At 47.1% G+C, this 260,372-nt stretch overlaps 10 protein-coding genes across 16 annotated transcripts; 5 read left to right on the plus strand and 5 right to left on the minus strand.

Moving 5' to 3' along the window:
• The first annotated feature begins 276 nt into the window (after positions 1 to 276).
• Positions 277 to 3,241, plus strand: LOC136020854 (disintegrin and metalloproteinase domain-containing protein 9-like). Its single transcript, XM_065692454.1, has 2 exons — positions 277 to 432; positions 516 to 3,241. Exon 2 carries the CDS (start codon positions 533 to 535, stop codon positions 2,789 to 2,791), a length of 2,259 nt encoding a protein of 752 aa, XP_065548526.1. The 5' UTR covers positions 277 to 432; positions 516 to 532; the 3' UTR covers positions 2,792 to 3,241.
• A 1,337-nt stretch (positions 3,242 to 4,578) lies between these two features.
• LOC136021082 (disintegrin and metalloproteinase domain-containing protein 21-like) lies at positions 4,579 to 7,292 on the plus strand (the record flags this gene model as incomplete). Its single annotated transcript, XM_065692889.1, has 1 exon — positions 4,579 to 7,292. A coding segment is annotated over exon 1 (2,643 nt), but the record flags the coding sequence as incomplete, so codon positions are not given.
• Positions 7,293 to 7,844: 552 nt separating this feature from the next.
• TMEM116 (transmembrane protein 116) lies at positions 7,845 to 20,727 on the minus strand. Of its 5 annotated transcripts, none has more exons than XM_065692456.1 (11): positions 20,648 to 20,727; positions 20,007 to 20,053; positions 19,809 to 19,872; positions 16,350 to 16,481; positions 12,396 to 12,500; positions 10,825 to 10,874; positions 10,340 to 10,423; positions 10,121 to 10,259; positions 9,528 to 9,672; positions 9,340 to 9,413; positions 7,845 to 8,750 (listed from the first exon to the last, which is right to left on the minus strand). In XM_065692456.1, the coding sequence occupies exons 2-11, from the start codon at positions 20,018 to 20,020 to the stop codon at positions 8,550 to 8,552; spliced, it is 1,008 nt and encodes a 335-aa protein (XP_065548528.1). In that variant the 5' UTR covers positions 20,021 to 20,053; positions 20,648 to 20,727; the 3' UTR covers positions 7,845 to 8,549. The 5 variants fall into 5 exon arrangements, with proteins under 5 accessions (XP_065548528.1, XP_065548532.1, XP_065548529.1 ...); XM_065692460.1 differs by lacking the exon at positions 20,648 to 20,727 and adding an exon at positions 20,165 to 20,288; XM_065692457.1 differs by lacking the exons at positions 19,809 to 19,872; positions 20,007 to 20,053; positions 20,648 to 20,727 and adding an exon at positions 19,918 to 20,000.
• Positions 20,728 to 20,767: 40 nt separating this feature from the next.
• On the minus strand, positions 20,768 to 25,851 carry ERP29 (endoplasmic reticulum protein 29). The gene is made up of 3 exons (XM_065692461.1): positions 25,671 to 25,851; positions 23,718 to 23,856; positions 20,768 to 22,605 (listed from the first exon to the last, which is right to left on the minus strand). Exons 1-3 carry the CDS (start codon positions 25,788 to 25,790, stop codon positions 22,103 to 22,105), a joined length of 762 nt encoding a protein of 253 aa, XP_065548533.1. The 5' UTR covers positions 25,791 to 25,851; the 3' UTR covers positions 20,768 to 22,102.
• Positions 25,852 to 26,448: 597 nt separating this feature from the next.
• On the minus strand, positions 26,449 to 56,895 carry NAA25 (N-alpha-acetyltransferase 25, NatB auxiliary subunit). Of its 2 annotated transcripts, none has more exons than XM_065692512.1 (24): positions 56,812 to 56,895; positions 53,622 to 53,707; positions 53,057 to 53,195; positions 51,521 to 51,639; positions 49,004 to 49,078; positions 48,065 to 48,172; positions 47,549 to 47,627; positions 46,915 to 47,026; positions 46,026 to 46,115; positions 45,517 to 45,686; positions 44,638 to 44,750; positions 42,181 to 42,388; positions 41,514 to 41,600; positions 40,264 to 40,444; positions 39,570 to 39,669; positions 35,120 to 35,271; positions 34,717 to 34,842; positions 34,167 to 34,410; positions 33,820 to 33,943; positions 33,400 to 33,462; positions 32,805 to 32,902; positions 32,521 to 32,631; positions 31,973 to 32,119; positions 26,449 to 29,683 (listed from the first exon to the last, which is right to left on the minus strand). In XM_065692512.1, exons 1-24 carry the CDS (start codon positions 56,867 to 56,869, stop codon positions 29,561 to 29,563), a joined length of 2,913 nt encoding a protein of 970 aa, XP_065548584.1. In that variant the 5' UTR covers positions 56,870 to 56,895; the 3' UTR covers positions 26,449 to 29,560. The 2 variants fall into 2 exon arrangements, with proteins under 2 accessions (XP_065548584.1, XP_065548583.1); XM_065692511.1 differs by having other exon boundaries at positions 33,400 to 33,465.
• Positions 56,896 to 56,944: 49 nt separating this feature from the next.
• On the plus strand, positions 56,945 to 66,454 carry TRAFD1 (TRAF-type zinc finger domain containing 1). Its single transcript, XM_065692515.1, has 11 exons — positions 56,945 to 57,229; positions 59,079 to 59,214; positions 59,288 to 59,341; positions 60,407 to 60,680; positions 62,094 to 62,360; positions 62,899 to 62,969; positions 63,087 to 63,302; positions 64,510 to 64,636; positions 64,761 to 65,067; positions 65,602 to 65,674; positions 65,831 to 66,454. Exons 1-11 carry the CDS (start codon positions 57,180 to 57,182, stop codon positions 65,900 to 65,902), a joined length of 1,647 nt encoding a protein of 548 aa, XP_065548587.1. The 5' UTR covers positions 56,945 to 57,179; the 3' UTR covers positions 65,903 to 66,454.
• Positions 66,455 to 67,086: 632 nt separating this feature from the next.
• On the minus strand, positions 67,087 to 139,983 carry HECTD4 (HECT domain E3 ubiquitin protein ligase 4). Of its 2 annotated transcripts, none has more exons than XM_065692514.1 (76): positions 139,596 to 139,983; positions 127,962 to 128,479; positions 125,287 to 125,376; positions 124,810 to 124,940; positions 122,696 to 122,804; positions 121,912 to 122,050; positions 120,804 to 120,974; positions 119,636 to 119,828; positions 118,159 to 118,320; positions 117,950 to 118,063; positions 116,690 to 116,830; positions 116,093 to 116,325; positions 115,685 to 115,830; positions 113,576 to 113,646; positions 112,885 to 112,990; positions 112,145 to 112,265; positions 111,131 to 111,253; positions 109,831 to 109,955; positions 108,879 to 109,032; positions 108,491 to 108,591; positions 107,205 to 107,403; positions 105,613 to 105,732; positions 104,361 to 104,465; positions 103,436 to 103,599; positions 102,871 to 103,104; positions 102,442 to 102,634; positions 102,168 to 102,272; positions 101,994 to 102,082; positions 101,547 to 101,722; positions 100,964 to 101,099; positions 100,695 to 100,836; positions 100,419 to 100,585; positions 99,713 to 99,859; positions 99,175 to 99,359; positions 98,502 to 98,655; positions 98,061 to 98,341; positions 97,556 to 97,745; positions 96,381 to 96,462; positions 95,551 to 95,753; positions 95,241 to 95,376; positions 94,437 to 94,619; positions 93,999 to 94,169; positions 93,443 to 93,612; positions 92,844 to 92,959; positions 91,872 to 91,975; positions 91,432 to 91,593; positions 91,150 to 91,298; positions 90,803 to 90,882; positions 90,514 to 90,677; positions 89,721 to 89,958; positions 89,159 to 89,295; positions 88,860 to 88,986; positions 88,351 to 88,488; positions 88,081 to 88,217; positions 87,751 to 87,911; positions 87,019 to 87,200; positions 85,727 to 85,932; positions 85,283 to 85,413; positions 84,866 to 85,071; positions 83,868 to 84,047; positions 82,290 to 83,593; positions 80,389 to 80,596; positions 79,357 to 79,580; positions 79,122 to 79,273; positions 78,803 to 78,909; positions 77,798 to 77,921; positions 76,890 to 77,080; positions 76,141 to 76,287; positions 75,340 to 75,459; positions 75,046 to 75,201; positions 73,085 to 73,188; positions 72,035 to 72,256; positions 71,447 to 71,613; positions 70,802 to 70,997; positions 70,458 to 70,680; positions 67,087 to 69,757 (listed from the first exon to the last, which is right to left on the minus strand). In XM_065692514.1, the coding sequence occupies exons 1-76, from the start codon at positions 139,764 to 139,766 to the stop codon at positions 69,621 to 69,623; spliced, it is 13,251 nt and encodes a 4,416-aa protein (XP_065548586.1). In that variant the 5' UTR covers positions 139,767 to 139,983; the 3' UTR covers positions 67,087 to 69,620. The 2 variants fall into 2 exon arrangements, with proteins under 2 accessions (XP_065548586.1, XP_065548585.1); XM_065692513.1 differs by having other exon boundaries at positions 111,125 to 111,253.
• A 12,514-nt stretch (positions 139,984 to 152,497) lies between these two features.
• Positions 152,498 to 156,632, minus strand: RPL6 (ribosomal protein L6). The gene is made up of 7 exons (XM_065692073.1): positions 156,545 to 156,632; positions 155,708 to 155,959; positions 155,519 to 155,617; positions 154,575 to 154,718; positions 153,748 to 153,796; positions 153,170 to 153,354; positions 152,498 to 152,693 (listed from the first exon to the last, which is right to left on the minus strand). Exons 2-7 carry the CDS (start codon positions 155,957 to 155,959, stop codon positions 152,541 to 152,543), a joined length of 882 nt encoding a protein of 293 aa, XP_065548145.1. The 5' UTR covers positions 156,545 to 156,632; the 3' UTR covers positions 152,498 to 152,540.
• A 340-nt stretch (positions 156,633 to 156,972) lies between these two features.
• Positions 156,973 to 184,066, plus strand: PTPN11 (protein tyrosine phosphatase non-receptor type 11). The gene is made up of 16 exons (XM_065692074.1): positions 156,973 to 157,180; positions 161,869 to 161,991; positions 163,045 to 163,239; positions 164,007 to 164,199; positions 165,416 to 165,532; positions 166,036 to 166,149; positions 170,664 to 170,760; positions 171,329 to 171,408; positions 171,528 to 171,686; positions 173,616 to 173,747; positions 174,628 to 174,782; positions 175,325 to 175,392; positions 175,480 to 175,631; positions 179,160 to 179,272; positions 179,490 to 179,591; positions 180,569 to 184,066. Exons 1-15 carry the CDS (start codon positions 157,167 to 157,169, stop codon positions 179,557 to 179,559), a joined length of 1,782 nt encoding a protein of 593 aa, XP_065548146.1. The 5' UTR covers positions 156,973 to 157,166; the 3' UTR covers positions 179,560 to 179,591; positions 180,569 to 184,066.
• Positions 184,067 to 214,717: 30,651 nt separating this feature from the next.
• Positions 214,718 to 243,773, plus strand: RPH3A (rabphilin 3A). Its single transcript, XM_065692352.1, has 21 exons — positions 214,718 to 214,765; positions 220,958 to 221,148; positions 221,683 to 221,697; positions 222,474 to 222,617; positions 230,623 to 230,752; positions 231,007 to 231,093; positions 231,566 to 231,731; positions 232,143 to 232,184; positions 234,454 to 234,606; positions 235,928 to 236,020; positions 236,170 to 236,229; positions 236,302 to 236,559; positions 237,197 to 237,276; positions 237,471 to 237,545; positions 238,695 to 238,804; positions 239,279 to 239,405; positions 239,901 to 239,957; positions 240,122 to 240,273; positions 241,460 to 241,541; positions 242,234 to 242,330; positions 242,685 to 243,773. Exons 2-21 carry the CDS (start codon positions 221,072 to 221,074, stop codon positions 242,813 to 242,815), a joined length of 2,136 nt encoding a protein of 711 aa, XP_065548424.1. The 5' UTR covers positions 214,718 to 214,765; positions 220,958 to 221,071; the 3' UTR covers positions 242,816 to 243,773.
• The last annotated feature ends 16,599 nt before the right edge of the window (positions 243,774 to 260,372 follow it).

Below are 260,372 nucleotides of genomic sequence, written 5' to 3' on the forward strand. Positions count from 1 at the left end.
TGTAGCAGCACACGCTCATCTAGCTCTCAGCAAATGGGGTCAACACAAGTAGGGTGCAGCAGGCTCTTAGTGATGAGGGAGGGCATATTTAATGTCCTGTTGTTCCTGCCGGTACCAGGGCACAGGTCCCACCCTCCCCATGGAATGTTTGTGTTTGAAGTGGGGCTGGGGAAACGGTTGCCCCCCTGGCCCTTCCATTCTGGCCCCAAGGGCAGCTCTCCCTGGCTTCCCACCCTGTGCTAGGTCTTTCCCTGTGCTGCTTTGCTCTGTTGCAGTTGGATGGTGTTGGATGGCAGGCTGGTTGCCTCCTGGTGTGTCCTACCTCCCTGGTGGACAGGTAGCTGAGGAAGAGCTAAGAAAAGACACGTTGGATGAAGGGCTTGAACCTGGCTGCAGGCTGAGTGGGGAGAAGAGGACAGACCCTGAGGGAAGGTGGTGAGAAGGGATCTTGATTGCTGAGTTTAAAGAAGCTTTTTTGATGTCGCATCATCCATATTTTCTACCCTTTCCTCCAGCCAAGGAGAGAGTGACCATGGCTCCAAGCTGGACACAGCCGAGTTGCACCCCAATGGGCAGAGGGGTTCTCCTCCTCGGCCTGGGCCTCTCCTTCCTGCTGCAGGGGCTCCTGCTGCCCTGCGCAGACTGCAACCCCCAGACCACTTGGGACTATGCAGTCTATGAGATAGTCATTCCAAGGAAACTTGCTCCCAGTGCAGGGAAAAGCAGCAAGGAAGAAGTGTCCTATGGCATCAACATTCAAGGGGTAACTTACACGCTTCGCCTCAGGCAGAAAGACTTGATAATAAAAGACTTCCCTGTATTTGCTCGTGACTCCCATGGGAAAATGAAAGCCAAGCATCCCCATGTGCCAGTGCACTGCTATTATGATGGCTATGTGGAAGGCATCCTGAACTCCAGGGTGACTCTGACTGTCTGCTCTGGGCTCAGAGGACTGCTGCAGTTCGGAAACTCAAGCTACAGCATTGAGCCCTTGCCAGGTGCCACCAAGGGTCAGCATCTTCTGTTGCGGAGGGACGCGGCGGTTCCTGGAACCATGTATGTATATGATATGCCCATTGAACGTCAATGGTTTCCACGGCCTAGTAAGGAGGCAGAAGGGCAGTTCCAGCTCCGGGGACACACACGGTATGTGGAGCTCTTTGTCGTGGTGGACAAGGAAGGTTTTGATGCCTTTGGCAGAAGTATAACTAATGTGACATTGGAAGTTATTGAAATACTCAATCTGGTGGATGGGATGTTTAAATCTTTCCACCTTCGTGTTATGGTAACTGCACTAGAGATTTGGGTGGAGAAGAACCCTATCAGTATTACCAAAAGCATAAACAGGGTCCTTTACGACTTTAATCATTGGCGGAAGCAAAGCCTGAAGTACGCCGCGCATGACGTGGGGTGTCTGTTTGCCTCGATGGACTTTGGTCATGGTACAGGTGGATTGCACGTGAGTGGCAAATCCAACCTGGGCAGTGCTTGTGATAAAAAACGGGCCTCTGCTGTTGTGTCATTTGCCAGACAGCCTTACGTGGAGACTGCTGTCAGCGTCGCTCGGGCGTTAGGGTATGCCCTTGGCATGGCGTATGACCACAGCTACTGCATGTGTGGAAACAGCTCTAGATGCATCATGAGCGTGAATGGCACTGTAAACTATCAATTCAGCAACTGCAGCAAAAGGGACTATTTTGATTTTATGTCATCAGGGCGAGGATTCTGCCTTAATAACGTCCCAGAATCAGTACTGACATCTGCGCTGAGGCGCTGCAAGAATCGTGTCCTGAGGCCTGGGGATATGTGTAAATCAGACCCTTGTTGTGACATTGCCTGTCAGAGAAAGGGAGCCCTTTGCACTTCTGGACGCTGCTGTAGGAATTGCAAACCTCTTCCAGAAGGAGAAGTGTGCAGGGAAAGTGCTGGACCATGTGATTTGCCTGAGTACTGCAACGGGACATCTGAGCATTGCCCAGCAGATGTGGCCAAGCAAGACGGGACTGTGTGTGCTGAGGATGGGTACTGCTACTCAGGTAAATGCCAGTCTCCCACGTTACAGTGTATGAGTATCTTTGGTAAGGGAGCAAAGCCTGCTCCGCTGTCCTGCTTCCAAGAGGTGAACATGAAAGGGGATCGGTTTGGCAATTGCTTCGGAGATGGGGCAGATGTCAGCTTTCAGAAATGTAAGCTAGAGAATGTCCTGTGTGGGAGGATGCAGTGTGTGAACGTGAGACGTCTGCCTCGGCTGGAAGACCACACAACCGTCATCCAGACCCCGGTGGGTGATACCTGGTGCTGGGGCACAGACTACCACTTGGGTGTGGACATTCTGGACCCTGGGCTTGTTAAGGATGGCATGCAGTGTGGGGAGAAGAAGATCTGCATTAACCGGACGTGTGTGCCTGAGGGGAGGTACTTGACATCCCGCTGTTCTGCCAAGAAGACCTGCAGAGGAAAAGGCGTCTGCAACACTAATGGGAACTGCCACTGTGACAATGGCTGGGCACCTCCCTACTGCCAGTACGTTGGATTTGGAGGAAGCATTGACAGTGGGCCTGCACCCGTCACTAAACACGGGCTTTGGAGGTTGCTCTTTGGGATTACTGGGATAACTATTGCTGTTCTGGTGCTCGCAGCAATTGCCATTGTGCAAGTGAGAAAGTTTGAAGTAACCCAAGCGTTACACACACATGTTGGATCCTTTTGGGTTAAAAAGTGGGCTTCTAAGGGCAATGTAAGTGACCAGGTGGAGGAAGATGGCTCAAAACCAGCTGAGAGTACTGTGTAGGACTTTACATGGCAGCAATGGAAAGCTGGACTCAGGCACCAGATTCAGACTCCAGCTGCAGTGGACTCATTTAAAATCGATTTAGATGCAAGTGCAGTTATAGGGGACCTGGCTTTTATTCTGTACAATATCAAAATGAAATTGTTTTGCTTGACCTCACTCTGTAAGAGAAGTCATTGACAAAAATGACAGGGGAGCTCAGATTAAAAGTCTGCCTGCTGGTTTACACTGATAAGACACAGGCTGAGCAAGGTAAACCTGGGGATGGCTGAAGCAGAGCCTTTTGCAAGCCAAGAGTGACAGTTGTCTCCCAGCCCAGAGCATGGGGTCTGCAGCAGCAAGCTTCCTTCTCTGCTAAACATGCAATCCTCAAAGACATCCACTCTTCCCTCTGAGCAAGAAACTTCTGGGTTACAGACCCTCTGCTATGGCTCAGGGGAAGGGGTTCAAACCGTCCACACCACTGTATAGGACCTTAACTTCACACCCTATAGTCACCTCCTCCTGAGCTGGAATCCCAGGCAGAGTGCCCACCTTTAAGCCCATCCTGGGCACATCTGAGCTCTTCTTCTGTGGCACTGCAGCCCAGGAGCACATATGAGCTGCTGAAAACATCAGGAGACAGGAGAAGGGAAGAAAGGGCTCTGAGGCTTGGTTATAAGAGAAGGGGGGGAATATGTCTGAAAGGAAATAAGGGAAGAAGAGGGGGGGAATCATTACTACTCACATCAGTTGCCTCTATGGGAAGTACAAAGCTGGTAGCATCATTTAGGCAGAAGCTTGCAGGAAGGCTTGGAGCAGGTAAAGAAGCTGTCAGCAGCATCCCCTCCGTGCCAGGCTGAGCTGACAAAAAAGCCAGGCTGCTGTGGAGGTGTCCATGGAGGCTGGGAGCAGTGGGAGCAGGAGCAGCACTGGAACGGAACAGGTATAAAAAGCCCAATTAAGACATCATTGCTGTACCTCGTAGCTGAACGCTGGGGAGCAGGAGCGCTTCGTGCTGGAAGAGGTGTTTTCCACCTGGTTCATGCTAAATTCAGCCCTGCAGACGTTGCTGCCTGCTGGTGCTCACCGGCAGCTGGTACTGGGCCTGTGTTTGTATGAAATGAGGGGGTGGGGTGGTGTATAAAGAGCTGTGCCTGATGTCGGATGGGCGCGTGGGGGTAACCACCAACTGGTGCCCTGCGGGTGGTGTTTATAGCAGGCTTCCCCAAAGAAAATACTAGAACAGTGTATGGTTTATAGATAACTCAATCTGGGGACATTGGGGGGACACGCTCAGAATATTTGGGTGCTGGGGATGGACTCTTTATCAGAGATAGGGGATGGGTTTTAACTTAAAACCGGAGACTGAGCTGAGCTCTTAGGCAGAAGCTCTTCCCTGTGAGGGTGCTGAGGCGCTGGCACAGGGTGCCCAGAGAAGCTGTGGCTGCCCCATCCCTGGCAGTGCTCAAGGCCAGGTTGGACACAGGGGCTTGGAGCAAGCTGCTCCAGTGGAAGGGGTCCCTGCCCGTGGCAGGGGTTGGAGCTGGAGGAGCTTTAAGGCCCTTTCCAACCCAAACCATGCTGTGGTTCTGTGAGTTTTACTGCTGGGGTGTCACTGACAAACAGAACTACCTGGAGGCACTGCTTTACAGCCTGCTGAAGGAGGCGAGGCGGTGACGGGGGGCCATTACCTCTTGTGAAGTTAATTTGCTTCGTTATTGGGGTTAACTCTCAAATTCGTGACCCACAGACAAGCTTCAGCTTTAGGGATTTCCACTTGTGGAGGAGGCGGGGCGGGGGGGGTGAGGACGCGTGGCTCCCAAACCCCATTGGGTGACAGGGGAGCAGCTATAAAGACAACCCCAGCTCCCTGGCCATGACGGGCACCCCAGGTGAGGGGAGCACAGCAGGGACGGGTGCTCTTCATCCCTGTTACCTCACAGGTGCCCCCATGGCCGCCATGCTGCAGACCCTGGCCATGTCATGGCAGCTGGCAGAGGTGGCAGCGCTGACAGAGCCTTCTCAAAGGGCCTTGAGGCGAATGGCTGCACCTCAGGGTAGCAGGGTGCCACGTACCTTCATCTGTGCCAGCCCGGAGGGGCCAGCCCTGGCCTGGCCGCTGCCTGAGCCCCTCAGGGCAGGCAGGGTCCAGAAGTCCGTGCGAGGGCTGGCTGGGCGCTCCCTGAGGTGTCTCGCCGCCATTTTGAAGGCGCTGGCGATGAGGTGGCTCCGGGCACATCATGGCGGCCGGGGGGAAGCCCTTCTCCTCAGGCTGGGGGTCTGGGCAGTGTTGGTGGCAACTCTCCTCCCCGGGGCGAGCGGCCATCATCCACCACCGGGCTATGCTGTCTATGAGATAGTCCGTCCGAGGAAGCTGGCTCCTAAGGCGGAGGCAGCCGCAGGGGCAGATGTGTCCTACGTGCTGAGGGTGGAGGGCAGGAACCGCATCGTCCGCCTCACCCGAAAGAGAGGGTTTCTGGTGAAAAACCTGCCCGTGGTCACGTACGGCCCGGGGGGGAGCAGGCTGGTGGAGCAGCCCCACATCCCCGAGGAGTGCTTCTACCGGGGGTACGTGGAGGACAGCCCCGGCTCCGCCGCCACGCTCAGCGTCTGCTGGGGGCTGAGGGGGCAGCTGGAGGTGGGGAACCGGAGCTACGCCATTGAGCCTGTGCCGGGGTCCCTCAGCTTCCAGCACCTTCTCTATCGGCGAGAGGCGACCCAGAGCAAGCCCTTGATGTGCGGGGTGACGAACGAGGTGATGCGAACGCAGCTGCGGGAGACGGGACCTCGAGGAGCCTTGAGGAAGCATGTTTTGTGTCGGGGGCTGAAGCACACCACCTACGTCGAGGTGTTTGTCGTGGTGGATTACTCCCTGTTTTCCTTCCAGGGGAGCAATGAAACCTCCGTGATGCTCCTGGTTACGGACACCATCAATTTAGCTGAAACCTACTTCTATAGCCTGAGGATCCGTATCTGCCTGATCGGGATGGAGATCTGGACACACAGCAACTTCCTCAGGCACAGCCAGGATATAGAAGACGTCCTCAGGAGTTTTAACTACTGGGCGAACAGGGATCTCTCTCAGCGGATGGCGTACGACGTTGCCCATCTATTCACTTACATGGACTTCGGGCTCATCGTTGGGCTGGCGTACGTAGGAACCGTCTGCTTCCCGGGGTACCGCTCGAGCGTTATCTCGCACATACGGAGAGATTTCACAGCCTTCTCGCTTATTTTCGCTCACGAGCTGGGTCACAACCTGGGCATGGAGCACGACAAGGAGAACTGCGCCTGCGGAGCAGCCCCCAAGTGCTACATGACGGGCGACTCGCTCAGCGGTGCCAAGGGCTTCAGCAACTGCAGCATGCAGTACTACTTAGACCTGATGAACAGAGGCCACGGCCACTGCTTGTGCAACATCCCCGAGCCCCACAGACTCCTCCACTTTAAACACTGCGGCAACAAGGTGATGGATGAGGGAGAGCAGTGTGACTGCGGGGGACTGAAGGACTGCCAAGGCAACCCGTGCTGCCTCCCCAGCTGCAGGCTGAAGCCAGGGGCTGTCTGCTCCATTGGGCAGTGCTGTCACAAATGCAGATTCCACGCTGCAGGACACAAGTGCAGGGTGGAGGTGGATGAGTGTGACTTGCCTGAATATTGCAATGGGACTTCGGCCTGGTGCCCGGAGGATTTGTACGTGCACGATGGGACACCCTGCAGCAACAATGGCTACTGCTACCATGGCAAATGTGCCACCCATGATAACCTGTGCAGAAAAGTCTTTGGGAAGCAAGCTCGTGGTGCTCCGAAGAGTTGCTTCCAAAAGCAGAACATGAGAGGAGATCGATTTGGCAACTGTGGTGGTGATGGCTCCAAAACTGCTTTTGTGGGCTGTAAACCCCAAAATGTTCTGTGTGGAAGGCTGCAGTGTGTCAATGTGAAGCAGATACCCATTCTGCAGAGGTCTAAAGCCATCATCCAGACACCAGGGCCAAATGACTGGTGCTGGGGCACAGCCTACCATGCCAGCATTGATATACCTGATGTCGGAGGAGGGACTGATGGCACCAGATGTGGGCCAAAAAAGATCTGTATTAACAGGACATGCATAGATGCCACGGTCAAGATGAAGTGCGATGGGAAGGTTAAGTGTGGGGGGAAAGGGGTGTGCAACAACCTTGAACACTGCCATTGTGAAGCTGGCTGGGCTCCTCCGGACTGTCAGTTCCATGGCCTGGGAGGGAGCATGGACAGTGGACCTCCACCAGCTCTCATGATGACCATGGGGGAGGTTGTCCGAACTAAAGTGTTTAAGATAGTAATGGGGATCACAGTTCCCCTTACCGTCATTGGGATTGCTGTTGGCATTGCTGTAACCAAATACAGAAAGGCAAAAGCTGCAACTGTGGAAGGAAGTGAGACTTCTGCAGATGAGGAGCAGGGTATAGAAGAAGGAGGAGAAGGAAAAGAAGGAGGAGAAGGAAAAGAATGTGAAGGGGGAGAAGGGGGAGAAGGAGAAGGGGGAAAAGGAGATGAAGGAGCAGAAGAAGAGGGAAAAGGAGAAAAAGGAGGAGAAGAAGGAGGAGGAGGAGAAGGAGGAGGAGGAGAAGAAGGAGGAGAAGAAGAAGAAGAAGAAGAAGAAGAAGAAGGAGAAGAAGAAGGAGAAGAAGGAGAAGAAGAAGAAGGAGGAGGAGGAGAAGAAGAAGGAGGAGGAGGAGAAGGAGAAGAAGAAGAAGGAGAAGAAGAAGGAGAAGGAAGAGGAAGAGAATATGAAGAAGGAAGAGGAGGAGAAGAAAGTATGTTTAAAAACCCATGAAAGCAGTGGGAAACCCACCAGCTGAGGTCTGGAAAGGACTACAGGCCCTGTGTGTGTGCCCCTGCAGCTGGACTGCTAGTCCCAGGAGATTTTCCACAAAGTGATTTACACAACGTACCTGTGTAAACTGTACAAAAGTTAATTACACCAAACTTCATTATTTCCTCTTCTTGTATTGCCTACTATGTAAATAAATCAGGGTTGGGCCCCAAAAGTGAAGCTGTTAGAAAATAAAGAGTGTAAAAGTTAAGAGAATTGTTTTCAATGCAGCTAAAGATCTGTTTTATTTGCCATAGAGTGGTGGAACCTTAGTAAATAATTCACTTGAGCAGTTAGAAGAGTATAGATAGATTCATGCAAAGTCCTTCTCACCTGGTTCATAAGAGATGCTCCACCATAGGCTTATTTTGCTGAGTACTGGAGCTGAGCAGGAGTTGCATGAGAACGGAAGGGAAATGTGCAAAAAGTCAAGGCATGGAAGTGAGCACTGGTTTTTTTATGCTACCTTGCAATTCTTCATTCCTTGCAGTTGGCTTTCAGCACGGTACATGTTCTTATATAGTGGATTAAAAGTCAGAGATTGAAAATACTCACTTTTGCTTTACTGTTAATTTGTAATGGCAAAGACTTAGAGAAGTGCAACCTCACTCCCTCAGCGGAGCTGTACCAGATCTCTGAGCTGTTACATACAATTTGCTGCATTTCTAGAGATATTTCCATGAGGAGAAAGTCTGTACTAAAGATTTACCACGTTTAAGGAATCCAGTTACAGTCCATACAAACCTGTGAAATAAATAACTCTCTTCACTGAAGGGTCTGTCTCTGACAGATCTGCCCAGGCTCCTCCAGCACTACAGCTAACTTTGCTGCTGGCACAACAGTTTGCAGCAGACAGCCCGATGCCAGGTCTGGCCGATGTTACTAAACCACGATGAGGCTTTCCTAGGATGTAGGGATCCATCAGAGCAGGGTGGATGTGGAGCTCTCTGTGTCCGGTGGGCTGATGGGGAACGTGCTGGAGTAGGACTTCTTCTGGGAGCGCAGGAGAGGAGTCTGAGTGTCAACGTCCCGGCAGGCATTGCGTTTGAGGGAGAGGAAGATGTGCTGTGTCCAGCCATACACGATGCAGTTCAGAAGGCCTTGGGAAGCTGCTGTTAGAGCCTGGGAGAGAGCACAGGGGAGAGCTGCATTCTTTTGTCAGCCAGCACTGCACAGCACAACACAGCTCCCTACCAGGCTGTCAAAACCAGCACGTTATGCCAAGCCTCTCACTTCCAGCATGCTTTTATCTATGCAGATCCCCATGTGATAGAGGAATCTCATGGTTATTTTAATACTCTTTGCTAAATGCTGCCTCAGGCATAGCAAGGAGCTGGACAAGTGTTGTGGAGGAACTGCATTTGGACACTTCAAAAGTCTCCATATGAAAGACACTTATGGAAGTCTCCTTTTTATGAAAAGAGTGTAAAAAAAGCCTGATTTCTAGGGATCCTTTCTAGTTCTATTTTCTGTAATTGCCATGGTGCTGTGATTTTGGTTACTGAGACCTTTTCAAGCCTCGGAAAAACATAAAACATCTAATAAAGGTCTTTTTCAACCAAAAGCATAAACCAGACTTAGGCTCATACAGCAGTGATCTTTGCAGCTGGAAGCATGCTTTGTCCAGCAGAGACTAGAAGCAGGCAGACACTAATATCCCTGTGCAAGCAGAGAAGGCAAAACATAGGCGGTTGCAGAGGAACACATTTACCTGTAGAATGAGAAGAGCCATGTAGATTTTGCTGTTTGTTGAAACAGTCAGCTTCATTATTCCAAGAAGGACAGCTGTAAAAAAGGATGGAGAAGAGCCTATTGCTTTAATCCCACCTCTTCCAAGTTCCACTGCCAGGCTCCATGTCCCGGGGGAATATCATGAGAGTAACTCAGCTCTCTGCTTACCTGGGGTCCAGCAGCAGAAGAAGGCAACAGGGTAAAAAACCACTCGTTGTTCCATCATCTTAATCATGGCCCACTGCTGATCCCCCAGGAACCCTGTGGAGTTCACAAACCTTTTGTACAAGCCTCGGGCTTGACTGAGTATAACCTAAAAAGGAACAAGCACACATCGTTGTTTGTATGTGGTGCAATGCTCTAATCTGCCTTGTTAATTTAGGACAGAGTATCCCATTTCAGACAATCAAACCTTTTCATGCAACAGTGTGCTGCCTGAGGGAGAGCAGTTGCATTGTACATGACATTCCTTGTCTGAACTGGTTTGGGCTCCTGTTGACCCATGCTCTGCCATGCTCTGAGCCTTCTCTACCTGCTAAATCCTTTTAGAGATGGGCTGACAGAACACAGGACTCCAGATGGATTTATATGGTGGCATAATGATATTTTCCCTCCCTTACCACACCTTCCAAAAGGGAAGCAGCACCACACAATCCTTCCCCTGACATTGCCTGGCCTCTGGTACCACCCAAGCAAAGATGTAAAGATGAAAACTGACCATCTGGATGCCATGGCTAGTGTGCAAGGACTGTGTTTCTTACCAGAATAGCGATGAAGCTGATCAGAAAGGAAATGAGGAAGACCCCAATGCCATAGAAATGCATCGCACGGCAAACAGAGCCACTCAGGGTTTGCGGCTCGGTGGTGGGCACGGCTATTTCCGTGTGCATCAGGAGACATCTGTGGGAGAAAAGGAACAGCCTGAGCTCCTGCCGTGTCTCATAAGCAGCAGGGCTGTTTCAGAGATGTGTGAAGCTTACCCGTGCTTCTGGCTGAAGTTCTGGTAGCAATTACTGCTGTTGCCCAGGCAAAACACAGGTACCATGAGAAGGAAAGGAATCAGGCTAAGAAGTGAAAGGACAATGGCACAGTTAGTAGTTATTAGCACTACGCTGTTCCCATCCCCAAGCAAACACTAGTTGCTGCTTCTCCTGTCACTAGAGAGGACTTACTTAAATACTGTTTTTATTAACATTCATGCAGGCAATACATTGGTAAAGGGAGCACCTCCTTAAAAACATACATACAGTTAATATATATACATATAGTTAATACAGTTAGAGAAAGGCCAAACCCTCCTTCTACATCCAAACCCTCCTTCTCTGAGTTTGTTAGGTGACTCTGCTGTTACTGATGAGCTTTACAGGTTTTACTAAAGCTTGCTTCAAAATAAGCAGGAAGCAGAGATCAGGGCACTGCAGTTTACCAGAACCACATCATTCTGCCCCAGAGACTCACATCTTACCTAGATGAGATCGTTGCTATTCGGCCGATGCAACTCGCATAATCTACAACCTACAAAATCCAAAGAGCTTTATTAAATGAGCGTTTCTGCACAGCCTCTGGTTCCCAAGGACCCAGCTCCCACTTTAGCAGCCAAGGGCTCTTTGAATACTGATTCATCCCCTGACCAAGTACAAATGTTTGTTTCCACTTTGCACTGAATCAACACCACTGAGTTCAGTCTGTGCTGATTTGCAACAAGAACAACTGACGCTTCCACCCGCTCACTACCTTGTTCTCCTTCAAAACTGGAGGATTTGAGAAGGGAACTTGGAACTGGACAAGGAGCAGACACCTGAAGAGCTCTCTGGTGTAACTTACTCATTTTTTTCTACTGCTTATTCACTTAACCTAACCCTGTTCCTCACTAACTCCATGTTCTAGTGGAAAAATAAAGGCGATTTGGAGTGTCCTGGTATGTACTCACCAGGAAATGTACTTTGGCAGCTGGGATCCACACAATAGCTATGATAAAACAATGTGGGCACAGCTGTAATGGTGGGGAATTGTGTTGTGCTTTGAATGGGAGTCCAGCAAGAAGGAAACCAGTCCTGCAAGTGGACCCAAACCCTATGGACAAGAGCCCTTGAAATACAGACTTATCTGCTCAGCCTGCTACTCCTGAACCAAGCAGAATATCTGGGATACAGTTTGCTGTGCACAGCAAACGCCTAGGGAAGAAAAAGGCTATATAGATAAATGTGGATAATGGGTTGAATGGGAAGAGCCGCACAAGGAATCTCTTATCTTGCAGCAACACATGAGGAGCAACACACAGGTTACAGCGATGGTGGTGCCGCACTGTTTAGCCAGGTGGGAGGAATGAAACAACCCCAAGGAGAGATGTTGGTCATGAGGTATGTGAAGTGTTTGTTTAGCTTGCAATGCAGAGAGTGTTTTTCTGACTACGACGTCCTTGTCCCTCGTTTCCCAGCGATTACCAGTTCCCCAAAGGGCTTTTGTAAAGGCCAGCGATGATGAAGTGAGGTCTGGCTGCTCTTCACAGGGCCAACTGCTCCTTTTATCACTGGCTCACTTCCACCACACCTCCTACCCCAAACTCTTACAATATCTTACTGACGCTCTCAAACACTGTATGATACCCGGGGAGGACAGAAATTGTCAGCTCTCAGTTCCAGGCAGCCCCTGCTTTCCTCTCCTCTCTGCCATGCCCAACTGGCAGAAGGCAGTGACAGCACCAAGCCAGTTACTCAGCTGCTGCAAACTGCTGTTCTTCTACCTGCAGAACTTCTCCAACAGCCAGTCCTGAGCTTTCTCTCCTCTGAGATGTATACTGCCATTGCCTTTGCTTTAGTCTTGCAAGCCTAACCTTCCACTGAGATGCTACAGCAGACTCAGCAGTAACTCTTCTGACCTCAGTGGGCAAGATACATCAATTGATACAGCCATGGGGCAGAAGGGCCTTCAAAGTCCTTATGGTGAGATTTACTGCTACATATTGCACCTCCTAAACCCCACCACAACCCCACAGTTAGATCTTGGTACCTGACAGTTGCTGACAGTCCTACTCACCTGGGGGGGTATCCTGAAAAGGTTCTGATTGTATTTCATCTTTAGGTCCGTGTACAGATGCCAGGTGTAGTTGACAGTGTATAGAAAAGAGGCCACGTAGAATATCTGTGAAATACAGACAATATTTCAGTCCTATAATAGTAGTTCCTGTAGCATCACTGATGAACCCAAAGCCCACAGGCCAGAGGCAGGGTACTAAACACCATGGTGAACTCCCAAAGGTGAGGTTCCCTGTGCTCATGTCTATTGAGTTGCAGTGGGACACTAAGAGAGGTTCCCACCTCAGACTGCACAAGGGTAGTTTGACTTTGGCCTCAGACAGGGAACAGGAGAACTAATGACAACAGGACTGTCTTAAAAATACAGATATGGGTGACTTGGCTCATTTTTGGCCCAAATCCTGGCAGTGAAGGGTTCAAAGGCACTTGGACCCTCCCTATGCTACATCCATTAGGAAACACAACACAAATGCAGCACTTAGATTTGCTCCTGGCATCATGAGCTCACTACACAGTGAATTCACGGAAACAGAAAACAATGAGATATTTAAAGAGGAAAGCGGGGACAGAGAATATCTGCACTAAGCCTCAGTTAACACTTCGAGAGCCCTTTACTCTCCATGGGAAAAGGGAGGAAAGGAAAGCTACAGAACTCGTTCCCACAGAGAGTTTCCCAGCCCTTGATTCCAGCTTGAGACGAGACCAAATATGTGAAATTCCCCATAAAAACTCCCAAATCTTTCTTGCGTTTCTTTCTGCATCCAAGGTTGCACCAGGCAGGCGAGTATAAACGGCGCTGCCAAATCAGACTATATATATGTGGGTGCTGTGCTTGCTACAGGAAACACATGCTTCCATGGCAAAGGCAAAGAGGAAGGGCTGGACAAGTGAATTTTCAAGTGGCTTTGCTACCTCTTGCCAAAGAGGCAAGGAGCACGGGTTTGCCACCCTGATAGCATCTAAGTCTGGGAAAGCAGTCACTAAATAAACTTGGTCTCCTTCAGGTTGTGAATACTCTTGGCTCACTCAAGAGGTCGAGTCCAATGAGCTGCTACATTGCAGCAGGAACATTACACTGACTTTCCAGCTCATTAAATGAGGTTTAATGAGGGTTTGTTTTGCCTTTTTTCATTTACTTCCAGGGAAGGTCATCAAAACAGTGCACAAAGAGCATTCTCTTGCACTTCAGAATGCCTTAGAGAGGCTCACAGAATGTCAGCACTGCCTTCTTTTTGGAATAGGGAACCAAAAGCCACTTGTGAAGATACCAGCAGAAAGCAAAGGGAGCTCTGCTCTCCTGGGATCCAGCTTTGGTTCTGTGGACAGTCCTGAAGTGCTCACCATGAGGAGATAACATAAGGGCTGGAAAACATGAGAGTCCCTCATTATAACCCTTCTGTGGCTCCCCATTGTGCTCGTCAGCATGAGCAGGGCCTGCCAGGATGTTATTAGGCCACTGGAACTGAACTGGAAGAATGTGGGGGAATTGTGCAATTATAACCACAATCTCTATTCTGGACCTTATTACTGTCATGCAAAGGCAAGGCAGGGAGGAGAACAAGCTCAATGGGCAGTGGAAAGGAGCAGTATTATTTACATCAAACAAGAGGCTGGGGCTGGAAAAGGGAGAGTCCAAGAAACAAAGCAATATCCTTTATGACACGGTATGAACAGTAGGGGAGTTCCATCTGCTGCAACACCAGCCCTTGGTGATAAAGTGATGGTAAACAGACTATAAAGCAAAATACTGTCTTGCTCCTAAGGCAATCCCTTGAGACAACCACATCCCATGAACTGTGGTGAGCCTCTCCAAAAGCTGTCATCTGCAAACACCACTGCTGAGCAGTCCTCAGCTTGCTCTCACCCTTGTTAGTGCATTTTACATCTTCCAGGTGCTTGGGTACAAAGAAGCTGCTCGTGTTTATGACACATGCAGGGCTGAAACCTTCACATGGGGCCAGGAGACATTTAACTCATTTTATTCAGTTACAGATCACTCCTACCCCACAGAAGCTGCTGGTTAAACCTGTTAACCAGCTCCTGCTTATACACAAGGTGTTCCCACCTTGCAAGGGCACGGCTGGGGTGTTAAGTGAGGAGGTGTCCTGCTCTGTGTCACGTGCGGGCACGGTTGCTATGGCAAGTGCTCCGTTTGTTTTAATTTCTCCCGGAGCAAACAGCAGCCACAGCTCTCACCAGACACAAGCCAGCCCTGCCACCCCAGGCGGGGGGGGTCTGCTGGTGGCACGCAGGAGAGAAGCCCGGTGACGCTGTGGCTGAGGTTGGGATGTGGCAAACACCCTGCACACCCCACCACAGCACCCTGACTGTCCCCCGTGTGGCTAAGGCAAAGAGAAACGCTGTAAGGAGTTGTCCAAGGCCAGCTCTGCCCTTCCCAGCAGTGGAAGTAAAGCTCCCAGCTTGCCCCCAAACCTTGCTGGTGTCCCTGAGAAGCATGGCCACATGCAAGGGCAGGAAAGAGACAAAAATGGATGGGAGCATAGCATAGCATAGCATAGCATCTCAGTGTCTCCACTGAGAACAGATGCTGTATTATCCATATCCAACCTACTGCTCCTCTAGCAGTGCAACCTGTCTTCTCCAGGCCCTAAAAAGATCACAGCAGTATTAAGAACTGTCCCCCAGGCAAAGCTGCAAGGGAAACAGCTCAAACATCCTCAGTCCCACATACTCCTTCTACCTTCTGGCTCTGAAAAGCCTCTCCAAAGCTCTTCCTGTGATCATTTTCCCCTGTTCCATCATCTAAAAGCCATCTTTGATACTGTTCTGCACCATTCCCAAGTGGCAGCTTTACTCACTGCCCCCACCGTTTCCTCTCCCAATGTGAACATATTGCAGTGCTTCCACAGCAGAGCTACGGAGACCAGAGATAAGCCAGGAGTGGGACAGCTGCTCTCACCATCACCAGTAATCCGCTTTTACCCACCAAACCAGCGGCTGAAACAACCCTGGGCTGCAGGTCCCCATCCCTAGACACACATCAGTGTGACCACTTCCATACCAGCTACCTCCCTGCCCTCTCTGAGGTATGTGGAGAACCTCTGCAGCTTCATAAACTGCCACTGAGTGAGGATCTTTCAGTTCCCATTTGTGGGTACCCACCATGCTCCCACGGAGCTGCCCTAGCCCACACAACACATATCAAGGCTTCAACAGCCACATTTTTGTGGGTCCTTAAAAAACCCCTGTTAAACCCGGAGATCACCACTTTTGAACCACCGCCCTGGCCCAAGCTTGGCTGTATCCTGCAGAGTGTTTTGGGAGCAGTCATTTGCAAAGCCTAATGCTGAAACGGGAACTCGGTGGGACAAAAGTGAACTGTCAGGGAAACAGTATTGCACTCATTCCACTCCAATTAGTCTCCAGCACATGGAATCAGCTGGAATTCAGCTGAATTGCTGGGGCATGGGGCTGAGCTCATGCTGATGGAGCAGTCCCTAAGCACCCTTGGGATTGTTTGAGAGAGGATAGAGCCAGGCCAGCAAGAGCAGGGATGTATATATGAGTAATGTGGTAAGCCTGAGCTCAAGCCAACCACAGAGTGTGTCTGTTCCTGCCCAGGATGGAGGAAGCATGAAGAGGAATAGAAAAGCTGCAGTGTGAGAGGCAAAGATCATTGTCGGCACGGGCCCAAGAGGAAACAGATTTAGACCTATCTACTCACTTTAACCAAGCAACCCAAACACAGCAACCACAAAATCCCATGCTCTCTTTGCCTTTCTCATTGCCTCTCCCAAACCAGATGTACCTAAACCCAAGCATCGTTATCTCTGTTTTACACACAAGGTGAAAAGATCTGGTAGGTTCACACGGAGAGTCTCTGCCAAAGCGTGTCTAGAAAGAGCCCCCACGGCCATGCTCTGATCACCAGCGAGGCTGGTTACAGCAATGGGTGCACACCGAATGCACGAACAGTGGTGCCAAAGCTACTCACTTGTCCTGTGGCTTGCAGGTTGTAGCAGACGAGGTCCTGCTTGGAGGTTGGTGTGCTGTACAGAAGCGCTCCAGCAAGCCAGCACATGCCCAGGAAGAGGTCGGAGAGGCTCAGGTAGAAGAGTGGACGAACCTAGGAAAAGGGATATTGAGCAGCAGGTCTGAGTGATGGCCACAACACTGCCATTACCTCCTACAGCAGCAGTTTCACCCCATCATCTAAGCACACATTTGTCCCCGAGGGCAGCTCCCTTTGCATACAAACCCCACGCTGATTCCTGCTCTCAGGAGCTGTTTCAATGCAGATACCCCATTCTAATCACCCTTTCTGCCACTAACAGAGCCCCAGCATCCAGGAGCAGCATCAGCTCTTACAGAAAATATCTCAAAGGTCCAGAATGTTACAGAATGGGAGAGGCTGGCAGGGAGAAATGACGCTCTTTGTTATATCAACTGTGAGAGAAATCAAACTCTTGGTAACCACAAACCCGCCTTCAGGTCTGCAATAACTCAAACCAGATGTTTGCCCCCGTGTTTCATATCATTTCAGTTGGTGACTAAGGCTGAATCTATTTTACATGCCAGATTAATTTTCACTGTGAGAGCCACCACTCACTCTGCTTCACGCTGCACCTTGCTGGAACAGAGTCGCGTCCCCTCTAACGGTAGTTTCCAGCCCATTTCCAGTTTGCACGCACTGGCCAAAAGGATTGTAAATGCTGCAGGAAAACATCTGTACAAAATTCTGGCCAATATTTTGCTGTTAGTGGGAGTGCAGCCACTCTGGCAAAGCCGTTCATTATCTACAGTCTTAATTGTAGCCTTTGGTACTGCATTTTCAGCATCCTGGGGAGAAAATCGTGGGGTTTTCCCATCCCCACCCCCCAGGAAATTATAATGCTAACCACAGCATGGAAACATTTCAGGAGGCCTTGAGTTTTAAATTGAGCTTTTAGTAATATTTGCCTCAAAACTGTCCTTTAAGTAAATGTTTACCACTTTGTGTTCCTCATGTCTTGCTCCTGTGAGCAACGAGAAAGAGCTGAGTGAGACTGCTAAGAGGTAAACTGGATCTGATTGACCCAGATGTGGCCTTGTGGCATAGTTTGATGGAGATCTGCCTGGTGTGTTCTTCTCCTCCACCTTCCTCAGGATTTGTCTCCTTCAACATCCTTGTCTTTCCAGTTCCATATTTACCATCCAACCAGCAAACACGGTAGATCAATTTGCTGCTGCTAACTAAATATCTGGAGCTAGACTGTACATCATTACACTCACAAATGTCTTTTTCAACCAGGTTTTTCCTTGCTGGTGCAGAACTGAAGCCCTGACAGGCAGTCGTAGACGTGCCAGGCTGTGACAGCATCCAGTTTGTGAGCACAGCAGGTGAAAACCAAGCAGCTCTGAGAGAGAAGCAAAGCGGCACCTTCTGCAATCAAACAGGTGACCCTTTCCCTAAGCAACAAGTGTCTTTAGAGCGAGGAGACACTGGTTGAGGAGCTATTTTGGCACGGACTAAATAAAGTAGGTGACAGCATTCAGTGGAAGGCAGATTGGATCTTACTTGCAAAGAAAAAACCCAAATGGTATTTATAAAATAGAAGAAGGGAATGTAAAGACGTGATGATTCAGAGGAGCTGCCAGGCTGGAGCATACATGTTGATTTAGCTCTGCCTGGCCACGGCCCAGGGACATCTGCTGGCAAAGAACCTGTTGACAGGAGGGGGAAATTCTTTGTTCCTTGCCATCATCTCTTCTGAATGACTAAGCTCAGGCTGTAGAGTTTTATTGACCCTGTAGAAACACAAGAACCAGCTTCAAGAATGCAATATTTGATTTCCTAGGCTGGGGGCTGGAGGGGAAGTGTTTATAACATCGCTCTCCTCCCAGCCTCCAGAGCTGTTTATTTTTAAGCAGTTTACTCTGGAGCCTCATGATGACTCAGGGAAGAAGCTGTTTGTTGCAAGCTTTGATATGGATCTCTTCCAGCCCCTTTGTTTACAGATCTCCAGTTAAGACCAGAGCCATGAGGACAAGGCGATGGGGAAGTTACTGATGGTTTTGCTGCTTTTGAAACACCAGCCCTGAACCTCCCCAGGGCAGCAGAGCAAGAGCCTGGGAGCCTGATGCAGAGGAGTCACTCCAGCTGCTATCTATCGCTCCTACATGGATTTGCAGAAATGAGCTGAGCAGAAACATCTGGACTCCCTCAAGCAGGACGGGTCCATCTGTGACGTGGAGCCTTGTGTGGTTTACAAGTGTTTGGAGTGCGGCTCCTAAGCCATGGTCACAGTATATGACTAACAGCAAAAGGGTTCCTGAGTAACGCAGACTTTCAACTGTGCAAGTAAATGGGAAGAGGCTGTGGAATCACATCAGGACCCCTGCCAGATCCAGGTGTCAATATACCAGGGTGGAAGACCCTGGGAGAGAACTATGCCTGGAACTCTCCAAGTGCAGGAGATGGGGTAGAGTGACCTCTGATATATACCTTGTGCAGCATAAGCTCAGTTTTCCAGCCCAGCACCAAGGTGAAGTCCCAGCCTTCGCTCCTCCCCAGGAATGCACGGAGATCTGCACAGCTCCCTCTGGATGTGCTCAGCAGAGCATTTCCAGGAGGCTGCTCCTGGGAGCAAGGCTGCCCTGCATGTTGTAGGGGTACAAATTTGCCCTGCAAACCTGGACTCATATTCTCCTTCCCACCCTGCTTCATCCAGCGATGTGCCAGTCATTAGCCTGACTGCATGCCCTGCTTCTCTGGGGATAACTCACGGCATTCCCTGGAAGTCCTGTTCTCTGCAGAGCAAATCCATGATGTACCAAGAACATTGAAGATGAGGGAAGTAATACAGCTTTGTTACAACTTAGCTGCCAGCTCTACTGTCCTACTGCCCTTAGCAGTAACCTGTTATCAGTAACCTGATGCAAATCCTGGACAGCAGCATCCAGCACCACAAACTGTTTTAGCCTGGCCTCTTTGTGCCTGAACTTTGCAGCGTCTTTGAGCTGCATCAGTTTTAGTAGCACACCTGCCTGCAAAAGCCCTCCGAGATTCCCAAAGACTACCACCTGTAAAGGCCTTTCCTACAGGGACATCTCCAGTTTGTGGCTTTGTGCACAGCTCCACAGCCCTTCTGCCCCACAGAGGAGCACACACGAGCAAATCCCTGTACCCAGGCACAACTGGAGGACTTTCCTGGAGCAGCAGGAAGCTCGGGGCTAAGAAACCTGCTTCTCCTTGGTGGCTGCAGCTCAAGGTTAGTCCCTCTGCCTCCTATCACAAAGGGGCAAACTCTTGGCAAGCCCTTTGCCTCCCAGATGAGGTTTAACCACAAGCCTGAGACCTGCAGCTGCTCCGAGCAGAGCTCCTGACCTACAAAGGTCTTTACTACACACACAACCCATCCGCAAGGTACCAACCCCTCGACTCAAGAGAGGGACAAGGAGGTGCAGACCTTACCTCAGGAGACCTCACTGCGTTCTGAAAGACGGCATAGGCAATAATTGAGCTGGAACCTATAACGCTGAGAAAGCAAAGCACAGGTTGGTACAGGAGCACATCTGCCTACCTGGGATGAGAGATTCCTCTTTATTGCCTGTCACTGCAGCGGGAACCTTATCCCGGCACCCCAGGGGTATGGGTTGAGGAGCACTGTACCTGAGCATGGCCATGGTGAACTGTATCCATTGCAGAGCCGAGAAGACCTGAGGATAAACGGGGGAGCTCAGCACCACATGGCCCCCCAGGACACCGGGCCGGGGCACGGGGCACAGCCGCTGCCCCCGGGGGTGCCGGTGCCGGCGGGGCTCGCTCACCTCCTGCCAGTCCCCGTCCAGCCGCGCCGCCTCCGCCGGGAGGGCCATGGGGACCCGCCGCCGCCGCCGCAGCGCTCCCGGGGCTGCGGGCACCGCCCGCGCTCCGCCCCGGGGCCACCCCGCGCCCGGCCCGCCCCGCGCCCGGCCCCTGACGGCCGAGAGAGGGACCCCCCGCCGCCGCCCAGGCCCGACGGGGGGGCTGTGTCCCGGTCCCCCCTCCGGGCGCTGACCCCAGCCGACCCTGCTTAGCTTCCCGGGCAGGAACCTGGCGGCGGCTGCTCACCCGGCGGCACCCGTCTGTGGCGAGGCTGAAGGAGCGCGCGGGCGGCCCGTGAGGGGGCGCGCGGCGGTGGCCGCCATGACGGCTGCTCCCTCAGGAGCCGGGGCTCGGGGCCCCGCCGGGTCCTTCCTCCTCCATTCGTACCGGGGAGAGGCCGCTGGGTCCGAAGGACGCCCTCCAACCGCCTCGTGTAAACGCCTTACCTCTAGGGCACCCCATTCGCCTCTAGGTGAAAGTCACCATCTGACTGATCTGCCTTCACCTTCCCCTCCAACCACACAAGCAGCAGCAGCTCCTCCCGAAAGCACCTTAAGAAGCAGCTATTAACAGGAACAACCTTTTTATTACAGCATTATTAATACATTTTACCTGGCAGCAGTATCTGCTCCTTGTACCCACCCCAGGATTCAAAAGGCAGCAAAGCTCCCACCGGCATCAGTTTTGCTCAGCCTAAAGCAACATCTTCAGGTAAAACACACAGATGGGGCTCTTTTCAACTCCCTACAGCCCTGATGAGGCGCACAGCATCGCCGAGTTCCACACAGCATGAACAGCACACGCAGCATCGAGTTCCGACCTTGGACCTCATGCCTGGGCCAGGCATCCCCATCAGAGTAACACAGACGGGATCCTAAGGACACAAATGCTTCCTGTAACAAGACCTCATGTTCCGAGTCCTCCAAACTGCCAAATGCTGATGAAGCTTTAGTTTCAGTGTCAATTGCTTGTGAAGAGGCTGGAGAATCGTGTTCACTATGGCTTGAGACGTTCCGATGTCTGTACTGGTCTCACCCCCTTATTCTGAAGCTGGGAAATGAAGCTTGGACGGGAAGGCCAGGCAAAATATTCAGGCATTGCATGTGCTCTTCAAGCATAAGGAGACTCACCCACATGTACCTCTGAAACAACATGATTCTGCATGAACTGGCGAGACTGAATGTAATAGCACCTCAAGGAGCCTCTGCCCTTGCTCAGAGCAAACACCACGCGCTCTGTCAGGGTACCACAATGTTTGCTCAAATGGTTGCTTCGGCCAGCAGGTGAGGAGCAGGTTTTGATACGTGGAGGACCCGTCTTCACTGCCAGCACTTGGCTGAGACCCAACCCTAACAGACAGGAGCCACTGCAGGAGAAGGCAGGAAAGGGAAGCTCCAGGTCTCTTGGTCAACAACAGGTAAGGAGCACAACACTCAGAGAAGGAGCCCTACAGGGAAGACAGAAGGTGGGTGGAGGAGTAGGCTAATGAGCATAAACCCCACGGACACTAAGGACAGGGGAAGGTGGAGATGCGAGGGGCACCCAATCTGTACCTTTAACAACATGTAAGATGGAATGAGACCAAATTTTGTCATTAATTTGCCAGGGAACAGCTGTAAAAACCACCAGGAATGTGCTTCAGGCCAATCTAGTGCTTTTTTTTTGTTGTCTGCTTTAACACTGTTATTGAGTAGTATTACACAATACTGGTGTCTTGCTTTAAGGTGATTTTCCCAACATTTAGAATACTGTGGTTTTAAGGAACATCTTCCTCTTGATCTTCTAAACTGAGAATACCAGAAGGAAATCTGCTGCTCTCTTGAAGTCAGCGGGAAGTTTGCTTGCATAAGGAGAACTGGTTAGGACATCATTTCACAGCTTGTACAAAGTTCTCCAGCGTATTAGAGCTCATCTTTTTCATTATTCTTCTTCAGGAAAGAAGCGAGGATATTCAGGCTTTTCTGCAGCTCCTCCTTTTTCCCATCACTCATTTTGTTCTTCTCGATCAGTTTGGTGATTCGGACCACTTCATTAGCAGCAAACTCTTCTCCCTGCTCCAGTATCTTGCTCATGATTTTCAAGTATTGCTCAGCTGACTTCTTCTCGCTTTCTTTTGCCTTTTCTAAGCTCTCCTGCCCTTTTTTGAGGAGGGATTGGCGCTCTGACTTCTCAGTGGTGCTCACAAACTTGCTGGCCAGCATGTCGTACTCCTTCAGGCAGCCTGGCATCCCCAGGTAGATGCCGTTACTCTTCAGCCAGCGCTGAATAGCCCCGGCCTTGATTTGGCCGCTGTAAGGTAAGGGATTGTCAAAGTCACCATCCTGGAACAAGTGAAAAATAGGGAACTTCTCCTTATCCAGCTTGTACTTTTCTCCCAGCTCAGTGTTCAGTTTATCACCATAATCTGTCACGGGAAAACGAAACACAGAAAAGCAGAGTGTGTTAATCAAAAGGAAAAGTTCAATCAGGATTCTGTTCTACACAGGTAAATATCTGTTTCCAGTTTCAACATGTCCTAATGACCTTTTTGCTAAGAAATGCCACATACTGAAACAAAATCACTTCTGCAAGGCAAACCATCAATAAGTGTTCCAAATACAAGATTCTAATGGTGCTTTACTGTGACTTTGATAGCATAAGACACTGGCAGGACCTCCTTGTACAAACCCCATCCTTCTTATAGGCATTAATAGCCATTTTTTAACTTGTGTTGCTCTATCCATTCATATTATTTGATTTTACAGTTAAATGGACATTTTTGCTGATCTGTGTGCAGAGAGCATACACTTACTTACACATTTTAGTTCTGACAGCATGCCAAGTTACAAGATGTTTACTCATCTTACATAAATTACATTTATTTTTGAGGATGGAAAACATAACTGAAGAGATTTCAACTATGTTACTTAGCTAAATACATGTGTGTTGAGAAATGTCAGTGGGTGTGGGTGAAACCTCCAGTCTGACAGTTCCTATGAGCTTAAATTCTTCATTCTCCCTACAAAGCAAGAGTGAGAAAGGTGATAGTGATCCACTCCTCACTCCTTTTCTCTTAAAGCCAACTGCAAGAACTGAAGTTACACTAGCCACAGTGCACTAAGGACCTTCTGTGCTTCACCAGCAATAGAGGGATGAATTAACCAGATTACATATGCTTTGCTTGACCAGGCTTGTGGCTAAAGCATGATTCTTGCAAAGTCTCTTCCCTGGAAATAGACAGAAAGGTTTCTCTCAGCAAAGGCAGAAAAACACAAAGGCAGGAAGTGCTAGGCATGAGGAGGAGGGCATCCAGCTTAGCGGCGTGGGCTGACTTGCTCCATTAAGCAGCCGGAAGGAGATCAGCAGCACACCCACACTGGTGGCAGAAGGCAGAGCTCAGCCACCAGCCAGATCAGGGACCAGGCCTCTCTTGTTTCACACTGTCAGAATTACCTCGGAGCCTGTTTCTACCAGAAATCACAGTGTTCTTTCCCCCACACCAGCCCACACTGTGCTCATCAGCCCAGAGATCCTCACCTGATATTCCCACTTCAGCCACCAGAAGATCCCCACTGGAGCCTGAGCTCTCTGCCAGCTTTTTAAACTCATCCTGTTTCTCGCCATAAGGATATTGAGTGTCGAACTTCACAAGGACAAACTTATGCTTTGGAATTACCTAAAGAAAAGCAAAGCATAAAACATTAGCATTTTGGGTTTGAGCAATCCACAAGACATCTAAAGCTGCTGTCACCTGCCCTCCTGTGCAATGAGGAGCTGCAGAGGGAGAATGGAAATTTGCTAATTATGGCTTTTCAAAACTGACTCACTGCAGTGTGGAGGAAAGACTGAGCTTCGGCTCTGTGTGCTCCTACACCAGATGACATAGATGGTGCGTGGTAGGTTTGGGGGATCTGATAAGGCCTTTAATTACACATGATTTGCTTACTGTAAAGCTGATTAGCATCTTGGAGGGAAGTCAGCTGAACAGCTTCCAGGGGGACGTTAAGGGGAGAGAGGCTGAACCCAAAGGCATTCTGAGGTGTCCCAGCATGACAGCTGCAGCTCCTGGGGAGCACAGGGAGGGAGTGGAGGTGCTGCAGGTGCTGCTCTGGTTCCATCAACAGAGAATTAGTCTTTTAATTGATTCCTCTTCCCTCATCGTGTTGCTTTTGAATTTTGCTCTGCCCAGACGATGTCCTTTCAGATGAGCTCAGAAATGGAATCTGTTGCCTGCTTTGGGATATTTTTTGTCCTGCCTTGCAAAATCTTTTGTCTAATGAACAGGGTCCAATTGCAACACTGTCCCCACCTACAAAGTGTACTACCAGCACTGCTCAGGCATGGGCAGAGCAGCTGATTGCAAGAGTGAACAGGATCCTTTGGTCCTGGGCCTGCTGCTCACTGTATTTGCCATCCTGGTAAGGGGTGAATGTGGCAGGTATCACACTTTGGTATTTCTGATAGTCTTTGCAGGTCCCTCTTGCAGTGTTCTGCCAATCACTTCAAATTGTTGCAGAAGAGCTGGAAGCTCCTAAAGGTTCATGAATTGTATCACAGAATGGTTTGGGTTGGAAGGGACCTTAAAGCTCATCTTCCTTCACAGGGATGAACTTCTTCCTAATGTCTAATCTCAATCTCCTCTCTGTCAGATTAAAGCCATTCCCCCTTGTCATTCTCAGCCTGTCTCCAGAGCAGAGCCCTCCAGCTTCTAGACTCACTCACATGTGACAAGAAACACTTGCCCATGCCCGAGCAGCCAGGCTGGCCGCATGTGGCCCCTTCATCTCTCCCGGTGCAGCACATGCTGTAACGCCACCACGCCAGGATTTCTGGTCTCAGGTGTCTGCCTCATGCTGGGCCTGCGACACCATAGATCAAAATCCCGCCGCGCTCCGGCAAGATCCCTTCATTTCAAAGTGATTCGGTGCACAAAACCCTGCGAGACTCCAGTGTGGCAGCAGCCTGTTGCTTTGTTTCATTAACAGAAGTAGAACCGGCCCAGGCGATGAGTGCTCACGGCCCGGGCACGGTCCTGCCCCGGCTCCCCGGCTCGAGCACAGCAGGACCGGCGGGCGGCGGCTGTCAGCCCGCAGCCCAGGGCGCTGGGGCCCGCACCGGCGCTGGGCCGCGGAGCCGCAGCGGCCGCCGGCCGGGCCGGTTCCGCTCGCCCCGGGCCGCAGCGCTGCCCAGCTCCACTTGGACCGCACTGATTGGTTGTCCGCCGCTGCTACCGCTCCCCTATTGGCTGTGGCGCGGCGCGCCCGCCGCCCCGGCCATTCCGCGGGCCCCGCGCCGGTAGCGGCAGCGACGGGGGGGGCGCGGCCCGCTCCTCACCCCGGCCCGCAGCCGGCCGCCGGGGCTGCCCGCCTGCTGCTTTGAGCCAGGGGTGCACATGGCCTCTGCGCCGCGGAGCCGGCCTCCTACCCGTCCTCCCCCTCCTATCCCGAGCGCTCCGGCGGACCCTGCAGCGCCCGCCGGGCGGGCCCGTACCTTGTAGAAGGTGATGGCGTCGAGGGGCACGGAGCCCTTGGTGTGCAGCGCGCTGCCGCCGGGCAGCGCCAGGCCGAGCAGGCAGAGGAGCAGAGAGCCGGCGGCGGCCGCCGCAGCCATGGCGGAGCGCGGAGGGAGCGGGGCTGCTGGGGACACGTGACCGCTCTAAGCCCGGCGCCGCCGGGGGCTTGCCCCGCCCCGCGGCCGACCGGGGCAACCGGGTACGTGGGTATCGGGCGGCTTCCAGCTGCAAAACAGGAGCCGATGGAGGCAGGAGCGGGGGCAGGAGGGAGGAGCTGGCTCTGCAGGAGCCTGCAGCGCTTGCGGCCATACAGGGAGAGGAGAGAGGAGCGCAGGTGTCTGTATTGATTCGCAGCAGCAGAGCAGCAGCTGCATGGCATGGCCACAGCCCTCTCAAGCCCATTTTCTTGTTCTGGTAGAGACTTCTCTTGCACCGCCCCCCTTACCTTTCTTACAACTCAAAGCTAGGCTGAAGTGCAGGCAAGCACTGTACAAAACCCGAGGAGCACATCAACATGATCACCTGTCAAAGGACACACCGAAGCTCCAGCCTCTGCAAACGTCATTCTGAAGGCAGGCCGCAGGTGAAAAGCAACGGGCATATTTCCCCTTTCTCTCCTCCCTCGCTGTAGGCAACTTGATTTTTTGCTTGCCGAGCCCAGGATTATCTAGCTTCAGCACAAAGCTACACAACACAGGCGAGCAAGTCAGTGACTTCCAGAACATGCAGACAGGAAAATGAAAGAGGCAGCAATACTGATTTGTAACGAAACCGACTTTTATATAAATTATAAACCCATCCAGTTTAAAGCAGATCAGTTGCAGTTGTGTCACTTAAGTCCGTAGAAGGCTGAGGCAAACGTATCTTCTACACTCATAAATTAACAATGAATAATCCAGAAAGAGAAAGGTCAGGTAAGGCTGCAGATACAACAACAACAACAAAAAGAAACCCTCTAAGGTTACTAGCAGTTAAAGTCACGATTATCAATGATTGCAAAATATAAATGCAATTTTTGAACAGTTAAAAAGTACAAAAATGATGGGCAACACAAACAGGCATTGTAGGGTTTGTCCTGTGTGTAGACAAAAGCAGAGCAGGAGACTTCTGACCTTTATCTACATCACACACCGATTTTAAGCAGTTGAGGAAATCAGTAAAAGGATCGTGGCTCACATGATCCCAGTAGTATAAAAGCAGTATTTTTCAGTCTGTAAACAGTAGTCGTGGTAGCTTCTTCTAGGTATGGTTTCAATTTATCACCTCCCCCCAAAAAGAATAAAACCAGAAACACAAAAACAAGTCCCAAGAGTGGAAAAGGGGGAGCAGCAGCAATGGGTTACAGCTTCAGTTTCTTATCCTGTCCCTGTGGGACATATTCTGGAGGGGAAATGTTCTGTAAGAAATATATAATATATTTAACTGTACACAATACATAGGGGGAGAGAAAGCCTCCCTCAACCAAGCCCCAGTCAGTCAGTATGGAGTCATTATTGTACACCATTTCCTCCTATGGAGAAACTACAGCTTGTAAAGAGATGGCATCCAGGTTTATAAAACACCACGTAATCAGAAACCTGTATTTGTTTGACAAGCTGATCGTTTGCCAGTATCTGGAACAGGGAACAGGGCAGCAGCCAACACTGTGACAGCGAGTACTGCCCCTGAGCTGGCACAGGGCTGGCTGATCTGTGCCACAGGAAGCAAGAGCCAGCCATGGATCCATCTCCACTCAGCCTCTGCTTCCGATGACACACATACCCCCCTTCCAGCAGTTTCGATTCTGCTTTTAAGGGAGCTGATGCAGAAACCCTTTTTAAAAAGCAAGTTCTGCTTTCAGGCACATGGCAGGGTTTTAAAAGCCTGGTTATATTAACCTTATACTTGACTTATTTTCACCACTGCTTATTGATACAACTGGCTGAGTTCAACCTGTTGTAGCAGCAGTGGAAAGAAACTCTTGCATGACCCAGGCCTCTGGATGAGGGTGCTGCATCCACTTTGCATTCAATGCTGGTATTTGAAGCACTGCCATGGGAGAGGGAGGGAAGGGGACACCATCAGCCTCCTGGAAGGGGAAGGGGCAGAGGATGGATTTCTGGCTCAGTGCTTCTCTCTGAACTGCATCAGCTCAGGAACGGGACTGTTTTCACTTACCCTACACATTTGAAAGCATCAACTTCAGTCATCAATCTTGCTTTAATTTAAGAAGCATACTCTTCTTTCTTTCAAAAAAGGTATTTCTATACAACATGTAAGATCTCACTTGGTTCTTTTTCTCTTTTTCTTTTTTCCTTCTCCCCAAGGAAAAGTATTACTATAAAACAGACTTAACACATTTTGGTATTCCTCCAGCCCAGAGCACTTACCAGACATTGCAGTTAAACCATCAGGACATCCATTACAATTCTGACAGCCTGCAGACATTCTTCTTTCCCTTTCAGGATGGGGAAAAGCATAACTAAACCCAGCAAGAGCAGCTCTGTCAAACTAGTATTTTTTTTCTTTTTTTTTTTTTTTTTTTTTATACAGGGGATTTATTTAAAAAAATACTCTCCTCAACATTCTAACATCACTAATAAAACAGAGAGATGACAAAGGCAGGATTGTCAGCTCTTAAAACTTTAAATATATACCTCAGATACTAGCTGCTTTAAAACAGAAATGAGGAATCTGGAAAGTCTGACCTGCCCCTCTATTGCAGGTTCACATAACCTCCTTTTTGCCTACAATTTAGGCTGCATTGCTCCTTTAAAGTGAAGAAAACCCCTGGCAGAAATGCAGATGCAGTGGGAGCAGATGATGCGACTGCACTTTCTAACAGAACACCTAATGAGCAAGTACTCAAATCATCAAAAATCAACTGCAAAAAGCAAGCAAACAGTTACAGAAAGTATTCTCAGCCTCATACCACAGCGGAAGCAAAAGTTACCTCTGCCAACTTAAACCCAATTCAGTTGCTATTAAAATATTGACGTCTTAAAGTTTCAGTAATCTAAATACACTTTGTAAAAGTCATGATGATTGCCTTGACATTGAACTGACATGGAACCAGGCCACAGTGTCAGACTTCACTGCAGCCATTATATACAAGGTCTCTGGTTTTGTCTTGGTTGCTGAAACACCAATTCACATCTCTCTCTCAAGCTTAGTGGCCAGGTTTGCTCCTCAGCAGGTTTGCAGTTACTCCAACATGGAAACAACCCATGTACACACCACCACTGCCACATCTCCCCTCCAGCAGCTCTCTCCTCAGAGGAACCTGCCTGCCACCAGGCCCGGCTCACTCCCACCCTTGCTGGCTGGCTGTACGCTGAGAGTGTTCCTCCAGCACAGCCTCACCTCCCCTGTGGGACCACCACACTGAATTTATTCAGTAGGACCCACTGGCTTGAGGACACAATAGCTCCAAAACAGGCTCATTTCACTGGAGGCGGCCGAATGTATCTACAACTTCTGCATTTCTAAGGCAAAGACCATACAAAAATTATAAACACTGTATGGTGATGAAAATACAACTCCTTTGAGATATATGCTTTACACTGGATTTCTATTGCTGCTTCTAAAGACCATCTCCAGTTGTTTCTAGAGATTGGAAGGGAAGAAAGTGAATTTTCTCCTGTTGCAATATGCTTATGAACATGTATAAAAAGTGGTCAAACCCTGATAAGGGTCCCTGCTTCTCATTTATGTACAATAATTTAAATCAGCTCAATACATCTGTAATACCTAAAAAAAATTGGTTTATGATTTGAAGTCCTTCATGCACTATGAGGAAGTTCTGGATTAAAGTGATGGTATATTGGATGTTGCTTCTGTCTGGGACTCTGGTGTCACTCCCCTGTGGAGTCTGTCAAGGATGCAGTTCTCAAATCTTTAGTTTTTTAATGGTATCGAGTCTCTTTTTCAGCAGCTCTCCAATTTCCTGAACTGAGTGATGGTAACTGCTCTGCACCTTCCCTTGCACAGTCTTTGTAAACTTTTTTTCTTCCTGCAAAATGCAAAAGAGAAATCATTCACCCCACAGCAACTGCTTAAATCCTCCCTTTACCTTTCCCCCACCATCTCAAGCGCTAGTAAGAAATTCATGAGGCCCACAGTGTAAGTTTACAAAGGGAATGTCGTCAGCACAGAATAAGCAGCACCAGCTCAACAGTAAAAACTCCTGCAGATACTGGTGTTGCCCAGACAGGGTTGATAACACATTAACATTTCTTCCTAACTGCTGAAAACATCCTTATGCAAAACAGTTGTGGTTGACACATACAGAGAGAGCAAACCCTGACGCTAAAGCATGTAACAGCCGTACATGCTGCTCCATCAAGGGGTGACCTGATACCAGGATGCCTTCTGCAGACACAGATAACGCCTGGGAGGCACCACCCAAGTAAACCAATCGCATGTCAGAAAACCTAACACCAGTGGCAGGGTTTAACTGGCCCATCACCAGCATCACCACAATTTAATCCTAATACCTGAACACGAGGACTTCTTTAAAAGCATCTTTTAGCTCTAAACACACAGAGCTGCAAACCCAGCTTCAAATCTGTGCAGAGCCACAGACATTGTGTTCATCAGGATTTACTGTCACAATGTCAAACACCAGGACAAGTGTTCTGAGCAAACACAGGAGAAGCTGCAGACTCCCCCGAGACGCTTCTGCTCAAATCCACGTGCTAAGTCATTTCTTCCATATCTGCCTCGTGCAGTAGCGTGATGCCAGTCAAAGGGAAGAAGAGGAATTTGCTGAGTCAGTGAGGAACCAGGGAAATTAGAGATACATGATTAAAGTGTGTTATCTTTAAAGTGAACCTTTAGATTCACTTTGATGATATTAAGATTCACTTTGATTCTTTGATGATATTAAGAAAACACACCACAGAGTTTTTATTCGTATTTGCATTAAATACAGTAAGGAATTTCTTTGCTTTCTATCAGTTTTTGCGGTTTCTTTTATATATGTGTGTGTGTATAAATATATATATCTGAGATACTTCTACATCAGCCTCATACAGCAACAAGGGACATTTTAAATCCTGTGCTATGAAATAAACAGGCCAATTCAAGTGAAAAAGATACCAGCTGGCTAACGCAGGTTCTGTGAGCAGATGTGCAGCTCTGAAACAGATGGGTGCAGCATTTAAATCCTTCCCAAATCAAAGCCTCCAGATCTCCCTTCCAGACAAACCCAAACACCAGTGCCCTGCAGGCTGAATTTCCCAGTTGAGATAAATATACCGGAGCCCTGTTTTTTTGTTCTCCCACCCCACAAACCAACACTGGCAAGGACACAATTCCCCTCTCAAACATTTCACCTGGAATCTGCAATCCTGCTTTGAGAAGGAAAAATGACTCACTCCTCTGTGTATCAGATGATGCCTATTCCACCACTGTGCTACGTTGCACCTTACATCTCCACCCGCCCTTCCAGAGCGCCATCAATGAAACCCCAATTCTATAATTTCCATCACTTTGAGGCTTTTTAGCTGGACTCTGTCACTATTTCACACAATTTCAAAGATATTTTTAGTATCTCAACCACTGTTTTAAGCAAATACATTCCTAGTAAACATCAAACTGTTAGAAAGTATCATTAAGAGTTAAACTTTCCGATAGGCAAGTTATCTGACTGCCATGGTTTAAAAACTCCCAGGCTTCCTCATTAAGCCCATGCTTCACATGTCTAAATGCAGCATGAGGTTTGTCATATGTAGCACCTATCACTCCTGCCTTTGGTTTTCCCTATATAGCTAAGGGCAGGGGAGGAGCTGCCACTTGTTTTTCCATAAAGATCAAGAAATTGTTTCCAGGGAAGTGACTAATCAGCAGTAGGTGAATCTCAAATGCTTCCTGCAATATGTTATTTGCATCCATTCTGCTAAAACACAGATAACAGAACAACTCATATCCCAGACAACAAAATAAAGTTTTAAGTTTTTCTTCACTAATATAGTGCACAAAATGAAAGGATTTTAGAATCCCTGTGTTTAGATCTTGTTTTCGGAGATCATTCTGTGCAGTGAGCTGGAGCTGATCAGATGGGGCAAAGTCACTGTGTCACCATGAAAACAAACCCTAACTCAGCTTTCCAGCAGTCTGGTCCCTAACCTCTGGTTAAGAGCAATTCATTCAATCCTAACAGGTTTTTTATTAATTTTCCTCTCTTTTCTTCCTTCCAGTAAATAATTTTTGTGAAAAGCAGCTTTCAACAAAGCCATCCCATAAGTGTGTACATACAGGTCATTATCAGTCACACATAAACAACACCACAAGCTCTTACCTGTAAAAGCAGAGTGTCCTTGAGGGACAGCTCTTCAAGTTTTAGTGCAGTCAGAATGATTTCAAGCCCTTTGATGTGATCTATTACATTGGAAGTTAACGTCTGTAGCTCAGTAACGTAATCCAGGAAATGTGTGAATACAGGTGGCTATAAAAACAAATACGTATCTTTAGTTTATAAAGACATATTAATGCCCATTCAAATGATGATCCTATATGACAACTCTATCATTCTATTCCTTCCCCCCAGTGCTAAACTATAACCCACCCACCCAGACAAGTTTACTATACTGCATTCAAGGCAGGAAGGCCTCTGATGCTCTAAACTCTGCTTCCTATTAAAAAGCATCTCTGACATCAGAGATGTGGTACATCACCATTTAAAAGAGAAAAGGAGTTACAGAAATGAGTAATTTCTCTCAGCAGCCTCCACAAGGCAAAGTTTATGGAAACCACTTTATTAACATGTTATCTATCATGATTTTTCTTTCAGTATAGCTATGCCATTGGATTGGGGAGGGGGAGAACAGAAAGGAAGATGGTCTCTACCATGGCTAAACTGCTTTCTTTTTTTTTCTTCTTCTTTTTCTGCAGGTTGGATTTAAAAGGTCGGAGGACACTGTCACAGTAACTCGATACCCACAGGGTGATGGAGATTGTCTGGAATAAAGGTACAAATGTTACACACTGCATTTACAACCTTGTTTTAATGCTCCTACTGGTAGGACGTGCAACAAAACCCTCTGCTTTCATGAGTGACTGAGTTCAAAGAAGTTTCACTGTGTTTTAGTCCCAACATTTCTCCCCTGAAGTATTCCAAAGAAAAAAAATACCTCAACAAAGAAGACCAGGTTTTCTAAGAGGCTTGGATGAGTTTTCAAGGTGCCATCTCTGACTTCAATCAAATCACCTTTACATTTATTGAACAAGTCTGAAAAGGAAAAAAGAAAAGCAATATTAAGAACACACAGATCAACTTGAGTGCATTTTCTGCACAAAAAGTATCTCAGTGTAGTGTGCAAAGCTGTCAGAGGACTGACCACTAAGCAGTTAATGATAAATTTGGCCAAAGCCTCTCAGGAAGGTCCAGCTCTCGAGTTTTCTTTGAATTATATTTCATTACAAACAGTATCTCCACACCATTTATTAGCACGCCTGGACCAAGTACCAGGGGGACATCAACTGTTAAGCCTAGGCTGCAGGGTAAGCGAAATGATAGGACATAACATTCTGTGGCATGCAACAGCTTGGTGACCAGTCAAGCCAAGGGGATTCTCAGCCTTGTTCTCAAGTATCATTTAAAGGGGTCTGCAGCTGCATCAACACACACACTCCATCACATAACTGCAGCACACTCAGCAGCACATCCTCAGAGCACCATGAAGCACTACCTTAGCTACCAGTGGTTATTCTCAAGTTACCATTTACCTGTCAGTCGTTCTACTAAAGACTTGAAACTATTCCCTATCCTCTCCTGGATTTCTGCTGAATCTTCTGGGAAAAGAAAAAGAAAAAGTTATAAACTACAAGTGTGTATTTTCTGCTTCCAGAAAACCAAGAGGCATTTAAATATAGTTTAGTGTTAGCAGTCAAAAGCAAATGCAACTGCTTTCAAAGAGGATCCAGTTTTACACCAACATGTATGTACTATACAAAAATGAAGACTTGCACGAACATTAAATTAAGGCACCATCTCCAAGGCAACTTAGTGTCAGTCAAAAAATTAACAGTCTGGGTCCACATCATCCAGTGCCTGGCACTGTTCAAACTAAACAGACACGTCTCGCTCTCTCCCTCCCACCCCACATCATGACAATCTGGTTCAGCCCCTGCCCCTCAAACACTTACCTAAGCCATTGGTATCTAGTTCATAAATATCACTAACAAGATAAAACAAGCTAGTCTGGCACTGACAGCTGCCATTGCTGAAGAAGCCAGCCATTCGGGTAGGAGGAGGGCCAAGGACAGGATACTAGGCAAGAAGCAAAGAAAAAGATAAAGGTGTTGCAGCTTTTCCTTATCCAGAACACAGTGTTTTGTCTCTGGCACATCTCTCAGTCAGATTCATACACTACAAACTCAAGGTCACTTAAGTGCATTCTGCAGCCTGCTGGATGTTACAAGATGCATTCAGTTTCTCTGTTTGCATTCACGTTCACTTAATATTTGGGGATAGCTTTTTCCTTAACGGGTACCTGAATTTTTTGTTCTAGAAACTTCTTCCCTGAATCCACTGCCGCTTCCAGCTGCTGGAGCAGGGATCGGATTGTATCAATCTTGGATGAGACGCCGTTCTCTGCAGTCTTTTCAGAGTTCTTTGGTTGAATAGTGTGACTAAGAGTTGGGAGTCCGCTTACTAGCCTTAAAGTTAAAGATCGGATTCGCAACCACATGGTTTCTTCCTCCAGTGAGAGTTTCTTATGTTCTTCAGAAATGTTCCTAGAGAAAGGCACCAAATGTTTTCAGGCAAATGCTTCAACTGTGCAAAGCAGCTAGCTTCACTCAGGCACAAAAGCCTTCCCAAAGTTATTTAACATTGTATGAAGAGGAAAGAGCGGGCAGAAATTCAGAGAACTGTATTAATATGTCAAAAGGCAGCACTGCTGGAAATGATGAGTGATGCTTGGTAAGTGTGCAGGTAGCCAGCCCAGGGAACATTCCAATACAGCAGCTCCCCTCAAAGGATTTTCTTTGCCACATGTAACGAAGAGGTGTGACTCTAGAGCTGGGGGTGTTTCTACTCACCTGTCTTTTGGATCCCAGTTAAACAAGACTGTCAGGTCTCTGTTGTCACGCAGATCTTTCCAAGGAATGTCATCCTCCTCTGGGCTCAGACTCATGGACTTTATACTTTCTTCTAAACTGGTTGATCTGCACATAAGAACAAGTGACATGAGATCAAACATTTGATCACTGGAAACAGAAAACAGCTAACCAACAGAGCACATTCTCTACACTGTTCAACTCTTCTGATGTCAGAAGTGTTACCAAAGGACACCAAAGGGGAGAACAAAGCAGATGCAGAAAGAGGCAGCACACAGGTTTCTGCCCTTTGAGCTGCAAGTGCAACTCACCACGTCCCACTTGGCCAATGATCTGCTTAGGCACAAATCTCCCAGTTTTTCCAGGTTCAAGGTGCTGCACTTACATGTTTGCTTCAAGTAAGAGGTCCAAGAGCATTCGCTCTGTGCGAACTTGTGCGAAGTGAAGGGAAGAGTTCAGCCTGTTTCGAAACGCAATGAACTCCGGGATCTTCTCAAACGCACCGTACTTGTAGGCTTGAATGATGTATTCTGAGGTCTGGAAGAGAACACACGTTGTCCCTGTATTAGTGACTTGCATACATCCAGAACAACCAGAGTTCAACGAGGCCACTGCCAAGAAACTGCATTTCTGTGGTTGTCATTACCGCAGAGGTACAGAATCTGGCACTTCTGCTTGTCCAAGTCACCCCAGCAGTTTTGCTACTTTGAGAACACCCAAATGCTCTACCAGGCAGGTGGTTTAACAACCAAACCAGCACTAAGGTACATCACATTGCTGTCACCACTGAGACTGATAAATGCTTAGAGGGGAGTGATGATTTTGAAGGCTTTTTTCTCTCTCTCTCTGCATTATTCAAATGATTAATCATTCTTTCATTGTGAGAAGTACTTCCAGGCAAAATAAACACACCCCAGATTTTCTAGCACTGACCTGGATGTGCATCGCATGTTACCACAACATAGATTAAAAAGAATTACTCACACATTTGGTTTTTTGTTTCTCTTTTTTATTAAGATTTTTCAGTACAGCATCACAAGGTAACATCACGCAGCGTGTACGCATTACAATACAACCTAAACACCAAAGGAAACTGTCAGGGTCCATGGGACAGTTTGCTTCCCCTCTGATGAACTGCAGCAACACAAGGCACACAGCTAATATTTCACATCAGCCCAGTGATGTGAAGCGGACAAGCACTAGGTTTTAATGGAACTTTCTCCCTGTAGAGACAGAGTGAACTGTTCATGCTCCCAGTCAGGACAGACAGCTGCATTTCTTACATCAGAATTACTCCACAACTGAGAAATTCTGGCAAGTCAAGTATTTCCTTCTGAACAAGACTATGAAATGCACTGAGAAGCACCAAAAAAGGCCTCTGCTTAACTCAACTTTATACGGTATTAATAGACCCAGCCTATCTAGAAGGCTCTGAGACACCAGAAGCTAGCACTCATAGATGAAAGCCACCTTTTTTCCTTCCCTCCAAAATCAGGAATTGCCTTTAGGTCTGCTCTATCTTTACTTCCCCTAAGAAATTTGGTCATTTGCATTGTATGGAAAAAATATGCCAAATAGTCAGCAACGTACCCTGTGATAAACAGCCTTGCAGAGTTCATTGTCAGGCTGAGGGCTGCGCTATGGGTGCTAAGTCAACTGCATCCACGTGGTTTTTAAATCCCCATGGGACACGTTGGTGCTCTGTGTGCCTGCAGTATCTGGAGAAATTAAAGACGGACGGACACAAGAAAATTAGAGAGATTACTTGTGATTCTGCATAGTTAAAGGAGGACTATCTCAAGAAAGAGAAAGTTGCCTTTTTAGTTTTGCTTAAATACAGCAATACTGCCTTCTCTCTCCTCCCTGTCCTTGGCATCCTCTCCCAGAGCAGAAATACTATGTCAGGACTGCACAGCATCCTAGATGGCTGTTACTCATGGGACCCACTCTTAAACAGGATTCACTTCAGGCTGTGAAGTTCAGCAAGTCAGAAGGAAACCTGATTTCTCCAAAGCAAACAATCTGAATCAGGAGCTATATTTTTATGCCAGAGCACTTGGTTTATACCCCACACTTCCTGTTGTAGGCAGAGTCCCACGCACAGTGTGCTGCAGGACACGTTCTCTGTGCTGCAGCAGACATTTCAGCTACCTCCAGCATCAGCCTCAAGAGGAGCAGGCAGTATCTCAAATGATGTCAAAAGTTAACTTCTGAAGGACAGTCTTCCTTTAACATTGCAGTTAGATGCTGTTATGGGACCCAAATAGGAAGCTGGTATCAGGACCCTGAGTACAAAGGGGCAACCCCAGTAGAACCACAGCAGCACAGAAACTGGTAGCAGATTCTGACCTGGTGATATGTGGGACATGTTTTACGGTAAAGAACCCCTTTTTTCATCTCCACACCTGTCATATCACCATCCTTGGTGAACAGTACCTTGAACTAAGCCCTCCACTTCCTGCAATTTGCACCTTACAGTGAGCTTAAAGGACACTTGCTATTTGCCAATTAGTACAGATTTTGATGCATTTCCCAATTAAAATGATCTTAAAGTGATACTGGAAGCATCCGGAACACAAGAGATTTGGCTACCCGGGTCTTCTCGTTGCAATACACTGTCTCCAAGATGAAACATGATGCGAATCTATTCCAGTCACACCCTTATCTTGCAGCATGAAGCACATAATGCCGATTGCACCACTTTGCAGTTTCAACCTTTAAAGCTGTAGTAGTGAGGCAGGTCAAACCCCTCAGGATTTCTAGAACACAAATTGAGTAGCAATTTCCTGGCAACAGCACTTGGAACGTGACTGTCTTCATCTGTGTGCAGATGTCGAGCTACTGGAAACAACCAGCTCTTCTCTGGTACAAGCACCATCATTATTCATGCCAAAGAGAATACCGTTCTTCCAAGGTAACCACACCTGACATTACTTCAGCTTTCTTTCCAGGGAAAGATGATTTCTTGATCCTTTACAGCGCAGTGTTCCCAAGCAGACAAATCACATCCAGTAGTTTTTCGGTTCCACTTCTTCCATGTGGCACCCAGCAGTCATGAATTTCACTCTGGCAGTTGGTTCCAGATATGCTTTTCATTAATATCCACCAAATGACTTTTAAAAAAGGGGGGGTAAAAAGAAAACCCAACAAATATAAAGCCACTACTACCACAACAGACATGTAGGAGAAAGCTGCCTGGATCCAGGGCTTCACCACAGCACAAAACATTGCATCCAGGAATCCAAAGACTCTCAGCAAGTAGAATTGGCACTTAAACAATGAGCAAATGAGGGATGCAGACAAGAACGAGTTCCCATTGTACAATCCACGTGCTCTTCCTGCTCACTATAGTAAAATTTGTCAGACACAGGTAACAGCATCTGCCTTCCAGGCACAGACAAATGGCAGCTGGTATCTTGTACACAGGAATCATGTGGGCTGCCAACACAGCAAGGGTACTTTTCCTGAGGGATTACTGTGTCATCATCTTTGACATCTCTACTGCTCAGTACAGACAAGTCCTGTGTTTCTATTTATTGCTGGGATAGTGGGACAGCAAGCTGTATGACTGCAAAGCCTTAAGAGCAACTTTGCCTGTGGCTGACGGGCAGAGTTACAACTGGATTGCACCTTTGGGTCTTACAAAGTAAAGAACAAGTAATTTTCTTCACCTACCTCTCAATAGCGTTCAAACTGTAAAATATAAACATAGAGGATCTAGACCCACTTCTTAGTATGGAACCGCCTTGTAAGTTTTAGGGAGATTGTCTGACATGCATATATTTCCCTGCCACAATTCTGGACTATTTCTCTTCCTATCTGCTCAATTAATTTCCACCAAGCCTCAAAAATGCGTTGTTCTCCTACCTAGCCCATTTTTCATGGATTCCATAGGAATTCTGAAACAGAATCGATATCTTCCCTATGAATGGATCAGGATGTACAGAGATATACCTCCCAAATAAGATTACTGACAAGTAGTTACTAATCAGCAAGCTGAAGCATGCGAGATGCCAGGGCTCAGTGTGCATTTTAGGAAGCACCCCATCTTTTTGGAGGAATTCAGCTACTCTTCATTATCTCTTCCATTCCAGTGCTAAGACTCTCATTCAAGACAACTTTCTTTTCATTCACATCACTTTTAGGGGTGAACTGAATAAAACAGGTAGTTCCCACTAGCTCAAGGCCAGGTTTTGCAATTCAATCCTATCACTTCAAAATAATGCAGTTAGTCACGGGCTCTGCTCTGCCTTCAGGGAAGCTCAGACTTCCAGACTGTTTTCCCCCTCTGAAATCCTCCCACCTTGTTCCTCCTGCTTTCCCTGCCTTTTAAAAGTGATGTGCATTCCCCACTATCCCTGTGTGCCCAAGACAGCCATTACTAGAACATGCACCTTCAGTGACTGGAACATAAAGGATTCATACATATGCCACAACCATCTTCACCCACTATCCCTGGCTGCTGTATGCCTTTTCAAAGTGCTGTAACACCAGGACTTATTTGCCACATGACATTTCACTTCAACTACTGCTTTAAATCACAATCCATTCATTTAAAAGCCATCAGATCTGGTTGGGTTTTTTTTTTTTGAGGAGCATTAAAACTGGCTTTTATAAATAGAAAGCTAAAGCAAAGCCCCATGTAACAGTAAGTTACAAATCCTTGTAACAAGAAACACAAGTTGACCCAACCTTTACTACAAAGTTGCACACATATTATTCCTCTTTGTTATCTTGTTATCAACCACTACATTTCTGTAAGCCCTTACATTAGGCTTCTGTAAGGCATCTTGACACACTGCTCTGCTAAAGGACACAGGTTTCTTTCAACTTACATCTTTCTGGTTGGAGTGGAAAAACCTGAGTGCAAAATTGCAGGATTGGGATGCAGCAGCGTAGTGGCCCAGTGCCTCTGCATAGCGCGTCAGAAGGTAGCTGCAACACAACAGAGCACAAGTCAAACACCAGCGCACACAGCCCTGGGGAAACCCGAACTTCAAACACAGCTCTGCAGAGCCCAGTTTTAATGCACAGTCTGGAGATTTAACAGAGATATTAACGCTCATGTTAAAATTCAGGCTTTTAAAACCAGTATGTGGGGGTTCAGAGTTCCTCCACCCACCTTAAATGTGCAAGAGCTTGACTTAGATACCCACAACACACTAAGCAAGGCAAGGCCATTCCATGTGTCTGTTTTCACTAGCACTCCCAAGCTCTGCTGAGCAGTAACACAAGCCAGAACACCAAGCTATGACTGGCATTGAGACATACATTTCACAAACTTCTTTCATATTCCCCCTAGTTAATACTCTGAAAGCCCAAAACAGATCAGAACCACACAGGAAAGATCCTCCACAAGAAGGGGAGCATATACAGTATATGCGTCTCTCAAAATTCCAACGCACTTTTACAGGACACTGTATGGAAATCTATGATGTGCTAACTTTGGGGAGCAAAAGAAACTGCAGATCTTGGGAGTGATCACTGGAGGGTCACCATCACCAATTATTCTCAGTATATACTACCCACCCGATGGTGTCGTGCTGTATGTGCTTCGCATCAAGGCTGGAATAGAGCTCTGCAACGGGTTCAAATGCACCAAGCCTGCAGTAGATTTGAATGAGCAGCAATTTAAACTGAGCATTAGACGGACTGTGAGATAACCCTTCTTCTAAAAGGGTCAGGCACTGCCACACAGCTGTCTCTTCACCTGGTGACAAAGACGGAACAGGAATGATGAGAGAAGCACTGAACAGAGAACAATTCACTTTGGCATTGAAGCTTCTTTATGTTACACTCCTCTCATAATGCACTTAAACATGCAGATGGCATTCATCAGCCACACTGCTGCCCTTGAACACAACACACAGTACAGATGCTCCCCGAGGGAAAGGTGGAGGAATAACTTCACAGGGAATATCTAGCTCATATCTCTGCAGAGTACAGCCCTCACACACAAGCTCACTACATTAAGGGACCTTCCCTGATGAATCCTGGACTGTTCAGGATTTCTAGCCTACACATACAGAGCACTCCCAAGCATCATGCAAGAGAGAAGCACAGAGCCAGGAACTCAACACTCCACTGGTAGCCTGCCAGGAACCTGACCATGGATTTACTCAGGTTAAAGACTAAATCGTCCTCAGGAAAGACAGAAGCATAAATGAAAACTACACTGAAGGATGGGAATACAAACAGTGCCCATGGATAGCCACCACTGGAGGCTGACTCTGTGGGACTGGGAGACTAACAGGCAGAGCAGATGTGGAGTACAGGAATACTCAACACAGGGCAACACGTCTCAGCAGGAGGTCTAGAAGCAAGGTATCCAAAAGACAAAGCATGTCAGGGAGGGAAAGAAATGCTCTCAAAACACCTCCAGATCCAGAAAGGAGCTGTCAGCATAAGTTGTGCAAAGGCAGAGAAAACATTCCCTGGCAGGGGGGTTGGAACTAGACGATCTTGAGGTCCTTTCCAACCCTAACTATTCTATGATTCTATGATTCTGAAGACAGCCAGCACTGAGCTACAGGAGTCAAAGCTCTGCCAGGGCTTAAATGAATTAATCTGAATAATTAAATCCCTTTAGAGGCCAGTGAGATTCAAACCGAACACCAACCTGATAGAGGGACTCCTGAAATACCTCGTATTGAGGAAAAACCCCACAAAGCTTGAGGCCTAAACAAGCCCTGCCAGGTAGACATTGGCCACAGGGACACAGCCTCCCTGTCACAGCCATCCAGGGTGCGACTAAGCAAGTCACACTTTTGGGAACGTACCTTCCAGCCACAGGTCAAGCAGCAGGTGAACTGCAAGCAGGCAGTAATAGTCTGAGAACTGCAATTCAGTTTTCAAACATGACTTCCCTAAAAAGAAAGAAGAAAGTTACCCTTGAATTACTGACAGTGCTGTCAGGTGCTTCTCACACTGTCAGTGTTACCAAATGACACAGCTACATCTGGCAGATAACCACAGTTTAACATATAAAATCCAGAGCTGTCTTAAAAACTTAAGACAACTGTATACACGTAATGCATTTGCTCATGACAGGAGTGGACTTTGGGCCACTTTACATGCTGACATCTGCTGGAAGAAGAAAAGACACTCCTACAACTGCAAGATTTACAAATTAATATCCTTGGGGGTGTATATGCCCTGTGTACACCCATGGTTAAGCCTGGCTTTGCTTAAAGGCACAGGCGGCTTTGCATAGATACAAATGTGCCATCTGAACAACCCAGCAATGTCTCATTTTTAAGATACATGACTAGAAAGTAAAGCAATTAAAGGAAAAAGATAATTCAGGCTGTCCCAAGGGTAGAATCATATAGGGGAAAGCAAAGCATTATCAAGCAGCACAACCAGTGCCACCAGCATTTGTGCTGCTCCATCCCCATCAGAAAGCTCTGCAGTGAACTGCAACATCAGTTTCAAGCTTTTCCTCACCAAACTCCAGTCCATGGCGGTATCTCAACATCAACTCCTGCACCACAGCCAGCTTCTGCTTCTTCTCCATGGCGTGATAGATACCGAGCAACCTGGAGAGCTGCACCACACACAAGTGCTGCTGCAGGGCCTTGATGTCGCTGGGCAGTGCAAGTTCACCCTCTGCTGTTGCTGATAGAGGGACTACTGCCAGCAACTGGCTGATGAACTGGAAGAGAAACACTGCTGGTGAGTCTGCAGGGCAGCTGGGCATCACTTCCTCCCTTAAATCAAGGCGGAACTGTCAGCATCAACCCTGCCATCACACTGAATTCATGGTTAAAGTGCTGGCTTCAATGCTTTTTATTTATATATAATCTGAAAGGTGCTGAGCACACAGTTCTGGTTGCATTCAGTAGCTTTTAGGGCATTTCATCAAACAGATGGAGGGGAAAAAATAAATCCCAGGCAACTTTCCAATCCACTGACACACGAGGGAGTTCAAGCACCTGTTAACACTCTCAGTAATAACATATGCAATTAAAATAATGAGTTACTGAACGGCTTCCCAGCACACTTCCAGGGAATGGTGGGTTTCTATGAGCTGCTACATTTTCTCTCAGCTCTGAAGTCATGTGCTGGCCCCAGTGAGGTCAGCTTTGATTCATGACTTCTGGTTTGAATTCACTTGTAGGAAAAGCAGCCTCTCCTTGTTTACAATGTTAATGGGAGGCAGCACAGTTCTCACAACACACAGCCAGGGCTGGACACTGCCCTAAAATCCAACAGTGTTTACAGACTTCAAACTGAGTTAAAGCCAATGAATTCAGCTTTACTGAAACACAAGAATGGCATCGAATGGATGCCTGAAGAAAAAAGCATGACAAAAATAGCTAGCTAGTAGGAACACCAGGCACCATGCAACAAATTCCAGTTTTCCCCATAGACTTTAATGTAGATTGTGCTGACAAATCTTTTCAGTTTGAGATTCTGCCAAGCTGAGCAAGGTCAAACAAATCACTGGGCCACATGCTCCAATTTATGCCTCTAGGAAATCAAGACTGATAGTCCAGAAATAATCACTGCAACATCTGGTGTGCCTAGTGGCCTTGCAAGATCCCCATATTCTTGGTATGACACAAGATGACATAGTCACTAAATCAGCAGCAGGTTTAAGGCCAATCAGAACATTTTAGAGCATTTATTCAAAGTCATGGTTTTATGAGCACCTTGACAAAACTGTAGCCTCAATTTTTAAGGACAATTTCCCTCCTTCCTCCAGGTTTAGGATTTATATCTTGGAAAATTACGATTAAATCTATTCAGTACTTCAGGGCTACCTTGCAATGGCATCACCATTTCCAGAACTGCAAATTAATTCTCCTTCTCACCATATCTCTTGCCAGTGGGGTAAAACCACACCTTTTAACATAAAACATCATCAGCAACCCATACATACAGGGACTGTCATTCTCACTAGCAGTGAGACTGTGGGAAGAGCCTGCATTAGCAGTCAAAAAGTATTCTAATAAACTAAGATAAACACCACTACTATCTACATTCCTTTTCCATTTTATCAGCCGCCTCTGGCTGAGCCAGGATTCTGTGTCCAGTCCTCCCCAACTCTGATAACTTCACATAATGGCTCAGAAAAACAATGGGGTGAGTGGCAGGATTCCCAATGGCTGAAGTCACTCAAAGAGCTGCTCATGACTCTGCACAAAAAGGCTTTAACTGAAAGAGAGCTGGTTGCAGAGAGAGGTTCTGGAAAAGCTGCCACAGGTCTCTGGGTCACCCCTTGATCGGTATCAACGTGTCCACTCTTTAGCACTGCAGCAGAACCAAAACATCTCTGCGAGACCCTGTCTGCACTGATGAGGGAGCAGATTTTTCCTGTTAAACATGTAACTTTAATGGGAAAAACAAGTGATGGATGGGATGGGAAAGAGGAGGATGTCTCTGTAAAACAAGTTACAGCATACAGCAAAGAGAACCCAGAGGGATGACCAGGATGGGCTTTCTTTAGTGTTACATTACTCCTGTTTGTAAGCCGTGATCTATAAACAAAAGTGATAAGAGATTATTCATTTAAAATGAGTTTATCAGACAGCTCATCAACTGAACTGCAATTCCTAGAGAGCTTTTCACTACGAGATATGAGAATTCAACCAAGACCACCCCAAAGCACCCTGACACCTTCAAATGGTAATAAAAAGGCCAAATGAATGACATTAGGTCTGAGAACCCGCAGGATCAGACTCGGCTTTTAGTCTCCAGTAAAACTCCTCTGAATACAATTGCTCAGTGTATTCAGATGTTCATTGTATTTTCTACATTGCAAAGAGTTCTCTGAATCTCAAAAAAGAAGGTAAAAAAATTGATGTTTCAGGTCTTTGAATATGAACCACAGGTACTTAAAGGGATCACAGTGCAAGCAAGCACTGCAGTTCCTGCCACCACTTCTTTAGCTTTCCTTACCTTTGTGTATTGGCTGGATGGGAGGAGATCCACAAATACTTTGAGATCAGTAAAACAGCAGGGTTTGTCCCCAAATTTTTTGAAGTATTGGAACATTAGTTCTTCTGGATCACCTAGGAAAAAGCCAGTTCATCTTTTTAATATGCTGTGTTAATAGTTGAATTTGTAACATCACTGAACATGAGAAAACTCTGTTAATGCCTTCCCCCCCCCCACCTTTGAGAGTACCTAGTGATTAGATAAGAGAGCTGCACTACTGCAGATTTTGAGAGGCTCGATGTCTTTGGTAACCAAGGACACATGAAAAAAAACCCCAAGAGCTTCATTCAAGCTACTCTGGCAGATAAGAGCTCAGCATAATGGGCCTCTGCTTATCTAACAGCAACTTATTGCTGGATGGAAATACAAAAGGAAATAGTAAGTAGCACAGATGTGGCTCTAATCACATCCTCTCCTTCACCAAGTCCCTAAATGTGATTTTTAAATGCAGCATTTTCAAGAAGTAAAACCTGGTGCTACTGCCAAAAAAGTTGAACTGAAAAACTACCTTGAGACCACAGCGTGACAGCAGGGCTTTCTACAAAAGCACTGCACCAGGAATGAGCTTTTCATTGTCGTATCAGTGACTGTGTGCTCTTAGATCCCACAGGTCCTTTACAAAGCTCCCATGCTTGCTTGTACAAGCCCTGGAGTAGTTGGGAACTACCTGCCCTTCTTCAAAGCTCATCATCTAATGCCTTCAAAACTCTACATACAAACAACAGCACATACATTTCCGTAACAGAAGCTGTATTTAACTCAGTGATTTAGCAAAGAGCTTGTTCCGAGTTTGTGTTCTCTCCAAAAGATTAATTCACCACCCACTTAAGTGGCTCTTACCTAGTTTATACTCATCATTACAACCTCTGTATCGCAAACGTCTGATGAGCTCCAGTTTAGCTAAATATGGTCCCCGAAGAGGCCGAGAGCTCTTAGATTCTTCTGTTATCCTCTCTTCTATAAATTTCACAGCTTGCTCTATAGAATAGTGTACCTCTCCTTCCAAAGAGCTGTGCAGGCAAAGAGACAAAAGGTTCTTTGATTTTTCCCACTGATAACACGTGTTCAGCACATTCCTCTTAAGGCAATCTGGCATGATGGATTCTTTAACTTATCACCATGAAAAGTACGCACTGGAAGAGTTCTATAGAGTACAAACCACTATTTAAACAGTGCTTTCCAATAAACTATTGCCAGTATCCAACACAGAGTAGGAAGGACACATCATTAATATCTGATGTCAAGAAGTCATCCAAAAGACACAGACAGTGTGGTGCTGAATATATGAATGGAAACAATTCACTGTAGCACAAAGGGAAACCAAATCAACAGTAAAGCTGTCAACTTACTGCTCTTCTTCTGGTGGAGGTGTCCAGGATTCATCAATGAGTTGAAACACTGAATCAAAGTAAGTTATATAAAACTGCCAATCATCTGAGCTGAAACAAACATCAGGCACAGGACAAAGTTTAGGGAATTGCCAAAACAGTAACTCACTGCTAAAACTGCATTCCTTGCAAAAGCTGGATTTAAGGAATAGCCATATGCATAATAAGGAAAAACGACTGTAGTAAGAATCATTTCTCCTCAAAAAGGTCTTGTATCTTATGAGCCACCATCGTCCTGAATTCTTGAAGCATATTAAAGGAAACAATTTCAACACAGAACTGAGGCAAGCTACAAACTCTCCTCTTAACATTCATATTCCAATCAGAGCACATTAATATCCCCAAAATGCTAAGGCAAAAATTTCTCTTCTGTGTTTAATTCACAACTAAATACAAAAAGCAAACAACAAATCTCTCTTGACAGTTCCAAGAGACAGATTCATTCATATCAGTATGCTCCCTCCTGATGCATCTGCTCAAAGCATTTCCCAGGATGAAGTCTGGCCAAGTGAGAGAAATGAGGCTCCAGAAAATTAAATGTAAATGCAGTTCTCTTCCTTTCCCACCATGAAAGACAGAGCTGCACCAGCAGCACAACTTTAGAAACAAGGAGGTAAACACACTTTGACTGCATTAACATGTTGCTAAAGTCAGCCTTCAAAAAGCAGCAACTGACCCTCCCTGGCACCACATCCTTTAACATTCCATCCTTCTGCAAACATTTGGAAATGCTTTGAGATCCTCCATGTTCTCCTGGCTTAACCACCATTTACAAACCCACTGAGCAAGGCAATTCACAGCCAGGCAGGAATTTTTCTCTCACTTCTTTGGAATAGAAATATAATCTCACTTTTTCAGCAGCAGCCTTCTCGACAGCGCGTTGCACTCTGGCCACCTACACAGCTTCTTGTACATTGCCATACACTTGTTCTCACGGCTTTGGAGCTCACTTGTCAGCTTCTCTACATTAAAAACAGAAGGGCAAGTTTTATTTAATCAATGCATTTCCTTCCCTACTTTCTGTAGAAAGCTTCTTATTATAGCCCAGGATGCAAATCAGTAAGTGTAAAAGAAGAGATGCCCTCAAAGGACAGAAAGGACAAATCTCCTATGGAAGCTTTTATATCCCAATTCCTTAAAAATGCAAGTGCATTTTAATCACCAGAAAACCTTCAAAAAAGTAAGATATTAGCAACCTCTCTGGAAGATGGCAGCTACAAACGAATATGATATCAATTTACTACTGCTAAGCACACTGCTGCTAAGTTCATCAGCAAATAACACATAGAATACCATGATCAAGTGGGTAAAACCAGCTTGCACAAGAGCACCTCCACAGTTTGCATCAATGTTTGAAACTGATGCCAAGAGTCAGGCTTCTTACAGCTTTCTTACTTTTTTTGGGCAGTGGACAAGCCTGAAGCAAAGGAGAACTTGCTGTGCCCTCCACACAACTCTGATGATTAATGGACAGAATAAGTTACCTCCCAGTTTTCCTCTCACAACATCTAAGGCTTCCTTATACTTCTCCAAACGTTCCAGGATCATGTAGTACAGCTCGACCTTAAAAGAAAGATTAGAGTGCAATGAAATTTGCTAGTAAAACAAGACCCAGGTGTGCCAAGAAATAAAGGGGTTTGTGTTCCTGTCATTAGGAGAGGAGATAGCCAGGCATGCAAAGCTATCTTTAGCATCCCAGAGGGTGGAACATTCAGGAATGTAGGTCTTTTTTCCATTCTCGGTCCTGAAGTTTCTCCTGGGGCCTCCCAGGGAGCAAAATCAAATACTTCATCAGTCAAATCAAGAGCCAAAATATTTCCTTGGACACATGATTCCAAATCCCTCTCAACCCTCTGCTCCTTCTGTCCCACTACATTCACATTGACTTCCAGAACACTACTGATTGTTATCTTGGAAAACTGTTACAATAATCAACTTCTTTTAACAGTGCATTCCCTCAGTAATGTCCAAATCAAGCTGAAAGTATCTGCAAGCCTTACTTCAGCCTCAGCTTCAATCTTATCCTCCTTCACCATCTTCTCCACCATTCTCTCAGCTAGTGGCAAAAACATTGTCTTTGAGAGGTTTTCATCCTGGGCTGAAATAGACTGAAGAAGAGAAGAGTTATTGGACCAGCTCAGCAGCTTCATGGGTTGTCTTTCCCATTGCTTTTTCCACATTAAAAGAGGAAAAATCCTACCCAGGTGCTCCAGTTCCCCTCTCCCAACCCCACACACTCAGCTGCCATCTGCCCTGTGCAGGGAGCACTGCTCTGTTAGAAGGCAGCGCTAAAACTGACACACAGAAAACCTTACTCTTGATTTCATTGTCCACACTTATGCATCCAGGCACACAATACCCACAGCAGGTAACATACAGCAAGCACACAGCATTGTTTTCCATTCCACAGTGGTTTAGAGAAGATATTTCATGCCCCCATGCTTATTTTGTATTTGGCTAACACTTTTGGGCTGCCTGAACAGTGCCCAGATCTGCTGTCAGCAGCAGCAGCACAGCCAATCTGCTGCCTATTCCTGCAGACCCTCTGCAGTCTTAAAGAGATGCTAAGCTCAGAGCTCTCATTTCTTTCCTCCTAGAGCCTTTGTAACCTAGTTGGAGAGGAACAGTTCTGACTCAGGAGCTGCAGATATCTGAGGTTCTATTCATGAGCTAACTAAAAAGACAGTCCAGAGAGGAAAATTCAAGTTACATAAATGTGCTAAGGCAGACCAGTTATGTTGCTTCATTAAAACACTACAGCATTCATTTTGGACCACATCAATAGTGCTTTTTGACAGGGGCTTAGTCCTTCTCCCAGCATTATACAGATAACACTCAACCATACATTTTGCTTAAAATAATCCCCAATATTTCCACTGAGAACATTTCTATATTTGCACCTGCAGCAAAAGTCAACTCATTTGCAATTCTGTACACACCTGCATAATCAGGCTCATCACAGACCAAAAATAGTAAGGATTTTTGGGTACAATCTTATAAAGTGCCATTCCAGCCTGAAAAATATAAGGCAAAGTTTCATCATTCCTGAAACATCTCTTTTCACAAGCTCCCATGACAAACACAAGTTAAGCAGCAATGATGGCAGGAGACAACACAGAACTAGCAACTATATGGGAGGACTTTTATCAGCCTGTAAGCCCTTCCATCCTAACACACTTTGCTAAAGAAGAAAACAGGGTGAAAACGTTTTGAAGTACTCTGTGTAGGTCTGACAAGGAACAGCAATGAGCATGTGCATGTATGACTGCCTAAACAGATGCCAGCTTTAATTAGAAGTGGTATCTACATGAGGAAGCAGAAAACTTACTCTTTAGGAAGGGGCTATTTCCAGTGCAGATTTGCACTAGAATGTTCACTCAGTGCTGAAAGGCGCAGCAAACCACACGCCTCCCTCATGTAACCAACAGACCCTCAACACTCATGTCATACATACACATACTTAGACACCTGAAACATGAGGTCACCTGTACATGCAAAGCTGTGGTTAAAAGCAAAGGCTGAGCTGAAAGCTTGGTTGCATCAAAGCACAGCCAAAGAACTGAAGATTTTCTAGCCTAATACAGTTATTCACACATTTTTCTCACAAATTTCAGTGCCTGTATATAATGAGGAACAACACTTTTACCTATGTAAAATCTGTATTAAGTTTGAGAAACTACATATAATACAGTGCACTAACACAAATGGACTTGTATGCCTATCTCCTGACTACAGGCTGCATTTTCCAGTCCTTTCATTTGAAATACCCCAGGACACTGAGGTTTATCTTCACTCTCCAATCAGTCAGCATCCACACACTCTTTGCATCTTTAAGTCCTGCAGTCGAGTGCACAGGCCAGTCTGGAACGCCCTACTCTGCCAATGTCTGGATAACTTAACTAGATACATGTTTATATGACATTTTAAACATACAGAAGGTCATATAAATGTTAAATATTGTTATTTATCTGTGTAAGATAGCATTTTTTCTACTCGTGGCTGTAGACAGGAGCACAATTAACATAGTCACACCTCTGAAATTTGTATTGTGTTACGAGGCTTGTCATTCCATGTACATTAATAACTTAGCTTTCACCTACAGCTTGAACTCAAACAGCATGCAAGCTGGGCTACAATGGAGGATAACGCTTCTGCTCAATATATCCCTTTAGTTCTTTGCACAAAAAAAATCACGTCACCTTAACACAGTGGGAACAACAGGGAGTTTAGGACTTATTTACTCAGCTCTCTGTGCGTTTTTATGCAGAAGAGTGAACACACATGGCTTGAAAGCAATCTTCCATTTATAGGCATTCTCCAGGCACCTAATTTGAAAGGCATGAAAATAAAACTAACCAGCATGACACTGTTCTGCCAGCTGAGATGTACTTCAAGGAAGTGCTTTTTAATTTGCCTTCACTGAATTACAACCAATACAAGCCTAGTTAGGTATTAGACTACAGAGGTAAGAGCATGAGCAACATTCCTCTTCCCAAACGTAAAACTAAGGAGTAAGTCATGTCTGAAACATGGATCAGAAGATCTGGCCACATCTTTTTCTATCTGCTCCAGAATTCCTTTATAATACACTGCTCATATGTAACCACTGGACTGTTGTCCTGGGTTTACCAGGAGCCGTTTTGCTCCTTCTTAGTAACTGGTGCAAGCTCTGTGTTTTGACTTCCAGCCTGGGCAGAGAGCTGATAACACCGATTGTTTGTAATTGTTGTTAAGTGATGTTTATTCTGGCCAAGGACTTCGTGAGTCTCATGCTCTGCCGGGGATGAGGGGAGGCCAGGAGGAAGCAGAGACAGGACACCTGACCCAAACTAGCCAAAGAGGTATTCCATACCACAGCACGTCATGCCCAGGGAGGTAACTGGGAGTTACCCAGAATGGCACGGTCTCTCTTCGGGGGGGTCAAACTCATTCAGCGGTGGCATCGTATTCTCTTATTATTTTCTCTTATCAGTATTATCATCAGTGGTAGCAGCAGTGATTTGTGTTATACCTTAGTTACTGGACTGTTCTTATCACAACCCGTGGGAGTTATTCTCTTGATTCTCCTCCCCATCTCTCTGGGAGCGGGGAGGGTCGGGGGGGGGAGGTGAGTGGACAACCTGTGTGGATTGGTTTAAACCACGACAACTGTTCAAGACAGACCGATAAAAACCTCCCCAAAATAACCACCATATTCTGTCAGACTACACACACAAAAGGCACAACTTTTGTCCTAACCCACACCAGAAAAAGAAATCATTTGTTTTCAGATAACCCACCCCTCAAATAACGGTCTTTTAAGCCTTTCTGTAAAAAATAAGAGAGTCTAACCTTTGCATTAACCCAGCTGAGCTTTCTGGAAGATGACTTGTGATTAACAGTAACATATACAGAAGAGACCTTAAAATGACCAGAACACACCTTAAAATGACCAGAACACAAACTGTTGATCATACCTGTTGCATCTTCTTGTATTCACCAACCCTGGCGTAGGCCATGAAGAGGTGGGAGTGATACTCTTCACTGTTGGGAACCTTCTTTACAGCCGCCTCATAAAGTTTAGTTACCAGTTCCGCTAAACCAAACCCAGATGATTGAGTTAAGACAAATATGGGAGTAATTTTAAAGCACAGCTACCTAAAGATAACATCAGTGATACTCTGAACTCTAATTTAATTACACTTATCAACCACAGAAATGGCTCTCCCTCCCAAGACCCCAAATGCTACACACATCAGGCAAAGGAGGAAAGGGCTCACAAAACCCAAACAAACCAACCTCAAACCAGTTAACAGCAACAACTGAACTGCTCAGAAGCACTGAAGTCTTTTTCTTAAGGAAGTGAATCTATTTTGGAGCATTAAACTGAATTAAGATGCTGCTCCTGGCAGAATGACTGCTCCACATGAATTCTGTGCCAAAACACAGAACATTTTCAGAACCTAATATCAAATCAGTTACTCTTATCACAGGTTTACTTATGTTAGTCATATCCTGTTATTTCCCAATTGCCTATTTTAGCACTCTTAACAAGTAAAATACTTTTTAATAGTATGTTTTAATAATAGCTCTGTCATGACTAAGTTCTTATGGTATTGTAATACACAAAACTTTGACATTTTCATCGTTCCAGAGTTGTTTTTCTTATACAATCATATCTCAGTGTAGTATTCAAAAACTAATGTCTTTCACACATTTTACATACCCTCAACACACACATAAACCATCTAATCACAATTTTCTTGCAGGACTGAAAGTGGAAGTGCCTGACACCCACTACTTCCTTTCTGAGTTATAAACCTAAAAGTTAGAAATCTGAGCTTAATGCTCATGCAAATTTAGAATCACCAAAAGGCTTTTGACATCTTTATATTGAAATCACACGTACAGAGGAAACATTTCATATTATTCAAGAAATGATGCTTCAACTCCACATATACCTACACACATAGAAAGAAGCTAGGAAAGCATAAGCAACTGCAGACTGATACCCCATAGCCATTTCTAAAGAAGTTGTTTCACCCCATTGCCATTGCTCTAGCAATTCAACTACAAAGGTTACTACCACCACCAAGAACCACAAGGAGCTGCCAGAAACAAGAACTGTTTAGAGCTGTAGATAAGCCGCACATAAGGTTCTAAAAAAGCCTGTGTGATCTGTGATCTCTACCACATATACAGACAACAAATTCCAGTAGCTTCCGTCAAAAAGTGAACTCACAGGCTGATGGTGATGGACTGTTATTACCATGTCATTCATTCAGGAACTATGTACACAATAGTGTTAATGAGAAGACTAAACAAGGTTCTTTGCTGTATGATCACTGGAGCCTTAGAGGCATTTATAACAGGCATCCTTTAAATCCCCCGAGTATCCTAATAACACAAATCCCAGAGACTTTGCACACGTTTGCCATGAAACTGTGGGTGACATACTTTTAGAAGCATATAAATAATTCTGATTTTTAAGAGAGGGAAAGGAGAAAGCTTACGTCTGTGCATCTCCCGGTAAAGGATGGTGAGTGCCTGCAAGGAATTATCATCTGTGGGCTCAAGTGCTGCTACTTCTTGTGCCAGAGCGTACGCTTCATCCTGCTTGCCAGTCCTCTGCAAGCCAATTGCCTTCAGAACCTATTGACACAACGCAGAGGCAGCTGTTAGGAGCACAGTTAGCAGTCACCAGTGAAAACTCTCTCATTCCTGGTGGGGAAAAGCTTTGCCCAACCACCTCATTACTTCTACAGACCTTCAGGTTTTATTAGGCTTCTAATCCATATGGCATAGAGGAAAACTTTCAAATGCGAGCTGTATCAATAGTGTGGCTTTCCATTTCTTTAACAGACATGCAGGCTGCTCTAAGGCATCAGCCACCACTCAGCTCTCCCAGCCTGCAGACTGAAAACTGACCAGACCTACCTACATGATATGGTGTGGACTAGAACAGCCCCAGATGTTCCTAAGGGTTCAGGAAACACACTGGTCTCTGGAAGATCCTGGACACCATCACGCCTCAGAGCTATGCTCACCAAAGGAGGTCTGCACCACAGTCACACTTACCTTTGCACAGTGAAGATCCTTGTGTTTTTTCAGCAGCTTATCAGCTTGCTGGATTGCCATTTTATTATTGCCATTGTCCAGATAATCTGCAGAAGAACAACATCAACAGCATTACACCAGAACACAAGACCATTCTGGAAAGCTACCTCCAATTTTACTGTGGAGTATGTGATGTAGGCCAGTAGTGCAAACCCCATTTCCCTTGTACAATTACTACTAAGCCTAACATTCAGGAAACATGTCACTTTGTAGATGAAGTATTCATCTGCTGTACCAGTTTTAGTCATTCAAACAAACAAGCTTTTGTAATTACTCCACACAGATCATTACAGCAACAAAAGAGACATAATAGAACGGGTTCTGCAGCAACAGCTCTTTGCTAGCAATGATGCTGAGCCTCTTGGCTTCAGCCAAAGCTAGAATTCATTTGGTGTGCCTTTGGGAGACTTTCAATGACTTTTAACAGGCAGCAGGTTGGAAACTAAGCACTCACCATCTATCAAAGCATTAAGTGAGTAAACCTACTTGTCCACAAGATCCATACCTCAGGCAGAGCCAATCTGTCCCCTAAGAGAGCATCACTATCTTTCACCAGAATGGTTTTTATTTCCTGGGGGAGATCCTGCTGTCGAGTAAAGCTTCAGCTGCAGAAACCCCAAACCCCGGCCTCAAGGCTACTTTCTCCTTTATTCAGCTCAGTGTTCACCACTGAGCACATCATCACGTCACTGTACAATTACAAGCAGTTTTAGATTAGAACATGCCCCCTGTATGCCTCCCCTTCCTCCAAACCTAACCAAAACCTAGCAGAAAAAGCTTAGCTGCACCTGAGGTGCCAACAGGGAAGGGTCTGCTCGCATCGTCCTGGCCTCCCCCCACCAAACTGAACAGAGCCAACACCAGTTAATTGAAATTACATTGACATCTTTTTCTCATCAAGTCTGTAGTTCTCGTTATGAAAAAAACTTTTACCGAGGTGACCTTAGTAATTCCTGGGATATGGCACAAAGTGTGCATCTATACTGATGAGATTTATATCCAGCAGCTTCAACATTTGCTTCCACGGCCGAGTAAGCACTGCAGATTTAATGTAGAGCTAATTGGGCTCCTGAGACCATGCAGACAAAACCTCAAACAAGGCAGCCTGCCCACACCAACCAAAACACAATGCTGCAGCATGAAATACAGTTTGATGGTGTAAGACATTGTCTGTCCATGGGTTAGATGGCTGTTTGAACTGAGAAAGCCTGTGCATCACCTTCAACATCAAAACTTAAGCAGGGATTTCTCAGTGAAGAGGTTCCAAACCCATGGAACACAACGTTCTGGCCATGTCTACATACACCAGCAGAGACTTTGTGATTTAAGGATCTGTGTGGCACAGCTCACACACAAATTATGCTCACACATTCTGCACTGCCTGTCTTGGATTGTTTAACAATTGTACTGATAACATCTCCATTTCAGCTCTCTTAAGGTAAATCAAATAAACCACAAACTTCTCTAAACTGCAGCAGAATAAAGAGAGACTGTATTTTGCTAACAACAAGTAAGTTTGTTGGAAGCCAAAGTACTGGCAACTTCCAAAGGAATCTGAGTGAAAGGGAAAGCAACTTCAGCCTACATCAGTGGCAAGTCTGGAGGTGGAGATGTTCAGTGGCTGGAAAGGCAACATGTGAATGAACCTCCAGGTGAAGGGAGAACAAGATGGAAATGTAGCTGTCGAGGAAACCTGAGCAACCAGGCACATGGTGCAAACCCACAACACTGGTTTAAGTCAAGGATCAGACCCTCAGCCTCACGCTGCACATGTCCAGGTTGTGACTTTTGCGAAGTCCTGTATTTCCCTCTTGAGGACACACGCTTTATTTTGGGTTCTGCAGCACCAAAGCCTGGATTCCAACCTTACACTGCAGATAATCCTTTCTAGAACTAGCAGAAAGCTCTTTTAAAGCTGTCTCTGAAAGGAATACAGTGAAATACATCTCAGCATCACCTGCTTTAATGTCAGTTCAGCTTTTTCTTTTAAGAATGCTTAAAGATGTCGCACAGGTTATAACACAAAGAGTCACAGGTTACTAAAACCGGCATGTACACAAAACTAAGAAAAACTCAAAACTGTTACATAAAGACAAACCACGCTGCTGCACTCATGATTACAGGATGAATTTTAAGACAGCTGCATGGTTTCTCTTTTAACCAAACACAACTATCCCCCTCCACCTCACTGGAGCCATCCCAGATGCAAGTCTATAACCACACCATTCTCACAGCAGAGGACATTCCTGAAGCATCCCAAATGAGGGCAGCTCTTCACCTTTGGAGGAAGAGTTATTTTCTTCTAATGTTGAAAGAAGTTAAGATCATCTTCCTAAATCTCTGTCCGATCCTCAATTTTAGAGAATAAACGACACTGTAGCCTGGGGAAGTATTTTTCTTCTCTCTTTCCCTATATTTGCATACACAGAGCCAAGCTTGCCTCCAGTCTCTTAAGCAACCCCAATTACATGTAATACCCTTGGAAATATTGGGGAAAGCTTAATACAGGAGGTTTCTTAACAAGCCCGTCTTTTAACTACTTTGCTCTTGTCTCCCAATTAACTTCCCTAACACCGTAATGAACCTGTGCCACAGCACTGCAAAATACAACTTGAAGGTACCCACGCCTGCCCTTGCTCCTTTTATGAACTAATCCTTTTCCAACGTCTCTGCAGCAAGAAACAAAAGCCCAGCAGAGCTGCACGGACTGAAAGAGACGCAGACACCCCCGTCCCCATGGGTCCTGCCCCTCCGCGCATCACCCCGGACCGGGGGGCCCGGACGGGGATCCCCTGAAGGAAGCGCCGCTGCCCGCAGGAAGCCGCGCGGCGGGGACGCACCCCGGGTCCCGCCAAACTCCCGCTTCCAGCCCGGGTGGGAGCCGGGACCGACCCGCACCCCCACGGGCTCCCCGGGGCCGCGGCGGGAAGGGCGCGCTCCCCGGCCCCCCCCGAGCGCAGCGCGGGGCTCCCCCGCCGCCGGGGACAGACGGGGAGAGGCGGGCGGCGGGGCCCGGCGGAGCAGCCAGCGAGCGCTCCCCGGGCCGGGCCCCTCCGCGCCGTGCCCAGGGGCCGCCGGGAGGGTCGGGGCAGCACCGCGATGCCGCGGCGGCAAGGCCGGGAGCGGGGCCGGGGGCCCGCGGGGTCCGTACCGTAGATGGGCCGCAGGCGCCGGTCGTTGGGGTCCTGCACATGGCCCCGCGCCGCCATGATGAGAGCGCAGAACCGCAGTGCGCAGCCGCCGGCCGGGCCGGCCCGGGGCGGGGGTGAAGGGGCCGGTAGGAAGCACGGGGCGGGGCCGGGCCCGGTGCCGGGAGCGCTGCGGGGAGGGAGCGGAGTGCTCCGGCTGTGCGGGTGCGGGTGCGGGTCCCGGTCCCACCCCGCCGTGCCCAGGGCGGGGGAGCCCCAGCCCGCGCCTCGCCTGAGGGGAGGGAGCCGCGGCCCGGGCTCCGGGAGCGCCCTGCCCGCGGTGAGGGGCTGAGGGAAGGGGGGGCCGTGCGCCGCGGCCCCCGGGCACAAAATGGCCATCGCGGCGGTTACCGAGGTGGAAACGCGGCTCTGTGGGAACTGGTAAGAAATGAAACCGAGCGCTGGGGGCGGCATCGGAGGTGCCGTCCCTCCAAACGCTGTGAAACGCTGGAACGGGCAGGCTAGTTGCGAACGTGTGGGGTTTGGGCTTCACCTTGCCCTGGAATTTTGCCAGCCTTTATTGAAGTTTCTGGGTTAACAGGCGGCTGAGCGGAAACCGAAGGATCCCAGCCAAAGCGTTCGGATAGAAACAAAGATGTGAATTTAATGAACGTGAACCCCACGAGCCCAAGTTTTCCTTTAGCAGCTGCACGGCTCAGAAGCTGATGTAAAAATAGAGTCAGTAGGAGCGTACTGCTGTGGCCTTGTTTCTCTTTGGTAACAGTTCCCTTCGCAGCAGCCCCGAGGTCAGTAATGCATTCACTGGTAACGGTGGAGCCTCGGGAGTGCATCTGCAATAGAAGCAGCGACAGAAATTCACTTATTTTTTCCTCAGAGATACCAGAATCCAAACAAGTTTCTTGCAGCATCAGGGGACTTGGTTTGCAAGCAGCGACTTTGTGGGGTTGAGCCGCTGCTGTTGGACTTTGTTGCTTTGCCAGGGCATTGGCTGCTTGGGATCTGACAAGGGAGAAAACTGAACGTTTGTTCATTACAGAAGGCTTGTAATGACCTTCCTTTGTGATATGGAAGGCACTGAGGAGTAGGTTGTAAAGTTAATGATGGTGTTTTGTAGGCTGATTTCTTTGGGGGGAGAGGAGGGAGGATAGAGCCATCTGGAAATGATGCTCACTGCTTGAGGCAGGAATAAGAACAAAGCTCCCAGTGCCTCAGTTCTTTTTGGACCCTTTGTGTTTGTAAGGCGTGCATCCTCCTCAAGATAGGAAAATACGTGTCTTAGAAATGAGTTGGGAAACTTTGGCCATGGAGTAAATTCAGTTACTGCTCCTTCACTGAGCAGATCTGGCCTGACAGGATCTGATATTTATATTCTCCAAGCAGAGCTCTGTTCAACCTCTCACAGCCAAGTTATTTTAGGGAGAAACTTTCTATCTTCTCAGATTAGTTCATTCACTTAAACCTGGCAATGGCTTGTTTATGATCCGAAAATTGCCTTTCACATAAGGAAGTGAATGCGCTTTGATTTTATCTTAATGCGGTGTGAAAGTTGTGACTTTTTCATGCTAATATCCCACTGTGAAGGAACACTGAGGCCTGGCTGGGCTTGCCTTTCTTTTTAGTTGCTCACGTCTCTAAACCATGAATTCATAGAAAGCTTTCTTAGGATTTTATTATTCTTATGAAAAACTCTGCTCTTGTGAGACCTCACCTGGAGCATTGTGTGCTGTTCTGGTGTCCTCAGCATACAAAGGACATGGAACTGCTGGAACAAGTCCAGAGGAGGCCACGAGGATGATCAGGGACTGGAGCACCTCCTGTATGAAGACAGGCTGAGGAAGTTGGGGCTGTTCAGCCTGGAGAAGAGAAGGCTGCGTGGAGACCTCAGAGCAGCCTTCCAGTACCTGAAGGGGGCCTATAGGGACGCTGGGGAGGGACTCTTCATCAGGGACTGTAGTGACAGGACAAGGGGTAACGGGTTAAAACTGAAACAGGGGAAGTTTAGATTGGATCTAAGGAGGAAATTCTTTCCTGTTAGGGTGGTGAGGCACTGGAATGGGTTGCACAGGGAGGCTGTGAGTGCTTCATCCCTGGCAGTGCTCAAGGCCAGGTTGGATGAAGCGTTGGGTGGGATGGTTTAGTGTGAGGTGTCCCTGCCCATGGCAGGGGGGTTGGAACTGGATGATCTTGAGGTCCTTTCCAACCCGAACTATTCTATGATTATTATTATCAGTGTGTTTTCTGCAAAGTGACCTCTGTGACTTTCTCATAGCAAAAAGGACATCCCTGCTGTTAATTTCATCATCCATGAAATCCACTGTAGCAGAAATATTGAAGTATGCTGCTACTGCAGTGAATCTATCCCGAAGTCTGAAATGAAGAACCACATTGAGTCTGAGCACGTGCAGGTGGGAAACAAATATCTCCTCTAACATTGCTGACTTCTGTGGCAATTAATCTAACAAGGTCTGTTTATTGTAGGTTACCTGCAAGTGTAGGATGAAGATAGAAAACAGTCTCCTGAAGGATCATGAGGTTGGTGGACTTTATATTATTAGACACTGGGAGGGGGTACTCTATGGTGTTTCCAAGCTCTGATTCTAGAGCCAAGACCATTATATTGACCTGTGCTTTCTAAAGTCAAACCCTATGACAGGAGGTGATTAGAAACTGCCTTAAAGTGGTGGAACCTGATCAAGTCTTCCTTTTAAAGGGGTACCTGTGATAATTGGTGATTTTGTCCTTATCAGTGATTGAGATGAAAAATGCTCATTCAGAAGTACAGAACATTATCAACTTGACTTTTTCTATTCCTTTAACATCACACAGTTCTGACTCTGCTGCACTCATTATGGGAACTTTAATAACTCATCATGTCCAAACAGGCTTTTAAAATAGCCTGTAAAATGAACTAGACTAGGACACAGTGGGATTTCTGAGGTTCTGAATCCTGCTGGCTGCTGTCACAGGCAATCCTGTGAGGAGAAAAGGATTTTCTTTAAGATAAGTCCAGTTTAAACCCTTCAAGCAGTTTATCCTGCACGTTTGTGTGTAGTGCTTTTAGTTTTGTTTGTAAAGCAAATGGTGATGCATTATTGCAGCATCTGCAATTATGACATGTATTTAATCCATGTTTAACCCCTTTTGAAGGGCAACTTAGCACTTGTCACTCAGAAGGGTAAAGAACATAGGCCAGCAATTCTTGTTGAGTAGCAAATGAGCTGTAAATCTCTTCCTTATCAGAACAGGCACTGACATGTTTTTAGCAGTGCTCAATGAAATGTGATTAATACTGGATTTCAAGTCTGTATCTGTAACAAGTTCAAAAGCACAATGTGAATCTGCTGTCTAAGCAATACAGGTTAAAAAACCCCCATCTGAGTACTGGGAGTGCTTCAGTTGGCACCTTTATGACTACACAGGTTACACAACACATTTTTCTTCCATTTCTCACGTCCTCTCTTTTTCCAGGCTATTCTTCAGCGTAGCTTTGGGGCTGGCTAAAGAAACAATGGAGCACTCAGCTCCTAAGCAAACTGAGAAGCTCCCTTCACCTCTGCCTTCTGTAGGTGAAAAATAATCCCTCTGTTCTATCCCCAGGCGTCCGCGTGCCCTCTGCGTCCTGCCCTCTGCCAGTACTGTGACCTACAGCTTACGTTCAAGGAGCTGCTGGACCATGAAGTTTACTGTGGGGCCAGGACTGAGCTGTGTGGAGGGTGCGGTCGTAACATCATGGTGAAAGATCTCCAAGAGCATCCTCGAGTCTGTGGGCAAGAGGTGAAGCAAGTGAGAGGGAGCAGAGCAGTGGCTCGCTTTGAGGATGAGGATGTAGTTTTGCGTCCCCTTCGAGATGTCAGAAGGCAACTCGGATCAGGTAACTACACTGGGCCTGTGTGGAGAATGCCCCAGAAAAGCACATTTATGGCAGCTGTGTAGGAGAGAAAACCCTTGGGGACATTAGCAGAAGTCATTTCAGCAGTAAAAAGAAAGCAAAAGGGAGGTAAGGTGGAGAGAAGAGCAATAACTGGCTTCTAATGTGACATTTGCCACGCGATCCACGTGTAAGGTCTTGTGATTGCTTTCTGTGAGAATATGGAATCATGGAAGCTCCAGAGGCACTGTGGGGTTGTTCTGCCAGGGAATAGATCTACAAAGGTGTAAGCCAGCTGGATGGAGGACTCTGAGGTACCTGGCGTGAAAGCCCAGTTCACTGCCTGTTCTTTTATCTCTAAGTATCTAGCTTAAAAACGAAATCGGAGTTGTTTGCTCACTGCAAATTCTGTCCATTTTCGTTCAGCAGCTGCACTGCTCTTTCCTTCAGTTACGGGTAGATAAGAGCTGGACATGGGTTCCCATGTGTAGCACAGCACATTTCAGCAGGAACATCCTGTTTGGCCATCACTGAGACGATTATCAATGCCTCTGCCCTTTCCTAAGCCTCTAATCTCTTACCTCCACATGCATCACACTTCAGACCCAGCTTTTCCAGGAGCTGAATTCATGTCCTGCTGTGGGCCACGTGGAGGGTTTCACACTGCAGAATCCTAACTTACAGTCTTTGCTCAGCTTGTAGAAATAACTTCTGAGCTTAGCTAATAAAGCTGAATAATCTGGAGAGCTGTAGCCTGCAGGCCACTTACAGTAACTGCTAAAGAGTGTTCACAGGGGGTGTTTTTATGCATGTGGGAGCTATATTTAAAATTCTCACATAATCAGTACAAATGAAATACCAGAGAGACTTGAAATGGGCCAGCATGGGTGAGGAGCACTGAGCGTGTCTTTAGGCATCATCGGCTGAACCTTGGGCCTGGTTTTCTTTTCAGTGGGGCTTTCCTACCAGAAACCATGTAATGGTTTTCTTCTGGACGTGTTTAATCCCCACTGTTGTCAAGGGTAATGTCAGCAAAAGGAATTTGTTTTCTCCTTGAGATACTGAAAAAAGTGTTTCAGCCTCGTAAAAGGGATGAGACTACAGGCTGTGGGTTGGACCTTGTACACAATGTAGGTCCCAGAAGGTTCCTCAGTGACTTTGTAAAGCTCCCAAGAAGCTTAAATTCAAGCTTTTGGAGTAAGAGGAATGACTTCCTTTTGTTTCTCCTTTTGGCTTATTACAAACAAAAGCAGGCTGAGTGTTCACCACCTTCCTCCTGAATTTGATACAGGCTTTGAGTGCTGAACTCCGAGTGTGCACACGTGAAACCCTCCTGGTTGAGCTGTTCTGGTGTCCAGAAGGGTACAGCTTGTTGCTGGCTTAATGTTCTCTCAAATTTATACTTGTCTTTTGAAGAGAATGAACTGGAGCAGCTGGGGAGAAGTGAAAGCGCTCATTCTGCACTTGACAAGGAGTGGAACCCTGACTTAGACTACGTGTTGGCTCTCAGCCTCCAGAATGAGGATCATCAGCACAAGAACACTGCAGCTGAAATTCCCAGTGACTTCTGGGAAAACTGCTACACCAAAGAGTCTGTGTCATCTGCCTATGGTAATGATAGAGATGAGTTGGATGCCTTCTGTGACTCTTTCGTGCCTTCTAGCATGTCAAACCACAATAAAAGTAAGTATAAATGCTGTTGTTTCCTTAAAGTTTGAGGGGAGGGAGAAGGAAAGAGAGGATTCCTGCACTGGGAATGTCAGAGACTTAAAATGCAGAATTAGCCTCTTTGAGAGTCCCTCTAAAGCAAGGCAGCAGGGGAGGAAGAAATCAAAGCTGTAGTGAATCCCTGACCTTGGTATGTGGGGGAACTTCATAACAACTGAGTAGGTGATAAACATGAAGAGAGACCTGAGGGAGGCCTGAAGCGCCAGCTTGTGCTGAAAGGAGAAATGGTACTAAAGGGTTTATTAAAGGCAGTAATAGGCTTTTTTACAAGACTGTTTGATAGATCTTTGGCCCCAGAACATTGTTCTCACTCTGAGTGATGTGAATTTGCTCATGTGGAATTCAGCAAGTGGGACCAGAGTGTTTCCATAATGTTTGCTCCAGTTGCTGCCCTGGTGCGGAGCAGGGGTCTGCTGCTTGGGGATTTTGAGGGTAAGTCAGTCCAGCTGCATCAGACTCCTCCATGGTTGAGGGTCTAACTGTTACTTTGCAGATGAGATCATCATGTTGCCGTGTGAGTTTTGTGAGGAGCTCTACCCTGCTGAGGACCTGATTCTTCACCAGGTTTGGTACTTTCTTGGATCTAGGGGTTGGCAGCAATTTGGTCTTTGCAGAGCATGGCTTTTCAAGTCAGCCTGTGCTCAGCAGGAGAGCTAATCTTCCCATGTTCCTTGCGTACAGACAGGTTGCAACCCAGCAAGTGCCTTTGCCTCGTTCAGTAAAAGAAGTTCTTCTCCGAATCCATGGGAATACGATGGTCTGCGTGCTGGTGCGTCCAAAGGCTTTGGGTCTCTCTCCTCATCCCAGCCCCAAGATGTCCAGGCAGAGGAAGACATTATCATTCCCTGTGAATTTTGTGGCATCCAACTGGAAGAGGAGACACTCTTCCATCATCAGGTACTAAACTAACCAGAGCTTCATCTGGTGTGTCACATCCAGTTGTTCAAGGACTATGGCAAGTCCTTGTTGTGGCATGTAACCTGTGTCAGACCTTCCTAAACAGAGCCTCTTGGGTTCCGGCTAAAATGTTGGGCTATGCTGAGGCTCTCCCTGAAAAATAACCATTGTTCTGAAAGCTCAAAACTAAACAAACGCCCCTGAAATTGCACAATGTAAATGTTTGAACATAGAAGTGATGCTGAAACCAGGATGTATGAATCAGCTCAGGTGGGAGAGGAGCACAAGTGCGTAACCTGTGTCGGTGAGGGAAGGAAGCAGAGAGTACAGACTGCAAATCTAGGAGGGTAGATGTGATGAGAGAGGGTGGGTAAGGTGTGAGCATACTCCAGGCTCGGCCGGAGGGTGGGTTGAGAAAGTGTTGGGTGGTGCAGAGTATTCCAGTTCCTCATTGTCTGGTACTTCCCATGTGGAAAGAACACCAGGTCCTGGCACTGCTGAAGCCGTTACTGCTGCCCCAGAACAGTGGGCAGGTACCAGAGAGACTGTTTGGTGTTTCAAGGCTGCTGTAGACCTGAAGAGCAGATCCAGGGTGTGCAGGGAAGAGTCAGTCCTCTGGGATTTGCTCCTGTTCCAGCCAAGTGATGGAAACACAGCTCTCACATTCTTACAGTCCTAACTAACAACTGGTGAAGCTGTCTGGTTTGCTTGCTCTAGGCCTTTCCTCTCCTAGGGAATAGTAAAATCACTACTAACATGAATGAGATCTGATGAAGCTTATTTAAAACCCACTCCCTAGTACAGTTGGCTCTTGGAAGGCTCTTTTTTCCCCTCACCTCTCTCACCACTTTGGACATGCAAAAGCTGCTTTCTCTACCAGCTTCTGGTGCTTGTTAACTCTTAGTGACTGGAGCCGAGTTGCAGACCACATAAAGGACACCCCGTGTTTAAAGTTTTACGTTCCATGCAATGATTCCTGGTACCTGACGAAGGTTCCAGATGGGTTTTCCTGTCTAGGTCCCGTTTTTGCTCTGTCCCTTGAGTCTCTTCTCATTTTGTTGTTCCTCAGTGTATTTCAGTTGTGACTTTACAACGAGTGCAGCCAGCAGGGGAAGCTGTGTGGGCAGCATGACTCAGAAAGCACTTTTAACTTGCTTTTTGTCCTTGGAGCTATCGTTTAAACACTCAAATGTGTGTTCTGCTCCAGCACCACTGTGACCTGCGCCCAGCCAGCCCTGCCACCAGCTTTCCATCTTGGCAGCCACCATCTCCACAGGCCAGCAGAGAGAGAAGAGGATCAGCAGAGCTGGCTCGGAGACAGGCCCGGCACCAAGGTGAGGGCAGAACAGAGGCTTAGACGTGCTCTCCCTTATGTCTGCAGGAGCACCGCGTGTCCCAGGCTCAATGTCTCTCGCTGCGTTTGCTGTTCCTATTCAGTGCTGTGTTTTGCCCTCCCAGGAGATGGTTCTGCTTGGAGCACGGGTGGCTTTGGGCAGCAGGAGCTGAGATGTCCTGCACGAGGGACCCCATCCCAGAGTAGCGCGGCACACGCCAAGAATGCACCCCCGGCCTCTTCCATGAGAGCTGGAGATGCTTCTGCCTCGAGAGGGAAGGCCAGGAAGGCATCGGGCAATGAGGGGAGGCCGAGGACCAGAGACCCAGGCGAGCCTGCGGGTGGGATAGCGCCACGTGTGAGACCTGCTCAGAACTGCCACTCAGAAGGCTTCACATCCAGCATCTCCAGGACTTCACCAGCCCAGCCAAGGTACCACCTTTCCTGTTTTGGGCCTGCCCTAAGGGGTCAGTGGTGCTGGAGGAGCAAGCTTCGCTCTATTGGAAGTAGGGGCACAGCCTTAGGTCTGGTGCGTTCTGAGCTGCAGCTGACAGTGACGAACCCACTCCCATCCTCAGCCTCACTTCCCCACGGTGCAGATCTGGATTCCTTCCTGTTTATTTGCCTGGGACTGAAAGGGTTTCACTCAGTTTTATTGGGCTGAGGCTTGCCTGAGTTTCAAACAGCAAGCTCAGGCTTTTATATCAAAACAGAATGGAGAAATTGGTCACTGGGAGAATACATAGGGTAATGCTTCATCATCTCGCTGTTGCCATGCTCTCACCTTTGCTTCCCTCGTTGCTCTTTGCATAGGATCTGGTTCTGTCGCTGCAGAGTCTGGGTGCAGAAGCATGAAGGGCTCCCAGAGCTCCCTGCTGGGGGGCCCTGTGTCTGCCTGCAGGGAGGGCCCTGAAGCTGGGGTTGGGCTTTCCTGCCTCTGAATGTGTCCCTGTTCATCCTCCACAGGGCCAGCAATGGAGGAGGAAGGAGCTCTGGGGCACAGGAACATCCAGGCAGCCTCAGGTGCAGGAACACCACGGTAAGGCTGGGGCTGGGAGGGCAGGGCCTGGCTCTTACCCTCGTGGTGGCTGCACCAGGACCATTTAGCCCTTTCATCGAGGGTTTCATCAGCTGCTTCTGCCCACGTGCTCTTTGACAACCGCATTTTTACTTTGTTTTCTCCCCTTTCCTCAAGGCCAAAGCCCGGAGTCCAGCACGTGGACAGGCGGAGGAGCAGAGACCCGCCACCAGCGGGAAGCGCATTTAGCTCTACGCGCTGTTACTACACCCTCTACTACTTACTCCTCCGAGCGCAAGTAAACTCCTCTATTGCCGTGTCATTGAAGGCTATGAGTTTAAATTTTTATAGGCAGTGTTTTATATATATATAGCTGTATTTTTGACAGTGTATTATAGGCTTTTACTGCTGTGCTCTGCACTGGACCCCAGCCCAAGACAGCAACGTGGGCAGCACCTGCATTATGTTTTGTGCCACCCAGTGAAGGAGTTTTTGCTGTCCAAGGCTGGGAGCTCAGCCGGGTGCGTTAAAGGGCCAGCTCTAGCTCAATGCACTGCCGGGCCAGGGGTGGAACCCCAGGGGTTGGCTCACTGCATCCCCTGCACCAGCCCCTGATGCTCCGTATTGTGTCTGCCTGAGGTGCCTGGCCCTGGGTGCTCCCAGGGGGCACAGTGAGGGGGTTCTGGGTGTCACAGGCCCAGCCCTAAGCCCATGGGGTCTTTGCAAACGCTTTCCACTGCTCTGTTAGAGTCCAGGCTTTTAACATTCCTTGTAATAAACTTTATCCGATGCTCTCCCCAACCCCTGTGCAGCAGTGATCTGTTCTGAAGCGATGTGTGACCAGACGCGGTGGCCATTCACATTGCACTGTTCTTACCTGCGTTAGGTCCTTGCTAGGATTCGCGTCCCTTGTGCTGGGGGAACAGGTAATGGAAAAGCTGGAGGGCGTAAGTAATGACCTTGGGCATCAGCCTAATTAATCACGTAGCACAGATGGCATGAACGGGGCTAAAGAGCCCATCACTCTTCAGGGCAGGGCTGGAAGCCTTGGCAGTGCCACGGAGGCCACAGCACAAAGAGTGACAACGGTTGGAGGGAATCCTGCTTCTAATCTAAAGTCATTTTGTGGATGCTTCCACACCCTTCAGGGTTTATTTGTACAAGAGAAGCAGGGTAAAGGTATTTAAACACAGTGGCAGGTCTGGGGAAAGCCAGTGTGGCTCAGCAAAGGGCTTCTGGGGCAGGTAAAGAGACATACCAGCACAACAGTGCAAGGCATTTCCATTTCTGCTTCAAGTAAATACAGGTTACAGCATCCTGACCCCAGAAAGTGGGACCTCAAAGCAGGCATCCTGCAGCCCGAGCAGTGGAGGGTTTCTTTAACCATCTTTAATGATCTCCAGCCCCAAAGAAGGACACAGGACAGCCGGAGGGAGGGCAGGAATCACCTTTATGCAGTGTACACTCCATGGCCAAGAGCACTGAACAGGTTAACGCCGTGTGCAGGACCGAGGTGGACACGCGTCCAGCCGGAACCGCGACCCCGCTCCAGCCGTTTGCCATTATTTAAGTATAACTTTACATTCTGAATGAATATATATTAAAAAATAATAATAATCATCACAAACCAATCTTCGCTTTGACAAACAAGCCTATTACAGACAATGTCAAGTTCATTTAAAGCACGAGGAAGTAATGATGATTAGAAAAGCTTTAATTAAAAGGCCATTTGAGCGACAGTCGAACCGCTGCAGCACTTCCTTCCTCGGAGCATAGAACCCTGGAGCCACCCTGCCCCAGCACAGTGCGGGCGCCCTGCTCCTGGAGGAACTGGAGTCCGTGAAGGGTGGGCCTGGCGCCGCTGGGCCTGGCTCCGCAGCTTCATTTACACCACGAGGTGTAAACGGCATCGACCAAGAGTTCGGTATTTGTCATCATAAATAATTACTGTAATAAATACGGATCAAGTAACGGGACCGACGCTCCTCGAGGGCAGGAGCGGGCTCACAGGAAGGAGAGGGGCAGCAGCAGTTCCTTGTTCACGGCAGCAGCCACGGTGGGAAGCACCGGCACACCGAGGTGCGTGCCCGCCAGCCCCCCCTGAGCAGTCCAGCCTTGCGATGGGACATTTACACCCGACACAAACCAACCCTCAGAGGGAAACCCAGCCGGCATTCCACCCACATCCCGGCGGCACCGGCCTGGGAACGCGCACCCCAGCGGCACCAAGCCGCTCCGAGCCGTTCCTTCGGCCTAGCTTTGCCCCTGGGCTTTGTAAACTCCACGTTTGCGCTTACTCCCAGTGATTTCTCAGCTACATTTATGCTTCTACCAGGAAATGGACAAGAATCAAGAGTAAATATTCCTCCTCTGCGCGCCTGTTCCTTGGCAGGGGCAGGACGCAGTGGAGGGTGACAACAGCGTTCCTAAGCACGGGATTTGGAGACTCGGCACGCCACCAACTACCTCTACAACTGGTGCACACACGTTCCATTCGCTCACAACAAGAAAACACGCACCCGCGCAGGCTTTGCTCCCTTACTCACGCTTTATCTTCCACGTACCACACACGCATCGTTCCCAATATTCACAGTAATATACAATAAATACAGCTTTTCCACTCCTATTACCACCGATGAGCCCCGTCAATGTACGGTGTCTTTAAAGAGATGGGTAACACCAACCTGGAGGTGCAGTGACACCCGCACCAACGCTGACCTTAATGTGGTTGATGCGTGCCGAGCACGGAAGAAGGGACGGGCCGACCCTGAGCTTCACTCTCATGGTGCTGAGCCGAGCAGCAACGTCCATCATCGCTCCTGGCTCCTGCTTGTGCTGGGTTCCAGGTGCTGACCACAGCGACGCCATCCTTGTGCAGGGCAACACGATACAACAGGGGTACGCAGTGCCTTAGAACCGCCCCTGAACGTATCTCACCCCGTACAGGAGTTAACTGAAGGGGGCTGTTCTCTCTCCATGGGCTGCTGTTATAACAACTAGAAGCTTTATCTCCGAAGGAATGAGGTGGTGCCTTCCCCCGCCGCATCCTCCTGGTGCCACGGTGCCAGGAGGATTTGGTCTTAGATCATTTGTGAGTGCAAACTGAGCTCCGGGTGCCTCGCCACGCGCTGGTCCTTCCTTCGGGATGAGGATGAAGTCAGAGAGCTGGAGCTGGGACCGTGCCTCTCGCACCGTACACAGAGGAGCCTTTTTGTTCTGCTCATGTTTTAATGACAATAAATTACTCTGTTACGAAGCCAAGCAGAAGCCAAGAACATCGAGGGCAAGAACCCGACTCAATCACAGCCCTTCCACTGTTCTCTGTTACATCTCCTCCTCATCCCAGTGTCCAGCTGAAACCCCCATGGAGCCGGCAGCGACGCCTGCGCTTGCTGCTTGGTTAAATACAAGGACAAGGCAACGGCAGAAGCGACCCAGCCTGAGCACAGAAGCTTCTGCCCAGACGTTGCGCGCGGCCTCTGCCCGCAGCAGGAGCGGCACCAGCTCCGCTCCCGAGGCGATTCCCTCCCAGCGCCCCGGTTTTCCCAAGTTTTGAACTCAAAACACGCTCCGGGGGGGAGCGATCCAGGAGCCTTCACCTCCGAGCGCTCCCGGTCTCGGCCCCCCCCCCCCGCTTGCGTGGTGTTGGCAATGGGGCGATCGCCTTCGAAGTTACAGGATTAGAAAGGTGCATGGGGAGAGGCTTCTCGGAATTAAATCAGACACAAACTGGTCTTTACTGAGCTATCCTACAAATATTCCACAAACAAGGCAGCGAAATAACCAAGTCCACCACAAAGTCTACAAATACAAAATGTCCTCCAGGAATCAACGGGAACAGAAAGGTCAGGAAATAAATTAACCTCCAGCTCATCCCTCAGCGTTACAGGAGGCGTCCGTACGGGAATGGAGGGGTTTCCATCGGTGGCGGTGCCTTGGAACCATCCCACAGGCCCCTGCGGGTCCCTCAGCCGCTGAGGGGATCCTCCCGGTAGTGGATGGCGTAGCGGAGCTTCTCCAGCATGATGTCCAGCGAGGAATACTGCGGGAGCTTGATCATGAACATGCACGTCTCGACGCGGATGTACCGCGAGTCTGGAGAGCCTGCGGGGAGGGGGCCAGAAGGGGTTGGAGGCACCAGCACCGCCCATCGCTGCCTGAGCCCCCACTGAAGCAGCAACGTCAAACCCCAGCCTCGCACATGGCTCCTGAACCTTCTGAGCTGCTCCACAGCCCTCGAGCCAATGGCCTTCCCAATCATTTTAACAGCATCCCAGACTAACGCTGTATCGAATCTCTCAGTGTCCTTAGAAGGCAATGTTTTACATTAAGATTAAATTAATATTTAAATAAATTTAAATTAAATTGTATTTTTTATATGGTTTAAACCCAAGTTCTCTCCTTACTTGCAGCCATAACAACCTGTCACTCTTTTCACAGAATCGCAGCCTGGTTTGGGTTGAAGGGACCTCAAAGCTCCCCCAGCTCCAACCCCTGCCACGGGCAGGGACCCCTTCCATTGGAGCAGCTTGCTCCGAGCCCCTGTGTCCAACCTGGCCTTGAGCACTGCCAGGGATGGGGCAGCCACAGCTTCTCTGGGCACCCTGTGCCAGCGCCTCAGCACCCTCACAGGGAAGAGCTTCTGCCTAAGAGCTCAGCTCAGTCTCTGCTCTGGCAGGTTCAAGCCGTTCCCCGTGGCCTGTCCCTATGTGTCAGTCATGGCACACGAAACACCAGGTTAGATGGAGAACAGGGGAGCTGTGAGCAGGACGGATTCTCTCCCTGGCAGCCCCTGGTCACTCACCTGCAGCTCCATCAGGGGGGGCGATTTTCATGGGGTATGGGGGGACGTGGGCAGTGTCGGGGCCCCCGTCCTTGCACGGGCACGTGAAGGGGATTCGCTCCTGGTTACAGGCGAACTTGATGAACTTGCAGAGCTCCTCCTGCGTGAACATCTCCAGCGCGCTCCAGAAGAACTCGATGTGCTGGTCGGTCTCCATCAAGCCCACCTGGTACATGGTGTGTGCCTGGGGGGAAAGAGCAGGACGTTCCCTCCTTCTCCCTTCGGAAACCTTCCCCACTTACGCTTCAAAGGCTTGGAAGGGGAGGGCAGACACCTCTGGCCACAGAAGCTGCAGCTCTTCTCACCTTGAGGAACTCCAGGTTGATGTAGGGAAGCCCACAGGTCCTCAGCTCCATCTCCAGAGGGGTCAGTGTGGTCAGGAGCTGCAGGGGGATGATGGAGCCCAGGCCAGCGCGCACCGCGGTCATGCACTCAGGTGTCTGCAGCTCCCGCATCCGCAGGCTCCGGATCGCTGTCGCGTACACGTCCTTGTTCTCCCACCTGCAAGGGCAGGGATTCAGGCTGGGAAAGGAGAGCGCCTCGGAGCCCTCCTGCCCTGACTGCACTGTTACAGACAGAGGCCTTATGGGGGGTCTCTGCTTGTGAATAACCAGGCGTGAGCGTTCAGGTTAAGTGCATCCTGATGCTTCCCAATTTAATTCCTCTTTCCTCCTCTCCTCTCACACTCACCCATTTCTCACAGCCCTCGTACCTGTGGGTGCTCGCTGGCACCTGCACAAAGCGGAGCAGCACTCCCTCTACAGAGCAAAAGGCAGTAAACGGCACCAGTGCTTCCACGTTCCTGCCAATTGTAAAGCCTTCCCAGACCCTTCCAGCCTTCAGCTCATCACAAAAGCACCTCTGGAGAGCCTGGTGCTTGGAAAGCGATTCCGAGAGATGCTTCTTTCCCATGTAAAAGTCCTGCCAAGGAGGACACTGCTGTTTCTTACCCCACTGGAATGTGCCGGCCTCGTGGACACAGCTCCACCTCCTCCCCCGTCATGGTCAGGTAGGTGAACTTGCAGCAGGGTTTGTTAGGACAGTCGGGGCTCTCCGTTGCCAGGTGCTGGGAAGCAATTTCTGCACACAGAGCTTCCAGTTCTGTCTCGTCATTTATCTGTCATGAAACACAGGACTAGGATCTGCCACCCGGCACATGCACTGGCTGGGCTCACGGCTCACTACAGTGTACAAAGTGCACTCGCTCCATCGTCTGGGGGCACCGTGGGCAGTGAAGGCCAGTGATGGCTTTGGCAGCTCTTTACTGGTTTAACACTGGCAAGCTCCAGTAAACACTTGAGAAGCCTGAACTCCGCCGTGCCTGGCACTGGGGGAGACTGAGCAGCTTTTCCAAGCCATCGGGATGTAAAATCCTGCATCCAAGAGGAGTCAAAACCCTTCAGGACCCTGCTCACATGAAAACCAGCTGCTGGCTGTGAAGCCAGGGGCTTCTGCACTGGGCAGGCAGGACCATCAGCGCCTACTGGAGCGATGCGCTTGTGTGGAAGGAAGGAGGGGAGAGGAAGAAGGTGACTTACGTTCTCAAACTTCTTGACGTAGTTGTAGGTGAGGATGTCAGCTTCCTGGAGATCAACGTCTGCATCCAGTGGCTCTCCCACCAGGGTCTTCCAGAAGGAGGGCAGGAGGTCAAGCGGCAGAGGAACGTCCGCTCGGATTGCAATACCCAAGAGCTGCCCGAAGAAGTGGAAGAGCTGCTCCTCCGCATAGGTGATGGGGCTGGGGGTCAGGATGTACTTGCCCTGAGGGAACAGAGCAGGTTACCAGGCTTGTGAAACCCTGATCTGAACGTGAGGAACACTGCCCACAAAAAGACCTTGTCCTTTTGGGCCACAAATGGATTTGCTCAGTGTGGCGTGGAGCCTGGCTCACTTTATACAGTGAGATTGTATCACGTCATCACTTACTGGTCAAAAGCAATACCACAGAGCTGGTGTCCTCGAGAGCCCCACTGTCACAAGCTGTTAAGGAGCAATCACAGGACTTCTCTGTACTTGCATTATCAGTTTGGTATCCAAGTATTTCAGCTGTGGAATGTTCCCTAGGTACAGCCCGGACTTGCAAAGCCAGGTTTGCAATGTAGCAGGTCTTAAGCTGAGGGGAATGATTTGTTTCCTGCTCTGAGTGTTCCTAGGAAGGAACTATACCTCAGCTACTGTAAAGTGTTTGGGCCATAAGCTTTATCTTCTTTCTGTAATACATCTACTGCACTAAATATGCATTGAATAGCTCAGATGGAGCATCTTATTCTACTAGCAATGCAACTGACTTCCCTGGTGACACTGCCAGAGTAACACCAGCAGAATATGACTTCACTAGTTTGGGACAGACAATCTCTAACTCCGACAACTGAACCAGATTCACTCTTAAGTGAGCTTCACCCAGGAGCCTTAATTCTGCTCCACTTTGCAGCTTTGACTCCATGGCTGCTTCTTCCAGGACCTGCAGGAGCAGGTGAAATGGACTTGAAGCTTCTCTCTATCGCTGACTGAATGTGATCTGCTCCAGTTCAAACGCGTGCATTCAGAGAGCGAAAAGTAAGTTCATTCCTTGCACTGAGATTATCACACCTTGTTCTTATTGACGGCAGAGCTGGGGCACAAGAGGAGCAGGGAGAGTGAGGAGCTCTGCAGCTCTTTACAGACTTGCCAGAGGAAGTGACGGAAGGATCCACCTGCAAGAGAGAGGGGTAAAGTCATGAAATGCCCTCAGCCTCATTCACTGCCTTTCAACCCCGAATGTGCCATTCCTGAAATCAGGTTTCAAGCCTTAGGTCACACACTTCACCTCCGGATGCACAGACACGTGGCTTCATCGAGGCTGGGGTAGGTGCCAGCCACACCAGCTCGCTACTCGTGTGCAAATCCACATGTAAATGGTCTAAATACATGTAATGAATACCCACTGAACTGCTTCCTGCTGCACTCCTAAGTGCTGCTTTGTCTCCCAGCACCCTGTGCAAGATCAGCACCAACATTTGTTACACCAGTTGGGCCGCAAATGCAATTTGTTACTTGATTAGAAGATGAATGGTGCTGTCTTCATCACAACGGAGCCTTTCCAAGCTAACAGCACTGCGGCAATGCCTCAGAACTCATTGCAGATGCTGAGCTGTAGATGTAACATTTATCTCCATATATATACTGTCAATAAGCACTACAGACCTTAAAGGAACAGAATTCCCCTTGGGAGAAGGCATCAAAGAGCCCCTTGTTCAGCTAATGGGTGCTCACGGAGGAGTTTTCTTTTACACAACTGACAGATGACAGTAAACGGGCGACACAAAACTCATTTTGGGCTTTTCTTCTCTAACCCTGTGTGCCCCCATGAATCTCCCTGAAGTACCTCTTCCCATCAGCACACAGAGGCTGCATTAACTGGGCGAGCAGCAGTCCATTTTCTGTGACACAGCTGATACCCGCTTTGATACCCTATCAATTATTCACCAGATCTGCAAAGCAATGTTTTCTCAGCTCCTGTTTGAGCCAAGTCTCTTCCTGGAGCAGATCAACCCATGCAAGGGAGCCTGCATCCCAAAAAGAGTTGGTATCTAAAGGGAGCTGGACAGCATCCACATCGAGATTATCTTATAAAATGAAATGAAAACAGTGTCTTTATTTTTACATATCTTTATTCACCAAGATACAATAATCTTGTGGAATAAAGCACGATTCTTGCTCAGCGCTTTCTGTGGCAGAGCCGTGCTCCTGTGCCACCAGAAGCCTGTCCATGGAGGGTCAGTGAAACCAGGGCAGTTTAGGGTCTGTTCCTTTATGAGGCTCATTCTTCCAACAAGTCACGTGAAAGTTATTTATAAGATTACAAGAAATGCCATACATCTCCTGAGAAAGAGGAAGAGGCGCAAGTAAAGGGCAGTTTCGAAAGCAACAACCCCCTGATCACACTCAATTCCCATTTCCGTCTCTTCAGCTTGGCTGGGACAAGCAGAAGTTCAGACTTCTGAAGGCACGTTGAAAGCAATTCTCAAAGCTACCTCACTTGGGCACGTGTAGTTGTTAATGCTTTTCTGTTCCCTGATGACTACACTACACAATGCACCTTACACTAGTACCTAATGGCACCTTAACCTAGTGGCTACACAACCTCACATCACTTTAACCATAAAAACCTCAGTGATGTTACCCAGCCCACTGCTAACAAGAAAGTGCTTAAAAAAACCCCAATCACCTTTGTTCTCAGCACCGTGTGGGTTTACCATGGCCAAGCATCAAAAGCACCTGAAGAGACATTCTCACTAAATGCTTCTAACAACTTATTATTGCTTTATTGACTTGCTGCAGTTAGAGCTGCAGCCACACTTCCTGCTGTATTAGCAAAGATGGAAATTAACCACCTGGCTTGCCGAATTCTTGGAAGCTTCGCTTTTTCCATCTGCAGGACTACAAACACCACAACGGTAACGCTGCTCCCGAGTTAACATGAGCCACAGGGTGGTGAAGACTTGGGTTCCACCTGGGGTCAGTTCTGCTGGCTGGACCCGATGTCACCAATCCCTTGGATCTCAACTTACTTGTTCCATGGACCTCCTCCCCTGTGAAGCGGATGTTGAAAGCATAGGTAGGGTCTCCGCCACTGGCCAGTTTGACGCAGAGCTGGGAGGACGGCACACAGGCGAGCTGCCGCGCAGCCTGGCAGAAGTAGGAGTTCTCTGAGGAACGGATCTCCCCTGGTTACAAACGAAAGATACAATCACAATCCTCATACTCAGGGGAGTCTGCATTAATAACCAAGCTTGGTTGAAACAGACCCAAACTGGTTGCAATGGGTTCAAATGGATTCTGAACAAGAGCAACGTTTCCCATACCTCCAACGATTTCCAAGGGATCCAGGGTGATTTCTGGAGCTGCATGATCAGCAGTTCTTTGCACAGTGGCATTCAGCACTCTGTTCATTACAGTTACTTTCGTGTCATAGAAGATTAAACCTAAAGAAATGAACACATTTCAGTGCAGTTCATTTATCCTTGTACAATCTTGTTTTCTGAAACCCTCTAACGGACAACGGCAGAACAATAACTCCACGTTCATCAGGTGGGTGAGATGTGGCTAATCCGCATCTTTTTTACATGAAGTATGTGTTCCTGATGTTTACTGGAAGAAGTGCAATGGGTTTGAGCACTGCTGCACGCAATGCTAAGGGTATATAAATAGATCCCAGAAACCCCACCAGAAAGCAGAGTGAATTTCTGTAAATCAGAAGCACTCTGCCAAATAGCTCTCAGGAATCCGAGATGCTTTGACAGTAATGGTAGAGGCAACAGAACAGGACAAAAACCAGGGCTGTCACTGCACCATAAACAGAGGCTCTACAAAGACAACTCTCGGAATATTCTTCACTTCCCCTTGCTGGGTTTATAAGCTGTTTTTCTAGCTGGGCCAATATAAAAGCCATTTACACACATTGATACCTCTGGTGACTTCTATATCTACTTCTCCAGATGAAAACGAGCTTGGGAAAGGTAATGACCTAAATCTTGGGTTTGTTGTTAATGGAGGCTTGTAAAAATGACTTTAAATGCTGATGCTTGATAAGGATTTTCGTGATCTAATTTGACAACTCCAATGACAAGGAGGATGCCAATAGATCACTCTCCCCAGGACCTGACCTTTGGCCTCCTGCAGCAGTGCAGCGATGCTGTTTGCGTACATCTCCGTCTGCCGAAGCTCCACCAGCGGCAGGAAGAACGTCTCCAAGGTTGTGTTGAGGGACTGGAGCAGCGCAAACCGCAGGCGCAGGCTTTCGACAGGAACATCTGAAGAGGGAAACATCCAGTCAGAAAGCATTCCCTACCTACTGCACAGCCCACCTTCCCAGCAGATTCGCTCCAGGAGCCGTGCAAGCCTCCTGCTGATGCCTGCACATCAGCAAGAGGACCGAAGATGCAAGAACAGCCATGATCCATGATGTTCCTTCCTGGATCTTGAGTCTCTGGGTGTCTTTTAGCATCACTGGATTTGCATTACCTGGAGATTGTTTTAAAGGAACTTAGTGCTTAGAACAAGATTTAGGTGAATAAAGCCTGCCTAGGTCCAGACTTGAAACACAGCCTTTCTTCCCTCTCCAAGCTGAACTCACCAGGTAACTTCCTCCTCCACCCTGACCTAGGATGTGTGCTTGGAGAGCAGAGAACAGCACAGCATGTTTCTAACAATGCTGCTAAAGGCACCACAGTGCCCAACCCAAGCACACCCAAGGAGAGAGAAGACCCAGACTCAGCGCTCCCCTCGGCCCACAGAGTCCAATCTGCAGCCTCCAAAGGAACATTTCAGCTGCCTTAGTGACAGCCACGTTGTTCAGGAGCACTACCCAGCTCTCCCAGTGAGGAAAGCCCCTATGCAAACCATCCACACATACTCAACAGACAGGAAATTCTAGGATCTGCTGCATCAGCTGGATCCAAATAAACTTCATGGGGATGGAGTCGTGCTGGTGTAATGGCAAGGTGACGACAAAGCCTGTTAATGTACTGGACAAGGGCTACATCCATTTCCAGGGTCCATTTGCGGGATGCTTTCTGAGCATGTCTTGCATCAATGCAGGCACACCTGAAACATAAAAGGTGTAAGACCTGTTGAAACCTAACTGCAGTACTGCTTACTAAGAGCATGTTGAGCACAACACGAGGCTTGTTCTGCTTCTCTCCCCGTTTCTTAAGCAGAGCTGTTTCCTTACAGAAATTCCAGCTTGAGAATAAGAACTGATTTATCATCTGCTTTGCCTCATTGTTATTAATTAATAAGACAAAAGGAACTGCCTATTAAGCTCACTCACTGCATTATCTTCTTTATGTTCTGAAGCACATAAAGGAGAAGGGGATGTGGCAATTAGCTTGTGGCTTGACACAGGGAGATAAGGGGGATTCATTTAAGGGACTTTCTTCCTGTACAATATTAACAAGGAAATAACTGTGCCCTCTTCTACATTACTACTGACCCAGCAGCAGCACTGCCAGTTTAAACAACCACCCAGCGCACGGAATAGAAAGCTGTTGTGGAAGAACACCAGAGACAGATGGATCTACAATGCTCACCAGGCCAATGTATTGTCCATTTCGAAGCTATGAAGGACAGCTAACAAAGTCATATGCCACGCTATGTTGTGTACAAGAAAGTCAGAACCTGCATTTGGACAGCAGTGACTTTTTAAGCATGTTTTAAGGAAACCACCACACACTGGTTAAAGCTCCTCGGAGTAGGAACATTTGGGATCGAGTCAGCACAATGAATCAGTACCACCTTTACAAAAAGACTTGCAAACCCCACCTTTCAAAATGCAGATCATATCCACAGGACAGAATAGCTCTCCACACACTGCGGATGTCCTGTTTCGATCGGTCAACCACAAATCTATGAAATCCATCCAGGGTCAAATACTTCTCCTCAGGAACTGACAGCAAAGATACAACCATCAAAGAGTTAATGACTTCCTACAGAGTTTATACACCACATAGGAAAATGGTTGGTGTATGAGGTGTCACCTGCCAGGCTCTACCCATCCCACTATGGCTGCTCTCTCCCGTAGTTCTAAGCATGTTATTCAGGTCCAATCTGGCCTTTGGTAAATGCTGCTCATTCTTTCCTTTCAAGGACACCAATTCCCCAGCTGCCCTCTAGAATAGCTCCACCAATGCACCTAACCAGGTATCAAGAATCTATACTTGGCTGAATGCTGAAATTCCTCTCTTCTGAACTAACCTGGCATTGCCTACAGTGGAGAGCAGAGTCCAAGCTTGTGTCTATTCACTCTTCTACCTGACTAGAGAAACAAGCATCAAGTGAGAACCTGGAACTTATCCCTGTCACGGCATGGCTGTGCCATTTCCTCCATGGACAGAGTAGTTATGAGGCACCTGAAGCTTCTCTTTTATCCAATTTTCCTCTTGTAACTTTATAATTTTTCTATCTAAGTTGAGAAACATGATTTAAACCCACCTAGTTCAAGCCCATGATATCCTAATCCCCCACTGTACAAAACAAGCCTTGAAACTACTCCTCTTGGGAAGTCAGCTCTCCACCCAATGCATTTGCATGGCCTATGCACACTGTTGCATGAATGGCATGAGCATGGTTTGCCTTCACTTACATTGCATCCAGATACACAGATCAAAGCAGCATTTTAAATCACTAAAGTAATTGGGTTAGCCTCACTAAAACCAAGGACAAACCAAATCTATCATGACATCATATAAGCATGCCAGCACCAAAAAAAAATAAATGTATTTCTTTACTACAATGTAATACCACAGAAGAACTCCATAGAGCTGCTACCTTCTTGTTTCTTTGTGGGAGACTTCTCAGGGTCCTTCTCTTCAGGTTTGCTCTTCTCAGGAGATTTGGGCTTTACAGTAGGTTTCTTCTCACTTAAGGCTGTTCGGCTGAGGGACAAATACAATGTTAGGATGCAAGCTTCCTTTGATCTGTTCAAGAAACCAAAATGTTCCTTGAATGTTTTCTATAATCTCAAAGTTACATTTCCCTCTTCGAATCCATACACTGGAATACAGAGGAGGGTGGGGGGAATAAAAAACCTGGATTCCTAAAGGGAAATCAAACGTGTTGCAACTGCCAAAAGGCTGAAGGCACCAACCTGACACTGTTGAGCATAGACTTCTCCTTTGTAGGTGGTTTAGTAACCGGGCGCTTGGTGCTCACAACCTTCACTGGGTGCTGCTCTTTGCCTGCCTTGTTGTACTTGCTCTTGTCAAATTTCGGCTTGGGCACACCATATTTCCTTAAAATCTTCCAAGACAGAAAGTCAATAATTACCCAATGCTTTCAAATAGCACAAGAGAGATGCTGCGAAAGTGTTTTCCGAGCACTACCTGAGTAAGCTGGTCCTCCAGCACCTTCTTTGGAGGGCGGACATTTGTGAAGAACAAGTGAAGAAGGTTTCCAGGAGTCTGAGAATTTATCTGCTCTTTACTAAGATAGATATCAGCGACCTTAATGGGTTTGGCTGGAGTTAGGCTCAGCATTTGCTCAGAATGGACACAGCTCTTAAAGATTTCTGTGAGGACTTCTCGAGCTCCTGGCACCAGTTTCTCACCTAAGTATTAAAAGCAAAGGCAATATGGTACAAAATGCCACAGACAACAGCTTAGAACCTGAAATGTGAACAAACATTTTGCATTGAGCTGAATGCCACTGGCTCTGAGAACATCATTTAGAAGTAGTCCTGCAGACCGGACCCTTTCTGCAAGTCTGCTACCCCATTTATGAAAGAGAACTGCATGCTTTCTCCTGCTTTGGCCACATACTGTAATTATTATTTGAGTACTTTAGTGGTAATGAAAAAAGGAGCTTATTTATGATGCCAGTATAAAAATGATGCTGTGGAGGTAACACCCTGACTAGCAATTGAACAAGCAGTCAATAGAATTCCCTCTAACTATTAATCCTCCTCTGTTCTCTGATTCAGGATTCTGGCCCACTCCAGGTGTAATGGGGCTGGTATAGCTTTCACGTTGTTAAGAGAACATAAAATACTAACTGGTTCTGTTGCAACAGTTTCTACTCTAAAATTACGCTGGGTCTAAAAAATGCTACTGAACAACCCAGTCAGTAGATTTTTGGGGGTTGCTGGGGAAATTTCTGTGGGTTTTTTAGGGTTTTTAGTTCTGTTTGATTAGCTGTGAGCACAACTGAGCAATGTTCAGATTGCAGATAGCTGCTTGCCAGCTGATGAGAGGGAGGAAACGTGCTGTGAAATTAAACTTACTCCTTGGCTCCCCCTCAATGTCACCTATCAGTGACTGACTCACACTGGATTTACAGTAGGAAGGAGAATCTGAGCCCTGTATTTCCCCCCCTCAACATGCATAAATGAGATATATGCCAATATAAAAACCACCTACCTTTTATTGACTTATCATTGAAATAATCTTCTAGTGCTGGGCTCCCTTGTGTGTCAAATAAGCTCTGATTTACAGTAGAAACGGTTAAAATCTCTTCAGTTGACATTTCCATCAGTTCATCTTCACCATCCAGACTTGACAAACCAATGAGGTCACTGCTATTAAACAGACTGGCTCGGATCTTCTCTATTTTAGCTCTTGACCTTATCTGTACAAATAATGAAATGAGTTACCAGGAATTCCGACAAAGTGAAGTAACTTCTATCTATATCTATTTGGGTCTTATACATCCTCCCCTTCCCAAGTAAATAATCACTATTACATCTCTTCCAGCATTCTTCTATAGCAATAATTCAATACCAGAACTCAGGTTCAGCCTAGAAAACATCATTTTAAGAACACCTGGCAACTGAAATCACCACACTATGAGTTAATGAGGCACAGCTCTGAACCAGTTATTCCATCTCTCTGTCTGGAGACATCCCTTAGAAAGAGCAGATAAGAAGCTGAAAGTTTCAGGTAGGTAACCTGTCATTATCTGCAATTCTGCTGTCCTGGCTTTGATTCTCCACTTAGAAAAGTGTATTTAAATAAGCACAGGCCTTGAAGTCTCAGCGGCACAAATTGGGAACAGGAACAATAACATCCTTTGATTCCAAGAATAACCACCATGCATCATTATCAGAGCAGCTACAGACTTGGAGTAGGTTTCAATGTGAATAAGCTGACAGCTGTCTGTACACACTTCATGGTTTACTTCAAGTCTGGTGTCTTCACGTCAATTAATAGCTCAAGAATAGCAGCTGAAGGTTTCCTATCTGAATAAGCTCCTTTTCTTCTAAAAGGGAAAAAGATACAATCCCAGACTATGCAGAAACATCTCTCCACATTCACAAGCTATCAAAAATGGCCGTGCTTTTGTGAGCTCCAGATAAAGCTGCAGCATGCAGTCTGTCTAACAATGGAGAGGAAGGGTTCTTATGCGTAGCTGTAAATCTGGAGTGATCTGGTATCAATGACAGGCACTCCCAATGCTTTGAAAAATTAATTTGGAACCAGCCATCAACATAATCATGTCTCCTAAAGTAACTTCATAGACGAATCTGTAGCTGGTTTAATATGTGAGAATGTAGTCATTAAACATTAAATAATTGCCTTGCTGGTCAAACTAAAGGGCCACTTATCTCTAAATTAATCTCCAGTAATGTCCAGTAGCAAATCTTTGAAGCAAGTTTTATATGAAAGAGGAAATGAATAGATCTTTTCCTTTATATATTCTCTCAGCCTCCAGAAATCAGTTTAAAGGTTTCCTGAATTGAAGGCTGCAGTGACTGCTGTGCTTAATAGCTTCCAATTTGCACATCCTCCATGAACTAAATCCCCTAGGAATTAATTTATACTCTTGGCTTCCGCAACAGCTTGTGACAACAAGCTCTACAGCTTGGGACATGCAGGAGCACTTCCTTCTGCTTTTAAATTGCCACTTGGTAACTCCACTACTGGGTCCCCTCTGTCCTTTGAGAGGCACTGAATGCTCCTAAGGTGACTGGTACAGAGAAATTCAATGCAGAATGAAGTTCTGTGTCCCTCAGGCATCCTGACCAAGATGGGAATTCCCAGTCCCCTTAGTCTCACATGCACATACATGTATTCTGTACCCATGACCTCTGCTGAGCTGTACCTCAGCGGTGCTAACAGAGCCTTTCGCTCTCCATCACTGAAGCTGTGGCCTCAGTCAAGCAGAAGGAAACACGCAACAGTCAGCTCACAGCGTTGCAACACAAACCACAAAACTACAGCGTTCCTCAAAACCAGAGGTTAAAAAACCAGTTACTAGAATCAGTTCTTACTCTTTCAGAAAAAACTAACCCAAGACAGCCCCTCCTGATAGAAGCCATTACCTCCACTACAGCAAAACCTTTGATTGGCCGTGACAGCAGTGGCTGGTTGTCCAGAGATGTGACTGTGTACATGGATCCCACATCAGACACTGACGCTGTTTCTACATTGTCCAGTGGCTCCCCGAGGCTGCCGAGGCTGCCAAGGCTGCCAGTACTGCAGTGGGAAAGATCCAAACTCTCCTGGCTGGAAACAACGTGTGGCTCTAGCAATCCTGGTGGGATGGCCAGTTCCAATCCAGCTTGAAACTGGTCAACTGAGATATCACTAACAGTCCGAGATATGCCCTGTGAGCTGCAGAGGGAAGCCTGGCTGGTGGATGCAGAAGCACTGACACTCATGGCAGGGGTGACACTGCTGGAGCTGCTGATATCCAGACTGTCTGCGCTACTGGAAACAGTTGGTTTTTCCAGTTCAGTTCTGCATTCTCCTCCTTCTGCTTTGTCCTTAATTTTTTTGGGATCCTCCTCCTGCAGAGGGATGTAGATCTCATCTTTGAAGACTCCACCATGTGCATTACATGCCTTTCTGATGGCACTTCTGACAGTGCTCTCCTCCAAGTGAGTTGGTATCCCAGAAATGACGAGCAAGCGGCTGTGAGCTGTGGGACCTACCAGTGCTTGACATGCATCTGCTACAGCATCATTTGTCACTCCCAGTCCTTGTGGATCCTTCTTAGTTAGGTGTCTGAGAATTATAAGCAGAGTCAGTGCTCGATGAAACCACAACATATCCTCAGGCTTGCTTCCTCCTATACTGAGGATTGCAGCATCTGTGTCAGCTGCTCTGGATGAAGACCGTTTGCCTGAAGACGATGTCTTCTCCCGCTTCATTTTGACCTTCTTCCTCTTTGACAGCAAGCTTGGACTCTGTGGTGTCTGTCCTGGAGAGGATGAAGAGGAGGATGAAGAGTCACTAAGATTTGGGGCACTTGTTGAAGACATCACATTAGCTGTTACGCTCATATTGATAGGTAAGGTTACTTCTGCTACAGCAAGGCAGACTTCCATCAGAGCATGGAAGTAGGTTGAAAATCTTCCTTGGTCAGCCACTCCAACACCAGAACCACTGCATGCATTTCCAGAGACCCAGTTTTGTGTTTCTTCATCATACAGCTTGTGAAGTTCTGACTGCAGGGCCATAAGCATAGCTAGGCAGGGGTTCAGCTGGAGAGCAATAGAAGATGACAGTCCTGCTGGATTCTTCTTCTGCTCCAGACTGTGAATTTTACGAAGCAGCTCAGCCAAGAGATGAAATATTAACTCCTTCACACACGCTGCCATGTCAGTTGTCCAGAGAAAGTTCCCTGTGTGTGGAAGATAAGACATGGGAGTCAGCAGTATTTCACTGTTCGTAGCTTTATAATATGAGTTGCAACAGTAACATTAAGTAAAGCACAAAGAAATGTGATTTCAGTGGCTGCATGGCAGAAAGGCTATTCCAACAAGTGCCTATCAACGGGGAATATCTGGAGTTTGAAGACAATTGCAATATTTGCTGCAATTTTTCATTTTTCCAAACCTTCCATGTGAACCAGCACATTACTGGTGCTTATTACTGAGAAAATACTGCAATCTCACCTAAAAATTCCACTACTTGCAAGAGAACTGAAGCAGGAATAGTATCCAGCTCGTCTTCTGATCTTCCATCCCCATCTTCCAATTTCCAAGTTAACAGCTGCTCTGTGAATGCCATTGCCAGGGGGAATTCAAGTGGAAGAGAATGCAAGACCAGCACAGCTCCAGGAGGAGGTGATACTCCTAAGCAAAGAAGTCAAAGACAATACTTATCATGACTCCAGGCATTTGTAAAGTAAAAGTAGTAACATAGCTTTTAGGATTTTTTAAGGCTAAATTTACGCTAAGTGAGAATTTTCTCTATTAAGTATCTTATAATAGACAAATAGGAATGTTTCTCTATAATGATACACTTGTAATTAAGTATAATAATTATAAAGGTAGTTTATTTTGTTTACACGACACACAAAATAGAACTGCTTTTAGCCTGTACGTATCTAAATACATATAAGACTTTCACAAGCCCATTTTTTGTAGTATGATGCGTGTGATCAGTACTGAGAAAAGCAGAGATGCCGCAGCTCAGCAGAACTTAAGAACCTCTGATGGAAAGTTCTAAGAGCTTATTGCCCTCAGTCACCTTCACTACTCTACATAAATCATGCTCTCTCCCCCTTATGCTGGAAGAGTTAAAAGGGTATTAATGATTGCTCCTGCTCAAGAAGCTGGCATGACCTATGTGCTACTACACTGCACATATATTACTCTGCATATTAAAGGACTCTACAATTACTCTCAAAAAGCAGATCCTGACAGATTTAACAGAACTACCAAAATCAGTCAGATGGAATGCAAAGTCTATAAAACCATGCTCTGCTGGTCAAGAATGATTGCATATTTCTGTTAGGACATGTTTCTTAATACCTTGTACAAAAACACTGTCATAACCAGTGGTGGGACTGGTGACAATATAGGAAGGTCCTACAGATATAACGATGATGCTTGTTCCACTTCTGAAAATACAGTTAAAAAGGGGTTTTAATTTAATCTTATTATTTTACCTAGCTTGATGTGGACCTTGTCCGTAGGGGTGATCACTGAGGGGTACTGGTTGGTTGTTGGGGGAGGTGTTAGGCCTGTGTTGGTTGGAGAGGCATCTCGAGGATAGCACACTGCCTCTATTAGGTTCAACTGACCATTCCTTTTGACTTTATGGCCGAGCCCATAAACAAGCACTCGAGCCCAAGGTGCTTTATACAGGGATGAACTAAGAAAAGAGCAAGAAGAGCTTGGTTAGACTGTAACTACCTACTAACAATCTCAACCCAGTCACAGAAGATGAAACACTCTGAGGTATTTATCCCACCACCAAGAAAATGAGCCCCTGAGAAGACAAAACCAACTACATAACTCAGGGTTCACAGAAGCTCAGTGGCAAATCTTTCATCTTTGCTATTCTTGGCCCCGCAGTTACTCACTCTTTGCGGAATCCAGACTGACTTTCCTTACAGGACACAATTACAAACGCAGCCCCAGGAAAGTTAACATCCATATTGACCTTGGATTCTGAAATTGGGAATTCTTCAGCAGGAAACTGTTCTGGTGCTGCCTGTAACATAACATTTCGTAATGAAAGCTCCCAAGCAGCAACAGCAGCAAACCACCTTCCTGTTCTGTTTTCAAATAGAATACAGCATTATAAATAATGACATAGTGTGAGGCCACTTCATTTTAATATGATCCAGAGTATTGCTATTACTTGTGTTTTCAGTGTGCCCACTGTGATCAGAATAGGAATACAATCCATCCAGAGAAACAGTTCAGCATGAGGGATGTATTATGGAAGTTAGAATCACACATAAAACAAAGGCTGCTTAGGAAGAAAAACAACACTGCTCATAAAACATTACTAAGTATTTTACCTGCAGAAAGGAGCAGATCTGTTTAGTGAGGTCTAACAGACTCTCCTCTCCTTGATGCAGTGTTCGAGTAATGGCAACAGTGAGCCACTCTCTGATGGCTTGTGAATTGCCCTGGTAAAAGAGGTCTGTGGCAGCACAGTTCTGAGAGTGGACACAGTGTTGCAGGGACTGGGCCAAAAGAATAGAACTTGAACTGATTGTTCCATCTGTAATAACAAGCAAGACGTGACAAATTTGGAGATGTACGAAGGCAGGTGTATTGGAATTTACTGTGAAGTACAATGAGGACAAGGAATCAGAAAAACCCTCTTCCCCACTCATTCTAGATGAGGTGAAAGCAGCTTTATCTGCTCTCAAGCTTTCCCCACATATGAACAAGATAGCTTTTGGGTGACCCCAAGTGGGTTGCAAGCCCCAACATCTCATGGCTGCCACCCTGGAGCTGATGGGGGAAGACACAGAAAAGCAAAGTGTTGTACACAGGAGTGGGCAGTTCACCAAAATGCCAGTTTGGAAACTGTGGATAGTGGCAGGATTTGAATTGGACAGATTGTAAAGAGGAAAAACTAAATAAAATCCACACAAAGTAGTGCTGTAGTCTGCAAGAGGATCTTTTACAATGTGGCATCAGTTAGAGGTGGCCAAGTTTCAAAGCAGCTGGAAGAAGGAACAGGACTCTTTCCAATGGGAAATAATTACTTTCAACTACTAATAGCCTGTATTTAGCACTTCCTCCTTATGATCCAGCCACACAGATTTCATTGCATGCAGAACAGCTTCGTCATGATAACGGTCTTTGTTAACACTCATGAATTAGCCAAAGATTCTTTTCCATGATTCATCACATGCATTCCCTAACCAGATCTGTGATTCCAGTGGGAAAAGGACAAACCACTTTGTGAAATGAAAGGAGCTGAATTTTGAAAGCTGAGACACCCCACTGGTATTTTGTTTTACTGCCCTGGATTGGAACTATAAAACACTCTCAATTCCTTATCAGCATCCCATATGAATACTCCCCCCACTCCCCAATAAACAGAAGACTATCAATGACAGAGGAACAGAAGGACACTGCATGGAATCTTAGTGAAGACCCTGAACTCTCTTGAACACTTGTAATTAGATCCTTAGCAAGAATTTCAGTTTAGTACTTTATCATTAAGGTTAGGAGCCCACTGAGATATTTTCCAGACACCATCAGTATTTAATCAATCAGTAAGTGATCATTAGACTCTTCTGTCCCCAGAAAACTACTGTACCAAAAGAGAGCTGGGACAAAAGTCAGTGTTTACCAGGAAGAGGTGGTGCAAGCAGTTGATTGGATAGCAGCTGCAGGTGCTCCAGAGTGATATCACGGATAGCAGGAATATGGAACAGCCGAGTAAACATATGTGGAGATTTGGGAGCAAAGATATTGAGGAGAGCCATGCGGCAATACAGCTTAGCCAGGGAAGCTTCACTGCGCAAAAGCTCTCTGCAAAACACAAACATCAGAACATAAAATTGCTTCCTCACAATTAAAATAAGCCCTAACCAGCAGCCAAACATATATACACTTCATCACTTAAGGTTTAAGTAGACCCAGATCTTTCTTATTCGCTCCAGATAGCACTCAAAATTAAAGCACCTGAATTAGAAGCCAACTCTCAGTCAGTCAAGAGTTCTTCAGCTTCTAGATAGCAACTGACTGATGGTACAAGAAACCCAAGCTTCAAGGAAGGTACCTGTTGTACCAGCATGTATTAAAACACTTGCACATGGCTAAGTAAAATCCTTCCAAGAAGACAACTGTAATATATTTCCTTTATTACAAAAGGATCCCCAAAACCTCAAACCCTACTACTCAATAATACATTAAGATTTAATGCCTCTTTGTCAGCTTTAATCCAAAAACTCCAGTAAGATTCAGAAGTTTCCAACTGCTTAAAACAAGGCTGTAGTAGGTAACTGTGCTATAGGAAATGATATAGATCAAGTCAGATAATACAAATGCCTTCTAACTCCATTTCTTTTCCTTTTTTTACCTGTGAATTTGGATATTGGTATTATCCAGGGTAACCAATCCATTTGTTGCAGTCCTCCTATAACCAGCTGGTGGCCTTTCCAACATGTCAATAGGATACCAGTATCTCACCAGAACTCCTTCACTTCTGAGATAAGTCTCTACTTGGACCAATTCATTTACCTGGAACACCAAAACCAGCACTGTCAATAAACACAGTCATGGTAATATTTTTTTCCTTCAGAAGGAGCACCACATCAGCATTCTAAGCAGTTCAGTCCACTTAACCACGTTCGCTCACAAATGTGTGAGGCTGGTACATTAGAAGCCCTCCCAGTGTATCTTCACTCACCGAATCAACATCCAGGACAACACCATGAAGACCAAATGTCTTCAGCATCCCTCGAATAGCAAACTTGGGTAAAGCTGTTCCAACCGCACTGCTGGTAACGTTGTTACTGTCAGGAGAGCGAGTCACCACTGTGAGACCTGGTCAGAAAGGGACAACATGATTTTTAGGGTGCAGCTTTTTCCTCAGATGGACAATTCATGCAGTAGATCCCAAGTACCAGAGCCCCTCAGCTGCTACTTTCCCCTCAAAATCCTTTTTTGCTGAGCTTACCTTTTCGTACTTTATCAATTGTAAATTTGTTTGCTTCATCTTTGATATCCTCGATAGTAGGAAGGTAGAGGTCTCTTGGGATGCCACCATTTTCCTCATAGAGGAATTCTACAGTTTGTCGTGCTATATCAACCATTCCTGGTAGACAGAAGGGAATGTCTGTTATTTCCCCAGCCATCTGAAGTAAGTTCTTATTCTCATTAACTCATAAGCTGTCAGGCTGACAGACAGGGGGTGGAGCTTTCCTGAGACACTTGTATGCTGCTCACAGGGGCTCAGAATTCCTATTGTACCCTTATTGTGGCCTTCCCACAAAGAGATTGTCTTGTTGGACCTGTGTTCATTTACAAATCCAAATTCTAAGCACCTGATGAAAACACCAAGTACTTTTTTCTTCAATTTAGATTTTGCAGCCCTTAACACAGTAAAACAAAAAACCCCACGGATGTTATCTCCACCCTTACTAGCATCGTATTAGACAACATGCATTGAAATAAACATGGCCATACCTAACTGCAAAGCTCCTTTAATCTGATCCAACCCAGACTTCCTCTCAGCCTCATTGCGGAATCTTCTTCTAATTGTAGGAAAAACTTTAGTTTCCCAGGCTTTAACCAACAGGGCATAGTGATCCTCCTGCAAAGACAGAAGTTACTTAGAACACCAAGAAGAAAGAGAAGTTAATACCCACTATATTTTCCCTATGGAAGCAGGGAGAACCTTTGTGCAGCAAAACTTAAAAATCTGAGTTACAAAACCTGTATTTAGACTACAAATTACAGCAGCCAGAGCTTGCCATGTTCCTCACCCGGGGAATGTCATCATCGTCATCATCATCACTTTCATCATCTGCAATAGGAGGGGGATGAGGATCGGGGCCTGATGTGATGAAGTTCTCGTAACTTAGCTCCATTTTATAGTGGCAAGATGTGTCACTGTCATATTCTGCAAAACACACAGAGAAATAGTGAGATCCTAAGGCACTAGCCATATATGGCACAACAGCAATCCAGTTTTTAAGATATATTGTGTTCCATGGTCTCCAATCAGTCTATGGAAGTCTAAGGCATTTTGACACAGAATAACCAATTGGCTGATTCTATCAACATCTTATTGTATTCAGAGCCCTGATAAGGTAATTTCTCATTACATTGCATTAATTGAGAATAATTTGTGCACCTCTACAAAAGAAAGACCAAAGAAAAATCTTTTTAATTGCCTTGTCTAAAACGCAGTCAGCATGCAATGCCTATCGTACTTCTTAATGTAAATTGGCAGTACATAAGGACTGCAGCAAAGATATGCTTAAACACATTGACTGTAATTTCCCCTGAAAGAGGTAAAAAAGAAGAAGTTAATCATCACTTTACGTTGTTGAGCTGTAGCAACGGCCGCGATTCTACACGGAGGTCCATGGGTCCCAGGATCCGAAGCGATGCTGGTGCCAGCATCATTATCACTATCAGAAGCCATAGCAAAAGGCAATGCTTCAAAATTGGCACTGATTTCTTCAGCGAGGTCAATGCAGAGATCAGCAGCGTTCCTGTGAGCCTGCCCTTCAGCATAGGCAAACTGGCGAGATCCGAAGTTCGCACGGACCTTCGTGTTCTGGAAGACAAACATAAAAGCATTGAGATGAGCTGTGGATTGTTTTGATCCTTCTCTTTGCTCTTTTAAAAACCTCGGCCAAAAGGAGAAACTGATCACATCTCCATACGATACAGCTTTCCCAGCAGCACTAGCTATAAAACTGGCTGCAGCAGGGAAAGCAGTAAGCTTCTAAACACAAACTTCAAACTTGCCTTTCTTCTAGCTTCAAGATACAGCACAATTAGCTGGTATTCTTTGAAGCAAGGTCATTGCTGGGAAGGAATACTAATAGAAAGGCTACTAGCACAGAATAATGCTATCTTGTCAAGCCATTAGTGGTTTGATGAGATGGCATTTCTGCTCATTAGTGTCCTAACAGGAAGGTTAAAAATAATGGCAAAACATCTAGAAGCACCTAGGAAGGGTAAAGAAACACCTCAACCTAACTCAGTAAGCGTAAAAACTATCACTCTACTTTTTTATAGATATACGAGCAAGCACAATACTTTCTATATAATTTTAATATATCTGAAAAAATATGTATGAAGCAATGTATTTTTGTTAAAAACTCACCTTTTTCTGAATGTGGACAACTGGCCACATTCCACCAGAGACATCTTCTAGATAGGGCCCAAGTCGCTGCCCACAGTATGTAAAATAAACTCTGCCTTTAGCTGGCTGCCCTGGAGGGGGTGGAGTCCCTTCTGTTCTTTCCCACCCAATTCCTGCTACATCCCCTGCAGAAAAATAGAATCATCCAAAGAAGAACATGGATTTAATCTTTTTTCTCATCCACTGTTTCCTTACATTTAGAAGATTTGCTTATCTGGTAAACCAGAAAGTTAGCTGCACTCTTACATACCAGGAGAAAGAGTCACATCCAGTCTAACACTCTTCCACTGTAGCAGGCTGGAGCCATTGTAATGCACTGCTCGCCCATTGCTGAAAAGTAATGCAAGGAGAAATTAAGAAGAGCACTGAAACACATCAGGATTACAGCTCACTATCTACTGCAGTCCAGGTAGCTGTGATACTGGTAACAGGCAACGTAACTCTCTCCTTATTTTGATAAGGAGAGATTCTAATCCACCATTTTAACAATGAAAATGTACATGTTGCCTACTACAACATGGTCACAATCCTCTTCCATAAGGAGCTCACAAATGTACTGAGCAAGACAATGATTTCTGATGTACATCTCCAACGTACTTGTGAAACAGACAGGTGCCCACTGGGTTTGTCCAAGCACCATCGCGTTTTTCAGCTTCTGTAGCAAATCCAAATGAAACTATTGGTCCAGTGTCATCATCTGTATCTCCATAGGAAACTATTTCAATTTCCCAGTAGAATGATGGTGCCTAGAAACAAAAATGATAATTATTTTAAAAACAATTACTTACAAATCTTCAGTAAAAGAGGAAGTTTTCCTTCTCTTTTCGTGTACTATTGAACATTAAACTACACAAACTGTTGTACAGGCCGAGTTCTCACCTGTACTGGAACTGGTGAAGTGGCATAGATGAATGTGCCCCGAGGAAGTCCCCCACCTGCACTAGGATCAGCCAAGAAGGTCACAGCAGTGAGATGTGATGAAAACATGCATGCTCGCACAGGGGGAAATACTCTTGATGGGCTCCAAGTGATTTCTTTGGGCTACAAAGAGGAACAGAGAATTTTATTGTACCAATTACAGTTGAAGTCTTCTACTGAAATTCAGTAACTCATTCTTTTACGAAGTGCACATTTAATACATCACATACAACTACCACAACTGCAACCACAATAAATTCCCATTACAGAAATTCACATTAAATGGAATGTTTAAACACAAATCCAGACAGTTTGGCTCCAAGACCACAGGCAGACCCTCTGCACCCTGTGTCTGGCTTCATTTCCAAGGGCTGAATGCTCAGCACTGTTTCTGCGCTCACCTGCCTTCTGTCTGCTTGGAGCGGAGGAGGGGGAGGCCGAGCACAGTCACGATACAACATTCGTAGCCTTTCACACTGCATTTCTACAACAAGGAGCCTCTCCCCTGTAATAACAAACCAAACAAAGCAAATCTAGTTACTGGAGTCCAACAAGGCAATCTTAATACCAGTAAACAAATACATCTACATTTTAAGAGATCTGATCAAATAGTCTCACCTAATCAACAAAATTCAGGACAAAATCTAATGCATACAAGCGATTGTTTTCCTCATGTTTAATACATATTTGGCTAGCAAAGGCATTCCTATGTTAATTAAGATATAAAATTCATTTTAGTGAGCAGGTTCATGACCCAGCAAAAGCAGGAAGACAAAAGAATTTATGCCTGCTGTCAAAAAAATCAGTACCCTCCCCTCTTACACTGGAGATCATGTTCCCACCCTGACATCCTTCACTTCAGCCACTTTTCCTCCAATGAAAGGCTCTGACATGTTCCTAAAACTTGCCCTTGAACTAAGACTTCTGCCGGGCCCATTGCTTATCCTTAAACAGGAAAGGAAATCAAGAGCTCAATGATCAGGAATATAAGAAAGCATTGTAAATACTAGCAAAAAGGTTACAAAAAGAAAACAGAAGTGATAATGTCAGAGAATATAGAGTAAGTTACACTGCAAGCAAGAAAAGTGGAGAGGGTCTAGAAGTGTAGCAGTAGAGAACTACTCTCAGGACTTGCAACTTCTGTGATACACAGGATAATCATGTTCTGCTCTAACCTTTGTGCCTGATGTTTAAAATTATATAGTGTGATGATTAGCTACTTGTATGTTAGCAGCTCTGCAGCTATGACAAGACATGCTGTACTGTGCTAGCTATCAAGCTCTAAGTAGCTGAAGGACAAAATTAAGTGATTTTAAAAGCTGTTATGACTCTGAGTAAAACAATGAAGCTTCAAGAACATGTTGGATACCTACCAGGGCTGCACTCCTGTGCTACCAAATTAAGAACTTCTACAGCAGCTGGACACTGTTGAATGAATTCTTCACAGAATGAGCTGTCTTCTAACAGCTGAGCCATCACCAGGCATGCTCTTAATGGAAAAATTATAGGTTTAAAGCATTACAAAAGTGTACACAGAATTCACCTTTCTGCTGCTTCACAACGGTTGCTTACATGAAGCATTTGCTCCATGTATTATCAGTATTACAGGGGGACTTTATTTTTGGTGCTCATTTTCACAACATTTAGACAATAAACGTACTTTAGGAAGCGAACAAGAATTGTTGCCTTGTCTCCTGCTATCATATGTCAATGCCCACAGAGGAAGAAAATATGAACCCATGCAATTTCCACCCCTGGCAGTGTTCAGGGCCAGGTTGGATGGGGTTTGGAGCAACCTGCTCTAGCAGAATGTGTCCCTGTCCATGGCAGGGGTTGGAACTGGATGAGCTTTAAGGTCCCTTCCAACACAAACCAGTCTGGGATTCTATGATTCTAAGTTTTCTTGAACATTTGTGTATAGTATCAAAACAGACTCAGAAAACCAAAACCTGGTTCTTGCACAAAAACTCACCTGGTTCTTATTTCAGCAAGAAGCCGGACCACTGCCATTACTGGAGTTGAGCCATCTCCTGTTGCAGGAAGTGAGGTGTGAATAGATAGACTTCCCTCCTGAGGGAGCAACATGGACTGGACTGCCTGTACTACCTTCTCAGTAATGGACAGTTTATGAAGAGGCAATGCCTGATGGTGGGGGGGCACGGTAAAAAGTTAAATTCAAGTAGTTAGTTTCTAGGAAATGAGGGTGTTTTATTACCTGGAGTTAATTCTCATTTTGTACTATCACAAAACCAGCACCAAACACCAGTCAAAAAAAAAAAAAGAAAGTAAGAAAAAACAAACAAGCCCCCCAAAAACCAACAGAGTATGTAATGAAACATCTTTAAGCACCAAGAAGATGAATATCCATGTTACTTGAATGAGAACTTACATATAGATATTGTTAAGAGGCAATCTTTACAAGTAATCTTTAAGCAAAGGTGAAGCAAGCTTTTTATATGCTGTAGATTAATTGTGACAAAAAAATAATTGATATTATACTTAATAGTGGATTCTTAAAACTACCGTACCTCAGATCTTGGAACAGAGAGCCTAGATAATGGAATAGTTAATGTGTCTGATGCTTGTGAGGTCTTTCTACTGTCTATACTGGTGGGTGGAAATTTGACCGTTGCTATACCTTCTTGTTCATTAATAGATGCCACAACTCCAATGCTTCCTGCTATTCCTTTACCTAAAACCTACAACCAAAGAAGGTCTGTGTAAGATTTAAGGCTTTCCAAACAAGAAATACCGAGTGTATAAGCCCACACTCCAACTCAACACAGAGCTGGATGTTTTAGTAAACAGGAACAACACACAGTAGCAGTCTCCACAAGTGTTATTTCAACTGCTTCACAACCAGAGACAACCTGCACACTGCTTCCCAAGCATGCCAGTGCAGGTAAGACACCATCAGAAGCACCAACTCTTATATCAGATATAAAACATGAATGGCACTGAATTACCTGAACTTCAGAACCTATTTTAATGGTCTCCTTAAAGCCACCCAGAGCGCAAAGGGCAGCGACTGCCTGCCGAGCGATTCTTTGAAGTTTAGCAAGTTTCCTTCCACTGCTACTCCCATTCTCCAAAATACTCTCTGCATATTTCCCAAGTTGTGGAATGTACATCAGAGCCCGAGACAGAACCTGAAGACAGAAGCAAAAAATAGCAGAGAATGACTTCAAAGCACAATTCAAACAAAAAACAATGCCCCAAGCCTCCAGCCCACACACAGCCTCAGAATTACTTTTGTTCTTGAAGAGAATTATATAACTTAGAATATTCCATGTTCTCTGAAGTGCAAACATCACAGATCTATATACATCACCTTAGCAAAACTCTTTGCCCAAGGATCTAGCCTAAGCAACAGATTAGTTGCTACAGGTTTCAGAGGAACATAAAAGCAGAGTAGAGCCCTTTCTAGCCAACACTTTAGACCCCCAAAGGTCATGGCAGAGAGGACTGATTAACAGAGGTAGATTAACCACCCATTGAAGGCAAGATAGCTCCCTAAACAAACAGCATTATTAATTGCTGAAAAGACTGACAGGTGAATTAGAGAATGCCAACATATTCTCTGAAGCTGGATAGTTTTTGATTACTTATTCTGCACCACCTCCCAGAAAGGGCTGCTTTGGTGCAATTATACATCCCAGTTTCAACTAAACTGGCAAGGAGTAGCTTAGGAAGTTGCTAATAAATAAGTCCTCTTAACTACTCAGTGCATGCTTGGTGTATTATTTGATAGTTAAAACCTGTTTGCTTACTTTTTCTGCAGTTGTTGTCCATATCTGAGCTGCATTTGATTCTGGTGCCATCAACAAGCTATGTAGCAAAGCAATCACTTCTGCTGCCATGCTGTTTGCAACATGACCACTAATGAATGGCCTCACAGGATCCGTCCTATGCAGGATAAGAAAGTAATTTGCCCATTAATTTCAAAACAAGAGAAGGAAAAGAAGCTTCAATTGTCAAGAATTTAGAGCATAAAAAAGGGAAGATTATTTTCTGGAGCACTACAAACACTGGCATATAGAAAAGCAGAATCTAGATTAATATAGAATCAAAGTGACCTACCTGGCAAGCTCAGAATTCCTCTCTCTGCAAATAGATGTTTGTGCAGTCTTCTTTTTGTCCCCAGTGGACAACCCACTGGTAGTTTCTGGATTGACAGTTTCTATGGGTGGCCCAACACTAACTATTAGGCCAGACTGTGCCCACTTAGTTGCCTTTCGAAGAGCTGCAGCAGCTTCTTCTGTAATCACTTCACAACAGCCGCTCTGCAAACAAAATTGCCGTATAAGACAAATACTAATGTTAGCTCTATTTCGCCATACTGTGTGATGCATTTAACTCTCTTCCCTGTGCATATGTAAAAATACTGAGAACACATCAAAACATCCTCCTGTGTATTAGTCACAGTCATAAGACAAATGCTTTCTGTTGCTTTTTCTCATCTAAAAAAGAGATCAGAGATCAATATAGATTCATTGCCTTTAACATTCCATTTTTAGGATAACAGTATAGTTTCTCTTCTCTGATCAAAAAAGCCACATACGAGTATCTCTGGTGCAAATACTCAGGAACTTATCTGAAAATTTACCTGAAAATTTAATTTAAATATTATCAGTGTGCATTAAACATTTCAGGACAGAGAATATTAAAGGGCTTAAAGATGACCTACAATGGTTGGAGGAAGCATTAGCCAAAATCCTTTTCCATCATTTAGCCCTGTTATTTACATCAATAACTCCATAATGCTAACATTACATTTAAAATTATCTTTCTGAAAATTCTGTAAATTAAATAACATTAAACAAAGTGGATATAACCTCAACAAAAAACAAAACTGATTTGCCATCAATTTTTACGATGTTGAATAATTCTTTAGCTATTCCTTTCCTTACTTTTGTCATGTCTCGATCCATTTTCACCACTTTCTCCATATTGGCTCCAGTTCCCAGTCGGAATGGACGACCTTCTGAGCTACTATTGGAGTGAAAACAAAACACATCAGCTTTGTTTTCACTGGTGTTAAAAACAGCTGAACTATACAGTTCCATTTCATACATTATGTGTGGTTTTTAATTATTTGAAAGCAACCCTTGCAATTGAATTGCTCAAGACTAATAGAAATACTTTTACTTAAACCCAACTGCACTATAATTTACAAAAGGAATTTAACACTAATGAATGTAGTGATTTGCATAGCAATTTCACCCTTCCCCCTTAAAAAGAAGCATCATGCAACTGTTTTTTACCGAACACAAATGCCTGAGTTAACCTTTCTCCCACCAACACCCAACAGCTGTACCTTTTAGTACCATTTTTAGGGCCTGGGTTCCAAACCAACTTGGAGTGGGGGAAGATGAAACAACAGTACAAACTACAAGAGGTGATGATGCTGGCTGTTTGACATTCAGAGATCTCAAAAGCCAGGTGTGCACAAAGAATACTAAAGAAGCTGTAATAGGAAATTATTATCCAGTGTATGCATTATTAAAAGCAATGCTTTTAAAGCCATTCTGCTTTGACAACTCTATTTGTTGGTCCTACATAGGCTACGACACAATAACAAGATACATTCAATTTTTCTGATGGAGTATTATTGAAGTAGTTCATTTTTCATGTCATTGTTTTCAGACAGATCAAGATATTTTTATGTTCCTTTGGTTGTGGCTTACATGGCTTGTAAGCAAACCAAAACTTCACACTTCATATCCTCCTCCTCCTTTTAGACGTGTGTCTACCCTGGTCTTGATTCAACTTTGCTGCTCTCATCACTGCTAAACAGTCTTATACAAAACAGACAAGTCCAGGAAGCACTGGGATTTAGTCTTTCTGCTTCACCACAAATTCAGTGTAGTGGTGTGCATTTTATCCAGGTAACAGCATGATAAGCATCAGCCCCACAAGCCATTTTTGCATTATGTTAGTATTTTGCCAGTATACACAGCCCACTGGGACATTTTGCTTATGTCTACGATGCATTTCTCTATACCTGCAGCACTAAAAAAAAAAGAGAAGAGAAATGGAAATGGTAAAATTGGTTGCTAACTCCAAGCCAGTGAGTTAAGAGTACCTTAGTAATGGCTGAAGGACTTCATGGGATGACTGGTCTTCCCTTTTATGAATAAAAATAGAAAGTTTACCATCCACTGCCTCACTTTCTTCTCCAGGATCTTTATCACCTTTTATGGAATTTTTAGGGCTGGCTTTTGCCAAAGTAGTATCTGGCTCAGAGGCAGTTGGAGAAAGAACTGTCTGGCACCCTTCAGGAGAAAGGAAAAAAAAAGAAAAACAAAAGGAATTAAAACACACAACCATGAGTTCTATCAACAAACCTTCCTGCCCTTGAAAGTAATGCTAACACACCCGAGATGAATCTAATACATCACTGTGACACTCAGTCTGAGAACAGCCAAATTAAGAGCCAGGTGGAAAGTCACAGAAATGTCCTATCTTAACACTGACACATCATATACCTTTTCCTACTTGAGCTTTATGTCAGTACAAAAACTCCTTGCAGAAACATGACTTGCTTGGCAATTTATCAGATTAGCATGACACCAGGAAGATGCTGGTACCTGGTACAACATAATCCGCCAGCTTAGCCAACAGCAGAGAGGCAATCTTGGAGGCTGGGTCACTGGGATCATCCTGTTCACTGTTCAGAGAGGGTACTGAGTAACTCCAGGGAGGCAACTCCACATTTCCACAGTCCTCAACACTCATGAGAGGCAGTGCAGCACGACACAACTGGAGGATTATAAGGACCAACTTTGGAGAAGGACGCTGATCCAAGAGAAGCGACAGAAGCTTGGACACACAGGCTGGCTGGCTCAGGATTGCTTTACCTATGTGGCTCCTGAAAGGGATAAAACACCAAGACTAAGTATCAGTTTAGAATGATTTTGAAAGTTATCTTACCTTCACTACTGTGAAATATATAGATATACATACCCCCTAAAGAACCCCCACCTGCTTTCATACACAATAAAAATACTCCAGAGGCAAAGGCCTAGTACCTTGACAGGTCATTAAGAAGACTGAGAACATCTTGTAGTGCATCATTTCCTGCAGCTTGGTTACCACAACACTCTGTGGCTCGGGCGAGGTGGTTGGTAAGAAGGCTGGAGACCTGGCGAGCCAGACCAGAGTGAACAGCTTCTGTCGAGCCACCTTTAACAGCAGCGCAAGAATACACAATTGGAATTAACAAAATGAATGGACACGTCTACAAATTCCTTACCCATAAACTGAAATTAGTAAGTTTTTGGTCTGCTATCGCAAAAAAATTATATATAAAATGTCTTTAATTAAAAGTAAAACCTGATACAACATCTATGTTCCATCAGCCAATAGCTACACGTCTACAAGTTTGTGTTATAGGTGAATCCTATCACAGAAGAAGCCTGTCAGGGATCACACTCAGGGTCTCTGGTTATGTCTAGACAGAACCAAGTGACAGACTTGTGTCTGCAACATGAACACTCCCACGAGGAGGGAAAAAACCCTAGAATTAAAAAAGCATCAAGAAAATTCGACCTATTTTTGTATCCACTTGTGTGTTCTGAAGAACCCACACAGTACTGAAGTCATGGTGAGCAAATGGCCTATTTTAAATACACTTACACCACATCTCAGGCACTTAAACAATCCTAAAGCACACAACAGAAACCTATTTGGCAGCGTTCCTACCTTCTTCTTTCTCCCATTCAACACACCGATTGGCCAGCACCTGGAAGGCAGCCCAAGCCATGGTGGCCACCTTCTGTTTCTTGGTCTGTTTTTCATTTGAACTGGATTCTGTCTGACTGCTTAAACTGCAGAGCCTGTCCATAAGTTGTACCAGGCCGCTACGTACCAAGCATTTCTCTTCGCTCCTGTATGAAAAGAGAAATTTGGATTTTACTTAAATAACTTTTCAGTCACCAAACAACAGACACAATGAAAATACAGAACGTGCTGTTGACTCAGCAATTAATCACTTCACTTGGCAGAAAGATGGTTCTGCCTCTCCCTTGTCCTCCCCAGACAAAATCCTGCACTCTAAGCAAATTTAACAGGATGTTCTCAAGATAATATTTATTACTCCCCATCCCTGGAAGTGTTCAAGGCCAGACTGGACAGGGCTTCATGAAGAAAGGAAGTATGTATATACTAGGTAATATTTCTCCCTAAGGCAAAACCTATTAAGGATGCCTGCCTTCCCTTTCTGCAGGAAACACTTTCATACCTTGTGTAAGGTATAGTGCATAAGAGGCCAATGCTATTTGCACAAGCAATGGGGTAGCGAGCACACAGCGAGACCACAGAAGTCATTGTCTCTCCAAAAGCTTCCTGGACTTGTTCCACCATCCCACCACATGTGAGCTCTTCAATTCTGTTGGTAGTTAGATATTTGAAATGGTAGGTTTTCTAGGTTAAATAAAATGAACAAACTTCCAAATATAGCTTTAAAGAAATAATCAGCACATATTCAAAATTACCCAAAGAACAGTCGGAAGTAAAATTCAAATCACTTAATGCTCTAATACGAAACATATGTTAACAAGATAGTAGGACAGTTTTATTTCAAACATGACTGAAATTTGACTACAAACAAAACACAAAGTATTTATCAGATTTAGTATTTGTATCAGCTCAGTCTACCACTAATACCTAATTAATATGAACATAGAATTAAGACAGTAAGATACCTTTAGACATATCTATGGACACATCATTCAAGTATGAAAGGAAAGTTCATCTACTACCAAATAAAAGCATTTTTTAGAAGTTACTGCCTTTTAACCCGACAAGCACCAAAATGGTTGTTGCAGGTTTAGCTCTACAAACTGGAGCCCTCACGGCTAGTCACTCCTCATGGTTTTTCTTTGTGCAAAGTAATTTGCTATCTTCTACAGAGACTGAAACAATTCTTTTTAGAGAAACAAACTAACCTTGGTCCTCCCTGCAGCACCATGGTCACTGGGCCTACAAGATGTGTCACACCTCCAACCCGTACAGCTGCTGTCAGCAGCTCTCTCATGTGCACCAGGGCTTGCTTCCTTGTGTTCCCACGCCGCCACCTCGTCTGAGCAGCAAGCAGAAAACTGCTGCTGGACACCTACAAGATTGTGTTTGGTTTTGTGAATGAGACACAATAAAACACCTCCCTTCCTTGTGAAAGTTTGAATTTGGAAATATAAGGATTTAGCACGTTCAAGAAGACATACTGCTTGGTCAGGATTTGTTCCAATGAAAGCGAAGAGCTGCCCCAGTAGGACACTGTACGTGGGTTTATCTCTGCTGTCCTCAATGGTCAGTGACTGGAGAAGAGTAAAAGAACTACTTCTGTGGCTGGTAACGTGGCGGCGCCTATGAGAACACAGGAGAGTTATGAGGGGCAGCAATAAGCCAGGCTTTGTTTGCAAAGACTATGATGACTTTAACAACATAGGCCACATTAGTGTAAAGCAGATTAGTGGAATAAACCCTTGCATACCTTTGACTTGATCTAGCAAACTCAATATCTTCGTTACCGATCATTTCTAAGTCAGATGGTGCTGACATACTGCGAAGGAAGACGGGCTGGCGGACGGCGTGAGAGATCACTTTTGTTTCAGACGCTGATTTACAGGCTGCAATATTACACGATACGATAGAATGTCACTCCTGGTGTAGGAGTACAAACCGGTTTTAAAATCAGTGTGGACATTTCAGTGAAAGCTGTAACATACAGCAGGGAAAACACAGCTTTAGCAAGAATTTGCAACACAGTACTGAGAACTTTCCTGTTTTCAGGTACTGTATCAAGTTAGATTTGATGTGACCAGGTTATGCGTTTTTCTCCCAATAATTCAGGAGACTAAAGTTATCATTAACCATACCTTAATTTACCATCATTATGGCAATCAGAAAACAGACTCAACCTCATTTACTGTAAAGGAATTAATTTAATTTTATAAAGTAAGAAAGAGAAAAAACATTAATTTAAGTGAAAGAGGGAAATAAGAGAAAAGGAAGAACTTATCCCTTTAGAAAAAAAAGTAAAAAAGAAAGTAACATGTTGGTTGTGAGATCTATACCTGGAGTCTCTGCAGGGGTACCAGATATACTTCTTGTGATCCCAGACTGTGCTGCAATAGTGACATGCAATAACAGCTCTGCTCTGTTCATCAAGCTCTTCACTAGTGTTTTGGTTTTCGCTAGGGGATGAGAGGTCTTCTGTATCAGTGAATTCACCTCCTGAAAAAACTTCTCCCTAAGATTAGGAAAGAAAAATAAAAGCAGCAAACTCAATTATGTTCTAATGCCTTCTGTAATCAAGTGCTACCGTGAGAAAGGTTATTTTAAAGAAGACATACACCATCAATCTGCTCTATGCCAGCAAAGTAGAAAGCAGAAAAAATGAAATAAATGATTTGTTAGTAAGTATCTGTAGGTACTAATATTAATATATTTAACACAAATACTCTACAGCTGCTCTTTTAAGTAGCTTTCCTAAATGGTCCACTCCACAGCCAGCTACCAACCTTAATGCCAGGACCACATTCTCCAGATCGCTTCCATCAAAAGAAACTTCTTTCATTGAACACAGAAGTTCTAGTTCTTTCATCTTGCTCTAAACAAAATGAAGGAAAAAGATGAACATGTGTTGAGTGAGCAGCGTGAAGCAGGAACGCACACACAGCAGCCACAATGCTTACCTCATTGAAGTGATAATCATAAAAGAATGGGACATTGTTCTCCAGCTTCCCATGCATGGCGTCATCTACCTCGTTCTGCCATTTCTGCTCCAGCTCAGCCACACTCTAATAAAGGGATAAAAATAACACTTATTACAGTTGGTCATCTTAAGGAGTAGAAGAAATCTTAAAAGGAGAAATCTGAGTACATTTTGTATTTCTGTGTTTCTAAAACGCTGTTAATACACCTTTATTCTCAAAAAAGCCTTCTTGGTTTATGTATTTTTATTTTTACCTGCAATTGTCTCTCCATGGCATTTAGCTTCTTAAAGGTCTCTCCCATAATTTTACAAAGTAAATCATATTCTTCAGCATGTTCCTCCTGATACTGGAAATTTATCAGGGACTGGAGTGCATCAACCAAATTCAAATGTTTTATCACACATGAAACTACCATCTCCTCCATTACTTCTGGCTGAATCACATCCCTAGGGTTATAGGTAAAGCCAAACTGATTAAGCAAGAATAATGGACAAACTTTGACAATTCATATTTACAATTCACTAGATGCTGATTTACAAACAAGTATTTACAGAATATTAAACTCATACCGTCGTACACACCAGGCATGCCACATCCTCATTTTGCTTCTTTAGCTCACTTACTTTGACACCGAACATTAAAACAATAAAAGTCAAGTTAGAGCAAAACAATGACTACTTACTTTATACTAGGTCTAAACTGAGGCCGAGCACGTCCAGAAATTTCCCTGAGTTTGATCATGATTCCTGGAGGCAGCCTAATTCTAGGCAGATCAAAATAGTGTCCAACGGGAGGCACTAGAACATCAGAAGGGTACGTAAATTCTCTATCTTCATCTATAGTGAGAGGCAATGGAGAAGGACTTGGTGTAAGGGCTGGAGATATGACACCATTGGCTTCCACCTGCCACTGGCACCTGGAAGAAGAAATAAGAACAGATGAAAAGGACTTTTTTTCCCTCTTAACTCTTCACCCCCATTCAGAAAGACACGTTACAAGGACAGATTACATATTAACATATTAAATCTGGCTTGTACCAAGCATAGCCGAATCCTCCTCTATTTGCTCTAAAGAAAACCTCTCTTCTAGAGAATATTCCCTTTGTTTTAGGCAACACAGAACTGCTGAACTGCAGGAAAAATTATCACATCACCTTAAAACACAAGACTTGAGCACAGCTACAGAAATACCCTTCCCTCAGAAAATAACCCACACTGAAACTCAGATCAAAGTTACTATCTTTTTACCTTTGTAACAGTTTAGATCTTAAGAGCTCTTGACAGGTTTCTTCATCTTTGGTAATTTCTGGTCCATTGTACAGTATTCGCAGCATAGAGCAAGCTAACACAGAAAGGCCAAGTGCCAGGTCAACTAGGAAAGGCAACCCTCCTGACACATCCTCTGAAGACTCCTGTAGTAGGAACAGTGATAAGTTGCACTCAATCAACCATGAAGTCCTTCCCCAATACATTTCAAGATAGGTGATTTTATATTTATATGTACGTAAGATTATATGTACATCTATATATAGCTATCTTTGATATATCAATCATACATCTGTTACACAGAGGTATAATGAAAAAATGCTTAACAATTAAAAGCAACATGTAAGAACAATCCATTATTTTCCTGAACCAAGAAAAAAGAAAAGGTAAAGTCATTCTCGGTTCAGTCATTCTTTGGCCTGCAGGTCTGTCATCTCACAGGCCTAGTCCTAGCTTCCTGGTAGAAGGATTTGTTTCATTTCATTTGATCCCAGCATCCCTCCTCTCTCTTCTTTATAGGCTGGAATCATTATTCTCTTTAAATCCCCGATTTCCAGGTTCTTAAAAGATACCCACCCCTCCAAAGAAATTCTGCTCTACAAGCAGCAAAAGATATTACAGTGACTTCATCCAAGTCCAGTGTCAATGACAAGAGACAGATAAGACATATTTAGTAATTACTATCTTCATAAAACCCTAAGCCATGCCACAGGCTAAAAGTTAGATCCTTTACATTGTAAAAAAGATGATTTGTCTTGCTGCCAAAATAAGTAAGTAATAAGAAACAAGTAAGCTTTGAACATTAACTTCCAACTTCGAAGTACATTTCTATTTGATCTGGAGTGTGTTACAGACAGAAGACAAACCAGGCTGAGCCTTTCCCACGGAATCTGTCATGTTTGAGTACCTGTGCTCGAACAGTGCAAGCAAAGCCCCACATGGCTTTGTCTGGAGTGTTATGCTCACGACCACTCCGCATTTCAAAGGAGAAGGTGACTGTATCTCCTTCCACCTTCAAATTTTGATGGGGAGGAAGGAAAAAAAAAAGAAGAGACATTTAAGAACCGACGCAAACAAACAGGTTTTTCATTAGAATGGCTTATTTTATGCATTAATGCTTTTAATGACACTTAGATAGGTATTATTTTATCTCTGATTAAATACTCTGATTTAAAGTTCTTCCCTTTTTGTATGGATATCTTTTAGTGGACAATTTGATTTTAATTTTGCTGCTGGCTAGCTACAGTAAAACAATAATAACCACTGCACTTGTAGAATTTATCAGCCTGTATTACTTGGCTTTGATTTTCATCAGAACACTGATTGTTTGTCTGCAAGAACCTATGCAATAACCAACAGTTCTGAGGGCAGACAGACAAGCTCTTCAAGGAGAACAACATCAACACATTAATAGAAAAGTTTGCTAAAAGGTCAGTATAAAAGTCTATGTCTGAAAAATAATTGAAATTCCATTAATTGTGAACAACTCAGTGCTTGTTGGAAATTGCTTTCCACTTTATTACTTTTTGATTTCTTTTTGAAATGATTTTTCATTATATATTTAAGCCCAGTTTTAGTGTGGGACAATGCAGCAGCACAAACATGTAAGGAAGTAAATGATGCTGCATACAGAGGGAACACACAGAAAAACTATTGAAATACTGAAGTTTCAAGATGTTTAAGGGATTTTTCTGTATTGCTTAACTGCCAAAAGCATCCAATGTCATTTTAAAAAACAGTATAAATGTTACATTTATTACTTGTTATATTTGTGGGTTACTGTTCAAAAGATGCAGTTATACCCACAGACCTTAAGAATACATGCACAGCCTGAGACTGTGCAAGAATTTCTCTTAGGAAGATCAATGAATGAGAACAGTAGTGCCATTAGAGACTCCAGGACTGAAACATACCAATAACGAATTCCACTAAGACATAACAAAACAAGATAAGCTCAAAGAGAAGCATGACACATAACACAGAGCTGAGTTTAAAGTTATTCCCCAAGGACATAACAGCCCACTTAAGAAGTGATCTCAGGATGGGTAACCATACACTTAAAAGCTTGGACTTCCTTATTATAAGGGCTAAAAAGGACTCAACAGGGTTTCCAAAGGGGAATTTTCTATGTGAAATATTGGTGGATTATAATACTGTACCTTTACTAAGTCTTTCGGCCAACCAGTTCCTAAGACACTACGGCTGCCATATCCCAGTGTATTGCCTCCATACTCAGCAACCTTCCTACTGTTTGTGTTAGGACCAGCATAGATCACCAACTTCAAAACATAAAATACACTGTTAGACTGTAAGAGAAAAACAAGAAAATCTAATAATAATAATAATACTTAGCACTTCCACCGCGCTTTAGATTCTCAAAGCGCTTTATCAACATTAACAAATCCTCACAACAGCCCTGTGAGGAGAGTAGGCAAGTATTATTATCCCCATTTTACAGATGGGGAAACTGAGGCAGAGAGGAAATTAAGTGACTTGCCCCCGAGGTCACACAGCAAGTCAGCAGTGGAATGGGAGCAGAAACTGAGAGATATCCCAACATCCATTCCTCATGCTGAGCTAAATAGAACATACTGTCTCTCTACTAATAAACAGATTGATCCTGCTCCCATCAAAGTTCATATTTTGCTAGATTAATGGTTGGACTCCATGACCTTAAAGGTCTTTTCCAACCTAAACAGTTCTATGATTCAGTGGGAACATGGTAAGGCCCAAAGTTTTCTAGAGGAGTTTAATATTAACGTCACCCATTACTGGTTAAAGACATTTATAAATAACTAATGGAAGTGAGTATCACAGGACTTATTCTATGTTAGAGAATATATGGCAAGAATTAGTAAGCAGCACAAGTAGCTCTCCAATTATACAAAGTAAATGCTAGTAGTTGTGTTCTTGGAATTGAAAATACTCATTCATATTAATCCATGTAACAAAGGCATATATCATCAGGGAAAAAAAAAAAAAACAAAGCCACCTTTCTAGTGCTGCCCAGTTTAAACAATCTGTGCTGATCGACATTGAAGGCAGCTAGACTAAAATCTGGGGAATAAAGAAAATTGAACAGCAGCAAAAATGAGCAGGAAGTCAAACTGTGACATTCTTAGCCATCATGAAATGAACTTAAAAATAATGGAAGAGTTTGGTATGAATTTCTGAGGGGGAGAAAACCAAAACAACTCCCCTCCAGAACCTCTGGAGGATACTACATTTCTCCTATTCCATAACTACCACTACTTCCAACATCTTTTGAGGCAATTTCCTAATTGCAGAGCCTAATCCCTAACAAAAGATCCTCACAACTGATAGGTCTTAAACACTGAAACAATCACTGGATATTATGTTCTGAAACAATATAAAAGAAGAATTAAATATATATTTTTTGATTGTTTCTTCAAGAATGATAGAAATTAAACACAAACCATTTATCTTCATCTTCCTGTCTTTTTATGTCAACAACTCTTTGTACATTCTCTATCATTTAGCTTAGTCTTACAATGGAACTCAAGATATTCACACTTACACCATGCAAGAAATAACCTCTCTGCATCTCTGTACTTTACAGCCAGGCAAGTTGACTGTGACATTACAGTACACTAATAAGCTCCTATCAATAACAATCTCCTGCATTATCCTGGAAATCATGAAAGACAAGGGGCAGAAAAGACAAAAATGGGAAGTGCTGCTGCTGCAAATGGATACAAAAGAAAGAATTTCGGAATTGGCCCTTGCTTACCTTGTCATAATCATATTGTGAAGAACATCTGTTGTCAAATCTAAGATATAAACAGCGGGCTCCTGGGATATGGACAGTTTCTTTAAATTTATAGTTATCCCTGACGGGATGAACTGTTTCTACAGTCTTCCCAGCAGCCCAGGGAGCTGGGATCTTCAAACCCGTCAGAAAACCAGGTTCTTCTTTCTCTTCCAACATTCTGAAATCAGAGTAAACAATGAGTCCTACAATTCAGCACACAGATTTCTACTATATATTCAGATATCATACTATAAAGTACTTAAAAATCACTTCTTGGTATTGATATGTAGTGACACAAAGCATTGACTCCTCATTCTAGGCGTACTGAGGGAACGTGCAGAACTTGAAAAGCATGAACTATGTACATTAGAAATAACTATGCCAAACCCTAACCTGTAAGATCTGAACTTTTCCCTATGCTTTCCAATTTTCAAATTATGGTAAGCAATCTAAGTAGTACCACGGAAAAGTAAATAGCATTATATATTACATATGGATTTTAACACAATTGGTAGCATAAAAAAAACCCTTCCCTCCTGGAAGAGCACTCAAAACTGATTACCCTGTCATAAAACAACATGTTTCATTGAAGCTTCTGATCTGGAGGAGGACTGAAAATAAATTTAGAGTTTTCAAACTATTTCAGACTGTTTTCAGACAGTTTATGGCATATTATCACAAGTTGTTTAATGTTACAAATTCTGCAACACTGCAAATAGCAATGATAAGCATTTTTATTTCATTTAGCTGCATGCTTCTGTTTCTAAGCAGAAGCTGTGTCTCAGCTCAAAGTGATACAGGACCTAAATGTTTGACTTAAATCATCTTCTCTATGTAAATGAAACCATTTAATATGTTTCCAGTGGTTTTAATACTGTATCTCATGCTGCCAGAGCAATTTGCATTTTCTCCTGATGATCTTCCTTAGCCTAATTTATTGTAAGAGGAACATTTCAAATTAATTCCTAATGCTTTAGGGGAAGGGAATAAAACAAAACAAACCATCCCCTGTGCAAACAACCTGAAGATAGTATTAATGTAATTCTATATGCAAAAAAAAATTAGAACTAATTGCCTTTTGTAAAGGCTTATATATCTTTAAGACAGCCTTACAAACCATTACAGCTTTGCCTTTAACAAAACAAGGAAAAATCTGGGGGGGGGGGGGGCAAGATTGCTGCTTTCAGATTTATCCCTCAGCAATGGTTAAATGAACAGCTAAGATATTTTATCCCATTAAAAGACCCAAATGTAAAGGAAGTCACCTCTCATCAGGCAAGAGCTTCCCTTTCTGTTCTGATGCACCACTGGGAGAACTGTTCAGTTCTGAGAAAACTGGAGACTGAGTTTTAAGCAGCAGTGCAGTCTGTGGCACAAAATAGACAGTTAGGAACGTGCAAACAGTAAGAAATTTTAACATCTTGTTATTGAGCTATATTAACAATCACACTGTAAGCTGTTATTGACAATGAATCATTACTTAGTAGCTGTTGTAACAATTCAAATTTAACATTCAGCATTATCAGCTTTTGCAGCTGTTAAAGCAATTCTTACACTGTGATCTGCAGGAAGTTGACCAAGACCTCCAGCATTTCAGAATATGCACGTCACATCTATTTCCTTCGTAGACAACTGCTGACACAAAAACCATACCTGACTTGTGTAAAGAACCAGCTGCACCAGCTGAGGCATCAATGCATCAGCCATAGTCAGAGTCTGCAAATTTGGGTGCATCAGGGATGTCAGTAGGACAGGAAGCAAATGCCCAAGCATAGTAGCCTTTGTAATTTGCTCCAGGCCTTTCAATCTGTCAGGAGAATCAAAGTTTGCATAGTAACAACTATTTTCATGGAGTATCACTACTATTTTTAGTAGTCTGTTTAGTCTTGTAACAGGCTGTGTAAGCAGGCAATTCAAAATTCAGCAGAGAAGATTTGCATTCATAAAACAACAAAAAAGACCTTTATACCTTAAAAACACTACAACTCCTCCAAAGTGAAACCTAGTCTTTGCTGTCAACTCTTACAAACAAGCAAGACCAGAAGACAATAAAAATCAAGAGTTTACTACTTGGAAAATGGTAAGCTCCCATGGGCATGCGATGAAAGTCCACATCAAACACAACTGTATTTGTTCAGTATGTGTACCAGACTCCGAGCACACGCAGCTCAAAGTACTTTAAAAGAACCTGTATCTACAAAAATATATTTGAGTATGAAACCCATCTGAAAGTATCTCAGAGGAATTGTGCACTGTCAATAAACAAAACTAACCTTGCAGGCACTGAAAAGCTTAGAAACTGAAACCTCAAACATGACTGGGAGAGGGGGGTGTTTGCTTAATAAGGCAAAGAGGTTCACTGTTTTTGTCTGCATCGCATTCCCAACATATATTTTAAGTGGAGGGGAGACAGGGAAGGGCAAAGTGACTATCTGGTGAAATATGCAGGATATCACAGCAACATCCAAGACTTGTAATGGAGAAGATGACTTAGCTACAGTTTTCTTCCAGTTATTTTACTTATAAATAACATTCTAACTAAAACCTTTGCAAATTGAAGTCTCTACAGATTATCAAGCTATTAGTACTGACATACTTGTCTTACCTTTGCTCTCTGTCCGAAATGTCACTGTTTATTAGTGCTGTAGTGACTTGTTGCAGCATTTCTAAGACTTCATCACATCCTGTCAGAATTTGTGTAGCAAGAGACAAAATGCTGGTCTTTAGCTCCTAGGTACAAAAAGAGTTAAAGGATACTTGAATCCTTAGAGAATACAAAAACAGGGCAACAGAACAAAACGATGGATTTCCAAATGAGAATAATGATAATGTGACCTGGCAGGCCTGCAGCAGTAGATTCATCCAAGACTTAAATTTGATTAATGTTAAGACCCAAAGTGCTGGGAGAAACTAGGTGCATGTTTTACAGGATGCACATCCAGTTTCTAGAGGGAAGGAATCCCCAAGTCCAGCACAGGAGAGCAAGCTGTTAGCCAGCCAAGGTACAGCACTGGTGACAGAATGTCCTAGCAGGTATGAGGATCACTGTAGAGAGAGAAACTGAACAATGAAAACATGGGTGAATAGTGAGACAAGAAAAGTACTACAATATTTAGCGTTTATTCAATGAGCCTGAACAAATAACTTCCAGCTACAGCAAATTACAAGCACACAAAGTCTCAGAGTAGCAGACAAAACCAGCTTAACACCACCATAAATTCATAAATCAATGCCATTATAGATGCACTGTTACTGTTACAAATACTAATGACACAAGCTGCATGCTAAGACAGAACTGGCTTCTATGAGTTCATTCCAGACTATGCCAGCAGTAACATGAAATAACACCATTTTAATAAACATACCAACAAAACAACCACTGTCTACAAGCCCTGTCCTCAGTTTCCCTGCCACAAACATTACTGCCGCTATTTCAGACAACAGATGTAGTAGGTGGTTCTACATAAGCTTCATAAGTTAAAACTGAAAAAAAGCAGAAGCCAGAAAGGCAAACAGGAAAACCTTTCCTATTTATGCCTGAAAAGTGACCACCCAAGTGATTTGGAGCAGAGGAAGTGGGGGGTAATGTCTCCAGACGGATTCCTGGCACATAGACTTTTTTACTAACACATTAATTAAAATACATTTTAAACCTCACCATATGTATATTTAGGAAATGCCTGCTCTTACTAACAACATAGAACCCAAGCTGGAATCCTGAACACAAAACAATTGCAGCCTTGAGCTGCAGAACAGGAAAAAACTATCTACAATAACTTAACTATATCAAAAGGAAAAGAGCTAACAAAACAATGTCTGTAGAATGCACTGCAGAAACAAAAGGTGTCACAGGAACACTGACTGGAGAGAGCCATGCTAGAATAAAACTTGGTGTTTACCTGTACCTTCAATGTCTCTCCCTGCAAGGAGCTGTCACTGTCATCATTTTCATCAGGTTTAATCAGAATAGTGTTACTGAGGAGGTGGTTCTGTACAGCCATCAGATACCGCAAACACGAAGATGCAGCCTTTAACATAAATAAGTAGAACTTTACATTATCTAAACCACTTAACCTTGGTTCAGGCAATCCTTGTACTTTGAAATGTAAAAGAGGAAAAAAAGTTAAGGGAGAGGACAAGCAAAAGCAGAATAATTTCCCTTGAACAGAACTGTTTTGCTGATTTAATGCAAGCTTGTTCATACATATTTAAGAGAAGAAACTGGTTGCAAAATACTGCATTTTGTGAAATAACTTGCAAAACACAAAGAAGCAGTACAATTTTATTCAACTATGTAACACTATAGTAACATTAAAGTAGTGTAACATTCACTAATTCTTAAAGGATAATGCATCCATAGAACTAAATTTAACTCACATTCCTCAAGGCGATGGTTCCATGCTACTACTCCTTTCCCATCTCCCTGCATCCTTCCCTCCACAGTGCTGGGACACAAGCTCACCTGCCTTTGCCCTCAGCCAGCTCAGGGAGCTGCTCCTGCTCGAAACATCTCTGCATGCTTTTAGCATTCGCTAATGTCAACTTTTTGTCTGTAAATGCTAATTCTTTCTGCTTGTTTGAATGATTATACACAGCTGCAGAAAGAGTCTGTTTTTTAAGTTGTTGCAATGCTTTGAAGGCTGAGATACATAGATTTCTTTTCAATTCAAACAGCTACCAGAGCAACTGGAAAATGTATCCACATATAAACCTGGTTTAGCATTACTGTACAATTTGCTTTGCTTTAAGAAATTCTTTCTTCCTTCCCTGCACAGCATTAACAAAAGAATCTTTTCCTGTATTTGTTAAGAAACACAAGTATAGAAGCTTCACCTCTATACGCTCGGTAAAGAGGATAGATTTAAGGAGGAAAAGAAGCCAAAGGCACATATACTTTGATCAAAATGCATTTTACTTACAGGCACAGTTGAAAGAAGCTTTTGAAAATCATCTTTAGATACAGTTTGGCACTTGGTGATTAAGACACAAGATTCTCGGACAACAATCTTGAGAATGTAGTGCAAAAGTTCATCATTTAGTCTTTAAAAAATGCAAGAAAGATGTAAAATGTTAACAGTCTAATTACAGTGTGTTTTGATTAGCTCATCTCAAAAGTCTCTGCAAGCTGCACCACTAATCATGTGAAACCAAAACAAATACCTGTTCAACTTGAGATTCAGACACAAAGAAAACCAAGTCTGAAATGTTAAACAACAATCACTGCAAGTGATTTCCTGCACTGTGATCATATAAATCAATGGCTTCTAATGACACCCAAAAAAACAGACTTCTCCCAGCTTGAACAGGCACTCGAGACCGACAGTTTTATTGCTGAAAAGCCACCTAATGTAGTGATATGGTGTCATCATACCACACTTACGAATTATCATTGATATCTACTGTATACATGGTAAGTAGCAGAGAATCCAAACCTAAGTCTGTGTACAGAAGTCTCCAAAGGTTCCCCTAAAATTAGTCCAACCTCTCTCTCCTTTGTCCTAATGAAACTCTACCCATTCCAGACACAAGGACAGGATTTCAGTTCACACTGCCAGTGAAATAACAAGCAATTTCAACAGAATGTTATGCAAGATTACCTAAAGTAAGTAACAGAAATATTACATATGGAGAGAAAGGGGAACATAATGTTGCATTTTACCTATAATGATCATCATCTTCACTTCCAAATCTGTTGTTCTGAAGCTGTTCAGCTAAATTAGTCAGGATAACATCGCGGAGTTGAGAGAGACCACTATTTCTCTCTCCTAAAATGGAATGCAAAAACTTCGGCAAAACAGCATTTTACAGAAATAATTTCTTTTTACTTCCTCACATATCTTGCTTAATACATGCTATTTCTCAGAAATTATGATATTTACAGCATAACCCAATTCCCTGTTGATATCACTGCCTGTTGAAACTTACTTTGATGGATGCACACTGTTCTATGAAGTAACATATTACTGTGCATCAGCTGCTTCCTAAGCCCAGACCCCCATTTCATGGTGAAGGCAAGTAAAGCATCACTCTTTCACCAAGGATTAGAATTACCTCTGGTCACTGTATAATTGCCATGAGTAACACTAACTGTAGATATTCTAAAACACAACCTGGACAGGAAACAATACTAAGAGTGACAAAAGAGAACTTTAATCCTTTTCCATTTCAAACAGCTGCCCGATTGAGACCAGCTTCCCTTTTCTACACCTCATCTACATTTGCCCATGCTTCCATTCAGAAGGAGCTTCAGAATTGGAAGCATTCTGTAATTTCCTAGAAGTATTTTCACTTTCTGGTTTCAATTACAAAAAAGCCACCCACACTTTCACATGTCAAGAAGACATTCTCACCTTCAGTTAAGACTAATTTCAATAAATTATTGATTTCTGCTTCTCCGGGATACAGGATATTTAAACCAGAGCTAAAGAAAAAATAAAACCATGGATTACTTAATGTACTTAAAAGCAAACAAAATCATTCCAATGGACATGTGAAAAATGGCCTTAGTATCTGATGTAACATTTAGAACAACCACGTAACAGCTTCTTCCAACTTAGAAAGGCATCCTCCATATTTTAGCATTTATATTAGTCATAAAATAAGCAGCTGCTTTCTCCAGAAATCAGCTCTGATCAGCTATATTTTATTGTTGCAGTGCCAAAGCTTATTCCAGAGCTATTTGCTCCCCCCTGAGAAACTCCACATTAATCACTTATATATATGACAGCACAATCATTTTTTCTAGAAATGGACAGATGTCAGAAGAAATGGATGCTGGTTTAAGAGAACACCTCAATGCTGGTGATGGGGGATGGCTTATCTGTGGTAAGAACAATGGAAAATGCAGAAGATGGTAAGCAAAAAGTCACCATTGTTGCAGTTTTATACTTAAAGACTGGCTCCTTACAGAAGACATAGATAAGCTGAAGAGTCTAGAACTAATGTTTTAGAAACAACACAGCTATGCATAAATACTCCTTGTGGAGATATTTGTCCGCTTTAACTTGTGATGAACTTTGTCCTTTCTACATGAATTACCACATCAAAATAAGAGAACACAGTAACTTAAAAGGAATATTTCATGATTGTCTGGAGTGCTGAAACTATTATGCAGACTTTCTCTTCTGCCCTTTTCCCCCTTTCTTTTTGAATAACATTCTCACAGAAAGAAAACTGGTATGTTTTTCAGCTTCACACTGAGAGCAGAGATTACTGCAGCTTCCCTCCCTCTGGCTCATGCTGACCAACTTGTGATACAAACATTAGGAAGAGTTATCATACACTGCAACCTAAGTATGAGGTTTCTGTTGCTATCAGAATATTCCAGTGAGAAAACAGGAGGAAGGAGGTATTACCTAATCTCCACCTCTGATTTTTTTTAGAAGTAATTGGAGGACAGAGTTAAACACAGGGAAAATGCAGCAGCTGTCCATAGAATTGACAGGATACTTGTTTCCCTGTCAAAAAGCAAAACCCTGACAATGCCAGGTAATCATACTGAAGATATGCCATTTATCTTCACTCAGAGTTGCATAAAGCCACTGAAATTTGGAATGTTGTGATTCACACACACACAAAAAAAAAAATGCAGGTTGATCTTCAGAAGATTTTGTTCTCAACCTTTGGAGCACTTCCCACTTTAAAGCAGATTATATTTGTACTTAGGACATTTGAGACAGCATTCCCTGTCCTTGAGATTTTCATTATCTCATTTTCGTGATACACAATCACACTTTTTGCTCGCTTCCCTGTACTTAGTCATGCTGCTGTTTTGACAAGCCAGAGAAAGGAAATTACACAGCATCAGGTTCAAGAGATGTAGTCGCTAATACGATGTGGAGCTAAAGCAACCAGCCTGTTTAAGTGTTTGATGACCCGGTGTATCAGCCCAGACACATAATGCCCACTCTTCTGCCTAAACAGATTCCTGTTTTCTAAAGATAGACCTGAATTTGACAAGACATTCTTGTGCTTTCCCCTGGGCCTTCAATCTTACAGCATTCCTCAAGTATTATTTATTCATTCTGCTTCCTCTTACACTCCCTTTTGTTTAGGAGAATTTTAGTATTGTCACTTGAAACACAGTACAGCAGCTGACAACATTAGCTTTGCCTATTCCTGACCATGAATAAAGTATGTGAGCTATCTAAGGAAGTCATTCTTAGCCATCACTTTGCTTCAATTAAATTATTATACTAAACATTTAAAAAATCCCTAAAGAAAGACAATATAAAACAAGAAGTGAGAAGAATGGAAAGTAATTAGTACCTCTTATTTTGCTGTCATCATGACAAACAGATTGTATTTCCCTTCTTCCACAGATAAAAATCATAATAATTTTATCACACTATGTCAACCTTCATTTCATCAAACTGCTGAATACAATTTGAATGTTCACTGTTCCAGCATTTTCAAGTAATCTAAAATCTTGAGTTTAATTTGACAAAACAGATATTTACCTAATAGCTAGGCAAACCTCCTTCTGGATTTCAGAGCAAATCTGATCCCTTGGTGCCATCAGTAACTGCCAGAGCAACAGGCCAGACCTTCTAACAATATCTCTGTTTCTTTCAGTTTGTGGGCTGAAGAAAAATTTAAAAACCACCTAAGGAAGATTAAACACAACAATATTAAAACCTTAAACATTGCTCATATGAATTCCTTTTTCTGTCCAGGTCACTAGAAATCAGAGTTGGAAACTAATGATGGGTGTGTAAGATACTGCAAAGCCACTGCTAAGTCAATCTCCAGTTGAATGCAATGAAATAAAAAAGAAACCCTAATAAAATCAAGTGGCTCCCTGTATTCTAAACAACTTCTTTTTCTCCCCCCAACTGTTGTACAGTACATTTGAATAGCCTTTGTACCTGAAAGACAACAAGGATGCAGCGTATTATACAGGTATCTCCATTGACCATAGCTTTTTCCATAATGTCACAAATGCTGCTGAGGTGATGTGCTTCTATTGGATGTTGTTTGCCCAAAAAATTTGTTATGGGGAGATTGTTGCTGGCTGCGAGCAGGTTGAGTTGATGGATACACATGGCACCAACATGGTGCAGTAACTGGTTAATAACCTCATTTGTGCTTGTTGCATCCCCTAGAAGAAGAAAAGCAATTTAAATGCTGTCTACAAACACAGACTATAGCATTAGTATTTGCTTCTACAATGCAATATATCATCATCATCATCTCTAACTTCAGGACACACGTCCACAAGACAAACAAAGGAACTGCCCACTTTTTTAATGTGCTAAAGGTAGAAAAATCTGGAAACTTCCAAACACAACTTGCTTTTTGCTTTTTCTTTTCTTAGAGCAAAGATAAAGCATGATCAGTATTTCTAAACACTTTCAGAGCTTTTAACAGTAAGTTTCAGAAGGTAGTTTCTGTGTATTTATTCTATGATAATGTCTCATTTCAATTCCACTTGGTATAAAATGCTGACCGGTAGGTTTACTCACCTTTGGGTTCTGTAATGACATGACTCACACCCAGCCTCTGACAGACACAGTGGAATGCCTGGTTCCCAGGATTACACCACTGATCAATGTAGTCATTGGAGCATGTCCATATCATGTTATTCATAGTATCATAACAGGCACCTGAGAAAAGGAAAATATTCTGCATGTCAAATTTTAGAACATTTGTTAAAAACCAAACTAAAGTATTTTCATAGCAGATAAACAGCCAAAATATTTGCTTTAGAAGTTGTTGTCATGACAGCAATTTAGTAACAGTGCTTTGGAATGAAAAACGTGAAAAAGAGATTCCTTAACAAAGAAATGAAGCAAATGCACATCCCTTTTGATGTTTTGCGTGTACAAGAGCATCTGCTTCAGGTAAATATTCCAGTGCTCATTATAAGCACACAACATATACCATCCCTCCATCACTGATCACACACTGCCACAGTGCACAAACTAAAGGTAGATGAGTCTGGCATCAGATACCACTAACTTTTAGAAAAACAGAGAAGCAAGTTTAACATTTATTTTACTACACTGACATTTAAGCACCTTAGAACTTGTTTTAAAGGCCTTGCGGTAAAAACAACAGTTTTAATAAAACTGACAGTTCGCATTGTCCAGCTGCCAACAAAGTTTTACACTTAGAGACTCATCTCTGGAAAAGCTCAAAGCCTACAAGTCCAAAACAGTAGATGGAAAGGGATGAGTGGATTATGGACAGGACTGTTCCATGACAGAGGCCATGTACCATACTTTAGAAGTTCAAAACTAACCTGTTTCTCCACGTTTCAGATGACTGAGGTAAATCTCCAGTATCAGCAGCTAACAGATTAGCATACAATTCTACCTATCCATACCTAGAACTTAGAATTTTATAACTCTTTATCTCATGACAAACATCTTTCCAGCCAAGATGCATTTATGTATTTTTGAATATAGAGAGAAGATACACAGAACTTTGCAGCACCTGACAACAAAAGTAGGATATTAAAAAAAAAAAAAAAATCAGACTTCTTTCAAGATTCTTTTCTGCGGCAGAAAACACTTTACTTGAGCTTGCCTGAAGCTGAAGCTGCAGAAGCAAGATATTGGAAATTCCCTCAGGGAATTCTGAAGTCTCAAAAATGTTGCATTTACAAAATTTCACCATAGACATGCAACCCCACCACCTGCAAAGCTGCTTACTGCTCAGTAAACCCCACAATTTACAGTCTAAGTTCTGAAATATTCTTCGGAAAGAGATCTACTTCTTACCAAGCCCTGGAACTAGAGCACCACGTCCAAGTGAACTTCCTGCAGCATCAATGAGATCTGCTCTGCTTGTGAACTGCCCATCCGAAATGTTGAACACCAAGCTGGAGGCAAGAACTACACAGAACAGAGTCTCCAATCAACTCCTGAGAAGTTTATTGTATTTCAGCAAGGCAAGGACTCAAAATCTGCCACAAATGGGTTCCACTTACTTTTTAAGGATGATAAAGCACTTGTTCCTCCAAAAAGCGAGCGTGTTGCTGAACTGCCAGATCCACCTGGGGGTGGGACCAGCATCACCAAGTATGTCCCACATGTGTATATTGGAGTCTTCCTTAACATCTTCAGTGGCAGCCCACAGCTAGTGTTTGCAGCTGAAACAGTCAACAGAACAATGCAGTATTTCTTTATAACATTAGAAAAATCACAACTATGGGCAGCAAACAAGGCAGTTCCTATTTAGGGCTTCAAATAAATCAATATGGAAATTCATTTAAGCTGAATTTTGCAGCATTTAGAAGTTGCTTTAAGAGGTTGTATATAGGGGTGGCCTCAATCCCACACATTCAGCATCAATCCCCAGGAAGACACAAAGAGTTTGCCAGGTTAGTTAACTAAAGAGAACAACTTCAACCTTTAAAAAGACAGCAAGCTCTTGCTTCCAAACCTGGAAAATTCAGAACCTAAGTTTCAGTATAAACAAAACTGTTTTCAGAATTCTATGATGATAAACATATTGAAAGCAGCATCTTAGAGCCAAATAATCTTTTAAGATAGATAGATCATTTGAGATTCACTACGCATTTACTATTTTAAGTTCTCCTGCTCCACATGAAACATATACAGTCATAAAGATCTAGCTCCTGTGACAGCCCATCAACACTTCTGAGCACTAACTAAAGAATTAGCCAAGAATAACCATTTACTCTTCTTCTTCTGTAGCACTCTAGTTGTTATCTGGCAAAACACAACCTTTAAAATAGATCTTCAAGCCAATTCTTTGCCAGTTTCCCCTGTAAGCATATCCATTTCCTGTATAATTTATTTCTATGGAAATACCTTTAATTGTTTGAAATTGAAAGCAAACTCGTACATATGAAGGAAGAAAAGTAATTCAGGATAAACTGAATAAAATCTTGAGACAAACCTTAACACAGCTCCAGATCATTCTGAAAACCATCAGTGATGTTCATTCAAGATTCTCTAATTAACTTGGGTAGTTTCAGAATGCCCATAAAAGAATACCCAAACAAGAATACCCAAACGTGCAAATTACCTCCCATTTACAACATTCAACTTCCTTGATTCATTTCCTAAACTGCAGTCTATTTTTACCTAACAATAAGAAAACCAGCTGAACTGCCAGCAGATACATGCAGTTATCAGTTTGATACCAATTTGATCAAATGTGGCACAAACCAATCCTGTAACTGAATACATGGGGAAGAGTGCTACAAGCATTCTGCCTGTTTTTCATTCTTACACTTTTCTCACAATGCCTCTTTAGCAAAGGAACCTGCAATTCAAGCATTAAGCAAATACTACATATTTCAAACACTTGTTTGGGGTAAAAATGCACAGTTTTTATCACACATCTTAAGATATGCAATGCATATTATTAGAACTAAAACTGTAGGTTAAGAAACAAACCATGAAATGTTACTGAGAGTCAGTAAAACCTTTTCTGACCTGCTTGGTCCTCTTTCAATGTATTGGAGATTGTAGAGCCAGTGAGAGCAGCCAGTGTTGCTGACGGGGAAGCTCTGTACCTCGACAGCCTACTCAGCAGCATTTCATTTATACTCTTTGCAGACTCACCCTCTTTTCTCATTAATATAATTCGTTCCTGCAGAGGATTTGCTATACATATGCCATTTTCTACCTATTCAAATGGAGAAAAAAATACTTTTAGATATTGAAATCCATAGGAGATAGACTACCTTAAATGAACAGTAAAACTAAACACAACAACATATCAAGTAGGGATAAAAACTTAAACTCTGCTGTCAAAATTTCTTGCAGAAAAAGGTGTCATGAAAGCTAGACAGATGAGTATGTGTTGTTTGCAACTCTGTGGTTCAACAGAGTATCTTCTATTTGGTCTGTCCTTAGACAGAACTGCTTGTCGTAATCTAAGGTTTATTTATGGAACTCTGCAAGTATTCAACCCTCCTTTGTATTTTCTTAGTGATGTTTCACTGGCAAGTTTTGTAAAAGGTCTTTACATCATTTGCCAGACAAAAACTGTAACTGATTATTTTCTCAGACCACATGATGATGATGCTTCATTGTCAAATAAACCATACACAAATGCACGCACATATGTGCAAATATGCACATACGTAAGCCGATGAGAGAAAAGAGAGTTCAAACTATTGATACACTTCTCCAGACTCAGTATTTTGAGCTGCACTTGGTTGTACACTAAACTCAATGACCATCATACAACATAAAAGACCATATTAAGTTATGCAGTGTAAAGAAAACAATTGTATTTGTAACTTGTTGGGCCTGATTGGCTTTTATCACAATGAAGCAGATCCACAATAAACAATGCTTTAAATCTTAATACAGTGAATTACTACCCCAGCATAAAACTCAATTGCTAATTATAATAAAATACATTTTATATTACAGTTCATACTGCTAAATATGGTAGCTGCATATCCTCTGAAGATATAATTGAAAAATACACCTTCTGTTCAGTTAAAACTTATTTTGTAAACCACATTGCAGCTACCCAGATCACACATATCAATATTCAAACCTAATAAGTTGCTTTGAAAACGATGACACTGGATTAAGCGGGAGCGATGCTACTGACTCCAGAGTCAGAGAAAACACATAATTTGCTTACTATTAGTTCAAAAATATCCATAAAGACAGAGTGGCCTTTTGGTGTTTTTTCATTGAGGCTTGCAGGAGACCAAATCCAGTAGAAATATGTGCCATCTGAAGAAAGATGCACGGTTGTCATAGTGCTGCCAACTGGGAAGTGATTTACTGGCATTGGGATTATCTGACAGACCTACGAGACAGAGAGCATCTTAACAGTTCTTATGGTGAAGCTTGTTCTTAGAAGTATTAATAATGTACTTGAAAATAAATAAATCAATCAAGATCAAGTGCAGTTAGTCCAGAAGAGGCTTATTATTGGACTAGTACTTATGGCATGTATGTTACCAAGAGCTATGTTATAATGTTTGCCAAATGGATCTACTGCATAAAAACCAGCTCATATACCTAAATATTTAACATATCTAAAAGTAAAAGGATCATCTGTTCTCTAATGACTGACAGCATTACCTACAGCACCATATGGAAAATCTACATGCTAAAGAGTTATCTACTTTCTGCAACTTCTCTGAAGCATCACTTGGAACTGAAAGGAAAGGGGAATCCAAACATTCTCAGTATCAGGAAACACACAATAATGTGCATATCCAGTCTCAAAACCATGGCAGAAAAAAAACTTCAAAGTAACAAACTATCCATTTTTACATTTTTACAAAGGATGACAGTTGTTTATCCACAACACACAATCAGCTCAGAAACAATATCTGAAGTCTGTTACAGTAGAAGAATAATGAGCTGTTCAGGAAGATCATGTTTTCAGCTCAAATCAATGTCCATTTCGCTACTGTTTTGACTGTTTTATAATGTGACATTATGATATTCTACCTCTTACAGTATTATCTTAACACAGTACAGTGTAAGTCTGTCTATCCATATACATAGATGTGTGCAAGCACATATATACACATATTAACACATGAAAACTGAGTAATGTCTGTAAAAACTTACAAGTTCTATCATGCAATACTTTCAATGGGGAGCTGCAAAAAGGCAGTTTCACAAAGTAAAAAGAAGAAACTTCAAGGACAAAATTAATTAAAGCTAGAAATGATTGTGACTCATTAAGAATGCTTTGTTACTCTAACTCTGCAATGAACTGTTCCTTTTACCTGAAGGGTATGCTGATCCACAACCTGGAAAAGGGAGTGAGGCTTATTATCAAAAGAGACGGGCCGATGAAGAAGTTTGCTGTTGCCAAAAGCAACCCACCCGCTCTCCAGCTCCTCATTACGGCAGTACACAAAACCTCTGGCAAAAAAAGTAGGATATTAAAACCCTTCAAAACCCTGTGCTGGGCTTTTTTGCTTTCCAAGAACAACTCACAACCACATTCTTGAACTTTGACTGAACTTGAATTCAAGTCGCATAAGGCAGTAAATTCTGTTGTAAAAGACGAGGCATATGAAAGCCTTATGACTTCCAAGCAATAAAGAAGCAAGAAGGTTCAGTGAGTCACATCTGCACTAATCATTAATATAATGAATAACATAATTAGAAACCAAATACTTACAAATTCAGCAATTGTACAACCATAAATAAAAAGGTCACTAAAGTAGGCTATAGTATAACCCTCTCAGCAAAGAACAAACCCATGTACTATACATAAAAAACCCCTGAAATCTAAAATACTAGTGTCCTGGTGCTATATAGTAGCTATTCAGCTAACACACTTCTTCACAGGAGGTTGGATTAAATGGCCTCCAGACATCCCTTTCAACCTGATTTATTCTGTAGTTCTAGAGAAAACATACTCAAGAAGAACTCCGGATGAGAAAACCAAACATTAAAATAGGATTTAATGCAAATGCGTAACATGCCCCAGACTTGTTACATCTAACATGAGGTTTCCTAAAACAATAACTGCAGAATAGTAAATACTCAACTGCCACTTACCGCAAAGTACCATGTAATCCAGATCCTAATTTGCTTATTCCTCTGCCCACTGAATTAGTTGTATAAAGATAGAGCCCATCTGCTGCAAGACAGCGCCCTAAGTCTGCGTCTGAATCAGGGAGAAAGAACAGAGCGAGACCACCGCTGTAACACACAGGACAAGGAATTCGCCATGGTCATTACGTTGCTGCAGCAGCTCCCACAGCAACTGAAACCCAGCAGATGCTCCTGACAGGTCATTATCAAGGGTTCAGAACCATTTCTTTGATACTGAATTTATTATTCCGCGTTCTAAGAGCTATTTGTGAACTAGGAGCTAAAGTCCATCCTTTTTACAGTATTTCTGTGCATTTCTTTCAAGCCTTGCAGAGGTGCCCAAGATTACGCCTCACCCACACAAATACTGGAGCTATTTAAATCTCTTACTGTCACCAAATAAACTTAAGAAGTAGATGCTAGTCACCCAGCTTCTCTTTTGAGATAATAAATGACATTAGCTCTGTTTTTTCATGATTCAAATGTACATCATCCATTTCTAAATAATTGATTTTTCCTGTGTTGTGTTCTCATTTCACTGTTAAACACCCATCTTCGAGTATTATGGCCCAAACTGCTCCAAAAAACACGCCAGTAAGTTTGAACTTGGTTTTTTCTGCATGCTATTCAAAACTGTAGCTACAGTAGGAACTGACTATAACACCCAACCGTGCTCAGGAACACAGGCCTGCTCAAAGTAATTTCAGGTGGAAAATTCCTTCACTTAAATCAGAAGCAACTTGAGCATTTGCTATTGAATGACTTCAGAATGATGCAAAGCAGCAGAAGACAATTATCTCTTGCTTTTGTAACAGCTAATGCTGTTCAGAACTCAGAACTGGCAGCAAGATGAAATACAAGCAAGACTTCTGACTGTGCAAGCCCTCCTGCTTGGGGACGCTGGTAGAACACACTATGAGGAAGAAATAACCTAGTATTGAGCCTTGATCTAATTTCTGGTACAATTCTGCTTTTCTTAAAAGAGACCCTCCCATCTCTGAACACTGGTAAATTAAGACAAACAGTATTTGAAATGTAAGTTTGTCACTCACAGAGTAATTATTAACCACCAAGATGGGACTCAAGTCTATTCAACCTATTTAAGTTCATGAAACCCGAACAGCCAACAGGGAAAGCGAAAAGGATCTTGTCACTCTCACAGCAAGAAAGCATCTCCAAAATACAGGTGTCAACAATAAATTTGTAGACAGCCTAAAATGACAGCTCAGACTTGTAAATTCCTATGGTTTGCATTAAACTTTATGAGATGTTACCAAAGCTTGAACTAATACGTTTATAGTAATGCGAACTTTCTTAACTTTCAATGATAACCAGCTACTCAATACAGCACCAGACAAAGAAATTACTTACTGAGGGACTAATGGGTGGATAATACCCAAACTCAGTTTGAGCTCTGCAAAACTCCCCCTGAAGTCAGACAGGGTGACTGTACCTACAGCTTTTGATTGTTTCTTCCAACCTGATTACTGGACAACTTCACATAGCACCTGATCTTCAGCAAGCAAACAGCAACATTTTCAGAACCCCATTATCTTGTAATTAAAACCCCGAAACATTACACCATACTATCACTGGCACACTAGACTTGAGATTTAGCCTCTTTATTTTAGCACAAAACAAGGCATTTTTTTCCAGCTGATCCCCAAATGAACTTTCAAAAGCAAATGAATCATTCACATATCCAGTTAGATTAAGTGACTGAGAACAGGTATGACAAACTAAACTGAACTATTTAATCCAACTCTTAACTGGGTCCACGTTTTCAAAGCTTCAGACTAAGACAACAAACTCTTAGACAGTTGGCTGCTCTCCCTTCTCATTATATATCAGGCTTCAATGTATCAACACGCCTGTGATGCCCAGTTCTCTCTGAAGATGGTACTTCTAAACTCTTCAGCTTTCAATTATTTGCTGTGCGCTACACTTGTTTTTACATCCAACAGGAAAGGAGAAATTCTTTTCCAATTCTAAAGCTTTACATTAATTTTTAAACAAATATCCCCACTAAAAGCATTTTGACCTCTCCTGCTAATATTTACAGTGATGGAGTAATTCACCTTTACTTTCACTGCTGGAACTACTGTTGGCATCGGGTGCAGGTAACATGTCTTCAAAGCCCCAAGACACAATATGCTTCCCACCAAGCAAACAAGAGGGTGATCCAGGTCCTCCCTCCAAAAGCAACAACCTTTAAGCAGAAAATAAAATAAAATGCATAGAGAACAGTGATAGCAAAGACTGGCTAAATCAAAAATTAAGATGAAGATATATTTTGAGCAATTATTCTGTCAGAGTTCATTTAAAGGAATCATCAATATTTGATTAAAAAATAAGAAGACCCAAGAAACAATTAGTAGATACTTTTAGATTTGACTTCCTAATGTCCTTCTGCAATGGACTAAATTTTGACCTTTCATAGAGCTTTCAATAACTCTAAGGCCTTTTAATCACATCGAAAAGACATTCATCTGTAAATGCACTCACATTTTCACACCTGATGTAAAAGTGCTACAGTTTGAGAAGTTGCTACAAACCTGTATAATACATCAGCCACAGGCAAGGATCCCAGATCAGTCTGTTTCTGTAATAGATGCACTGTATGAACAAAGGTTTTCAGCGACCCTCTAAAAGGATAAGAAAAACATGAATTAAAGATGTCTATTGAAACAAGACTGAATGCACACAGACAACAGCATCTATGTAAAATATCATATCCAGTACCATAAGGAGAGAACATCCAAGATATGTCATCAAGCTTCTTTCCTAATTTGCATTTCTTTTCTGGATGATTTTCATTCTTTTGTGGAGGAAGTGAAAAGAGGAAGAGAGGGTAACACAAAGAAAGAATGCTGGTGAATTGCTTGTCTAAATCATGTTGTCTTTTCAGGAGAGGGAGAAGCACTGTGCGAGTAGGGAGAGCAAGCAACCACAGGCTGTGTCATAAACAACATGTATGGTGAAGGCAATGTGGGCACATGATAAAATACCTCAAAACCTTGCCTCTATTACAGACAGCTACTTCCAATATTTCTTGGAGCTGATTAAATGTATTTAGATCTCCAAATACTATCTGCAGGTCTTCCTGGGGCTGAGCCAAAGTGTTAGTAAGAGCTGCTGCAGACATAGCCAGAGAACGGCTTTCTTGACTAAAATAGAAAAGACCAGACTAATTAATTGATTAGCAAGCTTCTGATTCCTTTTGCTTCCAAACACGTATTTGGAAGCTTTTCCCTTCTGAAGTGATGCATTTAAATGCATATAAGGTACATTGTAAGTATGTAAGACTAGATACTTCTGAAAACAACATTAAACCCAAGTAAAAGTTGTTTCTAATCTTGCGTAGAAGTGTGTTGCTTTAAAATTTTATTGTGGCATTCCCAAACATATGGAGTTTGTAACTCTAATTAGAATTCTTGTTCATTCGTAAGTCGAACACTTTTTTTGGAGAACCTGTGAAACCTATATGTTAATAGAGTGGGAAATGACTGGGGTTTTTATTAGAAATAAGGAGATGTAGAGGTCTTCAAAAAATATCTTTCACAGTTTCTGTTCCAAAGGTCAGGCTATTAGGAAGAAGTCATGCTCTAAAAGACGTGGTGGTGTTATTTCCAGGCATAATAGCCTAGCTAAATAAGAGAACCTTGACTGCATCTTAGGCGTGACAGTAGTCAGATATGAATTGATTTCTTCAGAAGCATGACCGATCAATTGAAGGGATCTTTTCCATGCACTCTGCTGAATACAGCCTTTTGCTTGCTGTCACACATGGCCAGTCTTAGCTCTTTAACATTCCTCCTTCATGCCCAAAACCCTGTTTTCCCATGCCGTTTTCAGCTGTATGCTTTCACTGATAAACCTCATCCCAGAGAAAAGTAACACTGAAGACTTTCAAGCACATCAATAAATTATTTAAAGCAGTATTTACCCTGTTGTTTTATTCTTAGGAATATGATTGCAACTAAGAATCTCAATAATAGTCTCATTTTGCAGGCTTTTTTCTTTATAATGGTACCCAACATGACTTACATATTTAAAGGAAAAATTCAAAGCTTTCAAAGGTGAACACAGAGCACATCGGGATATTACAATTCTGTAAGCAATGCAAGACAGATTTCCAAAGAAAATATAAGATCAACCTTCATTTCAAAAGCTGTATTTGAAATTTAGCTCTTTCACAGATTCAGCTGCAAAAGAACATCCCATACTTCCTAAAAATCGGCATCTGGGGAAAAAATTAATGAGATTGTGTTTATCAAATCCAATTTATCTGAGCTATGTTCAAGTACATTGCCTCTTAGATAAGGCAGTTGTCAATGCGGAAGAGTTTGCCACGAACTGTAGATTTCTCATCGACTTCATTAGAACAAGTACACTAGAAATTGAGTGTTTTACATTTGAATAAACCCATTTCTAAAGCAAATCATGACATCTCCTGAGAACTTCAACATCTTAAATCAGAGTTAAACTTGACAAACAAGGCTGCAATCTAAGAAACATTAAAGCTGGGATTTTCAAAAGGCTACTAGTGATTTTAGACTCACATTCATACAGTTTTCAGAGCTAAGTTTTGTGTACTCCTCCTCTCCCCAAGCCCCATCCCCTAAGAAGAGTAAGCTTTTATTAAAAGCAATTACAGCTACTTCATCCTCAATAACCTGATGCTGTGCTAAACCCATGCAGGGCACACAGCATTGTTCAACCTATGCTGGTCAAACTGTTCCCCGGCAACAAAATGGAAAAAGGCCTCCAGATGTTTAATAGGCAAGACTGAAATCAAATCTGAACCTAATTACCCTGAAATTTGGCAGGAATGTCTTCCACAGGCCAATGAAGGTGAATAAGCTACAGGATTAATGGGGCAGTACAAAGGGAAAAATGGGACAACTTTCCTCCATGATAAAAACATTTGGAACCATTCCTAGAACAGATCACTGCAGCAGAAGCAGCAATATGCACAAGAGGCATTCCCAATCTAGATACTTCTGGTTTTACATATGCTAGACACATGCCAAAAAAAACCCCAAAACCAACAATGCTTAGTTTATCAGTTCCACCCTTTCCAAGCCAAAATTTAAATATTAGAAAGACAAAGACTAGTGAAAAACAAAAACTAGTATCAGCGATGTGGTCACATCATATTTGGTTCTTATGGTTAAACACTTACTAACAGCACCACCCACACCACATCACATCAGTACAGCTTCCTTACCTTGCACAAGCCAAGGCAACTAGGGCAGCAGCAGCGTTTTCTTTTTGCTTATATGGAATCTGTTGGCCTGAAGCAGAAGTGTCTTCCAGCCAGGAGCACAGCAAAGACTCTATCCCATTAAGACAGTCAGCTGGTTCCTTAGTCAAACTCAAAGGCTGGCAGTCTCGAAGGCAATTCAACAGCACCTCAGCAGTTATGTTACAGAGAGAAGGGTCTGTTCTACTTTGAGACTGAATGAGGGGAAAGACCAACAGAAGTCCCATCCGTGAAGTAAACGGTGCCTGTTCAGGCTGTTGTAACAAGCCTTGACGCTTGAGCAAGGCCAGAGCTTCTTCATCCCCTGAGCTCTCCCGGTCATGCTGCTCCTCCAAGGCAAGCTGGCGCTGGGCATTCCAGAGTCCACGCAGGGCATTCAGGCGGTATTCCAGCAGCCGAGCATAAGCATTGCTCTGGTTTCCACACACCGACCGCAAGCGCTCAGCCAGCTCCGTCGGGTTCTTGGTCTCAAATGTTAGTATCTGAAAGGAGGTAAAAAATTGGTATTTATATAGGTTTTAATTTTCTTAATGGGAAAAAAATGCAGTAACATATGGGTGTAGTATGATTTCTAGACCAGCTCTCCTCTACAACAGATTGTGGGATATTTTGCTTTACATTTCTGGGCATGAATAAAGTTAAATCAGAGGCCAAAGAGCATGCAAGTGGTATGGAGACTGCTACTGCTGAGTCAGCGCTGCCACTGAAGCCTGGGCTTGGGAAGTGCTGACAGAGATTTGCAAATCGTGATGCTAAACCAACAGTAATCTAGATTGTAAAGAAAAATACAGACAAAATAGTAACTTTGAAAATAAAGACTTGCCTCCCCAAAGCTTTTTTTAAAACCAAGAACTTCAAAAGGACTAAGGGGGTAGAGAGTCCCAGGGGCCCTCCTACAGAAACTAACAGGTCAAGAATATTCTGCAGTAAGAATGTGTATGTTCTAGTTGGAGAGCTTTTCAAATCAACCAACCAACCAGATCTCTAAAATGGACTAAGACGTTTGTTATACTCTCTCCCTCCCCTGGTTTTTTCCCCTCCTCAATTTTATCATATCACACTTAGCTGCACCTTTCTTAAAATACTTCCAGCTGCTGCCATAGCTTAAAAACCTAAAAGTCTCATCGTCATCACTTCAGACAGAAGAAAGGGGCCTTTTTGGCACTTCTAAGTAAAACTAGAGACAAAGCTGGAACAACAGAAAGCAAATAAATCATGACAGAAAGACACACTTTTGCGTTAGTAGCCAGCTCGGTACTTGAAAAACTCACAATTTTAAGTAATTTACAGACAATTTTTCTCCCTACAGCATAGAACGATATCCGAGATAGCAAAGTCACTTAAGCAATTGCAACCTCAAAGAAAGTAACGAGCCAAACATTTTCCAGTACTTTGGATCCAGTGTCCAAAGTGCTTCTGCCTGCACATGCCTCATCTCATCTACCAAACACACTTTGCCCAATCTCCACACTGTAAAGCTGTCCCTTTCCTGAGCTTCATTACAAAGGAAAAGAAACAAGGGAAGGGGAATGTGAAAGATCAAGAGATGCGATGGGAAATTTCATACAGGGTTGTTTGGTTTGGGGTTTTTGTTTTTATGTAGGCAACGGTCACACAGAATATGAAATAGATGCTTATGTCTAATTGTAGAATTTTGAAGCTTGGTAAAATGCTCCAGGCCAACTCACATCTGCCACTTCGACAAACACCTTTCCTGAAGTCAGTGAAACAGCTTTTCAGTGAACACTTACCATGAGAGTCATGAAAAGTTCACTTTAAAGTAATTCACATAATAATTACAGTTGAATAGATGTTAGCATTGAGCTTGTTAAAACTAATGAACCTCTTTTAATTAATTTCTTCAGAGAGATTAAGAATATTAATCCCTAAACCACATATTATACATTTAAAATAACTACCTCATGTTAATTTGAGTGTTCTGTTGTCTCAGAAGTAAGCTTAATTGTTTCCTGTTGTAGATGCAATCACTTTCTAAACCAGTTTGCTTTTGACCTTCTTGAACTAAGCTAAATATGTGACAGATCCTCAGTTAAATTATAACAGCTGCAGAGATGGAGGAAAAAGAGGATTTGTGCCTTCATCTTGAGAGTTAAATGCTGAAAAAAACAGGTCTGTAGTCTTTGGCTATGCTAACAACACAAACACCACCAAAGAGAAGATGTGATGCTTAGTTGGCTTTTCCTTTTAGATTGTACTTCCATGGCAGAGGGAGCTGTTCATCGTCTTCTCCCCTTCCCATGAACACAGCAGAACCCTGCAATTCAATCCAAGAAGTTGCACCCACCTAAATTACAAGCACACCACTATGTTAATTCACAAGCTTTGTACAGCCTCATGTGGACTTTGAATCAAATCTGTACCCAGGATGTAGTAACAAGTAGAAGGTTTGAAAATTCAAATACATGCAATTTGCTTTGTTTCAGCCTAATTGCAAACACAGCCAAAGACCAAGTTCCAGCTGCAACTGCTGAATGTTTCTTCAGTTTCCTTCAAGTTACCAATGTTATGTGTGGTGGGTTCCCACCAACAAAACTGTAACCAAATTGTTAGTGTCAAACGTCTGCAGATATGCTGATGAAAAGCCTTTCCCTGAGGAAGTTTTATGTTCTCACTGAGCTCACAGTTTATAACTTGCTTTATAAGCATAGTACGGTCTGTCTGGAACTGTCAAGAGTGTTGTACTTTGGTCTTTCATAAAGGAAAGATGCACTAATTTGGGTTAACAGTTTATGAAGTATACTATATCCAAGAGGTTCAGAAGACAGTTCCAAACTGGAACTTAGATTTTTGAAAATAAAGCCATTTACACCATCTAGCTTTCATACACAGCTTATGGAACCACTGAAAAACTTCACTATTCAGTGTCATTCGAAGGTCTAAGTAGGCATTTGCACTTCCAAATAGTAACAGGATATCAGGAGAACAGTGTAAGGTCATCTTCTACACAGGAATCCTCAACGAATTTTGTTAAAGTCTGTTTTCCTCAAAAGATAATTTACAAACTAAAGGTAAGTACACAGTGCTACCTCCAAAAAAGAGCTTCAGGACCAAGATTTCACAGTGACTGGCTGTGACAAACAACTTGGGAGCTTTCAGGGTTCAGACACTTGCTGCACACCAGGGGACCATTCTGGTTAGCAAAACACATCCCTTTCTAACCCAATCCTAAGGACAGAGGTTCACTTGGACCGTGCTATAGATTTGGCTTCCCTTTGGAGAGCCTAAAGACTTCACAAAGGAATCACAGCCCTTGCCAAGGTTTTCTCAGCACACTGACTACACATTTCTTGTATCTTCAGGCAAGACTTATTATCTTGAAGCCATCTGAAGTCAAAGCAAGATAAAATATAATGGAAGAAGGAAAAACACCAACACACCACATTTATTCACAAATTGTGGAATAGACAACACAACTACTGTTTCCAAAGGACAGGGTGAAGAAATGAAATAGAAAATCTATACTAAAACAACATGTGCAAAGACTGAATCAGAAAGGGCTTCCCCATCCTTTACCCAGCTGATTCATTCAGCCATCCTGAGCATCTTTTGCCCAAGGCTGCAACCACTAAAGAGGGTTTCCTCAGGCTACCTAAGCAGGAGCATTCAGCCAAATTTCCCTTTTTAAATCCCCCAGCAAAATTTAATCATCATATTCCCCTCCTCCCCCCAAATTAATTGATTCTCCTGCTATCCAGATCTGACCATTCTTTTTGTTAAAATAAGCACAGATTCTGTGCTACTGCTGATTCTGACTGCTACTCAAGCTGTCCTCTCCAATAATGCACTGGACAGCTATTCCTTATTCAAGAGGTAGAATTCCCTTTCTCCGCTGCCTCCTTCATGCCTCACTATTTACACTTGAGTTTAAGCTTTGATTCAGGACTGATTTTCAGCATCCTTTTATTAGTGGTATTTGGGCACCTTGCCTCAATATTTATCTATACGACAGTCAGGGAGATCTCAGCAGCACAGAACCAAAGCCAGCACATCACAAGCAGTCACCTGAACCAGTAAATAATCACTTCACAGCACCAATCCGTTTTTACTAACAAGGTTTAAATAGAATCTAAGAGGATGACAAGAATGTAGCAACCACATTGCTTTGCCATAAAACAAGCTAACCAAGTATGTACTTACATCTCAGAAGACAATCTCTAACAGAGATAGCAGCTTAACAGAAACACTGTCAAGCTAAAAACACAAAGCATATGCTTAAAGGAAGAACACTAAACAGAATCTGAACATACAGATTATATTCAAAATTAGCAAAAGATAATTAGCCAAGCTACAAAACCAATGTAGATTAACATCCTATGAAAAGAAGGACATGAAAAATAGTTAAAATAGTAGGGTCATAAAGACAAATGTAAAGAGAATTGAGAAAAAAAATATTCATTGTTCACTGGTAGTGTTAAGATAGTTCATTTGCTGATTTTTATTGTTTTCCTTAAGAACAATCCATAATATTATAAAAAAACCCTTTATATTGGAAATGTAGAGTTTTAAAGAATAACTTTAAGGAGCAAAGAAAACATGCAATGCCAGTGCATAAAGTGCAATTCTCATGTAAGCAAGCTCTTTCAGTATAAATTCTGGTATAACCAGGACACTAAAATGAGGCGAAGAAATAAAAACACCACCACTTTTAAAGAAGACCTTTCTCTATATCCGATTTCCTAAGTAGGGTAAACATCACAGTGACACTTTCTGCAAATGAGAAACCTGCTCTTCAGTCACATTGCAATAATAGTGGATACACCGGGACTGCGATAGTTGCCTCTTCTCAACTTTGTTTACTTCTGGTTAGCACAGACCACCTTGGAAAACTTTTTGCTGTTTAAAGTCTCACACTTCACAGCCTGAGGTGGCATTTAATTAAAAAATGTGTTAGTAAAAAGTTAATTGTCACGACTTTAATTTTGCAGTGTCTGGTCCTTAAATATAATTTCCTTATTTATTAAAAGGGATTGAAAATATTAAACATCTTAACTAGAAAATGGCTGATGCAAAGTTCAATTCCTCAAGCTGGTCATTGACATCTTCAACATCAAGAGACACAAAAGGTATCTCATTTTAAATCATCAGCTATGGGCAGAATGTCATCATTCCTGCTGTACCTAGTTTTTTTCCTATTTCATCATACTACATAACTTTAACCAGATACTTCTTTCCATTAAACAACATTTTTGCCAATAGTGATCCAGAAAGCAGTCACTGGCATCCACTATTATCAGTGTAAAGTGTTTCTCTACTGTTAATAAATACTGGACGTTCTACAATTAAGACACACTAATCTACATGAAGAGTTTAGCCTGAGGTTTTACGACCACATAGAGTAAATTCAAATGTGAGCTGCCACTGAAAGGCAGCTTTCTCCTCTGATTAAAATTCCTGTCCCCTCCTCATTCTCTCCCTGGCTCTCGCAGTAGTGCCTGTGGGTTGTCTGGGGGGCTTTTTTAGCTACATTTTTTGTTTAGATCAGTTCCCTGGCCTGGAACAGCAGGTAGAATGGAAAAGAAAGAAGGAAATGCATGGCCAACAACAGACATGAACAAGAAGTTTTTCCAATAGCTCTCCCTGCATCCTACCTTCAACAACAGTCTTGGGCTGAATATGGTGGTTTCACTGATCAGTTTGAATTCTACTACATACAGAATTGATGAGGAATGAAGCTGTTCACAAAGGTGTATTTTCTCCTAAGTTACATATTGCAAGTGGAAGGCTTTATATCTCCAAAATAGCATTTCATTCTTTCTCTACATAATTAAATTAGCTGAACTTCACACATAACGGTCACAACCTCCTGAAGGTGGTGGTACATTAACCAGTATCAATTAGATCTATAATAGTCCCCTGAGTATTAAACAAGTATTATTCCTATCTCACAAGAGGATGAAACCATACAGAAAACCGGAAACAACCTCAAAATCATGAAGTGTCTTTAACAGTGGCATGAAAAAATTTAATCATGTTATTTTCAGCGCCAAGCTACAGCTATATAAGGTCATTCATTCCTCTTGTATCACAAAGTTAACATATAGGGAGCATTACTTGTGTACTTGGCTCTTTTGTCTCTAGAAATACAAATAAAATCTTAGAAAAAAAAGACTGAATTATAAGATTTGTAGATTATTCTATGAGAGAAATACCAGACTGAGTTTTAAAGGTACCCTGAAAGCTGAAATATACACCAAAATGTACACTGCTCTCATAACAACACAGTACACATACTCCCAGGCTTTCACTTTGTGCTGGGTAAAATCCTTTCTGCTTCCAGCAGTTTCTAAAGCCACACAGTAGGAAGCTGTCCTACTGCAAACACTGCCTTGGTTTCTTTCAAAACATTTTTCTAAGCCCTCTATAAGGCTTTTTGTTTGATACACCCAAGTGTCAGTTAAAATATATAAATATATGCAAACGTTTTCATCCTGATGCTTTAGATATTGAAGTCTTACAGGTTCTTAGTAGCTGCTGCATACTTTACATCGAGATCTTGGTGCTGCAATTGAAAACTACAAGTTTCAAGATTGTTCTTGAAACTGGTTTTTTTCTGCTCCAAGAAATTTTAACCATTTAACTTGTTCAAAGCCTGCGTATGGCAGAACAGCTTTGTAACAACTCAGCTAAAAGCATGAACTATTTTCCCCTTGTGAAAGCAAAAGAAATATAATCACTTGCTCAGAAATAAGCACTAAGAAGCCTGCATCTTTTACGGAGTACACAACACTGTAACAAACATCTTTTGTAACTGTATGAATTTACCAAATAACCTTGATATCTGGGGTAAATTACAGAGTACAGATAAGTTGTAAACACACATACAGAATTTGTGTTTAAAAGGAAGTGTCTCATTGTTTGTTCATTAAAGTATTTCTTTGGCTCTTATTTAAGTAGTAGATGAAAACGTCTGCGAAAGGTGAAGTAAAATCTTTGTCATTTAAACATCTGAGAGATGAGCACTGACCTAATCAGTCAGTAAGAACTATATTTGGGAAACATATTTGCAAAATCCTCCTTTAGAAGTTTTCTAATATTTCTCTACTAGGATATGACTTTGGAGTTAAAAATCCAAGAGGCAGGGTAGTCCGTATTATACAAGTTTAACAAATCCAAACAGGTCATTTTATGACAACTGATGATAACAACAGCAACTCTGCTGGAGATCAAATCACAAAATATCAGTGGTTTCCACAATTACCTAATGAAAGTGAGCTTGAAGGAAAAGCCATCAAAATTTCAGAATCCTCTCAAAGGGCAAGTGAGAGACTTCCAGTGATGCCCAAATGTCATCAACTTCTGCGCACTGCTGACATTTGTAAGGTTCTCTTCCTGTGGAGAATTAACTTCAAGAAATAGCTTCATCCGGCGTTACTCTGAAAGCTATGAATACTTTCCAAGAGGAATACTGGGCTATTTGAAATGGAAGAGGCTGCCAAAGGCAGGACCAGGAAAGCTACAAGGCCAACATAAATGCCTGGATCAGCAGTTCCCAAGCTAGAGGCCGTGACCCCAAGAGGGGTCATCCACTTAGTGAAACGTCAATTGTTTATGCCAGCATTAGGGATTTTTATCTTGACAGAGGTGAAGCTTGTAGATGGAAGTAAGGTCACAACAGAAAGATGTGGGAAGCACTGACCTATATAATTATAGAGAACTGCTCTCTCCTTCAGCAATCAGGGAAAATAGACAAAGTGTTTCTTCTATTCCATGAGGAAAATGGGTGAAAGCTTCAAGTTCAGCAGATACCTTCAAGTCCAGATTATTTTGTCAGAAAACACATATTAGTCACAGGACTGGCACATGCTGTTACGAGAGCACGGGACTTCAGTTGCGCAGGTTTTCCCTCCAGGGCCAGCCCAGACCATACTGGAGGGAAGAGGAAAGGACACCACTTTTTTTTCAATTTTATCATATTTTTTACCTTTACATTTGATTATAAATAAGGACCTGTGGCACAGAACAACAGCCCACAGTGGGCATCGCATACTTTGCCCTACAATAACAGCTTGACAAGAGTCAAAACATTATATGAGGGCAAGCATATACACGATCCAGGCAGCTACTGAGGTGGGAGATACATTTTTAACATGAAGGTGGAAGTGTATTAGAGAAAGAAAAATAGAGTCGGCTATTCAGAACTTTTCCAGGCTATGCAGAGCAGCAGGAACAGATCTCCAAATTCTCTCTGTTAGGCTGTTATGTAAAAAGTAGAGTGCTTACAAGTTAAGTGGAGTGACACATAAGGTTGTTCTACTTTATACTGTGACTATATACTGAAGATTTGTCTTTCTTCCCACTTGTTTCCTTGTGGAAAAAAATAACTGAGCCTATTGCTAGTTAGCTGAATTGAAACTGCATGGTTTAAGGGACCTCTCTTTCAGACATCCCTCCTGCCCCACTCCAAGGAGTTAATGTCTGTGTAAGATGTTTGTGGGGAGGATTCTGGAAGTGCTGCAGTTTCCACTGTAGCACATTAAAGAACAGCTCATCTTCCATATGGTTGTCCCTCTGGTGCAGCACTGACATCCAGGACAGAGACCGGACGAAATGTCATGGCAACATCTTCAGGCGTTACTCACCTCAGGTTGTCTCCAAGAAGCAGAAGACTTTGCACTTTGAAAGAAGTAATTTCTCTGTGTGAAAGGCTTTAAACTAAAGGTGCAAAGCTTGCATAATTGCTAACCAATCTAGGTCTCTCTTGACTAGAGGATTTTATTGGCAAATCCATACCAGGAGCAGCTTTTACATGTCCATCATTACAAACACCCATCAAATTAAAAAAGGTGTCCCCTTTCTTTTTGATCACACATATTAATTGTAATAACACTGATAAGACAGTCTAAGCTGTCACACATCATTTACATCACAAAAAATAAGACCAAACCAACCCTCCCCACCACTCTTTAAATCTAAAGCTACTGCTAGAAGTTACCTTCAATTGAAAGGGAAGGCTAACACTTTCATAACCTAACATTACAGAAAAAAAACCCCAGATATTTATATATGTGTGTTTATATATTTATATATATGAAAAATAGAAGTTCTATGGGAGTCAAGATAACAAAATAATAAGTTCTCATAAGCCTCTCCTCTTGTAATACCAGTACCATAACACTTTTTTCCTCTGCTTTTCTTTCTATAGACAAAACCTTTGAACAGAAGTACAAAGGAAACACATCCAAATACACGGACATTTTTCAATAAACTCTTTTAAGGGATATTCAAACAAACCAGACCAGAATATCTGCTTGTCCCCTAGAAAATATTCCATTTCAGTGTACTGTAATTTTTAATTAAGTACATCATATTAGAAATTCAGTCAGGGTTCTGACCACCATTGATAAAGCACAAGAAGGATATTAAAAAAGTTTACTAATCAAAGCAGCAGCTGCAGCATCTCCTACCCTTGTCCAATAACACATCCCAAGAGATTTCAATGTAGGCCATTTTCAAATATATTTATTACATTGCACATAGGAGTAGAACCAGTGCAAATGAGCTACTCAGTGTATTAGTTGATGGCATGGCCACACTTCAGTAAGATGTATGAACACAAAATGGCTCCCCAAAGCCATGTCAGTTTACAAAGGAAGCCCTTTATTGAAAATAATAATAATAATAATTTTTAAAAAAGCAGAGAAAAGTTCTGAGCTGAATAATTTACATTTACACCGCTTGAAACGTCAGTTTTTTAACCCTCCCCCCTTGATACCAACACTTATAAACTATTGTACAGACAGGATCTGAAAAATGTCACTTGCAGTCGTCAATTCTTTCAGTGGAAGGGAATAAAATGCTTCAATATTCTGTGGCTTAAGGCTATAGGTCAAAGTAAGTACCACAGCAAAAAGTCTTATTTATTTATTTGAAAGTTTCATGCTGCAAAAATGAACAACAGAAAAAAATCTCTGGAACTGGAAGAATTATGTGAATCAGTGGCACTGGGTTGCTGAAACACTCATTATACAAGTGTCACAAAGGACAAGACACAGTAACACTAATTCCATCCCTATCTCCCCCAAATAATTACAGTTTCACAGACATTCCTACCACTAACAAAAAATTCTCCAGAGGTGAAGTGTTTGTCAAGTGAGGTTGTGTGTCAAGCTTAATGTTGGAACATACTTCTGGCCTAGCTTGCAAGATCTTAAGATTAAGGCTTGGTTTAGACTTTTATTTGCATTTTTGAAGGATATCTCCCTTTATCAGGCTATAACAGAAATAATGCTGCGGGAGCATGTATTTTTCTAACACAGTTAGTAAACTAGATGCTGCTTCTAGAACTATGTAGAGAATTGCAGTATTTTCTTCAATACAAGCTGCACTGAATGCCAGAGTGGACTGATCACAAGGAAGAATCATTCCACGCTTCCACACAGAGATAAGTCATCCACCTTAAAAGTCTCTTTTCCTGTTCATGTGATACTTGCCAACATCCATTTCATGGGAGCAGCTCATGTTCCCATCCCAGTGTCACATCACACCGAAAAGAAAACGCACATTCAGCAGGAAAATATCTTTCCCTAGATAAGGCTGGGGGAAGTTTTTCTAAACACCATAAAGATTCCACGTCATGAAGTGAACAATGATGTTGTCAGAAGTGCAAGGCAGGTTCACAGGCTCTTCATAGCAACACAACAGTGAGCAGCCAAAGCCTCACTAAAGGGTTTTTCGGCATAAATGCTCGTGACCTAACAGCACACAGATAAAGCTCCTGCTGAACCATCCCCTCTCAGCTCACACCACTCAGCTCCTCTGACAAAGACCCTGTGTCATTGCAAGCCACATTGCTGGAGAAGAGGGCGGGGTGAAAGCAGAGAAGGGAGGCACACAGGGAGGAGAAAAAAAAAAATGCAGTCTACAAAATAGATGCAACCTACAATCGGTGACATTCAGTCCTTCACCGGCTTCTCATGAGCTAAAGCAGCCGTACCATCTGCCTGCAGCCACAACCACCAGCAGCTTTGAGAAGGCAAAAAAGCTGGAATGAATCTCAGCAGCCCTCATGGCTCTCTAATAATGATCCCTGTCAACAGCCTAAATAAAGCACTCACACACCCCAGCACCCTGAGTACTTACTGTAAGGCTGATTAATTACAAACCAGCTGAAAGTAACAGCAAAAAGGTACAAAACCATGAATAAAAATAAGTGGGCCAAAGGCCACACTGGAATACACGACTGTGGGTTCACGTTTCCTAACCCTGCTGATTCAAAACAAGGAGACAGCACCAACACTTCACCCTCCATCTTCATCAGCACCCTCCTGCCCGGCTCCACTTTCATCGTTATTTGAAATAAATTAAGATTGACTTAAAACAAGTAGGCTGCCTCAATACCACTCGGCCCCACAGCCCAGAGCTTTCACCCTGCATCCGCATCCACCATTCTCCATCCCGGCCCCACCATCCTCCCCTAGTCATCCTCCCTGCGCCCTCCCCCGCCCCACAGCACCATCCTCCTGGCCTCAGGCCCCCACTGCCGCCCTCCTCCCTCCCCCGAGACCATCCTCCTCACCGCCGCCTCGACCCTCTCCCCCGTCCCTCTCCTCAGCGCGGGGGGCCGCGGGCCCGGCTCACCTCCAGCTCGGTGTCGCCGGGCTCGGCCACCCCAATGATCTCGCTGGGCAGCTCGGCCAGGTCGGTGACCCGGATCAGCCCGTCGTGCAGGAAGATGGTCTCCTCCTTCACCGACAGCCACTGGGCCGAGTCGGTGGCCGCCGCCGCCGAGGCGCCCGCCGGAGACCCCATGGCGCGGACGGCGGGGGGGCTCCGCAGGGCTGAGGCGAGGCGGGTCCCGCTACCCTCCCATGGCGGGGGCAGGGCGGGGGCAGGCGGGTCCCCAGCGGCCTGGGTGCCGGACAGCCGGAGCGCGGTGGGGAGCAGCGACGAGCGGCGCGTTGCCACCGCGGCACCGGCCGAACGGGGACCTCCGGGAGCCGCCGTGCCCGCCCGCAGCCACCGCGTCCCGCTCCCTCCTCACACACACAGGTGACAGCGCGACGCCATGTTGGGGGCTGAGGCGGGCCCGGCATGCACCGCGCGAGGAACAATACACCCTCCCCCCTCCCGGCCCCGCGGGGCTCCGCCTCCCGCCGGGCCCGTCCCCCGCGCCCCTCGGTGCCGCCCCTCGGGCTCCGGCGACGCCCCCCGGTGCCCCGCCCCTCGTCCCCTCAGCGCCCGGGCCCGCTCGGTCGCACCTTGGCCGCCAGCCTCCGCGCCTCGGGTCCTCCGCTCCGGTGCCGCCCCCCTCAGCGTCTCGTCCCGCACCCTGGGGGCTCCCCTCAGCGCCCCACCTCAACCCCCGTGCGGGGCCGCCCCCTCCCGGCATGGCGGCTCCCCTCAGCGCCTCACCTCCCTGCGCCCAAAGGCCGCTTCCCTCAAGCGCCGCACCTCGACGGTGGGGCTGTTCCCATCAGCTTCCCTCTTCAGCCTCAACTTGGATAGCCAGGGTCCCTCTGAAGCTACCCTGTTCCGTCAAGGACTGATCCTGCTTGGGGCCTCATGCTCCTCGCAGGGTAGTTTTGCCCCTCCTGACACCTCTGTCACCCTCCATTTTGACTGCCCTCCTCTCTTTACAGAACGTCCTCTCTTTCCTTCCCTCTACCCTTCCATCACCTCCTCGAAGGAATCCTGTCACCTCTCCAGGGGCCTTTTCCCAAAGGGCTTGTGAGCAAGCAGGTATGTCCCTTAAAATCCATACCTCCGCATTATCTGTGTAATGAGGATTCCAGAGGGCGTGAAGCAAAAGGTTCCCTTCACCACAGGATGTGTGGAAAAAAGGAGATCTAAGCTAAAACTGACCCTTCTTTCTCCAAGCCTCTCTGTTTTGGGCATCCCGATGTGCCCTTCCTCATTTCCCACCAGCCTGATTTCACACCCGGTTGCCTCCGACCTCCAGCCCAGGTTCAGAGCAGCACTGAGCGTCAGAGGCAGCTGTCCCGCAGCGTTCCGCAGAGCACACGCTTGTGAGACAAAGCGTGTTAATGAGAAGGACATGACGATAAATGTTAAATATTTTTAGTGTGTAATTGCCGTGGGGATTCCCATTGCGAGCGACTGCTTTTCATGACTCTGCACAACCGAGCGGAGACGGAGCACTGCGTTTATTTGTTTGATCAGATTAAATTGTTTACTCTATTGGTGCATTGCAACAAATGTGCTGGGGTATCGGAGGAAAAGTGTATTCAAAGCTGTAGCAAAACGAGATCTACTGCCAGTGCTTTCCATCCTATTAAATCCGGTTGGGAAGAAGCATCTTTTCTGTGTAACGGACCATCGCTCAACTTATGACCCACATAAAGTGTCTTTATATCACTGATTCAGCTGCGTGAGCATTCACACAGTTGCGTAGTTTTACCTCTGAGGTTGGTTCAGACAACATCGGATTCAGGTAAATTCCTGTGTGTGGTTGTTTGTGGGTCTGTGTGGTAGCTCAATACACTGTGTTTGGTAGGATATCACTGCTATTCATGTATCGGAGAGCAGAAGAGTCTCCAGGCTTGCTTTTATTATAGAAATAGATATTATTTGTGCTGGAGAGTGTGATTTTGATCAGGGAGAGTACAGAGACTTGATGTTAAAGGTTTCTATAAGGCAGAGACCATTGATGGGCATCTGTTATTTTTGGTCAACACATGACACAGTCATCAGTGGCTGCAGATGGACGTATCCATAGATATGAAATCCACCCTGAACCTCCTGCAGGAGCCCTGCTGCTTCTCCAAAGGGAGTCAATGCTGAGATTTAAAGTCTTTATGGCAGGTGGCACATGGCAGCTGAGTTCCTGCAGTTGAGATAAGCTGTGCTAACAAAGCCTCCCTTGGAGGGGTGAGAAAGATGCTGAGGTTAGATTAGTCATAGTATTTCATTGCAAGATAGTGACTGGTGTTATCAGAGTAGGAGTTTTACATTGTTTTAATTCTTCACATCAGACTGGCTTAGAGGAAGAGAAACACAAAGTGTGTATATATTTTAGTGGGAGTAACACTTAACTTCTGTCTTCAGATTTTTTAGTACTGTCATGGTACTACTTGAGTATCTTCCACAAAATCAATACAAATAGCAGAGCTGGGGGTAAAATGGGATGTTCACTTCACAAGCACCACTCATGCCAGAAATGCTTGTCAACAGAAAGGATTTGCTGTGTTTTGTAGAGGTGGCTGTGTTCTGGATGTAGCTGTTGTTCTCCAAAGGTCTGCTCCATAGGCTGGGTAACCCAGGATGAAAATTCTTTGTCTCCAGCTCTCACATGCTCTTTCCAAGGCCTTCTGGACTGCTTTATCCCAGAGGAATACAGTTGCCAGAGTAGCTCCCAGATGGAGAGTCAGGGTTTGATATAGCTGTCGATTTAATCCACTAATTGCTTTGAAATACAAACCAAGGCCTTGTATCAGTGTAAGGAGCTGACTCAGAGCTAAAAGAGAAGGATGTGGAGCTGTGGGTACGTTCATACCAGGCCAAGCACAAAAAGAGCTGCATGGCTAAATAATGTACTGTCCAGAGGCTGCTTTCGTCATTGGACTGGGGTTGGTGGCCAGTTTCTCCCAGTGAGGATCCTGATAGAAGTGTTTTTGTGTGGTAGGTAACCTGAGAAGCTCCTGAGTGCAAAGCAGGAGAACTGGAGAACTGTGAACTGGAGATTGTGTCAACGTTTCAGAAATCCCTTTTAGGCATATTTGTGTGAAGACATCCCAGTCTGAACCGAGGGCATGTTTACCTCTGTATAGTTATTTATTTGCTTATTTTGAGTTCTTCTAAATTGTATTGATTTAGCAATTCAAAGTTAAAAATCAGGTATTGATTAGTCTAATGCTGTAAACCAGATAAATGTGTCCTATCCTGCCTCAGGTAAATAAAATCATTACTAGTAAATGTAAGATTTCCTAAGTTATTTTAGGTGCTTGTGATTCAGGAATTACCAACATTTTGTACAGTGCATGAGCTTCCATAGCATGGAATGCTGACATAGCTTTCTACATGAAATTTTCAATGGCAGGGCCCTGCAATGAATTCAGCAAATATAATGCAGTTTGTCTGCATCTGCTGCAGAAGATGTTGTATAATATAACGGGAAAAAAATATTTTTGTTCTGCATGTCACCAGAAAATGTCAGCTGGAACTTCAATGCAGCATTCAGAGGTACTGCAGTAACTACAAAGAAGTCTTGTACTACATTATGGGGATGGTGTAACTTAAAAAAACAGACTAGAATAACTTTGTGACGCAAATCATCAAGCTGAAGACATAAACCCCTAAACTTTTAAATAAACTTCTACAGAAAACCAGTCTTTTGCAGATGGGGCAGCTGCTGTGGTCATCTCTGCCTGTGGTGGCTGGGCTCTGGAACGAAGTTCCTGATGCGCAAGTCTATTGACCTGCAGTGGAATGTTCCCTTGTGCTTCTCTGTCCATCACGGTTAGTAGAAGATGCTCATGGTCCTGTGAGCTGAAAATGGAAATTCACTCTTTGTAATTCAAATTGACCATTTGCACTTACATAAATGGAACTTAAAGAAACATAGTCTCACCCTCCAGTTTAATTTTACGCTAACAGCTGTAACATAGGGTGGAAATTCCTTTCATCCTAAGGCTTTGCTGTACATCCTTCTGTTACTTTAGAAATGGCAGTTTCAGTTCTAATGGCTATTGTGGCATCAAGAAATGTGTGAAACAGAAGAAATAGTTGCTATTTTTATGTGGTCTGCAATAACTAGATTTCCATACCCTGAATCCTGGCTTCTCTGCCCAGTACTTGCTATTTAGAGAGCCAAAATGGTATCATTAATAAGACCTCTAAGCAAGGAATAGTGGCATTTCATGGCACACTAACTGTGATTAAAAAATACAGTTTCTACATTTTTCTCTAAGTAAAACTTAGAAAGGACTGAAGTGGAAAAAATGAGTATTTGACAGAAGAAAAAGAACAAATGACAGTGGAATAGAATAATTCCAAACTTCAGAAATGTATTTTAATTTTTAATGCTTTTAATTGCAAAGGAAAAATAGTCACATTTTTCTCATTTTCATATGTTGGGAATAATTGCTGAAGAACACTGACTGATAGCAAGGTAGGCTTGAGGAAGGAAGAGCAAATAAAAAGAGGTTTTTATTAACATGAATAAGGATCATTTTATTATAGGAAACAGGAGTCTGAATCACCTACCTCACAAAAACAGCCTTAGTTGAATTGGCCATGAAACAAATGTGAAATATAGAATCATAATAAAGGTGCTGTAATGTTTTCTTAGAGGCAGTCCAATCCTGTGTTGTGAGCCAAGCTGTCACCACACTACTTGTGACACACACTTGTCCTGTCTGGAGGCTCCACCTGCAATCTCTTCCATTGTTGAATTGTCATTATGGTCGGGGAGTTTCCTAATGCTCAATTAAACTTGTGTTGCTGTAATTTCAGCTTTTGTAGGCACAGAGAAGAGTTTATTTCCTCCCACTGATGCGCAGTCTTTTCCCATCATCTCTGCACTAAATAATCCCCATTCTTTCCCACTTTCTCTAGGCCATGTCGTTTGGAAGTCTGATCATTCTTCTGCTCTTTGGCATTTCTTCTAACTTGTCCATATCTCTCTTGAGCTGCTCGTACTTTAGATGGTGTGAAATGGTTTGGACAGATTCCTATGTCTTCTGTGCAATACTCCTGTTAAGTGCCTTGGTATCATCTTTGCTTTGCAGCTGTATGATATTGACTCACACTGTGCTTGTAAATGAAATAACAACTTGGGCCTCAATTCTGTTTGTGGTATTTCATATGCAGAAACAAAGCAAGCTGGCATTTAGTATCACTCTTGCTAATCTCATGTCTCATTCTCCTACTCAAGAATTTAACACAAGTAGCCTTTTATGGAGGGAAGTATTTAAATGCTGCCCATCAGTGAGGAAGAGTGTTTGGGAGCTCAGCAGATCCTTTGGTGGTTGTCCTGAATTTCTGAATTTCTAATGTCTCAGAAGACTCATTATTAATACCCAAAAATAGGTAGGTTTTAAATACAGCTGTTCTGTACCGTTTTAAAGTTTCATCTCCCTGAAAACTGGTGCAATGAAATGAGGAAAAAAATAATGAAAAAAGTCTGCTACAACATCCTGCTCAATGTTGTAAAAATCTAAATATAACAAGGTGGATTTATACAATTGATATATATTATTACAAGGTTCACTTTATAAAGTGTTTATCAGGAAGAATTTTAAAATGAAGTGGCTTTTGAGTTTTTATCTTTGTCTTTTACTTGAAATTCACAGATAAGTTGCTTGATCCTGTGAAGTCTTAAGGAACAGGTTTTCACAGTCATTGTTGCACTAACTACCCTTTTTCGTGAGAAAAGGAAGCCAGGTCAATGAACCCCTGGCCTTAGTAAATGCTGTAGTCTATCCTGATTTTCTCTTCAATGGTGACAGGCTTTCAAAACAAACCTAAAACTGAAAGCCACTAATTGAGAACTGAAACCATGCAGCAAATTGGAATTCATTTTGCTCTGAGAGAAAAATCTTGCTGTCTGTGTGGTGTGGTTTTGCAGCTGTAAGTGCCCACATCTCCAAAGGTGCTCTTCCCAGAGCACTTGCCTCCTCTTCCTTTCTATCTAGAAATATTTCTCCTGTTTTTCCAGTATCTTTTTCCCATAATTTCCAGACAATAATCTACTTTTTTTTTTTTTTTTTTTTTTACTCTTAAAAACAATTACAATAAAGACACAGCAAGTGAACAACTTAATAGCATATAAATGTGAGTGAGACAAAAAAGGATATAGGTATTCTCTGTGGCTCTGTTAGGGAAGGGATGTTGCTGATCTCTGTGAGAAGTGCATATTCTAGTGCTCACTATGACTCACCTGTTTTTCCCTCTGTTCCTTTTAGCCAGATGGCATGAAACAGTAAAGGCCAAATAATTCATCATTCTACAGACTTGCAATAGACTGGCCCCCAGAAGAATCCAGGATGGTTGGAAATCGTTTCATGTGCTGCAGGTAAGACAGTTCCTTCATTTGTAACATTGCAGAGTTGGGTTTCTAAATGCTGCAGTGAAATGTAAACTGCTAATAAAATCCTGGTCTTGAAAGGTAAAAGTCACTCTTTTCTGGAATTGTTTTATAAACCTTTTTACTTTATGCTTCACAACATAGCAGTGTTTCTTTAAAAAGAACACCATCACAAGCACCCCACAGCTAAACCATGAAGAACAGTTAATTGCCCTTCAACTAAAATAACTCCATGAGCAATCAATCGATGAAGAACTGAGAGTAGCACTATCTGTCAGTCATCCACAGCCAGCTGACTGTTTGGAGGCCAGCACTGCTGCCTTCATTGGATTATTGGGTCACAAATAGACCCAATAATCAGCCCAGCCACTCACATGCAACACAGCAACTACATGACACATGTTGTGTTCATTCCTCCAGATTGTTGTCATATGGCTGTTGATTGTGCATGACAAACACATAAAAAAGCCATTTATCGGGCTTGATGATCCAGTCTGCCCAGGCTTGGTTTGGTGGCCAGTTGAATGACATGAAAAGTTGCAGCTGGGGGTGACAGGATGGGAAGAATGATAGAAATTCTAATGAGTATTCTTACAAATCCCCAGAAGACAGCTCATGCTGGGGCACCCAGCTCAGGTGCTTGTGAAATCAGTTGTTATTTCATGTAAGCCCAATAGCTGTGATGTTACCTGTATTATTTTAATTCTTTTGATTCAAGCTGATAACCAGTTTGGAGGTTACTGAGTTGCCTGTGCTACATGATGATGCTAGACATGGCCTTGATGAAGTCCTGTTTATTTACGAAGCATGAAAAAGTCCTCTTTCCTAGAATGCTGGGTTAAGTAAAGCTCAGACTTAGCACAGTGCTTTGACCAAGGCCGGTATTTTGACAAAAATAACCAGCAAAAGTGCACTCTCAAAGTTTCCTCTTGCATCAGCAGGCACAAAAAGCCGTTTTCCTTTCTCCCTCTGTCCCTGACATGTGCACGTGTTTGGGTTTTATCTCTCACACAAACACAAAGATCCAGATTTCAAATGCCCTTTTTGCACTTTCTGTGTCAGCCTCAAGGGAAGCCATGCGAATAATGTGCAATGTACAGAAGCTTTGCTATGTGCCTGTCATTGTTTCAGCTCTCATTCTAGAGAGGTATTTGTTAGTCTTTTTGTGCTTATTTTAAGGAACAGTTATGGTTACCCACTAATTTCTGTGAATTTCCATGAAACAGATCTTCATTCCAGCTTAGCAGGACATTCACACCAGTGATTTGAATACTGGTTTTACCTGAACATCTCCAGTAACATATTTTGAGGGTGCATCATTCTTTTTAGGGTCTTCATATTTCCTTGTTCTGAAAACCAGCTTTCCTTCTCTGGTATATCGAGCACATATGCTTGCTGCCTGGACTGGTTTTGTACATTTTATCTTTGTATTTATTTCCTTCTGTGAAAATGGGCATTTTGAACAATAGGATACCATGTGTGGCACATGGTGAGATCTGAAAGCCTTAATTTTAAAAACAATTACATCCTAAATGCATCTGTCAAGTGAGTGGAAAACCTCTACATCAAGTAGGGCTGACAAAAGAGATGAAGATGTAATTGCTTCTGGTTTAGTCTATTTCCTTCATGAGGTTTAAAGCCTTTCTTGGTGGTCCTTGGGTGGTTCCCTGCATCCCACTGACTTGCTCCAATGGACTGAATAAATAATTTTATCTTTGTGCACAGATAATGGCAGTTTTTACCTCCACTGGGTGTCAAGAGGCCAATGTGCACAGTGTATGTCAACTACAAGAGGTTGCTTATTATGGTCATTGCAGGCAAAATGCCAGGAGCTGCTAATTGGACAAAATGGAGAAACACAGGGTGTCACCACTCTAAAGACTCTAAATCTTTTAGCTGTGCTGTCCTGTACAAATCTAATAGGCTAAGTTCTGCAGAAAAATGACATTACAATTGATACATGGGGCTGTGAAAACATTCATTCCTCATGTACCTGGGCCAGTCTTCAACACACTGTTTTTATTTTTTAGTATTAAATGTTGATATCATTTCAGTAGGGGAAGATGGGAATAATGGAGCAGGTTCCCTCCTCGGTAGCATCCAAGCACAGACTTTTTATTCTTTGATATACTTCAGAGCATTGTTGTAAGTTGTATGTCTGCAGAAGTTTAAAACTCTTCTTGAGATAGGATCTGAGCAAGTATTACTGCTGTTCTGCAGCAATGTGAACACTGACCTCACTGAAATGAAGCTATTTGCTCGGGATCACATGAGAAAGAAAAACTAATTGCTTTAATGTCAAGTAATATTTTGACTCCCACACTTCTCTCTCCTTAGCATTGTTACCACTAATAAGTGTTTATTCTGGTATACTGTGAAGCATGGGTAGGTCATAGTTGCCGGCTGTGTATACAATCTATCATGCAAAGTCATTTCCACTGAGAAAAATAAACATTGAAATAATGGGGGGGGTTGGGGGGGGACGGGGGACACACCAGAATAAAATGAGCCTCAAAAGCTGGTCAGCTATAAATTGGGGTTTAACTCTTTATCTGTGAGAGGGTCAAAACTGGTCTGATCTATAAAACCCCCAAACAATAAACAAGCAATGAAAAAGAAGCTAAACAAGTAAGAAATGTCCTGACTGGTTGTTGGCAGGAGTGTTATCCACAGAGAACCATCACAGCCCAGCCCCTCCTGTGTGACTCAGTGCAAAGGCTGTCTGCAGCCAGTGGGACTGGCTCCCTCTGCTCAATCAGTGGCTTCCTGAACAATGAGGGGAAAAAATAATGAGAACTATGATGAATAATATCCTTATAAAAATACGAATTTAATTGCTCTAATTGCTTAAACAATGAGTTGTCAAGTGCTTAGTGCAGACTGTAATGCAGGAGAACTGGAGAAGTCAAATTAACAGGTTAATAGTTCCCCTTTGCTTGCATCCTTACATCCCACACTGGGAGCTTCAGATGCTGTCTCCCAACCAGAATAGGAGCAGGAGCTCCTCACAAGATTATGTCATTCATGTGACTTCCTACATCAGGACAATAATGGTGGGAGAAAGTGTAATGGGGTTTACATGACTCCCCTGTGCAATTTTAAATCTCTTAGACCAAGCTGCTCATGTGTCCATCCTGTAACAGAGTAATAGCTGATAAAATCAGAGGAACCACTGATATTTGTATATTGGTGTTATTTGCTTAATCCCCTAAACAACAAATGGGAACATTCTCTACAACCCAGCAGTGGAAAGTACTTTGTCTTTCAAACATGCCTCAATTTCTCGTAAGGATCCTAATCCCAGAAGGAAAGCTATCGTCTGCCTACCCAGGACCGCCAACCAATGCAGCTGCAGGGATGGACACAGACCCTCTGGGCAGTACTGAATCTACAGGTCAGGCCACAGAGGAAGCTAATAGGTAAAAATAGGTGTCTGTAGATAATAAGGCATTGCCTCTCATTACCAATTCCCTGAGAAAGCCAACATCCCTCTATCATTCCTCTCAAAAGGATGCTTTCTTATAATTACATATCACTTTATTAGGCAGCTGAAGGAAAGAGCACGTTTGATGCTAATGAAGTGCTGCTGTGGTTGAGTCTGTCACTATTTTTGGAGCCACACATCTCCAGCACTTTTGATTGGGTGAGGGAAGCTTTGGATGTCTCCAGCTTCTGCTGTGGGGGCTGCACAGGGAAAAGCAATGACTCAGCGAGCCAGGACTGCAGAGCTGGTTACATGCTCAGAATGAGAAACGCCGCGGGACAGCGAGAACACACACAAAAGCTCTTTATGTGGTGGAAGGATTTTTCAGGTAGTGGATAGCATTATCTAGATGAAACAATCCTTCTGAATATTCACTTTGTGTCAGTTATCTGCACAGGCCTTGTTTTTCCACTTTTCCACCTATTAGCTCAGAGCATTTCAGAAAAAAAGCCAAAATTTCACAGAACTCCAGGGAAATATTTCCAAGGTTAGGAGTGAGACAAGTCACAGCTGTCCACCAGCACCAATCCTGACACAGACGAGGGCTTTGCTGGCTCCATTTTCTGCAACAGAGCTGAGGAGCTGCTCAGGATCATGAAGGCATCATTTAGTGTTAAAATCTGACTTAAGAGCAAGTACCCCTGGGAGCAGGCCTGCTCCCACCCCCCTTTGTGCCAACACCAGCATTCAGCTGGGACCACAGTGACTCAGTTAAGGATCTAAACAGGAATATTCATTCCTTCTTCTCTCCCCACCTCACAGGGTTGTTACTGGTCACCACTAGTCAATCAAGGTCAGGATAGGGGCAAGGGAGGCATGGGAAGCACCTGAAACCCTTTCTGCACACCAGGACCTGTTAAGACAACTAAGTTAGATTACCACAGCACTTCCTGACAGCACTCTGGTAGCCAGAGCCTCCCCTTCTGTAAACAAGGTTAATGGTTCCACATATCATTTCATGTCTTCTGATACACAAACAAGGAATGTGTCAGAGTAATCAATAATTATAGCAAATACCACTGTGTCTAAATGCCTTGTTACTCTTAAGACTGCCCCACAGGGCTGTTTTGTTACTACAACCTCCCTCTGCCTGGAGGAGGAAGGGATGACTGAAGCACTAGCACCTCTTACCTGTTCTCTTAAGACTGCAACTGTGTGACCACAGCTTGGTTTGCTACAATTTTGATCAAGATGTTTACTTGCTGGTTTTGGACTTCTCTTGTTTAGGTGTTTCCATACACAACTTTTACTAAAGTGAGCTTTCTAAGCATACTGGGTTAAGATCTTCCTTTAGTAGAATCAGTAAATGTATTCCCATCCTGGCAGCAAGATGCACACACTTGTGTATCTTCTTAGAGCTGATTTATGCAAACAGGTAGTCCCACCACTGCAGTAAAAGCTCATGTCAAGTAAAGAAACCTCTGACTGTAACATTATCCATATCCAGCACACGATGTGCCTCATCACAGTCATAGTTTCAGTGACAGGGAAGAACAGAGTACCCTCCTGGAGAAGGTACATCACAGAGCCACAGGAGACCTGCAGCCAGCCCACAGGCCCAGAGCACTGCATGTAGCAGAGCTTGCTCCCTGGCTCCCTCTGCTGAACCTCATAACATTTAATGTTACCAAGAGGAAGATGGTGGAAGAGTGGCCAGTGTTGAACACTTCTGTGCTCTGCACCACCAGCCAGCATCAGCTCTGAAGATGACTGTAGTCCCTTGGTGCTGGAATCTACTCAGCCTGGTATTCTGCAGGCATGGGAGCTTCTTCAGCAGCGCCGGAACACTTCAGTTCTGATTCCTCCCCAGGGAGCATGGCTGGTTTGTGACAGAGACCGCCACCTCAGCAAGGCTCTATTACTCCCCTTTCTTGAAGCTGGCATGAATTTGATGAAATCTTTGCTCCCTGTCAAGTCTGACCCCACTGGCTACTTTCAGCTAAAAATTAATAGGAAGACAGATGGTGCCATTACATAAGCTTCGGTTCCTGTCTAAGTCTGGCTGAGGAAGAGCCTGAGCGTGCCAGGTTTGTTAGTCTGTACATACTCAGTCCTTGTAAGAGAGAGCTACTGCTGCCCCAGCATCTGGTAACTGACCTCAACAGATAAGGAAACCAGACAGGACCTTCTGATCTCACTTTCTGCCAGGTTTTGAGGTAGAAAAAATGTTGAGAACTTTGTAAACAGTTACTGATAGGAAAATACCTTCACAGAAACAACTGCTGGAATTTAACTCATTTCTGAGCATATGGAATAGGGAATGATGCTTTTATTTTTCAGTCACAGCAGACAGTATTTTTCCTGACTGAAAGTGCTACATCCCACACGCATAAGCAAAGAATAGGAAATAAAAATGGGATTTGGGAAGGGACATGCATCAATTTTGTTTTGGTTCTGGGGATAAGTTACTCTGCATAGAGTATTCCCAGTGTTTCCACTTTAAACTGCAAGGCCTAGCTCTAAGAAGTTGCTGTATTTCCTGAGCTTTATTGTAGTGATTGATGGATCAAACCTGTTTCCTCCCAACCCCACTGTACACCCCCCTTTAGGATGCTCAGGAGTTACCACCTAGCACTGGTTTGTCACAGAGATCTGGCTCTTCACAAGAGATACCCAAAGCACTGGTTTTGGCACAGGAAGGGTACAGCAGCACAGACTGTCTGTACCACCAGCACAGACACTGGGCTGGATTTTATTCTGCAATGGGACGGGAGTCAACCCAGTATTTATATCCACTATCCAAAACAAAATCTATTGTTTTTCCTTTGCCCATTCCTACCTTCCCAGTTCATTCAGTTAAGAAAGCTGAATTCCTGTTTATACTAAGTAGTTTTAAATAGCCCCAACAACTCTAAACCAAAACCAACCAACCAAAACCTTCACCACTCCAAATTCTAGTCAACTCCATCTAGCCCCTCAGAATTCTACACCACAGTTTTCCTACCCGTTAAACATGCATTGCAGGACCTGCGCAAAACATTCAATCACAGACTGCAATGAAGACAGCCAAGATCCTGTTTTTTCCTTCGAATTTAATGTGGTGCTTTTGGGACAGTTAGAACACCAATTTGTGAGGATAGACTCCATTGGAGAGACAGAATGTAGAACGCAGGTACCCACGGAGCTGAGGCACCTTCTTGATTCGCGCCAGGATCTGGGAATCCACCGCCTTCTGGTCTGACTTGCGCTGCTCCGTTATCTCGTATTTCTAGGAAGTACAAAGAACAAGGTGAAAATCCTGCAGACCCTTCCAAGGAATGAGAAAATTCAGGGCAAATCCCCAGTTCTGGCATTTTCAAGGAACCTTGTCTCTATTTTTTCTAAATAAGGCAGCAGGAGACCGGAGGTGGCAGGGAGAACTGGAGCCACTCTCTGGCTCATGCTGCCAATACTGGAGCCAGCAACACACTGTTCACAAACAGTGAAGTTGTTTCTCAGTCAGAAAAGATCTTTACCTGGAGTTACCACTGCTGCTGCTCTGCTCAGGTGCAACCAGGAAAGTATCTCCAAGTTTAAAAGGGGTTTATCTCAGTGCTGTCAGATTAATTCATTTTTATGGCATTATCCCACTTACTGAGGGCCACTTAAAATTCCACTGTCCATTTGTTTAATGGGATTTCCCCCTTCCAGCCTGCCTTTACGTAACAAGGGTACTTGGAAAGAAGAAACAATCATGGTCCTTACTTCCTTCTCAGTGTCAAAGATCTCGCCTTCCTGGTGCTTGGGCTTCCGCAGCCTCTTCTTCTTGAAGTATGCATCAGTGAGATGCTTGGGAATTTTCACTCCAGAGATATCCACCTTTGTAGATGTAGCAATAACAAATTTCTGATGAGCCCTACGCAGAGGGACACGATTGACAACCAAGGGTCCTAAAGGCAGAGGAACAACAGAAGAGAGACCAAGGTCAGCTTTCCTGGCAACAACCACTGCTTCTATGTTGAATTTCATGACTGGTTTCTTCAGAGATGCCTACAGCTAATATCAATCAACAAAGCCCATCCCCACAGCCTCTGGAGAAGCGAGAAAACTTCCTTATCTCTTCCAGAAGCTTCATGATCTCCCCCTCCACCCCCTGGAAGGTCACAAAACATTATTCCACAGTTAAGTGAACACATGATGAGCCAGACAACTCATGCAGATCTGTAGCACTCCTGACCCCAGAGACAAACTGGAGCTTTAACAAACTAATGCCCAAAAAAACCCAAATACGCAAAAGCTCCCAAACAAAAACTCATCATCACACTCATACATCAGTTTTTTACCTGTAACAAGCAAGAGGCCAGTATCAAGCTGCTTCAAGAAGACGACACGCTGCAAAGAGACGCAACATCAGACCCCAGCTCTTAATTACTGCAGCCAAATGGGGACTGTGCCCACCCCCAGCCCTGTCACTAGTACAAGCATCAACAACGCACCCAGAGATGCAACCACTGTGCAAGCTGAGCTATCAACACTTCCCAGAGCACAGCGGTGCCAGAGGTACTTCATCTACAACAGATCCTGACTCTTCATCAGTCAGTGCTGAGCAAAGCCAGTGACTAAGTTTATGAACCTTGGCCTATTCTGCAGGACACCAGACATCTCATCAGCCCAATCCTTGGTACAAGTTAAAAGCCAAGCACTAGGTAAAAGCCAGAAGGGCACAACATATCCCATGGTCAGTGCCATCCCCCAGCTGCATTTTATTCTTTCTGGTCAGGCCTGCCATCTCCAAACAGCATTCTTTTCAATAACAGGACATCAAAGCCAAAGAATTCTATAAAATAAAGGATGCCAGTTTATGGCACCATGAACCTACACACTTCTCTGTTTGCAGCAGGACTCCTGTCATTTGTCTAATCCATTGGCTTAGCCTGTTTTACTTCTAGCTCCGTGTAGAACACCATCAGTTTAACAACAGTCTCCCCTAAAGGCAGGATGAGAAAAAGCACCTAGACAGAATTCATGACAGATTTGCAGGTTCGTGTCTAGTGGCTGTGCAGCACCCCATGAAATCAGCTGGTGAATTCAAGATGCCTTTGCTCAGCCAGAATGGGTTCAGCACAGAAACGATGTTAAAGACACTGAGCAGGATGAAGCTCCAGCTTACCTTGCCTCTGTGACGACCGGTCAGCAGGATCAGAACAGTTCCTGGAGTGATGGAGGCCCTCAGCCGCCTCTTGTGCTGGCTGAAGGGCTTCTTGCCATGACTCAAAAGCTTGCGAGGAACATCCTCAGTGGGATAGTACCTGGGCTGGGGAGAGGAGCAGTGTTGTACCACCCTGCATGCCACAGGACAGAAAGCTTTTGGAGCAGTTTAGATTATTCCTCTTCTAAGAGACAGAATTCCTTTTGGAAAGATTTTTTTCTGCTGCAGCTGACAATTCAGGAACACCCACCAAGTATTTTCTGTACAATTATGCAACAGTGAAATGCAAACGTATCATAGAATCACAGCATGGTTTAGGCTGGAAGGGACCTTAAAGCTCATCCAGTTCCAACCCTCTGCCATGAGCACAGACACCTTCCATTGGAGCAGCTTGCTCCAAGCCCCTGTGTCCAACCTGGCCTTGAGCACTGCCAGGGATGGGGCAGACACAGCTTCTCTGGGCACCCTGTGCCAGCGCCTCAGCACCCTCATGGGGAAGAGCTTCTGCCTAAGAGCTCATCTCAATCTCCCTTCTGGCAAGTTAAAGCCATTCCCCTTCGCCTGTCCCTACAGGCCCTTGTCCAAAGCCCCTCTCCAGGTTTCTCATAGCCCCTTTAGGCAGTGGAGCTGCTCTTCGCTCTCCCCTTAAAAGCAGCCTTTTCTTCTCCAGGCAGAACCAACCCAGCTCTCTCAACTCTCTCCAGAGCAGAGCTGCTCCAGCCCTCACAGCATCTCTGTGGCCTCCCCAGACTCTGTACGTTTCCAGTCCAGCACAGCAACACAAACGGCAGAGGACCCACTCCTGCCTGCCAACCATCCTCTGAGCTCCCCCATGCTGCCCCAGCCCAGAGCTGCATCAGGCCAAAGCCACGCAGGACAGTGCTGTCCCAGGAGCTTTTCCTTACCAGTTTGCGGATTTTCACCACCCGGCTGCCTCCGTTCTTGTCCCCCCCCACCGGCTTGGTGATGGTCGTGCGGGGCCTCTTTCTCTTTTTCCTTTCTATCTGTAAGTGAAGAAAAGGGAAAACGTGACATTTCAAACCAAAACCACCCTGAGGAACCTGACAGTTTAAATATAGCGTTTATCGTCCTACCCTTGTTACTGGAGCAGTGTACTTGCGCTTGTACAGTGCTTTCCTGGCATACATCGCTGACCGGGAATACCTCCCGATGCCCCGGGCCAGGACAGGGTTCCGGCTGGCATGATGCTTCTTAACCTTCTTTTTCTTCTCTCCTCCTTCCTTCTGGATTGGTTTCTGCTCCAGTGGCTTCTTCTCACCCGGCTTCTTCTTGGCCGGCTTCTTCTCGCCTGGCTTCTTCTCAGCAGCCGCCTTCTCGCCCGCCATCTGCGGATCCAAATCAAACCCAAACCGCGACTTGTCACAAGGAGTGCAGGAACAGAATAAACGAATCTAACTCAATGCTCTGCACAGCTCCGCAGCCAGCAGCCACTCACAGCCGTGCTGGTCAAGACAAAAGCCGTTCTGCTTGCATCCATAACACAAAACGCTCCTCCACGCTAGTCAGAGCGGCTCCATGTTCACAGAATGCCCCCAGCCCCCGCATGAAGGAACCCAAGGAAGCACCCGCCGCGCTCGGGGTGCAACCGCACTGGGCTCAGGACTCCGGCCCGCCGTCCCCGGGCAGTTACCTGCCGAGGGCCCCCGCTACCGGGTCTCGCCCGGGCACCGCCGCTCCCCAGACGGCTCCGGCCCAGCGCGGCCTCCGCTGCCACGGGCGGCTGGGCCTATCTGCAGTCGGCTTAAACTCCCGCTCCACCCCGACCCCATATCGGTCCCCGGGGTTCACTGCCGCCCTCCCGAGGGCGCCGGGCCGGGCCCGCAAGCCCCGTGCAGCCGCTCGAGGGCAGATGGCGGCGGATAACAACGACCGGGTCCCAGCCCGGACCGCCGCAGCTCCGCCATCCTTACCTTCCGGGGAGGGAAAGGGGCCTACATCCGGGTACGAGTGGCCTAAAGAGAGCGCTGCGTCTGACGTCATCGCGCAGGCCGCGGAGCACTCTGGGACTTGTAGTTCGTGCAGGTGCGAGCGGCAGGGACAGCCCCGGTTCACCTGAGGGACGTGACACCGGAACCCCGCCGCGGTCCGACGGGGCCGTGCAGCGGGACAGCGGCTCCAGGGCTGGTGGCCCTATCGCCTCCAGCTCCGGGCGAGGTCGAGATACAGCTCCGCTCCAACCCCCACCCTGCCCGGTTACACGGGTTACGCTACTCCCGTGGCCGGTACCGCCGGGGCCGCTCCAGCGCAGCGCAGCGCACCGGACCGGACCGGACCGGACCGAGGGAGGGACCCGGCAGCTCCCGCCCCGCCCGTTTTGACGCGAGGGGCGGAGCGTGGTCGCAAACCGATGACGTTGCGGGCGGGTGACGCAGGGCGGGCCGCGCCGCGCGCCTCCGGGGCCTGAGGCGGCCGTTGTTCACGCTCCCTGCAGGGCGCCCGTAGGCCGCGGCCCGCGCCGGGGAGCGGAACCCCCATGTGAGAGGCGGCCGGTGCGGGGGGCGGCCGGGGGACCCGCCGCTGCCACCGGGGACGATGACATCGCGGAGGTGAGGCGGGGGCGAGCGGGGGCGGGGGGGGGCGGGCAGGGGCTGGCTGCCCCCGGGGTGTGCGGGGACCGGGCCCCTCCGCGCTTCCCCCCCCCCCGGGGGGCCGCTGGGCCGGGCCTTTACCCCGCTGGGCCAGGCAGGGCCTCCCGCGCCCCGTGGCTGCGGTGCGGGGGCAGCCGCCACCCCGCTCCCCGCAACCGCGTCCCTGCCCCGCGGTGCCCCCGCTCCCCCCGAGCTGCACCCGCTGCCTCGGCCCGGCTCAGCGCGGGGCCTGGCTCGCCCCGTTCCTGCCCAGCGCGCCGTCCCCGGGAGGCCCGGCGCCGTGGAGGGTGCCTCCCCGGGGTGGTTCGGTGCCTGGCGCGGTGGGGGGGGGGGGGGCGGATGGCTTCGCGTTCCGCCGACCCCCGTACGCAGGCCGGAGCTGCAGCAATAACGTTGGCTCCTGGCGAGGTTCAGGCCGGGCTCCCCGCGGCCGCGTATGCTCGTGAACCGGAGCCCGGAGGTGAGGTTTATCCAGCGGCAGCCCACCCGGCTCGCAGCCCACCCCCGGAGCCGGGCCGAGGCGCCGTGCTCAGCCCAGCCCGGGTGACGTTATGAAGCTAAACCGTGAGCCAGCTTTGCAGTGAGTGTTTGTGAGCTGACCTGAGCCAGGTGCTTGGTTCAGCAGCAGCTTTTGGTCCAGCTTCAGAACCTTGGGGTGCTGCAAAGTCTGGGTGAGGAACAGTTGAATCTGCTTCTTTGTTGTGCGTTCTCATTGTCCTTAACACGTTCTGATTGTTTGTGTGGTGCTAGCAGTCCTTTTTGGGCTGAAAGGTTAAGGTAAATGTTAGGCTTAAGAGGAGATAGTGTCATAGGAAGAAGGTGTGTATATTCTCATTTAACATACCTATTCAGAAATTTCATAGAATTATGAATGGTTTGTGTTGAAGGGACCTTAAAGCTCATCCATGTCCAACCCCTGCCACGGGCAGGGACCCCTTCCACTAGGGCAGGGTGCTCCAAGCCCCTGTGTCCAACCTGGCCTTGAGCACTGCCAGGGATGGGGCAGCCACAGCTTCTCTGGGCACCTGTGCCAGTGCCTCAGCACCCACATTTGATGCATCTCTTTAATACGTATTCAAGCAGAACTTCTTTGACATTGCGTTGTCCTTGTTCTGCTTATGATGGCGAAGCTGTCTGGGTTGGCTTTTAGTCTGTGGCCGTTTATAGTTGAGCTGGATTTGGGGTCTCCTGAAGCGTGTGGAGAGTGTGTTGGGTCTTCACATATGGGAGCAAGTTGGACGTTACCTTTTGGAAACAGTTGTGACATCCTCGTTGTTGGGAGTGATCCCCATGTTCTGCTCCAAGCTTTAGATTGTATCTTGTGAGGGAGGCTGCAGAGGATGAGAAATAGAAATTGATGAGCCTATAAATAGAGGTAATTAAACTACCAGTCACCGCCTCCCTTTATGCTGTGGTTGTGACAGCTGAGACTCAGAACTGGTTTAATCTGAGACTCAGAACTGATTTCATGTCTCCTGCTCTTGAAAGGTGATTAGGAAAGCCCAAGCGCAGCATGGAAAAAGGTATTGATTTTGGCTTTTCTCTCTTCGGTTTGGGAAGAGAGAAATGCTGGCAATGTGTGGCTTATAAACGTGGATCCTCATCTTTCCTGGACTGTGCTACCCAAACAGAGGTCATTGTAGCACACCTCTGTTTCCTACCAGGTATTAATTTTCATCCAAAGGTTTCTTGCTTAGCTGATACCCCTTTCGTTTTGTAAATGAGAGCCCTGCTATGTCACTGGTTGCTTTTCTGCCAGCCTTTTCATCTTACCCTTCCAAGTCCCTGATTAGTTTACAGTAAGCTGCTGATCCCCCAAAACCAGAATATTCCTCACATAGTGAGGACAGTCAATTTAATGAGAGCGTGGGCTTGCGTCTGCCTTGTGTTACTTTCTTCATTATATTTATTGGCTGCGATGCCCTTTGCTTGGGACAGCCTCTGCACCTGCTCACAGCAGAGAGGGTAGAAGGAAAGGAGGAAAAAGAAGCCTAAAATGCATTCCATCCCTATAAAAGGAAGCAGAAGCCAAAGTCCTCCCTGGGGTTATGTTACGTGTGTCTATGCCCACAGTCCCTGTGCTCTGTGCTCCGGTTTTGGAAGAGATGGAGGCCCCGAGGTTCAAACGAACACATGTGGTGGCAGCACTTCAAATGGAGGGATCTTCATCACCAGGCCGGAACTATTTCACGGAGATCACCGACACCCCCATTTTTCTATTTGGGGTGCCTGACAAATGCATCTTCCTACTCAAAGCCAAAAATACAGAGATGAGAGAGCAGGAGTGCAAGTTACCGCCAGAACAGAAGTTACATAAAGTGCAGTGAACTCCATCCGTCTCCCAGGTGTAGCTTTGCTTTTGCTGCGCTTGCTTTTTGCCACCTTCAGAGGGAATGGTTTTAAACAACTTCTCACCTTTTAATCTCTCCTTTAAGCACAAGTTATTTGTGGTCCCTTCTGTTCATTAAATTGGTATTTTTACACTTTAACAATTCATGTACAGTTACATCCGGATGCATGAGGGTTTAGGGTAAGGTACAGAAAATAATATATTAATTAAAGCTTCTGGAATGTCTCCATGTAATAAATCTGCAGAGCTGATTCCAATAACTTCTTCTTTGTATGTTGATTTTAGGATCAAAACCATGTCAAGGTGTCTCTTGAATCCTGTGTGTATTTAAAAAGCTTATAAACGGTTCAAAATGCTGCTGCGCTTTGTGTTTGATTAGGGTTTGTTTTCTCCTAATGGAAGTGATTTTAGGGGTGGAAGTGTGGGAGTGTATTACCAGCTTCTGCAGACCAAGCTGCTATGTTCTGAAATGCATTATTTCATCTTCAGTTCACCCTGGGTACTGATGCTTGTGCAGTGTCTTTGGTGAGACTGCGTCAAAAGAGAACTTCTCTTGACTTTTGAATAGTCATTACATAAGTGTAGCATCTTTCACTAATCCATTTCCCATTTGCTCTAATAACTTGGAAGGATATTTTACTAGTTTTTTCCATGACCCATGCTGCCCAGGTTTGATGGGGTTTTGTTGTTCTGCAGCTAAAGGTATGGTAGCACTCACTAGGCTTTCTTGGTGTAAGCAAAATATCCTTGGCTAGGAAAAAAGCAAGATTAACCAGAAGAATTACTTACTTCTAGAATGGAATTGGTACAGAAGTAATCCTGATTCCCATTTGAATGACTTGCTGGAGGTTTGGGTATTGTAGAGTGTCTCAAGCTCTCCAGAATGTTTCCATGAGCATCTCTGTCTGAAGAGAACAGGTTGGATAAAGCCTTGCTGGGAGGATTGTCAGCTCCTCAGTACAGAAGGAATTGCTGAAACAATCAGAGTAATAACCCTAAATTTAGACATGTACTTGCATATTTTGCTGATTTAGCAGTTTAGCATGAAGTGCTGAAGTGTCAGGAATGACCAGGAATGATATTCCTTTTTTCCTTTTCCTTTTTTTAGCTATAGCACTCCTGTATCCATGATGAATTGTGGAGTCTTTTGCCATAATGTTTTGCTTTACTTCAGAGAAACTAAGAACTTCACGTACAGAGAGGAGCACCCTCTGTTCTTGCTGCAGATACAAATGTGCATTGCCCCTTGTGTCCTGCACAATGTCTGATTTATGGCAACTTGGGAGAATAAAGATGATCCTTTACTTGCCAGACACAAGTCTGACAAAGCCACTAAAGCAGTGTTTAGTTGCTGTGTTCACCCCTCTGTCCCTGGCTGGTGGTTTGGGTTTTGCTGGCTTTTTTGGCTCCTAATATCGTGCCTTATTAAAAACTCCTTTCACCCAGAACACACAGATGTAGTTTAGCACTGCAAAAGTGCAGTAAAAATCCTTGGTTACAGATAAGAGGAAGCGCAGATGTGTCAACTGAATGGCTAAGAATAAGTCTCAAAAGTTAATGCCATAGGTGGGGACATGGAGCTTCTTGGCTATAGCCCATATAGAGCTCTCCCTTGGCAGGACACTATATTAGTCATTCCAAAGGCTCTTTGTGGGTGGTGAATATCAATATGAGATTCCTGGGTGCTTGTATTTAAGTGGGATATATTCAGACCCGAGAAATTGCCATGGTAGTTGGGAGGCAAAGTCTGGCAGCCGCCAGCACCATGTTCTGCTGAGGAAGGTGGGAGAAGACTGCACAGAGCTGAGCAGCTTGTCCCCAAGTGAAGTTCCTTCCTGACCACTATCAGCTGGTGGTCACCTTGTGCCCTAAAACATGAGGTTTTGTTACCTTTTTAACCTTTAAAATGCTGTCAAGAGTCACTTTGGATGTCTTGTCTTATTTTTAAGTGTTTTGCCTGGTTGTCTTCCAGTTTCTTTGTGTGTCTTGTCTTCCTGGAGTAAGGAAAATGTAGGATTGTGGTCTCTACATTGTATACCTCTGATATCATTTTAATCCAAGCAGTCTGAGTATGTCTAGATATAGCTCTTAACAAAGCATCTTTTACCAATGCATCCAACTGCAATGCAATATGAAATGAATAATTTATACTTTCTTATTAATTTAGGAACAAAATTCAGTGCTTCCTGCTTTTGAAGCTGTTGGATCGTTCTGTTGAGTTTTGTCATAGAAGTCAAACTCTGAGGACCGGAAGATCTCCTGTTTATTAACACTCCTTATTTTTAACCTCTAATAGATGGTTTCATCCAAACATTACTGGGGTGGAGGCAGAAAACCTGCTGTTAACAAGAGGCGTGGATGGCAGCTTTTTGGCTCGGCCCAGCAAAAGTAACCCAGGAGACTTCACACTCTCTGTTAGGTAAGTTTAAATGGGTTTTGTCTTTCTCCCCAAACTGGGAAGCGTCTTTAATGCTGTTCTTTGGGAAAGAGTTGTAAGTGAACTCCTTGTAAGAGGTGAAGGAATGCACGGATCACTTGTTAGTCCATTGTTCCCTTTTCTTCTCTTTTTCTTCTGTTTTCCCTGAAGAGGCGCTCAGATACTTTTACCCAACTTGGGTAGTCAATTCTGAGTCTCCAGACAAGCAGAAAAGCTAAGGGGATTTGTAGCAACATTTATAATAGCATGCTTTTAGCCCTTTAAAAATCTATTTGATATCTGAAAGTAGCACAATCAAGGAAATGCTGTCCAAGGCTCTCTTCTTAAAGTCAGCAAGGTTTTAAGGACAACTGCAGTGCTATTTCAGCTTCCAAAATAGGCTTCTTGGAACTCTTGTCCCCTGAGACTGTGTGTATAGTGATAGTGATGGGGATGGCAAGAGGAAGTAGATAAAGCACAAGGGAAAAGTGGGATTAGTGATAAGAATGGTGCTGCTTGGATACCTCTGAGATAATGGACCTGGTTGAGCAGAAGGGGCTGTTCTTCATTAATATTAGACTGGGAGCAAATGACTTGCATCAGGCAAAGGCAAGTGCTTACTGAAGGAGAGATCTTAGGCTGGAGTTCTAGGGAAAGGAGCAAACAAGCTGCGATGGGTGTCTGAGAATGCTGAATTCTCCTTACCCCTCCACCCCATGTACCTGTGTGTGCAGCTCCTGGGGGCTGAGGGATTTCTATGGGAGATGGTGAAGCTGCAGAGCTTACCCTGGCTTTGAGGACCCCTTTGTTATAGAGTGTTTTCCCTGTTCTTCCTGACTGTTGGGCAGACGCTTGCCCTTCTTGCAAGCCACTGGAACGTGGCTGAAGCACCCTTCAGAAATGCACTAGCTTAGCTATTCTGCAATGTTTCAATTAGGAAGTGATGCAAATATAAGTATGGATTTCTGTAACTCGGACAACAGAACACTAAATACAAAGTGATTTATTGGAAATCAGCTGACTTGTGGGGGTGTTTTCCTCTGTTTCAAATATTAGACGAACTGGAGCTGTCACCCATATCAAGATCCAGAACACGGGAGACTACTATGACCTCTATGGAGGAGAGAAGTTTGCTACATTGGCTGAGTTAGTCCAGTATTACATGGAACATCATGGGCAGCTCAAGGAAAAGAATGGAGACGTAATAGAGTTGAAATACCCACTGAACTGTGCTGATCCTACATCTGAAAGGTCAGAGAAATGCTGGTGAAAACCTCAGTGCCCATTTACTTAATAAATGCATGTTTATCCCTGTTAATGCTACAGTCACCTTCATTTGATGAAAGGGTGGCTTCTCTCTGCTGTCCTGTACTAAAAGTGGTCCCACTGATTTTACTGAGGTTACTTGCAAAGTAGCCTAATAAACATGACTATAAAGGTAAAGCAGTCTAAGCCTCAGAACCTGTTTTCTTCAGCATTCTTCCTGATGTGATACTAAAAAAAGAGGGCATAATTCCCTTCATTCTTAATGGGGGAATGTTTTATTATGGGATTGATGTGATTACCATGTCCACTTCCTGATGTGATGGATGGGTAAGGTCTCAAAGATGCTAAACTCCTGCAGGTTTATCAGGAAAGTGTGTCTTAATGAAGGAAGTTAGAGGAATTAATGCTTTGACTGAGGAAAAGGTTGCAGAGTAAGCTCGTGCTTATTGGACACCAGGGAATCATTTGGATTGTTGTAAAGGATCCAAATCAAAGCTTCATTTGAAGCCTGCGTGAAATGCAAATTTCAGTGCCTATGGAAGTGTTTGCTTTGAAGTGCTTCTGTAATCACTGGTGTGTATGTACATCTCTGAGGCTTATTTTACTACTTATTTTTTAGAAACTGAGGCTTTCTGCAGACCTGGCCACTGTTGTTCAGTGTACATAAGCATTTACTTTAAATATGTAGAAAAAGCTGATTCAGCCATGGCTGGAATGACAAGTAGGGTACCTGTCTATATCTTTATTTAAAGGTGGTTTCATGGGCATCTCTCTGGAAGAGAAGCAGAAAAACTATTAACAGAAAAAGGAAAACATGGAAGCTTTCTTGTGCGTGAGAGTCAAAGCCACCCTGGGGACTTTGTTCTTTCTGTCCGGACAGGAGATGATAAAGGAGAGAGTAATGATGGGAAATCTAAAGTGACACATGTCATGATTCACTGCCAGGTATGATGAAGCACGAGCTTCTTGAACAGGGCTGCTTCCACGGGCAGTGGGTTTATTCTAACAGGAGGGCCATGTTGCACTTCACCACAGAGAGCTGAGTACATCCCCCTTTCCCCGTGGTACCGTGTGTGTTCTGTATCATCTGTGTGATCAAATTGACTCATTTGATGGCATCAGAATTATATTAGTGTTTTATTTCTTTTGACTGCTTGTCTGGCTGAATCATGTCATAATATACTGTGCTGTCAAGTACCTTCTAATAGATTTGGGTTTGATTGCATCAGTAGTCTGTCTAAAATCCTCTGCTGATGGAGCCTTTCATGTTTGTGGGTCTTAAACAAGTTAAAGTCTACTGGATGAATTATAGGAAAATAGAAGTAATTGGACAAATAGACATCCATCCAAATATACGTCTTTCTCCTGTCAGTTTTATAGTTGCACCTGATAAATGACCAACAAGTTTTAAGTATGGAATCCAAGGAATGCTTTCCAATCTGTAAATCTTCAGTTTAATGGAGGGTAGCTCTTTGCTGAAGTATTATTAAATTATAGTATTTTGATGTTTTCATACATGCTCATGGATTTAAAAGAATATAAATCACAGATTTTGTCATTTTCTTTTTCTTCTGTTATCCTAAAAGACTGGGCAACTACTTCATTGATTTAAAAACAACTAAAATGCAGTAGCAGAAATAGTTTGGAGGTAGACATGGTCTCCCAACGCTGTAAAAGCTCACCTGCCGAATATCTTATTTCCCAAGGAAACCTCTTTGGTTTACAGTTAACTACAAGTAGCATTTATGACAATGAGGAAAATAACTGAGCATTGCTTCCTTGAAATAGGGATGGTGCCAATCAATAGCAGCCTTTCAGGACCCGATGATAGGAATGTGAGTTGATTTCCAAGGCTGTCTCCTGGATTCTAATCATGTAGCTCGGGAAGCCTGGTGGAGCTGAGTGAAGCTCAGGTCAGAAGGAATCATGTCTCTTGGAAAGGCAGATGAAATGATTGTCAGTTAGATGACAAAAAGGGTAATGTCCCCCCTGGTGCAACTGGGTTTCTTTTTTAGCACGGTTCTACCGTCCCTTAGCAGAAGGATTTTACTAGGTTCTCCTTTAAAGATAATTTCTCATCCATTGCATAGCCTAAAGGTGATGTTAGTGTAGATGTCACTGGGGGAAGTGCGTTTATTTTGATGAGCGTCTCTTTTTCAAGGATCTAAAATACGATGTTGGTGGAGGGGAGAAATTTGACTCTCTGACAGATCTGGTGGAACATTACAAGAAGAACCCTATGGTGGAAACTTTGGGCACAGTGTTGCAGCTCAAGCAGGTGAGTGAACTGAGAAGACCCCACTAAGCTTGTTACCTTCATAATGTACTGAAGTGCAGGGGTTTCCCTCTGTTCTGTGAGACATCATTTTGTTTCTTTCCTAACACAGTAATGAAGAACTGAACCTCATGAAACCGGATTACAAAGTCAGTCATTTAAATGGGAACAATTTCTTATCTTCCTGTGAAGGGCTAGTCTTGTGTGTGTGATGTATGCAGAACTTGTCTTGGTTTCATTGTGGTCCACAGGGACTGCAGGATGAGTTCAGAAATGAAACGACTTAATGGACTGAAGAACAACCATCAGACTATCTAAAAGCAGTTGTTCCCTGCTCCCTTCCTCTGTACTCTCAGTTGCTCTTCATTGAGCTGTAGTGTTCTGGAATCCAAATAGATGCCTGCATCCCAGAATTGCCTATACAAAGTACACTTCATGTAGGGGATTTGTGTTTTAACTGTCTCCCCCCAGTTGCCATTTGTCACACCTGTTTATATCCCTCTCAGCCACTGAATACCACCCGTATTAACGCTGCAGAGATCGAGAGCAGAGTGCGAGAGCTAAGCAAGCTGGCAGAGACTACAGATAAAGTCAAGCAGGGCTTCTGGGAAGAATTTGAGGTACTGCACCATATTCCAAGTCTTATAATATTAAATCTTTATGCTCATAGAAGTTGCGTTTGTTACTGCCTTCTTGGCACTTCCTCATCTCCCCCTCCATCCCTTCAGATCCCTGTTCCTGCTCCTTTCCTGTGTCAGGTCCAGCATGAGTTAAAATTTTACCAGTGCCTCTTTTGTGGATTAAATATTTGTCTTTTATTTTTTCCTGATTCTGAGAGCTAATTGTGTTCTTCAAGGCTCTTTGTTCCGTACCTTGCACAATCCCTCCTGAATATCTTCCCCACCATGAGGGAGTCTTATGTACAACTATATCTGGCCCACCAGGACAATTAGTCCTGAATACAGGTTCATTCCCATGTTCCTGTTCTTCCTGTGGACAAGAGAAAGTCTGTAGGCTGGATTAATGTTTCTGAAGGCAAAGGAGTAATTCTTGAGTCTACTTTACTCTTGGTGACCCAGGTACCAGTACAGTAGCAGTGTCTATGCAGTTGGAATACCTTGGGTGTATTATGTTGAATGCATATGAAGGGAATTGCACTGTGGTTTCTTTTGCATGAGAACGTGCAGAGGACGTTTCTGTTTGCACTCTGTTCAGGAGGTTGGGTACCTGCTTTCAGGAAACTTCACTGTGATTTCTCAGTCAATATATGCTCTTGCCCTTGAGTTTGTGGCTTTTGGATAGCCATTTTGGGGGATCTTAAATCTCTTGTGAAGTGGTAGCAAGCTCTGAGATGAAGCCACATTGATTATATGTATTCCTTGGACTGTTGGAGGTTAATTTGTGTTTTGTTCTGGTGCTTCATTTCTGCCTGCAGCCAAAATTCCATTTCCCTCCCAGAAAGTCTCATTGCCTTTCCCTCTGTCTTATCCGTGCACCTCTTGTGTCTAACACAGCTGTGCTGGCCCAGCTCTCCCCTTCTTTGAAGTCCTAATGATTTCAGGGAGCTACTTATGTTTGAAAGAAAATACAGCTGAAATGGTTAGTTTCTTAAGTAGACTGAAGTTAAGAGCATCAGCTGTGATATTCCAAACTGCTTGAGTCTAGCCTGGGTCCGAACCCTTCTCTGACAACTGGAGTCACTTTACAGCTGCTTTCACGTGATGGTCATAGCCAAAACCTTAGAATTGTCTTAACTATAATGGGCTGGTTTATACCCCATACACCAGGGAACGGCACCGTGGAGTCTGGAACTCCACCAGCAGATGGCAACAGGAAACTGGCAAGCCCTGATCTTTGTCGGAGAGGCTGGCTCTGCCTGGGGAGTGCTATTTTGAGAAACTTCTTGAATAATGACAGATTTTCAAAGCAACCATTATCGAAGACACTCTCTTTGTGATCAGACGTATTCATTAGCTGAATGCACTGTTCAGTCTGATCTGAGATTGTCAGGAGGAGAAACATAAACCCAGGAAAAGCAGAAGATTACTAAGGAGGTAACATGTTTCTTTAGGAATGGGAATGGAATATAAGAAGGTAGGGTCATGGCGGTGGGAAGATGAAAGAATTGATTGAGGATTGAGCTTTCTCCTCTCTCTTCCCTGTGCCCAGTGTGGGGGGACAGTCCTTGAGCCAGTCATAATCCCACCTTGGAGGGGGAAGCAACCCAGCAGAGGCTGCTCAGGGCACTGCTGAGGACTTAGGCCTCTGTTTTACCTAGCAGCAGAGTGGTGGATCCTTTGGGGAGCAGTTCTCACCTATGGCTTGTGAATATCCCCTGGAGATAAACTGCCCTCAGCCTTTGAATTGCTTGTCTTGCAGAGTTCAAACCAAGAACCATAAACCTATGTGGTTTAAACTGAACATACAAGTTAGCCAAGCAGAGGGTCTCTGCTGGCTTCCCTGGAGTCTCTAAACACACCTTACTGTTAACTCAGAGGGCACAAAAAGCAAAGGGTGCCCTGTTGGCTTGTCCTTCTTGTCATTGGTGTTGCCTGACTGAATTCATGTTCGTGGTTGGTTTGGTTTTTATTTTTCCTTGAGGGAAGCACTCTGGTGTGGTGCACTTAGGAATGGATTGTTGATTTGTCACAGGATGACAGGACTATTACTTGACATTTACAGCTTCTTTCCTGACCTCTGCTCTTTGTTGAATAAATTTGTCTTGTAATGGATTTACTGGTTGGTCCTTAGAAAAGTGTTCTCCTGCCTTGTGACTTTTCTGAAGAATGGTATTTGCTAGCAAGCCAGAAGCCTTACAGGGAAAGTAATGTAAGGAATGAAAGGTTTTATCCATGGAACATTCTACTTTCCTTTCGCTGCTGTTGCTGAGGGCAGCACTAAACCTTGTTCTTTCCCACTGTGTTTCTGGGGATGAAGCAATCTCTGGCAGTTTCATGTCATGCTTTCCTTCAGGTAGGTGATAGCTGTCAGCCTTGGTGGCAGGAGGCAGGATCCAACATTCAGGTTGTCTGTGGATCTCTGTCTATGCTGTTTGAGTTGACAGTCCAAATGGTACTTATCTTCAGGCACGCTTAAGTACCTCTTGTCCCTTGAGCCACTAGACAGAAATGCTGACAGTCCTTGTGAGGTTTTTGCTTCTGAAAAATGGCTGTTTGGTGAGCTTAAAACTTGGATGGTGGCGTGAAATCAAGGCCTGTGTTTTGGATTTGTTGTTGCATTGTGTACATCTCTTCGTGGGCTTGTTAGAAGTCGATGCTACTCTTGGATCTCTCCTCAGGGATGCTCAAAGCAATAACAATTAACTGTATGAAGTGATGATGTGTTTGAAGCTGTCTTTTCCACTCACTTCATTGTTTCCATGTTTTAACCTGCAGGCAAAGTTCAGCTTTTGGTTCTTTCTGTTGGTGTTTCACTTGCCTGAGACTCAAAAGTGTAATATTAGGTCAGGGTGCTCTGTGATAATAGCACTTAAAAGACTCTTGCAGAGGGCAAGAGGGGAGCTTAGTGCAAAGTGTTGTTTCATCCATCACTAGTACGAGCAAGTAGTGCTTTATGGGGATATGTTTTCTGTCCTTTGCTTCACAGCTCTCCTATATTGCTTTTGTTCTTTGGTTTCCATGTCTTTAGGATGAGCCTAATTGTCCAAGGTCACTAAGTGGGGTGGTAACAACAACAGAGACTGAAATAGAAGTGAGCAAATATGCCTGACATGCCCAAGCTTTAAAGTAAAAGCAATTTCTCTAAGAGTATTAAGGATGGTAACAACAAGAGGAGCAGCTTCCAAAGCCTGAGTGTTCCTTTTAGTCAAGCCAGTAGTGCTTTGGGGATTAAAAGTTGGAACAAAGACACAGATTCTGGTCCCTCCAGCTTCAATTACAAGGGGGGATATTTGCTACTAAGCAGCATGGCTGTGAAGTGTGGAATTGCTGTTGTCCCTGTCACGTTGATTGTGAACCAGACACTGAGGAATTAGCTCCCTGCCAACAGGAGACGTCCCTGTGTCGGTTTATTGTGTCTGCACTAGGCTGATTTGTGGATAACCCTGTTTGTAGTTACCTGATGCTTACCCCTCTTTCCCCAATGGGGTAATATGAGAAAGTCTGCAGAGTTCTGTACTGGTTCAGTGAAATGGCTTTGTATTGGTAGGAGAGGATAATGAGAGCAGTTGAAGTGGTACGTGGCTGTGGTGGTGGGCTGCGCATTAGCATTTTACCTGTCTCAAAACACTGTAGCATCCCCATGTGGACTTTTGTTTTGGGGGAATAAAGAACATCTTCCTAATATTCTGCTTCTAACTGCTGAAGGACTCTTCACTGTGCTTGGTATTTAAATGCAGTTCATTGTGTTGATGTGCTTTGGGTTTTCTGTATGCTCCTTCCTCCTCTTGGCTGTCTGCAGTGCGTCTGGCTGCAGCTGGTGAGGATCTGCTCTTGTGATGTTGATGTAACACAGCTTTTGAAATCTGGGGGACTTGTTTTGGGGGCTGCCTAGCAGAGTTACTGCAGGCTTGCTGTAGCTGAAGGAGATGAAGAAGGCTGCTAAGGCCTAAAGGAATTCAGCACAGGTCAGGTAGAGAAGCACTGGATCACAAGGTGCCTTATTCCTTTGGAATCTGGCCATACTTTGAATGCTTTAGGTTCTAAACTTTACTGTTACTATGTCTAATGCCAGTTCAGTTAAAATGTTTTGCTGCCATACCTGGCTGATTCAGCAAAAAGGAGAAATGCAGTGGTACTCCTAACTTTTATGCTTGGTGAGGAAGACCTAGAGGTAAATATGTTAGACCTGCTGTGTAGAATGCTGCTTGTGTTTGTTTTATCTGGAGTGCCTTGAAGATGGCCACAGTATCATGAGGACTTGCTGGTTATAGTTTGATTGAAAGCAGCTTTGAATTCATAGGTGTTTGTAATTATTAGGTGGAAAACAGCTTCCTTGTCACTCTCACTCTGTACGCATTAGAAGCAATTGTGTACTAAGTCTGAAATGCAGCACCTCTCCCTCTTTTTCTGGCATATAAGTCTCATCCTTTCTGTGCAAAAGGATTGCTGTAACAATGCTGAAACAGTCCCTACTGTTGTTATTAAACCCAGTTATTTGTGCTGTTTTCCTTTAGACTCTGCAGCAGCAAGAATGCAAACTACTCTATAGTCGTAAAGAAGGTCAGCGCCAGGAGAACAAGAACAAAAATAGATACAAAAACATTTTGCCCTGTAAGTATTGATTTCTTTGGTTCCCGTGTAAGCCTGCTCTGCTTCTGTGCTTTATTTTCTTAGCTCATAAATACAGGGTTAATTAAGCACCACTGTGCTTTTTGTTCTCGTCAGTGATAATTCCCCCTCTGATGTAGTCAGTATCAGCCCATGCAATTTGTGTTCTGACACTTGCACTTGTAGATATTGGTATTTCCCAAACATTATTCTTATCTTCAGCTTTCAGTGAAAAGCATCACATCCCTAAACTGTTTCTCAGCTAACTGGAATGCTTAAATCTAAGAGGATTAACTTATGGTACAAAACTGCATGGTGCAAACATGGAGCCATTTGCCTTGACTTAGTGCTTGACGGTCCATGTACTTGTGAGTTACCAGGGGGAATGTACACCTATTTTGAGCTGTTATGGCCACTTGTATTAAGAAATGGCAAAGGAGGAAAGGTTGAATATTCCAGCCAGTAATGTACTGAGTTTGATGACTTAATAGGCTGTTTGTGGGATATTTAAAAATAGCTGTGTTCACAGCTGTAGGATGCAAGCCCTTAACGTTCACATGTATTCTTCCAGTTGATCATACCAGAGTTGTTCTACATGATGGTGATCCGAATGAGCCTGTTTCAGACTATATCAATGCTAATATTATTATGGTAAGTATAATCCTACCTACAGGAGCCTTGTTGGCACAGCCCATGTCTATTCTTTAATATACTCACCTAAATCCAAGTTAGTTTTGTAACCATTTGTTAAAATGATTCTTTTCCTTTAGCCTGAGTTTGAAACCAAGTGCAACAACTCGAAGCCAAAAAAAAGCTACATTGCTACTCAAGGTTGCCTACAGAATACAGTGAATGACTTCTGGAGGATGGTGTTCCAGGAGAATTCTCGAGTTATTGTTATGACAACAAAAGAAGTTGAAAGAGGAAAGGTAAAAACTGACTCTCAAACTGGCCTTGGGAAAAGTCATGACATTTGAACACAGTAAGGACTAAACCGTCCTGGTGATATTGATGTATTGCTGAAACCTGGTGTGCTAGCAAAGTGCTGAGCATCCTTTTTATTGATGCCTGTGGGAACTGAGGGTATGCTCCTAGCGGATCGTCGGGCCTCCCTTTTGTAAGGGTTGACTGATTCAATTTTAGCTTTGTATATTTTAAAATCACTCAAGGAAGTGTCTGTGGTTTTCTACAAACCATGTTGCTGCTCTGCCCCTTGGAAGAAGAGCAATAAATTACGGTGGTGTTTTAGAAGAGTTGACTTGAATAAACCTTATGTAGTTTTATTTAATAGCCCATGGATGGGCTGTGCTCCTCTGCAGGTTCTCCATGCTCCTTTCCAAGTTTTGCAAAGCCAATTGTCTGGGCTCTGCAGACATTTTGATGTCTGATGATGTGATCAGTGCTGCATGCATTGATTTGGTTTTCTCGTACTCTTTTTTGTTTTCTTGATGCTTATTTCACTTCTTCAAGAATTGCAAATGAGAGTCCTGATATAAAACAAAAGCTTTTTTATCTTGAGCCAAGATGCTTTCAGATCCGCAGGAAGGGGACAAACCTCTGCATCACAGATGACTTCAAGAGCAAGTTGCCTAAGGAAGTGAGGAGCCATGAAAGCTCTCAGATCTGCAGAGAGTTCTGAATATGCCTTAAAATGCACTATAGGAGCAGCAAATACTTACAAATTAAAATGGTGGTGTTCTGGACGCAGTCCATATAGCCAATAATACATCCCTCCATCAGGCTAAAGCTTATTTTAACACTGTATTGCTGTTCAGACTTGCAACACCAACTGCTCTTGTGTTCAGAGGTCTGTATTGAGACTGCAAGTTATGCTGGCATACGCCAAGATCAGCGTCTTTTAGCTTCTACCCTTTTGGAGATGACAGGGAAAGAAGGGCAAAAGTAACAGAAGAGCAGCTTGTTGCCTAAGTAGGCTGGAAAGCATGTGTTCGATCATCTCTTGCTCTATCTTGTGTTGGCAGAAGGAACTTGTTGCCATGTTTTCTTATCAATATGCAGTAGTAGCTGCAGATAGGAAATGTTTCTCTGTAGTACTCGGTGTTTGGTCTGCATTTGCTGGAAGCTGCGTCTATGTACACCCTATAATACCTGATTTGATCCCATGTAGACTGGTATTGCATTCACAGGCTAACAGGAGTTGCTCTTTTCTTAGCTGTCACAGGAACCAAATCAAAGTAGCAATAGGAGAATCCATCCCTTGGTGGATGGAATCTATCCCTGTCCAAAGATAATCTTGAGAGAGGCGTAGCACACCAAAAGCTCTACATTTCAGAAGCTGTGGACACATGAGGCTTCAGCCTCCTGCCACAGAGAGCAGGTCTTTGTTGCTTTGGTGATTGGTAATAGAATTAAGAGAGCTATGTTAGCTCTTTCTGCTCTAAGTGATGGAAAAGCAAGCATCCAGGTTTCATTTCTGCTAAAAAAATGGCTTATATCTTTGACTTGAATTTATTTCACAGCCTACTGGCTTTGGATTGTAGACTAGCCTGTAAAACTACAGCATTGCATTGGAAACTCAGTAGTTGAAACCTGTAGTTGGGTGGAGATACAAATAAACAGGGTTTTAATCTCCAGGCTTTGAAACTGTCAAGGCAAAGCAGGTGTTTAAGATGATAACAAAAGCTCTAAATGGGGACATTGCCTGTACCTGTTTGTCTGAAATCATCTGGTGTTTGTGGGGAAGAGAAATGTCCACTTAAAATATACCTTGTCAGCTAGCTGTCCAGTTGGTGCTAGGAATTGTCCTCTCTGCATTCAGAAATGAAAGCTTCTGGAATGTTCTTTGTTGTCCAGTTTATGAACCAGCCCTTCTTACCAATTCTTCTTTAATCTTGCAGAGTAAATGCGTCAAGTACTGGCCTGATGAATATTCCCTAAAGGAGTACGGAGTTATGCGTGTCAGGAATGTTAAGGAGAGTGCAGCACATGATTACACGCTAAGAGAACTTAAGCTTTCTAAAGTTGGGCAAGTAAGTATGTCAGTAACTCTGTCCTGTGAACTGAGGTTGAAGAACAGCAGAAAAATTGCAGAAACAGACTGTCTCTTTGGAATCAATAAAAGCACTGAGAGATTAATGGATTGACCCCTGTCTTTCTTTGAAGCTCCAGGTTTAGTTCTATCTCTTTGTTCTTGGGATAATTGAAGATTCTTAAACCTAGAGCACTTCTTGGCAGAAGATGCATGGCTGCAGAGCTTCGAGGAAATCTGGGGAGAGGGACGGTGCTTTAAAGTAGTTGCATTTAAGTCTAGCTAAACATTTGCTCCCTTTCATGGAGGTGATTGCGCTAGAAGAAAATGGTTCTGTGTGAGTCCAGTTATATAGAAAGAAGACTTAAGGAATACAGAAGATGAGGAAGGAGACAGTTAACTAGTGTGGAAATAGCACTTCTTGTTAAGGAACAGTTTGGTTCAGGGTGCAAAGCAAATTGTATAAGAAGAAAATTAGCAGGATGTATTAGATTGGAGTGTCCATGGGATGGAGCTGAGTGTAGAGAAGTACGTAAGGTTGGTGTCACTAGGTATGAATGAGGAGTATGACAGATGAAGGTCCCTCACTGTTGGTCACCCTCAGACAGACCTTTATCATGGCTTTTAGAGGTGAAGATGGAAATGTTCTTGGAAACAACTTAATGAGAAAGAGGGAGCTGAGGAAGCAGGTGATGTGATTGACTTGTCAGGCCAGGAAGAACTCTGGCTTGTTCCCTCCTTTAAGACAGTTGTGCTGTGGATACTGAGCAGCAGGTTGGATATGCCACCATCTGGTCTGACTCAGCTTTGCCACAGAAATGCTTTTAGCTGGATTTTGATGTGAAGGGTTTTGTTTTCACGTATTGGTATCTTCCTTCCAGGGGAACACAGAGAGAACAGTCTGGCAGTATCACTTCAGGACTTGGCCTGATCATGGAGTCCCAAGTGACCCTGGTGGTGTACTAGACTTTCTAGAGGAGGTGCACCATAAGCAGGAGAGCATTTCTGATGCAGGACCAGTTGTGGTCCATTGCAGGTATGGTGATGCACTGTGTGTCTTCTACTGCTCTCTACCTTGTGGAGTTGGATCCTTTTTTTTCCCCCTCTTTTTCTTCTCTTTCTGCTTTGTGTTTTGCAAAACACGAAGTCTGTATGAATAAGGATTTCTAATCTTGTATGAGAAGGTGGTTCCAGTCTTGGCTCCATACATTTCGGGTGCAGGATTGTGGAAATATTCTAGTATCTCATCCCACCTCCTGTGAGTGCTTTCTCCTCAGTCTTGGCTTATAAATTAAATACTTCTCACAAGGCAAGGAAATGTTAGATCTGACCCTGTAGGTTTTTTACTGATTCAAGGATGTTAATAAAGGCGGAGGTACAGAAGTGCTCTCATGACTTCTGTCTTTTCCACGTCAAGTTGCTTAGGTCTCTAGTTGCTTTTAGCTCTGTCACTTAGTTTGATTCTGGCTATAATTTGGAAGTATAATGTCTATTAGTGTTAGCCTCTGAGTTGGGCTGGTGTTTCGTTGTCTATTCAGAAAGAGCAAAACAGTTAACTTCTTTTCTTCCTTTTTCCAGTGCTGGGATTGGGCGAACAGGAACGTTCATTGTGATTGATATTCTTATTGACATAATCAGAGAAAAAGGTATGTTCTGCTGGAAGAGGAGACCAATCTCTCCTCCAAAGACAAAGTTTGTCTTGCTTTTCTTAACCTTATGATGATTCTTCTTAGGTGTGGACTGTGATATTGATGTTCCAAAGACCATTCAGATGGTGAGATCACAGCGGTCAGGAATGGTTCAGACAGAAGCACAGTACAGGTTTATTTACATGGCAGTACAGCACTACATTGAAACGCTACAGCGCAGAATCGAGGAGGAGCAGGTACACTTGTCCTTAGTCTAAAACATTCCATAGGAACGTGTTAGCATTTCAACAGGGAGCAGAGTTGTTCATTTGCTGCCTGTGACTTCTGGAGGCATGACTGCTATCTGTGGGTAACCAATGCATCGTGACAAGGCTGGGTCTGTAACCTGTTAACCCTGTTCAGAGAAGTTAACCTGTATTTCAATTCATTATGCTTAAGAATTACCTAAACTAGTAAGTGAAATTAGAAAACCAAAAAATGAAACCAGTGTGTTTGACCACTGGCAGAGGAAGAAAATCGGGACCTTCCATGAAAATGCTAGCATGTGTGGGATCCTGCCCTCCAGTCCCTGTACTCCAGCTCTCAGATTCCCTTAATGTGATCTAGTTTTCTATGCAAGAACAACAAAAGATAAGGCTCTGTTACTCAGTACAGAACCTTGTGTTCTGTTGTGTTTTAAAGAGATTTTGAATATTGCCTGTGTTTCTAAAGTATGATAATGAAATTCAGCTGCTAGACGCTCTAATACCAATTTCAGAGTCTTCAATTACATGTTTTTTAGGAAGGCGTAAGTATATTGGACTGAAATGTTAAAGAATGAATGTGCTGATCTTGCAGTAGTATGGTGTCCAACAAAAAGCAGAGGAGTGATTTGGTGTGGTAAGGTGAGAAAAGCTTTGGAGTATGTGGTGACAGCCCCAAGACCTTTGGGTCACTCTTCCTGTTTGAAGTACGTCACTGCACTCAAATCCTACAGTCTTACAGAAGTGACTTCATTTTGTAATAAAAACCTGGCATTCTGCTCACTGTTGCTTTTCATTCTCTGGTCATCTGGGACTTTTATCTTTGTTTCACAATTTCAGTGTCTTTCCTTCTGCAGCTGGCTTGCTGCTTAGGAGATAAAGACACACAACTGATGAGGCAGATGTGGGGAGCTGCATGGTTAGCACAGTGCCGGATGTGAGATACAATCCCTCTTTAGAGATGGAGTGTGCCAGCTCGGGTTTGGCACTCTCCAAGAGAAGCCACTCTCATGTGTGGCTTCTGCTTGCTTTGGAGTGTGGCAGAGCTGATTTGATATTTGCCTACGCGATGTGGATGCTCTGTTCAGCAGAGAGGATGGAGGCTTTATTCCTCTCCTCAGGACAGCTGTTGTGAGCTCTGATGGTGATTAGACACAAAATGAAGAGGAAGTAATCCCTCAGGTGTACTTTCTTTCCTGCCTTTGTTGTCTCATTTTGCTCTAAGGAGCTGCCTCATATCTGTGTATAATTATGCAAGTATCCTGAGGTTGTTGCATAGGGTCTCTTTCTGCTGCTGCCATTTGCAGAGTAGATCTGGAACTCTCTCTTGATCACTGTAATAGGTTTTGAGTAGTATTTTGATATTAAGTGGAGCACTGTATTTCTCCTGTAGTGATGAGACTCAGTTGTGTTTCATCCTCTATTCCATTACTAGCTCAGAAGGCACAGGTATAAAAAGAAACTGGAAGTGGGCTATTGCTTTACTTCAGGAGGTCTTGACCTATATAGCTAAGGCTAGTGGCAGCTGTAGGGATAAAACAGTGTAGAACTTCTCTGACAAAAGCAAAGCTTTGTGGTCACTATAGGAGCTAATGTCCTGAAAAAAGCATGGTGAACTGGGGATGCTCCAAGGCATGTTTTGATAGAGCAGAAAAACCCTGGCTGAGTGGTACAGCGCTTGAATTTCATCCCAGTAAGATAGTTTGGGAATGAAACACTGTGTTTAGAGAAACTTTAACTTCTGGAACCTTCTTCTCTATGCTTGCTTTAACTGCAGTTACAAGCAGCGGAAGTTGGGAATAAAAACTGGTGAAGTGATTAGGACCTTTATAGGAAATCATATGAGGTCATGTTCCTGTCTGCTCTTCTGTCTGGATGAACACAAGCCAACTCTGATAAGGAATTAGGTGGTCACATTAGCTAGCCCATTGTCACGCAGGACTTAGAAGAAGTGGATTTGTGAGCAGCTGTGTCTGTTCAGATAGATCTGCCTGCTTCTTGTTTGTATTCAGCAGAAAAACATCCCTCTTCTGCAAGCCTTCCTCCCTGCTTTGCCATACTGAGAGCATCAGGATTTCACACTTAGGTGTTGTGTTAAATGTTGCCTGTCTTCTTACAAGTGGGGAAGAAAAGCAAAGTGAATTTGGTTTATTTATGATTCGTTTTCCCCTCTGGAGAAACGTTATATTCTCTGTCATCTCAGAAACAAGTAGTTCTTATCACATTGCAGTGATTCTGTGTTAGAAAGGATCATTACAGGTGAATTAGAAGGAAGAAAAGCCAGATATCTACTTTTTCTTGGCTTGGTCTATCTGTTTAGATCAGCTTAAGTAATAGAGCCAGATAAATCCTTTTAATAGCTTTTCCTGTACAGTACAGCTGTAACTTGAATTGCATTCAGCAGTTTAGTGAATGGCAATCAAGCCCTAGTTTTGGGCTTCAGAATATGGGGGTTTGGTATGCCATAACATTGGAATGCAGCAGAGTTTGAACCTTTCCATTTGCTTTAATCTTACTTTTTAGCATTAACCTTCCAGGCAATTGATGTGTCCTGGCAGGAGATAGAAAAGTGATTTGTCAGGAGTAAGCAGGAGCCTGAGAGGGGGGAAGTGCAGTAAGAGAACAGAACAAGTTGAGCAAGTTTTGAGCAATCTCAGAAGGGTGCCTTGGAAAAACATCAACCTACATTGCTGCATGGAGCATTCTTAGTGAAGCTGAGCAGCCAGAACTCCCCAGAGGCTCTGACAACCTCTGCTGTGAGGTTGATCCAGGCCAGTTATTTAGTACTTGTTCAAGCATTTAGAAAACCAAACCAAGGCCCTGAAACAACAAACTCCACAAGAAAACCCCTCAAACCCAATACCCTGTGAAACTTTAAAGTGAGGTTTTAATTGCTGTGCAGGTTTCAATATCTGCATGTGCTGTGGATGTTCGTCTTGAAAAGGAAGAAGCCATATCCCCTTCCTTTCCTAATGTAGCTTTGCTTGCTGGAGCCTCCAGTATCTTTAGCTGCATGCCAGCGCAATTGGCTGCAGCTTGGAACATATGCTGCAGAATACAAATAACAGCTTGGGTTCTTTTTATATCAAACCTAATGGGCTAGGATGTTATTTTATTAGAGATCTTGCAAACAATGTTGTTACTCATTTGGACACATCTCCAAGCTGGAAATAAGGTCAGTGGGAAGCCCACTGCCTGGTACTGTCTATTAAAGAATGAAGTGTGGTTTCTTCTGCCAAGTAAGATGAAGATTGCACATGAGTTCATAGGGTTGGTGTAAACTGCTGGAGATGGTGGGAAGCAGAATATTTTTCAGGTCTTGTAACCAATAGCTAAATCCAGCCTTTATGTCTTACCCATTTGTGTATGTTATCTACAGAACTGAGCTCTCTCGTCCTCATAGATAAACCTTTCTTCTAAACCCATATGTGTTTAGTTACACATGTAATTTCTGCACTGCTTTCATGACTGTTTTCTATCAGTAATCTGAAACCTGGCTTTTTGTTGTGTTTTCTTTCACAGAAGAGTAAGAGAAAAGGTCATGAATACACAAACATTAAATATTCTTTATCGGACCAGACAAGTGGGGATCAGAGCCCTCTTCTACCCTGTACCCCAACCCCAGCGTGTCCAGAGTAAGTTCACTTTTCTTGTTGATACAGTTCAGAACTTAGGCACTAATCATTTGGGACTTCAAACGTGAATGAGTTGCCACAAAATCTGCCCTAGACAGTTGCCTCGTGCTTTGCTCTTAAATTGAGCAACCCAAATTGTCACTGACTTAAATTGTGCGTATAAATATGGTTTTCTCACACTAGATGCTTTGGACTGTAAATACTTACTTTGTTTCAGAATGAGAGAAGATAGTGCTAGAGTATATGAAAATGTGGGGCTGATGCAACAGCAGAAGAGTTTCAGATGAGAAGATGTACAGAGACTTCCATGCAAAGGCAGGTATGGGTGGATGTTCAGGAGTGAGTGGAATCCAGTCTGGGCTTGTGGTGTTTGGAGAAAATGTACCCAAAACCAAACTATGAGAACTATAGGAAGGACTTTCTAATTCCCAAAATGCATGTAATCCAGTGGGGCATTTAAATCCCAGAAGCTCATTTTAGTTGAGTTGCATCTATGTCTACCCTTTCAAAACAATGTGGAATTTGGCTTCTGTCCTTGTGCCCTGGCTCACCAGTGAAATGAGTTGGAAGTCTTCATTGTTCAGGAGACTGAAGTTCTGCACACTGGCAAAAGACAAGTAGCAACTACAGTCTGAAGTTTCCATGTCTTTTAGAAGTGATCTGCTTGATGGTAAAGATTTGTGTGTGTTTAAAGAGATCCAGAGAACACTTAATCTCATGCTCAGCCTCATAAAAGATGTGATGAGCAGTTACTGCTGTGCCTGTATGGTGTGAGCAGTTGGTCTGGTATTGTTGTCATACTAGTAAAAATGAAATCCTTTTTCTGGGAGAGAAATCTGTAGATTCTCTTATTATATTTTATAATTTGGCTCTTGCAATTAGGCAACGGAATATTATGTGTAGGTTATTAGCTAATAAGTTTATCTGATGCTTCAGTTAATGGGCTGTGAATACAGCAAAGGAAAACCTTTAAAGTGGCTTTAGTAATTAATTTCATTTAGATTCTAATCTAAAGCCTTTTATCATCTTCCCCCTCTGTTTTTAAAGCCCTATTTTCCCTTTTCCGTTTGGTAACTGTGAGTGTGAGTCACCCATTTAGTCCAGGTTCCTTCTCCAAGTTTATACACAGCTTCATCTTCTACTGCCAGAGTATCGCGCACTTCATAAGCACAGTTTGAGACTTTCGGTTGAGTTTAAGGCTGTCTTGAGCACTTCTGTCTCATGTCAAACTAAGAAATACCTGCTGGTTTCTTTTCCTAAATAATCCTTTTCTTTTCTTCTCCCTTCCTTTCCCAGAAATGAATATGGTTTTTAAAAAGGTCAAGAAAGAGACGGAAGAAGCTTCACATGAATGGTGAACTCTGAGGGCTTGGTACCTTTTCATTTACGGTTTTAATCCTTCAACAGTAGGCAAAACTTCAGACCATCTAAAGATTGTTGATCTCTCTTCTCTCCGATACCTGATTTACAATTGCTCGTTTTCCAAATAAAAGGAAATCCTTCTACAATGTAGACACCTACTTTGTAGAGTCAGTTTTGAATCCCACAAACTGTTGGACTGGCATCCATTTGTTTTTTAACTAGTGTCTTTGTTTCACTGTATGGCTGTTAGTTGGGTTTTTTCCTTATTGAGCTGAGCAGTTGTGGGATGTATTTTGATTTCTCTTCTGGTTTTTTGGGGGGTGGGGTGGTGGGAGAGCAATGGTATGGATAAATCCGTTACAATAATGTAAAATACTGATGGGAACAATACTTGATTGTTTGAAAACAGTGGATCACCAGCATGACTAGAATCAGCTACATGATAAAATTAGTCCTAATACATTTCAAACTCAGACTGAGTTTCATAGGATTGAGCAATTACTGATATGAAGGTGCTTTTTGTGATGACTGATGGCTTTGATTACGACTTAGCTGAGTGGCTGGATGGGTTTTGAGTAATGCAAGGTAGCCTTTACATCAAACAAGATTTCTTTTCCGTGATCTCTATCCAAAATAGACGTTGACTGTGTCTCTCAAAAGACACCGTGGCCTGGCAGTTTGGGAGGACACTGTCTGTGTTCATTTGTCTGTGTTCATCTGTTAAGCAAGAGATAGAACTTGTAGAGTTAAGGTATTGCATGCTGACGCCTTCACAGCATATTTAAAACAGTGAAACAAGTAACCCACTGTGCAGGCTGTTACCTTAGTGTGAGGTAACCCTCTTCCCCTTCTTCTGGGGAGGTGGAAGCTCTTGAGCCTTCTGGTTTTTAGTAAGGCCTTATGCTTGTTTGAATGGCTCAGTTAAAGCCGGGGCGGGGCAAGTCATGTGTGGAAGCAAGGGAGTCACTGAAATTGCCTTAGTTGGAAAGGGCAGCCCGGGCAGCAGGGCCAGCAGGCTTGTTCTGGATCCTTCCATCAGGCAAGAGTTGGTTACTGCTCTACCTGAAGTGCCTTTCAGAGCTGCATTGACTTTGCTGTCCCTATTCAGCTAAAACTCACGTGCATCTGAAACCACTTCTGATTGTTGTCAGTGAGGCACAGTCCTCTTCTGGAGCCTCTAGAATCAAGAACTGCTGTTAAGCTGCCATTTAATTGGGTTTCTTTGTTTGCTCTGTCCAATTATCTGGACCAGAAGCTCCCCTCAAAGCCATGAGCAGCCGCGGGTGTGCGTTAATGGCAGGATCGGTCCCTGGGAGCAGGTACCGGTGGTGTCTTACCAACACCTTTTCCCCATGTTTCTGGGGAAGTTCTGTGACTTAAGTGGTGTTAAGCAATTATTGCCATTTTCATACAGCAGATGCAGATGGTGAACACTGCATTCAGCTGCTGTGTGCAGGGGTGCAGGGCCAATGGAACTGCGTGATTGGCCTTACTAATGAAATGATGCTGAAGCCTGGAATGTAATTAATGCAGCTTTGTGAAAGGTGAAGTGGGAGATTACATTGCCTGTTCCTGAGAGTGCTTTGCAAAATCAAATATTGGAACACTTTGTTTGAACTGAATGAAGGTGCTTCTTTAACGTTAAGCAGAACTTTGTTACTTTGCCTATTGTCCTTTTTGTCTTTGAGGCTTTGGGTTTTCTTTGGAACTCCTGTCACCAACATACCATAATATGTGTTTTAATGCCATAGCCTTATACTCTAGCCATAAATACTTGGGCCCTTGCTAGATCTACAATTTCCAGTCATGATGAGAGAGAAATCTATTCATTAGGTAGTGAGATGCCTGTTGTACATCCCCTGCCTCCTCTTCTGTCCCTCAGCATCCTCCTGCTGAACAGGGATCAGTTGCAAGTGTTGGTATTTGTATAGAGCAATGGACAGCAATTAAGTATTTGTCTAAAACTTTGTGCAGTTAGACAAATGCTGCCCTTCATATGTTACAGCAAGGTGGAAGGTGTTCATGTTTGGAGGTGGTGTGCACCAAGCTGAAGAGTCAGGGGGAAAGTCAAGAGAAACGAGAGAAGGATCCCGAATGAATCTGAACTCTGTTATGAACTCAGTTAATGTGATGTGTCTTAAAAGATTGACCTGTAGAAGCAGCAATCACTTATCTGGCCAACATAAAGTTGCCTCTAAAAACCTCATTTTAGCTGTTTAGGACCTGCCTCTGTAGGATTTTTGTTGTTTTCTTCTTTTCTTTTCTTGGAACCAGGGAATTCTTACTGCAGAATGTGTATTAATCCTGGGGAGCATATGGTGGGAGAATGTCAATGAGGAGGGAACAGAATCTGCGAGACTGTAAATAACTTCTCCTCTCTTAACTGGTGTGTTGGGCCCTGCTGAATACCAAAGGGGGAGACCTTGCAAAATGGAATCTTTCATGCACCAGCAGGAGAGGGGTGATTCTTAAAGCGTTTTTGTAAATTATTTTAAGCAGTGGTTGGGGTTTATGGCAGATGAAGCAAGAGAGAGCAATGGCCTTTGGTTCAGGGGAGATGAGTGAGTGTGGGCTTCGTGTATTTCTAGTGAGTTTTTAGGGAATAAATTTTTAAGCATTGATTTCAAGCTTTTGCTGTGTCAGTGGAAAAGGGATGCAGTTCTGAAGTGTTCTGCTGGAGACTTTATACCACAAGGGAAACTTTAACCCAACTCCTACGGCACAATAATTTATGCCAGCATGAATTTGCTGCAGACTTCATTTACTGAATGTTTTATAGCATACACTTTAATTTCAGCTAACTGTTGTTAGGACCGATTGGTTCTCCTATTAATCCTGACCAAACTCTACTTTGTCCTCTTAAGACCTGTGTTTGAAACACAATTAACTTGGATACAGCTAACGAAGTTATAAAACCTATCTCCTTTTTTGTTGTAGGGATGAGAGCAAAATCACAGCTGGTACTAGGATGTGTTGTCAGGTTTTGATTTCCTACCCGTAACTTCATTATTTCAAATTAATTTTTTAATTTCTCCCTTTCAAATAGTGAAACCTAATGAATAATTTCCAGCCTCTTTATTTATGACATTATTGTGATTTTTGGTTTTATTACAGTACTAAAGACTAATGAAAAAGGATCCTCTTTTTAGGTGGAGTAGACCTTGCATTTATTTTTTTCCTGCAATGTATGAAGTATTGTACCAGAGTATTAAATGAAATGTAATATTTTATTGAGAAAATTTCTATCCTTTAAAAGGAATACGTTTAGGATGCCATCAATTTGATGTGAATCATGTAAATGTTGACAATGCGCTGTTTATTATACATCTAGTGTTTCAAAAGACTCACTTATTGCCTTTTGCCCACGTACATTCTGTAGACCATTTACAATTGTCAAAATGTGACATTAAAATAATAGTTCCTGTATAGAAATATTGGTGGTTGTCCATTGTTTTCTGTGCTGGTATTTATGGGTCTTGGCTCAGGTGCTCTGCTAGCTGCATTGTGATTTTTATTGCTGCGAAGCTCTCTTATCAGAAACAAAAGCATATCTGTAAACTTCAGAACTACAAAAAAAAAAGGGAAAAAAAGAATTAAAAAAGAAATAAAATGGTTTTCTTAAGATGGTTTGTCGTTACTGTGTTCTCCAGCTCGCCCTCGGAGGAGATGGTGTTGAATCTAATCTTCCACTCTAGAGCAGAGTGTTTCCGTGCTGTTCTGCAGAGCCCCCCGCGGGATGCGATGCTGTTGGAGAGAGCAGCTGTCCTTCCTGAGAGCCAGTGGAGCAAAACTCCTATTAAATAGGATGTACACGAGCTTTTATCTCTGTGTTCCTACCATCTGCTGCCAGCTGGCTGCCCCGTGGGAGGTTCTCTGTACTGTCCAGGTACTGCTTCTCTCTCGGTGGCCCTTGGCCTGGGAGCCCTGTGCCTGTGCTCCTGCAGTGCCCAGGTGTCCCAGCTGCCTCTACTTTCTCTTCCCTGTTCCACCTTCAGGTAATTCACCTTCATCCTTTCCTTCCTGATTTTCCAGCTTGGTGTGGAACATGCTCAAAACTGGCCTGGGGAGAATTAGCCCCTTTTTTTGTTATTAGTGTATAATCAGTCATTTTTAATTGGGGGAAAAAAGGACAATCCTATTCTGTCTGTCCCCGTCATGCTTAGCTGCAACCCACTCTTCTGGAGTGAGGGGGAAAGAAGCTGTTGCTCCTGCTGCTCCTTCCTTCCAGATCTTTCATCTCTTGCACCATTTGTCTTTGGGGCCCTGCTATTTCCTGAGATCCTCTTATGCCAGTACCACGCAGTGACTCAGAAGTGGGGCTGGTGCTTTGAAAGGAGCTGTATTGCACCCCAGGCTCCTTTCTGCCAGCTGCTGCTACCATTCTTCAAAAGCTATCGAAATCTCTGTCTCTCTGCAGCATTTGGAACTAGACACTTCCAAAAATGTGATGTCCTACCTGTGCTGTAGCCTGGAGCACAAGAGTGAACACGTGCCCATTTGTTTTGCTTATCAGTCTGGTCTTAACCAATGCTGCTTTTTCTTCCTTAAAACCATTGGGAAAGTTCCCATTAGACACATCATCACTGTTACCGATTCCCAGAGCTGAGCCAGCCTGAGTGGCTTCATTAAAACATTGAAGGGGTTTCCATTCAAGGAAAGGTTCCTCTAAGCATTAGCTCTGCCTTGATGCTGTTCGGACCGGAGTGGTAGAAATGCACCCGAGCCACCCTGGAACACGCGAGGGGATAAATGCTGTAGGTTGTAACGCAGCCGGCTGAGCGCAGAGCAAATACCGGCTGAATGTGCAGTAAAACAAGCTTAATCTCAAGGCGATGGCAAAGCACAGAGATAATCTTCTGAAATGCCAGGAAGGAGGCAAAGCCCCGTGGTTGAGGGCTCTGTGGATCCACATCCGAGCTGAATCCCAATGAGGGCAGGAGCTGTGTAGAGCAGCTCGGGGTTAAGGCGATTACCCTGCAGAGTATGCTCTTCCTGTTTATGAATGCGTTAACAGCCTGTGTGTAGCAGTGCTTTTATGATCCATTCCAGGGTGGGAAGGAGGGACTGGGCCAAACCAAGACCTCTGACACAGAGTAAAGCGAGGTGAATGAGAGCTGCAGCCCCTCCTGCTTCCTCCCAGGCTGCCGTGGTGCGCATCTGCTTGCCCTGTGTAGGTGAGGTATGATCAGGATTTGTTCTCAGCGCCCATTCAAACCTGGATGATCGGATATTGCTCAAGGACACGTTTGTTATCTCCAGAACACCTGGAAACCTCGCCTGGCTTTCTTCAGGATGAGCTCCTGTGGGGTTTAGGTGAGTTCTGAATGCCTCCTGTTACACTGGAAGGTGTGTACCTTGTGTGCAACTCTTCTGATCCTGTAGCGAGAAGAGCTGAATAGGTCAGGAAAAATGGAATCATTTCCATGTTCAGGGTAGCAGTTCTTGTTTTGCGTCCCTGTGTATTGCACCTGCTTGTGCTTTTTGGGCCTTCCTATGCTCGTCCTTTCCCTTGGGATCATCCTTGAGCCCATCGTTTGGCACTTGTGCTTCAGTCCTCTGAACTCTTCCTTTGCCTTGAACTGGGGCCAGAGGCTCAAATATGCATCTATTCCCCCCCCTTTTCCTTTTGTAATGGTTGGGAAAGATACCTTCAAAGGATTCTAAGTATGTTGATTCCTTCCCTTTTTCCCCATGGACTAAGAGCAAAACAATTCATAGATCAAAACGTCTGATTTAAAAACCCAGCTCTTCCAACAAATGCCTCCGAGTGTTGGAGGAGCCGCGACATTTTTAGTGTGCATCATCTTTGACAGCTCCCTGTTTTCCTTGCCTATTTGCAGGTTTGCTCCCGATGGAAGAAAGATCTTTGGATTCTCATGCCGACGCTTTTCTCAGGTTCCTTATTTATGTCACTTAGATGTGAAAAGGGAGGGGGAGGAACTCCCCAGTCTCTTGTGCTGGGAGATGCAGTGATTCCTCCTGGTCTCTTTATTTTACAGTCTTATGTCTGAGCTTAGTTTATGATTGTTTTTCCTGGCCCCAATCTTTAATTTTATAGATCTGTGGAAGTCCTTTGTACATTTACAGCCGTGAATGATCACTAAAGGTGTAAAGTGCTGCGTGAGAAACAGGAGAGAGAAATAACGTGCAAGGGGTGGCTTCCTCAAGCTGCTCGGTCTCGCTTTATCTTGTGCACTGAAGGGTTTTGTTTGTAGAGCGGGTGAGCGTCCTTTCGAAGGAGGGGAATGGCTCTGTCCTTCCTGCTGTGGGTATGCAGAGCAGGTCGAAGGCTGGCGAGTCAGCATCGATCATGCTCACTGCTTCGGGTAAGTCTGACCTCAGCTCCTGCCTGGCTACAGCAATCCTGGTTTGCTCTGGGTGTATTTGGCCACCCTCGTCTTCCCATGGGATTGGTGTCCCTTGGGAGCCTGTGCTTTGGGTACAGCCCTGCAAATGGACACGTTGCTGACGTCCTTTGACAGCAGCTGATTGCACTTGTAGCACTGTCCTGATGTAGTGCAGCAGAAAGCTGCTGTAATTGGGGTATTCTGGGGTAGGTTTTTGTGCAACAGCAAACAGCCCTGGCACCTCTGAGACCTGTGAGCCCTGTGCTGCCCAACAGAAATGACCCGGGCTCTGATATCACCCGTCTCAGCTGCAGTAGTTGGTGTGTTGTCTCGGTGTGTGACCCGCTGCCCTTCCTTTGGTCTCCTGGACTCCTCTTGCTCATCACAGATGCTTGCAGTGACTTGCATTATTGTAATTAATGGCCTTTCTGCACGTTGCAGTCAATTCACATTCCTCATGGCTCATGAGCTCAGGGAAATGCAGCACATCCAGAGCATCTACACTGGATCGCTTCACGCTGCTGTCCCTGCCGGTGTCCTGTGCTAACCCCTGTGTAGCCTTCAGCCTCGGAGACTGCTGCTGAGATAAGGAAAGAGATTCAACTGAATACTATGTGAAACCTGAAATTGATCCCTAAGGGTTCTCCCATAAGGAGCTGTCTGAAAGTTAACCATAGCAGCTCATAATTGTACCACTCATCAATGCTGTGCTCATTTCCCAGGCCTTGATCTGCATAGTAATGTCAGCATCTGGACAATCTGCTCCTAAAATTCACCTGAATCAATCAAAACACTTCGAATATGACTTCCGTTGCAGAGATGCATTCCTGCATAACAAGGAAAAGCAGTAGGCTATTCAAATTGCTCTTCCCAGGCACAGGTCACTGGACGGATTCAGGCAGGATCATGATGCTTATGTCAGAGACAGGAGAAAGATCTGGTGCTGCTCTCCCAAATACCCAGTGCCTGCCATCAGTGAAAGCCAAAGGATGGAGGCAGCATGTTGCTGTCACCCTGCAGAACAAGTGTGTCCTTAGGGTGGTCAGCTGTGCCAGACTGTGCCTCCATCCTTCCCAAAGGAGCACTTGGGGTCCCGCTCACCCTTCAAGCATGAAGCTCTTCAGGATGAATTACACAGTCTTAATGTTAACGCAGCTGGGAAGTGAAATTGGGGCTGGAGCCATTGTCTTACCACTACCTGGGCTTGCTTCTTGTTTGCTGTCCTTCCTCCTGGCCAGCACCATTGTGCCTTAAGCTGTAGGACAGGAGGATCACAGGAAGGCTGGTGTTGGGAAAGGAGCCTTTTATTCCTGCGGTTTCTGATGGGTGAAGGCAGAAGGGTCGTGGTGGCAGTGGGCCCCATCCTGCAAGGCTTGTCCCCTTTCTTGGTTGCTGAGTGTTCCTGACAGGCTCAATGCTCTGGCATGGGATCAGAAACCGGGAAGAGGTTTTGTTCCTTCGCTGTGCTGCGAAGGGGCTGATTGCTGGTGCGTAAGAGCCTGGAGGCTCTCGCATGCGAGTGCTTGTCCCTAAACTCGGCTGCGGAGCCGCTTGGTGCTTAACACGTTCAGCTCCTGTGTGCTCCAGGGCAATGGCTGCGTTAAACAATCCACGAGCTCCGGCTCTGCCGAGTTCGACTCTGGGAGATGTGGGGAATAACAAACAGACGGTGCTGAGCTCTCAGGGACAGCGCGAAAACAAGCGCTGGGCACATCTCGGGCCTCTCCAGTATCACCCCAGCAGGCACCAGAAGAACCAAGCACTGAGGTGTTCCTGCACAGTTCACCTGCCTGGATTGCTGCCTCCACTCCCCTGGAAGCCCCTTCGCTGGGCTGAGGAGGTAACGCTGTCCTCTGGGGCCGTCAGACCTGGTTGTGAGCCCCCAGCATCACAAAGCATCCCTGTGCCACCACCGCAGCGCAGTCTTTGCATCACAAGGTCTCACTCTTCTCCTCTCTCCTGTTAACTGTTTGCACATTAAACGTGCAGGAACGCATTGTGCGTGTTTGTTTCCCACTCCTGAGCCTTGCTGACCCCTTCCTGCCTTCCCTTTCGCTGGAGGATGTGTTTTGCTCACGTTACCCTCATTGTTTAGAGGTGCACAGGCACAAAACACCCCCCGTGTCCCCTCAGTCTGGGCCCAACACACGCTGTAGCTGGTTTCTCTCTATTAATAGTTATTTCCTCACCGAGGATCTTTTATGCTTCCGTGCACTTAGGGGAAGGTTGCTTTCAAATTCCCTTCCTCTCACTCGCGATAAACGGTGTGTCAGCTCCAGGAGAAACGAAACGGGCAGGATGGGGAAGGTGTTGCCATGGTGACGGAGGGATTTCAGTGATTGGTATCCATGGCGATCGTTGCTAAATTCTGAGAGATTTAAAAGCTGCTTTTATTTAAAGCAGGACGAGTGCGCTGCTGCCTACGGTGCCGGCGCGGCGGGGAGCGTGTGCGGGCGCACACGTGCGTGCACGGGCACACGCGCTGGCAGCGAAGCTTGGTCATGCATAAGAAAGGAGGCGAAGTTTATTTTAAGGCCGTTCGGATGCTGCGTCATGTGGCAGTGGGGACGGTGGCAGTGGTTCTGGCCGGACCTGCCCGTGCAGGGGCTGGGATGCTCCTGTGTGGTGTCTGTGGGTGCCCATTGCAGCCAGCCAGGCGCTGGAAGGGGTGGATGCAAGTTTGGGAGGGTGTGAAATAGACCCGGGTCCATCTCTTCAGGGTTCTGCGGATGGGAGCAGCTCTGTGGGTAGCCAAAGGCTGCGGTACTGGGCTGGTACAGCCTGGAGAAGAGAAGGCTCCTTAAAGGGAGACCTTAGAGCAGCTCCAGTGCCTAAAAGGGCTGCAGGAAACCTGGAGAGGGGCTTAGGACAAGGGCCTGTAGGGACAGGCCAAGGGGAATGGCTTGAACCTGCCCGAGGGGAGACTGAGCTGAGCTCTGAGGCAGAAGCTCTTCCCTGTGAGGGCTTGGAGCAAGCTGCTCCAGTGGAAGGCGTCCCTACCTAAGGCAGGGGTTGGAGCTGGATGAGCTTTAAGGTCCCTTCCAACACAAACCAGTGTGGGATTCTACATGGTGCTGAGCAGACGTGTTCGTGCCCTGCGGGTACCTGTTGGTGCAGGGCTTTGTGAGCACAGCCCCCTTGCCCCTGTTTTGTCACTTAGCGTTTGCCTTTTCTAGGAGCGGTCCAGCAGAAGTCTCCCTGTGAGGCGGGAGGGATGCTCCCAGCCCCATCACATGGAGCAGCAGTGGGAATGGCAGCCTGTCACCATCTGGGCTCTGTTTCTGCTCCAGATGGATTGGGAGCAGACACCGTGGGCTCCAGCGGATGCGGCTTCACCATCCTCCATGGGCTCAGAGAGGGAATTGCTGCTGTATTTGGACACAGGCTGGGAACAGGCACAGAAATCCCTTTGCTGTAAGACCTGCGGCTGTGTGGGAGCGGCGGGCAGCGGGGTCGGTGTCTGTGTGTGCCGAGGAGCCCATGGCTTGGTGCTGCCTCCTGCAACCCTGTTGTTATTGCGAGTGGAGCAGGAGCAGCTGCTGCTGCTTCATCGCCTGTCCCATGCTGGCAGGGGGCTGGAAAGCTACCGCAGCAAGTGCCAATTAAACACCTCTCCAAAACGATCCCGCACCAGCCGGGAATTCTGCTCTATCAGCAGGGGTACAAAGAGCCGGATCTCAGGGACTTGGTGCTCCTTTTGTACCTCCAGGATGTAGGTGTTTAACCTGCTCGCTTGGAAAAGGTCCATACGACACAGACAGGGGCCAGGTAAAGATCCCCCCAGGCAGGCAAAGCTCCTGGGTGCAGGTTTAATAGGTGGGATTTATGTTTCTCCTCTTGGTCCAAACACTCCGAGCCAGAAAACCTCTTGTTTCTCACCCGTTTCTGTCGCAGAGAGGCAGGGCTGGGGTGCTGCTGATCCGCTTTGGTTTATGCAGCAATTGCTCATGTAGATGCCTCCACTTTTGCTGGTAGAGATGCTGCTGCCTCCTCCCTTCCTGCCCTTGAGGCCACTGATGCTGGAAGCATTCTGTAGGTCTTACGACACAAACAGTTGATGTGATTACGCTGCGAGCAGAGATCTTGCAAACGCTTCCATGCCAGGGTATTGCTGCCAATGTGGGAAGCTCTTGACCTGCCTGAGATTTTCCCTTTGCTTTTCAGCGTGGTCGTGCCAGGGATTTAAAATAATGCTGCTGTTTTGTTGGGGTTTGATGGCTCTTTCGCACCAATGCTGTGTTTTGTGCATCAAACCTCACTATTAGGAGGGGGTTTGGGGGCATCCTGCGTTGTATCAATACCTGGTGGCTGCATGGGCTTTCTGCTGCCATCTCCGGGGTCAGCCTCAGTGTGGTGGCTTCCCATCAGGCTGATGTCTCCTGCCACGGTCCTCCCAGCGCGCTCTGCTTGCTGCTGAGCCACCAAGGGTAAACGTTGTGTTTAACAGCACACATTTGGCCTCCATAGATCGAATTAGCAGCGCTTCAGCAGCCGCTGCGCTGGCCATAGCGCCTGGCTGAGCCCCCCCCCCCGCATCCCATCGGCTGATGTGATGTGGGGAGCAGCGTCACCAGGGGCAGCGTGTCATACCTGGCTGAGATATCCAATTACGCCGTGTTTCTGATGGAAATGAAACCTTGTTCTCATGTCTCGCTGCCCAGAGCAAGCAGCGCTGGAGCATGTCAGCTGCCGAGAGCGGAAAGATCCGTGGTGTGTTTGGGATGGATGGCTGAGCCCTGCCTGTGCTGCTGGGAGAAAGGGGAGATCTCAAGCACCGGAGTGGATGAGGCGCTGCAGTGGCTTTTTCTTGGGAATAGAAGCACAGGATCCCAGCCTGGTTTGGGTTGAAGGGAGCTTAAAGCTCCTCCAGCTCCACCCACGGGCAGGGACCCCTTCCACTGGAGCAGCTTGCTCCAAGCCCCTGTGTCCAACCTGGCCTTGAGCACTGCCAGGGATGGGGCAGCCACAGCTTCTCTGGGCACCCTGTGCCAGCGCCTCAGCACCCTCACAGGGAAGAGCTTCTGCCTGAGAGCTCATCTCAGTCTCCCCTTGGGCAGGTTCAAACCATTCCCCTTGGCCTGTCCCTACAGGTCCTTATGAAAAGCCCTCCCCAGGTTTCTTGCAGCCATACAGGAGTTCCTGCTGGAATCCATCAGCTCTGGCACACTCTGAGTTTGTCATTTGGGGCTGAAAAACGCAGTGTGTGCTGGTGATCATTACAGCGTCCACCGAGTTGGTTAAAGGATCTTTTTACGATCTGATTTGCACAACTCCCTTTCCAGGCTGCTGGGCATGATAAAATACTGCCGCCCGGGCTGTCACCGGGATAATTGGTTGGCATTATGGATCATAAAAGTATGTTTCCCCCTGGAATTTCATCCTGACGTTTGATTTAATTTTCCTTGACATCACATCCATTATATCGCATCGCTTTGCCCTCACGAGCCGCATCTGCATGCTGGGAGTGAGGACCAACAGGTTACTTACAGAGCAGAGCTGCTGTTAGTGGGAGCATTTGCTCTCTGCAGAGGAACCCTTCCCAAATGAACTCAGAGCTGTAAAAGCGCTGGTGAGGAAGCAGGATCCCCTCCTCTGCTTACACCTGAGGCTTCCTGATGGGGATGTGATGGGGCTGTGTGAGCTGGGCTCGTAGGGCAGGGAGGAAAAGGGGTTGGGTTGTTTTATCCAGCTCTGCTTGGTGTTCCTGCGCTTTCAGTGCTCCCAAACCAAGGCGATGGGGTGACTCCCGTGCTGGTCACCAGAGATGCAGAGCGGATGTGGTGTTCTCCATGCACCACGCTTTCCCCGGGACCCTCCTGGCACATCATGAAACCCTTGGCATGGTCATAGTGTGGTCTGCACAGAGCCATGGAGGGTCGTGCCGGGAGTGACCCTGGTGACAGCATCAGCTCCTCTGGGGACACTGAGCAGTGCCAGCACAAGCTGGAGGTTTAACAAGCTTTATGCACCCTGGTGTAGCTCTGAAGGGAGGAGATCCCCTTAAACGCTGCAGCCACCCCTACCCCTTCCCTTTTGGCACATGGGACGCCCCTGCAGCATCCCCAGTTGAAGCTGGGATCTGCCGCTCCAGTGGATTCACAGGCTCCCTCCCTGGCCCAGCCACCTCTTGCAGCCTGGCAATTAGTGCCAGTGCAGGGCCCTGTTAATTGCAGCAATCGTGATGTTTGGATTTCTGGGTTAATTGGTAATATCTGGTGTAATGGTTCCCCTCTGGATGTGTCTGACCGCAGTCATCGCCCTTCTCTGTGCAGGGGAGCATCGTTCGTTGATGCAGCCTGCAGCGAGGGTCCGGGTGGGATCCCTCTGCATGGGTGCTGTGGTGGGCTCTGCGCTTCGGGGTAGGCACTCACTGCAGGGCATCCCCTCCGTACCCTTACCAGACGTACCCTTAGGAGAGCAGAGGCTGGTTTGCCTCTGGCTTGGCAGCAATGAAGCTGCTGCCAACGGTGCGTGTTTTTAGGCTGGATCGTTCCAGCCGGCTTCGCTTCCTTATTGCTGCTGCAATGACAAATGGGAAGCGGAGATGGGACCGCGGGTGCCAAACACAGCAGCCTGATCACAGCACCCTTCTGCCTCCCGCTCCGCCCGGCCCCCTGCTGCAGTCCTGATGGTAAATGATGATGAATGGATCTCTCCGGCTGTGGCCAGGACTGGAGATGGGGGAAGAGTCAGGTTTGTAAAGGTCGGAGGGTGCTCCAGCTGCCCTATCGTGCTGCAACGGGACCTGCAAAGGTGGGTTTGCTCTTACCATGTTCTGCTGAGCCTTTCTATGGGGGTGATGGCTCTGCAGTGATGCTGGTTGGACTCTTGTAGGGCTGGCACTGGATGTGGGGTTTCATTCACAACCTTTTGTCTGCATAAACGGGGCTGTGTTGAGTCACATCTCATCTCGCTCTTCTCCAGCTCCTGGTGTGGAGATGCTGCTGAGAGCAGCTTTGAGCTTTACCCATCAGTCGTATACGAGCTTCCTGTTGAGAATGGTCTTTAATGAGAAAGGTGGAAAGATGCCGTCAGCAGCGTGCTGTGGTTGGTGTCTATAGCTGAGCACATCCAGAGGGCTTGGCAGCGACACGTCCTAAGCAGTTAGTGACTGAATCAATAACCTCTCAGGAATACCTGTTCTCTGATCCCAGCTCCAGCCCTTATCTCTAAATTCATTCCCTCTCGCAAGCTCCAAGCAGCACAGGATCAGTGGCCGGAGAGCCAGCTCTTCGGCCATCAGGTCTACCCATGTGCTTTATCCTGCTAACGGGTGTTTGGATTTAAGCCCATTGGGCGCAAACCGGGAGCTGTAACCTCAGCAGGGGCATGGACACGGCAGGACACTGCCCTGGCAGCACGTGTGGCCCTGTTTGAGCAGACAGCACAACAGAGGGATAAAACCATCCCTTGGCGTTCCTCGCGCTTTTAGCTCAAGCCGGGATGAAAGGCTGGGATTTTGAAAGGCATTGAGCACTGCAGAGCTGCCTTGCTCTGATTTCCAGTGTTCGGGGGTGGTGTCCTTTGAAACCCAGCTCATCCCAAGGCAAAGCCCAGCTTTATTCTATTATTTTTAATCGGTGCTTTCTTCATTTTCTATTTAAAATGGGAGGAAAAGCGCAGTCCAAGGCGCAGCTGCCATGGGGTGGGCTGGGTGGGAAGGGGAGGCGAATGGCGAGCAGGTTTAGTGGGAATCCAGCACTTAGTTTTGCAGAGGATTATCCTCCATAATTCCCTTTTAGAGTGATTTGGGTGAAAGCAGCGCTGCTTTGGGATTCACTTGTTTGTTTAAACCTTCCCTGTTCCTGGAAAATAGCAAAAGGTGCCCGTCTTCCCTGGGAAGGTAAATCATAGAATCACAGAATAGTTCGGGTTGGAAAGGACCTCAAGATCATCCAGTTCCAACCCCCTGCCATGGGCAGGGACACCTCACACTAAACCATCCCACCCAAGGCTTCATCCAACCTGGCCTTGAACACTGCCAGGGATGGAGCACTCACAGCCTCCCTGGGCAACCCATTCCAGTGCCTCAGCACCCTGACAGGAAAGAATTTCCTCCTTAGATCCAATCTAAACTTCCCCTGTTTCAGTTTGAACCCGTTACCCCTTGTCCTGTCACTACAGTCCCCGATGAAGAGTCCCTCCCCAGCATCCCTATAGGCCCCCTTCAGGTACTGGAAGCTGCTCTGAGGTCTCCACGCAGCCTTCTCTTCTCCAGGCTGAACAGGTGAAGTTAATTCGTTGTCTTTAACAGCATCTGGAGAGCTTTTGATGAGAGACTAAGTGTGAATAGGAGGGAGATGGGTTTGGTCTGTGGCTGCTGCTGGTTGCCTTTAGGTACTTGCCTGGATTTCAAATGAGCTTTATCCTCTGTGGCCAGTTCTCCACCATGACCCATCCTGTGTGGTGCGTATGCCAGCTGCTTCTTTGCATGGATTTAGCAGCTTGTGGGAAACAGAAAAGGGAAGATGGGACCACCCTGGCACCCTGCACCCTCGGGTCCCGCTGGTGATGGGGAAATGGGATGGGTTCTGTGCTGCCACAAGGCTCTCTCCATGAAGAGGCAGAGGGTTTGAGCACAACACATTTGCCCAGGGATGGAAGCCCCCACCGGTCACGGGTACCCAGGATCGCGTCTGGTTGGGAAAGCAATTGCTCAGCACCCGAACAGCAGCAGTCTCCTGCAGCCACGTCAGGTCCCTCCCCTGCAGGACAGACAAGGACAAAATGCCTTTCCTTCGGCTGGAGAACGCTCTCCCCTTGCTTTCAGTGGGGATAAGTGATGGTGAAGCAAGTGGAAGTAATTCTCTGCTGTCCTCACGTTATTGACTTTGCAATGATGCTGGGATGATGATGGGTTTTTAGTTAGGGATGAGAGAGGTGTGATTAGAGCTGACTGCAGAGCCGTGTCTTCCAGGGACCTGTTTGCCAGCCTGTCTTTAATCATTCCCATCATTAGGGCTTTTCTTGCTTTTCCATTTTCTTTCTCTTATTTACAAGAAATCTTCTCCCCCACCTTCACCTAGACTAAAATGATGGTTAAACATTAATTGGCAAAGGCCTAATTAATTGCACAAGTTAATACAGGAGCCGGAGGAAGCTTTATGTATAGAAGACAACCTGGAATAACTTACATCGAAGGAGACTGCTGGTGGGAGTTCGTTGTTGAGGGTCTGTTATAAATCTGCAACAGGAGAGAAGGGAATGGGAAAGGTCACTGGGAAGAACTGGAAGTTTCCCGAATGGATCAGGGGATGGAAATGTGGCTCATCCGGTCTCTGCCTTGTGTCCCACCAGGTCCAAATCTGTAGGGATGAGGGCTAACGGAAAGGATGCTCCTGCTTTGGGAATTGAGACCCTCCTCTTCTTGGGGTGGTCCAGCACTGAGTGCATCTCCTGTGCTGCTGCTCCATCCCCTCGAGGAGCTGGTTTCGGGCCAGTGTCACTTGGTTTTCGGCTCCACGGCCACATCCTCTGCTCGGACTCGCTGTATTGCAGCGCTCAGGTCAGCTTCTCCTCGGGAGCATCCCTCTGGTGAAAGCAGAGCACGTAAATGCAGCAGTGGTGGAGCATATTTATGGGTCACTGCAGCGAGAGCGATTGGATGGAGACCTGCAATGTGCATCCTTCAGTGTCCTCCCTCAGGTCTGAGTCATCTCTGGAGGCCTCATCTAATCGGGTTCTTCTCACACCCTCGCTATGGAGCCTCGGTGTCTCTGAGCATCAGACCGGTACCTGATGTGTTCGTGTTCCTCTCTCCTGTTTTTCCTTGTAGGAGGAGGAGAGGGAAGTGGGGGAGGACCATCGGTGGCTGCAGCCTGCAGATGAACCACAAGATCAGGTCTGAGCATTGAACTCTCCAGGGAGGTGTGAGGAGAGTGTTTGGGCTCCACAGGCAGGCTGGCTGTGGCCGCAGCGGTTTGGGAGCAGAGATGGAGCCATCAGCAGGTACCCGCCTCAGGCTGTCACTAACGGGCTTGTTGATAGGCAGGAATCAACCCACTTTGCGAGAGGCCCCTGGGACGGGAATCAGTGTCTGGGCAGACCCAAGGAGGGACGATGAGAGGACAGGGATGTTGAGTGGTCCCCGCTGCTCCCAGGACCTTGCACAGCGCAGGGGGTGATGGATGCTCCAGGGCCCCAGAATCAAAGGCACCGGTTGAGCATCAGGATTAATTCCTCCTCCTGCCACAGCTCCTTCCAGACACGAGCTCTGACGAGCCCAGCGCAGCGGCCACCCCCTGTCCTCCCCTCCAAAGCGGTGACATTCACAGCAGCGCCTGGCTCAGGCTGTCCCATTATCGCTGCCCAAAGGTAGGAGCGTGCGGGCTGGGGACAAAAGCATCAGCATCAGGAGAGCGTTCGCCTCTCCGCCTGCGCCTGGTCAGAGACGTGAAGGTTTTGCAGAGGAGCACAGGCTGGGGGGAAGGTGCCTCTGCGTGCCCAGCAGCACAGACCTGATGGGGCTTTGCTCCCTGTGATGCTGCTCGCAAGGGTAAACGCGCAGCAGGGGCTGGCTGCTCAATTGTGCTGCTGCCTTAAGGGTAAAACCTTCCCCCTGGGTTGTATAAAGGCACCGGAACGGACACTGGGGCTCAGTGGGTGCTCACTCCTCTGCACTGACACTGATGCTGCTGAGTGCTCCCTGCAGCCCCTGTCCTTCCTTTGCCACCCCCAAACCTCCCTGTCACCTTCACCCACCACGCAGCCAAGCAGGACAATGCCCTTTCTGCCCACCCCCTGCCACCCGGCTCCTCCTGGCAATGCCTGCACATGGCTTGCGGGGCTGTTACCCTGCAGCCGATGTGGAAGTCTCCTGCTTCCCCCCCCCGCCCCAGCTCTGGGGCTTTGGCTGCGCTTTTGTCCCTCTCCTGCTGTTTTTCACCCCAAAGACATCCCCAGAGCAGCCCGACAGCCACCACACTCCTGCTTCAAAGGCAGGGCAGCATCCAAAGCTTTTCATGCATTGACGGCACTGAGCGGAGCAGTGACATCCCCTCACCAGAGCTGGTGCTGGTGTGAAGAGGGGCTCCGTGCCCTCTCCAGGAGGGGAGAACGTGTTTGGACCAAAAGCAGCCGTTCGGAGATACAGGCGGAATGGCCTTGCTCCATCCTGCCTCGCTCCTGCTGCCGCAGGGTGAGGAATGCCCCATTCCCAGTGTGTCCCAATGTCCAACCCCATGCGGCAACTATCAAAAAGAGCCCTAAAACCACCTGGGTGTGTTGGTAACCTCCTGCTTTGCTGCTGTTCAACCTCTGTTTCCCACACCAGGAGGCACCGGCAGCATCTCTGCCGCCCGTGTCCCTGCTGCCCTCACTCAAACCCTTGCATAGGTTTGGCTTTTAGAGCCCGGTTTCCAGGACTTTCCTTTCCCGATGGTCCTAAGAAGTGATTTTTCTGCTGTTGCCTGTTGCAGAGCTTGCTGCTGATTTCCCAGGAGAGGAATAAGAGCTGGAACACGAATCCAGCATGGAAAATAACCATCAGCGGGCATATTCATTGCGCTGAGGACGGAGCCGTCTTTGAAGCCGCAGCAGCGCGGTGACTGTGCGCGCACCCACATAGAGTGGGAGAGGAGAGAACCCCCTGTGCTGTTTTAACCACGTTTCCCTCTGTATTAATGTTTTGTAAGGCCAGAAGGAACATTTCAGCCTGAACTTTGCTATTACCCCCGCCAGAAACCTGCTTTCCCTGCGTTCATTCTTAGCCCTCCTTATTTAGAGGCTTGTCAGCCAGCAGAGCATCCCTGTCCGTGGCAACCGCTTCCCTCGCCTGGCATTAGGGCAGCCGCGTGTTAACCAGCTCTTGGGAGACTGAACACAGGTTCTGCTGTTGCCTTTTGTCTTGTTCCAGCTTCTCCACCAAGGGGTCACCTGCTGGTGACTCAAAGACCCCACCGTGTTGGTAAACTCGCTCCGGACCCTCACGCGCAAGCTTGGGTTGGTTTGATGGAGTCTGCTCCTCATAAACGTGCCCTGATCGGCGCTAATTAAATTCCACTTCTTCATTAAGCAGCTCCTGTTTCAGATCTTCCTTTGGTTCGCCCGGCTTCAATGTCAGCCCAGCGATTTGGAAGGTGATGTGGGTAGTTTTAACATGCGAGGGAATAAATAACACCGCTGTGATTTAAAGAAGCCTTTTGAAAAGGACCTAAAAAGCAGTTAAAAAAGGAGATAAATCCAGAAATAACTCCTTGGCCAGCTCTGTAAAACCCCTTTGATTTTAATTGCTCCAGATCTCGCTGGTTTTTAATAAGTTTGGCATTAATAATCTCTGCTGATCGGTTTATTTTAGCTCGTGTTGCGATACAGAATGGCTCATCACGCTACGGCAGGAATGCATCATCTCATTCTTCCTCTTCCATATGAAACAAACCCAATTCCTCTGCATTATCGTCAGCGGTTCCAGCCTGGCTGTTGATTACAGGGCTGACACCTCCGCTTGGCTCTCTCCATCCTTCACCTGATCAGGCTCGACAGGGCTGAGCATGATTCCTCCTGAGCACTGCTTGCTCCCATTGCCTTTCCTCACTTCCCAGTTCAGCTGCGAGCAGGGATCTGGCTCTATGGATTGTATCCCTGTGGAAAAAACTCTCTTTTAAAGCCGTTCGGAGCGAGGCTTTGATGCAGCTCTTTCTCTGCAGCTTTTAAGATAACGAAGGGATTGTCCCCAAGCAGTGGCCAAGCTCTCTCTTTTAAATGAGATTCCTTCTCCTACCTGTCTGGGCTCACCAGCATCTGCAGCTCTGGGGCTGTTGGCCTTTCTAAAGCAGAAAGAATTGGGGGTGTGTGTAAGACTTTGCCACTTCAGACTTTATCACACAGCTTGAAAAGCTGATGCACAAAGCAGCATCCTTTGAGTACCTCTCTGCTGCTTTATCTGCCCTGACGGAAAAGCCAGGCGGTTGTAGCTTGGTCTTAGAACACAGATGATGCCTCTTTACTGCTCCTCGAGTCTCTCTTTGCTTTCCTCTGTTTTAATCTGCTTTTGGCATCTCTTTGGATTTCCATAGGGTGTGTTTGTGGGAGGATGCGCTCGGGGCTCCCAGTGCTGGACCGGGGGCTGGATCTTGTCCCTTTGGACCCTTTGGAAAGCTGGTGGCTGTGCAAACACCGGGAGGGGGAACAGCACAAGAACCCAGCCTCGCACCCAGAGGTTTTGGGGGGCACCTGCATCCCCATCCTGTACTCCCGGGGGTGGCTTCCCAAGTCACCCAGCAGAGAGTGAGCCCCCGGGGGTGCGGGCGCAGCAGGGGAGCTGTTGACAAATCCCTCCTCCAGACTCCTCCTCTGGCAAGTGGTTTTATGCCGTTGGATGATCCCCATGCGGTGCGTTTGGAAAGCCGTTAGAGGATCATTTTATGGGTGGAAAAAACCCATTTCCTTTGAGAGGACGCGTTAAACTGCGCCGCCAGAGCTGTAAGAGCGGTTTTGAAGTGATTCGCTCTGAAATACGCACCGGCTTTATTCCCCTCTTATTTTTCCTTCTAAGCGCTGCACCAGGATTTATTCCTCTCTGCCACCTCTCACCATGGGGCAGCTGGCTCCCATCGCGGCACAAGAAGCGTGTCCCTGCTGCCGTGTCCCTATCCCTGTCCCAGGACCCTGGGAGCATCCTGTTGAGCTCAGCTCCATGCGCAGCAGCTTGGCTGGCTGGTCCATCCCTGCTCCCACAGCTTCATCCCATAGAGCAGCGCTGCCCAAGGGATGCTCTAGCACACAAGGGCCTTTAACAGGGACAGTGTCCACCCCTGCCAGCCCGGAGCTGTGGCTCTACCTCTATGGGGACACCAGGAAGAAGTGCAGGGTCCATGACTCCTGGATCCATGTCCGTGCTGGCAGGAGGTGGCTGCTGAAGCCGTCTGTGGGAGGGATCTCTGCATCACCCCGTCTTGATTTACTACATCCCTGCTCCCGCTGCACTGCGGAGCAGATGGAGCCGTTCGGTCCTCCCGGCCTCGGGGCTTTGCAGAATTCCACAAACATGCCGGGTTTGGGGTTTTTTTTTTTGGATCTCAAATCCTTTTGAGCGAGGAAGCTTCAATGAATTTTAAATGAGCTCTCGAAGTTGTGCATTAAAAGCTAACGAGGCAGGGTATCAGTTGTGCTGATGTAAATGAGGAGCAGCTCCAGGGAAGTCAGCGGTGGCTTTGGGTTGATGTTGGTGTCGAGATAGCAGGACCCAGCTGAGTGATGAGGGCTGGATTAAACCCACTTTCTTCTTCTTCCAACCACTGGCTGCACAGAGGGAGCTTTAGCAATTGAGCCCTGGAGGTGAAAGGAGCGAGGACCTGGCAGTTCAGAGGAGGCTTCAAAGACCGAATGAGGTGGAGATGCAGGAGGTCTCTGCTCTCCTGGGCTGGGGAAGCTGAGGATGTCTCACACTGAGCATCATCCTGCTCTGGAGCACAGCAAAGCTCCATCTGCTCAGGCCTTGGTTGCTCAGTCTTTGCTGGCACCTCTGTGCTCCCCAGCCACCTCCATCTGTGCCGGTCCCTCTAGTGAAGAGGAGTGGATCTGACTGGGTCTCCATCCTGCAGGATAATCCACCACATCCTCCCTGCAAAGTCCCTGACTCCTCTGGCTCGTCCCCATCAATGCTGATGGGGAAAAAGGAGCCACCAATGTCCATTGCCAGAATCCTGCCTCTTACAAACTCAACGCGGGTTATTGATGGTGTATTTGTCCCGGCCATTTAGGAATTGAAGAGCATTCAGCTCATCTAAATTCATCTTTACTGTTTGCACTTGAGCTCGATTTTCTCTCTTTTAACTCTAATAGCACCCCTTGTCTTCATTGCTGCAGCGATGAAACCCCTAAATGCAAACAGAGGTGCAGGCTGGGCAAAAGCTACACCCAGCACCGCTGGCTCCAGTGTTTGCAGGCTCTGCCCTAAGCAGACCTCTAGTTTGGGGGTTGCTGGTCACTGCTTTAATGCATTTTTGATGCTTCATAAAGGGAAACCTCTTTCGTGATCCAGCTTTGCTGGCACAGAAAGAAATCACTGCAGGAGATGGAGTCTGGGAGGGCAATGAGTTTGTGCTTAACCTCTTGGCCCAGCTCAGCCATCGTGGGGAGGGCTCCGTGGGTCCAGAGGCAGCCTGGGGCTGCTGAACACCACAGGATGGTGCCAGCCATCCCAGTTCATTTGTGCTTCTCGGTCCTCCTTTGGTGCTGGATCCCGCTGGGATGTGCCCGGTGGAGCAGGGTGTGAAGCAGGAGTCATCACCAGGAATGATGCTGATGTCCGGCAGGAGCGATGGCTCCGATCCCATCCCTGCTTTCTGCTGGGTTGAGGAGTGGAGCAGAGTGTCCCTGCCATGGGGAAAGCCCTTGGGAACAGCTTTAGCACTTCCCAGCGCTGCCTGCCCTGGTGTCATCGCGCTTTTGGCTTTGCACTCGCTAAGAGGGCTGGAGGAGCATCCTTCAGAGCTGCCCTCAGGGGAGATGTCCCAGCAGGGCCCTGCCACCCCCTCCATGGGAATGCCAGGGATGGGGACCCACGGGTGGCAGCACCTTCCACCCAGGTCTTGGTGCACCCAGAGCCTGCTGTGTCATGGGCTGCATCCCACTGCAAATCTGGACGTGAGGAAGCCACCAAGGCACATGGGCAGCATCAACCAGGGAGAGCCCTTCGGGAATGAGCAGGGAGAACAAATCCCATGCAGAAAACTTGGGAGGAGGGGAGATGCTCTAAACCCCTGGTGTTCATCCTGAGGCTGACAAAGAGCATTAGAGAGGAACGGGCTGCACACAGGGAGGAGATGGGAGCTTCTATCTTCTCCATGTAACCTTCTCCTTCACTGTCAAAGGGGGTGCCCAGTCTGGTGAGGGCAGGACTGGGTTTTGACTTCGTGATGAAGCTGAGGAGCCCAGAAAAAACCCTTTTTTGGTTGAAATCTGCTGCTTATCGGCACTGGGCGGATGGTAACTGCGCATCGCCCTCGTCTGCTCCTCGGTGCGCAGGTTGGGAATGCTGCTGGGGAATGGTGGCCAAAATATGCTGGCAAAGGGCTGTGTCCCAGGGAGAGAGCTGGGTTGTGGTGGCATTGAAAAGCAGGGCTGGGAGTCCCTGGGATGCTCCTGGGATAGTGGGATGCGGGTGAGCCAGCACTGCTTGCCACGGGTGTAGTCTCCGGCTCCAGCTCCACTCCCATAAGCGAAACCGAGCCAGGACGAGCTGATACCTGGAAACACAAAGTGTGTCCCTTAGGGATTCCCTGTGGTCTGGCAGGGCTGGGGTTGGTTGATTTGAGCCATCAATGTCTGCAGCCCTGGTGTGGCATCACTATGGGAATAACCCCTGGGATGCTCATCCCTAATGAGCGTCAGCCCTGGGCATCTGCAGAGCATCTTCCCTGAGCCTGCTCTCAGGGCTGGTGTGACAGCCCTGCTGCCTTGTCCCCATCCTCCAGCACAGTGCAAACTGTTGGGCCACTTGATAGAGCATTAAAGGTTTCAAAGGTGATTAAGTTCCTACAGGCTACAGATTAAGTTCCTTCCTTGCTTAAACAGCAAGAGATGTCAGCGGAGGTGCTCAGCCTTTATTAGACACTAGAGAATCTACTCAGGACCCCCATAGTGGTCTCTCAGGGGAACCCCAAGTTTAGGAGGACTGTGGGGGGCTCTGACCTGTGTGAAGTGCTCCTGGGGTCTGCATGGATCAAATCCATCTGGGAAGGAAGGAAGAAAAGCAGAAGGTGTATTTAATCCATTACAGCTGAGGGGTGCTGAAAGGAGGAATGAATCCAGGCAGGAGAAGCGGGATGCGGGTGGGAAAGGGCTGGTCTGCATCTCAGGGGTTAGAAATTCGCTGTTTCCAAAACCATCCCAAACTTTTGTGTCTGTCAATGTAGGACCGACTCCGCAGCAGATAAATCCAGGGCAGGTTTGTTGGTGCTGCATTGCTGGCAGCCAACACACAAACACAACCTGAGCCGCTGCCAAACAGGGAAAAACAAGAACAGCTCCATGTCAGGATTTACAGCCTAGAAAAGGCTACAGCAGCCGGCTGGGGCAGGCTCCATCCCAGGGCAGAGAGTGGGAAGGGAGGAAGAGAAGCTCTTTCCAGGCTGTCTGCAGCCCTAAGGCCTCCTGGAAAGGGATGTGGGCATCTTGGGGTCTCTGCGATGCTGCTGGCTTAGTGAAAGCTACGTTTAGGAAGGTGAATGGGTCCTAAATGTGGAACAATCCATCCATGGTGGCTCCCGTCCCATCTCTGCTGCTTCTGCCCAGCTAAAACACATCCAGAGCCAGGGTTTCTGACCCTAAGGTCTCCCCTTAAGGAGCCTTCTCTTCTCCAGGCCTGACCTGCACCTCGGGGGCAGCCAGGGCACAGGACCAGGCGCTGGGGATGCTATTGCCAAAGCCCCGAGGCTCTGTGGGCTGTGAATGTCGCCAAGTGGGTCACCTACTGCCCGCGGCCAGGGATGTTCCAGAGCCGGGGCGGGATGTGGAGGGGAATTTAGGCCACCCATCAGGATGCACCATCGATGTCGGAGGTGTCCCTGAGATGTCATTGGGACACCGGGGCCATGGATTTACAGCAGCTCTGCTTGGCTGAAGGCGGATGATGGGGGATGTGTAACTCCCTTTGTTCCCTAAGCAGGGAAGAGGCCTCTCAGCTCTTGCTCCAGTGCTTGCAGGTAAGAGGTGGCTGCATCCAGCCCTCACCAGGAATCCCATTCTTCCCTCTGCTAACACTTCCAGGCTGCCTGTGGGGACAAGCAGAGGGGAAGAAGGGGCTGCAGGGCAGTGGGATGCGGCTGTGCAGACCCCAGCCATGTGGATGGGAGCCCAGGAAATAGTGACGAGAGCCTGTTCGATGGATGCAGGTGCGTTTGAGTCTTGGAAATGAGGTCACTTCAACTGTTCTTGGAGGAAACAGTAGTTACACCGAGCGGCCCGAGGTTCGCAGCTGTGAGGGCATGCGCAGCAGGCAGAGGCAGCTCCTGGCTGGTGCCTGAGCGAGCTGCAGATGCCAAAGGGCCATATCTCAGGTGGGCTTTGCAGGAGGATGGGGCAGGTGATGGAGAGCTTTGCAACGTGCTCATTTGCCTCTGCTAATGCAAGGAGAGGCCAGCCCTGACTGTCGCTTCTCCAGTGCCAGCATGGGAAGGAACCTTGGAGATCCTTCCTAGCTGTTGCAATGGCATCTTTTAGTGGTGCCAACCTTCGGTGGCACTGAGGGTCTCCCTGGAAGTGCTGTGTGCTAAACCCCATTCAGCTCCTCAGGGCTGAATTCCTTCCTGCCATACCTGCCCCTTTCCAGAGATGGGGCAGCTTCCCAGCTGGAATTGTGAATCTCCGCTGCCCTCTGTGACGTGCAGAGGTTTACAGCCTCAGGGCTCCGGGCACATCCATCAGCAAGGTGCTGGCAGTAGCAGGGTGCTTCTCCCAGCTCCAGGGACCTTGTGCTGCTCCAGCCAAATCTCCCTGGCTGGGTGCGGGATGCAGCTACTGCTCCTCCTTAGTTACCTCTTGATCCCAATGGAATGTGGTTATTATATCTTATGTTTTCCCAATGCAACAGTTGAAGGGGATCATCTGTCTCCGACCTTGGCTGAGGCTGCTGAAGCAAAGATCAAACTCCCCCAAACACCCAGCTCTGATCCTCTGGGAAAGAGCTGCACACTGGGGCCAGGCTTTGCATGGAAATCCAGGTGAGGGTTTGCAGGTGCATTTGTGGTCCTGTTGGAGCACAGGGTGGGAATGTGCTGCCCATGAACCCGTAGCTGATGGCCAGCCCAGCGCAGGTGGCGTTGTGCTGGAGCATCCTTTGCGGAGTGGGATCAAGTGGGATCTGTCAAACCAAGCACTGAACTCGTGCTGTTTGTGTCCTGCATTCACTCCCTGCCTGTGTTAGCAGTGTTACAGAGAAGATGCTGCCCAGAGCCAGGGCAAAGCCTGGAAACCCCACACAAAGAGGTGGCTCTTGGGCAGCACCACAAAGTGAATCGCTTGCCGTTGTGTCCGGAGGGACATTGGCTGAATGTGTCTGTCTGACCAGCGAGCACCCAGCAATGCGTTTTAATCCGTGGCTTCTACATTGTGCCCCTTTCCTGGGTCACGGGTCCAGTGACAGCATTTTATGCTCAGCATGAAACCTCAGAGCCATAGATCTCAACCAACCGGCTGCAGCTCGCGCAGCGATGGGTAACTTGTATTGATGCGTCTGATCTGGGTGACTTTCTCCGACCTTCTGCACGTTTCTCCTGCGTGAGGAATGGTACCAGCACCCTCCGGGGAGGATGCTCAGGTTGAACTGGGGGGGTTTCAGTAGGGCCTTCCTTACCCAGGTTAAGAGAGCAGTGTGAATACACGTTAACTGCTAGGGAGCACTTCTCAGCCTGCTGTTTTCTCTGGGTGTTTGTGCATTCAGGGACATCAAAGCTCTCAGAGGTTGTTTTTCCTTTAAGCAGCAGCAATAACTCAGGATCAAAGCAGTAGTACTGACATATCTCAGGAGCTCTTCTCTCCCTTCCCTGTGGATGAGATGCAGGTGTTGGTAAGAATATTCCTGCAGTGATGCTCCAGGTTTAACCCTTCCCAGGTGATGGGGGATTTGCTAAGGAGCTGCTCATCCTCACTGGGTGAGTGGAGCATCTCAGCAGGCTCTCAGCATGGTTTTCTGCCTGTCTTATGCATGGATGACGGATGTCTTCCCAAAGCAGGACCTGTGGGAGGTGCAGGCAGCTCTAGATGCACCATCCACATGTCCTGGGAGCTCCAACCAGCCCGTTTTGAGCTCCTCAGTTAAAGCCTCGTGCTACGGGCTGAGCAACCTTCCCGCCCGCAGCCCCATCTCTGCGCCATGCAAGCAACTCAGCTGCTGCTGAATTTCTCAATGCAAGTCATTCCCTGAAGGAGCAGCCTGAGCCACAATCGATATCCTGCAGCTTTGCTGGGAAATGAACGGTGCTGCAAATCAGCCCTGCGCGCAAGACAAAGGGCTCCGGTGGCTTCGGTCCCGTGGGTGCGAGGGGATGCTGAGCTGCTGCTCCCCCACATCACAGCCCCTGGACCCCCCTGCCTCCCCCGGGCTCCTCATCCGGGCTGGGGTTTGCCCCTGGGATCGTTGCTCCATGCAGCCAAATCCCTTTGTGCCGCTGGCGGTCGGGTAGGGCTTGACAGCATCGATCTGTGAGCTTGTTAAACAAGCCCGCTGCTGGAAAAGGCCCCCTCTTGCTCCATCCCATGGGAGCAGAGCCTGCGCTGAGTTAACCTCGAGCAGAGCAGAGGTTCGGGGGTGTTCAGGCTTGTTAAGACTTTTGAGTGGATTCACACGGGAAAAGGAGCATGCACGGCATGGAGACGGGCCCCACAAACCCGCTGTGCCACTGAGTGCCGGTGCTCACAAGGAAAATCAAAGAGAAGAGAAATAATAACAAATGAACCCAAAAGAAGCCCCCAGCGCGCCCTGCCTTGGATGGGATAATGACCAGTGGCCATGGTCACCACTGCTTGAAAAGACCAAGAACTGATTTATTCCGTTGATCCAGCTCAGGGACGGATGTGGTGTCTTGGTGAGCAGTGCCATTCCCATCACCCCAGCAGCCTTTCTGCATCCCTGCTGCATGCGATTCTCCACCTGAAGAGGGATGTGGGAGCCACCGGCTGGGATCTGCTCGCATGTTTGGCAGAATGGGAAGATATTCTTGGAATAGGGCTGGGGATCAAGCAGCCACCAGTGTGCCACCTCCTGCTGCTGGGCTGGGCTTTTCTTTCCCAGTGTAAGATTTCCATTTGGAAGCTGCTGGGGAGGGAGATAAGAGCGGGGTGACGGTTCTCTGCTTCAAAGTGGAGCAGCCCACCTCTCCACGGGAGTGTTTCCAGGTTTCTGTGCGTGGCTGGGAATGTGGCCACCTGCCTGGGCATTGCTTTTTGCTGGAAGTTAGTTATTGCGGATAGAACAGAAATCACCGCTGAAGGCTGAGCTGGGGGCTGGTATCCATTATCTCTGTATGAAGCCCAGCATGAGGTGGTTATCCTTGTCATCAGCTGGGCACAGAGGTGAGGCCCTGAGCCACGGGGATGAGGGCAGCATCACCTCCAAGAGCGGGATTGGGTACCACATCCCTCTGCTTCCTTTTCAGCCTTCCCTACTTTGGCGATGTCCCCATGGACGGGCACATCTTGCTACACCCACCCCAAATGCCCTTGGAGCTGCTTATTCTGTGGGTGCAGCATTGCCTCCCTAGTGTGGAGGAGTGAGAACGGGGCACACACAGGCCCGGGTTTGCAGCCACCCTCTCGCACCCCTTCCCCTTTGGCTGGCGGCTGTGACAGCCCCAGCATCCCAGCCTACGGCCGTGGGAAATGGGAAGTGGAGAGACTCTATTTTAATGCACCGCTGTGGGTTGGTGACCTAGAAAAGCAGCTCGGAGAGCAAGAGTGTGAAGTCCAACCTCCCCCGCTGCAAGCGAGGCTGCTGAGCACAGGGTGACCTATATAAAGCAATGGAAGAGGTGCTGGGGGGTGCCGGTCCCCCAGCCCTGGGGGATGGAGCTCAGGATCCTTCCATGGACGCCCTGAGCATCGTTGCCCTGGGCTTCAGAGAGGGTGAGAGATGGATGAATGAATAAACCCCGTTGTTTGGAGAGGATGCAGGCACACAGGGATGCAGCGGTGGGATGCAGGCAGCTCCTTCCTGAATGGAGCGGGGCTGTCCCAGTGCCGGAGGGTGTCACCAGCAGTGACAACTGTTGTTATTGAATCCATGTTAGTAATGGTGTAGTACAGCCAATGCTCCTCATTCAGGGGTGGAAGGGAAAACCAAACCCCTTCCTCCCCTCTTTTTAATGCGCCCTATTGGAAGTAATTTAAATCATTGCAGGCTTACAGGTACATGCTCTTTGCAGCCTCTCAAACGAAACGAAGCCTGGTTATTCTCAGCCCAAACCAGTGAGTTTTTGAAGCACTGTATTCAGCTGAGGAGAAGACATGCCAATTAATTAGATCAGTAAATAAGTTACACTAATCCCATTAACAGAAGAGGAGCTGGAGATTAAATCTTTTATGGCACTTACTGAAAAATTAATGCAGGCAGTCTTTTAGGAAATATATTCTTCCCCTCACCTCGCCAAGGATAATAGTGCAGTTATATAGGACAGAATGTTATCAGAAACGAGAAATGAATGTAAAACTAGCACATCTCTTATTAAACGAGCGTAATGAGCTGCCTACATGATTGAGCTGGGCCTGCCGAGCTTGGGGCTGTGCAGCGCTGCTGGGACCATGGGCTGAGGGGCCTGGTCCTGTCTGTGCCACCATGGGGGATGTGGGGAGGGGAGACGGGGGTGCTGGTGAGGGATTTGGGGTGGCTGGGAGTGCCTCAGGATGTGATGGGTATGGGGTGAGGTAGGAAGTGGGATGAGGTGGGATGCTGAAGTCCTCTCTGACAGGGATGGGACAAGGATGGGGCTGGCGAGGACTGACACTATGGAAAGGGCTTTCCTTTTTAATGGCTTTATCTAGTCATTATTATTCCAGCATTTAATGGAGGGGATTAGTCAAGGAATTCTTCTCCAGCTTGTGCCTCACTTGGTGTTTTCTGAGCCGGACAGAGGGTGGGTTGGGGGGGGACAAGGTGTTAATTGAATAATGTGAGTCCGGCTGCATCCCACGCAGGTCCCAAGATGGGGGGGGGGATGAGGGGATGGTTTTCTCCCATCCTGGTGTTTTCTCTTCTTGCAAAAATAGGTGCAGACTCTGTGGTGCCCAAAGCTCTGAGCACAGCCCCCCTGCCAGGGCCTGTCCTGCTGCTCGGGGAGCTCAGCTTGGTGCCCATCACCCCCGTCTCCATCCTCCTCTCCCTCTTTTCACTTCCACCTCTTTCCCCAAAGCTGATTTTACCAGTGAGGAGCTGGTTATGGCCAGTGGGAGCTTTCCCATCTCTCCCACATCTCCAATACAAAGTCATCACTAAAGCACTTGGCTTGAGTGGTGAATGGAGAGCACATGTGAGGGTGAGCAGGCAGGAGTTATGCTGGCGCACGTTTCCTTCTGTCACATCCCTGGAGCTCTCGGAGCATCCATTGGGATCTGTGGCCGGTTGGGCTTGGGGTGGGGGGAGCAGCTTTTAGTGATTTATAGAAGCAAAAAATGCTCTTTTTGAGGCCTGAGCTACCGTCGGTCATTTTAATTCAACTCCTGCAACTGCTTGGAGCTGCGGCTGCAAGGGGAGGGCTTGGGGTGCTCCTGGTTTACCTTCCCCTGTATCAGTCACTGACAGCTCTGTTATTCAGAGCTTTGGTGCGCTCAAGCTCCAGGAGTTTATAGATTTCCACCGGAACACTCCTAATGAAAGGTACTGAAGGAAAAGCATTTTATAAAGCTCAGGTTCCATTGGACTGCCCCCACTCTGCAGGCATCAGAGGAGCAACCCCAGGCCAGCGCTGGCTCATTGCTCCCAATCTCCTGTCCAGCACTTCAATTAGATGCAACTAATTGAGCTATAAAATAAAGGGAGAAGTTTCCTCCGGGAGCATCCGAGCAAGGGTGGCAAGAGCTGAGTCAGCAGCATGGCACGTGCCATGGTTTTGATGCTTTCATTTGCAGTTTCTAGCACCCTGCTCCATCCCTGTCTCCATCCCAGGCTCCATCCTCGGCACTGGCTGATGCCAAGGATGGGAGATGCCTGCAGATGAAGCAGAACCTGGTTCTGCTGCCTCCAGGTCTGGTTCTGGTGCTGATTTAATGCCTGGGGCTGTCTGTAGCGATGAGCTTGGGTTTATTCCTCATTTATTCCTACAGAAATCAATGGGAATGTGCCAGGCTCTGTCCGAGCCTCCGGGCAGGATGGCTTTGAGGTTGAACTGCGCATTTTGCTGCGTGCTGAGCCTGATCGCAAGGGGAAATATAAGAAATCCTTGAGAATTAAAGGGCTGGTGAAAGTAAAAATAAACCTGGGAGGAAATAAATAACTGAGCCTCCCTTGCTTTGATCTGCTGCAGGAGATGCCAGACTGCCAACGTGTGTTTGTAATTCCACAAGAATCAAACCAGCTCTTTTCTCTCGGAAGATGGGCTGAAGCAGGGGAGTGGGGAAGTGCCGGGTACCCAGCACAGGGAACTGCAGGGGTTGCTTTTTCCCCTTTCTGGGGAGCGAGTTTTAGATCTGCTTTTCAAATCCCTGCCTCTTGTTGTGAATCTCCAAGGAAGGTGTCAGGATTCCAGCTTGAAAGGACTCTGCTTATCTCTGCAGCTACTTTGCATAAGCAAGGCATTCTTTCACGAAGTAAAAGCCACATAGGTGAGCCCGGAAGAGGAGAAGATGCCCATCAAGCAGCCAGAGGAATGCCAGCCACCACTCAAGCTGCAGCAGTGGGATGTTTTCCTTGCTGAAGGCAGGAACATGCTCCATCCTTCAGGGATTTCTATCTCTTCAGGGATTTCTTTTTAAATCCAAATCAAGAGCAGGATTTTCATGAAGGGTTTACTTGCAACTGGTTAAAAAGCATTTCTGTCAAAGCGGTGACATTCAGCTGTAGGAATGAGAAACTTTGATTCCCCCCCTACTCAGGCATCGCAGCATTGGTGGTGGCTGAGTGTTGCTCAAAGCCTGGTGGTCTCCTGCTTGCAGAGCAGCTCAGATCACATCTCACCCCTTCAGCTTCACCTTGCACCATCCTTTAGCAGCTTCTATTCACTTTATTAACTCAGCGGCTCCTGCTGAGGTGTCAGGCCAGCTCCATCCCATTCTTCTCACCCTGCTTCACCTGGTGAGAGATGGGGCTTGGAGCAAGCTGCTCTAGTGGAAGGTGTCCCTGCCTGTGGCAGGGCTTGGAGCTGGGTGAGCTTTAAGGTCCTTTCAAACCCAAACCACGCTGTGGCTTTATGTGGGAGTAACTGGCAGGAGAGCTTCTGGAAAGCTGTAGAATCCCGAGGGTGCTGTGATTCCCCACTGGAATACCAAGAGCAGGTAAAATGAGGCTGCTGGAGGTCAGAGCCTTCCAGACTGGGAAGTGCAAGGTGGTGCCTGCGGTGGGTTCAGGCTGCTGCCCGTTTTGGGTTACGAAGCTATGGGTGCTTCAGCTCGGGGACTGGGTCCCAGTCGCCTGTTTTCCCTGCTCCCTGCAGTAACCATCCTGCAGGCAGGATCAGTGTGCTCCTGGAGGGCTGAGCAGTGCTAAAGTCACCGTAGAGCTTGGCCAGTGTGCGCACTGTCGAGTGTGGGGCTCAGGCTGGCCTAGACTTAATCTGGGCAAGGGTTGCCAGGTTCTGGGGTGCCGTGGGCTGCTTAAACCCGAGTGCGGGTCCCCAGAGCCCGGCTGGGCTCTTGGCTTGTGCCGCAGGCAGCGCAGGGGATGCAGCGGCCCCGCTTCGAGCCCCGATGTAGAGGAGAGATGGGGGGATACCGGCGCAGGCTGAGGGGATGCAGGGCTGGGGAGATGCCCAAGGATGGGGAGGGATGGAACAGGGAGGGGAGAAGGAAGAACGGGAGGCACGGATGGATGGATCGAGGATGGATGAGGGAGAGGCGCCGCCGCCGCCTCCCTCCCCCCGCCCACCGTAGCTCGCTGCAGGAGCTGGGGGGGTCCTCCCCGCCTTGCAAAGGGGCTGCTCCCGGGGCGGGCACGGAGCGGGGCCGCCCCGGCCGTGTCCCCTCCCCGCGCCGCTGCCGCCCCGCTCCGCAGTGCTGCCGGCGGAGCCGCGCTGCGCCCAGCCCGGCCCGGGGCGAGCCCGCAGCCCCCGGCCCGGAGGGACCCCGGCCCAGGTAAAGGGGGAGCAGGGGGGGGGTCGGAGAGGGGAGGGAGCCGGGGTTGGGGTGCGGATGCGGGGATGCTCGGGCAGAGGCAGCTATCGGGGAGCCGCCGGCCGGGGCAGGGCGGGCGCTGTGCGAGCTCCCCACGGCCGCGGGTCCTGGAGCTCGGGTACGGGGCTGGCATCGCCCCTTCGGCGCGTCCTTGCAGGCGGAGGGATGATGTGGTCGTTGCTTTTGGACTTCGCTGTGTGCGGGCAACTTCAGAGCGTGTTGGACGTTTGGGGGTTTAAGCCCCCGATGCTCTTGTCCTTGTCCCTGGAGTGTGGACAGTGCTGGGAGCTGAGTCCCTTCCCTCGGTACCTTGCAGGGATGGGATGCGGAGACCACGCTGGCCCGAGCTGTGAGGGCACACTGGGTTTTCTCCTCCCTATTCTGACTCTAAGAGAGCATCACCACCCCGCTCAGGGCCTTTAGCAGGTGCTTTCTCTGTTCCTTTCCCAGGGTGGACAAAGTGATGCAAACAGTATTAAAACCCACTTGGAATTGTAGTCTGAAACCTCCCAGGGGCAAAACCAGCCACCTTGGAAAATAGGCTGAGGCTGCTCACTGCTGACAGGTTGTTTCAGGGAGGGGACCTGATTACCTCTCTTGCTGGTGTCTTTCTGTTAATTCTGGCTTCAGGTACAAAGTGGAGCAGCAATTTGTCTTTGAGCATTAACGCTCTTCATCTCACTGCTAAAAAGCTTAGAGTGAGGCGGCTGCCCTGACTGTGGCTCTGTTTTGGGCTTGGACCATGTTCTACCACTCCTGGGATCTAAAAAGTGTGTCTGGATCAGCCTGATCCCCCCCCTTCCCTGGAGGCTGCAATAAAGAAAAGATAATACAGGGCTTCAAATCATGGACAGTTGGCTCCAGGGATGCAAAGATGAGAACAGATGAACCATTTGCTTTAATTACTGGTATCAAAAGCCCAGGCTGCAGCTTAGCCTGAAAATAAATATTGTTAATGTTGTGATACTGGGCTTTATTTGATGATGCATCATTCATCTGGTAGGGATTTAGCGAGCTGCCTGCTTCTGCTGTAGGGGCTGACTCAGGAGATCCTTGTGCAGCCCTTCCATGGGGATCAGCCACATGAGGTACATAGAGACAGGGGTCAGAGCCCCATTGCTGAACTGGGGGTTGCTGTAGCATCCTGTGGGCTCTTTACTGGGCATCCCCCAGCAGAGCAGCATTGGTGGGTGAGTCTGGTCCATGATGCTGGTCCGCAGCAGCCCCGCAGGGCTCTGCTGTATCGGGCGATGCGGTGGGAGCTGTTTGCCATCGCCTGTGTGTCTGGTCCTGTGGGATGAGCTTCCAATGAAGCCCTCTGCATCAGACCCATTAACGGCAACCCACCGGGGTACAAAGAGCATTCCCCGCTTGGTGCTGGCTCCAACCTGCTGGTCTGCTTTCTCCTCCTTGCCAGTCCTGCTTTTACACTGGGGAGAGCCAAAAAAGCACGTTGAACATGGAAAAAGCATGGTTTTTGTGTGGACAGCCCTTTGCAGCAAGGGTGAAACCCTGGAGCCTGTTGCGGGACTCTGCTGTGCCTCTGTGTGTGTGCTGGTGTTAAATGTTCCCCGGGTTTGGAAAGGACAAGGGGAGGAGAACTGCCAAGAGGAGTAAGGACACTCACAGCTCCTGAGTCTCTTTTGGTGCTTAAGTTTTGAGGGACTTTCTGTGGGCCTCCATCTATGGGATGGAGATGATCTGCGTCTGCTGCAGGCCCTGGGGGCTGTGCTGACAGCAGTGACCCTCTGCCAGCTCCTGCCGCCTGCAGCCAAGTGAGGGTGTCACTGCAGTCATTGCCAATTAGCGGTGATAGGTAATGAATCACTCCGGGTGCCCCAGCTGAGCACTCAGGGCTGGGCAGGGAGCAGTGCCCCCAGGGGCAGCCTGATTCGTTCCCCCATCCTCGTTAAGCGGGAGGCTGGGGCTAATGACGGTGGTGGTTTATAGTGCTGGGAGATGCTCTGGCTCCATCCCTGTCTGTACCTGCATGGGTCCGAGCAGCACCACTCCCCTCCAGCCCCAGGAGGTGGGTACGGGCTTTCCTGTTTGGGGCTGATATGTTGGTGATGGGGGGACAGGTCTGTGTGAAAGCAGGTACTTAAGTGTGTGTGGGGAGGGAAAGGAGCTGCCTTTAGTTGGAAGTTGGGAGCCCAGCATCACCCAGGGTGGTGGGGATGCTGAGCTGGGTGGCTGCATGCTCCTCTCCGATGGTGGCTGGGTTCCTCATGGCTCTCAGGATGCAGTGCTGGGAGCACATCCTCTGCTTAGACCTGTCTTGGGTGCCTGGCCTTGGTTGGGCACCCCCGTTACCCCCAGTGAGGGCAGGCTTGCAGCACTGGGCATCCTTTACCCGTGGTTTGGGGACAGGACATGTGCTCTTATGTGATGCTGTGGTCCTCAACCACTGCTGGGGCATCCTGTGGGGACTGTCACTGCCTTTGGGAAATGACCCCGCAGCGAGCAGGAGCTGCCACCTCTGAGCACGCTTTGCCTCTTCAGGCTGGCAGCTACTTCCAAGCCTTTTCCCATCACCGAACTTCGGCTGCTGCTGCTCTCATCGTGTGGGGGTCCCTGTGCCAGCATCCCTGATGGGGCTGGTGCATCCCGGCGGCTCCTGCCACGCGCCCCATTCCTGGCAGTGCCCGAATGGAGGGCGTTGTGCCGGAGCCGTGTGGGGGTCTGTTGCTAAGCAGCCTTTGGAGCGGCTCTGCCGCGGCGAGAGGAGCGATGGCAGCACCATCACCGCATTTCATAGCACTGGGTAGCCTTGGGGTGCACTTGGGCATCACCCGGATGGGGACCCCCAGCCTCAGGTAAGTCCCATAAACCTCAGAGTGATGTTTTTTCCCCCTACCAATTGTCTTTCCCGCAATTAAACAGCGGGAGTAAATCCTCCTGACAGCATCATAACAGTGGTTTGGGAAGGAGCTGCTGGAGGAAATGTCAACGTGCTGCTTAAATAAAACTGACTGCGCGCTACTGCTCAGCTGCCTCGGGATGGAGCTTTGTCTGGAGGATGACAGGGAGCTGGGAATTAAGGGGGAGGGAGCGAAAAAAAGGCTTCTCTCAGCACCTTCTGTGAATTTAAAGGCAGCGGAGGCATTGGCCAAACCGAAGGCGTTGGCATTTGGGAGGGCTCCCAGCTCTGGTGCTGGATTTAGCTGGAGGATAGCGGAGGCAGGAGCATCCCCGTGGGCTCCAGCGTGGGTGAATGCACTGTGCCATCAAGCAGCATGCCAGGTCCTGGTGGTCCCATCCTGGTGTGCCGTGGGGACGGGTGGCCATGGGGCCAGGACCAGGATGATGGCCAGGACTTGCATTGCTTTGCATTTCTTGCCTGTGGACCACCCTCACCTATGGCCTGTGGCCATCACCATCAGTTACCTGCAAGGTCATGTTTAGCCTCCATTTACCAACTGGTGCCAAGCTGTGGGGCCTCTGCTCCCTGCAAGGCTCCGGTGGGGGGCTGAAGGACACAGTGACCCCAGGTTTGCAGCCCTCTGCTTCTGGCTCTTTCCCAAAGGCTGGATTTCCAGGACCCCAGCCCTTGCTTTGCCGCAGTGCAGCCGGAGGGCTCCATTCCCTGGGATCGGATCCCACTTTATGCCGTCTTTCAGCAGAGCAGCGTTGCTGGCTGGTTGGGGCACACGGATCCCTATGGAAGCACAGGTAATGCACTACCATGGCTGAGGGCCATGGAGTGCTTTGTCTGTCACAGGGCGACTGTCCTGCTGCCCTGTGCCCCAGTCCCATACATGTCCAGGTGTTCCTTCAGGGATCCGGGCCAAGCAGCTGCAGTTCACCGCTTACCCGTATTTGCTGGGGTCTGCCTCTCCTCTTGCTCTTTTATAAAGCCTCAAATGCGTTTTCTGTTCCTGAAGCATCACCTATAAAGCAGCTTCCCCAATTCCACCTGAACTTGTTAAACCAGCTTCCCTGTGGGATGAGGCAAAGTGTGGATGCTGGCTGCCTTGGGACCTCGGGATCTAAGGGAGTTCTGGTGCATGGGACAGGGCTGGGCTGCTCCCTGCCCTCCCGGTTACTTTGCAGCATTCTGCAGCTGCTTCAGCAGCACTTTTGGGGCTGTTCAGGCCTTTTTCCCCCCTTCCTGTGCATGTAAATCCATGAGTACCAAATCCTGCCTGACCCTGGAGGGGGCTGAGCAATGTGCTGTCTGCTCAGGCAGCTCTCTGTGGCCCCTATAGCCAGGCACGCGCTCCATAGGGAATGCTATGAGGTGTGTGTAGCTCCTGTGTTTTTCCTGGCAGAGGATGAGCCCAGGCATTGAGAGATGCCCAGGGCAGAGCCAGGCATGGTGCAAGGTGTCCTTACCAGGTCTCTGGTCAGGACCTGGAGTCCCCTATGGTTTGCATGGCTCTTTGGGGTGCCAGGCACCAGCCCTGGTGCTGGGGCATTGAGGAGGGCAGGATCAGACCCTGATGGACTTATGAGATGGGGGTGAATGAGAGACAGCTCCAGCGAGAAAAGATGTTTGGGGGTGCATGTGCTGGGTGGCGGGGGGGGCACCGCTCCCGTCCCAAGGCTCCTGGTGCATCCCGGCCTCTGCATCCGCTTGGGGGTTCCCACTGGGTCACCCTAAAATACACCCCCCTTCTGCCCCATCAGCAACCACATGCTCGCAGCCTGCTTTTCCCTCCCCATTCAGCTGGGCTGCATAAATCGGCTCCTACGCCTCGGAGCTGGTGTGAAAACCCCATCGGCCTGACAGAGGGTAGCGTTTGGATCCAGTCGAGTTCAAAACCTCTTGTTTGGTGCTGACACGCAGAAATAATCTCTCCTTGGCACCCGAGCAGCAGTTTGGGTTATTTGGCTGGGGGCTGGCTGCTGGTGTTGCATACCAAAGCTGTCGCCAACGCTCTGCCTCGCGAGCGTGTTTGGCCGGGTGAATGGACGGGCTCTAACCCTGCTCTTTCAAACCAGATTAATGGCATTAGGCTTTGTCAATGCAAAAATTACCTCATCATTGGCACTGGCAGGTGGTGTAGAGCAGCAGACTTATTCAATATTTAAGAAAGCTGCATTGCAGAGCTGAGAAGGCTGGAGAAATAGGTTGCCTGTGTCAGTGTCTTTGCTGGTGGAGACGATCTCTGCAGGCACCAAGTGTGAGATGTTGAGCTCACCATAAAAACCTGATTATTGCACCGAGAGGCTTCACAATAAGGAATGTTCTGGTTCCTACCCCACTGTGTTATTTCCAGATGGTTAAACCAGTGCGTTTGGGCAGCCTCTTTGCAGATGCCCGGCTGGTGATGGCACCATGAGTGGCTTCAGGTCCTGCCTAGGGTACCAGCAGCCCCGTCTTCCTCCTGGTCCCCATAGTGCAGGATGGGCTCATGCCATAGGGCTCCTGCCGCCTTTCCCTGCCCACCTAGGGCTGCTGGAGGGGGTGGATGGGATCTGCTGGTTGCTGATGCTGCATCTGCTGGATTTTGGGTGCTGGGATGAGCCCATGCATCGGCAGCTCTTGGCTTGGAGCAAGCGGGATGCCTTGTGGCTCGGTGAGAGGCAGAGATTCATGGGAGGTGTTCAACCCCTTTTTATTAAGGCATGATCAAACTCATGGGCTCCGTCATACAGAAGTAATGGAGCAGTGTGATTAGAGTCATGTGCCTCTTCCTTAAGGCCAGAAATTAAGATCTTGCTTCTATTCCTGGCTCTGCCGCCTCACTCCTCCCAACCTCCACTGGGAATCAGGAATGAGAGGGCTCCTCACATCCCTGCTGATGGCAGACCTGCGGCGAGCAGGTCCCAGGACCCTCTGGGGACAGCCCAACCCTAGAAGGTCTTGGCATCCTTCTAGGATGGGATGTTTTCATTTCGTTAACTAAATGCTGCTGCATCCCATCGATCACAGCTTGGATTGCCACAGCCTTTTGTTTGCGAGCAAGGGGGGAAAAAGCCACCGTAAGCTGTTATTTTGTTCTTTACCGTGCACTTAAAATGCAGAAGGAAGCATTAGGACAAGCAAGAGTAGTTGCTGGAAGTAATGCAAAGTAGAGCTTCGAAATCTATTATTTATAGGCAGAGGGAAAGGCTTGTGTATTCCTCCAGGAAGCGTCCCCGGGCTCTTCTCCATGTGCAGCAAAGCGAAACACCCGCAGCCTCTCTGTTATGAGCAGAAAGTTCTGGTTGGGGAAGGAGTTTTCCTCCCCACTGCCAGAGATCGCTCTACCCTTTCTGCTAGGCAAAACCAGGGATTTTCCCCTATTCCTTGCACTCCGGCTCCACTTGACCTCGGGCAAGTCCTTTATCCACCTTCATCTCCCCACAAATGGATGCTGACGGTGCTGCCCTTCATCCCAGTGCACCCCATTAAATCTGTGTCCAGCCCCACGGGTGTCAGCTACCTGATGGTACCCAACAGGGGTTTGCTGCTGCAGTGCAGGTTGGGGAGGTGCTGGTGGGGCTGAAAGGAACAATTTGCTTGTTTAACTGATCTTGTCCATCGGAGCCTCCTGGTTTGGCACAGGAATAGTGGCTGGATGAGACCAGCAGAGCACCAATCGCCCCACGTGCTTCACTTCTATTCTTTTTTTATATACCTATGTATTTTTGGAAGTTATCAGTGAAGCAAAGGTGAGCCTTAAATCTCTGCTGTCTCTTCAGGGAGTGATGGAGAAACCCCGCACCATTGCAGAGCAGGGAGGGGAGGGTGGGAGTTATACTTTCCCCTTTTCTGAGAAAGTTACACGTTATTCCCTGTCTTGGTGTTTGGGATTTCAGTGGGGCAGCTTTGCAAGGGCCCATTTAACACCTCCTCCTCGGGACAACCTCCCCAGTGCCACTGTTGGAGTTTTGTTGGGAGCCGCAGTTGCTTTGTGCCCTGGAAAGGCGCATTTCCTGCCTTTGGGCAGTGCTCTGGTCCTGCTGGCGGTTCTGGGATGCTGCTTTGGAGATGGGACATGGGCAGCAGAGCCAGGGGGGAATCTGGGGCAGCATCTTCCCAGGGCAGCAAGTTTGAGAGGATGAATGGCCCCTGGGCTCTGCAGAGGGGTTTGTGGGCTTGTTTCAGCTCTGCTGCAGGCAGCAGGAAGCAATTCAAATGCAGGTGCTGCGAGCAATGCAGGCGTGAGGCTGCTGCAGCAGGGGGATCCCAGCAGGAATCCCATCCCGGCTCTGTGGAGGTGATGCGAAGGGGGAAACCTGCAGGTGGGAAGCAGTTGAGCTTGTAGAAACATCCCCCATCATCAGGAGGCCCTAACGAAGGGGTGGTTTGTATCCTCCTCGGTGCCTTGTGCTCTAGTCAGCACTGCAGCAAAGCCGAGCCCTTCATGGAGGGGCTGCCTTTTCTCTCTTATTTCCACCTTAAAGAGAGGCTCGACTAGAGCTTTTCCCTTTGCAAGTGATGTCTCATGGGTGATGCTGTCCATAGACCCCCAAGATGCATCCTCTGCTCTTGGGGACCATCCTGATGTGGTCCAGGTGCGGCAATGGCCCGCAATGTGACAGCAACATCCCAGGTACCCCATGGGCTGTGCACTGGGAGGGACCTTGTCCTCCCCTTGGCTGGGGAGCTGCTCTGCCTGCAGTGTTCACCACTGTTATCCCTGAGATGATGGGACACATGGATCTGTCCCTGCGCCATGGGTGATGCTGGTCAGCATCCACCTGATCTTTGCCATCCATTCCCCATCCCCATGTGGTGGGTGGAGGGGTAAAACACCCCCAGAAAATGGGAATAAACTGAATAAATGTGGTTTTTAACAAAAGCTGTCAGTTTTGCTGAAAGGAGAAGGGTTTGAAGAGGTCCCTCTCTTGAATCTTTTGGAGGTAAGTAGAATACCACGTTCGGTCCTGTTATCACACGATGGTTGCCACATCCTCCTTCAGCGCCTCTCCCAGCTTCATTTTGCAAAGCTGAAGAAGAGAGGAGTTTTGGTCCAGAGGGGATGTGGTTTTGGGGGAGAAAGTTTTCTACTTGGTCGGTTTTCCTATGAAACAGAAGCAGCCTCTTCCCTCCCAGCTCTGAAGCCTCATAATTACTGTGAGGTTGGGTATCTCATTAATTACATCCACACGGAGCACGGCTGCATCGCCCTCCTGGGAGGGCTCTGCTTGTAGGCTCCTGCATCTCGTGCACAGCATCCAGACAGTGACTGTAGCGACATTCCTGTTCCTCTCCCTGCTCCTCAATGCCAAAACCAAAGCCCTGCCCGGTGTGATTTGATGGGGTTTGGCTTGGTTCTTTCCCCCCCAGCCTGCCTGGCAGCAGCAGGACACCTCCATCGGCATCGCTGCTGTCTGACCTCCCCGGTGTGCCGAGGCTGACCGGTGCAGCGCCGGTGCTCCTGCATCCCCTCGGCAGCCGGCGATGACCGACGCGGTGGTGGGAGGCAGCTCTGACCGGTGGATGTGCCCCAGCGACAGGACCATGTCTCTCAGGGCCAGGTAAGAGGTGGGACTGGGCGCTGCAGGATGCTGCTGGGGCAGGAGGGAGAGAGGAAGGGAAATCCCCAGGGGTGGGATGTGTTGGGGGTGCGCCCAGCTTGGTTCTTCCTCTGGGAACATTGGGAATTGGGCTTGCGTCCATTGGATGGGGGCATTTTGCCATGTTGCCTCCTAAACCACAGTGAAAGGTGGTGGGGACAGACCCACGGGTGTGCATCACCCCAGTGCCCCTGAGGAACCCTGTTTGTCTCATCCTCATGCCCTCCAATGGGGCCACCATGCAGGGCGATGCTGCATCCCGCTGCAGCAGACCCTTGTCCCGTATGGGTGGGTGCTAGTTTTGGGTGCCTGGACAGTACAGGGGCTGGGAGAAGCTCATGTTTGGATCTCACTGCTCCACATTGCTTTGAAGGAGCAGCAGGGATCCATGGGGAGGGATGCACTGATGGGGATCATCACCCTGAGGTGGGGAACGCTGTCCTCATCCCTTCTCTCACCTAATCCTTGTTCCCTCTTTTCCCCTGTGCCTCCCAGCAGCGAGAAGGAGCAGTAAGTATCTCGCTTGCTGTATTTGTCCTATTGCTCTTTACCCGCTGCTCTGATGGTGTTGAGAGAACAGGAAAAACCTTGCTCTGGATGCAAGGAAAAAGCAATTGATCTGGGGAAGCGCTGCACAGGGTTTTAATGAATCTAAGGCTTGAGACTGTGCCGGTCTGCTCAGCCCAGGGGGAAAACAGCCAGCGAAGGTCTTCAGATGAGCAGAAAGATGAGGGGAGGAGAGGTGTTTGCTTTTGCATCCTTGGTGAGCGTTTCCCCTCTGCCACTTGCTAATTTGCCAGGCTGAGTGGCAGACGGTTCCGTGCCACCGGGTTAAAGCTGCCTGACACCCCGGCTGCGCTCGCTCTGCTAAAGGATCTTTGGAAATGATGTCAGGAGAGGAAAAACTCCCGTGTTTGACAAAATGTACCCAAAATAACAGCCATTCCTGTGGCCATCACCCTGGCAGCTTGCTGGCAAACCTGCTGGGAGCAGGGGGCCAACTTAACTGTGTCAGTTGGTGCTTAATGTGGAAATAAGGACATTTTTCGCAAGGGAAGTTTGTTTTTCCATGGGAAATGAGTGTTTCCATATGAAACCCATCTCAAAATGGAAATAAGAGCTTCCACCATGGACAGGGACCATTTGCTAGATGAAAGCTTAGAGGATGGGGATGTAGTGCTTGGGAATCTGTGCCTGGCTATCGCCCATCTACACGTGTGGTTGCACGCACGTGTGTGTGCGCACGTATGATATGTGCATGAAGCCCTCTCGCTCTCTCTCTGCAGGGTCCCTGCTGGCTGGACCGCTCGGGGTGGCCAGCCCGACCGGCAGCGCAAGAGCGTGGAGCTGACGGATGAGGAGAAGGAGATCATCAACCGAGTCATCGCCCGGGCTGAGAAGATGGAGGAGATGGAGCAGGAGCGCATCGGGTAAGGCCATTGCGGCACCACGGTGCTGGTGGGATGGGAAGGACCACGAGCTGTGCTGGTGCTGGTGCTGCTGGGGGAGACAATCACTTGGCTGCTTTCCTGGCCAGCAGCTACTGCACTGCAGTGTTTCTCCTGCAAGGGAGCCTGCGGGGGATCTCTTGGAGCTGGCATTGGTCCTTGGCTGGAAGGAACCTGTAAGCAGGGGAAGGAGCTGCTCCGTGTGCTGCTGTGCTCCGGACCAGGAATTCATCCATTTCTGTTTGGTCCAGAAGGGATCATTAATAGCATCACCTTTTGAGGAGCTGTTTGTCCAGTTCTGAGCCCGAGCACCTGTGAGTGTGGGTGAAGCCAGAGCTCATCAAAATGTGTTTTGTCTTGATTTGGGACCACTGATGGATCCACTGCCCCCTCCCAGCCACGTGTCTCTGTGCTTAATCCCTCTTGCCACCCAGAAACAGGCTGAATGCAAAGCTGAAGAGATCTGAGTGATGCCTCAGGGCTGGCCATGTGTTGGGATCAGGGATGCTGGTGCAGCCCCAACTGTATCCATAACAGGTCACCCAAAATGAGCTGTGGGTTCTGGGGGTGCTGATGCACCCAGCATAGAGCAGAGGGCAAGTAGTGCCCGTGTTTGCTTTCACTGCATCCCTACCCTGCTTGGGCAAAGGTGCCAGGTGAAGTAATGCTGACAATTAGGTATTGACTTGCTGTGCTGGGGATGGCTTCCGGAGGGGACCACGGTAATCCCATTCGTCAGGCATCACGCCTCCCTTCATTACTGAGCAACGTTTTATTCTTGCTGAGCTTAAGCATTGACTGCTGAGCTTTTTCCTTGCAGGGAAAATACTCGGGTCCAGGCAGGCACCGAGCTCCCTGCTGCCCCTGAGAGTGCCAAAGCCCCTCTTAGTTTGGGGATGGCTTCACTCAGCAAACAGGAGCATTGCTCTGCAGGGCAGCTGCTTGGTGAAACACAAGGAAAGGACCTGGCTTTAACCTGCTGGAGGGGAGGCTGAGATGAGCTCTCAGGCAGAAGCTCTTCCCTGTGAGGGTGCTGAGGCGCTGGCACAGGGTGCCCAGAGAAGCTGTGGCTGCCCCATCCCTGGCAGTGCTCAAGGCCAGGTTGGACACAGGGGCTTGGAGCAAGCTGCTTCAGGGGAAGGGGTCCCTGCCCGTGGCAGGGGTTGGAGCTGGAGGAGCTTTAAGATCCCTTCCAACCCAAACCAGGCTGGGATTCTATAACCTGCCTGCACACAGAAAGCTTTAATCCATCACCCCAGCTGCTTGGTAACACTTCAGCGTTGTGTGCTTGCCATGCAGGCCCGAGGTGCTCCGGCTGCACCCACGGCCTCTGAAGTCCTGGATTTATTTACCTGTTTCTAGAATTACATTGCTGGGAGCAGTTTATGAACAGCATAGGAAGATGCTGCCTTGACACTGCCTGGGCCCAGCGTGTACCCCATGGATGTGCTGCTCCCTGGGCTCAGGGCAGCACCCCAGCTTCCCGTTACAACATTCCCTGCTTTCCTCTCCTGGTTTTCTAGTAGAAAGCAGGTGAAAGCAGCTATGAATGGTGGTGATTCATTCCCAGAAAGTGCTTACAACCAGCGTTTTCCCAGCTTTGCCCATCTACAAGAGAAGAATCACTCTCCAATGTGATGATGCTCTTTGGCTTATGCTTACATCAACTTCAGCAGTGGAGGGGAGAGAGCTGCTTCTGCATCGTGCACCGCTGCAGCTGTTTGCAACCGTGCAGGAGCTCTCCCTTCTCCCTTCGTTACCCGAGCTGGAGGAGGTTCTCTCGTCCTCATTCATGAAAAAGCCGGTGGAGGACTTGGTGCCTGCTCGGAGTAGAGCAGGGGAGGGCTGGCGGATGTGCAGGCGCAGCTGATTCGCCTCCTGCGCGTAGGCGAGGCAGGAGCTTTGCCAACTCCTTTGTGTTTGTTGGCTTGCACAACAGGAGCTGTCGGATGTGCAGCTACAGGAATAGGGGATGGCATCGGTATCAGTCTCGTACAGGATCAGGAGCTGCTCGGACATTATCCAGGATAGCTCCTTATAGTACAGAGTAATCCGGGTTTGGCAGGGTGGCCTCCAGCAGGATGCAGGCATTGAATGTCCCTTGGTCAGAGAGGCTGCTCTAGGGAGGTGCTCCCAGAAAGCCAGATTTTCTGGGATTTTCCATAGTATGAGAGAGAAAAAAAGGGAAGATCCATTAAAAACCTGGGTTTGGCTAATATAAGGAATAGCTTACATGAAATAAATACGCCTTCCAAAGGGGGAACATGCGGCAAATACTTGGAGTTGTCTTCTGAGTGGATGTGGTTTTGTGTGCATTCGAGCTTTATGTATAATACTTGAGCAATCACAAAGCCTCCAGCTGGCTGCAAATGAACCTCCTCATGCTTTGAAGTCCCCCCTGATTTAATGCCATCCATCTCCTGCCCTCTCATGTCCCCTCTCCTGTATCCGCCGTCTCATGAGTCCCTTACCTCCGCCAGCCAGGGCAGGGTGAGAACAAATCGATGCTGCTTGTTGAGAAGATGTTTGTGGGATTGCTCTTTGTGTCAAACCCAGCTCAAATTAATCTAGCAAAAGAGTATTTTTAGCGCTGGGGATGGATGGAGGCCCATGGGATACGTGGGCTGGATGCTGATGAGGTCTGTAGGACAGGGACACTTTGGTGTGTGCTTTTATTTTGGCTGGGTCATTGTCTCGTAGCACAGAGAAGGATAACAGGAGCTGAAATCCCTTTAAACAATGACAGAGTGCAAGCTGATGGAGGACTTTACAACTGTCTGGGGATTAGGATAATCCTTTGGGCTAGCTTAGGAGCACAAGAGCTGAAAGTTGGCCGGCAGCAGGAGCAAAGGGCAAAGTGGACTTGGAGCAGGGATGGATCCACTCCCTTCCCTTCTCCTGCCCTGCTTGGCTTGGGCTCATGCTTGGGGTGGGGGTCTCTCTGTGCTGTCTTCTTCTGTGGTGGTGATGCTCCAGCTGTGGTCCATGAGGAGCCCATGTCTCCCAGCTGATACAGGAGCATATGCAGGCACTAATTGGCTCCATTATATACCTGTAACTGGGTGCTATCAATAACCCACCGAGGCTGCTCTGCTGCCTAATGAGATTCCATCATGCTCTTGGCATCAAAGAAAATATCTTAAACCCCGTCCAAAGTTAGAAATTGCCATTTCTGGGGAGCGCCTCATGGCACAGGGCTGGGTCTCCCAGGGGTGATGCGACACATCGCTCCTGCATCCGGCTGTGCCCCTGCCCGGCCGCAGCGATTCTCTCCCCTCCAGTTGCCTCTCAAAGGGCAACGCTGTGACTGTTTCCCCGCGGGTCACAGCCTCTCACCTTTCCTCCAAGAGCACCAGCTACCAAGCAGGGTTGTGTTTTAATTTGGCTGCTTATTGCAGGGATGACACATGCATAAAGCTGGAGCAGATGGCTGGAGTCCCAGGGGATTAAGTCATTAACCCCGGTGGCCTGCAGCAGAGATGCTCTCTGGGGACCACAGGCTGGTATCTTCTTCCTTGTGTTCAGACAACACAAAAATAAACACGGGGGCTGGGAAGGGCAGGGGGGTTGCTGCAGGCAGACAGCAATGTCTCCTGAGATGCCAGCTTCTAGAAGAGATGAGGTTAATCCATGGCCAGGAGACAGCGCACAAGCTGCTTGGGTTTCTGTGTTGGTTCCCCCCCTCAAAACCTCTCTTATTTCTCAGACTGGGATGAGTCTCCCTGTAACAGATCACAGGAGGCACAAGCCCCTGGGGTGATGTGCTAGCATGGGGTACTTTGAAATGCATGAATCCTCTGACCTCCTTGGGTGTCTTCCCTCCATAGGGCTCCCAGTGGAGGACGAGCTTTGAAAGTTGAGCTCTAGAAGCCCAGCTGATGCTTTTACCTTTGGTTACCCGTGTGCTTGTAAGGGCAGAAAATTGCTTCTCATTTTTCATCCTGGTTTTAATTACGTTTTATTTAATCTGCAGCTTTGCTTCTTTTCTTGCCTCTTTTATACCATTAAATTTAGCCTTAATTTAATATTCAGCCCTTTAAGGCACACGATTTCCCCACGGAGGCAAGTCAGTGCTTCGTTCTGGAGGCACTCTGTGACCTCCTTTGTGTTTTACTTCAGTTCCTGGTTTGCCATGTAAGTGGTGGCTGAGTCCGTTCCTGCACGGGGCTCACCCAGCCCTTGATGCCCTGCATCAGGTCCTTCTCCCACCCCTTGCAGCAGTTCTTTGCTGCATTAAATGTCCTCGCTGACGCTATTTCAAAGCCATTAGGCACGTCTTTAGCCATTCGTTTCTGCAGAGTGGCAATGAATATTTAAACACAACAAACTCTAAGGTGCCTGCCCTGCTGTGAAGTCTTGTTTCCCCAGATCATCCGCCCTCAGTGCCAGGGACTCTCTGTCCCAATCCGGATCGCTGGGAAAATGCCAGTGCTGTGGCCCTGGGAGTTTCTAGCCTATTTAGGATTCACCCCAGCCCGAAGTGGTCCCTCAGCCTGCAGCAGCCCTTGCTGCATCCCTGTGAGACCCTCTGCTGCCTGCAGTCTCGGGACTTGTTGGCAGCTCTTCCCCTGCCTGCGCTGGGGCTCCTTGGTGCAGGCAGGAGGTGATAGCAGGGGAGGTCTCTCACAGCCCTCGCCTTTCTCTTCCCCCAGGCTGTATTTATGGGGCCAGGCAGATACTGTATTCCCAGGGGACTGGTTTATTGCTGTTATCTCAGGTGCATGTTAAGCGTTTCAGACGTAGCGTATTGCCCTGTTCCCATATCTTGCTTCCATCATTCCTAACTCGTATTTCTTTGGCAGATGACGGATGCTCTTGCTCTCTGCAGGGCTGTTTCCAGGAGCAGCGATGCTGGGCTTAGCCAGCTCCCTGCCACTGGCTTCAATTACTCCCTTTTTGGTTTTTTTTTCTCCCATGTTTTAACAATTTGAAGCATTTTTTCCTGCTCTTTGAAGTTAGAAAGGCCAGAGGGATGGGCACTTTGAAGTGCGTGTAATGGTATGATAGATGCTGCTGTAGTGCTAGAGACGTGCAAGGGAGAGGGATGAACTGGGTGGCTATTTATGTGCACTAAAAATGAGGGGGGGAAATGATACTTAGGGGAGAGAAAAGCTTTTGGGAGGATAGAAAGCTTGCTCCTGGCTGCTACCTGGGCAAGAACAGGGCACCCCTTTGGTTAGCAGTGGGAGAACAGCACATGTGTGGGGCTCTGGCATGCATATAGGGTGGTTCTGGATGGAGTCAACACCAAACCTGGGCTTTTTGCTCCCGGTTTTCACTTTAATCAGGAGGTTCCCAGCCCATGGGTCTCAGTGCAATCCCCCCTTTCCCAAGTCCTGCCCTCTTCTGCAGGCTTCACACCAGGACTTAAACCATAACCTTTTATCCAGTCCTCAAACCATAACCTTTTATCCAGCCCTCTCCTGGCAGTGTTCGAATCGGGGATAAAAAAGCCCATTTTCTCCTGCTTGAATGGGTGTTTGAATTCGGCAGACGTGCTTGGTTCGAAACCGGTGCCACAGGTGTGTGTACTGACTGCTCAAGCTCTTCCCCTGGTTAAAAAACCTCTTAAGGAGCTGCTTCTGGTAAATGAGAGACTGGGAAAGAATTTGCAGCTAAATAATGAATCTCTTCAAATGCAAAAGCTTCCCCCCCCCATTTGATTGTGCCATTTGTTCCAGTTTCTATAATAAGTTTGTTTGGGCTTGCAGATTTCCAGTTGGAAGCTGCTGCTCTTGGAGCAGAGCTCTTGCAGCGCAGTGGGAGCGGGGAGGGATTGCAGAAGATATGGGGCTCGTGAATGGGCTTTGCTGCTGGGAAATAAAAGGGTTTGCCCCTAAAATGCGTCTCCCGTTGAGGTGGGAGCAATGCGCAGCGACAGGAGCTGGATGCTGTGGTTATTTCCTGTTGGGGGCTCTTTGTGGGGACCCTGCGTTGCATGTGGGCTGTTGGCTTTGAGCAACCATGCTATGATTCACTTCATTTAAATAAGAACTGCTTGGGGAGCAGCCAGTTTCCAGGTTTTCATTGGAATACCGCTCGTTGCTGGCTGGGTGTCTGTGGGACGATGCAGCTCTCTGGGTCCCCATGTTTGCCGCAGGGTGTATTGGCTGCGGAGTTTGGGAATGCACCAAGGGCAGATGGGGGCTCTAGAACTGACTTATTCCATAGGAAGAAATCAGCTATGAGCTTTAAGGTCCCTCCTAACCCAAAGCTTCCTGTGATTCTGTGATCTGCAAAGCAGTGAGCAGATGCTGGAGGGCAGGAAGAGCGAGCTGCGTCTCCCTGGAATAACGCCGGAGCAGGGAGTTAGGTTGGCAGATCCCTTCCCCATTAAGACTAATGAGGAAAGGCACTGAAGCACCTTGCTTCAATGGTCTGAGGATGTTATTTCTCAGCACAAGGATGAGAACCGGAGCTGCTCTATTTAGAGAGCCCGTGGTCATGGTGCTGCTGAAACCTCAGGCTGTGAAGACTGAAGGAACTTGCAAGCTCACCCATCTGCTGTCTGGTGACACCGTAGCTGTGAAAGCAGTGATTCCTCCCGATGTCTGGCTCCGCTGCATGCCCAGCCCAGCTTTCCTGCCTCCTCACTGGGAATGGGCTGCAGGTTGGTTAAGAACTGTCAGGAGGAGGCATCTCCTCATCATCAGCCCTTGAGATTAGGGGGATCAGCCCCTGCATAGGGAGGAATGGGGAATTCTCCAGTGGGTTTTAGCATGGCACATATCTTCCACTTAGTTGAGATGCTGTAATAATAGCACAGCTTTGGTCGGATAACGTATGCTAAATCACGGAGTTTGGCTTGGTGGCTGATGAAGTGCTTCAAGATGCTCCTGTTGACTGCAGCGAGCTTCCAACGAGGCTTTTTATGACCTGTAACATGCTGCGCGTTCCACGATGCCTTATTTTTCCCTTCTTGCAGCTATTCCTTCATCAACCACCCACATACATCACCACCATTGCTTTCCCACGTGCCATCTATGGGATATTGGCCATCCTGCGGGCAGCTGGAGACCAACCGCAGCGGCACCCGCTGTATGGGCAGCTCATATATTGTTTATGAGCGACTCAGAGGTGCTGGCAGCTGAGCTGCCCTAAATCTGAAGCTGTCATCAGACACGTGGGGAAACGTCTTTTAAACGTCGGGTGGTTTTTATGGCACGGAGCGTTAGCGGCTGTGTCACATTCGGGTCAGGCTGCTGAGGGCAAGGGGGGCTGACGCTCTCTATGGTGGGCCTGGGTCTCCTTCTCTTCCCTTTCTTCATTCCTTCTTTTCCTCACTGAATGCCATAAATAATGCATCACTTTCCCCTTCTGGAGCTATTTTTAGGGCCAGGATTCTGGGTTAACTGAGCACGCAAGGCGCCGCTAGCTCTCGGATGCTCCATGGGCAGCTCGCTCCTGCTCTGGCTTTGCAAACTGCTTTTGCCATGGCAATAGAAGTTGTTTTACTGGGGGGTTTCCTTACCTTTGCAGGAACCAGCTGTGTTTTTATAGACTGCTCTCCAGTGGGCTTTTGGCATCTCACTCAAAGGGTGAAGAGTTTCTGCCAAATAAATTGCATGTAATATATTTACTTAGAAAATGAGAACATGAATTGATTCACCCAGTCCTCCTGCCAGAGCCCTTCCGAGATCTCTTCTCCCAGCTCTTCCATAGGCAGTTGCTGGGATTGGGTGGAAAAGCTTCCATTTGGGAAAAGAGCTGCTTCACTGCCGCCAAACCTGTGCAAAGGTGGATTTTATGCACGTGGGAGCTGGGTATCTGCTCTCTGGCAGTCAGTAGTCATGCTGTATGTAAAGCTATAGGGGACTGTAATACTTGGACATGTCCCCCGGGGTATGCCTTTTCCCTTGGTTGCATTCCCGTAGCTGTTCTGCTGGAAGCTGCCCCAGGAAAAGGAGCAGCAGGACCAAAGGCAGCGGGATCCCTGCATCCTGGCCGCACGCTGCCTTTCCCAACAGCCCTGTCCCCTTTCCTCCAGGCGCCTCATGACCCGGCTGGAGGACATGCGCCGGAGCGTGCTGGGGGACGGGGTGAACCGCTGCATCCTCTGCGGGGAGCAGCTGGGCCCACGGGGATCTGCCTGCGTGGTGTGCGAGGACTGCAAGAAGGTGAGAGCTCTCCCTGTGCCCCGGACCCACAGGGAGACCCACAGGGACAACCCCCGGTGCAAAACTGGGCACCTCGCTCTTTGGGTCCGTTGCCAGCCTCCCACCGCTCACGGCACAAGGGGGCATCCATCTGCAATCACTGACTGGGGGAGCTGCTGCTCACCCGCTCTCATTAACCTGATGCTCCCGAGGGGTTGGTGCTGGTGTGGTGGCACCTTCCGAAGGCATCCGGAAACCGTTCGGTTTCTCTGCAGAACGTCTGCACCAAGTGCGGGGTGGAGACCACCAACAGCCGGCCCCACGCTATCTGGCTCTGCAAGATCTGCTCCGAGCAGCGGGAGGTGAGTGCGGCATCCCTGGCGCTTCGCCATGGCCCCTGCCCTTGGTTTCAGCCTGTGCGTGGTCCCAGCCCCAGACCTCCAAGATGGGACCAGCTCCAGACTGGGGGATGCTCACAGAGACTTCCAGCCTCTCTCCCAGCGCCACTAAGCCTTGCCCAGCTGCTTGAGCCTGGTTCTTATGGGATGAGCTTGTTTTCTGTATAAAATTCCATTATTTTTTTCCTTGAAAACAAAGTCTTGGGGTTGAAGAGGCTGTTGTGGCCAGAGATCAGCTCCTTGCCATCTACAGGGTACTAAAGATGAAGAGTTTATTCATTAGCAAGGTGACTGCAGGGCAGGGGGATATGGGAGTGCATCTGCTCCCTGTTTTCTGCTGGAGGGGGACCCCGGTGATGCAGGGGATGAAGACTGCCAGGTCTGCACGCAGCATCCCCCTGAGACACGTGTTCCATCCCATTGCTTCCCCCTCCAGGTATGGAAGCGCTCCGGCGCCTGGTTCTTCAAGGGTTTGCCCAAGCAAATGCTGCCCCAGCCGATGCCCATCAGCAAGAACAAGGGACCCCAAGCCCCAAGTGAACCCAGCCCATCAGAGCCACCCACCCAGGACCAGAAACCCCCGTCCCGTGCGCCCACCCGAGGTAGGTGACAGCAGATGCTGACTCTCATTGCAAAGGGCAGGGGTGTTGGGTCTCCTCCCATCATTAGCAAGGACAAGCCCTAGCAAAAAGCATCTGGAGCAGCTGTGGAGCTGTGTTCTACAGGCTGCAGAAATGGCTCTGCTGCACTCCCCGCCTTTTTATTTGGGCTGTCCAAGTCAGGACGGTCGGGTTTGCAGGGACATCCTTGAGCAAAGCAGCACTGGGTGGGTATGAGGAGCCTGGCTGGGGGTCCAGACAGTGCCTGTGTGTGAATGGTGATGCAGAAGCCGAGGAAAATAAGAATCAAACGGGGAAGATGGGGAAAGAGCCGCAGCACGTCCGGGTTGGTGCTGGTGGGGAGGGCGGGCGGGCTGCAGCTTCACCACTTCTCGCTCTGTTTGTGCCCCCAAGGCCAGGCAGACGCCAGGCCCGCAGCCGAGCAGGACTCCGATGGTAAGCGCCGGCATCCGCACCCTCCCCTGTGCCGCTGCCTCGGTGCTGAGCCCCCCTTCTCCTTCCCTCCCGTCCCCGCGGTGTTTTCCCGAAGGGTTTCCCATGGGAGGCTGCAGCGGGACCTCTCCTTGCTGCTGCCGCCCATCCCCTGGGGACAGAGCTATTCTGGGGCTCCCCCACCTACTGCACACGCCTGGGCTGAAGCGCTGTGGTTGAAAGTGCGGAGCTGAATTGCCTCGTAGGTGGTGTTTCCGGCTGCCGATTGGAAGGTGTTTTATGGTTATTTAATGGCAGTCCTCAGAAAACCTCCCCTGGAAACTTTAGGAAGCTTGCAAGGGGCTCTGTGGTAGCGAGGGATGGAGCAGCAGAGCTGGGGACGTTGGGTTTCCTCCACTTCAGCTCTCGATGCTGGTGCCCTGCGCCAAGGCTTGTGCCATGCATGTGTAGCAGAGCAAGGTGAGGATGCAGCAATGGGGTTTTATAGCTTAACTTTGCTCTCTCCAGCATTTGCAGCCCCCCAAGGGCACATCCAAGTGATGCTGACCGAGGGGGCTGTGTCAGGCAGCAGCAATCAGTGCCTCCTGCTTACCAAGGCAAAGCCACATTCCTCATCTTTCTAACCTCTTGTGATGATCCAGACCCGCATCCCACAGACACTGCTGCCAGCACTGGCAGGAGCCGGGGGTAGGGATGCTCCCAGACAGGCTGTGTGGCTGGGAGTTAATTCTGAGGAAGCCCTCATTTCCAGTTTGGCATCAGAGTGCCGAGGTGATGAGATTGCCTGATCCCCCTCCAGCACCAGCTGCTCCTGGCTGGGAATAGCCCAGTGACTGCAATGCAAACCTTCCTCTTCCTCTCTCCTCCTTTGGCTGTGTGGAGGAGGCAGTGAGGGGCTGAGGACACAAACCCCTTCCAGAGCAATCCCCTCCATCCCACCCTTCCTTTAGGCCAGGGTCACTTGTGACAGCAATGCCCCACTGGCAGATGGCTGTGGGGCAGGGGAGGTTTTAGTGGCTGGTTCCAAGGCCGTGTTTGATTCCTGGGGCTTGGCTGCAGCCAGGGCTGTGGGCAGAGCCTTGCGCTGATCCATGCTCCCTCCATCCTGCAGCACCGCTTGCAATGGGGATGTACCCTACACATGTGGGGAGTGCTGGTGTCAGGGTGAGCCCCACTGGAGGTACCCATGGCGGGGTACCCAGGTTCAGCCACAGCTCAGAGTGCTGGTAGTGAGCTCCAGCTGAGCCCAGCCTGGTTGTGCCAAGTAATGATCATCATCCTCCCAGGCAGCAGCAGTTGGGGAAGCCACTTAATTAAGACTATTTAATCACGATGGTAGCTGGTGCCCTTAAGCTTCCCCGCTCCACGAAAGGCTGATTTTATTAAGCCACCAGTCGGGGGGGGGGGGGGGGTGCTTGTCAGGTCTCTCCCGTCAGCATGCTCGTGACAGGCCCATGATTTTCCTAAAGCTCCCTTGGAAAATTACTTACGGCATCGCTATTTGTGCACCACAGGGCTCCTGGTGGTGGATGCTTGTTCCCCTCCTCCCTCCCACCCTCCTCAGCATCACAGCATCCTCTACCCCTCTCCTCTCCCCCACCTCCAATCTGTTGCATTCCACGTTCTCCTTGCGCCCAGTGACCCTGAGAGCCCAGGCAAGGGTAAACATCCCATTTATGTCACAGCAAAGATTTATACCTCCGGTCTCTGGCACAAGCCAGGTGAGCACCGAGACCTTTCCCACTGTATCTGTGGGTTGCAATTCATCACCGTGAAGTGGTCTCAGCACTCTGGAGTGTGTGGCTGGGATTCATCTGCTGGGATGGCCGCTGCTGGTGGATGGAAGTAAAAGGCGAAGGCAGCTGTCACCGTGGTCTCGCTAATAAATGGAAGATGATCAGCAAAACCAAAATAGCTCCCTGTGCATGGGACCTGGAGCTGTAATGCATTAGGGGTTTGATGTGTGCCGAGGACCAGTTGATGGATGCTTCTGGGCTTTTTTCCCCTGTGGGACTCTTGTGCCTCATGGTATCCCCATGGTTTGCTGTGTCCTTGCCCAAGCACCGTGCGCAGGTTTGATGGTGCAGAGCCCTGCTGCTGCTGCATAGGTGCTGGATGGTGCTCTGGGGGCGATGCTGCAGTGGCTGTACCCATCCTCCTCCCGACACCCCCGCTGGGCATCACCCGAGCGGCTGCTCCCAGGGCCGGTGCTGGGGCTGGGTGGGTGGTTGGGGTATGAGCCTCACTGCGGCCTTCGTCCCTCTCCCTGCAGGCAGCGATGTGACAGCGGCTGCCAGGGGGAGCTACGCGGCGCCCGGCCGCAAGGCAGCCGAGGGCAGGCAGGGCCCGTGCGGCAGCGAGAGCACCGGTGGGGACAGCGAGAGCCGCGACTACGCTGCCGAGAGCGGGGTCAACAGGAGCCCTGGTGAGAGCCGCTCTGCTGCGGTGTGCTTGCAAGCAGAGGGCTGGGGAGCACAAAGCCAACAGCCCCGTGAGGGCTGCCTCTGCCCAGCGCGCCGCGCTCAGGGATGCTGAGGGATCTCGTTGTGCGGAGCACTGGTACCAAGGTTTTCCACTGCTCTGTGGAGTCGTGGTGGTGAAGTCAGGAGCGTTGGCAGGATCAGGGGGATCCCTGTCCCAGGGATCCTGCTGTGCTTTTCCCTGCAAAGGGGGCATCTTATGGCTCATGCAAAGACATGAATCTGAAAAGCCGCATGCATGATGTGAGAGCTGTAAGTGAAGAGAGGAGTGGGCTCAGTGCTTACCAGGCTAATTTTAAGCAGAGATGAAATGCAACTGAGTTGGGACGCTAAAGTAGAAGCATTTTGCATGCTGCGATGCCGCCCTGTCACTGCTGGGGTGGGCACGTGTCCCCTGAGGAGCTGCTGAAGGAGCAGACATGTGCCTGTGGGAGCTTGTGCTTTGCTGGCGGGGGCCTGGATGGGGATGTCGTTTCAGGAACATTTAATGTGCTCCAAGCTATTGTAAATGGCTGTGATAGGAACGGGTGGCTGACAGGGCTCAGCAGTGCCCTCATCCTCTGCAGATGCCTCCAGAAGGGCAGAGGCACTTTCAGAGACCACTTTTCATCTAGGAGCTGAGCTTGCACATTGCACTGATGTAGCTAAAATTAGCTGGAAAATGTCCAAATCCTCTTTAATTCCCTGAGAAAGAAAGGAATATTCAGTGGCAGGATAGTGGGACAATAGCTGCTGGGGGAGCTGGTGGTTCCATTCGTGTTTGGGCAGGTAACACTTGTGTACCTGTGCGCTGTTTCTGCCTTGGGATGTGCATGCTCCCTGGGTGATGTTGTGCATGGGTGGTCCTGAGGCATTGCTGCTGTTTGGAGGACAGGGTGTGACAGGCGTTGCAGGGATGCTCATGGGTTTGTCACCCTCCAGCTCGGAGCGGTGCCTGGCTGCAGCCATGAACATCCTCCTTGCTCTGCATCCCCCTTCCTTGTTCCAGCTCTCCTGTGTCTCCCTCTTTGGCAGGCAGATCAGCACAGCATGGGGTCCCATAATGAAATGCTCCCTGGTCCAGCCCAGGCTGCACCCACTCCCTGCAGCACTGACCCCAAAAGCACTTGGAGCTGAGCTGTTATCGCAGCCACCTCCAACACATCAGCCAAGCCCCTCTCTTCTCTGCTGCCTTTCCCTGGCCAGTTCCAGCTCTAACCCCCTCCTCAACACAGGCAAAGGCCCCGAGGGCTGTTGCTGATTCTCCATTCTCCTCTCTCCTTACAGGTGTGAAGAGAACCAATTCCATGCAAGCCTCACGGCCACCCCCACCAGCCACTGCCAGCCCCGCTCCCGGTCCTGGTCCAGCAGCACCCTCAGGTAGGATGCGCTGGGGATGCAGCCAGGATGCTCATTCGCGGGGTGGGGTGGGGAGCAAGGTCCGCCCTGCTTGGGGCAGTGCTGGTGCTGGGTTGGACAGGAATGGAGGGACAGAGGTGAACGTCCTGATAATGCTGCATCTATCCCAGCACTGCCGGCAGCTGGAAGACCCGGTCCCGGTGCGGCAGGCCGGCTCCCGGAGAGACAAGGTAAATCCAGCTGCCTGCAAGGGGCTGGGGGCACACAGAGTGTGCTGGGGGCTAATGGGGTCCTTCCTGCAGCGAGCCCACCACTGGGACCCCCAGAGATGGCCCGGGCTGCAGCAAGGGAGGAGCGAGCAGGGGGCTACACCGTGCCCCCCACCAGGGAGGAGAGGCCGGCACGGCAGCCATCGGCCATCGCGCCGGCATCCAGCATCCCACCGGCAGCCAGCATCCCACAGGCATCTGTCACCCAGCCGGTGTCTGCAGCCCCACAGCGGCAGCAGCCCCAGGAGGAAGAGGAGGAGGATGCCAACAGCTACGACTCTGATGAAGGCAGTATGTACCCAGAGCGGAGGGAGAGGATTCTTTGGGAAAACTGGGATTTTGAGGTGGTTGCTGCAGGATTGTGGCTCACACTGTAAGGCTGTGGGTCTCTGGCAGGGATTGTCCTCGGGGAATGCTGCTCGGAGCTAGGGTAGGGTCTCACAGGCTATCCCTATTCAGTTCAGTGCTGCTCGTGGGCTCTTCAACAGGTTTTGCACCAAATCACTGAGCTGTGACGCAGGGTGGTTGAGGCTCTGGTGAAGATAAGCATGAGCTGGTTTCCAACAAGCCAAATGGGGGCTAAACACCAAGCCCCAAGCCTTGGGAGGAGATGCTGGCCCCTGAATCCTGGGGTGGCTTTGCCCTGAGAAGGGTTTGATGGGTTACATCCTCCTTTGCTTGGGAATATTGAAGTCAAAAGCCCCAAATCGGGCCGTTCTACCACTGTAAAGCACTGATGACCAGAGCTCCCTGGTCTGGCTGGATCTGTGCGTGGCAGTTTGGCTGATGCCAGCAGTTGCACTAAATGGCTTTTACATTTGAACCACAAATCCTTCTAATCGTTACTAATCAGGGCTGATTACACACAGCTGTTGGCTGGGGTTGTAACAAGGTCCTGTTTCCACCTCCTCCTCTGTCTGTCCATCAGCTACGCTGGGAGCGCTGGAGTTCAGCCTGCTCTACGACCAGGAGAACAGCTCTCTGCACTGCACCCTCATCAAGGCCAAAGTAAGTGCCTCTTTTTCCCCTTCTTTCACCAATTTAAGCCCATCGGGGTCCCAGCTCCCAGTGCAATGAGATGGAAGCAGTGCGGCCCCTGACAGAGGCTGCTCTTTGCTCAGTTGCTTCATGGGTGGTGTTTTCTATTCCCTGGCTCTTCTTAAGGAGGATTCCTGCACCATTTTCTCCTTATTATCTCTTAGGGCTTAAAACCGATGGACTCAAATGGCCTGGCGGATCCCTACGTCAAACTGCACCTCTTGCCTGGAGCCAGCAAGGTGAGGCTTTACCTGGCTTAGTGTGTTTTGGGTTGGGGATGGAGCAGAGCTTTCTCAAAGCCTCCTCAGGTCCCTCCTTGCATCACTTTCTCCCCTTGTTTTCCTTGCATAGTCACTCACTATTGCTGTTTTACCTGGGGAGTATCTCAGAAAAGTGATGCTTGCAGATGCTCTCCCATACCCAAGGAACAGCTCATCCTGCAGGCAGGGATCCTCTTTAGGGATGGAGGGGAGCTCCAGAGGAGGTGACACTGTTGATGCATCACAAAACATCTGACAATAATTCTAGTTATTACCAGCATTGGAACCATCCATTTGCTCTGAAGCCACAGCATGCTCTGGAGAGAGCTGTGAAGAAATAACAGGGATTTGCTCAGAGGAACTAAATGTAAAAGAAAGGGAAAAACTGACAATAAAACCATGGAGAAGCTGTGGCTGCCCCATCCCTGGCAGTGCTCAAGGCCAGGTTGGACACAGGGGCTTGGAGTAAGCTGCTCCAGTGGAAGGGGTCCCTGCCCGTGGCAGGGGTTGGAGCTGGATGAGCTTTGAGGTCCCTCCCTACCCAAACCAATCTGGGATTCTCTGACTCTCTGAATTGCCATTTACAGGTTTACCTTATGTGTGGGGACTTTCTGTTCTTGTGCAGGGTAAATCCCAGTGTCGTGACCTTGGGAGATGCTTTGATTTCCATTGCTCTCTTGTTCAGTGATCTGTGTTGGTGAACAAGCAGCAGAGCTCCTCATTTCCCAAGCTGCCATCTCCTTTACACCACAAGAACCCTTATCCAAGCTCTGCACTGTTGCCCTGTGCCACTTTTCCTTGTACAAGTGTCCTTGAAGGATTAGATCCCAGGCAGTGAATAAAGCCGGGTGATGAAGCCTGCCCTGGTCACTGCAGGTGGCTGAGGTGCTTCATTATGTGCTTGTATAAAGGTCTACCCTGTCAGGTCAGTGATGCTCACCTGGAATTGATGGCTCACCGGCGCGACAGCCTCAGCAGGCAGCAGTGATGTCCTGCAGAGCCCAGTCAGACCATCTCTTGTGAGCCAGAAGTGATGGAGCATCTAATTTCTACTCTGCCAGGAGCTGAAGTTTAGGAGGGGAGGAGATGAGGGGTGTGATTATGCCCTGGTTTGTTTTGATGCTGTAGTCAAACAAGCTGAGGACGAAGACGCTGCGCAACACCCGTAACCCTGTGTGGAATGAGACCCTGGTGTACCACGGCATCACGGATGAGGACATGCAACGGAAAACCCTCAGGCAAGCAGAGGAGCTGGGGTATCACACAGTGGGGTGGGATGGGGACCAGGAGGCTCCTTGCATGGAGCATCGCAAGCCAGCCTTCCTCAGGAGGGCACTGGCAGCAAAATGTGGGTGTTGATAGGAAATGCAGAGGTTTTGGTTAAAATCTACATGCTTCATGTGAAGGTACTGATTTTGATGGTCCTTTTAAAGAGAAAGCCATTTCGACCCTGTCATTTAATATGAAGTTACTAGCATTGCTATTATTTTTGTTACCATAGAGATTTGTATAGTGCATATGCGTATATAGGCACATACCAAAAAGTTGAGTTTTCTGACTGCTTTTGGTCAGAGGAGAGCCAGGTGGATGGAGGCTTTGGTGGTGCTTTGCTTGGTCCACCCCTGAGCACTGCCAATGCAGGAGTGGGTTTGCGCTCCGGAGTCAGGCACTGCTCCAGCCTGGTTGATGTTCACCTTTCCCCTTCCCTTCAGGATCTCCGTGTGTGATGAGGACAAATTTGGCCACAATGAGTTTATTGGAGAAACTCGAGTTTCCTTGAAGAAAATCAAAGCCAATCAGAAAAAGAACTTCAATATCTGCCTGGAGAGAGTAATACCAGTGAGTTCCTGTGAGATCCCTTGCTGCTACCAGTGATGTTGAGGTTGATAACAAATGGCATGTGAGGGAGTTAGTGATGAGCTTGGAGCTGGAAGTAGCCCAGAGCTGCAGGTGCCTGACTTCATTGGCATCTTCAGGACCTGGATTCTCACCCATGTGTGGGCTGATGTGATACATGAAGGCTGGGAGATAAGAGTGTGGTGGGAAGTGATTCTGGGACCTCTCTGGTCGCAGATCTGCTGATGTTGTTGGCCAATGCTGGTATACGTCAAACTGGAGGAGAGAGCTGGTTGCTGTGTCCATGAGCCTCCAATCCCCAGTGCTGAGTCTGCTGAGGTGGAGGCTGATGGAGCAGATGAACACACCTGAGCCCCTTCCACTCCTGTGCCCAGTGAAAGAGCTGGGCCAGGCTCCTGGGGTTGGTTTTGCCACAGCATGGTGCCTCTCCACGTGCATTCACTCACTGCAGTCTCTTTTTCCCCTTTCCCATCCAAGATGAAGCGTGCTGGAACAACCGGCTCATCCCGTGGGATGGCACTGTACGAAGAGGAGGTAAGAATCCTTAGAGAGCAACACGCTCACCCATCATCCCATGTCCGAGCCCCCTCATGGGGATACAAGGTTCCCTTCTATCCCTCTTGTCTCACCTACTCTGCAGTTGGCAGTTTTCCTCGCTCGGCCCCCATGTCCCCACCTCTGGCTGCTTCCTCTTGCAGGTAGATCGTGGTGGGGATATAGAGGAGCGTGGCAAGATCCTCGTGTCCCTCATGTACAGCACCCAGCAGGGTGGTTTGATTGTCGGCATCGTCCGCTGCGTGCACCTGGCAGCGATGGATGCCAATGGATACTCAGACCCCTTCGTTAAGCTGTAAGTGGGAGCTGGGGATGGCTTTAGTGTGGTGACGGGTGGGCATGGGGTCCCCCAGTGTCCTTGGGGAGTAGGTGGTGGGCTGAGAGCTCCTTCCAAAGCCACTGGAGGTAGGAGAGCGTTTTCCAAGCACCTCAAGACCCCACGCAGGAGTGATGCTGTGCGAGGTGGTAATGCCCCACCATGGCTGAAGATAAGTGGGGCTGACCCAGCCCTTGGCTCCATCCACTCCCCATAGGTTCCTTAACGCCCAGACCCGACAGCCATTGCAGAGCTGGAGAACAAGAGGACCTTCTGTCTAGCTCTGACCCACCATGGCTGCAGGGCAGGGGTGGTTCGATGTCCCTCCATGCACAACAAGGCCCCTGTGCCCCACTTGCTGCCCTATAAACTCACACAGTGGTTGTAGGTGGGAGCCCAGGATTGTCCTGCTGTGCCTGTCCCTGTCCTGTGCCATGTCCCTGCTGCAAACAGATCTCCCTAATGAACACAGGCAGTGGTACCTGCGTGGTTCGTGCTGGTGTTGCCTTGCTGTGACAGGGAGCAGGTCTCCTCAAGCAGCGGTGCTTGTTTTGTGCCTCCTGTGAACATGGGCAAATCAGATTGTTTTAACTCAAACCTCATAAGCTGTGACACGGAGAGGACCCCGCAGCCATTCCTGTTTGTGGGTTTCATTGCTGTTTCCTCTTTGCCTTCAGAGCCAACCTCTGTTCTCCCTAAAACTCACTCAATAACCCTCATGTTGAGCATTCTGCACATCTTTCTGCAGCACGGCGGAGCTGAGCCGTTCTCCTTCTCAGTCTCCCTCCGGTTTTCTTTACCTTTCCCATTCACACAAGCAGAAGATGATGCTTTCCTGTTCCAAACCCAGCTCCCAACACAGATCTAGTTAATGCCAAGCCTGCAACGTAGCTCTGGGGCCGCAGCCAGGCTGCAAAGCCCCTAATTCTTCCTACATTCTGTAGGTGAGCCTGCCCCAGCTGAACACACCAGTCTGCCTGCTATTGCTATGGGCTGGGTTTTCCATTTCTCTCCCCATTTCATGTTCTTGGCTGGGTTTTCCATTTTCCATTTGTTCTAGATATCACGAGAAGGTGCGGAGCCAGACTGGCCGATACCTTCGCTAACCCCTTTAGCTTCCACTGTTGTTGCGCTTGGGTTTTGAGCTGTTTTCTGTTGCCCCCAGTTGGCTGAAACCTGACATGGGGAAGAAGGCCAAGCACAAGACACAGATCAAGAAGAAAACGTTGAATCCTGAGTTTAACGAGGTAAGGATGGATCTGTTTTATTTACATGATTAAATCTAGTGACAGGACAAGGGGTAATGGGTTAAAACTTAAACAGGGGAAGTTTAGATTGGATCTAAGGAGGAAATTCTTTCCTGTTAGGGTGGTGAGACACTGGAATCGGTTGCCCAGAGAGGTTGTGTGTGCTCCATCCCTGGCAGTGTTCAAGGCCAGGTTGGATGAAGCCTTGGGTGGGATGGTTTAGTGTGAGGTGTCCTTGCCCATGGCAGGGGGTTGGAACTGGATGATCTTGAGGTCCTTTCCAACCCGAACTATTCTATGATTCTATGAAATCAACTTGGCTAATTACTACGTTGTGTGGAGGTGGAAGAGAAAACTCCCTGAGGTTTGGTGCCTTTTCCCCCTTCTGCACCCAGGAATAGCTTAGGAATGACTTTACCATGGCAGATCCCACCAGTTCGGTGCTGGGCACACTGAGGCCTTCCTGCTCCCAGCTCCATGTCACCCTGGCCAGGGGTTGGTGGGATGAGCATCCCTATCTTGTGGCTGGTGCTGCTTTCATAGGACACCAGCAAAGTGCTCGCTTAGATACGAGGGGTGAGCTCAGCTTATGGGTTTGTGATCCTGGGAGGAGAGGTGCCACAGGGAAGGAGCGTTTTCTGTGTGTCTTTTCCTGGGCTGCTTGGTGTGATGTGGATGTTCTCCTTCTGCAGGAGTTCTTCTATGATATCAAACACAGCGATCTGGCCAAGAAATCACTGGACATTTCTGTCTGGGATTACGACATTGGAAAATCAAATGACTACATTGGTGAGCTGAAGTCTCTGTGCTCTGGGGTATGGTCCTGACACCCAATACAGTGCTCACTGTACCGGAGGGATGCGTAGGTCACTTGCCATGTGAGGAACCTTGAGGTGGGACCATGCAAGTTGGTTGGGTGCTTGTGTGAGGCTGTCACATAGAGTACACCCACTGTGCTCCCCATCTCCAGCATCCCATGGGGTCTTCCATGCAGGTAGAGAATCTCTGGTTGTTTCCATGAGAGTTTAAATCCAGGAGGTGGAAAGAAGTGCTGCAAATACGGGATCTGCCCCTGTGGAAGTGATTTGTGGACCATCAGCATCACCTCTGAATACGGTATCTCCTCTTCTCCCTTTCTCCCAGGCGGCTGTCAGCTCGGCATCACGGCTAAGGGGGAACGCTTGAAACACTGGTATGAATGCTTGAAGAACAAGGACAAGAAGATTGAACGCTGGCACACCCTCCAGAACGAGAACCACGTTGCCAGTGATTAAAGGCAGCTGCTGCCCAAGCCTCCCCAAATGGCCCATCCTCTGCCAAGCCCCTGTAGATCTCTGGTGTCCGTCTTCCAGCGCAGTCATGCCTTGCTACACACCTCTGGTCCCGGGGCAGCGCCGCTCTTCTGCCTCCTCGGAGCGTCCCCTGTGCCCTGTCCTCACTTCCACCTGAAAACTAACCTGGATCTTTTATATATTCTATTCCTCCTTTATTTTTTGGGGGGAGGGGGGTGCCACTGAAATACCCCGTTGTGTAACTTTGTCAAGCAATAGTTACCCTCTGACTGTTCCTCTTCCTCACTAGTCTCACGCACGCCGTGGTAGCATCCCTGTTGTGTGTGTGTGTGATGCTCCGTGTTCCTCCAACCCATCACCTCTGGCTCGTGGCTCCTTGATCTCCCAATGGGATGCGCTTGGCCGCTCTTGGTGGGGTTGAGCGCTGGTGTGGGAGCATCAGCCCGTTCTGCTTGTGTGATATCGATACCTCAGTTGCAATAATGAAAAAGCTGTTTGGCTTTGGTGTGGGTCGTAACCGTAGCCTGGTATCTGTGTCGTCGTGATTAGGCTAAAGCCTGCATCACTGATGTAATCCTGTGAGTCCTGCTTGAGCTTTAGTTCTGATTTGGCACACTTGAGCAATATCGTGGTACATCCTTTGCTGAGAAGATCCACTAATAATAATGAGAAATAGGGAGCCACTCTGTGCTCGCAGGGAAACAGAGATTTGGGCTGGTTTGTGTTCATTTCCAACCACCACGCACGGCTCCATTGCTACAGGAGCCCACCTCCCTTCCAAGCTTGTGACTACCTCCTCTTCACATCCTAGCACATAGTACTGAGCCCCTGGGCCTTCCTTGGACCACCCTCTCTGCTGTCCACTGTTTGCCCTACCAGATGCAGGAGGGAAGCCGAGGGAGAGGATACTTCCCACCAAGTAGCTGATGTGTGCAGGGATGCTTGCTTTGGAGTACCACAGATACTGAAGCTGGCTGGAACAGGGAGAGGTCTCCCAAACTCTAGGGTTTGGTTTTACTTTGTTTGCTTCTTTTCCTTTCCAATCTGCACAAGCACCATTGTCTTCAACCGCCAACCTTCAGTCTTTCATGATCTGAAACCTGCTTTCACGATCCTCTGGAGGTGTTTGATTGGTTCTCGATAGCAGGAGCACTGGGACGTGTTCAGACTGATGCTGATCAGGTTTGGTACCACTTGCTGTCTCGGGACAGCCTCAAGCCTAGCCATGTTGATGGTAGCACAATAAGCACTATTGGGACACAGTGTTGTATGGAACCTGAGCCCCAGCTCTTTGGGTCATGCTCCTCTCCCATGACTTCCATTGCAACTGCTGCTGTAGTCTGCTGGTGTGTGACCTGTTCTCAGTTCAGCTGTGCTGCAGAACTCTTTCTTTCCAATTGGATGAGTTATTTTCCTATTCTTGATGTTATTTTTCCCCCTACCTTTCCCCCAGCTGAACTTGCTGAGTGCTGACCTGCAATGAGCATCTCTGCAGGGCTGGGATGCTGCAGCTGGTGGGGCTATGAGCTGAGGGATGCCAGCATCACTGCCTGATGCTAACACCTGCATGCAAAGCATTGCTGCAGAGTAGCCCTACCCCAGCCCAGCTCCAGGCTTGCTCCTCCAAGGAAGTCTGCATCCCCCCTAGCCCCAGCTCTCCACCCTCGGACATGGGGAAAACAAACCTCAGCCACCACATGCATCCTCTGCTCCATTCAGACTGAGCTGGGATAAGCTCTTCCATCACCCCAGGCTCCATCCTATGGCTGCTTGGGGCCCAGTGCACAGAGAAGTGCAGTGGGAGAGGACACTGAAACTATTCCTGTTCCTTTTGGGCAGCTCTCCACTCCGCACCAGTAAGTGCAATGTCCCAGGTTCCCTGAGCCACGCTGGCCTCAGTGCAGGCTGCGTGGAGGATCCAGATGGAAACAACCCTGTTCTTTCGGATTGTTTCCCTCTGTGTCCCATGCAGCTGTGCCTGAGCCCTTGCTCCTCTGGGAAGTGATGGTTTAGCTGCAGGATGCTGCTGTTGTACCTTTCAGAACGGCCAAAACCTGCCTATGGCGCTCAGAGCAGCAGCTGGGCTCAGAGCTGTGCTGGGGCCATGGGGGTTTCGGATGAAACTACTTTCCAAAAGGGAAAAAAGCCAAAATCCAAGCAATTCCTTGATGCATTCCAGATCTGCAGCGGCTCAGCCTCCTTTGTGTGTGTGGAGCATTTACGTTAAGGTTGCCTTTACCCATGTCCTGTATTGCCATGCCCACTCGGCCTGTTTTCCCTTCAGACCAATGATACTCAAAGCATCTCTTTGCACCCCTACAAATCAAGTGCATCTTGCCAATTCCCCCATTGGTACTGAGCAAACCCCAGTCCTCTGTCTCTGCCACCCTCTTCTCCGTTTTTCCGATGGGAATTCCTGCCCTGAATGAGTTCTTTTTGTTGTAAATAAAGCATGCACATAGGGATTGGGAATGGTGGAAACCAGAACAAAAAGCCTCTTCTGCTGTTTGCATTCCAACTTGCATGCAGTGATTTTACAGCAAACTCTCAGTTTACAACTATTAAGAGAAAAAGAAGATGTTACACAGGAACTAGAACTGCTCCAGTCTTCCGCTGCATGCAGCACATCCTCTCTTGATGTGGTATCTAATAAAGTGAGACTATTGGAAAAGGAAAAAACCAAACCAGCCCATGATGGTGGTTTTTTGTCTTCTTTCACTCCCTCTGGGAATATGAGCTCCACAGGCTGGGAGTGGTGGGCAGACATCCTGGTTGTGGGCTTGGGGGTGCTGGGAAGCTGGGTTGGGTTCAGGATGCTGATGGAGGAGGTTTGGGGTGGTAGAGAAGGGTCCCAGCTCTGCAGAGCTTGGCTCGGCTCTCCTGCACCCCTGGGGGCAATGGGGATGGTGTGAGTGTTGAAGAGCATGCGTTTGCATCCTGGGGGCATCGATCCTTCGTGTGCAACCAAGACATTTGTGCCTTGTTGGGTGCCAATCTGATGGGCACACTCTGCTGGGATGACCACAGCACACGGTGGTGGCTGCTGCTTCACTCAGGTGCTTTCTTCGCCTCAAGAGCCAAACCCATCCCTTGAGTAGCACAACCTCCTTGTTGCCCTTCTTCACACCCCAGGCTGTCCTTCTCCTTGGTTTGGGAGAGAAGGAGCCATTCCCTTGCATAGCTGCAGCTCTTGTTGCAGAGAAATAGCCCTCCAGGCACTGCGCCACCCAAGCAATGTTTCTCTTATTTTTGTTGTTTTTTCTTTATTATTATTATTATTATTATTATTATTATTATTATTATTATTATTATTTTATTACTCAATTTTTGCAGGTTTAGGTCCTGTTTCCAGCAGATCACCAGGGGCTGGCCCAAGGGAAGGGCTCACCGGGATGGTAGGAGCGCCCGGAGGGGTTCAGGGAGGTGATGCCCCACGGGGACACCCCCTCGCCGGGTCACCACCACCCTCCGGTACCCGGGAACGGAGCCGACTCACGGCGGGTCCGGCGGCGGTACCCAGAGCTGCCAGCAGATGGCACTGATGCTCCAGGTTTGGCATGGGAAGAAGGGCGGGCAGGAGGTGCCGGAAGGATGCTCCATGGATCGGGGCTGGAGCAGCTCTGCTCTGGAGCCAGGCTGAGAGAGCTGGGCTGGGGCAGCCTGGACAAGAGAAGGCTCCTGAAGGGGAGACCTGAGAGCAGCTCCAGTGCCTAAAGGGGCTGCAGGAGCCCTGGAGAGGGGCTTGGGACAAGGGCCTGTAGGGACAGGCCAAGGGAAATGGCTTTAACCTGCCTGAGGGGGGACTGAGATGAGCTCTTAGGCAGAAGCTGTTCCCTGCGCAGGACCAAGTGCATCCCCCTTTTTCCGCTGCTAAATCTTGTTCTCTCCCAGACCTTTAGTAGCAGGAAATAGTCGGGTCTTTGTCCTGAAAGTAAGAGTTCCCAGGGATGTCTGGCAGCCTTCAACTCGAGCTTTAACTTCCTTTTGTTAGTGTTTTGCAGCATGAGAGCTTCACATTGATTTTTTCCTCTCTGCTGCTGCCTGGAATTGATGTGGCCAGAGACAAGCAGGGATCCCAATGGAGAGGCCACCCAGCTCCATCCCTGTATCCCCTGTAATTAAGATGCTGCCTTGTTTGATAGGGGATGAGGCAGCACCAGCTGTGGTTGGCTGTGAACTTCTAACTGGGAAGTGCTTCCATAGAGAGAAAGCGGCATTTTGAGCGAACCCAAGGGGATAAGAGAGGCTTTGTGCCCCCCATGGATAGTTCTGCTCCCATTTTCTCCTCAGCCTCTCTGTAAAGGAAGCCCTTGGACTGCAAACTGCGCTTGATCAGGGCAGTTATTTGCATTGCTCTGCTTTTGGAGGTGGCTTTCCAGTTTTAATTACACCACAGAACATCTGAATCCTTCTGCTGTTCCAAGCCGTTTCCTTGCGTGCTAATTAGATTTAGACCTTCAGTGCAATCAATAGATCCTCATCTCAGTGCTGGTCAAGCCAGCCGTGACCGGTAATTTACAGCTCGAGTTGTTCTGAAATCAATACAGATTTGCTCTTCATTGAGAGGGCTGTAAAACACGGGCAACAACGGGCGCGCTGACGTGGAAGCAGGTCCCTTGCTGGGAGAGCGGCCAGGACAATAAGAGGCAAAGCAATAGGACCGGTGAGTGGAGCAGACCTCTCCTGGGCCAAAGGTGTTGATGAAGTTGGACTCTTGCTCCTCTCATGGAGTGGGAGATGCAAAATGCAACCTATGGCCCCTCTTATAGATGTATCGTGCTCCAGAAGGTCACGGCAGCACCAATGACCCAACTCATGTGAGCATCCTATAGCACTCTCTTCTAACCTTTGTCCTTGGGGTCTAATTCATCAAGAGAACATGTTACGGAGCTCTCATGGCATGTCGTGCGTGAGAGAGCACTGAGCAGCAGAGACACCTTCCGCAGCTTTCCATCTTCTGGAGGGACGTAAAAAGCCCATAAATAAAAGCAAACTTTCACAATTTAACATCTCACTTAAAAAACAGAGAAGCTCAACTAAAAAATCCCTTTTCTATCCGCTTTCAAGCCCGGCTTTTCAAAAAGCCTGCAGCAAGAAATCTCTTTATCTGGTAGGGCACAGATAACAATGTAATTATGAGCTCAGATCAATGGCTTTCATCTCGGTCGGTGCTCAGGCTAAAAATAGACTGTTATTCTTACTCTCAGATGCACAGAGCCTGGGTGAGCATCTCCTCCAGGCTACCGGCCATTGCAGAACCATTTACAGGCAGCTATGGGGCTGGAGACAGGTTTTGGTGTGTCTGGAGAGTCCACAAAGCCTTTCCCTGGGAGAAACTGAGGTTTGGGGGTTGTATCTGGAGGGTGATGTTGGGTTCTGAGCAGAGAGGATGCCCAAGTGATGCACACCTCCTTCTGATCGCCTTATGGAGCATCCTCATCCCTGGTGGCTGTGGTGATGCTGCCTGTGAAACACAGAGCCACAGTTTAGTGGTTGTGTGAGGTTTGGTGACTTCCTTGGGATGGAAAATAGCCCACGAATACATATCAGCCTCTTTTACTGCATGCTGCATAACAGGAATGTAACTTATTGCCATTGGAGAGCGGAGTGGTTGGCAGCTCCCATAAATCCCCAATTCTAATAGACTCTGCTCGCACCTAAACAAAAGTGACAACAGAGAGTTGACAACAGTGAGTATAACTGGAACGGGGAATGGAGTATTGTGATTAATCACAGCTTGAATATTACCTGTGCATAATGTTGCTTGTATAGGCTGAAGCTGCCAGCCTTGGAATCAGGAATGTGCTAAATGCTGTGGGATATCCACTGGTCTGGGATGGGGTGGTCTGGCACAGCATGTGCATCTCCAGCACATTGGAAGTGGATGGATGCCAGGCTCATAAAGCTGTGTACCTGCGAACTGCCCACCCAGCCTGGCCAAGATCACTCAGCTGGGAGGGGAAAGCGATATTTAATAGGAACACTCATAGAGGTCTGACCTGTGCTGTATTCCCATGGTTTCATTTCCATGGCTTTGCTCTTTTCCAACCAACACCATTCGATCAGGGCTTGGTTGTCACATTGGGCTCATCTCAGCTACTGGGAGACACAGCTTTTCCTTGGAGACTGTGTTTCCAATGGGCAGCGCTTTCTATGTGCTCGCATGGGTGTTTGGGATGGATCCCCTTGGGTGGGAGGGATGGGCTGGAGGTGTTGGGTACCCATTTTAGGCTGTGACATCCCCTGAGGTGATGCTGGAGATGAGGACGGTGCTTTCAGCTCCTCTTTCCTTAAAGCAAGTGTCTGCAAAGGCTGAGGTGGGCTGTCCTTAGCTGCTCTTTGCCTTGGTGACACCTCCATCGATCTGTCCAGATTGGTGTCATTACAGGGCATCTTCAAAGACCCTCCAAACTGGGGCCAGATTTGGATTAAAACACACGGTTGGGAGTGGGCCTGGCTTGGCAGAAAGCAGGAGGACAGATAAGGGGAACTGAAAACCTTCTGCAAGACTGAAATTGATGCCCACAGACCCCAAGGGGGTGGGAAGGGGCTCAGCACACCCACTGGTCCCTGCTGTGCTGATACAGCCCCTTTGCATCGTGCTGCTGCACTGACTCAGAGGGGGGAAACTGCATCTTACTGTAATCCAGGTGGAGTTAATATTAGCTGGGAACAGTTTATTGCAGAACGTGGGCCTGGCAGGAGGAGTGATGGGAGCTGGGAAGCAGCGGGATGTGATGGAGGCTTTGCAGGGTGTCACTGCTGCAGAGGGTGATGCAAACCCGGGTTTGCATCCTCGCCTCACAACGTTGGCAGCACACGGAGGGAACCCTTTGGGGATGCTAGGAAATGAATCAGAGCCCCTCACTGAGGGTTATGGGCAGAGCCGTGGCTCCTGATCACTGATCAGGCAGTGAGAGCCCAGCACCTTCCTTCAGAGCTGAATTAAGCAGCTGCAGTCAGATGGAAACTGCAGTTATCTGCTTTTAGAGAGCTGAGCAGGTCCTCTGAACCCATTAGTGCTGCAGAGATAACTAATTCCTCAGGTTTGCTGGCGGCAGGGTTTAAAAAGCCCTCAACAAACCAGCTCCTTCCAAAACCCGTCCAAAAAGGCTCATTTGATCAGGCCGAAACTGGGAAAGAAAAAGCTTTAGTGTTGGGTCGAAAGGGAATTGCCATTGAGAAGCTTCCAAGGTGTTTGTAAACAGAATGGGCTCAGTTTGAGCGAGAAGGCGGCCAAGAACTCCCTGGGTGTATCCATCACACCTCTTTGTTCGCAGGGTGAGGGTCAGCTTTGTTAATGAAGGGCTGATAGGCGGAGCCGGAGAGCGGATCGTTATCACCCTGATAAGAGCCCTGCCATGGAAACCCTGAGGGCTGCAGCCAAGGTCCTCAGCGGATCAGGGGCTCATTCAGCCCGCTAACAAAGAGCATTTTCCTTTCAAAAGCCGACTCCTTGAGCGGTGCCTGGGTGCTGCCCGGCTGTGAAAGGCAGGTGGGATCTCCAAGGGCTGAATTCAGCTCAGCGCCTTATCGCCAAAGCTCTGCCCGTCCCCAAGGGCGAGGTGGTCGGGAACGCCGAGCTCTGCCCTCCCCTTGCTGGAGCCGAAGTGCTGGTATTGCCTTCCTCCCCAGCCATGCCCTGCTCCTGGGTGTATTTAACGGCCTGGCCTTGCGAAGTTGCTGTGATTGAGTAGGTGGGAAGTTTCAGGGAAACGAGCCTTTTGAGACAGGTAGGGAGGAAAACCAGGCAGGAAAACCTGCCTAAGTGAAAGCAATTCTGCAAGTCCGGAGGTAAGTAAAGCAAAACATGCTCTCTGTGTAATATATAGTACATAATACTTGTATCTGAGGCTCTAGCAGGACGGGGGTCCTCTCCTTTCACAGTGGGGAGAAGCTGGGACCCCCGGATTATGCCTTCCCTTGTCAGGAAACCTCCCCATAGCTGGATTCTTAGCCTGGTTCTTCCCAAAGAGCAGGATTTTACTCCAGGTTTAGCCTGTAAACAGGCTCTGAATGATTCTAGGCTGGATGGGGCTTGGAGCAAGCTGCTCTAGTGAAAGGTGTCCCTGCCCCTGGCAGGGATTGGAGCTGGATGAGCTTTAAGGTCCCTCCTAACCCAAAGAGTCTGGGATTCCTCTCCTGTTCCGTTGAGCTGCTTGGATGTGGGAACAGGAACACCAAGCCCCAGCTTGCTCTTTAGTGAAGGGCTTGAGCAGAACCGTCTGGAACAATGTCTGGGAAACAAAGGGATGACGTTTCCCATAACAGCAGCTTTTTAATGGTAGCGAAGAGCGAGCCAAGTGTGAATAATGCAGAGAGAGACATGAGCTCAGTTTTCGTATGCACTGGACAAACAGTTTGGGGTTTATGGCTGTCTTTGCTCAAAGCAGCAAGAGGGTGCAATGAGAACCTCCAAACACCCAATGGGCTCCCCATCCTTGATCATCTTGACCCACAGACTGCTCTGGGCTGCACCCAGCAGAGCCGCAGCCTTCACTAACAACCAGAAGTGCAAAGCAAAGCACATTAACTGTCTCCTAAATGAGAAGGGAAAGCAAAGGGGAAAATAAACCCCACAAGGTCCCCAGTGCAGGGTGCACAGCAAAGCGAAGGGGTGCTGAGCTGTCAGGCACAGGTAGAATGTCTCAGCGCACATGAGGATCACCCTGTGCCAGAGCAGCTCTCCTGGAGCTATGTTATCGATTGCTTTTGTTTTACAAGCAGCGTTGATGTGATGATATTTGGCAGCAACATTAACACTGAAACGTGAGCAGCACTTGGGCCTTTTTATATGTAATTGTCTGAAAAATGACGCGGGGTTGGCATCTGTGCCTTGGCAATCTGCATACCTGCCCCATGCTGCTGCTGGTGGCGTGGGGAGATGCTGACCAACAGGCTGGGGACCTGCATGGTGCCAGGGGGACGTGGGGAACAGCATCAGCAACCCCACACCCTCCCGGTCCCCAGCATCTCATGGTCCTACAGGAACCATGGGGCAACAGAAGGTCCCTGTGCTGATGGAAGTGGGGCTTTGGCTGCTGTCCCTGGGGCAGAGCGTGATGGGCGCTGCATGGGGAGGTGGGAACGGGGTGCATCAAGGCCACTCATCCGTAGGAACAGCCGCCAGCGTTGGTGTTGAAACCTTTGTTCCTCCCACTTTATCTGCCATGTCTTCTTGTCCTAATTGACTTGAAACACTTGTTAGCATCCTACGCGTGGAGCTGGGGGAAAGGCAGCGCGGAGGGAGGTGGGGTGGGCTGCCTTCAGTTCAGGCAAGGATTTAAGCTGAAACAGAGTTAGAAATCACTGTTCTGGTGCCAGTCAGCTGCAGCCAAGAGCATGGGAGAGCTCCAGTCGGGGGGAAACTGCTCTGTCCTTGGGGTGTGAGGGGGTGTTTGCCCTGGGGGAATGGTACCTCCAGCCTTTAGAAAGGCTGAAAGCCTGTTCAGATAGGGATGGGGGAGTGAAATCTGGCATTGCCATTGTGATAGGGTCAAGCCAAAAGCTTAATAAGAAGCCTTGCTTGTGTCTCCATCTCAGGGGGGGCTCCTCAATGGAGCATACCCAGGGGCTCGTGCTGTCCTGCACTTGGCAGCACACCAGTGTGGGGCTGGCCATGGGCCAGTGCCTCTCGGTACCCAGCAGGACAGGGCTTTGATGGCTGCTGGCAGCAGGTCGGTTTAATCATTAAATTGCAGGGGAGAGGAGATGTGGCAGGTCACCTTGGCCATTCAGCGCCTGTCACACATCCGGAGCGGTCCATCTTGCGCCATCGCTGCTTCGACGGGATTCGGGAGCAAGCAGGGTCCTAGGGATACTCACACCCTGATGGGCACTGCTGGCAGATGGGGCTGGGCTTCGCCACTGCCATCCCTTCCCTTCCCAGGCACTTTAATAGCATTAGTCCTATCAAACGGCTTTAAAAGCCGCTCTTCCCCTCTGCAGCGTTTCCAGCTCCATCGGGCTGGAATGACGTGTGCCCGGCACTAAAGCAATTGGGTGAATCAGCGGCTCAGGCCAGATGCTGGCTGATGCTGGGATTGATTTTCAGCCCTTTTGTGCCGTCCATTATGGATATGTCCCAGTAAATCCCAGGGGACAGCTGAGGGTGTTTCTAGCAGCACTGGGGCTTGGTGACCCGGTAGATGCCACCAAGGCCACCTTGAGCTTTGTGGTTGCCACTTGGAACGTCACAGTGGTGGCAGGCAGCCAGCGCTGGTCCCTCTCCTCTGGATGCTGCAATCCTGGGTTGGTGATGCTGCTGTCGGAAGCGCTGGTGATGGACCCACACCTTGTCTGGGGGCCAGCACCTCTTAGACCCCCTTCTAGACACGGGCAGAGGTTTCCTGGAGACCAAGGGACAATGGAGGGGGAAACCCATTGCTCTGGTTTAGCTCATGGAAAGGTCAGTCCTTGCTTGGTTGGGAATGTGGTGACCTAAAACTGTATCTCTTTAAATGCTGATGGTTCTATGAAAGGAGGACAGGCACAAATCGGCACTGAGGGGACTTTTTAAGTATTAGTGTGGAAAGGGGCAGTTCTAAACACAGAGATTCACGTCTTTTATTTCTTCAGCATTAAAGGGATGTTTTTAACCATAGCTGGATACTTTTAACCATAGATGGACTCCTCAGGGCAAGGTGAAGCTGGTGCCCTGGATCTATGGCTGCCGAGATCATGACAGCAGCATCCAGCCAGCAGACCTTGGGGTTTCTCCCGTGTCGTGCCGATGCCATGGACCAGCTCCGAGGCCAGGGATGGGGATGTGTGGATGTGTGCCAGCCCCATGTGGCACCGGGAGGCAGGGCACTGCTTCCTGACCCAGCCGAGCGCTCAGCCCCGAGTCCTCCCTTGCTCCATCAGCGAACGGACCCTGCTTGAGCTGAATAATTCAGGCTCTGCAGCGCTCGCGGGTCCCACCGGGCGCTCAGCACCGCCGGAGAATGCCAATGAGGCCAATGCTGCAGAGCAGCAACAGCAGCCGCGTTCGGGCCCCGAACGTGGAATTCTTCCTGTTCCCTGGAGCCAAGTGATGCAGGCCGGGATGCGGAGCTGGCACAGCAAAGCTGCTCCTGGCTGCCTGCTGTGAGACGGGACATGAGGGATGGCACGAGGTGGTTTCAGGACAAGGAGCACCCAGAGGGCTGGTGGGCAAATAGACTCTGTCCCCTCGGCTTGAATGGAGACCCAGGACCTCGGGCTGCCTGCAGCCCTGGTGCTGACCCCACCATCTGCTTTCCATCCCTACTAACGGCTCTGTGTTGAATCACTGTCAGGGCTGGTTTTGGGAACAGCCAACACCAGCGGTTCCCATCTAATCCCGACATGCGATGAGGGGCTGGGCATGATGAGCTCCACGGGGACCTGGGGGGAAGGGGATGCTTCCCTTCTGCTTAAAGCAGAGCTGGAACCTGGAATAGGAGCTGTGGTGTTGGGACCCCCAGTGCATTGGATACTACAAGGAATCCAAACCGCTTCACACTGGGAATCAGCAGGAAGCTCTGGGGGGAATATTCCCATTTATGCACTGAAGCTGGGCCAGACAAGCAGGTTTTGACAAGAAGCTCTGAACAGGCAGAGGAAAGAGAAATGCCACCGGCTTTCATCTCTGTGCCTTCCTGCAATTTTTATGTCTGAATCGGAATTAACTTTGGAGCTGGAAAAGCACTAACTGCTGATAATTAAGCCCAAAATGCATCAGTCTCAACGTTAGGTGTCACCCACACCCCCCTCTCCAGTCCCAGGCCCTATTATTCTAAATGGATGCAATTATTCACCTTGCAGAGTAATATAGTTTCTGTTCTCTGGTGCCCACTAGACCTTAAAGCAGAACAAATGCTTTAATAACACCGAGCTGGTGCTTTCCTGGAAGCCTGAGCACCGGGTTACGAAGAAGAGGAGCAGATTTGGGAATCTTCCATAAATTATTGCCTAATATTTCTTTCTTGCGTTGTATCTGTATGATTAGGAAGTGTTTGCTGCTCACTGATTAACTTGGTTTATTTCTCAGATAGGTTTAGCACCGTCTGTCTCGTGGTTCTGAAATAATTGTTTGATTAATAAGCCTGAATTTACATTTTCATTTAGCACCCCAATCCTTCTGTCCCAATTAGCCACGCCGTAACATGCAGATCTGCGACATTAGAATGACAATTTTAGCCCATTAAGGGATCACTGTTATATTGATTGGTGATAATGGAGCAGAAGCAGTAAATCCACATTCGGCTGAGCTGCAGCATCCCAGCGGGGTGATGCTGGGGGGACGATGGCTGCGCCCCAGCAGCACCCGCTGCTCCAGCTCCCTTTTGTTGCCAGTTGGTGATTAAGTGGCTTTAATTGATTCTTTCCATTTAGGAAGGTCGGATTTTGCCACCACGGTGCAGTTTTGGTGGGTGGTTCCAGCCAGGATGGGTGATCCGGATGTGGTGTGCCAGGAGGAGAGTGTAGCCCCCGGAGCTGCTGTTCTCAATCAGATGGGGCTCTAAGTAATTGGTAATGATGGTGAAAGGAACACTTCCCTCTCCATGGCAATGAGCTGGGCCTTGTGGGATGAAGATGGGATGGGAATGTGGAGCTGATGGGATGGGTTATGATGGGGATGGGATGGACGTGGGGAGGGGGAAAGGGATAAGGAAGTGGATGGAATGGGTTGGGATAGGGACGAGATGGGATGGAATAGAATGGGATGAAAACAGGAACAGAACAAATGGGGATGGCCTGGGTAAGGATAGGATAGGATGGGGAAGTGGATAGGGCTGGGGAAGGAATTGGATGGGGACAAGACTAGGAGAACAAATGGGGATGGCTTGGGTAAGGATAGGATAGGATGGGGAAGTGGATAGGGCTGGGGAATGGGAATTGGATGGGGACAAGGCTAGGAGAATAAATGGGGATGGGGACAGGAAGGGGCCAAAGGACCAAGAAGGGGCACAGCCAAAGAGACCACTTGGCTGCTAACCCTGAAGGATACGAGACAACTGCTCGGCTATGTCAGACAGAGCCAGGAACACGCATGGAGATGTTTCCTCACTGGCGAGGAGGAGAAGGTGAGGGTCAAACAAACCGTTTCCCTCTTTCCTCAGGGCCACGGCAGCCTGCGAGGATGTGACCCTGGTGCGGCTCCACAGCTCGTAACACTCCAGAGCAGCAGTGTGACAGCGAGTTACTATATTTGCTCTCACCACAACCCTGCCTTTTCTGGCTCTTTTTAATGCTGGATTCTGCTCTCAAAAACTAGGACATGGCCATTACACGTGTCTGCTCCCAGCTACTGTAATCTCCTGCTGCCGGCTGGCGCTGGGATGCAGCGTGCCGCCAGCCCTCCGGCCTTGGAGCGGTGAGTGTGGGATAACCAGGCACCTGAGCCCTCCATGGGATCCAGATACAGCACTGCCACAGCAAGGGGAGGCTGGAGGGGATGGCCACCCCGAGGGATCCCCTTGGACCTCATCTTTATGGAGGACCCTGCAGTGATGCTGCCCGTGCTTGAAGACCACTGAGCAGCGATGGCCACGTGTCCCTCCCTCCTGCCTGTGATGCCACAGCTCTGGCCATGGCCAGCCAGCTCTGCAGAGGGGCAGAAAGCTCAAAACCAGGGTTTATTCCTGAAAACAGGTATGCAGGTAAGAAAATGAGGATATGGATGAGTCCACGGATGCTTATAGACACTGGGGAGTCACTGGGAGCCATTACTGTGGAGCTTCTCACCCTCACACATGTGTATAGATATATATAATGTATACCTACTTACACTTAAGTGTTTCTTCCCCTTACAAGCCCTGTTTCCACCAGACGGGCACTGCTCTGCCTGGGAAATCCTTTCTCTTTTCCTTCCTTTCTTTTTTAAACCAGCACTTAATCCCCTCTTACCGGAGGGGAGAAGCGTGCCCGGATGCCAGCGTGTGCTCAGCTCATCCCTAACACCAGCGAGGAAATGTGAACAGCAGAAAGCAGTGATAGCAGGAGATGGTGCAGGGAGGGGGAAGCTCGGGCTCTGATGGGCATCACTCCAAAGAAAGCCAGAATTCCCCATCCAGCAGCAAACCAGGCCTGGGGAGGACATGGAACATCCCCAGCTTCTGCTGCTCCACCACAGCAGTGCTCAGCATGGGGGAGCAGCCGGCTCATCTATCAGCCAGCACTAAATGCAGATGGCAAAATCCCGTAGCAAAGCCACACGAAGGAACTGTGCCTCTGGATCCGCTCCTCCATTGAAGCATCAGGATGAATCCATGCACACAGATGGATTCTCTGTGCCTCCGCTGGCGAAACCCCTGCGCTGCCTCCCCTGCAGTGCCCTCAGCTTGTTCAGGTTGGGGATGTCCAGACCCATTGGCCACCCTGGCGATGGACCTAAACCATCCTCGGAACCATGGCCAGGAGCGGCCGCAGTCAGAGCCCCAGTGCTTATGGAGGGGGAACAAACTGGTCCCCAGCAAATTTACAGCTCCATCCATGATTGAGGAGCTGCAGAGCTGCCCTCTGCACAGGTCAGAGCATCGCCTGTGCCCTTTCCAGGCATCCATCACTGTCCCCCGAGGCATTTAATCACACATGACCCAGGACTTGCTGCATGGTTCAGTGAGGATGATCTATTTCCCTGCATCCCAGATGCTGGAATCCCTCTGTGCAGAGCAGGTCACCCAGAGGACCCCTGGCAGGGCTATGCAGCCCCTCCGATGGACATGGCAATTCCCTTCTTCAACCACTTTTGCTCCAAAAGCCAGAAGTTTGCTGGACAAGAAGAAACCCTCACCATGAAGATGCTGCTGCATGACAAAGGGTTGGGTGATGCTGGGTATCACAACCCCATCAACTGCAAAAGGCTGTTCCTGATGTATTCCTGCACCACTTCTTGCCGTGGATTTATTAGTGGGGCAATCTGATTTATGCCCAGCTCTCCCAGGACCCGCTGACAGGTGAGATGTTGGACTTCAGGAGTTTATCCTGGGGAGCAAATAAGCAGAGAAATGGAAACCTCACCAGCTCTTTAAAGAGCTCAGCAAAATCTTCCCTTCCCCCCTTTTTCCGAAGGTAGAATGGCCGAAAGGGGATGCCTCTGAACTTCTTTGCCCTTCAGTCTCTTAATCCTCTTCCTTCCAGCTTTATTCCACATCATTGCCTCTTTCTTGTTTGGGGTTCTTTGCTGTAATTCCCCTCCACTCCAAACAACCCCAAAACGCCAGAGGCCCGAGTCCATGTGAGCATCCTCAGAAGCCTGTCTCAGCATTACAACATCCCCCTTCCTGCTTTTGTCTTCTCTTACCCTAAAATGACCCCTTCTCTTTGCATCCATGAGGCATTTCTGGGGCTTGCAGGCAGCAGGGCTTGGGCAACCGTTGCTGCCTGCACCATAGAACAGGCCCCTCAGGGAGATTCCCATCCCTGGCACTGGCATCCTAACGAGTTAATTAACTAAAATCAGGGCAAGCAAGGTGTGAGCTCTCAGGGGATGGGTACTGGGAGACGCAGTCTCCATGTCAGTCCCAGGGGACCGTGGCCACGAGGCTGCTTCCAATGGCGCCAGGGATATGCTGGCGTTGGGAAGGATCCTTGAGCATCTCACAGCTGCTGGAGGGGATCCTGGTTTATGGGCTCTTGTGCTCAAAAGGCACCAGAACTGCTTCGCAATATCACAGTGTTCCCCGCTCTGTTGCCAAGGGTTGGCCAACGTGGAGACAAGCACCGAGAGCGCGAGATTTGCTAATATTGACTTTTAATCAGCTGCTCCCGGATAACACGGCCCAGACACTGAAACCTCCGGGAAAGCTGGGATTGCAGGAATGTTTTCCACACGCTGCATGCCACCACCTGGGTAACCCACTGGCAACGTGTGCAAGCACCAGCCTCATCCTTGGTTGGAAGGCAAAGCCTTCAGGCAGAGCTCCCCATGCTGAGATGCAGCTGCAGCACCACGCACCTATGAAGGCCTTGTGTTGGAGCATCCCTCTCCCTGCTGGTCCTCTTACACTGCTGCCATGGAGATGCTGGGGGCCATGGGGAGGGAAAACCCTTTCAGCTGCAACCCCCGGGTAGAAAATGTGCTACTAAAAAAAAGTTGACATTTCAAATCACAAAAAGGACCAAAACTGTGGCTTCAGAACCAAATTTCGTTTTCTACGTCCCTGCTCATTAGTGGCACGGAACAAGAAAGCAACAAGCGACCCATTTAAATTGTAGATTCTGACCTTTATGCTTAAAATCTTTTCAGTCATCCTGTTTACAGCTTTTTTTTTTCAGTGCTGGCACTTCATAATCCTCAAAATGAGGTTTTATCCAGGCTTTTTTTACTATTATAATGCACCACATCCTCTCTTATCCCCCCTGACCAGCCCTCCTGAGACCTGAGTCCTTGTGCAATGAAAGTCACCCCAGTGCCAGGGCATGGAGTGCCATGGGCTCTGCTCCTCTGGATAAGGCTCAAACCTCAGCAGTCACTTTTGGCTCAAACCCCAACATTCCTGACGTAGGGATTTATTTAGTGACATGGGGACAATGCCAAAAGTCCCCTGGCAATAACCTTGAGGAGTCTGGGGTGAAAAACACCCTTAAGGTTCCTATAGAACCGGGTCCTTCTGGTGCAGCATCACTGGGAGAAACCCAGTTTGCTGAGTGCGACTTGGAGGCATGGTCAATAAGGAAATCCCATTGGATGTTTCAGGAGGATCCCTGGCAAGCCTGGCCCAGAAAAAGCAAACTAAAACAGTCTCCAAAAGTTATTTTTACAAGTGCTATTCTAGACCAGTGACTAAATTTGCCCTCGCACTTGTCAAAATGGCTGTTGAGCAGTGAATCTGCTGCGATTGGATCTTAGGCAGAAGCTCTTCCCTGTGAGGGTGCCGAGGCGCTGGCACAGGGTGCCCAGAGAAGCTGTGGCTGCCCCATCCCTGGCAGTGCTCAAGGCCAGGTTGGACACAGGGGCTTGGAGCAAGCTGCTCCAGTGGAAGGGGTCCCTGCCCGTGGCAGGGGTTGGAGCTGGGTGAGCTTTAGGGTCCCTTCTAACCAAAACCAGGCTGGGATCCTGGGATTCTATGAAAATGGGACCATTTGGAAACGGGAAAAGCCCTCAGGTCCCAGCAGCATCCTCCCCGGCATCCCCGCAGCCCTGGCTGGAGGGATGAAGTGATGCCGGGGGGTTTGCATGGCCAAAGCCAAGGAACCGAGTACGGGGAGGATAAAAATAGTACAAAGAGCTCCTCAGCCCCAGCCTGGAGCTGAGGCAGCACTCACCAGCCTGGTTTCCTATGGAAACAAGCCTCCTGGTCCATGTGCCTGCCTGTGCCTGCCCGGGGCAGTTTCGATGTCTCCCTCACACATGGATGCTCTCGCATCCATCATGGACCGAGCTGAGGCTGCACTTTCCCTCGGAGGGGACAGTGGCAGGATCCATCCCTCCCCTCAGCCGCTGCTTTCCCGAAGCTCCCGGCCTCCCCACCGCTGGCTCTAGGAACTGGAGCTGCCAGCCGGATACTGGGATACTGGGATGCACAAACCCAGGGTATCACAGCCACCACAGGCACCTGACTGGGGTCCCTCT

Source organism: Lathamus discolor, chromosome 12, assembly GCF_037157495.1.
Source record: "Lathamus discolor isolate bLatDis1 chromosome 12, bLatDis1.hap1, whole genome shotgun sequence".
NCBI classification, from domain to species: domain Eukaryota; kingdom Metazoa; phylum Chordata; class Aves; order Psittaciformes; family Psittacidae; genus Lathamus; species Lathamus discolor.

Excerpts from the sequence above, each read along its gene's own strand:
- LOC136020854 (XM_065692454.1), top strand. The coding sequence starts at position 533 with ATGGCTCCAAGCTGGACACAGCCGAGTTGCACCCCAATGGGCAGAGGG.
- TMEM116 (XM_065692460.1), bottom strand. The coding sequence starts at position 20,212 with ATGGCCCTCCCGGCGGAGGCGGCGCGGCTGGACGGGGACTGGCAGGAG. Across the intron at positions 20,054-20,164 it reads TGGACGGGGACTGGCAGGAG|GTCTTCTCGGCTCTGCAATG; the intron begins GTGAGCGAGCCC and ends GTTTATCCTCAG. Across the intron at positions 12,501-16,349 it reads ACCTGCAAGCCACAGGACAA|ATATTCTACGTGGCCTCTTT; the intron begins GTGAGTAGCTTT and ends TGTATTTCACAG.
- ERP29 (XM_065692461.1), bottom strand. The coding sequence starts at position 25,790 with ATGGCTGCGGCGGCCGCCGCCGGCTCTCTGCTCCTCTGCCTGCTCGGC. Across the intron at positions 23,857-25,670 it reads ACGCCATCACCTTCTACAAG|GTAATTCCAAAGCATAAGTT; the intron begins GTACGGGCCCGC and ends GCTTTTCTTTAG. Across the intron at positions 22,606-23,717 it reads GGCTGAAGTGGGAATATCAG|ATTATGGTGATAAACTGAAC; the intron begins GTGAGGATCTCT and ends TTCCCGTGACAG.
- NAA25 (XM_065692511.1), bottom strand. The coding sequence starts at position 56,869 with ATGGCGGCGCGGGGCCATGTGCAGGACCCCAACGACCGGCGCCTGCGG. Across the intron at positions 35,272-39,569 it reads TCCACTCCAACCAGAAAGAT|ACCTCAGAATACATCATTCA; the intron begins GTAAGTTGAAAG and ends GTTCTCTTCCAG. Across the intron at positions 33,944-34,166 it reads TTCTAGAACAAAAAATTCAG|TATCCTGTCCTTGGCCCTCC; the intron begins GTACCCGTTAAG and ends CTTCTTGCCTAG.
- TRAFD1 (XM_065692515.1), top strand. The coding sequence starts at position 57,180 with ATGGCCATCGCGGCGGTTACCGAGGTGGAAACGCGGCTCTGTGGGAAC. Across the intron at positions 63,303-64,509 it reads AGACACTCTTCCATCATCAG|CACCACTGTGACCTGCGCCC; the intron begins GTACTAAACTAA and ends GTTCTGCTCCAG. Across the intron at positions 65,675-65,830 it reads TCAGGTGCAGGAACACCACG|GCCAAAGCCCGGAGTCCAGC; the intron begins GTAAGGCTGGGG and ends CCTTTCCTCAAG.
- HECTD4 (XM_065692513.1), bottom strand. The coding sequence starts at position 139,766 with ATGGGGTCTCCGGCGGGCGCCTCGGCGGCGGCGGCCACCGACTCGGCC. Across the intron at positions 102,635-102,870 it reads CAGTTTAGACCTAGTATAAA|GGATGTGATTCAGCCAGAAG; the intron begins GTAAGTAGTCAT and ends CTATAACCCTAG. Across the intron at positions 79,581-80,388 it reads CAATGATAAGTCAATAAAAG|GTGAGAAACTGGTGCCAGGA; the intron begins GTAGGTGGTTTT and ends TTTAATACTTAG.
- RPL6 (XM_065692073.1), bottom strand. The coding sequence starts at position 155,959 with ATGGCGGGCGAGAAGGCGGCTGCTGAGAAGAAGCCAGGCGAGAAGAAG. Across the intron at positions 153,355-153,747 it reads TGGCCTCTTGCTTGTTACAG|GACCCTTGGTTGTCAATCGT; the intron begins GTAAAAAACTGA and ends CTCTGCCTTTAG. Across the intron at positions 152,694-153,169 it reads TCTTTGACACTGAGAAGGAA|AAATACGAGATAACGGAGCA; the intron begins GTAAGGACCATG and ends TGTACTTCCTAG.
- PTPN11 (XM_065692074.1), top strand. Across the intron at positions 174,783-175,324 it reads CCAGTTGTGGTCCATTGCAG|TGCTGGGATTGGGCGAACAG; the intron begins GTATGGTGATGC and ends TCCTTTTTCCAG. Across the intron at positions 179,273-179,489 it reads CCAACCCCAGCGTGTCCAGA|AATGAGAGAAGATAGTGCTA; the intron begins GTAAGTTCACTT and ends ACTTTGTTTCAG.
- RPH3A (XM_065692352.1), top strand. The coding sequence starts at position 221,072 with ATGACCGACGCGGTGGTGGGAGGCAGCTCTGACCGGTGGATGTGCCCC. Across the intron at positions 222,618-230,622 it reads ATGGAGCAGGAGCGCATCGG|GCGCCTCATGACCCGGCTGG; the intron begins GTAAGGCCATTG and ends CCTTTCCTCCAG. Across the intron at positions 237,546-238,694 it reads TCTTGCCTGGAGCCAGCAAG|TCAAACAAGCTGAGGACGAA; the intron begins GTGAGGCTTTAC and ends TTGATGCTGTAG.